This window comes from Prionailurus viverrinus, chromosome D1, assembly GCF_022837055.1.
Source record: "Prionailurus viverrinus isolate Anna chromosome D1, UM_Priviv_1.0, whole genome shotgun sequence".
Classification (NCBI taxonomy): domain Eukaryota; kingdom Metazoa; phylum Chordata; class Mammalia; order Carnivora; family Felidae; genus Prionailurus; species Prionailurus viverrinus.
The window spans coordinates 46,224,785-46,512,872 of record NC_062570.1 but is presented as its reverse complement, the minus strand read 5'-3'; the positions used below and the strand labels follow the sequence as shown (position 1 = coordinate 46,512,872).

General features: G+C 43.2%; 3 protein-coding genes across 7 annotated transcripts; 2 read left to right on the top strand and 1 right to left on the bottom strand.

Moving 5' to 3' along the window:
* The first annotated feature begins 11,832 nt into the window (after nt 1-11,832).
* CCDC81 (coiled-coil domain containing 81) lies at nt 11,833-49,497 on the top strand. The gene is made up of 15 exons (XM_047824230.1): nt 11,833-12,230; nt 19,231-19,292; nt 20,687-20,843; nt 24,247-24,503; nt 27,370-27,449; nt 29,899-30,023; nt 31,920-32,043; nt 34,978-35,071; nt 35,680-35,826; nt 36,728-36,832; nt 36,975-37,147; nt 38,379-38,457; nt 38,674-38,894; nt 46,810-46,935; nt 49,337-49,497. Exons 1-15 carry the CDS (start codon nt 12,086-12,088, stop codon nt 49,476-49,478), a joined length of 2,037 nt encoding a protein of 678 aa, XP_047680186.1. The 5' UTR covers nt 11,833-12,085; the 3' UTR covers nt 49,479-49,497.
* A 13,946-nt stretch (nt 49,498-63,443) lies between these two features.
* Nucleotides 63,444-63,971, top strand: LOC125146466 (protein tyrosine phosphatase type IVA 1-like). Of its 2 annotated transcripts, XM_047823206.1 has the most exons (2): nt 63,453-63,566; nt 63,636-63,971. In XM_047823206.1, exons 1-2 carry the CDS (start codon nt 63,453-63,455, stop codon nt 63,963-63,965), a joined length of 444 nt encoding a protein of 147 aa, XP_047679162.1. In that variant the 3' UTR covers nt 63,966-63,971. The 2 variants fall into 2 exon arrangements, with proteins under 2 accessions (XP_047679161.1, XP_047679162.1); XM_047823205.1 differs by having other exon boundaries at nt 63,444-63,971.
* Nucleotides 63,972-84,315: 20,344 nt separating this feature from the next.
* On the bottom strand, nt 84,316-269,030 carry ME3 (malic enzyme 3). Of its 4 annotated transcripts, none has more exons than XM_047879261.1 (15): nt 268,922-269,030; nt 268,349-268,546; nt 183,566-183,699; nt 180,309-180,458; nt 149,900-149,975; nt 139,792-139,953; nt 128,929-129,032; nt 107,289-107,398; nt 93,058-93,155; nt 92,674-92,787; nt 90,680-90,785; nt 89,931-90,073; nt 89,189-89,362; nt 85,901-85,999; nt 84,316-84,553 (listed from the first exon to the last, which is right to left on the bottom strand). In XM_047879261.1, exons 2-15 carry the CDS (start codon nt 268,529-268,531, stop codon nt 84,392-84,394), a joined length of 1,815 nt encoding a protein of 604 aa, XP_047735217.1. In that variant the 5' UTR covers nt 268,532-268,546; nt 268,922-269,030; the 3' UTR covers nt 84,316-84,391. The 4 variants fall into 4 exon arrangements, with proteins under 4 accessions (XP_047735217.1, XP_047735216.1, XP_047735219.1 ...); XM_047879260.1 differs by having other exon boundaries at nt 268,872-269,005; XM_047879263.1 differs by lacking the exons at nt 268,349-268,546; nt 268,922-269,030 and adding an exon at nt 259,555-259,662.
* Between the last annotated feature and the right edge of the window lie 19,058 nt (nt 269,031-288,088).

Sequence of the window (288,088 nt, the reverse complement as noted above, 5' to 3'; positions counted from 1 at the left end):
TTCTCTCTCTCTTCTTCCCCCTCCTTGCTCATTTGTTTTGTTTCTTAAATTATACATATGAGTGAAATCATATGGTATTTGTCTTTTGTTGACTAACTTATTTCGCTTAACATTATACTCTCTAGCTCCTTCCATGTCATTACAAATGGCAAGATTTCATTCTTTTTTTATAGCTGAGTAATATCCCAGTGTGTGTGTGTGTGTGTGTGTGTGTGTGTGTGTGTACATATATGTATATATGTGTTTGAGTGTATATATATATATATATATATATATATGTATATATGTGTATGTATGTGTGTGTGTGTGTGTGTGTATATATATACACACCACATCCTCTTCACCCATTCATCTATAGATGGACACTTGGGCTGCTTCCATAATTTGCCTATTGTTGATAATGCTGCTATTGTAGGGGTGCATGTATCCCTTTGGATTAGTGTTTTTGTATTCCTTGGGTAAATACTCAGTAGTGCAATTGCTGGATCATAGGGTCATTTATTTTTGAGAGAGACAGAGTGCAAGCTGGGGAGGGGCACAGAGAGAGGGAGACACAGAATCTGAAGCAGGCTCCAGGCTCCGAGCTGTCCGTACAGAGCACAATGTGGGCCTCTAACTCATGAACCATGAGATCACGACCAGAAGCTGAAGTTAGACACTCAACTGACTGAGTCACCCAGGTGCTCTGAATTTTTCTTTTCTTTTAGCACTTTGAATATATTGGCCCATTACATTTTGGCCTCCTAAGTTTCTGATGAGAAATTTGCTAATAATCTCATTGGGAATCCCTTGGATATGATGTGTCACTTCTCTCTTGCTACCTTCAAGATTCTTTGTCTTTGTCTTTCAAAAGTTTGCTTATATTGTGTCTCAATGTGAATCTCTTCTTTTTTTAATTAATTAATTAATTTTTAATTTACATCCAAGTTAGTTAGCATTTAGTGCAATAATGATTTCAGGAGTAGATTCCAGTAATTCATCTCCCATGTATAACACCCAGTGCTCATCCCAACAAGGGTCTTCCTTAATGCCCCTTACCCATTTGGACCATCTCCCCCACAGCCCTTCCAGCAACCCTCGGTTTGTTCTCTGTATTTGAGAGTCACTTATGTTTTGTCCCCTCCCTGTTTTTATATTATTTTCACTCCCCTTCCCTTATGTTCATCTGTTTTGTATCTTAAATTCCACATATGAGTGAAGTCATATGATATTTGTCTTTCTCTGACTGACTTATTTCGCTTAGCATAATACCCTCTAGTTCCATCCATGTTGTTGCAAATGGCAAGATTTCATTCTTTTTGATTGCCAAGTAATATTCCAAGTAATATATATATATATATATATATATATATATATATATATACACACACACCCCACATCTTCTTTATCCATTCATCTGTCGATGGACATTTGGGCTCTTTCCATATTTTGGCTATTGTTTATAGCACTGCTATAAACACTGGGATGCATGTGCCCCTTCGAAACAGCACACCTGTATCCCTTAGATACATACTTAGTAGTGTGATTGCTGGGTCATAGTGTAGTAGTGTGAGTCTCTTCCAAGATGTTTATATTCATGTCTTTCATCAAATTTGGGACATTCTCAGCCATTATTTTTCAAATCTTCTCTCTTCCCATTTTTCTCTTTCATTTCATTCTTAGACTCCCACAATGCATATGTCAGTTGGCCTGAAGGTGTCCAAAAGGTCACAGTCTCATTTTACTTTCCTTTCATCTTTTTCTTTCTGTATCTCACACTCAATAATTTCTGTTGTTCTATCTTCAAGTTCCCTTTTCTTTCGTCTGCCTATTTAAAGCTATTGTTGAATTCCTCTAGTGAATTTTTCATTTCAGTTACTGTATGTTTCAGCTTCAGAATTTCTTTTTTTTTTTTTTTTAGAATTTTTTTTAACGTTTATTTATTTTTGAGACAGAGAGAGACAGAGCATGAACAGGGGAGGGGCAGAGAGAGAGGGAGACACAGAATCCGAAGCAGGCTCCAGGCTCCGAACTGTCAGCACAGAGCCCGACGCGGGCCCCAAACTCACGGACCGCGAGATCGTGACCTGAGCTGAAGTCGGCCGCCCAACCGACTGAGCCACCCAGGTGCCCCTTTTTAATGTTTTTTGAGAGAGAAATAGAGACAGAAAGAGAGAGAGCACAAGCAGGGGAGGGGCAGAGAGGGAGACAGAGGATCTGAAGCAGGCTCTGCACTGAGAGCAGAGAGCTCAATGCAGGGCTTGAACTCAGAAACCATGAGATCATGACCTGAGCTGAAGTCAGAAGCTTAACCACGCAGAGCCTCTCTTTGGTTCTCTTTTACCCATTTTTCTATTTGAGTTTCAATTTGAATACTTTCTTCAAGTTCATTAATTGTGCCAGGTGTTATTTTCAGACTCCTGTTAGAATCCCCCGGTGGGTTCTTTATTTTTTAGTTTACTTATGAATTATTTATTTAAGCTTGCTTCCCCCAGAACTCTGGGTTACTTCTTAAAAAAAATTCTCATTGAGATATATTTTATATACAACCAACTACACCCATTAAAGAGTAAATTTTGATGAGTTTTGACAGTTGTATATTCCTGTGAAACTGCCACCATACTCAAGATACAGAATATCTCCATCACCCCCAAAGATTTCTCATGCCCTTTTGCATTTTATCCCTCTATCTGATCCTGACCCCAGCCAATCACTGATTTGTTTGAGTAACTCTAAATTAGTTTGCTTTTTCTAAAATTTTATATAAATGGGGTCACATAGTGTACTCTTTGTGTCTCATTTCTGTCAGTTAATATAGTGATTTGGAGGTTCATCCATGTTGTTGCCTGTATCTGTAGTTCATTCTTTCTATTACTGAATAGTGTTACATTGTATGGATAGACTTACCTGTTGTTTATCCAGTTACCATTTGATGGACACATGGGTCATATCACGTTTTTGTCTCTTGTGAATAAACCTGCTATGAATATTTATGTATAACACTCTGTGTGAACATGTGTTTTTATTTTCCTTAGTTGAAATTGTAATAAACTGCTAGTTTTTCAAAGTACATTGAATCACTTTACATTCTCTTCTGTAGAATGTAAGTTCCAGTTGCTCCATATCTTTGCAGATGCTTGGTATTATCAGTCTTTTTAAAATTATGGTCATTCTGATATTGTAGTGCTACCTCATTGTGGTTTTAATGTGTGTTTCCCTAATAACCAGTGATGTTGAGAATCTTTTTATCTGCTTATTAGCTATTTGTATATCGGCTTTGTAAATTTATATTCAAATATTTTGTCCATTTAAAAATTTGAGCTGTCTTATTGAGTTTAGGAAGATTTAAAATATGTATATTCTGATAGGTGTTGGTAAGGATGTGGAAAAAGGGGAAGCCTCTTACATTGTTAGTAGGAATGCAAACTGGTGCAGCCACTCTGGAAAACAGTATGGTGTTTCCTCAAAAAAGTTAAAAATAGAATTACCCTACAATCCAGCAATTGTACTAGTAGGTATTTACCCAAAGGATACAAAAATACTAATTCGAAGGGATATATGCACTTGTTTATAGCGTTATTATGTTTATAATTGTTTATAGCATTATTAACAATAGCCACATTATGGAAAAAGCCCAAATGTCCATCAACTGATGAATGGATAAAGATGTGACACACACACACACACACACACACACACACACACACACACACACACACACACGAATATTACTCAGCCATAAAAAAGAATGAAATCTTGCCATTTGCAATGACATGGATAGAGCTGGAGTGTATTATGCCAAACGAAATAAGTCTGAGAAAGACAAATACCATACGATTTCACTCATATGTGGAATTTAAGAAACAAAACAAACAAACATGGGGGGGGGAAAAGACAAAAATCAATAAACAGAATCTCAACTATAGAGAATGAACTGATGGTTACTAGAGGGGAGGTGGGTGGGAGGATGTGTTAAATAGGTGATGGGGATTCAAGAGGGCACTTGTAATGATGTGCACCAGGGGTTGTATGGAAGTGTTGAATCACTGAATTCTACATCGGAAACTAATATTACATTGTATGTTAACTAACTGGAATTTAAATAAAAACTTGAGGGAAAAAGGTATGCCTTTTCCCTGTATGCCAGTTGCCAGATGTTTGTAATGTGAATATTTTTTCTTGTCCTGTGTCTTTGTTTTTCATTTCTTAATGGTGTTTTTTGAAGAGCAAAACTTTTAAATTTTGATGAAGTCCCATTTATTACATTTTTAGCTTTTATAATTCATGCTTTTTATGTCCTAAGAAATATTTGCTTAACCTGAAGATCACACGATTTCTCTCTTATGTTTTATTTTGGAAGCTTTATACTTTTTACCTCTAGATTTAGCTCTCTGATCCATTTTAAATTAATCTTTGTGTACTGTGTGAGGTGAGTTGGCTAACCAACTTAACTCACATTGTCTAAAGGCATCTACATTTCAGTTCTTTTCAGAACTTGTTTATTGATCAGTAGTCTTCATTTAAAAAAATAATCAAGAAGTATTCCTTTGTAGAATATACGTTTTGTTTTGCCTATGTAGAATGGCATAATATAATGGTAAAATTGGATAAGTAACTGTAAGTTTAGAATTTTTGGAAGCCAAAAAACCTTTCTCATTTTGTTTTTTTCCCATTGTTTCTTTTAAAATATGGGAATTGGGGGCACCTGGGTGGCTCAGTCATTTAACATCTGACTTGATTTTGGCTCAGGTCATGCCCTGCATTGGGCTCTACACTGACTGTATGGAGCCTGCTTGGGATTCTGTTGCTCCCTCTCTCTCTGCCCCTCCCCTACTCTCTCTCTCTCTGCCCCTCCCCTACTCTCTCTCTCTTTCAAAATGAAGTTAAAAAAATATGGGAATTGGGGCACCTGGGTGGCTCAGTCAGTTATGCATTTGGCTCTTGATTTTGGCTCAAGTCATGATCTTATGGTTCGTGGGTTTGAATCCCACATTGGGCTCCACGCTGACAGTGCAGAGCCTGCTTGGGATTCTCTCTCCCTCTCTTTGCCTTTCCTCTACTTGTGCTCTCTCTCTCTGAAAATAAATAAATAAACTCAAAAAAATAAAATATGGAAATTACTTCTATTAGTATTTGTCATCATTAAACACATCTATTTGTTTGTCACATCTATTAAACATGAGAAAGTCCTATTGTGTGACTTTTATCCTGTAGATAGGCCAGGCAGAATGGTGATAGTGTGCTGTCTATTACTTGATTTGTTTTTAATTTTTTTTTTTCAACGTTTATTTATTTTTGGGACAGAGAGAGACAGAGCATGAACGGGGGAGGGGCAGAGAGAGAAGGAGACACAGAATCGGAAACAGGCTCCAGGCTCCGAGCCATCAGCCCAGAGCCCGATGCAGGGCTCGAACTCACAGACCGCGAGATCGTGACCTGGCCGAAGTCGGACGCTTAACCGACTGCGCCACCCAGGCGCCCCACTTGATTTGTTTTTAAATAGTCTGATTTGATCAGACTTGCTGTATTTCTTCCTTGGGTTATCATTTCATAGCTTAGGCTCAAAATATTCTCATTTGTCACACTAACTCACCTTTTTTTTTCAGTTGTGTTGCATCTTTGCCACATCATCTGTCAAAGTTTGTAAACAGTGGTCACTGTCAGTGATATTAATCATCCTGTGGCCAGCCTTCCCATGGCTAGCACTTATCCGTTTAGTCATTTGGTAGATTTCCTTCATCTCCCTCAGCAATTTTTCTGACTTTAGTTGCCATATGACATATGGATTCCTTATGCCATGTAATGAAATATGGAGAATAGAATACTCTGTGAGTGATCAGTCCATCATCTTATTCCCAGGCCTTCAGGAAACATCTACATCTTCCAAATAAATCCCAAATCTCTTTGCTTGGCATTCAGACAAATCATCTTAGTTTTAAGTAATGTTCCTTGTCTTGTATTCCCATTACATTGTCTTCATACCTCTAATATGAGGGTTAGCATGTCTTTATAATAGAGATGCAGTACGCAAGCTCTTAATTTATATGATGTCAAGTCTAAGTAAAGCTGAAGAGAATACAATAAAACCTTGGATTGTGAGTAACTGGTTCTGCAAGTGTTCCTCAAGACGAGCAAATATTCTTAATAAATTTTAACTTGATAGGGGAACTTCGGTGGCTCAGTCAGTTAAGTGTCTGACTTTGGCTCAGGTCATGATCTCATGGTTTGTGGGTTTGAGCCCTGTGTTGGGCTCTGTGCTGACAGCTCAGAGCCTGGAGCCTGCTTTGGACTCTGTGTCTCCCTCTCTCTCTGCCCCTTGCCCGCTCATACTCTGTCTCTCTCTCTCTCTCTCTCTCTCTCTCTCTCTCTCTCAAAAATAAACATTAACAAATAGAAATTAAAAATTTTAACTTGATAAAGGAGTGATGTCTTGCAATACGAGTAGTACATGACACTGAACATCACATGATCAGAACTGAGCCAATGGTTCTTGAAATTCACTTTGATATACAAGTGCTTTGGATTAGAAGCATGTTTCCAGAATGAATTATGCTCAGAAACCAAGGTTTTACTGTAATTTAAATGTAAACACTTCAGTTTTAATGACTAGTCCTGTAGTTAGGGTTTAGTCAGAGAAGCAGAAGCCCCATGAATGATGAAGAATATGGGATTGTTATGGTCATTAACCCTTACATAATTGTAAAGTCTGGTTAGGCAGTCTATGTCTGGTGTTCGGCCTGAAGTCAGCAGGGACAACAGTCAGGAAGGAAAGATGGTCATGAAATGGGGGAGAATAAAAATAGTTTAGGATTGGTGAGAAAAAGCTGGAACCCATGAGGGCAAATTAGAACCTGTGAGGACAAATTGGGACTTGCATTTGTCTCTCAATGTATCTAACCCTCAGTGATAAATGTCATCTGTAGGATAAGGTGGTGCCTATGGCCACACTGATGAACATGCACTTAGTGTAGAAGAGCTAACAGAGAAGATCTGATGGGAGCTGGAGAGCTGCAGCCAGGCTGCTGGCCCGTGCCTATATGGTGAGCCAGCAGATCAGCGCCAGGCCCTACAATGATTTTCAGAGCACAAAAATGTCTTCTGCTTTACTTCTGCCTTTCAAATCTCACACAAATGTCTCTTTTTACTAACCCTCACATAGAATCATACGGAGAAGGGTATTTTGGGAAATGCAGTTCCATCTTAGCTAAGTTAATGTGGTAGAAAGCGACCACAAGTACACTTCTTAAAGAAGCCCTGGAGTAGGCAAGGGATTGAAGATATGTATCTAGTGTATTTTCAGTCTGTCTCAGTTCCCCAGTATCTGTCATAGTGTAAGCATCTCACAGTGTTGAGTGCAGTTCCACTATTTGGTTGAATTTTTCAGACAAGACTGCTTTTTAATCATAAGCCAATTGCTTCATTACATGATCATAAGAAAGTGATCTGACCTAAAGCTGGAGGAAAAACTGGCTGTATTACGTCTGTAAACCAAGAGATGTTATGTGGGTCTCTAACATAGGGCCTTCCTAAGAAGGTATTTCTAGAGTGATTTTGCCCATTGATTGAATTTTCAATTTGCACTTTGACTTTCGAACTCTTCCTGCTTTTAGAACCTTCTTTATTTTTTAAGTTTATTTATTCATTGAGAGAGAGAGAGAGAGAGAGAGAGAGAGCTTGAGCAGGGGAGGGGCAGAGAGAGAGAGCAAGAGGGAGAGAGAGAGAATCCCAAGCAGGCTCTGCGCAGAGCCTGATGCGCAGCTCGATCCCATGACCCTGAGATCATGACCTGAGCTGAAATCAAGAGTCAGACACCTAACTGATTGAGCCACCCAGGTGCCCCAGAACCTTCTTCAATACATATTTGTCAAATGGCAAATGAATTGTGTACTTCTCATGTGTGGGGATTTTCTTCTGCTGTATTCCTCTTACCAACTAGCAAAGTACATGACACGTATTAGATACCTAATAGATGTGGGTTAAATTATTTATTGCAAATTCTTATTCTGTGTTGTATAATATGAAAACAAGAGTATTACAAGTGTTTTCTTTTTTAACAGATTTCCAAGTGGCCCTTAATATGAGCCTACTGAATATTGTGTATGCTTTGGGGTCTGGGTAAAGGTAACTGCCCATTTAGTGTGGGTTTTACAAGGCAAGTTGAAGCTTACAGAAAAGTATGTGTATATTAAAGTACTTTGGAAAATATTGGCCCAGTTTATTTCCTTCAGTGTTTTTCATAAATCCATGCACTCTGCTGGTACCTCTCTCTGTCCTCTGTTTCTCTTTCTATGGCAAATTACCTTTAAAATATTACTAAGATAATCCATGTCTAAACAGCAAATAAAGGAGAAATGTGAACATAAAAGTTCTCTGAACTCCTCCCTCTCCACACAGGATTTCACACTATCCAGAAATAATCACTGCTAATACTTTTATGTATCTTTCCTCAAATATTCTATGAATTTATAAACATGTATATGAATATACATACATATTTATATGTGTATGCATACTTGAAGCAAGTAGTATCATATTAATACTATTCTGCAACAAGTTTACACTTAATGTATCTTGAAACTTTTAAAAAATCACCACATAAAGTTACAGCTTTCTTTTAAGCAAACTCTTCAAAATGTATTCCAAAGTACATTGTACAATTTAACTGGTTCCCTGTGATAGTTATCTTAAATTCTAAGATTAGCATTACAAAGAATGTTACATATACATATATCTTTGTTTGTATCATGCAGGTATATCCAAAGAGCAAATCCTAACTAGTAGAATTGCATGGTGTGCCTGAGCTTTGTTACCAACTAAAGGTTATGTTTTTTCAGGATATATAATGTTTATAGTTCATTGAAAGTTGCTAGTAAACATTGGGTCACATGTATCTCTACAGCCTCTTTTGGCAGGAGACCTTTGGTAAAAGGAAAAGATGTCGAAAGAAAGGCTTTTGCCTTTATCAATTGTAGATCTGCCTTTGGTCATCTATAATTCACTAATAATTAGCAATTGTTCATAATGATTTCATTTCATAATCACTTCATTTTTTGAAACTGAAGATAACTTTTTGAGAGACTAAAAGCATCATCACCATGCTTAACTCAATCTAATCTATTATTCTAAGAAACTAATGTATTTCTACACTTCCATTATTTTCTTAAGATTGAATAATAATGCTGATATGACCACTAAAAATTAGCTGACTCAGCAGTTGTCAAGACAACTGTCACAAAAGTTTGCCCATTGTTTACTGCTGATCCATTCAACAATATTCCCTGCTTATTTCCCCAAAGGATTTGAGACAGCTTATTCTGCAAAGACAAGTGCTTGAAGTCTAAACACCATCATAGACCAAGGGCAAAAGGCAGGTGTAAAAGAGAGAGTGGGAGGAAATTATTTCCCCAAGAAATTAGCTTATGAAAGGCCCCAAACCTAGTTCTTAAGGTAGAGAGACAAAGGCTGAGTTATGGAGTTTGTCATTTTCTAGCACAGAAGTTCTCAGTCTTATTAGACACAATGGTTCTTTTTCATAACAAGTATTTTATCTGAATGCCTTGTTACCATCTTGAAACGAGGTTTATGGATAGCACAGCTTATTTACTCCAACCATTTAAAAATGAAGTCAGAACTCTTGCATAATGTAAGTAATGTATAGTAAAATAATATGTATTTTGGCATATATGTCCAGGCCTGACTATGCTGGAAGGCAGAGGAAGTTACCACATGCTTATACCAACAGAAAGAATCACTATGAGTGCTGCAGCTACAAATGCAGCCTGGTTGAGATGTGTTGGCTACTCAGCTACCATCCGCATTGATGTGATGATTACAGTTTTCCTAAATAGTGAAGAATTCTCCTTAAATCCTGAAAAAAAAAAGGTGTAATTTTTCCCCAGTTTACTTGGATTTTGAATTTCTAGGAAATTAAGTGATAGTGAAATTAAGCAGAAACTTCTTTGTATTTACATGCAAAGTGGATTTTTTTTCTAGGTTCATAAATAGCCTTTTTTTCCTTACATGGAAATCTGATGAGATATTCAGACACAGTGCAGAATGTGGAACCGTCTTCACTGTACAGGACTGTCCTATACACTGCGGACCATCAGGGACCCCTGGTCTCTGTTCATAGTAAATGCCAGAAATTTCTTCTCCCCACTACCATTGCAAGAGTCAGTCACTTTGGAAATCTGATGGGCATTATGTGTTAAAATCTGCATTTCCCATGACCCAGTAATCTACTCTTAGTTATATATACACATCATAAATGAATATGTATGTGCATCAGAAGTTTTGTTCAAGAATGTTTGCAGCAACATTATTCCTAATAGCCCCAAATGGAAATAACTCACATATTCCCTCAACAGCAGAATGGATCAACAAATTGTGCCATATTCATAAATATGCAACAATGAAAATGAACAAATTGCTAGTACAGAAACCATGGAGAAATCTCACAAACATAATGTTGAGTGACAGAGCTACACACAAAATAACACATACTACATCAATTCCGAAAGTTCAAACACAGGCAAAACAGATTTATAGTAATTTCTGGAATAATGCCTGGAGGGAGAATGAGGCATTTCAGTGCTGATAGTTCCCCTGTCCTTCCTTTCTTCCTTCCCACCCTCCTTCTTTCCTTTCCTCTCCTTCCCTCCTTCCCCTTTCTTTCTTTCTTTCTTTCTTTCTTTCTTTCTTTCTTTTTCTCTTCCCTCCCTCCCCCTTCCCTTTTTCCCTTCCTTCCTTTTCTTTGTTCCTCCCTCCCTTCCTTTCTTCCTCTTTCCCTGTCTCAGCTTCCTTTTTTTTTTCTCCTTCCTTCCTTCCTTCCTTCCTTCCTTCCTTCCTCTTTTTCTCTTTCTCTCTCCCTCCCTCCCCATTTCTCTTTCCTTTCTTCTTCCTTTCTTTCTCCTTCCTTCCTTCCTTCCTTCCTTCCTTCCTTCCTTCCCTCTCTCCCCCCACTTCCCCCTTCCTTTCTTTTCTTCCTTCCTTCCTCTTTTTCTCTTTCTTTCTCCCTCCCTTCTTCCCCCTCTTTCTTTCCTTTCTTTTCTTTTCTTTTCTTTCTTTCTTTCTTTCTTTCTTTCTTTCTTTCTTCTTTCTTTCTCCTCCCTTCTTTTTTCCACTTGTTAATTATGCCATAAGTATTTAGTATTCTACAGAACACACTTTGGTGAAATTCTTTGTGTCACTTTTATTAACTCTCAGTTTCCATAGAGAATCTCAGGGCGGGTAGGGTAACTTGCCTAATATTAAGTGAGTAGTAAGTGATGGATACAAGATTCTATTTCTTGACCTGGGTGGAGTTTACATGTGTGTTCGCTTTGGGGTAATTATTAGCAGAGGGGAGGGCATTAAAACAATTCTGCAGGATGACACTCATGCCGTGTATAGGGAATAAAAAAATCACTGTAATTACAGAAACGTCAGCTCTTGCTAGTTCTTTTCTCTCCCTAGTCCGGCTCTCCATTTTCTAGGAGGGGAGTCCAGGAGAAACCAAAGACGAGAAAGAAATTCCGACTCAAAGTCAAACTTATCCGGAGACTCAAATGTCCGTTTCTAGGGTTAAAAGGTTTTCTCCAATTGGTCCAAGGTGGTTACAAAAGCGACCAATTCTCTTCGCTGCCCAGGCTAAGAGGGGAAGGAAAAAACAAAGTTAAAAAAAAGTTACTCCCCAGCCTCGCTGTTTGCCACTCCAGAGTCCCATTGTCTACGTAGGGATCTACCCAACATAGGAGGCGGGGCCAAGGCCATGCTTTGACACCCTAGCGACGCAGCAAGCCTTTGTTGCGTCCTAGCAACACACCACGCCCTCCCTGCGGCTGGCCTACCTTCCCTCAGTCCCGTTTTCTTGCTCTTGGCTCCGCGCACGCTCTCACTCGGTGGCCCTGAGCGCTTGGGATTTTTGCATACTGGTGCAACCCAGCTCTTGGGGTTCCTGGGGTGGGAGCCACTCAGAGAGAGCCAGCACGGGGTGAGAAGGGACGGCGAGAAAGGAGGTGTTAGAAAAACACAAATCGATATTTGGTAGTTTTTGTTTTAAGGTACATCCAAAGCTCTGAAGAGAGGGGCTTTGGGCGTAGGAAAGTCACTTTTGTACAGATTTCATATGAAGAAAGAAAAGAGACCCGTCAAGGACTCAGCACCGAACCAAATGAACACCAACATATTGGACACCATCGTCCCTTCCATGCGGGACCTGAGCAAGCCGGTGCTGCGTACTCTTCGTACTCTTCGGTCGCTGAGCCAGGAGGGTAAGCGAAGTGAGGCGAGGGCCCTGGGGGCTGAATCTTCACCTGCTTGGGGGCAGGCAGAAAACCTCCTTCCCCACCCCCTGAGTGGCCAGGTTATCTTGGCAACCAGCTGGTAATCACAGCAGGCTCCCATTGGATGCCCATAGAGTTCCTTTATTGATCGTGTTAATGAGGGAAAGGGGCCAGCTGAGGATTTTGATTAAAAGTGATAATGTGTTAGCCTGGGGACTAGCACAAAATAAGTGCTCATTAAATGTTAGCTAAAAACAACCACTCCAAATGGGTCCTTCTCAGACTTCATGCAAGGACATGGCTACTTTTGTTGCCCCTGATATTTTGGGGTTGTGTTAAGAAAGTGAGATGGTCATAAAAGGAACTTGGTGTTTGCAAGAAGACCTGACAGCTTCTCATAGAAACTTACTAGGCTTGATCAAAAGCATAGTTTCTTAGAAGAGTCACTCTAGAGTGATACCAAGATCTGTTTGTAAGCATTGGGAACCCTTGGGAAGAAAGGTGCTCCAGAAATGGAAACTATTATTACTATCAAGTCATTGTGACTTAGGGACGTTGCCTACACTTTAACCAAATGACTTAAGAAGACAAAATAAATAGGAGTAGATGCCTCGTTTCTTTCCCCTGCATCACGCTTACTTTTTCCTGTTAAAATAATTATAAAAGAAGCATTAAGTATAATGGTTTTATGGATTAAAAATATTTGCCTTATTTACAAATTTACATATAATTTATTCATTCAAGTAATTTTGAGAACCTACTGTGTTAGACACTAGAGAACTGATGGTGAGCAAAAACCTTGGAATTTACATAGTCTAGTGGGGAAGAGATATACATTAACCAAATAATCACAAATAAATAATAATTTCAATTAGTAAGTGCTACCGAGGAGGAGGTGCATGGTACGCTGGGAACTTTTACTGTGGTTGAGGATGGGAATGTGTCAAGATTTGTTGAAGAAAAGAAGACGTGAGCTGAGATGTGAAGAATGAGTTGCAGTTAAATAGGTGAAATGGATCAGTGGAATAGGGAGTGGAGGGGAGGTGACAGAGTTCTTGGCAGAGGGAATAACAAGAGCACATTGATGAGAGACAGCATGGTGTGACGGAGGAATTGAAAGAAAGTCAATACGGCTGCTCTGTAAGTGCAGAAGCCAGAGTGTTCTAAAGGAGGCTGGACAGAAAGGGAGGAGTCAGGTGATCAGGGCTTTGTAAATCATATTAAGGATAGTGGCCTTGATTTTAAACCTGTGGAAAGCCATTAAGTGTTCTAGCATGGAGATAAAGGAGGAGTTGAATGACATGATCACATTTGTGTTTTGAAAAGATTGCTCTGGTTGCAAAGTGGGGAATGAATTAGAGGGTCAAGAACACCTATAACAGTAACTTAAATGAGACTTAGTGGTAGCTTGGTCTAAATTGGTAGCAGTAAAGATGGAGAGATGTAGACAGACTGAAAGGCTATTTAGAGATTGTGGTGGTGGGCTGGGCATGGAGGGTGAGAGAGAAAGGAAGTCACAAGGATGAGTTCTGAGTTCCTGGCTTATATAACTGAATAGATGAAGGTGGCAGTCATTGACATCGAATCCCTGGATACAGGGCAAGATTTAAGGGAAAGAAGATCCTGATTTTGAGCAAGTGAAGTGTCTCTGTGAGATATCCAAATAGGCAGTTGGATACACAGGTCAAGAACCTTAAAATGGGGAGGGTTTCCGAGATCTAAACAAACACGTGGGAGTCATCAACATATTGGTGGTCATTAAAGTCCTGGGCACAGATGTAACCGCTGCAGCAGAATATGGAGTGAAAAATGAAGGCCTAGGGCTATATCTTTGGAAATCCCAACATTTAATGATTGAGTTGAGGAAAATGAGAAGAAGTGGCTAGAGAGGTAGGAAGAAAATCCAGGAGAGAGGAGTGTCACAAAAGCCCATAAGAGAGGTGCTTAAAGGAGGAGAGAGTGGTCACCACTGTTAGATATGACTAAAGGGTCAGTGAGGTGAAAGCTAAACATATCTATTGAATTTATTGACGACATTGTTGGTGACCTCAGCAAGAGCTTTATTGGTTGAATGACAGAAACAGAAGTCATTATTAATGTTATTATTAAAGTCATTATTAAAATCACTATTAACTAATAAGTGACTACTTATTAATGTTCACAAATGATCCCTTGTAAAGGAGATGAGGATAAACTAATCTCAGTAAAGCCCATAAATTAACTTTTCATCATTGTATGTATTAAGTCCTGTGGCTTTCATATGTTTTTCCAAAGTTTAGTATTATGTAGTTATAGTACTTAGAAGGTCCTGTCATCGTTTTGTGGATGTGACCGGGCAAAACTATTGAAGACCACATAGCTAGCAATCTGCAGAGGCAGGAAGTCTGCATGTCTTCAGTGCAACACACTGATCTTTCCACTGAACTATGCTCCTATGCTCTGGGAATATGTTTCTTTGTTCAAATCACTCTTGAATTTTTTGTTTTGTATGCCAGTATTTTAATTTTAAAAGATGTCTTATGGGGCGCCTGGGTTGCTCAGTTGGCTAAGCGTCCAACTCTTGATTTTGGCTCAGGTCATGATCTCATGGTTCATGAGTTTGAGCCCACACTGGGCTCTGTGCTGGCAGCGGGGAGCCTACTTGGGATTCTCTGCCTCCCTCTCTCTCTGCCCCTCCCTACTCATGCTCTCTCTCAAAAATAAATAAACATTTTAAAAAATGTGTGTGTGTTGTTTTTAAAAAGAAGATGTCTTATAAAGTCAAGGGAACTTATCTCTTATATTTGGTATTAGTATCTATTTCAAGCATATATTATTCTATAATTTATAATCATATATAAAATGTAGCATTCTTGCTACCTGGCACTGTGTTTGAAAATATGGTTTGTTTGTTTTTTTTTTTTTAAATTTTTTTCAACGTTTATTTATTTTTTTGGGACAGAGAGAGACAGAGCATGAACGGGGGAGGGGCAGAGAGAGAGGGAGACACAGAATCGGAAACAGGCTCCAGGCTCTGAGCCATCAGCCCAGAGCCTGACGCGGGGCTCGAACCCACGGACCGCGAGATCGTGACCTGGTTGAAATCGGACGCTTAACCGACTGCGCCACCCAGGCGCCCCTGAAAAAATGGTTTTGAATGCATAAAATGTTTAGAATTTGAAGTCAAATGGTGGTTAAACTGAGTATAGAAGGTATGTCTGGGGATTATTTCTTTATAATAATGATTCTAGGTATTTCAATATTTGATTAAAATAAATAATAACTCCAGTTTTCTCTAAAACATAAAAGTAGCATATCTTTAATTCACTTTTTAGACTGGATTAAAATTCTTTTTGCTTTACGATTCAGTGATATCCTCTCTGACTTTGGGATGTCAGAAAAAATCAAAGTTAAAAATCATTGTTTGTAAAATTTTCAAATTTATTCCAATTGAAATGCAGGAACCTACAACTTCCCAAAGGGAATGATGTGCATATTTTCTTTTTTCTTCAGTAAGAAACAGCAAATCTCTCAGGGTGCCTGGGTGGCTCAGTTGGTTAAGCGTCCAACTTCAGCTCAGGTCATGATCTTGCAGTTCATAGGTTCGAGCCCCACATCAGTTCTGTGCTGACAGCTCAGAGCTTAGAACTTGCTTTGGATCCTGTGTCTCCCTCTCTCTCTGCTCCTCCCCTGCTTTTGCTCTGTCTTTCTTAAAAATAAACATTAAAAAAATAGCAAATCTCAGTTTAGAATAATAAACTCTGCTTTTATATAATTTTTCCCATTAGATTCTATAGAATAAAACAACATGGCAGTCTTGAATATATCATTCAAATGAAGAAAGATGATCCTCAAATTTCCAGCTAGGCTCAGTCAAGTCTTTTCATTAGGGTTTGGTTGCAAGCTATATAGTTTCTCCTGGCTCTAATTAAATCATTTCCATTTGGTATAGATTGTTATCCTGAAATTTGAGCTGCATATTGTGAGCCTGGGTAAAAGACTTAACAGTTTTGACTTCATAATTTTGAAAGGTCTCTATGTAAATCTGGATATGGAGATTCTGTGTTATTAGCAAATTAATGACATTTTTGGTCATGATGAAAAATTTAATTCAGTATCTAATTGGTATTGGTTGAAAGACCTTCTTAGTTCTTAGCAGCCAGAAGTAGAATTCTTTTGTCTATGGTGGTGGAGAGGAATGGGGAATACAGTAGGATGGAGCAGAGTAGAGGAAAGACTTGGTTATAATAACCAAGTATCTGTGACTTAGAGTGAAGGGTAGGATCTTTTCACCTGGTTCACTGTAGCATGTAGCCCTAGTTTCCTTGGTGGGTGAGTGAATTTCCATCACCCAACTTGTTCCCAGATACCCATGAGAATCATTCACTGCTACTTCTCATTGCCCAAACTACTCCTCCCCTGGCATAGTAATAAAAATATTTATAACCCTGACATGCTGTAATTAAAAGTACAATTTCCCTGCTTTAGGTAGTAGTTTAAACCATTAGAAATAAAAGTTATACCAATAAATCAGCAATTTCCAAAGTGGGGAAAGAACTAGTCTTTTGCCTCCATCCATATCCCAAAGTGGCAACCTGGTAAATGTCACTGTTCTTGATTTTTTCTTTTTTAAAGTAGGCTCCACACTGGGAGCCCAAGGTGAGGCTTGAACTCATGACCCTGAGATCAAGACCTGAGCTGAGATCAAGAGTCGAATGCTTAACTGACTGAGCCACCTAAGCACCCTGTTACTGATCTTTTATTCTGAAAACTAAAACATAACACTCTGGATTTGCAAAGAGTTCATTGGAAAGTATCTTTAATACACATAATTACGTTTGGAGTGGAGATGTCAACACTGACTTAATTTTCAGTACTAACTAGGTATAACTAAATATTAGTTATACCTAGAGTATCCCTTCATATCATGTATTTAACCCTAGTTATTGGCAACTACTTATTTTTCTACCACAGTTTCTTTTTGGAAAACAGCTCAGAACAAGAAAAACATAGAAGACCCCTCTCTGATCATTCAAAACAGATAGTAAGAAGTCTATGCATTGATTCAAATTAAGCCCCTTGGGTCCCTACCCAAAGGTCTGTTGTCAAAAATTATTATTTTAGGGCTGTCTGGGTGGCTCACTTGGTTAAGTGACCAACTCTTGATCTCAGCTGAGGTCATGATCTCACAGTTTGTGAGATCAAGCCCTGTGTTGGGCTCTGCACTGACAGTGTGGAGCCTGCTTGGGATTCTCTCTCTCTGCCTCTCTCTCTTTCAAAATAAATAAACTTTAAAAATATTACTTTAGATATAATATTAGTATATTTGTTGAAAGCAAAAACAAAGCAGATCAGAAGCAGTAAATTAGGACCAGGTCTGCAGAGCACTAGCAGTAGAGAGACGTAACAGCTGGTAGTCTAACAGTAACAAATGAGAATGAAAAGCAAGTCAAGATTTAAGCAAAAATATGGTGATCATTTTGCAATATATACAAATATCAAATCATTATGTTGTACACCTGACACTATTATTATGTGCCAAACTGAATCTCAATTTAAAAAGAATATATTGTTTTATGGGTTTAGTAATAATGTTATATGGGCTAAGGCATTAAAAGAATATCAAAGACTACTACATGCTACTCAAGGTTGATAGTACACAAAGATTCAGTGCACAAAGCAACTTAGGTCTCTGCTGACATGGAGTTATCATCTGGACAGAGTTGTGGAGAAAGATGATACACACACACACACACACACACACACACACAATCTCTATAAAGACCCCCCCCCCACTGCCCCCAACAAAGAATTAAGCAATAAAAGAAGTATAGAGACACTTAATGCCCAGACAGCAGCCTTTTATGCCTTAATGATGCTTGGCTTTACTTTTGTGTTAAAGAATGTCATAAGAATGAAGGTTTAGGGGTGTCTGGGTGGCTCAGTGGTTGGGCAACCCACTCTTGGTTTCAGGTCAGTCTGTGACTTGTTGTGGGATGTAGCCTGTGTCAGGCTACATGCTGAATATGGAGCCTGCTTGGGATTCTCGCTCGCTCTCTCGCTCTCTCTCCCCCTCCACTGCCCCCCATCTGCCCTTCCCCCACTCACATGTGTGCTCTCTCTCAAAATAAATAAACATTAAAAATAAAATATGGGGCCTGGGTGGCTCAGTTGATTGAGTGTCTGACTTTGGCTCAGGTCATGATCTCATAGTTTGGTTCCAGAGTTTAAGTGCCATGTTAGACTCTGTGCTGACAGTTCAGAGCCTGGAGCCTGCTTTGGATTCTGTGTCTCCCCCTCTCTCTGCCCCTCCCCTGCTCATACTCTGTCTCTCTCTCTCTCTCTCTCTCAAAAATACATAAACATAAAATAAAATAAATAAAAAAGAATAAAGTTTTATATTTCAGAGGGCACAGAGTAGACACTCAATAAATACTTTTTGAATCGGTCATTAAGAAAAAAGGGGTAGGGTTAAATAGGTGATAGAGATTAAGGAGCTCACTTGTAATGAGCATCAGGTGTTGTATGGAAGTGTTGAGTCACTAAATTATACACCAGAAACTAGAAACTAATATTACACTTTATGTTAACTAACTGGAATCTAGAGAACTAAAAAAAAAAAAAAAAAAAAAAAAAAAAAAAAAAAAGACTAGATTATACTTGATTAACTCTATTTATAGGATAAAAGGAACTCTGTCCCACTTCTATAAAGAATAAAAGGAAATGTAAGAATAAAAGGAAATGTGCGACAGAGTTCTCTTTATCCTAGAAAGATTTTATTTAAAAATTTGTTGTTATTTTTAAGCACATTTTTGGAATGTAAAATGGTAAGCTTTAGTTACTAGGAAAATTAACTTTTGGGAATGAACTTATTTTCTGTTAATTCTAAATTAATTAGGAATTACTATTGTTTGATTCTGCAATTCACATTTACTTTTTTATTTATTAGCACTAGATACTATCACATGAGTGCTTACATCAATTATTTTTTATTTCCTTTGAATTTCAGAAGTGTCTACTATCTGGGGGAATGTGTCAGAATTTGTGCAACGACAGCTATCCCTACAAAAGGCAAGATTTATACTTTAAGTTTAATGCAAGAGTCCAAAGGATCTTTCTTCCTTGGTCTTGTATAATTTTGCTGGGAGCAAGATAACAGATTTTAGAGCCATTCAATTTGACTTTCAGTCCTGTGATTTTATCATGCTCACACTATGACTTACAGATAGCAGATTTAGCAAACATGGATTTTATTCTTAGGTAATGAATTTGTAAAAGTTCTCTCTAGTGATACCAAGCAGATCACTGACTAGTCTGGATGTGTGTAGAGGAACTAGATAAATTCTGTTGATCTGTGACCTGATAGTTTCTGGCATTGCTACAGAAGGATGTAATGCTTCCTGCCATGCCTCTTTGCAGGGAATGGGTTTTAACTGAAATACAAGAAGACAATCTGGGATTGAACTCATCTTGCCAAAAATGAGAAACTTTGCCCAGACTTCAGTTTGGATGCCATGGAACTGGACAGAGATTTGGGGAGTTTGGAGGGACCTGGGAAATTGTGAAACTTTTATATCCTACTCACAGGTCCCATTATGACAACCCGTGGGCTGAATTCGTCCTTCAAACTTATCTTGTTTGGTCTGATAATTTGAAGTAGTCATCACCAACCTAAAATTTGGAGAGTTTATATAAAGTTTTGGACTTGTTTCTCTTTTCTTGAAAAATCAGCAGATTTAACAACACCAGTTTTCCATTCCTGCATGATGACACTTGGCTGGAGCCAACAATGAGCTTTTCCCTTTGGATGGGGTTTGTACTTTCTAGCCATTGCACTCTGGCTAGCTACCTTCATTCCCTTGCGTTCTCTCGTGGGTGGTGCCTGTAGGCATTTGAGTTTGTAACCCTTGAGGTGTGATATTTCCAGGGAGACAGAGGCCTAGTTTGAGAACCAAAAGCATTTGCTTCTACCCCTCAGCCAAGATCACTACACTGTAGCAGATGCCTTGGATGCTGGATTGTCTGGTTTTAAGTGAGAGACAAAACCTAAAAGAAGGAATGAGAAAGCAGAGATTCTTACAGCTTTTTAAATTCCTTCTTTCTAATGGTAAATGATTAAAATTCAGAATTTCCCACGATTTAGGATAAGAGGAATCTTAAATATAGATTAAAAGTAGCAATGGCATCCATACAAGTTATCTTAGTCCTCACAGCCTTTGAATGGTAATGGAGATGCAGGATCTGATGTCAGAAGCATTGTAGATCAATATATTACATTTTATACTTACATGAGAACTTAGAATCATGACATACTATAGCTGGAAGAGAGTTTAGAAATCATTGAATATTTAAGGCTTAATTGTTTTCATGGGTTTTTTTTGAATAGCGGTACTAAGGGTTATTTTTCCTTACCTCTTCAGTGATTTCTGATTGTTGCTCTTTTTTTTTCCCCCTTTTTCTTTCAGGGTGTTCAGATTCCAGGGCTTGGAACTTTTACTTTCATGAGACAAAAAATTGACGTGGGAAACAACAAGTTTATTCTGATTCAGAGACCCATATTTATCATGGCAGAGAAGTTAGTACGGACCCATGAACTCAAACAAAACAAAACATACATTCCTGGTAAATCTTTTCAATATTTAAGACATTCTCAGAAAGTTACTGGCCTGGGGATGAAAATGGAAGGGCAAAGTTTGTTCAGTTGCTGCTTTATCAGTTTGTGATTTCAGCTCACTTTTCACATGGTACCTTTGGAAGAGGGAAGGGCCAAGGTGGGAAATGATAGACAGTCTTCCTGCAGGACATTTTAAACCTCAGTAGCTTAAGAGGCAGGCATGGGAAGAGTTTATGTGATATCAAGGCACATTTACATGCCACATTACAGAGTTATACAGCCTTTGTTCATTTTTTTAGACCCTCAGAAATTAAAAGTGGTTATAGAGAAAAAGTTAATTAGGGACTGTAATTAGAATTACAGTCCATATTAGCTATGAAAAAGATCACTAACTGTGTTCTATCATATATAATGTACATTATTAAAACTTAGGAGTGAGGTTAATAATTCCATAAAGACTTAATGAATACCTTATATACCTCTCACACCCTAAAATCTTCCTCCCTTGCTTTCTCCCTCCCTCCTTCCCTTTTCCTTCCTTCTGCCTCCCTTCCTTTCTTCCCTCTTTCCACAAATATTTACTGAGAGCCAACTATGTGTTAGGCCTTGTTCCAGGCACTTGAGATATAGTGATAAGCTAAAGGGACATGGTGCCTGACAGAGGATGCTTACTTACCTTCCAGCTTTGGTGTGTAGACTTGGTGACACCTCCCCTGGTTACTTAGAGGCCCTTGGGGACGTCCTTCCTGATTTTGGGGCTGTATTCATTTTAACCTTCCTTATCATCCCCTCTTGCATTGCACTCCTACGTGGATAGAGACAGTCCACCCCAAATGTCAGCAGGTCAAAAGGCTAAAACTGGCCTTTACAGTAACTTCCCTGAAAGTTAATTTTCAGAGTAACTTACCACCAAAAAATGAAATATTGGAAAACCAAATACCAACAAGTTATACTTAAAATTCATTATGCATATGATCTTTATGGTAGATTTGATGGACTTTTCAGCCATTTTTACCTAGAATTTTATGACACAATGCATATAATACCCCAATTCATCAAAAACCTACCAAATAAAGTGAAAATAAAGCCAACTTGTTTTTTTTTTTAACAAAAACATATTGGATCTCATAGTATAGTCCAAAAAAAGTAGCTTAGATCTATAATTAGTTTTTTTACAAGGCTGAAGAAATTTCAGAATTAAATATATATGATTGAATTAATTCACAAGAACAATTCTGTCTCTAGTTTAGCTTTGTGGTTATGAGTCTTCATCATTAATTAAGTAGGTAATTAATTAAACATTATACATTGGTTCTTAAAGATAATCAAGACATGGTCCTTGCTTTGAAGAGCTCAAAATTTATCATGGGAGATAAATATATAAGCAAATATTTCAACCTGATTAAATGCTGTGAAAGCAGCATTGATCAGAACTAGATTGAATGTAGGGGAGCCCAGAGGAGAGCATGCTTAACTTTGCTCAGGGAGGCTTAGGAAGATGACATATCCCAGGAGGTCTTAAAGAATGATAGGGCTTTGCTGGCATGGAAGCTGTGGGAGATATTTCAGGAACAATAAGAATAATTCAAAAATAAGAATAAGGTACTTCTCTGTGGCCAAGGCATATGATTGTAGGGGCAATTGGAGGGAATTAAGACAAAAGTGGTTGGTAGCAATTAAGTTGTAAGGGGCTATAGGCAGTATGATAAGGACTTTGGGATTCATCCTATAGGCAGTGGGGAGCCATTGAAAGTTTTTGAGCAAGGAACTGTATGTACTAGTCCAGTTTTTAATTTAGGAGGATAGTTCTTTTAATTATAGCAGTTTGATGAAATATGGTAGGAGCCTGATTGCAGTGGCAATCAGGAGGAAGATGAAGGAATCTATTTGTGAGATATTTCGTATGGAGAACTGATGGGATTTGGCTGCCAGTTGAGACTGGTGGGTAGCAAGAAGAAGGATGGTACGTAGCATGACTCCGATTTATTGGAAAATAGATGTACGTTTTTGTCATTAACACCTTAGGGAAGCAAGGGGGAAGGCAGGTTGGGGTGGCAGATAAAATAATGAGTTAGCTTTTGGACATGTTAAATTTGAAATTCCTGTAGGGATACGTAGGTGGAGGTAGTTCCAGAGCTCAGGTGAGGGATGGAGACTAGAGGTCAGGATTTGGAAAAATTTACCTAGGAGAAGATATAAAGTAAGAGAAGGCGACAGACAAGGACAAAGTCTTGTTTAAAAACAACAACAACAGAAAACAGCACAACAAAACACCATCTTATCAGAAGTAGATGAGGAAGGAAATCAGCAAAGGAAACCAAAAAAGAGGAAATTGGAGAACCAAGAGTGGTGCCATGGATACAAGAGCATAGAGAGGGCACGGTCAATGGAGGTTACAGAGAGGTCATGAGATTAAGATTTGCAATGTATCCATTGGCTTGTCCATTATGAGATGATAGTGTCCCTACTGAAGTAAGTGGGCTAGAAGACAGATTGAAGAGAGACATTGGATAAATGGGAGGGAACAATCCATAGGCAGGCAATATAGCATTTTCTTTTAAGGACTTCATTAAAAAAATGGAGGTAGGTGGTATAGAATCACCATCAAATTGTACAGAAGACCATGGCTGATATAGGGAAGCTTGTGTTTTGCAGATATTAATCTTAATCATCCAGCACCATTGGGTACTTGGAAAGCTATAAATTAATGCTTGCTCAATGAATGTTTAGAATGTTCTTCTTTCTATCCTGTTCCTCTATTAGTGGATCTTGTTACTGCCTCTTTTCGGATTTATTATCTTGATCGCCTGTGTTATTTATCCCCTTTTTTGACTGGTGATCTGTTCTTGTGGAATAGACCCTATGCTTATTTTTATGCTAGATATACCATATTCCTTTGCAATGTCATTTAGGGATTCATTAGGGAGAAAAAGCAAGTTATCCAGTCTGATACCCTCTGATAAGACACTTTCATTTGAAGGTAACATCTACTGAACTATCTTTTCAAAACACTTGACATTTATGGATATTTATAAACATTTAAAAATGATGTGATAATTGGAGGAGACAGGCAAGTGTATTGCTACAGTATGTCCTGAGAGATAAGAGGGCTGAAAACTTCAGAAAACCCTCTGATGAAGAAATGCAGTTAGTTATTACATTGTCTCCAAGGGAAAATCAAAAGCTTGTCTGGAATTTGCTTAGAAACCTAATTGTTCTTATTGTGAGCAAAATATATACTTTTAAGGAAAATTGTACTGATTACTGTCTATTGTTAGGGTACAACTAAGGACTTAACATGGACAATTCTATTTTTGAGTATTAAGAATCAGATAATTATTTGTGAGTGTATATGATATGACCTTGTTGTAATTTACACTTCCTTTCTCCCACCCTGTCTTTCTCCTCTAGGTGATATTCCCGTTGTTCCACTTAATTTTGTCACGATATCCCTGCAGGGTCCATTTAGCAGGGATACAGTGGAAAGCTGTGTGAAAGAAACTTTGCTTTTTTTATCACGATCCATTTCCACCAAACCAAATGTGGAGTTTACTTTCAAAGGAATCGGGATCCTCACGATTAAAGGCGGCAAAGTGAAGATGAGATTTTATAAGGACTTCCTTTCTAAAATGGATGGAACTGGGGCTTTGGCAGAAGCCCTCACAAATGTAAGTTAATGTTTTCCTTCTCCACACCCCTCTCCCAATCAAAACTTTGAATTACCTGTGTGTCATTATTAAGAAAAATTCAGGTTGACATTTTATTTATTATTTTTTTAAATGTTTATTTATTTTGAGAGAGCGTGGGCACGCAAGTTGGGGGGACAGAGAGAGAGGGCGAGAGAAAATCCCAAGTAGGCTCCACACTGTCAGCATGCAGCCTGATGTGGGGGGCTCGATCTCAGGAACTATGCGATCGTAACCTGAGTTGAAATCAAGAGTCAGACACTTAACTGACTGAGCCACCCAGGCGCCCTGGGTTGATGTATTTTAAATGGCACTTACCCCAAGTGCAAAAAAATGCTTGTTTATAGATGGTTAACTCTTTAACAAAAAGGTTAGAAGGGCAAAGAAACTTTAAGTTTTGAGTCAATACCAACTGAAAAATATAAATAGTAATAAAAGCGTTCATAATTCTGAATACTTTATAGTACCATATAGTGTTTAAAAATTCTTCCATATCTATTACTTCATTTGAGTTTGAAAACATTATAAAACTGGCATTATTATCATCCTGATTTTACAAATGAGAAAAATGGAGGTTCAGAGAGATTATGTGGGAAGCCTGAAATCAGAGTGCTAATAAGTGGTAGAACCAGACTTCCTAATGGCTCTTTTTTTTTTTTTTTTGGCTGGTTATAGCATTTATTTATTTATTTATTTATTTATTTATTTATTTATTTAGAGTGCACAAACAGCGGAGGGGCAGAGACCATGAGAGAGAGAATCCCAAGCAGACTCCATGCTCAGCATGGAGCCCCGGGTAGGGTTTGATCTCATTAACTGTGAGACAAGATCAAGAGTTAGATGCTTAACCGACTGAGCCACCTAGGTGTCCTTATGGTATTTTATTTTAATGACAGTCTACAATAAATTGAGTCATGGAAATGTATCTTTAGCTTTTAATTTGCCATACTGTGGAAGAAATTTCATAATTGACCCCATCATTATTATTCAGTAGCTGGTATGACCTTCATGCTAGGTTGGACATAGCAGAGTTTAAGGAGGTAGTGAAACAGTTAATCACCAGAACTAACTGAATGCTTAGTGTGCCTTAAGAATGAATAAAATTGGTACAAATGAATTATATTATCATAGAATGTTATAAAATCCTGGGTCCCATAGAGCAAAAGCCTGATTTTTAAGTGAAAGACTATAAAATGAAAGTCTATAAATACGGTCTAATTCTACTCTCTACTCTCTAATTTCCTCTTTCATGGAGCTCTGGGATGGGGATTTAAGAGTTGTGCATAATGAAGCTCTTGGTGTTTTCTGCACAATCTGGCTTCATGTAGGATTTTAAAGATAGGCACTAACCCTGTGTATGTAAAGTGGAAACACACAGCTATCACCCTCCCGTTTCCATGAAAATACAGCAGAAGCAAGGCCAAAGTGCTGGCCCATCTCTAATCTTCAGGGATTCTACAGAACTTTGTAGCTTTAATAACATGTTTATAAGAGAGGACAGCCTGCTGCACTCTAAGACATAACTTTGAAGGAGCATTTTCCAGAAGTAGTCATCCCGAGAGATATTCTATGAAAAAAGGATCTGGAGACCAAAGCAGATGGAGGGCTGCTGCATATATCACCCTCCTGGACAGAAGCACAAAACACACTGGCATGTTAAAGGATCTGAGAAGTCTGCTTTAACTGACTGAATCATGAATCGTGGAACTTTTGGTTAATCCAAGGCTTGTTAACAGCAAAAATCACATTTTGGGGGGATGCCTGGGTGGCTCAGTTGGTCCCACTTGGGCTCAGGTCCTGATTTTGCGGTTTGTGAGTTCGATCCCCTCGTTGTGCTCTGTGCTGACAGCTGAGATCCTGGAGCCTGCTTCGGATTCTGTGTCTCCCTCTCTCTCTGCCCCTCCCCCACTTGTGCTCTGTCTTTCTCTGTCTATCAAAAATAAATAAAATGTAAAAAAAAATTTTTTTTTAAAATCACATTTTGGGAAATTGCTATAAATTGGTGAGAGTGATTCTTTCCCCCCAGATGTCCCATAACTTAAACCTGAGTGTTGTTCTGCAGAGTAGTTCTCTTGGGAAGCTGTAGGTTTATTTCAATGATGCTGCTTTTGCTGGAACCATATTTAAAACTTCTTTTTGCAAATTCCCTTCAAAGCCTTTTGTAAACCATATCATTCCAAAAATAATTTTGGATTTCTATTACTAGTATAATGTAATAATGTCATTACTGTAAAATGTGATAATAATTATAATAGCTGCTATTTGTTGAGTGTTTATTATGTGCCAGCCACTTACATACAGTACCTCATAAAAATTCTATGAATTAGATCCTGTTATCCCCACATACTCAGGGGTTTAAGGTTACATAACTTAACAGTGTGGGGATGTGAACATGAATCCACGTGACTTCAAAGCCCTTCTCTTACCCTTCTCTTAGAGTTATTTGGGTCAAGAGTGGAATTGGCTTCCTTGCTCATTTTCCTCATAGTTTCAAATAAGTCAGCTCTCCTCTTAAAGATGTATAAAAGAAGCCATCAACTCTGAAGGTAATTTCCAAAGAGGAAATGGTTTGAGAAAAGGCAGCATCAGTGGAATTGGTATGGGACTATCCACAGTGATAAATGAGATAATTCCTCTTTGGATTTTAAGCTCTAGACTTTAAGCACTAAAAAAATATAAATAAATAAATAAATAAATAAATAAATAAATAAATAAATAAACAAATAAGTAAGAAATAACAATAGAGAGTATCATGGTAGCCTTGCCTCTGAGACTGCCTATAGCTTTGATTTGTATGTGTCCTAGACCACTGCCCCAAGCATAACCTTTCTCTTTCTCTGTCCTCCAGAGGCCTGGCACTGTGGACTCCGTGTTGTCCAGCAGAGAGAGCTCAGAGAAGCAATCCAAGTGTGGGTGTGCATTTCCAAGGTCAGTGTTTTGCTCCACAGGTTCCTCCAGGCACAGCAATCCTTGTTGATTTATTAATGTGATTGGGTTGTGTTTCTCATCTTTTCTGGCTCATGCTCCTTTTAGTGTTCTCTCTCTTTCAGTGTTCCAGCAAAGAAGGATTTGTTGCATACACTTTCCATAGTTAAGTTAGAAAGCAATGGCCAGTTAGACTATTTTTATTTATGATAATTCAACAACTCTATACATTACTTGGTGCTTATCATGATAAATGTACTCTTAATCCCCTTTATTTCACCCATGCTTCACCCACCTCCCCTCTGGAAACCACCAGTTTGTTCTCTGTATTTAAGAATCTTCTTTTTTGTTTGACTCTTCTTTTCTTTTGTTATTTGTCTTGTTTCTTAAGTTCCACATATGAGTGAAATGATATGGTGTTTATCTTTGTCTGTCTGGCTTATTTAATTTAACATTATACCCTCTAGGTCCATCTAGACTATTCATTTTTAAAACTACTCTTAGCTCCCTAGAAACTCTGATACTACCTCCCATCAATTTTAGTCCCTGCAATATTAGTGCAATTCTTCTCATCTTCTGGGCTTTCCTCTACCTTCCATCATTTCCTCTGAACTAGCTTTCTCTTTCTGCAGTCTAGCTCACCTGTCTGAGCTCTGATTCTTACCACTCAAGTGGTTAGAGAGATAAGGTAGAATAAAGGAACAACTTTATCCCAAGAGTGCAGTGGGTTTTAGTGGTGGCTGCTGACAGTGATTATAATAATGATACTGATAATAATAATAATAATAATAATTGTCATCTATGGAATATTTACTACTGTAGATGTCAGATGCTATTAAGCACTTTCTCAATATTATTGCACTTAATTTTCACTTTAGCTATTTGAGATGTGTATTTAATTTTATCCATTTTATAGAGGTGCAAAATTGTAATTTTAATTTTTTTTCTTTTAATAAGTGAAACAACATGGTGCAGTATTAAGAACACTGGAATAGGGGGCACCTGGGTGGCTCAGTCAGTTGAGTGTCCAACTTTGGCTCAGGTCATGATCTCATGGTTTGTGGGTTTGAGCCCTGCATCGGGCTCTGTGCTGACAGCATGGAGCCTGGAGCCTGCTTTGGATTCTGTGTCTCCCTCTCTCTCTGCCCTTGCCCTACTCATGGTCTGTCTCTCTCTCTCAAAAGTAAATAAACATTTAAAAAAAAATTTTAAAGAACACTGGAATAGGAGTCAGGAGACTTGGTTTTTTTCCCCCCAGTTTAGCTGTCACTCACTCATTGTGTACCGTTAATCATGTTCTTAATCTTAATTGCTATGCCATTAACTATTACGCTTTTCAGGTGGAGGAAGTTTGGGGAATAACAACCAGCTTCCCAGAGTATTATTTTCTCATGGTTTTTAAATCTTTGACATCCTCCTGTGTTAGTTGGTTTGGAAAAACCCCCTCTAGGAAGGACTGTATGACATACCTCAAAATCAGTGTGAGGGTCAGAATAAACATTAGAGATTAGTTAGTCTAGACCCTTAATATTGTGGATGAAATGGACAAACAACTGAGTGGCCAAGCTAGAAATAAAACCATGGCTCCTGACTGTTCCACTATTCTTTCCATTGTACCATGTTGCCTTACTCATTAAAAATAAATCAGTGGATTCAAAATAATTTTATTGTGATTGTATTTTGGAAGGCAAATTTGGCTGCCCCCTTGGACATATTTTGGCTGAAGCATTACAGGAGGGAAATAATTGCAATGGGTCAAGAACAGAGATGGAAGCTCCTGTTAACTAGAGAGCCTAGAGATGGACCGGAGAACTCAAATACTCAAAATAGTTGTAGATGTTTTATTCATGTGAAGTTTGGTCCCTGAATTTACTGGAAGTACCACCCCTCCCCCACTGCCCTCTCTCCTGCTTACACCTCTAACCCAGCACTCCATACTTGAGACCACAGAAAACCTACAACTACATGCACCAGCTGAACACATCCATTCCCCCATTGTGCTTTTGCAAGTCCCTCACTTTTGCCTGGGGAAAGGATGGAGCTGTGGGGAGGAGAAAGAGGGAGGGGAGGAGCAGTTATTTCTGGGCATATTTTGGTCTCTGCCTACCAGGCTGTGAATATTTGCCTTTAAGTCATCCAACAGCCACCTTTCACTGTCACCTCTATGCATCCGGTTACAGAACTAGAAAAGACAGCCGGGTTCAAACTGAGACCAAACCCAAAGCTTAAATCCCTCAATTTATCTTCATAAGAGCTGCTTTTGAGGCCTCAGTACTGAGAGGGGAGGTCTTGGTTGGCTCCCAAACTTAGCCTGAAAGAGAGCCTCAGTAAATCAAAGCACTTGCCCCCTTGAGAGAAGTGGGTGTATTTCAGAACCAGATAGCTAGCTGGGTTGCTTCTAAGGATTCACCTATTCAGGCCCAGAGCAGGAAACATTGTGGCTTGTTTCTAGGATTGAGATCAAGACGTTGGACAAAAAACCACCTATGGAGACCATTGTAGAGGAAGATGAAAATGAAATGAATGGACAAGAGAAGTGCGAATTAAAAGACCATCCAAGCAAAGAAGGCGTCAGAGGTAGGCCAATATTGCTACCATATTGGTGGTAGCCCAGCCATATTGCTTAGTGACTTCTATGCTCAAAATAAATAAAGTTAGAATCATGAATAATTACTGTATTCTTCTTTCTAACATATATCTTCTATTCCTGGAATCTTGTATCTCATCTTAACTACTTTTTGACTCTCAGGCTTTTAGACTATGATCTCTTTGCTGGTTCCCCATTACTTAAAGAGGTCAAAATTCATATGCCTACAGGGTCCAGTCAGATAATGTAAATGCATGAAGTGGGTTGCATTTAACATGATAGGGTGACATGTTAGCATAAATAATAATTTTTATGAAAAATGGAGAATGGAAGTTTTGCATCTTTGATACTTGGCTTAATATAAGGTGGCTGGATTTTCATATCTGTGTCTTCATTTAATCTGTTATGATATGTTTGTGTTGGTTGAAGCATATGAAGAAAATCCTAGGATTTCAAAGACTTTTGGAAAGGATCCTAGGGATCCTTAGGGGTTGCCATGCCACTCTTTGGAAACTTCCTTTAGGAGATTATTGCTTTGTAGGCAACACACTAATTGACGTTGAAGCAAAAAATGCTGATAGAGCCAAAAAAAACCCCATGTCAGTGGGTAAACATTGGCTTGTGGATATTGTTTTTGCAACATGTGGCCTACAGGATTACATGTAAACTGTTAGCCTAATATTCACATGCTTTTGTGTCTGTAACCTCATCTGTCACTGTTTCCTATAGATTCCTTCTCTGAGCAGAATTGTCTATTTATGTCCTTCTAACACATCTTGTCCTTCCCTGACTTCGTGTTTTTGTTCATTCTTTTTCTCTTGCCTAGAATGTCCTTCCTTTTCTTATAGTCTAGCCCAATCCTACTCACCTCTTAGCATCATTTTTACATCGCACTTACTCCATGAACACTTCTCTCATCACTGGATTCTGAAGTGTCTTCTTTCATCTCTAAACATGGCAGACCCTTAAAGATAGCACCATCAATTGGAATGTAGACATTTTTCATCATTGCCCTGAGTTGCTATTTATGCAATGTATGCAAAGCGACTTAGCATTGTAGGCACGTAATAAGACCTCCACGATGAGAGCTCTTGGGGTTTTTGTCTATATCTTATTTTTCTCTACAACTATAGATCTTCCCCAATTTAACGATGGGGTTATGTTCAGGTTAACTCATTATAAGTTGAAGCTATCATAAGCTGACAATGTGTTTAATACATCTAACCTACTGAACATTATAGCTAGCCTGTCTGAAATGTGTCATCTAGCCTACATTAGCCTATAGTTGGACAAAATCACCTAACACAAAGCCTATTTTATAATAAAGTATTGAATATCTTATGTAACTTATTGACTACTGGAAGTGAAAAACAGACTGGTTGCATGGGTACAGAATAGCTGGAAGTGTATCGCTTGTTCACTCTCCTAACTGTGGCTGGCTGTCTGCTGCAGCTTGCTGGGCCGCCCAGCATCCCCCAAGGGAATGTTGTGTCACATATCACTAGTCCAGGGAAAGATCACAATTCAAAATTCAAAGTGCAGTTTGTACTGCATGCACATCACTTTACACCATCAAAAGCCAAAGTCACAAATCATAAGTCAAACCATTATTAAGTTGAGAACTTTCTGTATATCTTTTGAAAGATCTTGAAGGGCAAAGACTTGCCTCGTGTATTTTCTAAAGTGACTAGCCAGTGTCTTGCACGTAATAAATATACAAAAAAATATTTGTTTGAATCACACTAGGGCAAGGGACAATAATTTAAGATAAGAAATGTATCTTATATATAAATTTTCCCGGGTAAAATAACGAGTTTTAAAAATTAGTTAAGTACAAAACCACCCATTTAAAGTTGAAAGGAAACTTGGTTTCATTCATTTTACAGAGATCATAACACACAAGAGACTTCGAGAAAAACATGCTCTCTCTCCTTTCAAAGTGACAAACATCAGCTTTCCAAACACGGCGGAGCAGAGTGTTAGTGGTGGTAAGAGTGTGAACTGCGAAAGGTAATGCATTGGTATTTTATCTGGTGTCTGTTACTAAATATATTTTTGAGTTATATCTTGATGCAGGGAATTTAAATGAGTGTTTATTCATTCCTTCATTCTGTATCCTTGAGTACATTCTACCTGTTAGGTGATTGGGATAATAAATTCAGTCAGGGCTCATAATCTAGTGGGAAAGCCAGGCATACATAGAGTGATAAATTATGACTCAGTAGGATAAACACTATGACAGAGGTGGAAACAAAATAGCACAGGGGAGAGAACATCTAACTCTCTTGTGGATTTGGGAAAATTTCCCTTGTTTTCTGAGTGCTTGGATATTATGATATAACATAGTTTCATTATTTGGATCAAATTGGAAAGCAGTTTTGCTAAACATGGCTGGCATTCAATAAACATTCTTTGAATGAATGAATGTATTACAATTCATTATGGTCATGTCTTCTAACAATGTTATGTCAAAAGATTTCTATTTTCATTTTTTTTAAGTTTACTTATTTGTTTTGAGAGAGAGAGAGAGAGAGAGAGAGAGAGAGAGAGCAAGCAAAGGAGAGTCAGACAGAGGAGAGAGAGAATTCTAAGCAGGCTCCACACTGTGAGTGCAGAGCCTGATGTGGGGCTTGAACTCACAAACCATGAGATCATAACCTGAGCTGAGATCAAGAGTCAGATGCTTAACTGACTGAGCCACCCAGGCACCCCAAAAGATTTCTATTTTCTTTTTTTTAACACACTTTTTTTTAAAGTTTATCTTTTACTAATTTTGAGAGATGGAGAGCAAGTGGGGTAGGGGCAGAGAGAGAGGGAGACAGAATCCCAAGCAGGGCTCGATCTCAGGAACTGTGAGATCATGACCTGAGCTGAAATCAAGAGTCAGATGCTCAGACTGAGCCACCCAGGCACCCCAAGTAGGACACTTTTTAAAACCTCAAATTAGTCAACCATACTCAAGTTATCTATTGAGCATTGATTATTTACACTGCACTGGGCTAGCAAATTTGAATTTGTTAATGTGTCACAATGTATCAGCTATCATATGTGTGATTTATGCACTCTGTGGTACTAAAGTCATGTTCAAAACCCTGGGCATGCTTGTTTTGAATAATCTCATGGTTATGAAAGATAATTGTGAATTAAATGTCTTGTACTTTGGAATTTAGTTCAATCCAACAGACACTGAGCACCACAGTATGCTGGGCATTACTTTAGACACCAAAGACACAGAGCTGTAAGACATATAAAAGACATGTAAACAGTCTCTTAGGGAGACTGACACTAAAGAAGTAGTACACATGGTAAAGACAACAAAAGAAAGTACAGGAGCTGCAAGGAGGAGGGAGTAATTAATTGTTAGGGCTTATTGGTGGAGGCTTCCTATAGATGTTGACCAAAAAATGGTTGGGTGTGTGTGTGTGTGTGTGTGTGTGTGTGTGTGTGTGTGTGTGTAATGTGTATCACAGAAATTTTGAAAAATGAGAAAAGGAATAGATACAAAAAAATCACCCATTATACATATATTTATATTTGAAACATATACACACATTTTAAGTACAACTGAGATCATATCATATGAAACTTTGTTATACTCAACAATAAGTGGTTAACATTTTCCCATGGCTTTGAATGTCCCAGAACATGAACAAATAATTGCACATCATTTCATTAATTAAACCTTTTGTTTAACTCATCTCCTTTTGGATATTTAGATTATTTTTAGTTTTTTAATATTATAAACCATACTGTGACAATATAGCTACACATAATTCTCTGCATGCACCTGAATATTCTATAGAATAAAAACTTTAAAGTAAAATTTTAGAGGTAAGAGATGAACCCATTTTTCATGCCTTTGATACATGCTACCAATTATTCTCAGGAAGGTTATATCAAATTATCTTCCCAGTAGCAGAAATATGAGGGACTGCTGTCTTCTCCATAGTTTTGTTAATACTGGACATTGTACCCTCCAATGGATTCCATTCTTACCCAGGGTAAAAGCCAGAGCCCTTGCCATGGCCTCCAAGAGCCTGTTTGGTCTCTGATCTCTCTCCTACTTTCTGTCTGCTATCTCATCTTTCACTGGCTACTTTGAGCACAGGTACACTCCCACCTCAAGGACTTTGTACTCATTCACTCTGCCTGGAATGCTTTTTGCATCAGATATTTGATTATTATTAACCCCTCCTTCTTCCAGCTATTTACTTAAATATCACCTTCTTGGTACATCTTACATGGGCGTTCTGTTTTATGGTTCAATACTCCATCCCTCCAGCATTGTAGGGCATTTATCACCTTCACACATTCTATTTTTTAAATAAGTTTATTATTTTGAGAGAGAGAGTATGTGTGTGAGTGGGGGAGAGGCAGAGAGATAGGGAGAGAATCACAAGCAGACTCCAATACTCAGAGCAGAGCCTGATGTGGGGCTCAATCCCACAACCCTGAGACTATAACTTGAGCCGAAATCAAGAGTCAGATGCTCAACTGACTGAGCCACCCAATCACATATACTATTGAATTGACTTACTTGTTTATCAGCAGGCTGTCAGTTCTTATCAGAATGTTAATTCCATAAGGACAAGGATTTCTTTTTCTTATTTTTTTTGTATATTTTGTTCTTTACTGCATCTCCCATGCCTAAAATAGTGCATATAATAAGCACAATACATTTTGTAGAATGAATACATTTTATACCCATTTCATAGCATTGGTAACTGAGATTTTTTGCAAGATGACCCAGGTTGCCTAATGTCAGTCAACTTGTAAGCAAAAAAGCTGGGATTCAAACCCCAGTTTATTTGACACAAACCATAGATCCTCTGAGAAAGATCGCTAAGATTATTTTTCTTTCCCTTATATTTGTGCTTGCTTCCCAAATTATCATAGCTCATGTCAGACTTTTAAACATTAATTCATGTTGCACTGTTTTTATAGCTTATCATCTCCACATTATTTGAAAGATTACAATAAAATGAAGCATAACATTTCTCCAGCCACTGGTTGCCAGGATCATACTAAGGCAGGGCAGGTACAGTGTCTTCAAACAAAGTTCTCTTTCTGTTTCTGACTTCTGTTTCTCAGTAAGAGTTATGGGAATTGCTTTTTTTTTTTTTTTTCAATGTATGGATATGGTTCAAATACTCAGGACCCCAAATTAGACTCCAATAAACATATCCATTATTAAAATCTACTAGGGTTAACACAAGTAGGGTTGGTATATCTCTTTCTAATTTTCACTTGCTACAAATACATTTCTTTTTTGAGGTAAAGAGAGGGTGCAGTGAGCAAGGGCAGAGAGGGGGGGGGAGAGAGAGAGAAGTGGGGCTCACCCAATGCAGGACTCGAACTTGCAAACCATGAGAGATCATGACCTGAGCCAAAGTCAGATACTTAACTGACTGAACCACCCAGGCCCACCTGCTATAAATACTTTTGATCAAATGAGAGTTCAGTAAATCCTCTTGGATATTTGTGGAGCCCACTTTGCAAGACTCATGTTTCTAATTGCCATCAATACATTCATTTATAGAGTATGTTGCGTGACATACTCAGTCTCTGGAAAGCTTGTGAAGGGAATGTGAAGGAAAACAAGTAAAAGGCAAAAAACTCAGTTTGTCTTCAAACTCGGTATTGTAGGAATTGTGTTATGTGTGTTTGCAACGAGCGCTGCGCAATTTGTCACGACACCACAGCAGTGAGAGGAAGAGAGGGGAGAGAGAAATTGAGCAACACATTCGGCAGTATCAAATGATGAAGGATCAAGAGGAGCTCCAGAAACACCAGGTAGTTCAACACTCCGACTGAAGAATGGGACCGTAGGAATATGATTTTAAAGGGCCACGTTAAATGCCCCGTCATATGTCTGTACTGTAATGTATTTAATCATTTCCTTATTGTTGGACTAAAACTTGGGTTGTATGCAAGTTTTCATAATAGTGAGCAACACTGGGATGAATGTCCAAGCAGCTGAATGTTTGTACCTGCCCCTGATTTCTCCCTCTCCCCAACCCCCAAGGACTTAGTTTTAAAGGTGGAACTCCTGGATTTATATGGTTTTATTTGTGATTTCTAATACAACATAACCAAGGCTTTCCCCTTCAAATCTATGGCCTATCTCAAGCAAGCAAAGAGAGGATGGTACCCCCATATTTGCACTGTCCAGATTTCTGTGGTCTCCCATAGTTGACCATACTTCTCTTTCCTGCATTTGGATACCAGGTAACCACTTAAGAAATCTTCCATTCCCTCTTACGATCCCCACAGAGGTGCTGCCTAAAGCCACAGGAAAAAAGAAAAAAAACCTTCCCCAACCCACTTTTATAAATCTATGAAGCTTTATAGAAAGTACCATTGCCTCCAAAAGGCGAGTTTCTACCTCAGTTGGATTATTATAATGTAATAGAATTAAATTTTTTTAACGTTTATTTATTTTTTTGAGACAGAGAGAGACAGAGCATGAAGAGGGGAGGGTCAGAGAGAGAGGGAGACACAGAATCTGAAACAGACTCCAGTCTCTGAGCTGTTGGCACAGAGCCCAATGTGGGGTTTGAACTCACAGACCGCGAGATCACGACCTGAGCCGGAGTCGGACGCTCAATCAACAGAGCCACCCAGGCGCCCCTAGAATTAAATTTTTAAAGGCTGTATTTTCAGTACGTAATTTTTTGTTTGTTTGTTTTCAAAGATGAGAAATCTGGCTAATAGAGCACAGAATCAAAAAAATGCTGCCTATAATCTTGGAGTTGCTGAAGCTATAAGAATCCACAAGAAGGAGAAACCTGAATTTTGTGTGAGTCTTTTCAAAATTTCTGTTGCTAATACCTGCAAATACTATAAGTTAATCATGGATTTTAGTTTTCTGAATTACTACCTTTATTCTTTGTTGCTTTTTGGTATTTTAAAGTAAATGAATTGCTTCTCCTTCATTCCAGAAATCTTTCCTATTTGATAAACGGCCACTCAGTTCTGAGATTAATGCTTTTAAACAAGAAGAATATTCCCAAAGTCTCCTGAAACAAATGGATAACAGACGGGAAAAGCAAATAAAGCAAAGACAAAACAGAGAGCTGATGGGCCGCCTAGAACAAAAGCATCTCACAGAGGAGTGAGTCTGGTTGACAGGCTCTAAAAACGGGTTCAGAATTTTCACGTGAAGCTTATTTCCATGTGGGAGTCAATCAGCATTGGTAGTTTCATTAGCACAACTATAACCAACTGAGCCAACCAACCCAGCTGGCAGCCAGTACCACAGCATTACATTTCATTAGAAAAATGAAAAAAGCTGTCATTATTATAATTATCATTATAGTGATACCAATCTATAACTAATTATAGAGAATCATTTTGTATTGTTTTGTGATCACTAATACTGGTAGATGAAGGAGGGGACTTGTCTTGAACAAGCACTATTCCCAGCTATTCCCAGTCAATCTCAAGTCAAAGCTGGGGTTTAATGTCAGTACTGGTATCTCACAGGGGAACCCGGAATGTGGGGGAGAGGGGATCTAAGAGGACTAGAATCAAGGACTAAAAAGTCATGTAAAGAATCCTTCCCTCTGCTCACCCCCATAGCTCCTTGGTAGACATCATCTTTATTCCAGCTCAAACCTGGATGAATGTTAGTCTCAATTCTGAATATTCAGGAAAGAGAATCTGATTGGTATTGTTCAGATCATCTGAGGTCTGGGATAGGGTCAGAGTTCAAACCTGCCTAAGGGCGAGTCACACTTCTACTACTGAGGTCAGGAGAGAAATTAAAGAGGCTACTGTAGTGTGAGAGAGACTCCTAAAACAAATAATAAGCTAGCTTTTGGGACTGAAAAATTATTTTTCTACAAAATGTTTATGTTCCATTATACTCGCTTTATAGATCATATGGGTTCCCTCTAGGTTGCATATAACAGAATCATAATGTATAATGGGAAATATCACTTTCTTAAAAAGGAGTCTTATGGTGAATCGTTTTGTAGAAGAAATAGACACTTCCTGCTTTCCTGTCACGGTTTTTTAAAGCACAGGGGTGGGGGGGGAGTGGGGGGGGTGGTGGGAGGGTGAAGGAGGACCTGTCTTAGTGGTAGTGAATTTGGACAAAATGGTCATTCCTCTGCTTACACTTGTCATGTCTGTCCTCTATTCAACACATTGTCCACTAGCCTATGCATTTGAATTACTCCTTTCTTTCTTAAAATGGAAGCTCCTAGAAAGAAATGCCACTTTTTATTTACCAGGCTCTCACTCCTATTGATACTTATTAAATACATTTTAGTGATGTTAATCGGTATTACTGAAGACAATAATGAACGTCGCCCCCGCCTCCTCTTATCTTTAATTGCTAGACTTGATGCACAGAGAGCCAAATACATCAGAGATAAGATGGAAGACACCCAGTGTTATAAGAGAGCTTTGGATGCACAGGTAAGGGGACAACTGTTATTTCAAAGTTCTACAGTTCTGTAGTAGCATTCTAAAAATACGTATAAAAACTGTAGCCTTGTGTGTTACCCATTTGGTGGTTTTTGCAGCCCTTGCTCCTGCCTCTAAGGGACTGGTATTTTACTATGCTACACTGTTGTGTGTAAGGTTTATTGCCTGGTATCATTCTGATCTGTATTATATGTGTCCCTGTTTCAGATAAAGAATAAATCCATGCAAATGTCCACGTTTGAGCCAGAGCCTTGTGAACCCATCTTTGCTAAGGATGAGAGTGAAATGATGGTGCAAAAGCGAAAGCGAGACCAGAAATACATGAAGCACCAGATGGAGACCGCTGCTAGCCAGAAAAGAAGAACCATCCTGCAGCACCTGGTGGGCCAGAAGCAGGATTTGCAGCTGCTTCAGAGGACACAAAAAGAGTAAGGGACCCCAGGTCTTTCTTCCTCCTCCTCCTCTCCTGCTCCCCTCTCCACATTCCCCTTCTCTTTCTCTCCTTCTCCTACAACAGCACAGAAACAATAATAATAGTGAACACATTGAGGAGTTACTATGTACAAAATATTATCCTTCAAACTTCATCTTGTTTCGTCCTCACAATTCACTCAATGAAGAAAGGTTATTGATTAAAAAAAACAACAACCCAACCAACCAGTCTCGATCCACCCCTCTCACCAGTTACCTCTCCATATTTTTCCTTCCCTTTACAGTACAACTTCTTAAAAGAGTTGTCCACTTGTTGGAAATACAGTGTGAGCCACAAAGCAGCTATTTTTCTCAACTAGACACAGACATGAAACTTGGGTTGTTTCTCCAATAAACCCTCTTCCTCCTAAGAACTGTTCATGTAGTAAGCTGCACTGATGACGGCTGGTGAGGGATGGTGAAGGTGGCCACGTAGGCAGAGGAGGACTTTATGCCTTATCAATGCAAATACCTTTAAATTCAAACAACAAACACCCAGTTTCTTTCTTTTCCTTTTCTTTTCCTTCCCTTTCCCTTCTTTCCTTTCCTTCTTTTCTTTTTTGATTTGATGAGTTTATACATTATGTTGACCACAGGTGTAGCTACCATTTTTCCTGTTACATTGCTAGTACAATATCATTGACTGTATTCCTTATGCTCTGCCTTTTATTCCCATGACTTACCATTCCATAACTGGAAGCCTGTATCTCCCACTCACCTTCACCCATTTTGCCTGATCATCCACCCCCCACCCTTCCCTCTGGCAACCTTCAGTTTGTTCTCTCTATTTATAGAGCTGATTCTGCTTTTTTGTTTGTTTATTCATTTTTTTTTTTTAGATTCCACTCATGAGTAGAATCATATGGTATTTGTCTTTCTCAGTCTGACTTGTTATTTCATTTAGCATAAAACTCCTTGGGTCCATCCATGTCATCTCAAATGACACAATCTCATCCTTTTTTATGGCAGTGTAATATTTCACGGTGTGTGTGTATGTGTGTGTGTATATATACACCACATTTTTCTTATCCATTCATCTATTGATGGATGCTTGGATGCATCCACATATTGGTTATTATAAATGATGCTGCAATAAATTTAGGGGTGCATATATATTTTTGAATTAGCGTTTTCATTTTCTTTGGGTGAATACCCAAAGGTGGAATTACTGGATCCTGTGGTAGTTCTATTTTTAACTCTTTGAGGAAGCTCCATACTGTTTTCCATAGTGGCTGCACCAGTTTGTATTCCCACCAACAGTGCACTGCACAAGGGTTCCTTTGTCTCCACATCCTCACCAGCACCTGTTGTTTGTTGTCATTTTGATTTTAGCCATTCTAACTGGTATAGAGTGATTACTCATTGTGGTTTTGATTTGCATTTCTCTGATGATGAGTGATGTTAAACTCTGTCCACTTCCAAGCTCCATGACCTGGGCCAAATCACACACACACAGGGTTCTTTGGGCCCTCTTTTCCTCACATGAAACATAAGGATAATATACCTGCCCTACCTCTCCTTACTGTGAGAATTATATGAGTATGCATTTGAGAACGTTTTTGGTAACCGCAAAGCTCTGAACAAATATGAACTGAGGTCTTTAATTGGTTATCTCTCTTGTTGAAGCTCTGGTCCCAGACCCCCTTTTCTGTAGGGGTCAGGTCCTTGTCTCCTGTTTCTATATCCTTTACTAGTTATTCCATATTCTCTCACTTTTCTTTTCCAACTTCCCTGTCTCTGGTCCATCTCAGGATGTCATCTGAGGCCCTCCTACGGCAAGTAGAGGGTCACTTTCTTTCAGAGGGGATCATTTAGTCACTATGAAACAAACAGGCCTGCTAAAGTATTTTTACTTCTTTTTCTTTAAACTCTTCTGCTTTTGTTTATAAAAAATATAACAAATTATGCTTATTAAAATAAGTCAATTGGTGGGGCGCCTGCGTGACTCAGTCAGTTACGTGTCTGACTCTTGATTTTGCCTCAGGTCATGATCTCGTGGTGTCTGAGTTTGAGCTGCATGTTGGGCTCTGTACTGATGGTAGGGAGCCTGCTTGGGATTCTCTTTATCTCCCTTTCTCTCTGCCCTTTCCCGCATGCTCTCTCTTGCTCTCTCTGAAAATAAATAAACTTTAAAAAAAAAGTCAATTGGTGGAGAGATTAAAAAAAAGTTAATAATCTCCCCCTAGCCTTCTATATTTTTTTCTATTCTTTACAAATATATTCAAATAAGATGCATATTTTTTTTCCTTCCATTTTTGTAAATGAAAATAAGAGCTGTGAGATCTTATACATTACTCTGCAGCCCAATCTTTCTTTAACCTAATAATGCATCATTAATTCATGTTCAGATCAGTACATAGAAACGAAATTCATTCTTCTTCAAAAACAGCATGATATCTATAATATGGATTGCTATAATTTAACTTTTGCATTATTGATGAACATTCACTCTGTTTCCAGATGGTTTGCTATTACAACAATTTTGCATTAAACATTTTTAATATATATCTTCATACTGGTTCTTTTGTTTCCATTGGATAAAATCCTAAAAGTGGAATTGCTGGATGCCAGCGTATGGCATATTTTAAATATCACCAGATACTGACAGTTTGCTTTCTAAAAAGGTATGGCAATTTGCTTCCAACAGCAGTCTTGTGGGAATCCAAGTTTGCCTCCCCTGTAGCCCCACTTCATTTTCTCACTTTCTTAGCATCTAAATTAAACTGAATTTTTAAACTATCCTTTTAAAAAGAATACAATTATAGCCAAAAAGCTTTTGAAAAGCTGCTCGACATCACTAATCATTAGGGAAATGCAAATCAAAGCCACAGTGAGATAGCTGCTTACTAACACATTGTTTCCACTTTCTGAACCGTGGGCAGGTCAGCCTTATTCGGCTGTCAGCTGTCATTGTTTGTACTGTTTGGAATAGATGTCATTTAGCTTTTAACTAAATGTGTGCCTCTCCAAGCTAAGAAGTGTTTCATGTTTTACTGAATATTTACTTATCTAGACCTGAGAGACAGGGATTCTCCACTCCAGTGAATAAAGGTAGCAAAATCAACTCCAGTGAATAAAGGTAGCAAAGTAGGATGGTGAGATTGCAAATGTAGCTGTGTTTTGTATTACACAATTTAATAATTTAATTCCAATCACATATCCATCCTGGAGGCCAAGTCTATGACAGTCTGAATGAAGTAAGCAGTTAGCAAATTGTTCATTTTTCTCCTTGCAACTCATTTATGTAGATGGAAGAAAAAATCTTACACTGTTTAAGATCTATATATCACTGTAATGTATACAGGTGAGATGGCTATCTTTTCTTCCCCCTAGGGCTTTATGCAAAGAAAACATATGTTTGCAGAATAACATCTTAAGGTTTCACAAATGCAAAGATAAAATGTGCTATCATGTATTTTGTATTATAAAATCTGTGCTTTGATTGTCTTGTGAAATGTCCAAATCAAGAATAATTATAGATTTTTCTTATACCACATGCACCATGAAACATTTAACAAGTACTTCTTTTAGACTATGCAAAAGATTAGAAAGGAAGAAAACTGTCGATTCAGTAGTAGACAAAACCATTAAGATGCAATTATGATGTAAAAAGGAAAGATAAAGAAAACTGAGGCAAGCAAAAACAAACGCAAAAACTAAAACTAAAGAAAAAAGAGAAAGATACTAGGGTCATATTCGTTAGGATGGCTCCTATCAAAACCCAGAAAATAGTAGCTGTTGGTAAGGATGTGGAGAAATAGAAACCCCGGGCACAATTGATGAGAATGTAAAATGGTGCAGCCGCTATGGAAAACAGCATGGCAGTTACTCAAAAAATTAAAAATAGAATTACCATATGATTCAACAATTCCACTTCTGTGTATATATCTAAAAGAATTGAAAGCAGGATCCTTTTTAGAAAATTAAAAAATTATTTTATTTTCACTCCAGTATAGTTAACATGAAATGTTATACATAACATATAGTGTAATATAACATTGTACGTTTTAGATGTACGATATAGTGATTCAATAATTCCATGCATTACTCATTGCTTATCAAGGTAAGTGTACTCTTAATCCCTTTTACCTATTTCACCCATACCCCATCCACCTCCCTCTGGTAACCACCTGTTTGTTCTCTATAGTTAAGAGTCTGTTTTTTGTTTTCTCTTTATCCCCCCTTTTTTTGTTTGTTTTGGTTCTTAAATTCCACATATGAGAGAAGTCATCTGGTATTTGTCTTTCTCTGACTAGCTTATTTTGCTTAGCATTATAACCTCTAGACGTATCTGTGTTGTTGCAAATGGCAAGGTCTCATTCTTTTTTTATGGCTGAATAACATCCATTGTATGTGTATATATGTATACACACACACACACACACACACACACACACACACACACACACATCACATCTTTATCCATTCACCTATTGATGGATGCCTGGGCTGTTTCCATAATTTGGCTATTGTAAATAACACTACAGTAAACATAGAGGTGCATATATCCCTTCAAAGTAGTGTTTTTATATTCTTTGGGTAAATACCCAGTAATGCGATTACTGGATTGTAGGGTAGTTTTATTTTTAATATTTTGAGGAACCTTCATATTGTCTTCCACAGTGGCTGCACCAATTTGCATTCCCACCAACTGTGCATGAGGGTTCCTTTTCCTCCACATTGTCACCAACACTTGTTTCTTGTGTTTTTGATTTTAGCCATTCTGACAGGTGTGAGGTGATGGCTCATTGTGGTTTTGATTTGCATTTCCCTGCTGATGAATGATGTTGAGCATCTTTTTATCTATCTGTTGGCCATCTTTATGTCTTCTTTGGAGAAATATCTGTTCAGATCCTCTGCCCAGTTTTTACTTGGATTATTTGTTTTTTTGGTGTTGAGTTGTAGAAGTTCTTTATATATTTTTTATTTTGATATGGTCCCAATAGTTTATTTTTGCTTTTGTTTCCCTTGCCCCAGGAGACATATCTAAAAAGATGTCATGGCCGATGTCAGAATATTACTGCCTATGCTCTCTTATGGGATTTTTATGGTTTCAAGTCTCATGTTTAGGTCTTTAATCCATTTTGAGTTTATTTTTGTGTATGATGTAAGAAAGTGGTCCAGGTTCATTCTTCTGTATGTCGCTGTCCAGTTTTCCCAATACCATTTGTCAAAGAGACTTTTTCCCATTGAATGTTCTTTCCTGCTTTGTTGAAGTTTAATTGACCACACACTTGTGGGTTTATTTCTGGTCATTCTATTCTATTCCATTAATCTATCTCTGTGTCTATTTTTTGTGCCAGTACAATACTGTTTTGATCACTACAGCTTTGTAATATGACTTGAAGTCTGGAATTGTGATGCCTCCAGGTTTGGGATTTTTTTTTTCTTTGAAGATTGCTTTGGCTATTTGAGGCCTTTTGTGTTTCCATACAAATTTTAGTATTATTTGTTCTAGTTCTGTGAAAAATGCTTTTGGTATTTTGATACGGATTTCATTAAATCTATAGACTGATTTGGGTATATGAACATTTTAACAATATTTGTTCTTCCAGTCCATGAGCATGGACTGTCTTTCCATTTGTTTGTATCATTTTCTTTAAAAAAATTTTTTTTATTAATTTTTGAAGGAGAGAGAGCACAAGCAGGGGTGGGCAGAGAGACAGGGGGACACAGAATCCAAAGTAGGATCCAGGCTCTGAGCTGTCAGCACAGAGCCTGATGCGGGGCTCGAACTCACAAACCGCAAGATCATGACCCAAGCCAAAGTCAGATGCTCAACCTACTGAGCCACCCAGGAGCCCCTGTTTGTATCATTTTCAATTTCATTCATCAGTGTTTTATAGTTTTCAGAGCACAGATCTTCTACCTCCTTGGTTAAGTTTGGTACAATTATAAATGGGTTTATTTTCTTAATTGCTCTTTCTGGTGCTTCGTTATTAGTGTATAGAAATGCAACACATTTCTTTACATTGATTTTGTATCCTGTGACCTTACTGAATTCATTTATCGGTTCTAGTAGGTTTTTTTGCTGGAGTTGAAAATAGGATCTTGAGGAGATATTTGCGCTCCCATGTTCATCACAGCCTTCAGTAACCAAGAAAGGGAAGCAACCCAAATGTCTGGCCACAGAGGAATGAATAAACAAAATGTGTTAACGCGCATACAATGGAATATTACTCAGCCTTCAGAAGGAAGGAAATTATGACACATGCTACAACACAGATGAACGTTGATGACATTATGCTAAGTAAAATAAGCCAGTCATTATAATACAATACAAAATATTGTATGATTCCACTTCTATAAGGTTATCAGAGTGGTCAAATTCATGGAAAAAGTAGAACAGTGCTTTCTAGGCACTAGGGGGAGGGAGAAATGAGAAGTTGGTTAATGAGTATAGAGTTTCTATACTATTTAAAATAGTATAGAACTATTTAAAAAATACTTTCAAACAGAGAGGGAGGCTAACCATAAGAGACTCTTGAATGTGGAGAACAAACTGAGGGTTGTTGGGGGAACCGGGATGGGGGGGATGGGTGATGGACATTGAGGAGGGCACTTGTTAGGATAAGCACTGGCTGTTGTATGTAAGCGATGAATCATGGGAATCTACCCCCAAAACCAAGAGCACACTGTTTATACTGTATGTTAGCTAACTTGACAATAAATTAAAAAAAAAAAAAGTTCTGGATATTGGTTGCACAACAATGCAAATGTACTTAATGCTATGTATCTGTACTCTTAAAATTTTTTAAGATGGTCAACTTTATGTGGTTTGTGTTACAATTAAAAAACACTATGAAAAGGAAAAAAAGGTTATGAAAGAAATATATAATAGGTACCATTTAGTCATTGAGCTCTCATTGTGTTATAGGCATTGGTACTTTCTGTATATTATCTCATTTAATCTTTATAATGACCACACAATAGCTGAATTGCTCAATGCTCCTTGGAGGAAAACGGCCATGTTTATTTTAGGAAAAGCAAACCAGCACACAGTCCATTACTGATTTTTATCAGAGGGTCCTGACACCTAGTGGCAGTGGCTGCCTGTAACACAAAGCCTGGCAGAGCAGGCTAAATCAACCTGCACATTTAGTGAAGTCCTTTCTAGACTTTAATGAGAACTGAAGGTAAGAGTTTCAGTCTGGCAAATAGACACATATAAATAATTTGAACCAGGTTTAAGATGATTCACAACAGCAGTGGCTACGTGTCTGGAGACTAGTAATAGAGACACTTTTCATTGGGAATTCTGGGAAATGGTACTTGAAGAGAGATACACCATAATTACTTCTTTGATGTCTTTACTTTCACCAGACATTCCTCTTTTTTTTTTTTCTGAACCTTCTTCACAATGTTACATACTTTCTTGATTTCATTTTGTTTTGCCTAGTCACTTCTGTTTCTTTCCCTGTTTCTAGCCATTCATTTGTATTCCTGTCTACTTTGCCTTGTAACATGCCTGTAGCAATTCGGGCTGATTACTGACAGCTGAGTGACTGGAATAAAAGGAAAGAAACCTAAAGTAGAGGAAATCCATTTGAGATGATTCTTCAGATTAAATTAGCTTCAAAGGAAATTAATGGCTTTAAAGGCTGAATTTGTTCATTGGAAAAAGGTTTCAATCCTGCTAATTTAAACCAGAATTGAAGATGAAAGGTCCCAGACCACTAAGCTATTTGAGACCTATAATATTTTAGTGTTTTTCTCAGTGTTCATTCCTTTCAGTGTATTTCAAGGAGTAGTGAACAAAACCAGAATGTCTTCTGGGTAATCTACCATAAAGGAATGGGGCTTCCAGGGTGGGTGCATGCCCTCCCTGGTATTGTGATTGTGAACAAAACCAGACTCTGCTGTTATCTCCAGAAACCTGGCAGACAGAAAGGCTGAGATGGAGCGGGTGAAGAGAATGAACGAGAGCTTGCTGAAGGACTGGGAAAGGAGCATCGCAATGAAGAAACAGCGGGACATGGAGGAGAAGGCTTTCCAGCGGTAATACCCAATTGGAACCAGAAGTTTTTTGCAGAGAAACCCCCTCCACTCCTTCTTTACTTTCCTGGAATCCTGGGATGGCACACAGGTTTCCAGTGCCAACTCCCATTGATTAGCAGTGGCTACCTAGTGAACCTGGTGGAGAAAAGAATTCTGGGTTCAGTAGGAAATGCTGTGGTGATATATTCGAAATGTCTGCTATGGATATGGGATTGGAGAATGCTGGGATGTGTGTTATATGCTTGCCATATTTGCCCTAATTTTTGCCTCTGTTTAGGGTAGTTTATTTTCATATTGTGGAGGGTAGGGAAGCATGGGGTGGGGGAGGGTAGGAATTCTCCTTGGAAATAACTAGCTGGAAACAGGGAGAGGGAGTTTCTATCTGGACACATCCAAGTCTGACAGAATGGTCATTTAAGAGCAGAGTCAAGGGGTTGTAAGATTGGCAACTGGGAAAATGAAATGCCTGTTACAGAACCAACCCAAGACCATGTTCCTGAAATGTATTATATCCATATCCCCTCTTCCCAGCTACCGATTGACAATCTAGAGTCAAGGACTCTAGTCATGGCTTTGAGAATTAATACTAAATTTGGAAAGGCAGCTAATCTTTTTGTCTTTTATTTGTAAGATGAAGAAAGTAAACACCTGCATGACATAGCTAACACAGGAATTTTGTGATCAAATAAAGAGATGGAAAAACATTACACTTAAAAAAAAAGAAAATATTTTACAAATGTAAGGTATGATTTCATAGTATGTTAAAACTTGAACAGACCAAGCCTATGTAGTCACATGTTATTAAATCCTGAATATACCAAAATAATATTTTAAATTCCCACATATCAACTAATTTTTACCATAGTTAAAATTTGTCATAATAAGTCTTGGTTTGTAACTCTGTTCCAAGATATTCTTTTAAGGCATCTCTTACCTGTCTTTCTAATGGGTAGAACCCATATTTTGTTACAATGGGACTAAGAGGGATGATGTAGCAATGAAGTTCCAAAGTAGAAGTGGGGTTGTTTGGCTTAGAGAAGACGAAGGGGCACTAGGGTTTCAAGGCATTTTCCTTTTTTTTTTTTTTAAAGCTTATTTATTGGTTTACTTTGAGAGAGTGAGAGAGCATGACTGGGGGAGCGGCAGAGAGGGAGGAAGAAAGAGAGAACCCACTGCCAGTGCAGAGCCTAATGTGGGGCTTAAACTCATGAACCATGAGATCATGGCCTGAGCTGAAGTTGGATGCTTACCTGACTGAGCCACTCAGGTGCCCCTCAGGGCATTTTCTTAATGTTGGGGAAAAGCAGGTAAAAGGCAGTGACATTAATGCTGGGGAGATTTTGCTGGATTTCGGAAGATTGCTTGGCCAACGTGGTGATAAAGGATAGAGGAGACATAGGAAACAACCTTGAGTGTCAGGATATGGCAGGGACATAGCAGGGACATGGCAGAGCAATCCTGTTACCTGAAGACCGAAGCCAAGTTGTGGGCAGGGCCTCAAGCAGGAGCAGGTTAGGAAGAAGGAATTGGTTGCTGTTAAAAAAAAAAACAAAAACAAAGCAGAAGCAAAAACAAACTTCCCATGAATGCAGTTAGCACATGATACTCCATCCCAACACCAAACCAAGCCAGGTAGGTCCCCCCTGAACACTGCTAACATTATTTGTTCTTTTACCTTGTAAGGCTGTCCTTGATGCTCCTTTTTACAGAATTCTAATCATGTAGAAATGTTGGTAGGGTAGGGGAACACACCAGGGACTGTCCTGCATAATCAAGAAAAATTGTTGACATGCAAAATCAATTATTGCCATCCCTTCATCTCTGCTTTGAGCCCCTTTTGTCCTCCTACTCTTTGTCTCCACCCCCTCTCCTACCCTTAACCATCCAGAGGGCTCTGGACTCCTAGACTTACCTTATAAGTCTACTCTTAACTGTCTGCTGGGGCTTAACTTAACCAGCAGCTTAATGGCCTGCTCTCCCTCTCAATGCTGTCTTTCCCCCGAGAGCCTGACAGATAAAAGTGTATCCACATGGCAAAGCTTTGAAGACACCTGTTTGCTGGCTGTGTGGTCTTGGGCAAGTTATGTTTTTTCTGAGGGTTTAGGTGGGTGGGGCTGGGGAGAAGTGCTGGGGTCAGAGGGTTGTGAAGGCACCAAGTCTTATATTTACTGGAAATAGCAGACATGCCAACAGCAGAACATGCCAAGCTGGGGTGAGCTGCAGGAAGCCGTGTGGACGGGAGAGATGGCAGGTGGGCCCTCACAGGCAGGCATTAAGCTCCTAGATGGTAGGTATGTGCCTTCTCTGCTGCATCACTTCTCCGGCACCGGCTTCTAAGCTAGGCCCCAGCACGGACTCAGGGAGCCCCTAATAATGACCGCCTGTCCTTGCCTCTCCTCAGGTCTGCAAACAAGCTCTTTATCCTGGACCAGTGCGAGAGATATTTGCGCTGCAAGCAGTGCCAGAGGAGCACCAACAATAAGGGCAGGAGCAACGTGTGGCCATTCAACCAGCACCTGCCTGGCTCGCGGTTCTTTTCATAAAACCCACCGCTTGGATCTATGTTTTCCTCCGCAAAATTTTTATCTTTTAAATGTTGGAGGCATGATGGCGAAACTACTGATTTTTACTTTGGAGGGAAAAAGTTTTTGTGTTGTTTTGGTCCTTTCAGGAGTAGACTGCTTTTTAACCCCTTGTTGAATTCACATAGGCAGGGCCTCCTCACCTACCTTCCTCCCCCGCCCCACAGAACCCTGCCGCCATGGGGGCTGGGACCGGGACCCAGCCTCATTCTGGCCGCAGGGTTGCTGCTGACCCAGCAGCATAGATAAGACAGGAAAACTTTATCCTTTTTTCCATGTATAATGAATAGTGTCCTAATAAATATTTTCTATGTGACTGTATAATGGTAAATCTTACCTCCCTCCCCGGGAACTGCATACGCGAACGTTCTAGAGGTAGATTAGGTTATTTGCCACAGGTGATCAGAGCAACGCTTTCTGAGCTTTCTAGCTGAAGACACACCTGGAGCTTTGTTGGGACCTCCGGGGATATCATTGCCTTGGTGCCCTTCTGGTCAAGCATTCCGTTAGAGGTTTATTGTTGGGCTACTTGGGTGCTGTGGGAGGAGCCTGGCTGGCCTGCCAGGTGCCGCCGCCTTCTCTCCTTGCTTCCCTTGCTTCCGTGCTTGAGTTGCATGTGCTGTGGAAGAGGAATATCTTTCTGCTAAAGGACTGATTTCCAGTTAAGGTATGCGTGTTTTAAACCAAAAACTTTGTTCATGCACTTTCATCCTTTACCCTTGCTCCCCCTCCCCCGTCCTACTACCTCAGGCAAACCAATGAACAAAGCAGAGTGGGGTCTACATATCAGAAAAACAAAAGCTAGGAATACAGTCCCTTAGACTATTTGCTTTCTGTCTGCCTCATCTTTCTTAGAAAATGGGGAAAAGTATATGTGGGGAGACATCCAACACATTGTTTTTACCACAGATACAAAATAAGAATGTTTTGAGCCCTGAATGGTTAAAGGGAAAGTACCTTTTAAATTAATATCAGGAAAATTTTGTTGCTAATTTTGTCTTTATCTTTTCTTTTAATTTATTTTTGAGAGAGAGGGAGCACTCAAGCAGGGAGGGGAAAAGAGAGAGGGAGAGAATCTTAAACATGCTGTGCTTAACTGACTGAACCACCCAGGTGGCCCTAATGTTATCTTTTTCTGTGGAAGCCAGTATGCTTCCTAGGGACTGGAATTGTCTGGAACCTCTCCCCCAAAGCTTCCTACACTGCCACTTGCGTTTTCTCAAAAGATCATTCCATGCACGTCCAATCATCACCAATCAATATTTAAAATGATAGGCTTTCCCAAAGTACAGTCTAACTCACCTGAAGCCCATACCTGCAACACCCTTGGAGTACTTTTTTGTCTCTAGTATGTAACAAATTACTATAATAGTGTTGTATTATATATATATATATATATATATATATATATATATATATATATTATTTTATTATCTTAGTGCATGCATGCACAAGCAGGGGAGGGGCAGAGAGAGAGGTGGACAGAGGATCTGAAACCAGCTCTGTGCTGACAGCAGAAAGCCTAATGCGCGGCTTGAACTCAGGAACCATGAGGTCATGACCTGAGCCAAAGTTATTTGGTTATTTTATTTCCCTACTCATAGTAATTTTTTGGACACTCCACCAGGTTTGCTGTGATTTGTTCCTTGAAGTAGCCCTGGAAAGGAAAAGAAGCAGACAGACAAATAGGAATAAAAACATGCCAACACACAAACAAATCAAACAAACAAACAAAAAAAGAAAAACTAAAAACAATCCAAAAGCAAAAAGCCCAGAAACACCAGCTACAAGTAAAGAACAGGGTGGAGGCGGTGCTGATGGAAGAGCACATATAAACAGAGAAATGACAGGGGTGGGGAAAAAGAAAAAATAAACATTGACCAGGCAGAGAGACTAAAAGGCTTAATCCAGAGAGAGAGAGAAAGGGGAAAAGGAAATGAAGATAAAGTTGCCCAGACAGTGAACCTATATGGCTTGATTATTCCTGAGAGAGAGAAAGGAATGTAAAGAAGGAGGTGTAGAACATCTATCAAGAGAATGGATTAAATACGTCTGTTTAGACAAACCAATAACCAGAGTAACCAGCCTACAGGAGGGAAGAGATAGAAAAGAGAAATGGAAGGGAGAATATATCTATATAGCAAGAATTGTCCTAGAATTAATCCAGGCAATGAAGCAGCGCTGGTCTGGGGGGGGGGGGGGGGGGCGTCTGGGTCTATAGTGTCTATCCTGCTCCAGTAGATTATGCAGTTACCCAGTGCAGTGGGGTGTAGGCTGGTCCAGCCTCCACTGTGGGCCTTGCTTACCAATCCCTAAGGCCCTGCCTTGGTGGTGGCGGCAAGAAAAATGCGACACCCCACTCTTTCCTCCACAACCGGGTGTCCCAAATCACTCCTTTGGAGCCATCCTCACTGTGCCGTGGATGCAGAGGAGGCTATCTGTCTTGGTCAGCCAACTCCTTTGCCCCGGTGCGTGGCTGGGAATTAAACTCCCACTTCATGCTTCCCGGTACTGGGGAAGCACCTCCCGATATGCGGTCCTGGCTGGTTTTGCCCTGTGCTGCAGCACTTCAGGGGAGGGGACCTGTTTCTGCTGCTTCAGACTGTGCCCCTGATCTACCACCGAACCGAAGGTGGCTCCCCTCCTCCCTGGATGCACCCAACAGGGCAGCCAGCCCCAGTCAGAAGATGGGATCTGCAGTTAGAGATCCTCTAACCTGGAGTTAGAGATGGGATCTCTCTCCGTTCCAGTCTGAGGTTTTTTCTCTAGTCCAGATACAGTCCTATGCTTCCCCAGCCGCGCTTTCTCTTCTTTGTCTCTGCACAGAAGTGGATCCCTCCCCTCTGTGCCTATACTTCCCGTTTTATCTCCCCCACTTCGCATTCACCCACCTATAGCCCATCAGGTTGTCCCAGTTTCTCCATGGTAGACTCAGTCTCTTTTCCTCCCAGACTCTTGGGGTTCAAAGTCCTTTGGCTTCAGCCCTTCTTTGAGAGACATGGGAAGTACGGATCCTCTTACTTCTCCGCCATGTTGGCCCCTCTCCCTTGGGCATTTTGAATATTGTGAAACTCTGGGTCCTGTTAAAATCATCTGGAAAATGTTGATTTTTTTTTTTTAAAGCAAGCTAGATCTTGATGTTCAGAATACAAGTTCCTTTTTTGTTTTTAAGTTAATTTATTTAGGGGCGCCTGGGTGGCTCAGTTGGTTGAGCATCTGACTTTGGCTCAGGTCATGATCTCCTGGTCTGTGAGTTTGAGACCCGCGTGGGGCTCTGTAGTGACAGCTCAGAGCCTGGAGCCAGCTTCGATTCTGTGTCTCCTTCTCTCTCTGCCCCTCCCCTGCTCATGCTCTGTCTCTCTCTCTCTCTCTCTGTCAAAATAAATAAACATTAAAAAAATGTTTTTAAGTTTATTTATTTTGAGAAAGAGAGCAAGCATGAGCAGGGGAGGGGCAGAAAGAGGGAGAGAGAGTTTCCAAGCAGACTCTATGCTGTCACCACAGAGCCCAATGAAAAGCTTGATCTCATAAACTGTGAGATCATGACCTGAGCCGAAATCAAGAGTTGGACATTTAACTGACTGAACCCCCCAGGTGCCCCAAGAATATAAGTTCTTTCTTTCTGTAGATAATAGCTATGATGTCAATTCAATTCTCAAAGGTTGTGTTTTCACATGTCCAATTGGGGAGTAAACTTGAGATTTGTATTGACTCATACATAGAATTAGATTACTTTCTCCAGCTCTCTTACTAGAATTTCTCCCTCATTCTTTAGTCCCCTATTCCCAGTCCTCTAGCTATAAAGCCATGATTTTTTTTTTTTTCTAGAGTTTTGGCTCATTGTGATGTCTCAAAGTTCCACATGAATGGGCTGAACTTGGAGCAAAGCAGTGAGGGACAAGACAGAATAAAATAACAGATATTATTCCCATTCTTCTGACCACAGGGGTCTGTTTTCCTGGTTTCTCTGGCCACGAGGACAGGGTCTCTCCGGGTCTTAGGTGTTTACAATGTCACCACCACCACTACTGCTGCTGCTACCAACCCTGCACAGCTTCATGACTGCTGCTGGCCTTGGGGCACGCCAGGGAGGCTCAAAAAAAGGAACAAAGGGCATTCTCTTCATATTGTCCAGCTCACAAGGGACCTTTTTCCTGGTTCTCTGGATAGAAAGATTTGCCCTTAGGTCAAAGCAAGAGGAGGAATAAATTCACCAGTAAATTCATCACTATGCCAGTCATTCTTCAAGTTTTGACTTCCTTACACAATCTCTCTGCTATTGCTTACTTTTCAGTGTCTTCAGATAGTTGATATTTGTATTCTCTTCGGTTAGGATCAGAGAGAAATCCTGTGGTGAGCTTACTCTATCTTGGCCAGCATCAAAGGTGTTTTATTGTGATTTTGAGTCTTTATTCTTCCTTCTTTTGCCTTTCCACCAAGTCAGGTTGTACTTAAATTTTGTTAGGATAGTGCTTTAGCAGAGATCAAATAACAGTGGCTTAACCAAGACAGAAGTGTATTTTTCTCTCAAGGAACAGTCTAGAGATAAGTAGTCTTAAGATAGTAGGTGGCTCTACTAGGTTCTCCTGTGGTTTCCTCCACTGGGTCAAGGCAACTGCTCCATTTCTTAACATTTCCCAATTAGCAAGTAGGAATAAAGGGGCAGGGGAACAAGTGTGCATTTTTTAAAGGAGTATAAATTGGAAGTGGCACCATTATTTCTGTCCATGGTCCATTGACCAGAATTTAATCACATGGCCCCACCGTGCTGTAAGGGAACTTGGGAAATGAAGTCTCTAACTTGGTGGTGATGTCTAGTGAAAAAGTAAGGGAATGCTAGTACTAAACATGGGGAAAATGGAACACAGGGGACACTGCCAGTCTGCCATAACCTGAAATTTTGGGGGGAGGGAGCTACAAAATAAATGACAATGGTAGCAAAAATATTTTAAAAACCTTTTAAAAATGTAAACCTATAAAATAAGTCCCCAGAGGCAAACACAAAGAGCAAGATTCTAAGCAGCAAGGATCTGTGATCTGAGTCTTTTAAAATAATACTTAAGATATTTTTTTTATGTGGAATTATTTCAAACTTGCAGAGAAGATTCAAGAATGTTAAAAAATATCCTGGGGTGCCTGGGTGGCTCAATTGGTTACGTGTCTGATTTTAGCTCAGGTCATGATCTCACAGTTTGTGAGTTTGAGCCCCATGTCTGGCTGTGTGCTAACAGGTCATAGCCTGGAACGTGTTTCAGATTTTGTGTCTCCCTCTCTCTCTTCCCCTCCCCTGCTTGCACTCTCACTCTCTCTCTCTCAAAAATAAATAAACATTAAAAAATTAAAAAATATATATCCTCCTGTCCTCCTTACCCCCAGCCAGAACTAAAAGCAAGCAAGTTGCTGACATATGCCTTATCAATTCTGAATACTTTAGGATATGATACCTTATGAATAAGGATATTCTCCCATAAAACCACAATATAATCACCAAAATCAGAAAATTAATATTGATTCATTGTTACTATACAATTAAAAGACTCAATTCAGATTTTTCCAGTTGTCCCAATGATGTCCTTCTAAGCAAAAGGATCCAAATCTATAATAATGTGTTACATTTAGTTGCCATTATCTCTTTAATATCCTTCAACCTGGAACAGTCTTCAGCATTTACTTGACTTCCATGGCTGACACCCTTGATTTCAATCCTTCCATTTGGATTTGTCAGATTTTTCCTCATCATAAAATTCCATTAACATATTTTTTGTCAGGAATATCACAGGTGGGATGCTGTGTTCCTTGCAATCCTCCTATCAGGTGGTACACAATTCAGTTTGTTCCATTACTAGTCATGTTAATTTTGTTCATTTGATTAAGGGATGCCTGCCAAGTTTAGCACTCTCTTTTTTAACAAATTGGTTTTTTTGTGGTAGGTGATTTGGAATGTAAATAAATATCCCATTCCTTATCAACTTTCACCCACTAGTTCTAGCATCTATTGATATTTTTTTGCTAAATGAATAATTATGATAATGATTGCTAAATACAGGGCTTTTGAAATTCTACCATTCCTGTTACATTATTAGTTGGCATTCTACTGTAAGGCAAAGTGTTTGCTTCTATTTAGTGTATCAGCATAGACTTAAGGGTATCTATTTTATTCAGTGCATTGATAAAATCATGACCAATGTGAGCCCTTAAAACTGGCTTCTATGCTTTATAGATCTTAGAATGGTTCTATAGAGTTCCTTGCATATTCCTAACCTAGTTCCCCCTTTGTTAACATCTTCTATTTCTATGATACTTTAGTCATAACTAAGGAACCAACATTGGTACTTTACCATTAACTAAACTTCATATTTTACTCACATTGCACTGGTTTAACCCTAACATCCTTTTTCTCTTCCAAGATCCCATCCACATTACATTTAGTTGTGATCCCATACACGTAACATTTAGGTCTCTTTAGGTCTCTTTAAACTCCCTTGGTTTGTTTTCTCTGTCCTTTTGGCATATTCCTATCATTCTTTGAAAACTTTCTTGCTGTCATAACAAGGTATGTTCCAGGCAACTCTTGTATTTTTCCTGCCTTAGCTCTGAAACCAGCCATTTCTTTAAGGAGACTTGGTTCCTTTTAATGGAGAATGGTATTAAGAAACCATGATATGAGTGCTAGTTGTTCTCATTGCTAGTGGGATGTCATTGTTTCAGGCTGTCTTTGCTCTCTGTGGATGAAGCTGGGGAATTCACACACACACACACACACACACACACACACACACACACACACACACATCTGTATCACCATAACTCTTTCCTCTGTGTTAAGAGTTCACACAGATACAACCAATTCCAATTCAAAATCCTAGAGTTATTTCTACTTTTCTCCCTTTCTGTATTTGTAACTCCTATCTGACAGTGAGAACTGATCCCCATTATCCCCAATGTATTATTATTGGATAAATACTTACATATATGTCCTCTCCACTCTGCTTGGGCTTTGTATGAGGCTGCTACTACCACCCCTACTGTTGCTTGAAAGCCCTACTCCCCCAACCCCAGACTCTAGTATCCTCTGAACCCCTGTACAGACAACTGCCTTGCTCCACTCCATCTAGTGAACTGAGTTATTATAGACGAAATTAAGAAAGGAAAAAGGAAGAAAAGAGAGAAGAGGGAAGGAAGAGGAAAGAAGGAAGAAATTGAGCTTTATTATTGTAGGCCATGCATAGGCCAGGAAACAAATCCTAGACATTTTATTTTTCTTGAAGTTTGGTTGACACACAATGCTATATTGGTTTCAGGTGTACAACATAGTGATGTGACAACTGTATGTTATATAGTTCACCACAAATTGTAGCTACCATCTATCAGTATACAATGCTATTACAATACCATTCACTATATTCCCTCTGCCGAACATTTCATCCCCATGACGTACTCATTCGATAATTGGAATGAATGGGAGTCTATACCTCTCAATCCCCTTCACCCATTTTGCCCATGCCCCCACTCCCTTCCCCTCTGAAAACCACCAGTTCGTTCTCTGTATTTATGGGTCTGTTTCTGCTTTAAAAATTTTTGAGTTTAATTAACATATATTGTTATATTGTTGCATACATTGTTATATTAGCTTCAGATGGACAACATATTGATTCAACATTTCTATACATGACTCACAAAACAGTGTTGGCACTATCTGTTACCATACAATGTTATTATGATATTATTGACTATATTCCCTATGCTATACTTTGCATCTTCATGACTTAATTTATTCTATAACTGGAAGTTTGTACCTCTTAATCCCCTTTATTTGTTTTACCCATTCCTTTCCCATATGCTCTCTAGCAACCACTGGTTTGTTCTTTGTATTTAAGTCTTTCTTTGTTTGTTTTGTTTTTTAGATTCCACACATAAGTGAAATTACATGGTAGTTGTCTTTCTCCATCTGACTTATTTCACTTAGTATAATACCCTCTAGGTCCATCCATGTTGTTACAAATGGCAAGATCTCATTCTTTTTTATGGCTGAGTAATATTCCATCGCATATATATACCACTTCTTCTTTATCCATTCATCTATCATTGGACACTTAGATTGCTTCCATATCTTGGCTATTGTACATAATGCTGCAATAAGCATAGGACCACATATATGTTTTTGAATTAGTGTTTGCATTTTCTTTGGATAAATACCCAAAGGAAGAATTATTGGATCATATGATATTCTTATTTTTAATTTTTTGAGGAATGTCCATAATGTTTTCCATAGTGGCTGCACCAGTTTACATCCCCACCAACAGTGTTCAAGGGTTTATTTTCCTTCACATTCTTGCCAGACTTGTTATTTTTTGTCTTTTTGATACTAGCCATTCTGACAGGTGTAAGGTGATATCTCATTGTGGGTTTGATTTGCATTTCCCTGATGATTAGTGATTTGAGCATGCTTTCAGGTGTCTGTTGGCCATCTGTATGTCTTTTTTGGAAAAACACCTGTTTAGGTCCTCTGCCCATTTTAAAATTGGATTATTTGGTGTGTGTGTTGTGTGTGTGTGTGTTGTGTGTGTGTGTGTGTGTGTATGTGTGTGTGTGTGTTGTAGAAGTTTTTTTTTTAATATATATTTTGGATATTAACTCCTTATAGGATATATCATTTGCAAATATCTTCTCCCATTCAGTAGGTTGTCTTTTAATTCTGTTGATGGTTTTCTTCACTGTGCAAAAGCTTTTTTTTAAAAAAATGTTTATTTATTTTTAGAGAGAGAGAGAGTGAACATCCCAAGCAGGCCCCGTGCTATCAGAATAGAGCCTGATGTGGGGCTTGATCTCATGAACTGTGTGATCATTACTTCAACCGAAATCAAGAGTTGGATGCTTAACCAACTGAGCAACTCAGGCACCCAAAAGCATTTTATTTCTGTATTCTCCCAATAGTTTATTTCTGCTTTTGTTTCCCTTGCTTAAGAAGACATATATAGAAACATGTTTCTAAGATTGATGTCAAAGAGACTACTTACCTATGTTTTCTTCTAGTACTTATAGGTTTCAGGCCTCACATTTAGGCATTTAATCTATTTTGAGTTAATATTTGTGTAAAGTGTAAGAAAGTGGTCTAGTTTCATTCTTTTGCATGTAGCAGTCCAGTTTTCCCAGCACCATTTATTGAAGAGACTATCTTTTCCCCATTGTGTGTTCTTGCCTCTTTTGTCATAAATTACATGACCATATATGTGTGGTGTTATTTCTGGACTCTGTTTTGTTCCATTGATCTAGGTGTCTATTTTGATTATAACGGGTCTGTAGCATACCTTGAAATGTGGGATTTTGATATCTGTAGTTTTTTTGTTCTTTCTCAAGATTGCTTTGGCTATTTGTGGTCTTCTGTTGTTCCATACAAATTTTAGTATTTGTTCTGGTTTAGTGAAAAATGCTGTTGATATTGATAAGAATTACATTGAATGTAGTTGCTTTCAGTAGTATGGATATTTTAACAATGTTTGTTCTTCCAATCCATGAGTATGGAATATCTTTCCATTTGTTTGTATCATCTTCAGTTTTCTTTTTCAGTGTCTTAGGGTTTTCAGAGTATAGATCTTTTGCCTCTTTGGTCAAATTTATTCCCAGGTATTTCCTTCTATTTGGTGCAATTTTATTTTATTTTATTTTATTTTATTTTATTTTATTTTATTTTATTTATTTATTTTTAACGTTTATTTATTTTTGGGACAGAGAGAGACAGAGCATGAACGGGGGAGGGGCAGAGAGAGAGGGAGACACAGAATCGGAAACAGGCTCCAGGCTCTGAGCCATCAGCCCAGAGCCCGACGCGGGGCTCAAACTCACGGACCGCGAGATCGTGACCTGGCTGAAGTCGGACGCTTAACCGACTGCGCCACCCAGGCGCCCCTATTTGGTGCAATTTTAAATGGAATTGTTTTCTGAATTTCACTTTCTGCTATTCTTTTATTGGTATATAGAAATGCAACAGATTTCTGTGTTAATTTTGTATCCTACAACTTTACTAAGTTCACTTATTCTAACAGATTTTGGTGGAATCTTCAGGATTTTCCATGTATGATATTATGTCATCAGCAAAAAGTGACAGATTAACTTCTTCCTTACTAGTCTGGATGTCTTTTCTTTCTTTTTCTTGTCTTATTACTGTGTCTAAGACTTCCAGTACTATGTTGAATAAAAGTGGTGAGAGTGGACATTTTTGTCTTATTCCTGATCTTAAAGGAAAAGTTCTCCATTTTTCAGCATTAAGGATGATGTTACCTGTGGATTTGCCATAAATGGTCTTTATTATGTTGAGTATATTCCCTCTAAATCCACTTTAAGAGTTTTTATCATGAACAGATGTTGAATTTTGACAAGTGCTCTTTCTGCATATATTGAGATGATCATATGATTTTTATCCTTTATCTTTATTAATGTAGTGTATTGTGTTGATTGATTTGCAAGTATTGAACCATTCTTGCATCCCCTGAATAAATTCTACTTTATCATAGTGAACGAGCTTTTTAATGTATTATTGAATGTGGTTTGCTAATTACTTTGTTAAAGATTTTTACATATATGTTCATCAGGGATATTGGCCTATAGTTTTCTTTTTTGTACTGTTTTTGGTATCATGGTTATGCTCAAAAAGTAGATATTTATTTATTTGTTGATTTTTAAATGTTTAGTTTTGAGAGACAGAGCATGAATGGTGGAGGGACAGAGAGAGAGAGAGAGAGAGAGAGAGAGAGAGAGAGAGAATCCCAAGCAGGCTCTGCGCTGTCAGCTTAGAGCCCTGTTGTAGGACTCTAACTCTAAAGTTCTCTTTGGGCCAGCAAAAGAGCAGGATAGAGGATGAAAAACAAGAGATGGCTAATGTCCAGGAGAAGACAAGAGCCCCGAATAAGGGTCCTTGCCCTGTTTATTAAGATCAGAAGGATTACAAACGTGATGGGCGTGTACAAAGAGACAAAGAAACTGGGAACATTAACTTGTGGATGTGAGGGAAAAGGGGGTTTTGAATATATAAGGGGTTGGGTTTGGGTCAATATAAAACAAAATCCTGGCGCCGAGCAGATGGGCAGATGGTTGATAACAGCAGATAGGAGGTGCCACGTCTGTTTATCTTAGGTAGCCAAGGGGATAAGACAGATAGGGGAAATAATCTCAGGGTTAACAAGGCACCTTTTCTTTTGTTAACCATCTCCATTCTGGGCTGCTTCGCCTGCAGTGCAGTGGTCTGTAGTCCAATTTATCTGTTTGCCTGACTTGGTCTTTCCCTTCTGTGAAAGCAGCTTTCTGCTAAAGTACTAAATTGGGGGGCACTTCCACCCTGAACGCCTAAACTTGCTTACCTCTTATACCTTTGTATTGGGTGCCTTTGTGCCCCTCTCTATTCTGGAGCCTTTGCTCCTCCCTCTCTATTCTTGGGGGTGCAGAGCCTTTGTACCTCCCTATTCTGGGGTGCTAATCTTGTTTACCCAAACTTGGGTGAGAACATCTTATGGTTTTGTACTTCTTTATGCCTTGTTAACCCATTGGTGTAAGCCTGGGGAATTCCTAAGCTTATTTCCTACAGAGTCCAATGTGGGGCTTGATCTCATGAGATGATGACCTGAGCTGAAATCAAACGTCAGATGCTTAACTGACTGAGCCACCCAAGTACCCCATCAAACACTAGACATTTTAGAGAATTCTATGGCTATTACAGAGTAAATCTGAAAACAAGGAATGTCTTCAAAGGGCTAATAAAATATATGTCAATGTAAAATTAAATACCTATCAAAACTATTAAGAATGAAACCCAAGTAAGAGAATTTTAGAAAAAAAAACTTATTAAAGCTTTTGGAAATGCTCCTGGATAAAAGATGCTCTTGGATAAAAAAAAATAACCTTGTAAGAGAGAGTAGAGATGCAAGGAAGGAATAGTGAACGTAGAAACTGATCACTTATATTGGGCAAATTTAAGCAAAGACTTTTTGTAAACATTGTAATTTGTGGGGTTAAAAAATGCTTGACAATATTAATATTTAAAGCTGTTGAGGGGTGCCTGGGTGGCTCACTAGGTTAAGCATCCAACTCTTGATTTTGGCTCAGGTCATGATCTCATGGCTCATGAGATTGAGCCCTGAATTGGGCTCTGAGCTGACAGCTTGGAGCCTGCTTAGGATTCTCTCTCTACCCCTCCCCTACTCACGTGCATGTGCACTCTTTCTCTGCCAAAGAAAAAACCAATATATGTATGTGTATGTGTGTGTGTGTGTGTGTGTGTGTGTGTGTGTGTATTATATATATATACACACACCATGTTGAATTCCTTCAAGCCATGAGAAAGGATTTTGAATGTTTGACTTCTTCTAAGCTATTTAAATAGTAAAAGAATAAAAATAAAATATATGATAGGACACATATATATTAGAGAGTTAGACTCTAGAGCCAGAATTTCAGGATTCAAATATCAGCCCTGACATTTACTACTATGTAACTTAGGGGAAAAAACTTTTCTGCGCCTAGGTTTTATTTGTTTTTTAAATCAGAGATATGGAAATAAAGAATATGTAATTTATATGGTTGTTGTACCACTTGAATTTACATAAAGCCATTTAGATTTAGAAGAGTGTCTAAACTATAATAATTGCTGAGAAGTTTGAACCACAATCACAACATTCCAACACAGTAGAGGAATTAGCATATGGATTTAGAAGAGAAAAACCTTAATCCAAAAGAAATCAAGAAGGATAAAAAAGAGATAAATATGTCAAATAGCACAAAACGAGAGCAAAAACAGCAAATATAGCAATAATTAACAATGTAAAATAATACAACAACATAAATTAATTTTCTTCAGGTAAAAAACTAATATTGTCAGACTGGATTAAAGAAAAAATCTAGCAATGTGTTCCCAAAAGCCAGCTAAAACATGAAACAAATGATAAAAGGTTTATCAGTCAAAGTCAATGGAATGGATGGGATTCTTCCTCCAGTACCTTCCCTTTCCTGCCCATCATAGTCCACTTCTGTGTCTCTTTTCAGCTTCTTTCAGGATTTGTTTCACGCCCACCCCCACCCATCCCCTCACATCCTCCCGTGTCCCTCCCACCTCCTTCCTAGGGAGAGGAAGGAAGCTCAGGGTCCCCCATGCCTCTCTTCCTCAACCAGCACTGGTAGTGAGGTCCGCTGTGAGGAAGGCCTCACGCTCAAAGCTTCTTGTGGCAGCTTCTTGTGCCCCTCCCCACTCCCGTGATTGGTGGAGACGAGCACACGTCACATCAGCTGTGAAAGTGAGCTCTTGCAATGCAAGAACACCTGAATGCCTGCGGATTGGCTTCTTGGAGGCTGGCGCATAGTAGAGCCAGGTGTCCAGTCGCTGCTGCCCCAGGACAACCACTGCAGCTTCCTGTCCTGCAGTCAAGGCCACCGCTGCCCCCTGTGTCGCCTCCACGGGAACAGTTGTATGATTAAGCCACAGTCTTTAATGAGTAAACGGGTGCCTTTCTGTGGTATTCTTGGTCACACATTTATGGAGTTTCTGAAGGGCCCCAGAGATTACTGCCAGGCACAGCACAACCTTTATGAGGACAAGTGAACTGGAGAGATTCATACTACTGCACCAAGAAACCTCCATAAGAGCCCTTATCCTGGGCACAGAAGTGCACAGTTGACATCATCGGAGCATTTTACAAGAATTTTGACCTGGATGGGGTAAACCTGGGTGCACATCCTTTCCATGGACTCAGTATACTGAACTGAGGGATTATTTCCTGTTAGGTTCATTTCATTTCCTGTTACTCTCTATTACATATTTAAATCATTGAGAATTTCCAGTGGAATATATTAAAGGATACTTTGTTTGCTTTACATAATTTCTGTATTCAAAACTTTAAAACATTTTTTCGTAACCGTATTGAATATTTTAACTAAATTAACATGGCTCCAATGAACCGGCCAGCCCCGGTGGAAGTCACATACAGGAACATGAAATTTCTTATTACACACAGTCCAACCAGTGCAACCTTCAACAAATTTATAGAAGAACTTAAGGAATATGGAGTTACTACAATAGTAAGAGTATGTGAAGCAACCTACAACACTGCTCTTGTGGAGAAAGAAGGCATCCAGGTGCTGGATTGGCCTTTTGATGATGGTTCATCACCATCTAACCAGATTGTTGAGGACTGGTTAAGTCTTGTCAACATTAAATTTCGTGAAGAACCTGGTTGTTGTATTGATGTTCACTGTGTTGCAGGTCTTGGGAGAACCCCAGTGCTTGTTGCTCTAGCACTAATTGAAGGTGGAATGAAAAATGAACATGCAGTACACTTTATAAGACAAAAGCGGCGTGGAGCTTTTAACACTAAGCAACTTCTGTATTTGGAGAAATACTGTTCTAAAATGCGGCTGTGCTACAAAGCCTCCAGTGGTCATAGAAACAATTGTTACATTCAATAAAACTTGGCTGCCTGATGCTGTTGCCTTGGAAATGGAACTTGAGACAGGACTTAATTATCGTACATATTAGCCAACATGTAGGCTTAATGAATGACAAGTCTAATGAAGCTTCCATAGGAATATTGAAAAAGGAGCAAGCTTGACAGAATTGCAGCCTCTATGTTTGGCTTACTACTATTCCCATGCCAGAAATAATATGTAAGAAATTGAGAGATTAGGTGCCAAAATATCCAGCACAATACTTGTGTATTTTTAGTATCATGCAGAATTAAAATCCTAGATTATGAATAGCACTGGAAACCATATGTGGTTTATTCCTTTAGTCATTTCAAATATTGCCAATAGGGCCTATGTGGTTATTCATGTTTGCCACCCTACAAGCGTACCGATATACATCAGGTTTTAGCAAAAATTGATTTTATTGGATTCTTACCAAGGCTTATGGGGATTATTTAATGTCTTTCTATAAAGCTCATTTTGTGCTGTTATGAATGCCTCCATTTTGAAAAATCACAAATGTGTGGTTAAAAGTTCATATAAAATATATGTTGTACAGAAGCACATGTGTGTAATGTCTTCAGACAAAAAAGCCTTACAGTTACTTTATGTTTACAGTTGGGGTACAACTTAGAGGAAGAGGGCCTGAAGACAGAGTGGGAGGAGGCTATGAAATATCTCCAGTAAAGTGTTGCCTTTGTCTTGTGCAGGATGTATAGAATAGGTCTTTTATTTAGTTAAAAATTAAGGCTGAGATGCTTTGTAGCTAAAATATTTCTTATTTATAATATTTCTGAAATCTTGCAATTCTTCATATCTATTGGAAGTTGTTTATTAACTATTTTTCTTTGAAGCATATTTTTTCTTGTTTTCCAATCAAAAAATAAGTGAGTTTCCAATAATGAAGTGATCAAGCATCTAATATTTTATATGCTTTTTGAACTCAGTAAATTCGTATTTGGATACCTGGATACTTTGTTCTATTATGTGATTGATAAAATGATGACATGTATTAATGCTAGTTTAACCATATATTCATACCATCTGGGAATATAGTTCTGGAGGAGAAATAATTTCAGTGTTCACCATTCAGCAGCCAGTAGAAGAGCTTAACCATCTGAATAAATAATGAATTGCAGAAGAAAGAGGCAAGATGGTAGAGCTGTGTTGATATTAGTAAAAGTAGAAGCAAAGACATTACTAGAGATAACAAAAATCATTAAAGTTTCAAGTTTCATTTCACCAGGAAGTCAGAACAATTCTAAACTTAATGCATCAAACAACATTGGTCCAAAATGTATAAAGCAAATATGGAGAGAACTACAAGGAAAATTGACAAGTTTATGATAGTGATGGGAAATTTTACTATTTTTCAGAAACAGTTCAAGTAGAAAAAAATCAGTAAGGATATAGATTTGAACAAAACAATTAACAGGCTTGGTCCCATGACAATATAAGGGGCATTACATTGAACAGTAAGAATCCATATTATTTTTAAGAGTACATGAAATATTTCATTATATTTGACAATAAAAATTTCAGCAAATTTAACAATATATAAGTAATATAAATAAGATAAATAACTTCTTGGACTACAGTTCAATATCCATACATTTGGAGTTTTGAGAATCTGTGTCTAGAGCTTTCTGCTTCTGGATGGGGTGTGGTAGGTTGTGGCATTCCACCACCCACCCTGCAACAACCAGAAAGATATGGAAAAATTTAAAAAGTAGTATGTTTGAAGACATATGAGAACTGTGAAAGCAACAAGAACTAGGTGAATAGGAATTCCAGAGAGGGAGGAGCTCTCCTGAGGTGAGTGGCCATCTCCTCCCCCACCCCCCTTCCCCAATGGTAGCATTTACAGGCTCTGGACGTGGTCTAAGAATCAGGTGTGGTCCATGAGGTGGGTCTCTACCCATGTTGCAAGTTGTGGTCCTCAGAAAACATACACTAAATCTGAGGTTTGCATTTGGAGATTTATTGGGGAGTCGTCTCAACACCTTTGAGGGAGCAAAAGAACGAGGGAATGGTAGAACTTGTTGAATGGTGATACATACAGTTGCAAAACTGGCCTTAGCCAATCTTGCAGGGAGCTCTGAAGCTGTAATAGCTATTTAAACATAGTCTTCAGTTGAGGTGAAAGAGTTGAATCTTTGGACTTAAATTAATGAGTCATTGGATGCAGGTTGTCCCTGAGGATGAGGCATAACCTTTCTTTAGTCAAGTGCAATCCCCAGAAGGGGAATACAGCTGTGAACCTTCAGCTGGTAATACTTGTGGCAGCTTGGGGAATGAGTGTTTCAGACCTACAGAGGGACCTGGGTGGTGCAGCCACAGTGTCCACTATACTAAATGATACTTGCTGAGTTCTGGGGCTATGTATGAGAGCCTGGGAAGTTAGAATGAAGACTTAAAAGAGGGGAATCTCCCTTAATCTCATAGTGCTTAAGAGACAAAGTCTTATTAGAAGAGGTTCTAATCTTCACCAACACTTAATATCTTTTTTTATTATAGCGTTTTTGGTAAGTGTGAAGTGGTATTCCTTTGGGGTTTTAATTTTCATATGACCAGTAATGTTAAGCATCTTTTCATGTGTGTGTTAGCCATTCATGTATCTTTTGTAGTAATATGTTGATTCAAACATGTCTACTTTCTCAATTGTGTCATTTTGTCTTCTTATTGAGCTGTAAAAATTTTTCATGTATTCTGGATCCAATGCTTCTATCAGATATATATAATTTGCAAGTATTTTCTTTTAGTCTGTTGCTTTTTTTCTCTCTTAATTGTATGTTTCAAAGGCAAAACTTAAAAAAATGAATTATAATTTATCAATTTTTCTTTTATAAATCATGTTTTAAATTGTATCTAAGAACTCTCCTCAGCCACAGAGAGTTTTCTGCTATATTTTCTTCAGAAGTTTTATAGTTTTAGCTCTTACATTTAGGTCTATGATCTATTTTGGGTTAATTTCTGTGTATGGTGTGAGGTAAATGTCTACTTTTTTGTGGCATGTGGATATTCATTTGTCACAGCATCATTTATTCAAAGACTATCCTTTCCCCCACTGAATTATCTTTGTAGCTTTGTTGAAAATCAATTTGGCATACAAATAAGGATTTAGTTGTGAATTCTCAATTATTTTCTATTGACCTACATAACCACACAGTCTTCATCACTGTAGCTTTATAGGAAGTTTTGAAATTGGATAGTGTACTTTTTTTGTGTGGCTATTTTAAGTGTTTATTTCTTTTTGAGGTGGGGGGAGCACAAGTGGGGAATGGGCAGAGAGGGAGACATGGAATCTGAAGCAGGCTCTAGGCTCCAACTTGCCAGCACACAGCCCAACATGGGGCTGGAACTCACGAACTGCAAGATCATGACCTGAGCCAAACTTGGACACTCAACCGAATGAGCCACCCAGGCGCCCCTGGCTATTTTAGGTCCTTTGCATTTCCATATACATTTTAGGATTAGTCTGTCAATTAAAAAAAGCCTGAAAGGATTTTGATAGATACAATATTGAATTTATAGATAATTTGGAGAGAATTGCAGCCTTGACAATATTGTTTTCAAATCCATGAATATGGAACATCTTTCCATTTACTTAGATCTTCTTTAATTTCTATCAGCAGTATTTTGTAATTTTCAGTATACACGACTTGCACTTCTTAATTTCCTAAGTTTTTTTTTTTTTGATGCTATTATGACTGGAATGATTCTCTTGATTTTATTCTAGATTGCTTATTGCTAATATATAAAAATACAGGCAATTTTTATATATTTACCTTGCATCCTATGATCTTTGTAAACTGATTTGTTAGGAGAGGGAGAGAACGATTGAGAGTGACATAAAGGGTTCTTTATATTCTTTGGTATTTACTACATACTGGATTATGTCATCTGTGAATAAAGGCAGTTCTACTCTTTATTTCCAACCTGGATGCCTTTAATTTCTTTTTCCTTCTTTCTTTCTTTCTTTATTTATTTATTTTAATTTTTTTTTTCAACGTTTATTTATTTTTGGGACAGAGAGAGACAGAGAATGAACGGGGGAGGGGCAGAGAGAGAGGGAGACACAGAATCGGAAACAGGCTCCAGGCTCTGAGCCATCAGCCCAGAGCCCGACGCGGGGCTCGAACTCACGGACCACGAGATCGTGACCTGGCTGAAGTCGGACGCTTAACCGACTGCGCCACCCAGGCGCCCCTTCCTTCTTTATTTAACTGGCTAGACCCTCCACGTTGACCAGAAGTGGTGACAACATCTTTGACTTGTTCCAGGTCTTATAGAGAAACTATTCATTCTTTCACCATTAAGTATGTTAACTGCTGGATCTTCATCACGTTGAGGAGGTTCTCTTCTATTCCTAGTTTGTTGAAAGTTTTATCATAAATGGATGTTAGAGGGGTGCCTAGGTGGCTCAGTCAGTCAAGCATCCAACTTCAGCTCAGGTCATGATCTCACAGTTCATGGGTTTGAGCCATGCATCAGGCTCTGTGCTGACAGCTCAGACTCTGGAGCCTGCTTAGGATTCTGTGTCTCCCTTTCTCTCTGCCCCTCCCCGGCTCACACTCACACACACACATACACACACACACACACACTCTCTCTCTCTCAAAAATAAATAAACAGTAAAAAATTATAAGAAAATGGATGTTGGACTTTTTCAAATACTTTTCCCACATCCATTGACATGATCTTGTGGTTTTTATCCTTCACTCTATTAATATCATGTATTAAGATGAACAATTTTAAAATGTTAAAACAACTTTGCATTCCTGGGATAAATCTCCCTTCCTCATTGTGCATAATTCTTTTATATGGATGGATTTAGTTTGCTAATATTTTTCTCTTTCTTTTCTTTAAAATTTGTATTCTCCGATGCTCTCCCTTTCTTTTCTTTAAATTTAAATTCAAGTTAGTTAACATATAATGTAGTTATGTCTCAGGAGTAGAATTTAGTGATTCATCTCTTACATATAACACCCAGTGCTCATCCCAACAAGTGCCTTCCTTAATGCCTATCACGCATGTAGCCCACCCTCATCCATCTCCCCTTCCAGCAACCCTCAGTTTGTTCTCTGTATTTAAGAGTCTCTTATGATTTGCCTTCCTCTCTGTTTTTATGTTATTTTATTTTTCCTTCCCTTCCCCTATGTTCATCTGTTTTGTTTCTTAAATTCCACTTATGAGTGAAATCCTACGATATTTGTCTTTCTCTGACTTATTTCACTTAGCATAATATACTCTAGTTTCACCCACATTGTTGCAAAGGGCAAGATTTTATTCTTTTTGATCACTGCTTAATATTCCATTGTGTATATATACATCTTTATCCATTCATCAGTCAATGGATAGTTGGGCTCTTTGTGTAATTTGGTTATTGTTGATAGCACTGCTGTAAACATTGCCCTTTGGAATCAGAATTTTTATATCCTTTGGATAAATACCTAGTAGTGCAATTGCTGGGCCATAGGGTAGTTATATTTTTAATTTTTTCAGGAACCTCCATACTGTCGTCCAGAGTGGCTGCACCAGTTTGCATTCCCAGCAACAGTGTAAAAAAGTTTCCCTTTATTCGCATCCTCACCAATATTTGTTGTTTCCTGAGTTGTTAATTTTAGCCATTCTGACAGGTGTGGGATGGTATCTCATTGTGTTGTTTTTTTAAAATTTTTTAAAATTTAAAAAAAATTTCTATTTTTAATGTTTATTCATTACTGAGAGATAGAGACTGAGCATGAGCAGGGGAGAGGCAGAGAGAGGGGAAGACACAGAATCCGAAGCAGGCTCCAGGCTCTGAGCTGTCAGCACAGAGCCTGATGTGGGGCTCAAACTCACAAACTGTAAGATCATGACCTGAGCTGAAGTCAGCTGCCCAACTGACTGAGCCACCCAGGCGCCCCTCTCATTGTGGTTTCGATGTGTATTTCCCTGATGACAAGTGATATTGAGCATCCTTTCATGTGTCTGTTAGCCATCTGGATATCTTCTTTGGAAAAATGTCTATTCATGTCTTTTGCCCATTTCTTTGCTGGATTATTTGTTTTTTTGGGTGTTGAGTTTGATAAGTTCTTTATAGATTTTGGATATTCTTTCCTGCTTTGTCAAAGATCAGTTTGCCATATGTTTGTGGATGCATTTCTGGGTTTTCTGTTCTGTTCCATTGATCTATGTGTCTGTTTTTGTGTCAGTACCATACTGTCTTGATGATTAAAGCTTTATAATACAGTTTGAAGTCTGGAATTGTGAATGCCTCCAGTTTTGGTTTTCTTTTTTCAATATTACTTTGGCTCTTCAGGGTCTTTTCTTGTTCCATACAAATTTTAGATTTGTTCTAGCTCTGTGAAGAATGTTGGTGTTATTTTGAAAGGGATTGCATTGAATACTACTTTGGTGGATAGTATTGACATTTTAACAATATTTTTTCTTCCAATCCATGGAAGAACATGGAATGTTTTTCCGCGTGTGTTTTCTTCAATTTCTTTGATAAGCATTCTGTAGTTTTCAGCATACAGATCTTTTACCTCTTTGGTTAATTTATTCCTAAATATCTTAATGTTTTTGGTGCAACTGTAAATGGGATTGATTCCTTGATTTCTCTTTCTGCTGCTTTATTATTGGTGTATAGACATGCTACCAATTTCTGTATGTTGATTTTATATCCTGTATCTTTGCTGAATGCATGTATCAATTCTAGCAGTTTTTTGGTGGAGTCTGTCAGGTTTTCCATGTAGAGTGTCATGTCGTCTCTGGAGAGTGAAAGTTTGACTTCTTCCTTGCTGATTTGTATGCGTTTTATTTCTTTTTTGTTGTCTGATTGCTAAGGTTAGGGCTTCCAGTACTATCTTGAACAACAGTGGTGAGAATGGACATCGCTGTGTGTTCCTGACCTTAGGGGGAAAGCCTTCAGTTTTTCTACATTGAGGATGATATTAGTTGTGGGTCTCTTGTATATGGCCTTAATGATGTTGAGGTATGATCATTCTATCCCTACTTTCTTGAGGGTTTTTATCAAGAATGGATGCTCTATTTTGTCAAATTCTTTTTCTGCATTTGTTGAGAGGATCATGTGGTTCTTATCCTTTCTTTTATTAATGTGGTATATCATGTTGATTGATTTGAGGATATTGAACCACCCCTGCATCCCAGGAATAAATCCCACTTGATTGCAGTGAATAATTCCTTTAATATATCATTGTTAGTATCTTATTTGATTTTCTAGTATCTTGTTGAGAATTTTTGCATCCACGTTCATTAGGGAAATTGGTCTGTTCTCTTTTTTAGTGAGGTCTTTGGTTTTGGATTCAAGGTAATGCTGGGCTCATAGAATGAGTTTGGAAGTTTTCCTTCATTTTCAATTTTTTGGGAACACTTTCAAAAGAATAGGTAATAACTTCTTTAAATGTTTGATAGAATTCCCCCAGGAAGCCTTCTGACCCTGGACTCTTGTTTGTTGGTACATTTTTGATTACTGATTCAATTTCCCTTTTTTTTTTAAACTTAATTTAATTTTTAATTTACATCTAAGTTAGTTAACATATAGTGCAACAATGATTCCAGGAGTAGATTCCTTAATGCCCCTTACCCATTTAGCCCATCCCCCTTCCCACAACCCTTCCAGTAACTCTCTGTTTGTTCTTCATATTTAAGAGCCTCTTATGTTTTTTCCCCCTCCCTATTTTTATATTCTTTTTGCTTCCCTTCCCTTATGTTCATATATTTTGTCTCTTAAATTCCTCATATGAGTGAAGTCATATGATATTTGTCTTTCTCTAATTTCACTTAGCATAATACGCTCTAGTTCCATCCACGTAGTTGCAAATGGCAAGATTTCATTCTTTTTGATTGCCGAGTAATACTCCATTGTATACATATGCCACATCTTCTTTATCCATTCATCCGTCGATGGACATTTGGGCTCTTCCCATACTTTGGCTATTGTTAATAGTGCTGCTATAAACATTGGGGTGCATGTGCCCCTTTGAAACAGCATACCTTTATCCCTTGGAAAAATACCTAGTAGTGTAATTGCTGGGTCATAGGGTAGCTCTATTTTTAGTTGAGAAACCTCCATACTCTTTCCCAGAGTGGCTGCACCAGCTTGCATTCCCACCAACAATGCAAAAGAGATCCTCTTTCTCAGCATGCTCACCAACATCTGTTGTTGCCTGAGTTGTTAATGTTAGCCATTCTGACAGGTGTGAGGTGGTATCTCATTGTGGTTTTGATGTGTATTTCCCTGATGCTGAGTGATGCTGAGCATTTTTTCATGTGTCAATTGTCCATCTGTTTTCTTTGGAGAAGTGTCCATTCATGTCTTGTGCCCATTTCTTCACTGGATTATTTGTTTTTTTGGGTGTTGAGTTTGATAAGTTCTTTATAGATTTTGGATACTAACCCTTTATCTGATATGTCATTTGCAAATATCTTCTCCTATTCCATGAGTTGCCTTTTAGTTTTGCTGGTTGTCTCCTTTGCTGTGCAGAAGCTTTTTATTTTGATGAGGTACTAATAGTTAATTTTTGCTTTTTTTCAATATATGAAATTTATTGTTAAATTGGTTTCCATATAACACCCAATGCTCATCCCAAAAGGTGCCCTCCTCAATACCCATCACCCACCCTCCCTTCCCTCCCACCCCCATCAACCCTCAGTTTGTTCTCAGTTTTTAAGAGTCTCTTATGCTTTGGCTCTCTCCCACTCTAACCTCTTTTTTTTTTTCCTTCCCCTCCCCCATGGGTTCCTGTTAAGTTTCTCAGGATCCACATAAGAGTGAAACCATATGGTATCTTTCTCTCTCTGTATGGCTTATTTCACTTAGCATCACACTCTCCAGTTCCATCCACGTTGCTACAAAGGGCCATATGTCATTCTTTTTCATTGCCATGTAGTACTCCATTGTGTATATAAACCACCATTTCTTTATCCATTCATCAGTTGATGGACATTTAGGCTCTTTCCATAATTTGGCTATTGTTGAGAGTGCTGCTATGAACATTGGGGTACAAGTGCCCCTATGCATCAGTACTCCTGTATCCCTTGGATAAATTCCTAGCAGTGCTATTTCTGGGTCATAGGGTAGGTCTATTTTTAATTTTCTGAGGAACCTCCACACTGTTTTCCAGAGTGGCTGCACCAATTTGCATTCCTGCCAACAGTGCAAGAGGGTTCCCGTTTCTCCACATCCTCGCCAGCATCTATAGTCTCCTGATTTGTTCATTTTGGCCACTCTGACTGGCGTGAGGTGATATCTGAGTGTGGTTTTGATTTGTATTTCCCTGATGAGGAGCGACATTGAGCATCTTTTCATGTGCCTGTTGGCCATCCGGATGTCTTCTTTAGAGAAGTGTCTATTCATGTTTTCTGCCCATTTCTTCACCAGGTTATTTGTTTTTCAGGTGTGGAGTTTGGTGAGCTCTTTATAGATTTTGGATACTAGCCCTTTGTCCAATATGTCATTTGCAAATATCTTTTCCCATTCCGTTGGTTGCCTTTTAGTTTTGTTGGTTGTTTCCTTTGCTGTGCAGAAGCTTTTTATCTTCATAAGGTCCCAGTAGTTCATTTTTGCTTTTAATTCCCTTGCCTTTGGGGATGTGTCAGGTAAGAAATTACTACGGCTGAGGTCAGAGAGGTCTTTTCCTGCTTTCTCCTCTAGGGTTTTGATGGTTCCTGTCTCACATTCAGGTCCTTTATCCATTTTGAGTTTGTTTTTGTGAATGGTGTGAGAAAGTGGTCTAGTTTCAACCTTCTGCATGTTGCTGTCCAGTTCTCCCAGCACCATTTGTTAAAGAGATTGTCTTTTTTCCACTGGATGTTTTTTCCTGCTTTGTCAAAGATGAGTTGGCCATACATTTGTGGGTCTAGTTCTGGGGTTTCTATTCTATTCCATTGGTCTATGTGTCTGTTTTTGTGCCACATTTTTGCTTTTGTCTCCTTGTCTCTGGAGATGTGTTGAGTAAGAAGTTGCTGCGGCCAAGGTCAAAGAGGTTTTTGCCTGCTTTCTCGAGGATTTTGATGGCTTTCTGTCTTACATTGAGGTCTTTCATCCATTTTGAGTTTATTTTTGTGTATGGTGTAAGAAAGAAGTCCAGGTTCATTTTTATGCATGTTGTTGTCCAGTTTTCCCATCACCACTTGTTGAAGAGACTGTCTTTATTCCATTGGATATTCTTTCCTGGTTTCTTAAAGATTAGTTGGCCATAGGTTTGTGGGTCCATTTCTGGATTCTCTATTCTGTTCCATTGATCTGAGTGTCTGTTTTTGTGCCACGATTCAATGTCTTTACTGGCAGTGGGTCTGTTCAAATTTTGTATTTCTTCCAGTCTCACTTTTGGTAGTTTGTATGTTTCTAGGAATTTAGCCATTTCTCCCACATTGCCCAATTTGTTGGCATATAATTGCTCATGATATTCTCTTATTGTTTGTATTTCTGTGGTGTTGGTTGTGATCTCTCTTTAATTTATAATTTTATTTACATGGGTCCTTTCCTTTCTGATCAGTCCTGCTAGGGGTTTATCAATTTTGTTAATTCTTTCAAAGAACCAGCTCCTAGTTTTGTTGATCTGTTCTACTGTTTTATTTTGATTTCAATATCATTGATTTTTGCTCTAATCTTTTTTATTTTCCTTATTCTGCTGTTTTGGGGTTTTATTTGCTGTTCTTTATCCAGCTCTCTCAGGTATAAGGTTAGGTTGTGTATTTGAGACATTCCCTCCTTCTTTATGAAGCCCTGGATTGTTCATAATATTCTCTTATTATTGTTTGTATTTTTGCTGTATAGGTTGTGATCTCCCCTCTTTCATTCTTGATTTTATTTATTTGTGTCCTTTCCTTTTTCTTTTTTATCATACTGGCTAGGGGTTTATCAATTTTGTTACTTCTTTCAAAGAATCAGTTCCTGGTTTCACTGATCTGTTCTCCTTTTTTATTTGTTTATTTTGCTATTCTTTTCCCGGCTCTTTGAGGTGTAAGGTTAGGTTGTGTATCTGAGACCTTCCTTCCTTCTTTAGGAAGGCCTGGATTGTTATATACTTCCCTCTTATGACTGCCTTTGCTGCATCCCAGAGGTTTTGGGCTGTGGTGTTATCATTTTCATTGGCTTCCATGTACTTTTTAATTTCCTTTTTAACTTCTTGGTTAGCCCATTTGTTCTTTAGTAGGATGTTCTTTAGTCTCCAAGTATTTGTTATCTTTCCACATTTTTTCTTGTGTTTGATTTTGAATTTCATAGTGTTGTGGTCTAAAAATATGCACGGTATGATCTCAATCTTTTTGTAATTGTTGAGGGCTGATTTGTGTTCCAGTATGTGATCTATTCTGGAGAACATTCCATGTGTACTGGAGAATAATGCATATTCTGCCTTAGGATGAAATGTTCTGGCTATATCCATTAAGTCCATCTGGTCCAGTGTGTCATTCAAACCCATTGTTTCCTTGTTGATTTTGTGTTTAGACAATCTATCCATTGATATAAGTGGGGTGTTGAAGTTCCCTACTATTATGGTATTGTTATCAATGAGTTTCTTTATGTTTGTGATTAATTGATTTATATATTTGGGTTCCTCCATGTTTGGAGCATAAATATTTACAATTGTTTGGTCTTCTTGGTGGACAAACCCCTTAATTATGATATAATGCCCCTCTTCATCTCTCGTTGCAGTCTTTATTTTAAAATCTAGATGGTCTGATATAAGTATGGCTACTCTGGCTTTCTTTTGGCAACCATTACCATGATAGATGGTTCTCCATCCCCTTATTCTCAATCTGAAGGTATCTTTATGTATAAATGGATTTCATGTAAACAACATACAGACGGATCTTGTTTTCTTATTCATTCTGTTACCCTATGCCTTTTGATTGGAGTATTTAGACCATTGACATTTGGAGTGAGTACTGAAAGATATGAGTTTATTGCCACTGTGTTGCCTGTAGAGTTGGAGTTACTAGTGGTGGTCTCTGGATCCTTTCTAGTCTTTGTTGTTTTGGTAATTTTTCTTTTTTTTCCCGTCTTTTCTCCCCTTAGAGAGTCCCCCTTAAAATTTCTTGCAGGGCTGGTTTAGTGGTCACAAACTCCTTTAATTTTTGTTTGTCTGGGAAACTTTTTATCTCTCCTTCTATTTTGAATGCCATCCTTGCTGGATAAAGAATTCTTGGCTGCATATTTTTCTGATTCAGCACACTGAATATATCCTGCCACTCCTTTCTGGCCTGCCAAGTTTCTGTGGACAGGTCTGCTGCAAACCTGATCTGTCTTCCCTTGTAGGTTAAGGACTTTTTTGTCCCTTGCTGCTTTCATGATTCTTTCCTTGCCTGAGTTTTTTGTGAATTTGACAGTGATATGCCTTGTTGATGGTTGGTTTTTGCTGAATCTATTGGGAGTTCTCTGTGCTTCCTGGACTTTGATGTCTGTGTCCTCCAGGTTAGGAAAGTTTTCCGCTATGATTTGCTCACATAACTTTTCTACCCCCTTTCCTCTCTCTTCATCTTCCGGCACCCCTATGATTCTGAAGTTCCTTTTTAATGAGTCACTGAGTTCTCTAATTCCTATTTCATGCTCTTTGCCTTAGTCTCCCTCTTTTTTCTTTTTTTTCTGTTTCGTTATTCTCCATAAGTTTTTCCCCTATATCACTGATTCTCTGCTCTAGCTCATCCATCCTTGCCACTGTGGCATCCATTCAAGATTGCAGCTCAGTTATAGCATTTTTTGTTTCATCCTGACTAGCCTTCGCTTCTTTTATCTCTGCGGAAAGGGATTCTAATCTATTTTTACCCCAGCTAGTGTTCTTATTATTGTGATTTTAAATTTTGGTTCACACATATTGCTTGTATCTGTGTTGATTAAGTCCTTGGCTATCATTTCTTGCTGTTCTTTATTCTAGGGTGAATTCCTTCATTTCATCATTTTGAAGGAAGAAAACGAATTAATAAAGTAAAAATAAAATTAAAAAATTAAAAACAACACAAAGAAATCAAATAAAAGCTGCTAGATCCTAGGTGTGTTGGTCTGGTTGTTGAAAGAAGCTTGATAGATTATAGAAAAAAGGAAACATAAGAGAAAAAAAAAGAAAAAAGGAAAATGTTTGAAAATTTGAAAAAATGAATACAATAAAAGAGAATACAATGAAATGATGAAAGTAACATAGAATTTAAAAAATTTACAAAAAAGTAAAAAATACAGCAGAAAAATTTAAAGAAAAATCTTTTTAATAAAAATAAATTGTTTCTCTTTCTATATTCAAGAATAAGAAAAGAAAGAGAAAAAAATTGAATAAAAGGACCAGCAAACAGAATGAAATAAAATTGAAATTACATCTGGTTTCCCAATCAAATTGTGAAACACTTTATAGTCTGTAAACTAAGCAGGCGAAGAGACTTGGGTTCATCAAGAGCATAGTTGGCCGAGTTGGGTGGGGCTTAGAGTAACAGCTCTGTTCTCCACTGGATTGTGCTTCTTAGCTTACTGGGGTGAATTGTTATGGCATGTGTAGGCATATATGTGTATGTGCATGCAGGGGAGGGGTGACAATGCTGTCACCCAGCTACCTAGTCTCTAGTGTCAGAACTCTGTGTTCTCCCCGACAGGCAATCAAACACCCCTCCTTTGTTTCTAGCTTCTGTCCACTCCTCACTTTTACACTATCCATGACCAAGCCGTCAGGCTGCCAGGAAGCACTTTCCTCCTGAGTTTTATCTCAGATGGGGCTGTGTTTCCCAACCCCTCACTTCTGAGGGACTGTGGCTTTGACCCGCTCTGACCCTCCAGGGGAGGGTCTTGGTGAGCAATGGATGGGTGCCAGCCCGCTCCCAGGAACGTTCATGAGACCCTGCTGCTGCTGATGCCCAGAAACTGTGGCTGGATGCCAGCCCATCCCCAAAAAAGTTTGTGTGATTGTGTAGCAGCAGTGTTTCAGGGACTATGGCAAATCATAACATACATCTGGCACCAGGCTTTACCCTTAACGTCCTTGTTCCAACACCAGTGAATGTGGTTGTTCTCTGGGGTCCACTGGGACCTTTGCCTGTTGGGGGCCACACAGCTTGTATCAAATGTGCTCCCAGCAGGGGAACCCCTACTCCCCATGTGGCCTGAGGACCCCTTGGACTTCTCTTTCTGCTCCTAGGGATTCATCCTTTCCACTAGAGCACCGCTAGGTGCCTAGCTATGGAGTTTCAGACTCTATGCTCCCCGTTTATAGAGTCTTAATGGAATTTAAACCCTCTCCTTTCTCTTTTCTCCCTTTTTTGTTCCAACCCTTGCAGCTGTTCCTTTTCCTTTTTCCCTCCAGCTGCTTTCCTTTTTCCCTCCAGCTGTTTTTCCTGTACTCTCCCCCTGTCTCTGTCCTCTCTCCACAAGCAAAATCAGCTCCCTGCCCTCTCTGGCTTCACTCTCCTCCAGTTCACCTCTCCACACTGTGTACCTGCTGAGTTCTGTGGATCACATTGTGCAGATTGTTGTGTTAATCCTTAAATCAGTTTTCTAGGTGTGCAAGATGGTTCAATGTTGATCTGGCTGCATTTCAGGCATGAGAGATGCAAAAAAATTTCCATGCTGTTCCGCCATCTTGGCCCCTCCCCCAGTAGGATGTTTTTGATGTTTTTTTTAACCTTGAAGTTTTTGGGTTTTTTTCCCCACATTTTTTCTTGTGGTTGATTTCAAGTTTCAATAGTGTTGTGGTCTGAACATATGCATGGTATGATCTCGATCTTTTTGTGCTTGTTGAGCATTGATTTGTGACCCAGTTGTGATCTATTCTGGCGAATGTCCCATGTGCACTTGAGAAGAATGTGTATTCTTCTGCCTTAGGATGAAATGTTCTGAGTATATCTCTTAAGTCCATCAGGCCCAATGTATCATTCAAAGCCATTTTTTGGTTGATTTTCTGCTTAGATGATTTGTCCGTTGCTATAAGTGGGGTGTTAAAGTCCTCTACTATTGTGCTATTATCAATGAGTTTCTTTATGTTTGTTATTAAATGATTTATATATTTGGGCGATAGCACATTGGGCGCATATATATTTACAGTTACATCTTCTTGGCGGATAGAACCCTTAATTATGATATAATGCCCTTCTTCACCTCTTGTTACAGTCTTTATTTTAAAATCTAGTTTGTCTAAGTATGGCTACTCTGGCTTTCTTGTGACATCCATTAGCATGACAGATGTTTCTCCATCCCCTCACTTTCAATCTGCAAGTGTCATTAGGTATAAAACAAGTGTCTTGTAGGCAGCATATAGATGGATCTTGTTGTTGTTGTTTTTTTTTTTTATTCATTTTGATACCCTATGTCTTTTCATTGGAGCATTTAGTCCATTTATATTCAGAGTGATTACTGAAAGATGTGACTTTAGTGCCATTGTGTTGCCTGTAGAGTTGGTGTTTCTGGTGATGTTCTTTGGTCCTTTCTAGTCTTTGTTGCTTTTGGTCTTGGTTTTTTTTTTTCCTCCACTCAGTCCCCCATAAAATTTCCCTGCAGGGCTGGTTTAGGAGGTTATGAACTCCTTTAGCTTTTGTTTGTCTGGGAAACTCTATCTCTCCTTCATTCTGAATGATAGCCTTACTGGATGAAGAATTCTTGGCTGCATATTTTTCTGATTCAGCGTATTGAATATTGCATGCCACTCCTTTCTGGCCTGCCAAGTTACTGTGGACAGATCTGCTAAGAACCTGATCTGTCTTCCCTTGTAGATTAAGGACATTTTTCCCTTGTTGCTTTCATGATTCTTTCCATGTCTGTGTATTTTGTGAAATTGACTATGATATGCCTTTGTGATAGTTGGCATTTGTTGAATCTAATGAGAGTTTTCTGTGCTTCTTGGATTTTTATGTCTGTGTCCTCCCCAGATAAGTTTTTAGCTACAGTTTGCTCACATAAACTATCTGCCCCTTTTTCTTTCCATCTTCTGGGACTCTTATGATACAAATGCTATTCCTCTTTGATAAGTTGCTGAGTTCTCTAAGTCTTGTATCATGATCTTTTGCCTTTGTTTCCTCTTTTTTCCCCAGCTTCATTATTTTCCATAATTTTATCCTCTGTATCACTGATCTGTTACTCTGCTTCATTCATCCTTGTTGTCATGGCAACCATTTGAGATTGCATCTTGGTTATAGCATTTTTAATTTCAGTCTGATTAGATTTTAGTTTTTTTATCTTTGCAGAAAGGGATTCTCTGGTGTCTTCTATGATTTTTTTCAAATCCATCTAGTATTCTTATAATCATGGTTTTAAATTCTAGTTCAGACAACTTATATCTGTGTTGATTAATTCCCTGGCTGTGATTCCTTCCTATACTTTGTTTTGGGGTGAATTCCCCCATCTTGTCATTTTGGAGGAAGAAAAAAATTAATAAAATAAATTAAAATGAAAAAAATCAAATAAAGGAAGCTAGATCCTAGGTGTGTTTCAGTCTGCTTAAGAGAAGCTTGGTAGAGGGGCGCCTGGGTGGCGCAGTCGGTTGGGCGTCCGACTTCAGCCAGGTCACGATCTCGCGGTCTGTGAGTTCGAGCCCCGCGTCAGGCTCTGGGCTGATGGCTCGGACCCTGGAGCCTGTTTCCGATTCTGTGTCTCCCTCTCTCTCTGCCCCTCCCCCGTTCATGCTCTGTCTCTCTCTGTCCCAAAAATAAATAAACGTTAAAAAAAAAAATTTAAAAAAAAAAAAAAAAAAAAAAGAGAAGCTTGGTAGAAAAGAGAAAAAAGAGAAAGATAAAAAATTAGAAATTAAAAATTTAAAAAATAGAATAAAATGAAGAAAATAAAGTAGAATAAAAGACTTGCTTTCTGTATCCAAGAAAGTAAAAGAAAAGAAAAAAACCAACATAAAAATAGAAGCAAAGAAACAAAGAAATGAACAAGCAAGCAAAATGAAACTCAAATGAAGCTAGACCCAGTTTCCCCTAGAAATGACACTTTGCAGCACACTATGATCTGTAGACGAAGCAGGAGGGAGGGATTTGTGCTGGTCTTTTGGTGGATGTGCCTGGAGGGTGCGGGTGGGTGGGCCTTGGCATAATGGCTCCATTCTCCACTTGGTGGCACTGCTTAGCTCACTGTGATTGATCAGTGCGGGTGGGCTAGAGGTGAAAATGGCTTCACCCCCCTCTCTAGTCTCCAGAGCAGGAATTTCACACTCTCACAGACATATCTTCAAGTACCCCTCCTTTGTCTCAGGCTTCTGTCCACTCCCTGCCTTTACCCTGTCTGTGTCCAAGCTGCTTGCCTGCCAGGCAGCACCTCCCTCTAGAGTTTTATCTCTGATGGGGCTGTGCTTCACACCCTCACACTTCAGACCCATGGGGCTCAGACCTGCATTGATCCTCTAAGGGATTTTCTCCCCAAGCAATGGCCAGGTACCAACTTGTCCCAGCAAATGTTTGTGCAACTGTGCAGACATAATGGCTGAGTTTATGGTAAATTGCAAGACACAGCCAGTGCCAGATATTTCTGTCGTTAGTGTCTTTGTTCCTATATCAGTAAATGTGGCAGCTCTCTGGAGTTAGCTGTACTTTTGCCCCTGGAGAAGCCATATTACCTCTACCAAATGCATTCCAAGCAGGGAACTTCCCGTGGAACCCTCAGAATATGCTGCCTGCTCCTGGAGATTGACCCTGCTTCCTCACTGGAGCACTGCCAGACACTGAGCTCCAAACCTTCAGACTTTGTGCTCCACCTTTTATAGAAAACTGGCAGTATAGAACCCTCTTTTTCCTTTTCAACTATCACGATCCTGATGTGCTACACTCTTTCCGTCTTTCTCTGTCCTGTTTCAGCAAAAACGGCTCCCTAAATTCTGTAGCACGATGGCTTTTCTCTCTCACAATTCTCCTGTCTACACCAAATACCTGCCAAGATCTCTTGTTGAAATTAGGCAGATTTGTTGCATTAATCCTCAGATCAATTTCCTAGGTGTTCAAAATGGTTTGGTGTTGATCTAGCTATGTTTCAGGGACTAGACAAGCTCAGGGTCCCCATACTACTCTGTCATCTTCACTTCTCTAGTTTGCTAATATTTTAAGATTTTGCATCTATATTTGTGAAGGATATTGGTCTGTAGTTTTGATATCAGGGTGATACTAGTATCATAGAATGATTTGAGAAATACTCCCTCCTCTATTTTCTGAAAGAGTTTGTGAAGGATTGGTGTTATTTCTACTTTAAATATTTGATAAAATTCACCAAAGAAGGCATCTGGGCCTGTGCTTTTCTTAGTGTGAAGTGTTTTTTTGTTTTTTTTGGGTGGGAAGATTTTTAATTACTAATTCAAATTCTTTACTTGTTATAGGTATATTTATTTCTGCTCTGATTTTAACTTGCTTTGGATTTTGTTTGCTTATCTTGTTTCTAAAGGAAGTTTATGTTATTCCTTTGAGACTTTTTTTCCTGATATAGGCATTTATTTAGAGATATAAAATTTCCCTCCAAGCACTGCTTTAGCTACAAGTCATTAATACATATTTTTTCATCCAGCACACATATAATTTACCCTGCAATTTCTTCTTTGAGCCACAGGTTATTTAGAAATGTATTGTTTAATTTCCAAATGGTTAGAAATTTCTTTCTTTCTTTCTTTCTTTCTTTCTTTTTTTTTTTTTTGTTTTTACTGTTGTTGATTTCCTATTTAATTATTAACTCTGTCCAGGAAGAGTTCAGGAGCCAATTGCATTTGAACTCTAAGAAAGAATGATGCCTCCAGGCAGAAAGCTAGGGTGAACTTCGATTTCACTGATAAAGGGAATGGGTGGGAAGGACTCTATAGATGGAGACCAACATGTGTAAGAGCATAGGCCTGAAAGTGCATGTGTTTAGTGCCATCTGTTCAGTGTGGTTGAAACAAAGGGAATGGAATTTATATCTTCTTGATCTCTTGGTCAGTATAGCTACAATTTATTAATTTAGTTGATCTTTTCAAAGAACCTGTTTTTGTTTCATTGCCTTTCTCTACTATTTTTCTTTTCTATTACACTGAGTATAAAGGCCATGTAGTTGGGGTACAGGATATAGAAAAGATAGTGTAAATATTCCCTGGTGTTCACATTCCTGCTTCACTTCAAATCCTTTTCTGAAGAGTTTCTCATTGTCTGTGAACCCAGGGATTATAGAACAGGGATGTTTTCTCAGGATATGCTTGGTTTAGCACCAGCACCAAGGAAGCAGATGTTGGAAGAACAAGACCTAGGCAAGAGGTGATTGGTGTCTTAGCTAATTACTCTTCTAGGAACCCAGCAGTCCTGTCACTGGGAGGTGGCTACATAGAACGTACTCATGGTGGGCAGTGAGGTTTCTGAGGCTGAGCTGGCAGCAGGGGTTTGTGGTGGTAGGTCCCTAAGCATGGTTTACTGTTTTCCATGTTATACAATAAAATTAGTGGTTGGAAGCTGTCATCTCAATAGGTCCTAGCAATTTATCAGGGTTTTTGATTGCAGGAGCTGTAGGCTTGTCCCCACCTCCCCATCCCAGGTGTCCTCTGCTGGACATGAGGGAGGTGAAAGCTATGGCTGAACTTGTCTAAGAAACCCCCAGGACATACTGAAGACATTTTATAAGAATACTGCCCTTGTTTGCTGAATTCCTTTAGAGTAAAGGGTGGGAGACAGAGAATTCCAGAGCCAGGAAAATGAAATCAACTCTTCCCTAGAATTCCATGGTTCTCTTCCCCTGTCTCTCTTCCTCTTCACTCCTTGGCTTGCTGACCCCTCCACACCCACATTTATTTATAGTTTTCCTTTTAGTAATAACCAAAAAGGAATCCTAACATTAAATAACCCACATGTCAGTGACTATTTTTGACTAGTGAGTTGCCTTCAGCTACTCAGCCTTCATATCCATCTGAGTCTTGAAGGGTGTACATTCTTCCAACAGGGATTGAACTCCCTCATGGGTGGACCATGCTTTCTGGCCAGTGGCTGCCCTTACTTTCCTCATTTCCCAACAACCCCTACCTGTCCTTCACTCCTGGGACTCAGTGTGCACACTTTTCCCCCTGAAGCCTTCTCTAATGTCCTCAGAGGAAGTGTCTCCTCCCTTCTCTGGGCACCTTTGCTTGACCTTTATCTGCACTTCTTTCGTGGACTTACCACTTTCTCCCCTGTGGCAAAATGAATTGTGTCCATACCTGTTCTACTTCACTAGACTCTGAACTCTGTCAACGCAGAGTTCTAGAAAGGAGTCTAGCTTTCCCACAAGGCCTAATTGTTGGCAATTGGATTAAGAAATTCTTGGGGAGGAAGTCAGAAGAGGGTTATAGAAAAGGGAATTCTCAGGGCTTTCAGGAACAAGGCTATCATTCACTGTGTGCCTGGGTAGCTCCCATCACACCAGCAAGTTCAAAGGAAAAACACAGTGACAAAGATGGCCATTTTAGAACCCATTTATATTGTCAGTGTTACGCTGGGGTTGTTCCAGCCCCATACCAGACTCTGAAACTGCATCAGACTGTTTGAACATTCATGGCTTCCTTGGGCCAAGTATAGCTGTCCAGTGTAAAGGAGTCATAATCTGGAGTGTAGACCAGGGATCTTACAAAAGCCTCCTTGTCCTTGGGCTCTGGGTAGTAGGAGGCCAGGTTGTGTTTGTACGCGAAGTCGAGGACCTAGGGAAAAACATAGTGGCTGAGGAACTGGAACCTGAGGAGGAACCTGCCTAAAAGTTGCGTGAAGGTTGCTTGGGAGCCTGTGGAAGGGGAATTCCCCCTGGAGAACCACGAACTGTTGTCCCTGAAGCCACTGGAGCAGAGGGATGGTGAGCTTTCTGCCTAGGTAGAAATAAACACTAGGCCAGGATCAAGAGGACTCAGACTCATGTCTGCCTCTGCTTCCAACTGCTGGTGGGTGCTGAGCAGTGACATTACCATTGCTGAGCCTCAGTTTCCTCATCTGTAAAGTGTGAGTAATGCGACCTTTCTCTGGAGTGGTGTCCAATAATGGACACCTGATATCTCCTCTACACCCTGCTAAATGTGGGCTGAATTGGGACAACAGCCTGGACATTGTTCTCTGCATATTAGATTTTGCTTCAGAAGAGCATGAATCTAAATATCCCCCAAAGGAAGGAAATGGACAGGGCAGAGTTGGGACTATCAGCTGAACTGTTGGTGTCGAGGGCTGATTCTGGATTTTACAATGGACAATGCATGGGGAATAGATGCTTTTGTGCAATGTGTCTTCTGAAATTATTTTGAAAACTTATGGTCAATGTAAAATATATATACTAATAAAAATGACAGTATAATAAACTCTAATAAAATCATTATCTGTATCAATAATTATCAGTGTTGGGGCCAGTCTTTATTGTACCATGTTCTGATTCCCCGAAAACCCATCATCTCTGCAGGGTCTCTAGGATGACATTTTTCCTTGGAATATTCCATGAACCTGATCACCCCATGGCCCAGTCATTCTGAGATAAAAGGGGGAAATGAGCATCTACTCTGGTAAGAAAGGCACTGAGTATGGAGCTTTTTCCCTGTCCTCTTTAATCTTTTTCAAACTCTGGGAGAAAGGAATTACTGGCGCCTTTGGAAAAGAGGGAAACTGAGGCTCAGGAAAATGAAGTAGTTGGTGGAGCTGGGACCCAACAGCCTGAACTCTTTCCATGATACTATAAAAACTGACCTTTCTGTATAAATGGGCACTTATGATTCATTTTTTAAAAATTCCACCCACATTTTGATCCACAAGACTATGGACTTTAATGACCTTTTTGCCTGGTGTTTGAGGGGAAATCCAGGAACTTTCCCAGAACTGGCCTGAGTGGGTGTTGGGGGTGGGGCTCAAGCTGCAGATAGGAGTTTCTCACCCAGCCTTGGGCTGCCTGCAGTGCAGCCCAAGGAGCTCAGGATGTCTCCATCGCTGCCATCCCCTTAGCTCTCCTAAACTCACAGAGAGAGGAGGCTGTTGAGCCTCACTAACCACATTTCTGGGGGCAGGATGCTCCTTACTTTGATGGCGATTCTCAGAGACACATCTCGGATGGTGCTGAGTGGTGGGTACAGTCTCCCCTGGGACAAATGCTGCTCAGAGACCTCTTGGGCAATTTGCTGGGGAGAGAGAACCAAGAGGAATAAGCTGAGTTTCTGCCTTCCCAGAACAAGACCAACCCATTACCCCAGAGACTCACCTCACCCCACACAGGTGGCCAACCATGGCCATTCCCCACTGTAGTCTCTGCCACCTCATGGCCCACTGGGAGCTTAATGCTTGGGCTTTTAAGCAAGGACACATCCTTTCTGTACTGAGAGACTGGCTGAAGCTTTAAGCAATATGAGACCCTGAATTCTAAAGAAGAATCACTAAGACCAAGGTGAATAAACTTGTGGCTTGTGAAGCAGACTCTGGGATATCCCCTTGGCTGGTCCAGCCTATTGCACAGAGATCCCTGAGACTCTCACTTCCCTAGTTCCATCCTCTCCCACATGCTTAGTAACATCCTGAGTACCCATCTAGGCCATCTTGTCTGTATTCAGAGCTCCTTGAGCTCTCCTCCAGCCCTGAGGAAAGGCTTCTCCTCTGAGTGACACCACAAAGGGGCCTTGGGCTTTATCTGAATGAATGTTCTACACACATCATCCTGGGAACAGCACCTCCCACAGAGCCTGTCTCTGAGGCCCAACTCTCCCCCTCAAGCCTCATCCTTCAGCCTCAGGCACTGGTGCTCAGCCAGCCTTGCAGAACAGCCTCTGTTATGTGCTGGCTCTGAATCCACTTCCACTCAATCTTCTTGTGTCAGATTTAAATTTGGGAGAAGCCATGGTGCTCTCTGAGAACTATGTCCAAGAATGGATGAGCCAAAGGAGTTGGTCTTGCCTCAGAGTTTGGCTGACATTAGGAAAGAGGGCCTCCTCCTCTTCTGCCTCATTTTCATCCTATGTCTCTTTTCCATTCATTGAGTCAAACATTAACTGAGCTCTGTGAGATGCCAGGCTTTGTGCTAGTTGCTGAGGATCCATGGTGGAGAAGCCCTTTTCCTCCTGTAGTCTGGAGTCAGTGGGCAATTAACAAACAGGTACAACAATTTTAACATAGAAGTGAGTGCAAGGAGAAGGGGCATAGAAGCATAGAGGAAGGCAGGGCCTAGTCTGCCATCTTCAGAAAAGCTTACCAGGAGAAGAGACATAAGCTAAGACCTGAAGGACAAAGTATGAATTACCCAAAAAGGGACAGGCAATAGCACATGCAATTTCTTGGAGAGAAGGAGGGAGGGGAGAGCGTGAGTTCTTGACTCTAAATAGAACCTTGACTAGGTTGATGGTAGGGGGGAGGCTAAAGGCTTGAGAAGGAAGGAGGGCTCAGTGATGATACATCTTATATAGAAGCCATGTGAAGGAGTTTGGGCTTTATTCTTTGAGCACTGAGGAGCCATTCGAATGTCTGAAGTGAGAGAGATGGACTGTTCTGGGTTTTGAAGGATTTTCTTGGTGGAGGTATAGAAGATGGGATCAGAGGGAAGCAGGATTTCCATGGCTAGATCTGCATCTGGAAAAGGTATCCTGTAGAGTGAGGCATGGTCACTTCTAAGACACTGGGCACTGGTAACACTCTGCTGCAGCTTGGGGTAAATCAGCTGGGACCATCCTGGTGCTATTGCTCACAAGCCCAGTGACCTTGTGCAGATAACTTAGACTCTCTGTGCCTCACTTCCCTTGAGTATCACATAGGGATAATCACTATATTTATTTTACAGAGTGGTCAAGGTGAAATATATAAATCTCCTAAAAGTTGTATTAGTTTTTTTTCCATACGGAAATCAGATTCAACTTCAATTGTCTTAACTTAAAAGCACCCCTTTCAGAAATACAACTTGCCAATCATTTGAAGCCTAGACTGTCAGCTCTAGAAGGGAGTGATCTTGTCCTGCTTGCAGCAAGAGACTAATACATGCATTGAGGAGAGGTTCCTGTGTAATTGATGGACACTGTTCATGAAATGATGGAGCTGAACGGTCCCACAGCACTAGGAGGTGGGCGTGCAGATGTCTCTTGGGGTTACATAGGAAGGATCTAGCAATCACGTTTCTGCACAACAGGGGGATCTGCTTTCATGCTAACTCCAAGCAGGAAGTGACTCTTCAATCCCATGGGGGTTTCAAATAGCTCTACCCACGGCCATAGCACACCACCACCAATAACACAGCAACAAGAAGAAATACCAGAATACTCACACAAGATGGTCAGACAGCCATGTCCTGAAGCCACAGCTAGTGTGCATATGGCTTGGGGGCTTTTGTGCTTGCAGGTCTATACTACTTGCATGTCCTTGTGGAGCCAGTGCTCAAAGACCAGGATGTAGTAAGAAGGAACCTAGAGCATGAGACAGTTCCTTGTGGGGCCCATAGAAGTGGAGCTAGATAGGGCTGCATGGAAGCCATTCCCATGTCTTGCTGGGTTCGGGGCTCTCATCAGTGCCACGGTGATGGGGAAATGCAAGCATGTCAGAAATCACAGCAGAACCTTTGGTGCTCAGTGGGGATAAATAGATTTAGTATTTGTTTAGGGTTTTAATTAGTTTAACCTCCCAAAACAGACATTTCTATGCCTTGGTTTCCTCAGAGTGAGGATAATTGTGAAGTGCCTGGCATTAGTAAACATTTGGTAAATGTAAGCCACTATAGCTGTTATTACTAATCACCATTATTAGGAATGTGTGCTGTCATTCTTAATATATTCTTTCATTGCTTTCATCATGTCCAGTAAAGAATCATTTTGGGAGAGTTTCTAGTTAGAAACCTGGAGCAGGAGCACCCCCATATCTGTGCTTAATATCCAAGTACTCAGATCCAGACTTGCAACCTATCCCTTAATAAGCCCCTAGTGGGGCTTATTCTGCAACAAGTTACCCTAGTAACATGGTCAAGATCAGTGTATGGAAGAATCCAATGCTTGTCATGGTCCATGAGCCTAGTTTCAGATGGTTTTGGTGGCATCTTCTCTGTTCTAGGCAAGTATATGGGCAGTGCTGTCCCCTCACTACCAGTGCTTCCTGCCAATGCCTCCTCCCATTGACTATTCCTTATTCCCCCTTAAAAATTGTGTGTGTGCTCTGAGAGAAGTTTAAGCCTCAAGGTGATGTTGAGAGAAGCTTGAGGTTCAAGCATTTTGAGGATCCACTGCTAGGGTGAGGGGCAGGTGGGTAGAAGAGATGAGAGAAGGATTCTTTGGGAGCCCAGTGTAGGACCTGGTATAGATCACAGGCCCTGTTGGGAGCATGCAAGGGAGGAGGGACAGCGATACCTCTGCCGTCAGGAGGAAGATCTCATCTGGGATGTGCCGGATCCCCCCAGCAATGACTCCCAGAGCCACTCCAGGGAACACATAGGCATTGTTTCCTTGCCCAGGAATGAAGGTCCTGCCATCTTCCAGAGTCACGCTCTTAAAGGGACTTCCACTGGCAAAGATCCCTCGGCCCTGGAGGCAGGAAGAAAACCAGAGATGGAACCTGGAGATTGGTTTCAGGCAGTAATGGTGGCCTAGTTATTTTTCCCAGATGTTGAGCCCGTCTTCATCCTCTCCCACAGGCTCAGCGTTGTGCTGAGCACATTACAGGTGCTGAGAGCACACTTGTTCATTTGACCAGAAAGCTTAGCTCCCACTGAGTTACCTGGCAGCCAAGAAATCACTGAAAGGTGAAGGTTTTTAACCTGTCACCTCCCGACAGGGCTATCCCAGGACATGACAGGTGTGCAAGTGACCTAGAGTCTACAAATGCTTCAGGTTCTGGTCAAAACTCTACATTACTAGAGGAACCTTGAGCAGTATAACAGGATGGTAAGAGCCTGGGTTTTGGAGCCAGACCTGGGTTTGAGGGCCAGCTCTACTCCTTATTAGCTCGGTGACCTTGGGCAAGTTATTTCATCCTTCTGAACCTCATTTTGCTCATCAGTAATGTGGGGATTTTTTTTCACCCTCACAGGGTTACTCATAATTATTGTTACTGTGTCCTCTCAGCCTGGGGAAGGAAGGATTCCCCGCTGACCTCAGTGACCCGGTAGCACTTCTCAGCCGTGCACTCGGCCTTGCTGGTGGGGTTGCTCAGGGCAAAGATGATAGGGCGCTCGTGGAAGGAGGCCATGTCCCTCAGAATCTGCTCCGTGAAGGCTCCTGCGATGGCAGCAACACCTACAGGGAAAAGGGCGGGGGGTAGTAGGGATGCCTACTCTTTATAAACAACCCATTCCTCTCCTGGTGGTAGTGGTGGTGGTAGGGAGCCAGGTGCAACATGAAAGACTTAGGAGTCTTAGAGATAGCGTCTGCCATAGGAATGGAGGGAGCCAAAGAGAAAAGGGTCTTCTTGCTCAAGCTGGGTAAGACCTCCAGTTAATCCCTAAGGGAACACTGGTCCACTTCAGGTCCCCGCCTGGTTAAGATGTACCTGTGAAGGCATTCCTGGGCATTGTCCTTTAGAGTGGGCTGCTCTCCCAGGCCAGGAAGAGGTGCCAGGGTCCCCTCTTTAGGGGAGCAGCACTCATTTGCTCCCAGACCAGCCCTGTGCTTTTCTGCTGCACTGGATAATTCTGCATCACTAAGCCCCAACTTGGTGCCTTAGTTCTATGACTTTTGTACAGTAGTCACTCAATAAAATACTGTGGCACTGAAGCAGACATGGGATAGGGGAGAGAGCTGTGTTTCTATTGATCACTTAGGCCTCCTTGCTGAGCCTCAGTTTCCACCTGCAAGTCAAGAGGGTTAGCTGGGCTGAACAGTGGGTCTCCTGCCGCCTCCTACCTATGATAGCTGTGGGCTTTACCAGCCTCACCACCTCCTCCAGGGAGTTCACTTCAGGATGGTCCTGGGCAAACATCTCCTTCTCATGGTTCAGGTGGCTCCTCCCCTGCAGGGAAAGGAAAACACAATGCGGTTTGGCATTGAGAACTGCCGGGCAGGACATGGATGCATCTGGAGATCCTGAGAGCATTCCCTGTAGAGCCCTGTGCTTTGGTCTGAGCTATCAGAAGCCTGGTGGCTTATCCTCTTGAGCAGATCTCCTGGTAAAACCTAAGGTGGAACCTGAGGATTTTAATGTGTGTTTGTGTTACCATGTGGGGGTGGTGTGTGAGGTTTCTTTAATCCAAGCCACATGTGGAGAATCCATAAAACCTTTCTTTGTGCTGCTAGGGTCATGGCTCTGGGGCCAGGACAGCAAGGCTCTCGTGAAATGTCTGAGACTGACCAGGATCCTTGGCCCCAAGGTGTCCAGCACTCACAGGGGCAGTTGAGTGATGGGGGGCCTGTGCTCCCGCCAAGGTCAGGGAGCTAATGTGAATGTATTTTACAAGGGCCATTAACCTCCCCAGGAACAATAATAAGCTAAGTTCCAGAGAAGGCTTGCCAAGGTTGGCTGTTCCCAACAAGCTCAGGATTCCTTCCATTTGTTCAAACAGGAATCAGTGGGTGACAGTACGGTAAATAGCACAAAGGTTTCTGATGACTCCTTTGGGTCAGCTGGCCTCCTGAGAATCAGAGTGAAGACACCAGCTTTGAGGGATATTTGAGTAGAGGTGAGCTCCATGGGATGAACAAAATAATGCTGGGAGGTGGCAAGAGGGAAGTGTGGCAATCTCTGGCAGCTTTTACCTGTGCCTGCACTATGCTCTGGAATGACCTGGGGTGAGAGGACGAATTCCTTCTAGTGGTAATTGGGTTCTATATGAGACAAGGGAAGGTCAGTTTCTTCTGGAAGGTCTCTACTGTTCTTGGTTGATAGCCCCATGGCCTCCCCTCATCCTATCTCGGTCATCTTATTATTATTTTTTAATTTTTAAGAGAGAGACACTGTGAGTGGGGGAGTGGGGCAGAGGAAGAGCAAGAGATAATCTTAAGCAGGCTCCACACTCAGTGCAGAGCCTGATGTGGGGCTCTATCCCACTACTCTGGGATCATAAGCTGAGCCGAAATCAAGTTGGATGCTCAACCAACTGAGCCACCCAGGTGCCCCATCTGTCATCTTTTTAAAAAATCTTTCACTGATATTCTATGTTAGTGAAATTTGGGGCATTAAAACATGGAGAGCTCAGTGAAGTCCTAAAGGAGGAGGCCATCCAATTGTGTCCCTCACCACATTCCAGTCAGAAGCTGGACTGTTTCTCTCTCATTCATTCTTTGGCCCACACCTCAAACATAATTATGTACTCATTACATGCCAGGCATTGGTATAAAGACTATATAGATTAGGGTATAAAGACTATATAGATTCTCCTATATAGAATTAAAAGGGCAGCTGCCCTACAGTGTGGCAAGTGCAATGTATGGAGGCTATATGAGCATAAATGTAGGAAATGAATTGACACCTAGATGTTCAGGGAAAGCAACTTGGAGGAGGTAACAGAAGACAAGGAGGAAACAGATGGGGTTAATGGTTGAGAGTGGGTATGTAGAAAAAGAGAAGGGCATTTCAAGCAGAGGAACGAAATATGCAAGGATGTGGGAGAGACAGCATGTTACTTCTGGAAAACTATGATTTACTGTGGCTGGAGGTTAGTGCAAGGCAAGAAGTGGTGGGAGATAAAGCTGGAAGAGGCATACATATACAAACTTGCTCACATATTGAGAGCTTTTGGAAGAGCTACTTTGGGGTGTGTTTCTTGCTTTGGAGATTAGAACCTTGTCCTCCTGTTTGCCTTCTATTTTGTTTGAGTACTTTGCCCCTTGGAGACCTCTTATAGTCCAGTTCCGATAGCTGTAGGTGTCAAGAAGCCTCTAGGTTTCCAGACTGACAGTACCTTGACAATGAGTCCCTTGGAGTCCACCATCCAGATCTTCCTTGTGGCCTCTGCCTTGGGTATACCTTCTTTCTCTAGAGCCATGACAAGGAGGTGGGCGATGCCCATGGCTGCCTAGGAGGGAACATCCATATGGTAGATATTCAGATACAAGGCAAATGGCTGCTCACCATTTATCAGATGCTTTACCAAGATTCTCTCTTCTCCATACCTTTCCCCCCACTCCTAGGAGGCTTGGTTAAGTCCTTGAGACACCCAAATGTTGGTGTCCAGGCAGCTGCAATTATCACAATATACCTGTGTTGCTTCCTCTTCTCAGCACCCCCGAACACCTCCCTTCCTTCATGCTTCTCCACCCATCCTTATTCTCCTGATGTCACCTACCTCACCTGCGCCTTGGAAAACAAACACATGATTGGAGAGCTTGTTCTTGGTGATTCTCAGAGCAGCCAGGATCCCCGCTACAGCGACAGAGGCTGTGCCTGTAACAGAGGGCACTGAGATCAATCTCTGGTCATTGGCTCCCAAACCCTAAGAGAAGACCCTTGGCAGAGTTTCCCACACCTAGAATGTGTAGCCAAAGAAGCAACTTTCCTTAGCCCTTAGAGAAGCCTGTAAGCATCCAGGTTTGGAGCAAAGATATGTCCTCTTTTGTAGAAAAATGTCCTTTTGAGAAAGAGCTCCTGGATTGTTACTAGACTCTGGGAGAGAAGATCAGATAGTCAGGTGTTGCTACCACCATCATTCTTAAATGAAATGACAAGGACAAACATAACAGAGGTCAAAAAGAAGCATGAACCTCATAGAATAATTTGTTTACAGTATAAATGGATTAAAAAAAAACAAATTAAAAATGAAACCACAAAGTAGCCATGAGCCATTAAGTGACTATGTGATCTGAGCTATCTATCTTATCAACCAAGTCATAAGGCTGGGTGTGCCCAGTAGCATAACATCATCAAATGGCTTGAGCCCATCTGAAAGGTACAAATAAGTTGCATGAGCAGGTGGCTCAGACTCATTTGACACCTACTTCTGCTGCATGATGTCCTCTCCTTCAGTGCACACCTAGGGCCTCATATGATCAAGGAGAAAAAAGCTTGGGCTTGGTTTACAGATCATGCTTAATGATATGCTGGAATCAATGAGAAATTTATGTTGCAGCTTCACAGCCCCAATGAAAAGTAGTCCTAAAGGGTAACAGTGAGGAAAATATTCCTAATGCACATGACTTCAAGTTATAAATTTGGTTGTCCATTTTGGTCCAAGAGATGGCTAGACCTATATTGATTCATTGGCAGTTGCTAATGGTTTAGCTGATGGTCAGGGACTTAGAATAAAATAAACAGTAAGGTTGGTGATGAGGAAGCCTAGGATAGGGGTGTGTGGATGGACATCTTGGGAAAGGTATAGAGTGTGAACAAAGTTGTGCCACACATGAAAATTGAGCAAAGGGCATAATGAAATAGGTTCTCTCTACCAGGTGGACAAAATGGCATGTCATGTATATGTTAGTCAGTGTCCTTCTTCTGCCACTTAGGGTTTGCTCAATGAGTTTATGTACCAAGTAGCCATGGTGGCAAGGACAGAGGCTATGCATGGACTTCCTCTCATCAAGGTTGACCTGCTACTGCTGAATGACTAACCTGTCAATGGCAGATGCCAACATTAAGCTCCTGGTATGACACCATTCTCTGGGAAGAACATCTACCTAGCAGTGGAATGGTTACTTTGGACTCTTTCCATTATAGACAAGAAAGACATTTATCCTCAATGGACTAAAAATATATTTTGGCTATAGATTTTCTTTCCCTACATGTAATACTCTACCAGTGCCATAATCTGTGGATGTTTGGAATCTGTGGATAGCCTATTCACCATTGATATATTCCAGACAAAAGGCTTCTGATCAGGAATTCATTTCACAGTAATGGAAATGCACCAATAGGCTTATGCCCATGGAATTCAGTGGTCTTAACATGTACTCTACCACCTAGGAGCAGTTGGCCTAATAGATCAGTAGAATGGTCTACTTAAGACTTAGTCAAGGTAACACTCTATGAAGATGGTGAAATTCTATTTTACAGGATGTATTTTGACTTAGCACATGCTACACTGTGTTCTTTCTTCCATGGCCAGAATATTTGGGTCTGGAAAGCAAAGGGTTGAAGTGGAAGTGGCTCCTTTCACCATTTCACCTGATAACTCACTTGTACACATTCTTCCATTTTGTGCTCTCTGGATTGGAGGTATTTGGTTCCCAAGAAACAAATGCCTGTATTAGAGTTCACAGCATGGTTCTACCAAATTGAGGAGTGAGAGTGCCACCTGGCCATTTGGCACTTTTTTCTTTCTTATTTATTTTATTTTATTTTTTGCCATGAAACCAATGGGCAAAGAAAGAGAGGGTGTGGTTATTCATCCTGATAACTGAGGGGAAACTGAGGATAGGGAGGACTAGATCTGAGCCCAGGGGATCCTCTGGGGTGTGTCTTAGTACTTCCAGGCTCAATAGTAGATATTAATGAATATTACTGCAACAAAACAGAGGCAGGACCACTTAGTATTCACACCATTCAGATATAAAAGGTTTGGGTCATCCCACTAAAGGACCTGGCCAGCTGAAGTCCTGTCTGAGGACAAGAAAGCATGGAATGGGATGTTGAGGGAGAAATGTATAAACATCAATTATGGCCTCACGACTGGTTACAGAAACAAGGAATACAGCAGCCATGCAGATTTTCATCCTCGAGTATTATGTGATAATATGTAATGGTATATATTAGCTAATTTATTCTCCCTTCTCCTTCCTCTTAATCCTATAATTTAGTCTTTAGGTAACAGAATTTTCAAACATGACTGTGACAGAGTTTTAAGATAGTTAATCCTGACCAGAGATGGGTAGTGTGACTGTTTTCCAGAGATGAAGAGAATGACTGTACGTACTTTGCCTCTCCCCATTTTGAGGAGAAGGTGAGAATGTCTTCATTTGTTGCAAAGATATGTTTTGTTGGAGTTGTTTTTGTTGTTTTCTGGAAGTATCAGTGCATACAACGCGGTGTACGGATGCTGAGTAGCTAAAAGGATCGACTGTGCCAATTACTGGGTATAACTGTTTCTTAGTTTCAAACCCACTCTTCACTCTGCTTTGTCTGCAGACCAGCTTTGCCAGCTTTGTCAATTGGCTTTATGCTGGGCTCTGCCAGTGAGGGGCACCAGAGGGTGACTGAAAGGCTGGGTTAGGGGGAAGGAAGAACGCTTTCTGCAGCATCATCCCCGCCTTGAGATTGCCCGGATAAAATGTAGGACACTTAAATTTAGATTTTTGATAAACAACAAATAACTTTTTTTTAATGTAAGCATTCCCATCCAATATTAGCATAAGTATTCTAAAAAATTATTCATTATTATCAAAATTCATTATTTATCTGAAATTCAAATTTAAGTAGGCATGCTGCATTTTGACCTTGCTAAATCTGGAAACCCCACAGCCTTGGTTTTCCACTTCCACAGCAATAGATTGTTCCCGAAGCAGTGGATGAATCCAGTTTGCAGTCTGTCCATTAGTTGCAGAAGCAGCCTCATAGTGCACCCCTCAGAGACAACAACGCTAGCCGGCTGCCACCTGGTCTTCCCTTTGTTCCCTGAGGAGTAGGTCCTTAATGCTTTTCATTTTTAAATAATCAGTAGGTTGATTTTAAATACATAATAATACATAATACATTTTTAAATACATAATCAGCAATTCTTTGTATTTTCTCTCTTAGAGCAACTGGTGTAGACCCTTACTGACAGAGAGTTCACAACACAGTAATCACATGGGGAATGGGAATCCTCCATGATAGTCAAAGAAAAGAAAGTTACAGTGGGACTATCTGTGGAATGTTAAAGTTGCACAAATCAAAGAAACTGATGTTGTCCAAGGCTGGTGAGGGAGTAGTGAAAAGTAAAAAATTCCAGCATAAATTGTATTTTACAATGCTATGAGCTTTTTTTGGAAAACAATTTCCCAATATAGACCAAAGGCATAAAATGCTTGTGCCCTTTGCCCTCATACTTCTGGTAATCTATGTATGGAAAAATCCAAAACGCATGTCCTAGGATCTTTATGACAGTGTTATTTTTAATACAGAACGACTGGAAATAACTTAAACATCTAACAAAGGAGTAACTATTAAGTAAAGAGTGTGGACACTCAGAATATATTGCAGCCATTAAAAATTATTATGAAGATGATGTGGCAACACAGAAGAGGCTATTAAGTGAGTAACTAACATCAGATAATTGTTCTAAGTGCTTTAGATGTCTAACTGTAAAGAATTTATTTGTTTAATCCTAACTACTATCATCCTCATTTTATAGCCCAAGAAAATGAAATATAGAGTAGTTTTCTGACTTGCCCAAGATCATATAACAAAGTGAGGATTTGAACCCAGGGAACCAGGCTCTAGGCCTTGTGCTTTTTTTTTTTTTAAAGTTTATTTTATTCATTTTGAGAGAGAGAAAGAGCAGAGGAGGGGCAGAGAGAGAATCCTAAGTAGGCTCCACACTGTCAGCACATAAGCTTGACATGGGGCTCAAACTCATGAATGTGAGATCATGACCAAGCCAAAATCAAGAGTTGGATGCTTAACCTACTGAGACACCTAGGTGCCCCTAGGTCTTATGCTCTTAACCACTAAACTGCGTTTCACTGAGTTAGTTGGAAGGAAGAGAAACTTAAAAGGTTGTTCTGTGTAACGAAAAACACAGAATCTGGAAGGAACAATATAACTAAAGGTTGCAGGGTGGGAATATGAGTGAATTTCCTGTTTTCTCTTTCCAGTTTTCTAAGGGATTAGTACTTTGGTAGCTCTGGGGAAGGGCCTTATCCCAGAATGTGGGTTGGATTTGTGTCTGGCTTAGAGGCCATGTATTGGGCAAAGACAGGGGGCACAGCAAACAGTTGGAGCCTAACAAGTGCACGTTCATCGTTGTGGACCTCAGAAGGTAGGACCTGAGGTAGGAACAAGAAGGTGGGGTACAGGCTCCAGCCTGCACACAGGAATGGCCTGGGTCGGGGGGGACTGCTAAAGTGTAACAGGGTCCTACAGCCAGGGCTGAGGACCACTGGGGGCTTTCCTAACATCCTTTGGAGGGTCCCCAAGAGCTCATTGTGCATGTACTGAGGGCTTACCAGGTGACAGGCACCATGCTAGGCACTACAAAAGATGAATCAAACACGGTCCCTGCCCCCAGGGACTCCCTGTTCACCAAGGCTTGGGCACAAATAACTGTAACATAATCAGCAGTTAGAGGTCACTGTTTAGGGCTAATTGCATTCAGTTATTTATGAAGCATCAGTTATAGTTAAGTATACTGTCGGCATCAACCTACCTTTGCAGCTTCATGCCTCCCCACATACTCTGTGTCCCAGGCGCACTACTGATCATTCCCTGACAGGTCACGTCTTTTCACACTTCTATGTTTTGCCCATGCTGTTTACCAGCTTAGGATCTTCTGAGTTGTTATTTCTTCCTTAAGACTCAGCTCAAATGATCTCCTCTGCCAGATATCCTCTGCTTTTCCCAGCCAGGCATCCTGAACCTCTCCTTCTTTTCCCAGATCTACTTTTTATCTAACCTGAATAAAGCTGGGCTATGTCATGGCCAGGCTCAGCACTGTACTGCATCCAAAAGGAACACCAAACTGATAGCCAAGAAAGCATCAAAAAGCAATTTAAGTAATTACTGAAATCATTTACATAGGTAGTGAGAATTGCATGGTATGGTGCTCCTCTAAATTCCTAAATACCTTGGTCTCTTATTTTCTTGAAGTCCACTTATTGTGTCAGCTAGTCCCCATTTCTCTTTCTGGAAACAACTCCACCCATCCTACTCTCTGGCCCCCAAGAGCTGTTTTCATTTTAGTTCTACTGAGTCAGAGTCTGTATTTCAAAAGGTCTTCAGATGACTTATATGGCCATTTAAGTCTGCGATGCACTGAACTAGACGACTTCTCTAGCTGAAGTACTAGTTTCCTTCCACTGGATAGAGAGGGAGTCTTCTGCTCATCTGATTCTATTTTGGGACATCTGCCTCCGGCAAGGAGATGTGCAAAACATGTGCCACCAGATGGCGCCAAAGATATTCCATCAGAGAAGACACTGCTTGATGGCTCTTTACCTTCTCCAATGCCAGGGATCTATTGTGGTTAGAACCTGCAAGCTGACTATCTGGGCTTACCTGCAGAAATCCAGTGCTGGATGGGGACTGGAGAGCATGACCTACCCCAAGCACACAGGTGAGGAAACTGGGGCCCCTTTCAGTCAATCAGTTGGAAGCAGAGCAGGGATACCTGCAGTGCTGCTTCCACCCCTTCGTGGCCCATGAAGCTCAGCCAGCCTCTCCTGAGTCTGGACTTGTAGGCAGCAGGTGGGGCATTATGAGCTCTCCTTGAGGGAGAACTGAAGGGTGGTGGAGGTAGAAAGAAGTGAATTAGGCAGTGGATGTCAATGGCTCTGGCAGGGGTGGAGAACACGAAACAATGGGAAATCTGATAGGAAAGAAGGGAACATTTCGATGAGAGGAGAGAAAGCCAACTGACATTTATTGATCCTTCTCACTGTGACCTTGACTCTGTGCTATGTATGTGCTTACCTGCATTTGCTCATTTAATCTTCACAAAATAACTACCAAACAAGTACTATGAGCTCCGTTTTCTCCTCATCTCAGAAGTGGAAAGTGGGGTTCAAAGGGAACAGCAACAGTCAGAAGAGAACTTCTGAATCCTCTTACCACCAAGTCTGTAAACCCTTTTCCTCCATATCCATTTGTTTTGTGTTTCCTCCCGTCACCACCAATGAACTGTCCCTGCTCCTAGCTAAAGCCACCACCAGGTGTGTGTCAGGTCCCATCATTTTTGCCTGCTCTCCTTTGTAATTTTCTCTCCTTTTTTCTGCATCAATTTCTCCTCTACCAGATCACTGCCATCAGCACACAAACATGTCATCAAGCTCCCATCTTTAAAAAGGCTTCCTCTTGACTCTCTATAGTCCTACCCTAGTTCTTATTTGGAAGAGCTGTGTATACTTATTGCCTCTGTTTCCTTTTTTCTCAGTCTCCCTGAAACCAGTCAAGTCAATCAACTGTCCCCACCTCTTGACAAGGTCACCGTGCCACCACCTTGTCACATTCGGTTGTCAGTCCTTACTCACTTCTTCTTTGACCTCTCAGCAGCATTGGATACTACTGCTTATTTTCCCTTGGGAAACTCCTTCTGCACTTGGCTCCTGGAGCCCCACACTCATCGGATACCTCGCTGGCTACTTCTTCATGCTCTCCTTTCTGGAACCTTCCTCTGAGGCAAGTTACCCTGTGAAATGGCAAGTTACCCTGATTATACACCAGAACTCAAGAGGAAGAACAGCAGTTCTTGAGCCCCATATTATAAAGTTGGCCAAATACAGTTATCTCCATCATTAACTTTCATTTGGGGCAGCTCTTGGGTAACGTGTTAGGGAATTAAAAGTGGAGAGGAAGGAAGCTGTTTAGCTTTCTGAAGGTAACCACCTGAAGAAACCCAGGGGTGCAGGGATGTTGTTGAACATGGCTTGTGCCCATAAATGCCACGGGCTACCTAAAGTGTGACTGGCTGTTTCCCATTCACAATGAAAGAAAAACAAGTTTTCCTCTTTAGAGGGAGCTTCCATAATTATACTTCCTGCAAACTGAGGATCAGAGGCTGTCCATTCAGGAAATGCACAAAAGGATGAGCTGAAAATGTAATTTCTATTCTGTTTTTAATAGTCACATTTGACGAAGTGATAGGGAACTTCCATAGTGAACAACAGATTACTGGAGAAAAGGGAAGGAATTAGCCATTTTGTAGGTGAGGTGAGACTGCTGTCCCAGACAGGGAGAAGGGCAGGGAGTTAGACTTGGTCAGGGTCTGCTCAAAGTGGCTTTGGAGGCCTAGGACCCTGGGGGACTGGGTTTTGTCCACTGCAAGGCCAGGCCTGCTTCCAGGATCTGCATAATTACCTTCCCAAAGCAGCTGGCTACCGTCACTCACTTGTTCATTAGTGTGTCTGGGGCCTGTTTCTGGGCCTTCACTGCACCTGGCCTTGCAGATATAAGGATAAATAGAACAGTCTGTCTGTAGGTAGTTAACAGCTTATATGTTCAGAAAAATTCAAGTTCCCTTAATGATACCAAGCAAAGGCCTTCTAAACAACTTCAGTCCTATTTCTGTGTCATGAGGAGAATTTTCTGAAACTGCTGGACCCTCTAGAAGGCAGTTCCTGGCCCATGCAGAAGATGGGTTAGACCTATTCAGACACACTCTGGAGGAACCAGAAAGAGTAATTACCAGCTTTTTGCTTCTCTGGGCTTTTACCTGATGCAGCAGACTAATGGGAGGTCACAGAGGAGCCAGGATCAGTGTAGAGACCCATGGGAATCTCAGGGCTAGAGACGGCCCTGTAAGTGAAGAGCAGGCACAGAACACAGGGCTTCATGAAAAGGAAGGCTGTGGAGAGAAAAGGTTGAAAAGGCCAGGGGAGGCCTCACTGTGAGGGAAAGAGAACAGAAAGGCCAGGAAGTACTGTTCCATGTGTGTGGCCATGGTGTAGGAAAGAGGGCAGCAGACCCCCAAGAGCCGGAAATAACTCCTGGTGTCTGGTAAACAGGACAGATCAGCTGGACAAAGTCTTCAGAGCTTGGCCACTCCTTCCCATCTGCCCCTTTGGTATCATGACAAACTTAGCTCTGGGGAACTTAGAAGTGTTCTGCAAAGTGGGTGACTCCTGAGCTCTGGAGAAAGGTGGGATCAGCCAGACACCAGTGGGACAGGCTTGGCCCTAGGTGTGGTACCTTGGAGGAGGTGAAGCCTGAGACTTTAAGGACACACAGAAGTCAGCCAAGAGCAGAAGAGAATTCTAGGCAAAGGGATCAGCACATTCAAAATCACAGAGTTGGCAGAAAATTCATAGAACCGTGAGGAGTTCAATGGGTTGGAAGAATAGGGTATATGTGGAAGGTGGATAAACGTCCTGCCTCCTTCTCAGGCTTGCCCAGATCTGTGCTCACACCCATCTCTTTCCTCACCTCCACCAAAGCGCCTCTATCCTGGGTATCAACATTCTTCCCTCCCTCTCATACTTATGTGCCAGAAGCATACTATGCACCAGAGGTATTTGTACTAGGTACCAGAACTAAGTACTGTTATGTGCCTGTCCCTGCCTATACATGACTCCTGTCCTTATAATGACCTGGTGCCATAAACTGGGGTAATTCTGGTGTAAAGTTGGTGTAAAGTCCAGCCAACTAGAATAGATGCTGGCCTTTTAAAACCATCTTGGTCATTCTGTACATACTGACGATTATCATTTCGGGCTGTTAATACTATGATGTACATTTTGCAGATAAAGAAGGCTGTGAGGATTTAAGTCAAGTGGCCAAAGCCAAAGGGAGAAAAATGGGGATTCAGACCTAGGCTTGTCTCAATACAAGGTCTGACTATTAAGCACTCAGACTCACAAATTAAAATTTGAAAGTGTGAGGGGGTGATGATGGCCTGACATGCCACAGGGCACACTGACAGGCCATCTGGCCCCAGGTATGTGGTAGGACTCGGGAGTAGTGCAGGTCCAGGGCAGGCCGGTGGGGTAGGAGGATGCTGTGGACTGGACAGGCCAGCTAGACTTTCACACCCGAGCCACACTGTGTGAGGAGCTAGCAGTGGGGGCCGGAGGTCCATGGTCACTAGGCCAGCAGCATCCTGGATCTGGCTTCTGTGGAAGAAGGCAGCTGGCCTGTCCTCCAGCATGATCATTCCTATGCTGTCCCCCCCCTTCCAGTTTCCTCCTCCCCTAAGAGCAGGGAGGCTTCTCTGGTCCCAGTTGAAACAAGTCACCTGAGCCTCTGTCTTTTCCAAAGTCTCCCGAAAAGACTGCCAGCAGTATGTCAGCACACGAGCAGCCCTGCTCACCGAGGACCAGCCTGGGGTGGCTGAGGCTCTCTGTGAGCCAGCTGGGGTGGGCACAGAGGAGACCGTCAGCAGTCCTGGGGAGCGCTTCACCCTTCCAGCACTGGGTTTCCAGAGGCCCCACCGTGTGGTCAGCCCTGTGGGGTGAGTCCAAGGTGTGTGGTACAGCCGGACTGGCTGGGAGACAGTTCAAATTATGTGCTGGAGCTCCTGCTCAGCTCCAGGCATGGCCCTGCCCTCTTGGAGCTGTCTGCTGTGATCCTCAAGCCCTCAGTCCCACCTTCCTTGTTCCACCAAGGATGTGATGCTGGGCCGGTATTTGGAGCCGGCAGCATGGCCCCAGTGTCATTTTCACGTGGCAGCCTGGTTCTAGCCCCTCCCATATGTGGGGTTTCAGGTAGATTCCGATGGGGAGTCCTGCTGGGGTGCATTGGGTCTGTTCCCAGCAACCACATATAACTTGTTTTTGGGGTCTGTTTGCCACGGTCATCCCTCCCTTCTGCCCTCCCTCCCTCTCAACCCTTTTCAATTCTGCATACGGTGTTCCTTTTTCTATTTTTGAGCATGGCTATATAGTTTTATGTTTCATTTCTCTTAACTTTGTATTTGGAGTTAAAGATTAAGCATGAGCTTCATCTTCCATGTTTCCCCCTGAGTCCTGGAATTGCTCACCAATGTCCTAATTGCCCACTTAGCACTGAGAACACACATCATAGGCTTCTGGTCCTGGACTCATCAGTAACCAGCTGATGGTGTGGTCAAGCCCCTTCCCCTCTCTGGATCTCCTCTTTGGTCTGTAAACCAGGGGAGGAGGGGATGGGAAAGATGGGAGCAGCAGGCTTCTGGAGACTAGTGATATCCCCACTTATGTGGGATCTGGAATTTAATCCTTAGCAAGAAGACTCGTTGCACCGCCTCACCCACACAGGGAAATAGGCAGCCTGATGTCATGGGAGTGGAGAACTGTGAGTCAGAAACAACTAGGTTCTAGTCCCACTTTGTGTCTGTCTGGCTATGTGACCTGGAGCAAAAATTAATGCTTGAACTCCAGTTTCCTTACCAGTGACAGGGGACAGCAATGTCTGTCCTCCCCGAGGGGGTGGGGGGCTGTTGCCAGGAAGTTACGAGGCAGTATGGATTAAAAAAATAGCTCACACCTAAAGTTCTCTGTGCATGCAAAATATTATTTGGCATAGCTTGGGCTCCCTGGGAAGCACATTCTGAGACATGTAGAGTGTTCAGGATGTTACCAAGAAGTGCCCTTGGGATTGGCACCTATGGAAGTGAGTGGGAAAGGGGTGGGGCAGGGGGAAAGCAGGAGGGAGCAGAGGAGAAGCTGGGCTGTGATGCAGTCCCCAAAGCCTCAGCCAACCCTGTGGGGGAGCTCTGGAGTTCAATGTCCCCTCAGACTTGTCCTGCATTGGGCCAAAGTGGTTGGGCTTTTATATTCCCTCATCACGGGGTGAGGACATCCCTGGCAGGGCAGGACCGTGGGCGAGGCAGCTCTGGAGCTGGGACTCTGCCCGAGGCAGCTGACAGCCCTGCCAGTAGTTGGGGCATCAAGTCTTTTCTCGAAGGAAGATCTGGGTGGTGTGCCTCCACCTCCACCTCTTTACTGTTATTACTTACATGCTCCTACCTAACAGTCAGCCTGTCCTATCAAAGACTTGATATTACAGGGCTCCTGACATTCTGGTACTATTCGCTAGCTCTCATCACACATTTCAGATGCATGGCTTTAGTTTTTAATTGCTGAGAAAAGAATGGGAAAGTCCTCTGCTGTCTGCTGTGGGACCCAGAAAACTATTTCATCCAGCTTTGCCTGGGAGCGAAATAGACTCTGCTGGGACTGGCTATGAACAGGAAATCAAAACCAATGAATTTAACAATGAATTGACTAAATTAAAAATGCTACATGTGTACACACGACGATGTAAATCCATCTGAGTGTAAGCACATGTGGGGGGCACTACTGTGTAAGTACATGTATGATGACCTGGACAAGAGAGAGGCTGCAGGGGCAGGTGTCCAAGGTAGACATGCCCACGGGAATTGGCGGGTATGCTTATGAGAATGTCAATTTGTGTGTGTAGACTTCATTCATTCATTCATTCATTCATTCATTCATTCTCCAAATACTTATGAAGCATCTAGAATGTGCCAGGCACTGTGCTGGGAACTGGGGAATGAGAATAGATGACATAGTTTCTGCCTCTGGAAGCTTATTGTCTCCTGGGGAGACAGACAACTCCACGCGGACATTTGGGGTACAGTGTGGTAAGAGAACTGACAGGGGAGCACAGGTGACTGTGGGAGCACCTGGTGGGCACCTGAATCAGACTGGGGGAGCAAAGGCTGCTGTGAGTCCTTCCCTGGGACAGGACACCCTTAAGCTGAGTCTTGAAAGGTATATATGAGTGACTAAGGGGCAGAACTTTCACACGCAGAGAGAACTGACAAGGAAAGGGGTTAGAGGAGTAAACGTAACAGTGGGTCAGAGGACAGAGAGATTAGTGGGGGTGGAGTAGGGCCCAAAGAGGCAGATCCTCGAGGCCTGATACTTGCAGTGGGGCAGCGTGAACTTGCTCATGAAGAGGGGGTTGACGGCCATAGTTTCATCTTAGAGGTGCTTTCTGGCAGCAGTGGGGGGTAGTGGAGGCAGGTGGATTGCAGGGTCCAGATGTATCCCCCTGTTTATGAGGATGTACACACATGACTGTGTGTGTGTGTGTACATCTGGAGTCTGCACCAGGTGTGCCACCCACATGGACTTGTTTTCCACTCCCACCTCCTGGTCTTGGCAGCCCAGTGGGCTCAGGGGGATGGCTGTCCTGCCTCTGACTCATGAGTGAGTGCCATGACGGGGGAGCCAGTCAGGGGCTAGCCGGCAGGTGTTTCCTTGAGGGCTGTGGCCACACCCCTGTCCACGGGGCTGACAGTGAGGTGACCAGCAGGAGGGCAGGGAGGGAATGCTTCCTGCCACCAACCATTGCTCTTGGACTGTGCTGCCCTGTCTGTGCAGAGTGCCCACTTCTCTGGGTAATACTGGGCTTTCCCAGGCCCATACATCTAGGGTGACAGACTGGTGACAGGCTGGGGGGTTGCCATATGTCAGCTCTCCCTTACTGGGTCTCCCCTCTCTGGCTACCCACTCTTCAAGGGCTGAACTCATATATTTTGATCTTAATTATCTAAAAATATGCTAAACTGTGCTATCCTGCCTCTTAAAAATGTATGCCCAATCCAAAAACATACCCCATTCATCACATTTCTTTAGCTCTTAATGTGGGCCACAGGAAAGGAAGAAACATTTGGTTCTGTAATAGTATGGTCTGGGAACAGTACGATGAGTGATTATGTACTTAGAATTTATGGTCCAGATTTCAACTCTATACTTACTTTCTCCATAAATTACTTACTCTCTGTGCCTCAGTTTCTTCATTCTTAAGACAGAGATAATAAGATCACATAGGATTAAATGTGTAGAGTGCTTAGAACAGTGTCTGATGTATAATACATGTTCAGCTCTAAACCTTAGCTATTATTATCTGGGTTTGAACCCTCTTAGGTTTAATCCTAACTCATTTGATGAAAAGTTGTGACCTCTTTGGGTCTCATCTGCAAAATGAAAGGTTGGCCAATCTTTTACTCCCAAGGAAGGACCAACACCTGTCCCCCACCAACTTGTTCTTGTCCTGACATGCATCTTTGGTTTTAAAACATTCTGCTTGCCAAACTCCCTCTATTAGATGCTAACTACATGTCATCAGTGTTTCTGTTGACTTTTACAAAACAATAGGAATAGCTCCCAGTGCTCTTACTGAGAATGCCTGGATCAGGAGAGATGATATATGAGGGACCCCCCCCCCCCAACCCTTCCCTTCCAGTTTCACATACTGGCATCTCCACAGCAAGAAGCAAGTGCCTTCAGATACTTCCGGTCCATAGAACAGAAGTTCTATGTAACCAAGTAACCAAGTTGATCCTGAACTAGAAAATGCTTCCTATTGGCTTTTGGAGCACCCTGGGGCCCTGGCATCAATGCCTTCCACAGTTATCATTCTGAGTAACACACATTCTAGCCAAGTTAAGAGAAGGGACTGTCCTGATTCTGACAGAGCTGCACCTAATATTTGGAAAATCCAAGAGCGAGCTATTGGGGCTGGGGAAGGACATTTTTAGGGTAATTGATGCTTAGGTCCGATGAATCCTCTGTGCTAGTGCTTTCCATATATTAGCTCTTTAAATTTTCATAATAATCTCCAAAGGCAGTTATTATCATCCACATTGACTAGATGATAAGACTATAGCTCAGAGATATGATTAGCCCAAGTTCAACCAGCTGGAAAATGACAGCACTGTTTAGTATTTCTTTCATGTATTAAATCGCATAATTCTTACTTTCCTTTGAAGCAGTAATGACGTCCATTTTATAGACGAGGAAACTGAGGCTTAGCAAAGTTAAGGGACTTTTTCAAAGTTACAGAACTAAATTTAGCCAAGTGGGAGTTGAATCCAACATTAATGGTCTTTCTTCCACAGCTGCTGGCAGCAAACTAGCTAGGAGGTGCCCCCACTTGGGCATCCAGGGGAAATCTGTGAGAAGGCATGAGTCCTTGGTGGCTTTGTCAGGTGGGGTGGAAACTTACCTTGGATGTCATCATTGAACATGCAATACTTGTTGCGGTATTTGTTGAGCAGGCGGAAGGCATTGGCATTGGCAAAGTCTTCAAACTGGATGAGGCAATTTATTCCAAACCTGTGGGAAGGGAAAGGAAAGAACTCAGGATTGTCTCCCCAAGGCCAGTCCCTGGCAGATCCCAACCTGCCCTGGGAGTGGGGAGGCACAGGACAGATGGTGGGGGGTGACATGGCTCATTCAGTGGGGTTTTTGCCACTTGGATGGCTCCTGGACTCCCTGGCTCTGCTTTCCCCATTAAGAATGAGGATGGGGAAGGGAGAGAGTAGGAACACGAGGCTTGGTGGGTCAGCTGAGCCCATATTTTTGTCTCTAATGTAGGCTGGTGGCTACCATGAGTTATGGATGGCAGACCCTGAGGGGTGATGGAAAGACTGAGATGGGGCCTGTGGCCATCTGAAATTCTAGCAGAAAGCTCACTACCCGCCCAAGTGCGTGAAGAAACCTCGACTTTCCAACTCCTGGGGGGCCTGGAGAGCCTCTGCAGCCTTCAAACATCTCTCTGGGTGAGTCTTGATACCTGGAGTTCCTCCACTAACCAATGTGCAGGTATAGAACATCAGTTAGTGAGCTTGTTCAAAATACAGACCACCAGGCCCATCCTCCAGATATTCTCACTTAGTGAGTTTGGGGCAGGGCTCATGAATGTATATATATATTTTCCCTCTGGCTTTCTTGTGGCATAATTGACAAAAATCACATATTTTAGATGTACATTGGGATACTGTGATATACATTATGAAATGATTACCACAACCAAGCTAATTAACACATGCATCACCTCACAGCAACACCATGTTGTGTGTGTGTGTGGTGTGGACATCTAAGAAAACTCTCTTAGCAAACTTCAAGTATACGACTCAGTAGGAACCATGAACTGTGGTCACCATGCTGAACAGGAATCTGCATCTTTATCAAGCACCCCAGATTGTTTGGATTCTCACAGTCTAGAGAACTCTGAGAAACAATGCCTGGGTGGGTGAAGACAATGCCCATTAAGCTGCGTGATGTGCCTTTTTAAAAACTATGCTACAACTGACTCCTAGATTTCACTCCTAGATTTCAAGGTCAGGGAAAGTTTGTCTTTCCTACAAAATGGCTGTATCTGTAACCCATTTTTCCTGTTGACATTGTGAGAAAGCTGAGAGTTCAGTTTTCTGCTCCTGGGCTGAAGGCAGCATCAGGCCAGCCTTTCTGCACACACCCTTCCCATTACTCCATTCTTGCTTTTGATCGTCATTTTGATAGTTTTGATCTATTGTGTCTTTTCTTGGAAACAAGCATGACACAAATTATTAAAAATTACCTAATGCAAAGACAAAAAAATTTCATCTCATGGGTCCATTTGTGTCGAATATTTAATTAAGTTCATGTTCATTGAGAAAAAGTGCCTTGATTGACCAGCCAGGAGTGTTGAAGCGTGAGATTGAGAGAAGGGGTCTGTCACTCCCAACCTGGTGTGAACTACAGGCTTAGGACCAGTGTGGGACCAGCTGTGGAAAGAAAGATTTATGACCCTGCTAGAAAATGTGGGTGGGGCGCATACCTGGTGGGCTTCCTGTGCTACCCGGGGCATCTTTCCAATGAGGCTGTTGTCTATGATGGGTGAGTAGTCCTGAAATAGCCCAGAAACTTCTATTTCAACTTCATAATTTTGTGCCTGGCTTACCCTATATGGTAGAAATCCAGCAGCAGGTAAATATTTGCTCCTGTCATGGTCCTTCCAGAACCTTAGCAAGTTAAAGCTGTTGGTGGGGGGACTTGGAGGTGGGTTCATGTCATAACGGCAGAAATGGAGAGGCTGTGACTTGCCATAGTCCAGTACTAAGAGTGCCGGGCATGGGTCAGCAGGCTTGTGGGCCTCACCTGGCTCTGAATGGTCTAACATCTATCCCTTCACTCCTTTATTCTGCCTCAGTTTTCCATCTGTCAATGGACACAGTAATATCTGCCTGGCCAACTTCAGTGGGCTGTTGTGAGGATGAAAAGCTGGGGTTATTCTGAAATTGTAAATTGCTAAGCACACATGTCATTTTGGCCACAATTCCTATTCATTCACAGAGCAAGTGCTGTTTGGGGTGGGGAAGGGGGCTCTCTGTATCTCCCAACCCACCATCCAGCCCCGTTCTCCTTTTACAGTGAATACAACTGAAAAATAAAACGTCCTATGCACAAATACAGTGCTATTCTTGCTGACCCAAAATTTACTGTGAATTTTTTTCCAGGGTGTGAATTTCAAGTATTTGGATTGGGAGGGGGACAGAATGTCTTTGGTTGCTGGTGACATTTTGCTATATATAATCCTCACAAGACTCCCAGTGTTGCTCCACGACTGGCCTGGAGCTAAAATGCTGAAAAGGTCAGATAACAAAGCAATGCGATGCACGTTCTTTTTCTTTCTCTCTCTCTTACACACACACACACACACACACACACACACACACACACACTTGACCTTTAAGCAATACCAATCTGAGATAAAAATAAGGCAGAATTATAAATACCTTTGTTCAATGCACTACTACTCTTTCATATTAAATTCAGTTTTTTATGAGTAAATTTTTTTTACTTTTTATTTTTTACTTATTTTTTAATTCCAGTGTAGTTAACATAGTGTTATATGAGTTGCAGGTGTACAATATAGTGATTCACCAATTCTATACATTACCCAGTGCTCATCATGAAACGTGTACTCTTAATCCCCTTCACCTGTTTTACCCATCCCCCCCACCTCCCTCTGATAACCATCAGTTTGTTCTCTATAGTTAAGTCTGTTTCTTGGTTTGTCTTTTTTTCTCCCCCCTTTGTTTGTTTGCTTCATTTCTTAAATTCCACAGGAGTGAAATCATTTGGTATTTGTCTTTCTCTAGCTGGCTTATTTCACTTAGCATTATATTCTCTAGATCCATCCATGTTGTTGCAAATGGCAAGATTTCTTTTTTATGGCTGAGTAATACTGTATTGTGTATATATACTACATTTTTACTCATTCATCTATCGATGGACACTTGGGCTGCTTCCATGGTTTGGGCTATTGTAAATAACACTGCAATAAATACAGGGGTGCATATATCCCTTTGAATTAGTGTTTTCTTGTATTCTTTGTGTAAATACACAGTAGTGTGATTATAAGATAATAGGGTAGTTCTATTTTTAGTTTTTTGAGGACCCTCCAAACTGTCTTCCACAGTGGCCGCACCAGTTTGCATTCCCACCAACAGCATACGAGGGTTCCTTTTTCTCCACATTCTTGTCAATACTTGTTGTTTCTTGAATTTTTGATCTTAACAATTCTGATAGATGTGACACGATACCTCAATGTTATTTTGGTTTGCATTTCCCTGATGATCAGTAATGTTGAGCATCTTTTCATTATCTGTTGGTCATATGTATGTCTTCTTTGGAGAAATGTCTGCTCATGCCTTTTGCCCATTTTTTTTACTTGGATTCTTTAGGTTTTTGGGTGTTGAGTTGTGTAAGTTCTTTACACACTTAGCATGCTAACCCTTTATCAGACATGTCATTTACAAGTATCTTCTCCTATTCTGTAGGTTGTCTTTTAGTTTTGTTGGTTATTTCTTTTGCTATGCAGAGACTTTTATTTTGATATAGTCCCAATAGTTCATTTTTTGCTTTTCTTTCCCTTGCCTCAGGACACATATCTAGAAAGAGGTTGTTTCGGCTGATGTCAAAGAAATTACTGCTTATATTCTCTTCTAGGATTTTTATGGTTTCAGGTCTCACATTTAGGTCCCTAATGCATTTTGAGTTTATTTGTGTGTAGGTATAAGAAAGTGGTCCAATTTCATTCTTTTGCATGTTGCCTTCCTGTTTTTCCAACACCATTTGCTAAAGAGACTGTCTTTTTCTCTTTGCTTATTCTTGCTTCCTTTATTGAAGATTAACTGAACATTTAACTATGGGTTTATTTCTGGTCTTTCTATTCTGTTCATCTATGCGCCTATGTTTTGCCAGTACCATACTGTTTTGATTACTACAGTTTTGTAATATAACTTAAAGTCTAGAATGGTGATACCTCCAGTTTTGTTTTTCTTTTTCAAGATGTCTTTGGCTATTTGGGATCTTTTGTGGTTCCATATAAATTTTAGGATTGTTTTTTCTAACTCTTTGAAAAATGAATATGCTGTTGGTATTTTGTTAGGGATTTTATTAAGTCTGTAGATGTTTTGGGTAGTGTAGCTATTTCAATAATATTTGTTCTTCCAGGGCATGAGCATAGAATGTCTTTCCATTTCTTTGTGTTGTCTTCAATTTCTTTCATCAATTTTATAGTTTTCAGAGTACAGGTCTTTCACCTCTTTGCATATCTATTACTTATTTTAATTCATGGTTACCACTAGGTTTGTACATAACATCTTCTATATATAGCAGTCTATTTTAAGTTGATGGTAGCTTAAGTTTGAGCCTATTCTTTACTCCTTTCCCCACCACATTTCTGATATATGGTATCATACTCTTTTATTTTGTGCGTCTCTTGACTGATTTTTACAGATATACTTATTTTTACTGCTTTTGTGCTTCCTTTTTTTTTTTTTTTTAACTCTTACTGTCTTTCCTTTCCATGCAAAGAGTCCCCTTTAACATTTTTTGAAGGGCTGGTTTAGTGGTCATGAACTCCTTTAGCTTTTGCTTGTCTTGGAAACTCTTTATCTCTCTTTCTATTCTGAATGATAGCCTTGCTGGATAGAATATTCTTGGCTGCAGATTTTTCCCTTTCCACACTTTCACTATATCATGCCACTCCCTTCTGGCTTGGAAAATTTCTGCTTAAAAACCTCCTGATAGCCTTATGGGGTTTCCTTTTTATGTAACTGTCTTTCCTCTTGCTGCTTTAAATTTTTCGTTGTTGTTGTTTTTATTGCTACTTTTTGCCATTTTAATTACTATGCGTCTTGGTGTAGACCTCCTTGGGTTGATTTTGCTGGGGGAATCTTTGTGCTTCCTGGATCTGGATATCGATTTCCTTACCCAGATAGGAAAGTTTTCAGTTATTATTTCCTCAAGTAAATTTTCTGCCCCCTTTTCTCTCTTTTTAAATTTTATTTATTTTTTAGTAATCTCTATACCCAATATGGGGCTTGAACTCTCAATCCTGAAGTCAAGAGTTGCATGCTCTTCCAACTGAGCCAGCCAGCCCCCTTCCTCCCATCTTCACTTTCTCTCTTTTCTTCTTCTGGAATCCCTATAATGTAAATGCTACCATGCTTAAAGGAGTTTCTGAGTTCCCTAAGTCTATTCTCATTTTGCATAATTTTTTTCTCTCATTTTCTCGTTTTGATTACTTTCCCTTACTCTGTCCTCCAGGTTACTAATATGTTCCTTTGCTTCCTGTAGCCTGCCATTTTATTCCTTCTGGTGTATTTTTAATTTCACCTATTGTGCTCTTCATCTCTGGTTCTTTTTTATGTTTTCTTTTTCTTTGTTAAGGGTTTCATGAGGTCCTCCACTCTTTTCTCAAGTCCAGTGAGTATCTTTATAATCATTGCTTTAAATTCTCTATCAGGCATCTTATCTATTTTGCTTGGGTGTCTTGCTGTGGTTTTGTCCTGTTCTTTTATTTGGGCCATATTCCTGTTTCCTGTGTATTAGAAAAAGTCAGCTACATCTTCTGCTCTGTGAAAGTAATAGCCTTATGAAGAAGAGGTCCTTTAGTGCCATGCAGTGCAGTGTCCTCTGTTCATCAGAACCTGGTGCTTCAGGGTTGTCTCCTGTGTGTGTTGTGTGTGCCCTGCTGTTGAGTCCTGGCTGCCTTTTTTCCATCAGTCCAGTCATCTGCAGAGGCTCTGACTATTGGAGGCAGAGTTTGGTCCCTGGCCCAGGTGGGGCATGCAGTTTTAATAAGGTGGGGCCACTTCTGGGACCAGGGCTTCAGGGTGTGGTGTGCAGTTTTAACAATGTGAGCCTTGGGCTTCCACAGAGCCTACAGCCATCACCCTAGGGACAGAGGCCCTGCAAAAGCCCAAGTCCAGAGAAATGGTGTTGGCAAGATTTGTGCAGGTATTCTGGGGGAGGGGGACTGCAGTGCCTGGACTGAGGCAAGGGTGACTGGGAAGGGTAGATCTGCCAAAGTGAGGGGGAGCAGGGCTTGGCATACACAAGTTAGGTAGTGAATGTTGCCACTGTGCTGGTTCCCATAGGTGGTTATATGTTTATGCAAGGGGGTGGGGAAGGGAGATGGAGCTGGTTAGCTCCTTTGTTCCTGGGAAGTCCCTCTGGGAGACCTGCCCCTCCAAGACCTGCTCTGAGATGTGTAAAAAAAAAATTCCCTCATGTTTACCCCAGGCGTTTTCAGACTGCTGCTTCTATGGGGGCTGTTTGTAGAGCTTTTTAAGTGCAGGGACTCAGCTTCCTATTGCCCTTTGGGCTCTTGGAGAGCTGAGCCTTCTGATTTTTAAAACTCCAAGCTTTAAGTCTTGCTATCTGTAAGAACTCATGAAATTTGGCCCCTCTTACTTTCAAAGCCAAATGTTTTGGGGATTTGTTGTCCCTGTGCTAGCTCCTTGGTGTGGTAGTCTATTTCTCTCCCTCTTCAAAGCTCCCTCTGTCCATGGGTGGCCTTGGTCCATTTAGATCCCCACTGGGTGTCCACCCTTCCTACTGTCTTCGATGTGACCTCTTCTCTACCTTTAGTTGCGGAGTTTGTTCTTCTAGTCTTCAGGTCCTTTTCTGGGTTATTTGCACTGACACGAGTGTTTTCTAGTTGTATCCACAGGATGAGGTGAGCTTAGAGTCCTCTTACTACACCATCTTGGCCCCCTCCTACATTCAGTTTTACATAAGGGAACATCCCCAGTGAGCAATTTGATGAAATAGAGTAAAATTTCATTAATTCAGGTCACTTTAATCCTAACTTGGAATTGCACAAAATGTGCAGTGTGCTATGTGAATTGTCCATCTGATAACCTAGACTTAGTTCCCACACCTCCTTGGATTTAAGGACCTCCAGAACTCCTGTCCACCTCAGATACCCATCCACATGGCTACTCCTTGGACCTTTCTTCACCAGGAACCACTCCTACTCCAGAATGTCATACTGTCTATATTGGTTTCTGACAGCCTGTCCTTTGCCTTCCTCATTCCTACTGCACCTTACACCTGTTCTTTGTCTCCATTGAGACTTTTGGGCCCTTAACCATTTTCTTCCAGTCTCTCAGTCCCTCATGTCTTTTCATAAAACCCAACCACTGGCTGGTGTGAACCAAAGGTGGCTACTTCAGTTGTTCTCAACATCATCCATCCATCCATCCATCTGTCCATTCACCCATCCCAAAGCATCACTGAGCACCTATGAAAAGGTGATACTTGAGTTGTTCAATAAATGTTTAGGAAGGGGTGGATATATGAAAGAGTTGGTAGAGATTTAGTTGGCCTGCTAACTTGTTAATCTAATTAAAAGCCCTTAAGATAAACACAAAATTTCAAAGTGAAAATTTAAATGGTCTAGGTGAAAAAAATTTGTTCTCATTTCATCCATAAACGTTCAAATACAGGTAATGGACCAAAACACCAATTTAAACGTTAATTGTAATTGCCTTAGATATTACTTAAAATGCGCTACTACTAACAACAGTAACACAAAGAGCTAAAGTTTATTGAGTGCTTATTCCCCTCTGGGCATCACGCTGAGCTATTTACCATACATTATCTCAATTAATTTTCGTATGACTTAATGAAGTAGGTGCTGTTTCAGAGAAGGAATCCTGAGCTACAGATGTGAAGTTATTTGCCCAGGGGTTATAAACTCTACTGCAGGTGCAAACTGGTGGACCTGGAATCTGAATCCAGCTCTGACTCTAGAACTTATCTTCATAGCAATATGATGCCTTTAACTCAACCTTAACAGCAGTGTGATTTTATAAAAGATACAACTAAATAGATAATAATGTTGGATTTCTTTCTCTCTTGAGAAAGACGGGGCCGTGTGGTAAGAAAACACTCAACTGGGTAACAGGAAAACCGTGTTCTCTGTCTCTGACAGAAGCTCTGCATCTTGGGTGAGTCTCTCTCTCTGGGTCTCAGTTTCCTGCTCTGAGTGGTGGAGCTGTAGCATGAGCTACTTAATGGACAGTTGGGGTAGAAACACTATGAGCTTCACTCAGATTTTTCTAGAAGTCTAGAGTAGGGAGGTTTGACCATTCTCAGGAAGAGCAACATGTGTCAGGAAAAGCTGAAGAGTGAGTCTTTCAGAGTCTGTTTTGAGCCGAGACACAGCTAAACGAACCAGCTAAATGAACACGGCTGAGGCAGGTACCCTCCAGGTAGTGTGGCTGGAGCAGAGGAACCCTAAGAAGGGTACCTTTTCAGGCACACTATTCAGGGGGCTGGGCAGCTTTCTGATTTTAGTGCTGGCAGCCTCTTGCTGACCTTTCTTCCTGCTGGAAGCTGCCCCTCACCGGGGAGGCTCCTGCTGGTCTGTCCCCTTCTGCACTTTTGAACTTTTCACCCTGAAGCCCTGGCAGGGGCTGAGGAATATCTGATGCCTCTCCAGGGGAGAATTCCTGCAATGGAGAAAGAGGCACCTCCCCAAGCCACACACGGAGCTGCCCAGACTTTTCCACCTTAGGGACTCAGCTGGGAAATGGCCTTGGAGCTGCCAGGGAAGGCATTCCAAGGCCAGGGTTCACTTAAAGTCCCAAGGATGATGGATGGCTGTTCAATTCCACCCCCAGTGCTCAGGCAAGTGGAAGCCTGAAAATGGCAACCTGTCTCTGGGAACCCTAGTGAGCTTTGTATGACAGTGGACGAGACCCAGGTCAAGACTGACAGAACCAGGTACTTGCCATCTGGGATGCAGCCACCCCAGGATAAGGAGATTCTGAGGTGGATGCTCTGTCCATCCCCCCAGCAAGCTGATGGAATGTTGTGTGAGGGACGTGGTGAGAGGAGAACATTCCTGGCTCTGTAGACCTGGTTTCTCTGTTCCAGAGGTCAGGACCTGTCATTCTTTCAAATACCTGGGTCCAACCTCTTTCAGGCCTGAATAAACACAAGGGACCTGAGAGGAGCAGGTGAATTTGCTCAGCCTGTCTCCAAACCAAATGACCAAAAGCAACATACATATTTCCAGGGGAGCCCTCTCTGCTCGCCCAACCCACACATACAACATTCTCACAGCAGAGTGCTCAGTGAGCACATTAGCTGTCACCTAGTGGAAAGCTATGTGTTTGATTTATTTTTTCCTTCCAGGAACTACAGCTAACAGAATTATGAAAGCTCTTGGTCTTTTTAAAAAATTTATATATTCCATTAAACTCTAGTCTCTTGAGAGGTTCTCAGAAAGTTTCTGTGGCTAAATATGTTTGAGAAACTCTCAATGTTACATATAGTATAATGCAGTGTATGTTGAAGGCTCTAAAAAATCCTGCATTGAGACACCTGTTTAACCCAGCATTTTTTACACTTATCTGACTAGAGACCTTACCCAGTGTCCCACCCTCCCCACCTATGTGTGGCAGAGAACATGCTGACAGACACAAGTCTCCACACAAAGAACTCTGTACCAGGTAGGGCTGGGTGAATTCAGAGCAAGGTCATCTCTCCCTGGGATTACTGCAATTGTCTCTTCTGGCATGGATCCTATAATAACTAATCTCACCCCCTCCAGGTTTATTCCCCTTCCCCCAATCTATCCTCCCTATCTTTCTAAGCACAAATCTGTGCAGAACACTTAGTTTTTGAAAATCCATATGGGGCTCCCACCGCCCTTGGGATTATGTCCAAACTCCTTGGCTGGTATTCACTTTGGCCCCAACCTTAATGCCTGAACCCTGCCCATGTCTTCCCATACCCTAGACACATCTTGCTGTCTTTCAATTATTGTGGGTCCTTGAACAGCTCTGTGTTTTTGCTCAAGGGCCTAGCAGGCCCCCTCTCACCCAGGCCCACTAGTACTCAAACTGTAAGGCCCAGCTTAAATGTCACCTCTTCTGGGAAGGCTTTCTTGTCATGTTGCTTTCCCTATTCTCAGGGTAGTACTAATTCTCTTCCTCTCTGGACTTCCATGACACTCTGGGTAGATCTTTATCACAGCCTATGTACCACATTGCATCGCAACTATTCATTGACATTTCAGCTTCAATTACTAAAGAAATGTATCCAGCAGGGTATTCTCTTTGTGTCAGGAACCATCCTAGGTATGACATAAGAATTCAATTTAGCAAACATGTCTAAGTGCCCACGGTGAGCAAGGGACCACCGTACGTTACCAGATTATAGAGGCAAACACAAGGATCTCACAGTCTGATGGGGACGCAAAAAGATAAAGCAGCTGCAGCACACTGTGGCGAGGGTAATGGTAAAGGTACATGCTAGGTATGTGGGAGGCCTCCAAGGGAGCAGGCAGGTCTGCTGGAGGGAAAGGCAATGAGGGCTTCACAGGTGTGGCCCGAAGGAGGAGCAGAGGTTCACTGGCAGACTGCGGTGGGGCAGGGGAGGAAGAAAGGTGTCTCAGGCACATGCATGTGGAATGAGAGGAGGGGGCCTTCCAGGGGCTGCACGAAAATAAACAGAGCTGGAGCCTGGGTGGGGCTTGGGGAGGAAGGGAGGTAGTTGGGGGAGATAGCACAGCAGCTGCCATAGGAGCCACGTGACAGGCCGTGGTCAGGAGTGTCAGATGTCGCCAGGATGTCAAGTGAGAAGGGGATCTCGAAGTGTCTGTGGGAGCTGGCGTTTAGATGGTCATTCATGACCTTTTCCAGACTACCTGTACGAGAGTGGTGGAGGGGGATCAGACTGCAGAGGGCTGAAAGGTAAATGGGGAGGAAATGTCAGTGATTATGAATTTCAAGAAGGTTGGCTATGAAGTAGGGAAAGGATGACAGCCTTTGGGGGATGAGGGACTGAAGGATTCATTTTTTAAAAATGTTTATTTATTTGGGGTGGGGGGAGGTGTGAGAGAGAGAGAAAGGGAGAGCAGGGGAGAGGCAGAGACAGAGGGAGAGAGAATCCCAAGCAGGCTCTGTGCTGTCAGTACAGAGCTGGACATAGGGCTTGATCCCATAAACCACGAGATCATGACCTGAGCTGAAATTAAGAGTTGGATACTTACCAACTGAGCCACCCAGGTGCCCCAAGACGGATTCATTTTTGAGATGGGGCTGTCTCTATGAAGTAAAGGAGATAGCGTGGAGGAGAGGTGAGAGAGGAGTGATGGGGGAGGTCCCAGGGAAATGGGGGAGGTAGGAGCCAGAGTCCAGTTAGAGCCTGGAGAAGACATGGTCCCTCCCTCCAGGACCTCGCAGCCAGTGGAAGGGTGGACACAAAGCCCTCACACCACAGCCCCACCACAGATATGCCTGAGGGAATGACTCACTCTTCTGGGGCAGGAGTTGGGAAGGGATTCACAAGCATGATGGGGAAAGTATCCTGTAGGTGAGGCAACTGGAAACCATGGATTGGAGAAGGTGGGAATACTGAGCCTGGAAAAGAGAAAGCCAAGGGGAATGAGGCATAATGATTTTCTTCAAAGACTTGAAGGCCTGTTCTGTGGACAAGGAATAATATAGTAGACTTATTTTATGTGGCCTTGGAGGAAAAAGTAGAGCCAACAGGTGGAAGTCAGCAAGACACAAATTCCAGTGATATATAAGGTAGAGATTTCAAGTGCTGGGTCACTGGAAGGGATTCTGTAGTCACTGAAATGCCACTTGGCACGGAAGTTGTGGAAGGAACTCCAGCCAGGAGGTGCGGGCGGACCTCTAAGGTCCTTCCCTTCCTAGGTCTGGTACCGGGAGATTCCCCCCGGTGTGCTGGGCTCTGGCAGCCAGACTGGCGGGCTCCTATAGCTGGCATTCTGGCCTAATGGGGAAAATTCCCATCAAGTAACAAGACGGTCACAGGAAGCAGTGATTTTCTAAGCAAAAGTACCAGAATAATGTGGCAATTCCTCAGTCACTGCTCTGATGGCCACCCCTGGCCAGACAGAAAACACTTCAGGAACAATTTGGATTTCCTCCTCAATTTCCCAGTTTGTCTGAGTTCCTGGGCAAGCACATAAATGGCGCCAGAAATCCCAGTGTGGAAAGAGGATGGTGGCTGATCTGCTGACCTCTTGACCTCTTAAAGGTCAGAGGTCAGTACTGGATTTCTCTTCTAGGGCACAGCATCTCACTCCTTAACCTTCTGCTCAGAAAGCCTGTGCACTTTTCCCAGCAACCAAATTGCTGGCCGGCTCAGGGGTGTCAGCATTTCCACCAGCTCTGGTCTGCCCACAGGCTGTACATTTTAGTTGTCCTAAAGCTGCTGATGTTCCATGAAGCTTCTCTGATTAGTGTGGCTCATTCCGATCTCTCTCTGCAGGTGTACTACTCCATTACCTGTACCAGTCTGCCCTGCAGTCACAGCTCCAACCTTCTAAGAGTCTCAACTGCCTCTCATAGACCTGGCTAAATTCTACCCTAATTATGACAGTTAGTTGGGGGTGGAAGACAATAAGACTGGAAATCCCAGTCTGTGTTTGTGGGCTTTCTGGATGGAAGTGAGGCACAGCTGGGGAGGTTCCCCCTCCAGGAAAGACTAAGCTAGGTTAGGGGACAGACGAGATCAAAGCAGCATGAAGCAGTGTCCTTGAGGACAGGGGAAAAGTCTTATTTGCCATTGTTTGACACAAAAGCTGAAGAAGGAGCGCTGACCCCCTTTGCTGCTTCCAGCTCTGGACAAGTCAGCTTCAGATACCCGTGTTAGAAGACCCAACAAACATGCTGCTGTGTGCCCAGTGCCCTGTGCTTGCCTGGCTCAGTAAGTGTCATGAACACATGGAAGCAGGAATGACTGAATGCCAGAGAACAGTCCCTCCACACGAGTGCCCCACTGTACACATCGGTATGACATCAGCTCCCCTTGGAGCCACGCGCTCCTCTGAGACCACAGCAAGGTATCTCTGTGTCACCTTAGTTCAGGCCATTCCCTTGAACTCGAGGGTCGAGTTAACACAAATAAGGCCACTAGTGGAGGACATTCCCAGCCAGGCGGGGAGAGCAGGCAGCAGAGGGTCAGTAGTAAATGACCTCAGGTTTTGGAGTCATATAGGTTTGAGGTGAGCCCAAACTCTTGTTAATTTCTAGCCGGGTGATTTTGGACAAGTTACTTGACCTCTCTGAGCCTCAGTTTCTCTATCCCTACAGGTTGCTGTGATAATTAAATGTAAAGCACCCCAGCACGGAGTAGGTTCTCTGTAAAAGTGAGTTGCTAGCTCTTTTGTGGGAAGAAGGCCATAACTTTTAAATCCAACCAAACGTCCCAAGTGCTCTGATCACTGTATTCCCCCTACCAGCCTTGAAGGACACTGCAGGCAGGGCCATTAAATAGGCACACATTAAATCTATACAACTCAATAGTAATTATTTGAGCATCTTTCTTTTTTTCCCTAGTTGATTATAAACTCTTTCAGAGCAAAGGATATTTCTGACTTACCACTATGTTCAATAAATGTTTCCTCTGAATGAATATACAGATAAATACATGAATAAATAGGTGCTGCCTTGGGCTATTTTTCTGATGATTTTATGTGTCCATGTTACAATCTTAGGAAGAACTGACTTCTTTGGGATGGGTGTGCACTTTGTACTGGCCACACTCTGGGGCACAGAGAAGGAAATGATAAAGGCTGAAGAAAGGAAATGTGGAAGAAATTTCATGAATTAAGTGAAGGAGAGGAAACAACTAGAGAGGTTCCCCTTAATTTCTCACTGCTTTTATCATTATATGACCATAGGGAAATAATTTTCTTCGTGGGTCTCAGTTTCCCCACTTATGAAGTGCCAGACTTGGATCAAGTGAACAGGTTGTTTCTTGTTCTGGGGTTCTAAGACTGTGGGATTACAGTCCTAGGGAGGGAAATGGGAAAATGAGGGAAGACATAGATTGAACCGCAGAAGGCATCCTAAAATTCAGTATATGTGAAAATACTGAGTACTGACTGTCTCTGCTGAGAACGACTCAGAAAGGGAACACTCCCTTGAAACATTATTATCAGGGCTGGGAGCGAACGATTATGCTTTTTACAATCTCTTAAAATTAAGATGAAATCTTGAAACTTTCTTTGTAGTCCAGATGTCACATGCTTTTCCTTTGTTTGTATCATTTTAAAACCACCGGGAGAAGCTTAGAGCCAAAGAGCCTCAGCTTTTCCCTTGGGGGCTGAGTGCATGAGGTAGACTTGTACGAAAAACCCTGGAGGGGGCGCCCAGCTCTGGTGAGTGATGGGGCAATAGGACCACCATTAAAGAAGGAAGAATCAAGAAGTGCCAGATAACTGACCCAGATGCTGGAGAATTTTCCCATCACAAAAAAGAAATGATAATTAAGTGATGTGATAGCTAACCCTATGGTGCATACTGCAATACACACACGCACACACACACACACATACACACACATACAATCAACAGGTTGTTTACCCTAAATGGACACTATAGGTCAATTATATCTCAATAAAAAATAAAAAACAAAGAAGGTGCTTCCCTCACTGCTGGTAGCTATGGAGTTTTGAAAATGAGAGTTGATGGCTGGTTCCTCCAGAGCCCCCCTTCTGGTGAGGATGGGTGGGTCACTAACCATGCCCTAGAACAAGCCGGAGAGAAAAGACATGAGTATGCTAAGTAGGATAGTTTCCAAAAGACCTTCCTCCCATTTATCTTCCCTGACGACCATATCAAGAAGGTGTCTGGATGATGTTGAACGGTCTTTCATGTAAAATAACAGAAATAGAAAGTATCCAAGTTAGAGGGTGGGTTCTGGAGTTAGACCACTTCAGTTCACAGCTTGGCTCCACCATTTACCGGATGTGTGATCTTGGACAAGCTCCCTAACCTTTCTGTGCCTCCGTTTCCTCATATGTAAACTGTGCATTCAGCACATGTTTATTGAAAATCCACAGCATAGTCAGCATTGTTCTGGGTGCTTGAGAGGTAGCAGTGAACAGAAGAGTCAAAGATCCCTCCCTTGGAACTTCTATTTTAGTGGGACAGGACAATAATTGTTATCTACTTAATAGGACTATTGTAGTAAATGACTTAATGTAAGTGAGTTGCTTTGTTGTCTAGAAGAGCCTAGGTTAGCCTAGCATTGAATTCACCAAAGGGAGAAGAGTGAGATTGTTGCTTGCTTCTTTCTTTCTTTAGTGGACAGTTTTTTTTTTTTTTTAACATAAGGAACTATTTCTGGGCAACAATCAGCTGCTTAACTCATTATAAAACAATTCATTATTTTTTCTAATCACAAAACAGATGCCTGTCCACAATCAAATGTTACAGAAATGGATGCCTTGGAAAGAAAACACCCCTGGCAACTGCATCCCTTAACTGTAGTCACTGTTCACAGCTTGCTGTAGAAGCATCCAGATAGTTTTTTCTTTTTAGAAAAAACTTGATGAAATCATTTGTTTTTCAGAATTTTTACCAGTTATCTAACTTATGAAAAAGCAATCTGGTTAAGCCTAATAAAATAAATCTGATAGAATAAGAAAAAACTGTGTGTGAATAAACACAATACAGAGAAAGAGAAAATGAGAATTAGTAATGTACTGTGCTATGGATTGTTTGGAATTGCTATATCCCCTCTGGCATGGAGAGATGAGGCTTGGACTTGGGGGCTCTGGGCTTATCCATCCTTTCTTTTCTTTGCGAAATGCTCGTTTCATGAGTAGTGGCTCAGAAAAAATCTTTCCTGATAAAACACATTGGTGTCCCATTTCCTTTCTGGATAATCAGGTATAGGAATGGAGAGTGCCTGAAATACTCCCAGGTAGTACTTTTTTTTTTAATGTTTATTATTTTTCAGAGTGAGAGAGCATGAGCAAGGGGGCAAGCAGAGAGAGAGAGAGAGAGCACGCTACAGTCTGAAGCAAGCTCCAACCTCTGTGCTATCAGCACAGAAGCCGATGTGGGGCTCGAAGTCACAAACCACGAGATCATGACCTGAAGTTGGACGCTTAACTGACTGAGTCACCCATTCACCCCCCACAGGTAGTACTTTTTGAGGGCTTGGGATTTCTGAAGGTGTCCTGCCCTAATACTAGCATACTCTGCTGGATTTCCAGGACTCTGTTTTTCATTTGCAGGAGGCTTTTGTTTTGTTTTGTTTTGGTTCCTTTTCAAATTTGCTTGCGTTTTTTCTTTTTTTTCCCCAAGTGTTGGGTACTTTCCTCATTACGTCATTCTTGTGAAAATTATCTCCTTAATACATTTAAGTAAAGCTGCTTTATAATCTTTCTGAGGATAATTCATTTTTCTGGGGTTCTAAGTCTTCTATTAGCTGTATATATGATTTTCCCACAGTGTGGACTGTTTCCATGTGGATTATTGTGAAGCATGAATTTATTTTCATTGGGGAGCTGTTTTCCCCTCAAGGAATTCCACACAGCATGGCTCGTGGGAGTGTCCCTATAGAGAAGTTTTACTTTTCCTTCTTTTAACTAAAAAAAATTTTTTTGGGGGGTGCCTGGGTGGCTTGGTCGGTTAAGCGTCCGACTTCGGCTCAGGTCATGATCTCGTGGTCCATGAGTTCGAGCCCTGCATCGGGCTCTGTGCTGACAGCTCAGAGCCTGGAGCCTGTTTCAGATTCTGTGTCTCCCTCTCTCTCTGCCCCTCCCCTGTTCATGCTCAGTCTCTGTCTCAAAAATAAATAAACGTTAAAAAAAATTTTTTTTAATTTATTTATTTTTGAGAGAGAAAAAGAGGGGCAGAGAATGGGAGACAGAAAGACTCCCAGACTCTGTGCCCTCAGTGCTGACCCTGACATGGGGCTCAACCCCACAAACCATGAGATCATGACCTGAGCAGAAACCAAGAGTTGGATGCTCAAACGACTGAGCCACCCAGGCACCTCTACTTTGTCCTTCTGCCAGGTTCCCCAGCTGTATCACTGGCAGGTGAAAATATTTTGTACTCATCTCTTAACCTTGCATATGTTATAAATGTGGACTCCAAATCACATGTGGTGGAGGCTTAAGGTTTGGTTTCTTCCAATCATTCTTCCCCCTCACAAGCACCTTGTCGTTTGTCAGGCTTGCTGAGCACAGCCTGTTTCTTCTTCACTGAGAGCGTCAGCCACTGAAGGTTCCCAGTCTTCTGCAGGACTGTCGGTGCCAACATACTGCCTGGTACGGGTCTCAGCACTTGACCCTGCTGTGTGGGTGTGGGGATCCATCTCCGAGCCTGAATGATGAGAGGGAAAGAGCCATGCAAATGGAAGTGCATTTATGACTGGGGAAGGAAGCATGAAGGCTCTGCATGCAGCTCTAACAAAATGACACGTGGAAGGAAGAGCAAGGCAAGTGTGAGTGGAGCTGAGATGGTGGCAGGTGAGGCAATCAAAGGCTTCTTTCCAGATCCAAGAGCACAGTACAGGGGGGCTAGATGTCAGAACTGGTGGGGTAATCTCAAGGCAGTTTAGTGATTTTTTTCTTCTTGGGCAAGTTTCTGTTTCTCATTTTTGTATTAAGAAATGCCACACACAGAGATGTTCAGTTATGCAAGGGGATGATGCTCCCCAATGAACCATGACTCCTGGTATTTTTGTCCTGTGTTATCTCCTCCCTTAGCATCTGGTATGGATCTATAATTTGCTTTAAGTAGTGGAATGTGGTAGAAATTTTATTGTGCCAGTCCCGCTATGGTGTGGCCTCAGGTATCAAGTATAGGATCGTGTGTGAGAGAGAGAGGGACTGAGAGAGAGAAGACAAAGACAGAAAGAGAGACTGAAAGAGAGAACCAGAGACAGAAAGCTGAAGAGACTCAAAAAGAAAATTTTCTTGAACTAAAAAGCACAAATTTTTTTTAAGTCAAGGGGCATCTGGGTGGCTCAGTCGGTTAAGCGTCCGACTTCGGCTCAGGTCATGATCTCACAGTCCATGAGTTCAAGCCCCATGTTGGGCTCTGTGCTGATAGCTCAGAGCCTGGAGCCTGCTTCAGATTCTGTCTCCCTCTCTGCCCCTCTCCTGCTTGCATTCTGTTTCTCTCTTTCTCAAAAATCAATAAACATAAAAAAAAGGTTTGTTGTTGTTACTGTTTTTTTTAAACTCTCATTTGTCTTCTTCTTTATCACTCCTCTCAACAGCTTAGAAACTTCTAGTTTAGAGTTGGGAGCTACAGAGAAAGGGGGTGGTTTCCCTCCCAAGCCCGTCAAAAGGCTGACACAGCTGCTGACCACAAACTCTGTCCAAGCATCAGATGGGGCCAGGGCTACAGGTGCAAACTTAAAACAGACCATTCTCATCCATTCTACTGTAAGTAACCAAACATGTAAGTGGAAACCACAGGGGCAAATGCATCACTCAGGTGCAGTGTTCTGGGTCCCACCGTGTTGCAGAGAGAGCAGGGAGGATGGAATGACTAGTGTTCCCTACTGGAGTGGCAGGCTATGTCTCAGCTTTGAGCAGCCCACTGATAGATATTTACTGCTGAGATTCCTTCTACCCTGGAGGGTCGTCCTCCCCAGTGGCCAAACCCCAGGATAGTAACTGAGCTACAGCGACTCTTTAAGGCCAAAAAAACCTTAAGATACACCCCCATCAGGGGATAGGGGGTTTTCATTAGCAGGATGTTTGGAAAAAGACAAGGAAGTAGAAGGCAGGAGTCAACATTTCCCAAAGTTCTTTCTTAAAATACACTGTGTTTGGTTTCAGGGCTGCTGACTCACCCCCCATCCGGGCATCCGATCTCGGGGCTACTATATTCCCCAGAGTGCCTGGGGAGACCAGCTCATTTCCCACCTACAGTATCCACAGAAACATCTGCTTTAGCTTATTAGAGAGTCAAAACAAGCAACTGTCAACTCATCACCATCTCCACTTGAGGACACATTCCTCTTGGCTGACGCACCCCCCCTCCCCAGCCCCCCACCCAGACTGCCTGCATGTCTGAGACTGTGAGCTGATTCTGATGATAAATGGAAGAGCCTCTTATATCCTCGTTTATCTAACCTTCTCACACGCATAGCAAGACTTCTCTCTGGGGAATCGAGGAACGACTTCTGACTCATCAGATAAGCAGTAGGCCCTGGAAACAGGAAGCAGAAACCGGGTTCTCCAAGCCCCTTCCATTCCCTTCTCTTCCTCTGCAGGTAACTGCACTGTGGAAAGCAGTCTGGTTTTGGAGCCAGCAGACCCAGGTTCAGCCTGCAGTCCTGCCTGACACTGTGGGACCTAAGACAGGTTCCTTAGCCTCTTGGGGCCTCAGTGTCCTCTTCCATAAAATGGGAACAGTATTACCTATCCTGCCAGCCATGCAGGGATCTTATGTAGTCCAAAAGTAATACGGGGTAGGAAACATCCTAAAAAAGAGTCTCTGATGCTTAAATTTCCTCCTATAATCACATCACCCATAATCTACTCTTGAACCTGTTCTGTGACGAGGAACTCATTCCCACAGACAGTCTAGTGCACCATGGGATAGTTCTAATTTCTTTTGAGCTGAAAACTGCCTCTTTTGGCATTCTACCAATTGGTTCCTCTCTAGGTGGGTATACAGAAACAAGTTGAGCCCTCTTCTGGAACAATTGCTTTCAGCTATCTGGAGGTGTACCTCACCCTGATACTGACAAAGCAGCCCCTAAGCCTCCTCCCCACCAGGCTAAGCCTTTGAAACCCTCCCTCACTGTCATGGTTACTGTTCTCCAAAGGCACTTCAGGTAAGTTATGACCCTTAAGTGTCTTGTCCAGAACCGAATCTGGTGTTCAGGATGGCCTGAAAGGGGGAGAATGAGCTGGGACATTCACCTCTCTTGTTCTAGACACTATGCCTCTATTAATGCACTAGACCCCCAGGTGCTCTGGTGGTTATATCTCAATAGAAGCACTTCCTCTATAATCTCAGTTGTGAGCACCTAGCTTTCTGATTACCACCTCCTTTGTTGCCAGCTCATTTGATCTTTTACCTACCTCAATAATTCTTAAGCCCCATTAGGACTTACTATCCCTTGATCATGTCACTGTCTCCTATTCTCCTCTGCCCCTGCCATGTCCTCATGTCCCTTCTTAGCATAGACCTCAGGACACATCATTATAATCACCCCCTTGAATACACTCACAGTTCTCTTTTTCTCTCTTGCCTATCAAAATCCAACCTTGACTAAATCCTACTTTCTGCCTCTTCCTGTCCTGCATCCAGATAGCTGAAACTAGCCAGAGGGAAAAAAAACACAGAAATAGGTTAAATTCATGACTAGTGATTTGTGGGGGGCCATGGGGCTGTCCAGCAAGCATCCTCACGTACCCTAGTTTGGACATTTCAGGTCATACCTTCTCTAGCCTTAAACCTCCACCACCTCTGCCCCATCCTTACTCTCTGTGGATGACCTTGTCCTCGGTTAGTGGACCTTCCATCCCCAGGCCCCACCACATCTACCCACATACCCATGCCTGTGCCTCTCTGTCCCTGTGGATGGGCATCTGTGCGCTCATCTAAAGGTAAGCTCTTCAGTTGTGCACCAGACTCTCACCCTCTTGCTTACTTGGGAACTTTGGACCCCACCCCCCTGACCCCACACTCCATTACTAATTTCTGCTTTTCTACAGGATCATTCACATTCCATATAATTACAGTATTATTTTCTTTCATCTTAAAAAACAAAAAACACAACAATAAAATGCTTGCATCTTATCCCCTGATAGGTACCAGATGAGGAAAGTTAAAAGCTCAGGAACCTACTCAATGACATCATAGACCTAGAGGAGATGGGGTCAAGAGTCAGATCTAGTTTTCCTGCCCCCAAAGCTGCAGAGGCCAGAGCAGCTCTCTTCCCAGCCCACTTCTTTGCTCTGAGCAGCTGAGTGCAGGCAAGGGAGTACTTTGCCCCAGATGCCCAGTCCAGCTCTGTCATGACCTGGGCACTCTTGGGACAGCAACAAAGGCTGGAGGTTCTCAAGTGACTAGGGGACCTGCGGGGTCTGCAGGGGTCTGCCCAGCTGCTGAAAGTCTGTCTTGACTGACTTGCCTGTCAGACTATACATGGGTGGGTGGAGAGGCTATTTCCAGAACTCCATCCCAGGACCATGCCAGCCACAGCAGGGCGTGTGGGTGGCTGTGATGGCACACAGATGGGGCAGGTGAGGGGGCCTGAAGCCACCGATATCACATACCCCAGAGCACAGATGACACCTCATAAATCCTGCAGGCCCATAGCCATGTGACCTGCTATGGTGGTTCATTAATGCTGCCTGGTCCTCACGTACAGGTGGAAATGACGGCTGGTGTGGCAAGCTGCCTTCCCAAGCCAGTCTGTCAGAAGGGCACACTTCTTTTCTCCACTGCTCACTACATCCCTGTTCATGCCAAGAGCCCAAAACAGCTCAGCAAAGGGGTTTTCTTTCTGGGACATCGGGCACTTAGGCTTTCAGTCATCAACCCTCTTCCCTCTCCCCTCTGTTCTCAAAGAGTCTCCCACGGAACAAACCCAATGGCTTTGAGTCTTCCAGATACACGGGGTCAAGTTGCAACTTTCAGAACACTCAGAAAAGCATGCATCTCCTGCCTCTTGTTTGTGCATCTGCTGAACAGTCAGATACGGTGTTGGCCTGATCCAGACCATCTCCCAAGAGTCCTTTTTCAAAAGGAATAGGCTGACCCACTTACTTGTCTGTCACAGCCTGCATGAACTCGTCCAGCAGGTCATCGTACTCCTTCCCACGCACACGCTGGTGTTTCAACCCAATGTACAGGGGGTCTCTGAGCAGCTCCTGGAGAAGACAGCATCCGTTTGTTCAACTGTCCTGGTTTAGTGGGAAGGACCAGGGAGAGGGGGCGGAGGGAGCTGGACGCTGGCTGCCCGACCTGCCTCGCCAGGTGTCATCCCTAGAAGGGTCTGGAGGCTAGGCCACTGACTGAGGTGGGATTCCTAGATGGTTCCAATGTTAGGAAACAAGGATGCTTTGACACAGAAAATCCTCTCTCAGACGTGGTCTTCCAACCCCTGGCTGCAGGTGCTCTGGTTTTTTTTAATTAAAAAAAAAATGTTTATTTATTTTGAGAGAGGGAGAGGGAGAGAATGAGCCAGGGAGGGACAGAGCCCAAACAGGTTCTGTGCTGTAAGTGCAGAGCCAGACGTGGGGCTCAAACTCATGAACCATTAGATCTGACCTGAGCTGAAATCAAGAGTCGGACACTTAACCGACTGAGCCACCCAGGTGCCCCTGCTCTGGGTTTATTTCAAGGTTTCCCAATACTGGCACTATTGACATTTTGGCTTGGAATTCTTTGATGAGAGGGCTGATCTGCACATTGTAGAATATTTAGCAGCATCTCTGGCCTCTATCCATTAGAAGTCAGTAGCACCCCCAGTTATGACAAGAAGAAATGTCTCTAAACACTGCCAAACATCTATTTGGGGCTCTAGACAGCATCTGGATTGAGGTATTGGGTCTCGTCCAAAGTCACAGATCTGAATTCAAATTAGAAAACACTTTATTCATTCAAAAGAAATCTCACTGAATACCTACCACGTGCCTGGCACTGTGCTAGTCCCTGAGGGTACAAGGATACAATGATACAACCAGACATTTCCGCTCAAGAAAGATGTCCCCCTGTGGAATACCTCCTGTGTTAGGGGTCCCCCCATTCCACCTCTTGCAGCTCTTTCTGTCACAGCCCTCACACACTCTGGTTATCTTCTGTGTCTGCCACTGGCCAACTTCCCACCTCTTCTCTAACCCCTCACACACACACCCTACACAATCAGTGGACCCGATCATGGACATTTACTGCCGGTCTGTTACTGCTGACACTGGGCCCTCCTGGGGTCTGTAAATGAGTAAGGAGTGGTTGTTGCCTTCAAGGTGCTCACCGTCTACTGCAGGGGGCTCATGAGTAAACAAACTCTACTACAGTGAAGAGTGACACTGTTTTGGCACTAAGTCTGGCACATGGAAGCACAGGGAAGGAGTAAAGTAATTCCCACTGGGGGATAGGCGGTGACTGTCATGGGGGAAATAGTCGAGCATTAAAAGACACAGTGGGGCACCTGGGTGGCTCAGTGGGTTCAGCATCTGGCTTCTGCTCAGGTCACGATCTCACGGTTTGTGGGTTCAAGCCCCACATCAGGCTCACTGCTGTCAGTGCAGAGCCTGCTTCACATCCTCCGTCCCCCCCGCCCTCTGCCCCTTTACCACTCACGTGCTTGCACGCTCTCTCAAAAAACAAAACAAAGATGGGCAGATTTTGACAGGTAGGCTGGGCTCTCCAGGTGGAGTCAGCATAGGGAAGGGCTGGGGGCTGGAGGCAGAAGGAGGGAAAAGTGCCTGGTATATTCAGGAAACAGTAAGTGATTCTGTGTGTGAGCGTCTCCAGAAGTTTTGTGTCTGCAGCACCAAAACTATGAGCTCCTTGAGGATAAACATCATGTTACGCTCATCTCTGCATTGTAGGATGCAGAGATAAGGACCCCACAGTCCTGCCCTCAAATGGAAGCTCCCCCCCACCCCGCCCCAAATCTGACCCCCATCACAGACTAGCCGTGACCTTGGGCAAATCACAGGACCCCTTGGACCTGTCTTCTCATTTGTCAAAAGGGAATGAGACGCCAGCTGGAAAGTGTGCTTATGATGATTAAAAGAAATAATGTCTGTGAGAGAGCTTTGTGAGTTTTAACATACGCCATAAAGTGATGACAGCAGCTTTAACTTTCACAGCGCTTCGTATGTGCCACATGCTAAGGAACATTCTAAGTATGCAATTCTCCCCTAAGAGGTGGGACATCCACAGAGGTGTGTGGCTCAGAACTCCCTTAGGAGAACCTGCTGAGGAAGAGGAGTTGAGTGGACAGCGTTCAGCTGCCATGCTGTCTCTGGGCTGCTCCCAGCCATGGCTACGCACAGCAGATGCCTGGCCAATGCTGGGCCAACCCTCTGTGCAGGCAACCCGGGCTTGGGTTTTCCAGCAACCTTCCTGAGGCTTTCCCAGGACCACACTGCAGACTGGGATCTTCTTAATTAATTCATAGAGACAGAGTGCAAGTGAGGGAGGGGCAGAGAGAGAGGGAGACACAGAATCCGAAGCAGGCTCCAGGCTCTGAGCTGTCAGCACAGAGCCTGATGTGGGGCTCAAACTCACAAACCATGAGATCATGACCTGAGCCAAAGTCAGACACACACCCAGGCTGGGGTCTTCTGACTGAGGTCTCCTTCCTTCCTTCTCTCCTTTCAAGGAGGTGAGATCTACACTGTAGCCTGAAGGCCCCACCCACTCGCCAGCTGCTCCTGCTTCCCCCTTTATTCTTCCTGGGTGTTCCCCAACAAACCTTTCACACCTGTTTCTCAGAGGATCGGGTGCACAGACCTCAGGCTGGTAAGTGGAAGAGTCAGGACTCAAACTCAGGCTGCCTGGCTCCAGAGCCCACGGTCCTCCCCACAGAGCCACAAAGCTCGGGCAGCTCTTTTGCACATCCACCAGAATGGAGTTATTTTTGTTAAAGACACTGCTCTAGACCCATACTGTCTTGATAGTGCTACAGACGTGGTTATGCAAAAGTGTAGGGGACAGACAAGACTAGGCAGGAAGTATCTGCCTTCCTAAACCCTCAACCCCAATCCCAAGTGCACACAACCCAAGGTAGGTGTAGAGCTTTCTGCAAAGCACCACAGTCTACATTTAGCAAGAGGGTCAGCCCTATCCTTCGACTCCCACTCTCTTCACCTCCAGATTATACCTCCCTGAGACAGTTTAGGATTCTGCCCTGGCAGGCATGTGTGTTTATTAGACTAAAGGATGACGGTGGGCATTCAGGTGCCCACCCTTCACGTGCCACCTTCAAGGTGACCCTGAAAAAGCCACTTAGGGGCAGGAAACATCCAGCCAAGGGCACACCATAAAGTAAATGTTGTGAGGACTTGATGGAAAGCTAGACAGTCATTAAAGTTAGTGGTTTTTAAAACTGTGCAGCCACCTGGACAAATGTGGTTATTTAATGAGGTTATTTAAACCTTTTTTTTAATGTTTATTTTTGAAGGAGAGAGATAGAGCATGAGCGGGGAAGGGGCAGAGAGAAGGGGAGACACAGAATTTGAAGCAGACTCCAGGCTCTGAGCTGTTAGCACAGAACCCAACACGGGGCTGGAACCTTCGAATCGTGAGATCATGACCTGAGCCAAAATCAAACGCTCAACCGACTAAGCCACCCGGGCGCCCTGTGTATGAGATTATTTTAAGTGAAAAGAGCAGGATATAAAAGGGCACAGATGTAATTTCAGCTATCCGAAACACATACACACACACACACACACACACACACACACACACACACATGCACACACACAGCCCTGAAGGGCATACACATATAGAAACAGTATAATTCTCAGCATCTGCAGAAAAGACTCACAGTTTTAGTTCTTATACAGACTTAAAGGGTCCAGCAGTGAGTTACAATCTGTAACGTTGCCAAAGTGAAGATTTGAATCACTGGTACTATCAGGCAGCGAAAAGTGAGTTTCTCAGTGCTGCGCGTGTGGTTTGTGGGGCAAGGCAAATTCTCCAGAGGTACTGAAGAATTTTAGGATTTTCCAAAACTTTCTCAGTATATCTATGTTTAGAATCAAAGGTCAACCATAACGAGGTACTACTGACATAAGAGTGACTACGAAAGCTTTAGAAGAGTCTTTATATTTTGCTTTTATATTAAAATGTTTTATGCCTGAAATACTTCCTAACTAAGCACACACAAAAAATTGGAAATAAAGTTTCTATATGGAGATAATACTGAAATATAAATACTGAAAATATTTGTATAGAACTTTCAAGTAATTTACTACTGAATCAAAAGTAATTCGATCCTTCTGTCTTACCTATTCTCATCCCCATTTCACAGATGAGGAAGGTGGACAGTTTACGGAAATTGCCCAAACGCACACAGCCAGAAAGCAGCTAAGCCTTGCTTTGACTGGACCTCATGACAGTGTCCCTTCTCCCCAACATTCCATGGAGGAGGGGAACAGCTGACCTGGGGGTGGCTTGTCCTCTGCCTGGTCCTCTGGAGGAACTCAGCAGTGGCTGGGAAGGTCAGGCTATCATCCTGCAGGTGAGGCAGGGGAGCAGTGATGGAGTCCCCATCACTAGCCAGCTGGATCTCCTTTGGCAGGAGGGGGAATGGCTTTTCCAAAACAGCACAGGGTGGAGCACTCACTCTGTCCTGGCACACCATGAAACAAGAAGTCCATATTCTGCCCTCTGTCCCACTGAGTGACTTACCTGTAACAGTGGCTGCCAGCAAGGCGTGGGGCTGTAACTGACCTGGACTCTCTCCTTGCACCCCTCCTCTATCCTTCACTTCCTTACGTATGTGTTTAGAAGTTTTCAGTAGGTAGTATTGCCAGAAAAAATACAGAACGCCTACTTCAACTTGAATTTCAGCTAGGCAATAATTTTTTCTTTTAGCCTAAATATATCCCAAGTGTTGCAAGGAACATACATGGAACACAGGCCAAAATATGATTAGCTATTTACCTGAAATTTAAATTGAATTGGCATCGTATATTTTTCTTTGCTAAATCTGGTAACCCCAACAAGAAAGGCAGAAGGGATCTTGAAGCTGGGAGGCAGTGTGCTGCATGCAGAGCAAAGGGCACTGCAGGGCTGGGTGGTACTGGTCAGGGTGCTCCCTCTGAGCACCCTCAGTCTGGTCTGGCTTTGGCATTAGACAGACCAGGGTTCGAATTTAGGCTCTGTCACTTAGGTCTGTGACTTTGGATGTTTCTTGGAGACAAAATGTCATTGAAAACAAAATGGGTTTCCTCCTCTTCACTTGCCATATCTCTGAGTACTGGATTAAAGCTGGAAGAGGGATGAACTTCCTGGCCTGGAAAAATATGTATCTTAAGTAGCAACAGGCACGCTAAGAGGTTACCCAGAGAACATCTGGGGGTCTGGGGAGGTCATGGGATTGGGTTCATGCGTGGACACAGCACACCCCCCCTCTCAGGATGGCAGTTATGCCTACCACATGTGTCCCTGGTTGCTCAAACCCATGGGTAAGCTACAAAGATCCCAGGAGGGGCACCCTCAGTGGTCACATGCATACAGGGAGTGAGTGCCTCTGATGGCACCACATGGTGAACGCTGGCTGTTCATCAGCCTCAGCAACGATGCTCTCGAGAGGCAGAAGCAGGCCTTCAACACCCAGCTCTGTTGGCAAACCCATGCTTCCTCAGCAGTCCAGTAACACACCCAAGGCTGTTTGCCCAGCTCTGTTGACAGTCTGTTCCCATGTGTCCCCAAGGAGCTCTCCACCCATTAGAATCCATCGAGGCTCAAGACTCCTAAGGCTCAGAGGCCATTTTAGAGCCAAGCCCCCCCCCACCCCCTCCGCCCCCGGGTTGCCCTGCAGGACCTACTGTGTAGAGTGACAAGAGCACTAGGCTCAGAATCAAACCCGGGGAAAGCCACTTCTGCTCGGAGCCCCCTCTTCCTGAGTGGAACAAGGGGTTTGAAGGACAAGTACATTTGGCCCTTGAACAACACAGATTTGGACTGTGCAGGCCCACTTACATAGGGATTTTTTTTCGATACAGCACAGTGCCATACATGTATTTTCTCTTGTGATTTTTAAAAATTTTTTAAATGCTTATTCATTTTTTGAGAGCGCATGCATGCTCAAGAGTGGGGCAGGGGCAGAGAGAGAGGGAGACACAGAATCTGAAGTAGGTTCCAGGCTCCGAGCTGTCAGCACAAAGCTCGACGCGGGGCTCAAACCCATGAACCACGAGATGATGACCTGCGCTGAAGTCGGACGCTTAACGGACTGAGCCACACAAGGAGCCCCTCTCTTGTGATTTTCTTAATATTCTTTTCTTTTCTCTAGCTTACTTCATTGTAAGGATACAGTATCTAACACATACAACATACGAAGTATGTATTAATCGACTATGTTATTGGTAAGGCTTCCTGTGGATAGTAGGCTAGTAAGTTTTGGGGGACTCAAAAGTTATATATGGATTTTCAACTGCATGGGGGTTAGCACCCCTCACTCCTGGGTTATTTAAGGGGCAATTATCGTTCCAGTCCCTTCTAATGTGGACAGTGCATGATGCCGTCTCGCCTTGCATGTGTAGGAAATAAAACGTACAAACCGATCCACACACAGCCTTGACAGAGGCCCAGAGCAGGTGGGCCTATCTGGGAGGGGCTCCCTGGCTTTGTCCCTTTAGAAGTTAAGCATGGGATGTCCCCTTTCCATGGGATCACTGCCCACCATATTTATCTTTCCAAACCTCCTTGGGGGCGGCAGGTAAAAGTGACTCAGTTTCAGGGCTGCAGGCAGCAGATGTTTTCCTTCAACAGGAAACATGGAGGGGTGTTTTCCTTGACTCTGATTAAAGCTCCTGTTGCCTCAGGGGTTTTCACAGAGCTGCACACACAGATGGTGTCATCATCCTGACCCTACAGCCCCCCACAACAGCACCCTCCCTGCACTGACATGTGAGATGAAAGGTGCAAGATTAAGCCTCTCTCCCGTTGCTCTGGCTTGCTGTGTGTGTGTGTGTGTGTGTGTGTGTGTGTGTGTGTGTGTGTGGTGGGGGGCGGGGGTCTCCTGTTGCTCTGGCTTGCTCTGGGGGTGGGTTCGGGGAGATATGCCCCAAGACTTCTGGGCCGGGGGTGGGAATCTTGCAAATTGACTCCTTTTTTAAAAAAGAACTGTAGTGTGGGACATCATATAGTGAATGCATCTGGAAAGAGTGAAACCACTGTTTTCCTGATATGGCCGCTTTGTAACTTTGGATTTTTGTGTCTTGAATTTTGTGAGGAGGGTCTGGTGGGAGCTTGCCTTTCTCTGGAGCAAGAGGACCCTGCAGACAACATCAGCACACCTACGCCTGAGTGTCCACAGGACCCTGACTGGTTGAAACACCTGCTTCCCAGTGTTCATTACCTAGTCTATAACACGAATGCCTGACCCCTTGAAGAAGAGTGCCACAGTGGACAAGGCAACTCTGGAATCAGAGATACCCAGGTTCAAATCCCAGCTCTGACACTCAGTGCTGTGGTACCTGAGGTAAGTAGTTAACATGTTTCAGTCTCAGTTTCTTTATCTATAAAATGGGGGAGGACAATATCTCATACAGCTGCTGTCAGAATTAAATGAGATTGAAGTCTATAAAATCTGTTAAACTCTATAAAGGCTATGAAAATCTATAAAGCCCTGGCACATTGCAGATACTGGTACTGGTCTAACTGCACGGGGTGGGAACTGCTTTCTCTCACCTCATGCTGTGGGGGCAGCGCCTCCTCTCACCTTGTGTTTTCCCCTCTCAGCGGGGGATACATACTCTGGTCCTTCCTGACAGGAGTAGGCAGACCCAGGGGAAGCTCTCTCACTTCCACACCCAGAGGGAGAAGTGAATCAGAGTCCTAAAGCCTCAGGGGGAGAAGCAGACACTTGGTGGAGATGTAACACATTAGCCATTAAAATGATCAATTAGGTGGCAGTATTGAAACACTGACAAGTAGAATATTCCACCCACGCCTGGCTCTCATTTATCTTCCTCATGCCTAGCCAATGCCTGACACCTACTCAACATTCAATAAACTCTTGCTAAGTAGAGAGAAAGTGTTCATGAAATACCATTCATTGAAAAAAATCAGAACAAAATTATAGGCACATTACTCCATCTATGTTTATGCATAGACAGATACTGGAAAGAAACATAGATGTAGCATTGTGGGAGAAATGTCATTTCTGTTTTAAGATTTTGAATAATGTGTTCAAGTGACCTTAGTAATAAAAATTCTAAAAATCAAGAAATGACCTTTGCTTACAAAGCAGCAGGAAGCCAGGCAGGCAGCTGTGGTATGGGAAGAGGAGGGCAGATACAGATTAGGATCCCTGCCTTGTCACTCCTAGCAGATCTTTGTGGGCAAATTAATTTCTCTGGGTTGTCAAGATTAAACAGGGTGGTCTGTGAAAAGCTGCCTGGCCATGATTTACTCATATTTTCCTGCCATCTCTTCTGGTGGGTTTATTACAAGCTGGGGCTCTAGATTTTAGCACATCATTGCAAGGGTGTTGGACCTTTAATGACACAGGACCTTATGCATGTGCTACAGGCGACTGACACCCTTTCAGGGGATACAGAGGTCTTAGGATCAGATTCAATGCTGCTTGGAGCGGGTTCTTAGGAGACAGTGAGTAAAGGTCTCAATTAAATCCAGTTGGAGTGGCATCTGGGTGGTTCAGTCAGTTTAAACGTCTGACTTCAGCTCAGGTCATGATCTTGTGGTCTGTGTGTTTGAGCCCCATGTCGGGCTCTGCACTGACAGCCCAGAGCCTGGAACCTGCTTTGGATTCTGTGTCTCCCTCTCTCTCTGCCCCTCCCCTGCTCGTGTTCTGTGTCTCTCTCCCTCAAAAAATAAACATTAAAAAAATTTAAATCCAGTGGGAACACAGCAGGAAGTATTGGATGGGAAGAACAATTAAAACTTTGCTACACTTGGGGCACCTGGGTGGCTTGGTTGGTTGAGCGTCCGACGTGGGCTCAGGTCATGATCTCGTGGTTCGTGGGTTCTGGCCCCACATTGGGCTCTGTGCAGACAGCTCAGAGCTCAGAGGCTGGAGCCTACTTCCAATTCTGTGTTTCCCTCTCTCTCTGCCCCTCCCCCACATGCACTCTGTCTCTCTCTCCCTCTCAAAAATAAAGAAAATAAATTTTTTTTTTTTAAAGTTCGCTACACTCATCCATGCCTGCATGATTCCATGCATGTTGAGACCAAAGGACAATTTCAGCAAAACCCAGGCACCTGGTCTAGGAAAGAGAACCACACACAGCATACAGCAGACCTTGAGGACTGGTCTTATGGAGCAACTCTAAGGCTTGTGTCTCCATCCTGCCTCCTGTCTCCGAGGCTGGAGGGGAGGCATGTGGAGAAGAGCTTTAGAGGTAGAACACTCAAAAACCTTCTGGTTCAGTTCCTCATTGTACCAGAATGGGTGCAGGGACTCACCTGGCTGTCAGTGATGCAGGACCAGGGTCCTTGCTTCCCACTTCCCTTGTCCTCCTTCACCTCCCATGCCCCACGATTTCCCAGCTCTTAGCAAGGTCTGCCTAGCTGTCCTCTCCTTTGATTCCATCTGTGGATGAAGCCCAAATAAGCATCATTCCTTGCTAGGAGGTACAAGTGCTCATTCATGTTTAGAAATGAGGGTAGGGATGCCTGAGTGGCTCAGTTGGTTAAGTGTCTGACTCTTGATGTTGGCTCAGGTCATGGGATCAAGCCCTATATAGGGCTCTACACTGAGCACAGAGCCTGCTTGGGATTCTCTCTCTCTGTCCCTCCCTCCCTCCCTCTCTCAAAATAAATAAGTAAACATTAAAAAATAAAAAGCAATGGGGATGTACAGTGTACAGGGAGGAGGAAGGCCATGCAAAGACTCGTGACAAATATCTTGAGAAAGATCACTGCACAATCCAAGTAAGTATAACGTTTTTGACAGTATGATTCAAGAACCTAAAAAATCACCACTCCCCTTCCCTCAATATTTCCATTTCTAGGAAATTATCCTAACTATATAATCACACCTGGAAACAAAGACTGATCTACAAAAATGGGCTCAGAGTAAATTTATATTTGCAAAAAAACTAGAAGCAACCTGGGTGTCCATCTGTGGAAGGTTTCCGATGCAAAATTTAATATAAACCCAATTTTGTTTTTATAAATGCTTTGGTGGGGAAAAGCCTGGAAGGAAATACACCAAAACATAAACCATGATTAGTACTGGTTGTGCGACTGATATTTTATTTTATATTTAACACTTCTGATTTTCTCAAATTTTTTCCAATTTTTTAAAATACTTATTTATTTTTTGAAGAGCGCAAGCAAGGGAGGGGCAGAGAGAAGGGGACAGAGGATTCCAAGTGGGCTCCGCGCTGACAGGCTGACAGCAGTGAGCCTGATGGGAGGCTCGAACTCCTGAGTTGCGAGATCATGACCTGAGCCGAAGTCAGACGCTCAACTGAGCCACCCAGGCACCCTAATTTTTTCCAATTTTTAAAAGATGAATTTGGGGGCGCCTGGGTGGCGCAGTCGGTTAAGCGTCCGACTTCAGCCAGGTCACGATCTCCCGGTCCGGGAGTTCGAGCCCCACGTCAGGCTCTGGGCTGATGGCTCAGAGCCTGGAGCCAGTTTCCGATTCTGTGTCTCCCTCTCTCTCTGACCCTCCCCCGTTCATGCTCTGTCTCTCTCTGTCCCAAAAATAAATAAACGTTGAAAAAAAAAATTAAAAAAAAAAAAAGATGAATTTGCACTGATTTTAAACTCAGAGATGAAGGTCACTAAGAAGGAATTCTTGGGTAATTTTTTGTCTTCCCTGACACAGAGACCCAGAGTGGAGCCTGCAGACACACACAAACACCACTTCCCAGGGCGGTCCCCGTGGACCCTGCCCCTCAAAGGCACCCCCCACCCCACCCCAGCTGCCACCTTCTGGCCCCAGGGCTCCAGTTCAGGGTGGCGTGTTACCTCATTGTTGGTGCCGACGTCCAGCAGGACTGGGAGGCACTGCTGTGGGCTGACCCCTCCGCACGCTGTGTACAGGGCCAGCTTGCCCACGGGGATGCCCATGCCGTAGCAGCCCAGATCGCCTAGGCCCAGGATGCGCTCCCCATCAGTTACCACCACGGCCTGGAAACAAAACAATCGGGAAGCGCCTCTCATGACAAAGTGCTCATCTTACCAACCCTTTGCACACGTCAGGCCTGTCAAATGGACGCCCACCTCCTCTGCTGCGGAACAAAACCACCTGTCTGTGGAAAGGCCAAGGGATTCATTCAGCTGCAGGTAGGCTTTCTTTTTCCCGTGCCCTCCCCTTCCTGGCAGGCTGGTGAGAAACCCCACTGAGCTAATACCTTGCCCTGCTCTGAGGTTTGGGGCGGGGACTGAAGAAACAGCTGGAGGGAAATCACATCTAGTTGCTCTCCCTCAAAGAAACTAAGCAGATCTTCTCAGCTTGGGATCTGGGGGCAGGGAAGGAAGGACATAATGAACAGAGACAATGAAAAACAGGTGTTCATGCCACTGCCACTAGCCCCCGGTATAGAGGCCAATGAAGTCTCTCAGACCTGCTCCTAGGGTGTAATAAACCCACCCTGCACAGGGCAGGGCTCCTATGAAAGCTGCTGGGGTCACACTCCACACGAAACCAAGAGGATTCTATACATGTACTGGGATTCGTGTTCTGGGAAATATTCACTGAAGGCAACCTAGGTGCCAGACACGGTGCTGGTTCGGGACTTCCTTGCTGTTAACTAACAGATGCCCATGAAGCTGATGGTAACTGAAATTATTGTGATTATGATAGATATTCACTTATTCATTCCTTTAGCACATATTTACACAACACCCACTTCGCAGACACTATGCCAGATCCTGGGGGAAGGAGCATCAGTTTGTGCTTTTGTAATAACAAGTATGTACGGACTCAGGCCTTCAAGAACTAAGGGGCAAAACAAGAGATGAAATATATGTATTTATAATTAACGAGTCTGGAAGGAAAGTGGGTACAGCATAAACAGCATGAGGGCAGCAGAGACAGAGAAGGGAGAGTCACTTTCTGTAGGGGAACCCTTCATGGGTGAGGGGACACATGTGCCACACCTGACACAGGAGAAGACTGTCTGCAGGGGGTGCAGCTGGGGAGGAAGGCGCTTGATACAAGAGGAAATCAGGATCCAGGATAGAGATGGGGAGGGGGTGGGTTATGTGTGGGGAACAAGGAGATGCCGGTCCTATGAAAGCACAGAACAAAATGCCAGGCAGGAGTCAGACTGTGAAAGCCACAGGGATCCCCTCAGGGTGACAACGAACTTGTCTATAGGTCACCTCCACCTGCTATCACTCCTCTATCTTGAAATGAGTTAAGTTTATGAGGCCACCCATCCCTCCTCTGGAGCCTGGCTTTGGCTTAGGACCAGCTCTGAGCTATGGAGGTCCCGGTGCCCCAAGCATGGTGCTCATGGGCACCACAGGGCTCAGTTCACTCCATGCAGGTACAACTCCAGCCCTGGGGATCAAGAGATGAAGACCCATTCTTGCCCTGGAAGAGTTTATGATCTGGTACCCAAGGGGTCCATGACAACTTATCATTTCTGTTTCTCTAGCTCTCTTAAGTGTGAGCGTGCACATGGGCTGGTGCTGCCTTTTGGTAGAAACAGGTGTAGGGATTCTTTTTCTTTTTTTTAAAGAGAAAGAGAGGCACAGAGACAGAGAATCCCAAGGAGGCTGCACCCTCAGCATGGAGCCCGACATGGGGCTCAATCCCACGACCCTGGGATTGTGACCTGAGCCAAAATCAAGAGTCAGAAGTTCAACTGACTGAGCCACCCAGGTGCCCCAGGGATAGGGATTCTTAAAAACACTCCTCCTCTTCTGAAAAGGGGACTCACAGGGTCGTGGTACAAGAGACCCATGAAGATTATGATATTCCCCCTCAGGCTGCTCTACTGTCTCTATGGAGAATGTTCTCAACCCACATGTCACCTGATTCTCTCCACAGCCCTGGCAGGTAGGTGAGTCTGAGACTGTTAGCCCATTTCACAGGTGAGTAAACAGAAGCTCTAAGACCTTCATGTTTGATATGTATTTGTTACGTATCAGCCAGATGCCAGGCACTGGACTGGATGTTTGCACATTGGGTATCTTAGGGAAGTTTAGATGACTTACTAAAGTCACTTTGTGCATGTGTCAGGGCAGGATCCTAATTAGGGTTTGGGTTCCTGGTTCAGGGCTCCTTCTACCACATTTCAGTTGGCAGAAGCACCATTAAAGCACATGTGTTCTTGGTAAAGTTCTGCTCTGCCTCTTTGCCACCCTCCCCACAGCCCGCTTCTGACCTCCCCCTTGCAGCTCTCCCTGGTGAAGCCTGTGCCTTTGTATGAAGGGTGCCCACACTCTGGGAATCTCCCATCTCTCCTAATCCAAGCTTCCTTATCCTGATTCCCACTGTCTCAGAATTTCTCTCCGTTGAGGGGCAGTGAGTTAAACAGAGGAAGTCAGTGACTACTCCAGGGTGTTATCCCTACAACTCTGGGGTCTTTCAATGGCGATGGGGCTCCTGAAATGTTCAAGGGCACTCCACTGCATGCCCACCTCCTCTGAGGGCATGTCTCGCTCCATTTGTCACCCACTCTCAACCCCACTGTGAGAATGGCTGGGTTACTGCATCAGCTTAAAGCCACACTCATCTTCCTTCCAATCTCCCCTCCCAACCAATGCCAGATTCACTGTATCAGAAGCCCATTTTAATTGTGCCATTCCTAGGTTCAAAGACCTTTAGTGGCTTCTAACAGTCCAAAGAATAGAGTCCAAAACGTTTAACTCTTTAATGATCTGAACCCAATATATGTTCTGACTTATCTCCTGCTACGCATCTGCACACAAGCTCCCCCTCCAGCCAGACTGGCCTCCTCATTCCTCCCAGACATGCTCTGAACTCACCTATAATCTCCTCCCTCTCAGCCCCTATGCTCCTTCTCTTTTTCCAGCATGCAAACGCTGCCCACGACAATCTAACGTGATTTCTCCTAGCACTTCTTATAGCTACTGCACAGGTAGCCTGCTCGCCCTCCTTGTCTGTCTGCCTGCCTTCCACAAACATTGGTTAAGCACCTACTGCTTGCCAATCCTTGCATAGGGTGCTACTTTAACATTTTAAAAAATGCACATTTTATCTGACCAAACAACCTAAAGGTTAATGGCAGGGGTTCTGGAGTCTGATAACCAGTATTTAAATCTAGGCTTCTTGATAATGTACCATATGTAAACTTGGGTAAACAGATAATTTTTCTGAGTTTTAATTTTCCATAAAATAGGGATAATAATCATACCTCACTCATCAGATTGTTGTAAAGATGAAATAACAGTTTCATTTTCACCAGGTGCGTTGGGTAAGTGATCAATAAATGGTTGCTTCTCTTATGATTACCATGGTAGTTATTATTTGGGGCAAAGATCCCATATTAAATTTTTAATTGTTTTATTTCTTTCTAGTTCAGCATTATCACAGAAAGGCCACTCAGTAACTATCTGTTAAATGAGTGATTGAAATGGAAACCAAGCAGAGATGCAATGGCTAATGGCTGAGAAAGTCAGCCATGCAAAACTTGTGGTTTCTGCTGTCATTTTTTATTTTTTTTAATTCAAGTTAGCTAACATACAGTGTAGTCCTGGCTTCAGAAGTAGAACCCAGTGATTCATCTCTTACGTAGGACACCTAGTGCTTATCCCAAAAAGTGTCATTCTTAATGCCCATGTACAGCTGGCTATCTGTTGGACATTGCCACTTGGATGTCCAATAGTCCTCCCAAATTCTTGAGTCCCTAACCAAATGACTCTGCTTTTCCCTTTTACTCTTCTAAACCTTTCACTTCTGCTGCCTTCTTGCCCTTTGTTACCTTTATCTCCCAAGCTCAAAACTGTCTTGTCTCCTTCAGCCACAGCCAATTGGTTACCAAGTTCTGCTGATTTGATTTGCTCCTTGTTTTTCCATTTGTTCCATGAACTTCACTTTCATTGCCACTTGCCTTAGGTCAGCCCATCCATCTCATCAACCACTGCAGTGGTCTCCTGACTGGTCTCTCCACTCTTGGGATTCCCCCCCGCTCCACTGCAGGTCTCCAAAGCACACCCAGATTTGTCACTTTCTTACTCTAAACCTCCAGGGGCTCTCGATGTCTGTAAAACAAAGCTCAAACATCTTTGGCATTTAAGGCCTTCCATGGTCCAGGTCCAATCTACTCTTTGAATTTCTTCTTTATCCAAATAGAGTAATTCTAATCTTGTATAAGGTTTGTACTTTCCTGACTACATGCCATTTTACCCCCTCAATCCCTATGATGTCCCTGATCCACATCCTACCATCCTTGTGTGCTTTAAGGAGCTGTACACAAGTCACCTTCCTCCATGATGTTCTCCCCTTCCAGAAGTCATCACTCCCTCCTCTAGCTTGTCTTGAGGGCAAATAATGGGACTTGTCATCTTTGATTCTTCAGCACTGTGCCTGGTGCCTGCAGTGTGATATGAACTGAATAAACAGTGGCCAATGTGACAGATCTAACATAGAAAGCAAAAGATCTCCAAAGGGCTAATTCAGACCTTTTGTGTGAATGAATGAGTTGGGAGAGGAGATACTGGATCCTATTTTTCATGACATCAATGGAGCTGATGCCAAGGGCCACTAGTGCAGTAGAGGTCAAAAGGCTGAGAACAAATCTGAGTAGCACTGTGGAGTTTTAGAGTCCAGCAATAACTATGTGAACTACAGGATCACAGTTTCCTTGTTTGGATGGCATGTGCAACTCCTAATTCTTCTTACTTCAGATGACTAGGGGGAGGGTGGGCCACATTCTTCCTCTGTCCACGTAGCTTGGACATATAGCATTTTCTGACTTATTGTCCATGTCCCTTAGTGTAGGTGGACCCAATGGGGCCGACCTCAGACTGACCTGAGGGTCATGACTCCTTGCTTGCTGTAGCCCTGCTTTCCCTGGACTTGTAGCTATGTCATGGGCTGCCCACAGCCCTGTGTATGCATCCCTCTCCTTCCTCCTTCCCTCTCTTCCTTCCTCCTCCTCCTCCTCCTCCTCCTCCTCCCCCCTCGCCACCTACTATCCACAACATAAATGATGCACAGTCTGCAGTTTCAATTCTGGGTTCCACCCTTCACAAACAACCTAACCTCTCAGCTTCCTTGTCTCTACCATAGGGATGATAATAATCCCTACCACTTACAAGTCATGAGGAGAAGTAGATGCGGTAATCTACATAAAGCACTTGGCAGAGCTGTGTGAGGTGGATATGGGGATGAGCTGCCCACATCTACCTTTCAGGACTGAAGGAGTGATTCCCTTAGGTGTACCCTCAGCTGTCAGCCCGCTTTGAGAATTTCCTTGACTGAAGAGAGCCACCTTGCCCAAAGTCACACCCTGTTCCAAAGGGTAGCAGTCCACAACCAATGACTGGTGGATGCAGGGCTACAAAGGCCTGGCTCCTCTGCCCCAAGTTGGTTTGACTTTGAAGGACGACCCCAGCTACAGAGGCTCCTCATGGGCTCAGCTGAGTCTTCCTTGAGACCTCACCCAGCTCAGCCTCTCTCTGGGCTTTCTCCTGGTTCCTTCCCTTCTAGAGGTGTTGATCCCAAGAGCACTCCCTGATATGCTGATATCCGTCCCAGAGAATGTTTCCCAGGAAACCCACCTTCTGACATTGAGGAGGGAGTGGGCCTATGCATTACAGGCGGGCACTTGGTGCCAGCACCTCATAAGTTTGCCTGCCCACGTGGAAGGGGCTGCTCCTGTGCCCAGCCACCTCTAAACACCTCCCCCCGGTAGCTGCTGGGATTGGGATGAGGGAGAGATTTAGGAGCTTGGGAAAGCTGTGGGGAGGAGGGCTGTTCTCAGCCGAGCCTTCCTCAGGCTCAAGGCAGTGGCCACTGTGGGAAAGAGTCAGAAAAGCAGTTCTCACTCCTCTTTGTGATTTACGCTGGACAGCTCTGGGCAGCCTGGCCCGTCCCCTCCTCCCTGAACAAGAGGGCCCAGCCCTCCGCAGCCCTGGGCTTTGGCCTCACTTCCCTCCCAGCCTACTTCTCCTGTACCTGTCTGCAGTCCTGCTTTCTGGCTGGGAAACCAAGGAAAGTCATCCTTTATCTTCTGAGTTCCTCTGGACCACGCCTCCCCTCCAGCCAAGAGGCCAACAGCATCAGGGTCTAAAGATACCTGTGCCTTGGAAAACCACCTCCTGGGCTCAGCAGCTGGGGGAGAGGAGGCTCAGCTTCAGGGCTCTGTGGGCATCCAACACCTTTCATGGCTGACCATGGGCAAGTCACAGCACTTTAGCTTGCTCACCTGAGGAACGACACACCCCAACCCATTCTTCAAGGACCCACCTTGGAGTGTTCATGGCACACCTTCCTTCCTTCACTCTCATCACAGTGGCTGACAGAACCAAAGGAAGTAATGATGGGGAATCTGCACCAGCCCCCAAGTACCATGAAAGGGTATTCCCTGCCTAGGGAGGGAGACCTTCATCTCCTCTTGTCTTATGAAATGTTATTTTTGAGAGACAGAGACAGAGAGAGAGAGAGAGAGAGAGAGCGCGCACGCATGCATGCGTGAGTGAAGGAGGGGCAGAGAGAAGGGGACAGAGGATCTGAAGTAGGCTCTGCACTGTCGCACAGAGCCCAACATGGGGCTCAAACTCACAAACCTCAAGATCATGACCTGAACCAAAGTTGGATGCTCAACCGAGACACCCAGGTGTCTCTCACTCCTCTTTAAGGCAACTGGAGAAAACACACCAGCAAACAAGAAAGACTAGGAGTTGGAACATTCTGAACCTTTGAAAGGGCAGCCTTAGGAGTGGCGGGGGCGGGGGGGGGGGGGGGATGATCCTTCAGGAAAAGACTGGTGGGGCAGGCCAGAGGCTGGGGTAAGCCGGGGGGCAGCCTGATCAGTCCTAACTGACTTATTTACAAACTATGGACCCAATATTTAGCCCAGCTATGGGCTCCTGGTTTTTCTAGAGAAAGCCAGAAATCCAAGTTTCTATGTTTCCTTTCTCAAATCAAGTCTCCCGATTTTAAAATCTTGCCTACCAATTCAAAAATTTGAAAAATCACTGAAGGCTAAATCAAACACGTCCAGGGGCCAGATCGGCCGGCTGCCCCTTTGTGGCCTGGGATCTGCAGGTAACACAGCCTCCTCCTTGGCTGCTCTCAAGGCCTCTGCAATCTTTCCCCTGCCATGCTTTGCCCTACAGCCTCCCCTTCTACTTCCAGCAATGACCACAACCATTTGAGTGCCTTTCAGTGTTGTACAGACTCTATGGTTAGTCCTCACAAGAAGAAAACAAAGATCAGAGAGCTTATCTACACATACGGCAAGTGAAGGGCAGATTCAAGATGTCTGACCACAAAGCCAGAGCTGATTCTTCTGTAGAGTTACCAGAGACTGATCTCGGGGTTTCTCCCAAGTGAGACAGACAGAAAGGGTGGAGGGGAGGAGCTGGCCCCAGCCATTCACTTGTCCGCTCTAAGCTACTACAGGGGTAGTGGTCAGCCAGTCAGCACATTTGATCCTCTGTCTCTGGGCTCCTCTCTTGAGCAGCACACAGTCTACTGCAGTTGTTTCTGGGTCAGACCCTCCAACTAGACTTTGAGCTCCTTGAGTTTGGGCCTGTATACCTTCTTTATCCCGGAAACTACAGGGAAATCATATAGATGTTTACCATGTGATAGACAGAAGCAACCAAATTAGATGCACCAGTCCAGATCTGCCCATGGAACCTCTGCTTGCCCTAGAGGCTTCAGATGTCTCTGTCTGCGGTCTGCTCCAGTCCCACCCCATCTGGGGTGACCTAAAGCTCCATTTCTCTTCCTCTAAAATCACAAAAGTTGCTGTCTCCAACTCTCTGGTAGTTACCGCTCAGTCCTTAGAAGGGCCTCAAACTATGTTTGTTGAAGTCAACGAGTATTTTTTTAAGTTGTGCCCTGACCAAAGGAGCAAAGAGAACCAGAAATCCAGTCCACGAGCCCTTCACCAACCCTCTGCCAGCCCGGGGGAACGGGCACCTTCTTCTTACTGTTTAAGAGGGGATGGCTTTTTGTCATTCTTTTGAATTCCTCGTAGCTTGCACTAAGGCACGGTGCATGCTGGTGGAGACCCCATTTCTCTGCTCCTGGCACTGTGCCTGGTACACGGAAGGCCCTCATCATGTCCGCTGAGTTCATTCACCTCAGCAGGCATCTACTGCATGCCTCCTATGTACAAGGTTTCACCACGGCTGAACCTCCCAGGAAGGTAGACAGATTCGTCTGCTGACATCAGCAGCACGTCTGCACAGGGCAGGCTGGAGTTAACTTCCCATCCAGTGAGCTGGCTTCCCTTAACATGGTTCAGATTTTATTATAGCTTCACTAGACACACCCTAGGAACTTGCTTCTTCTGGGATGGAGACCAAAACCCTCAGGGCCAAGGCCTGCATGTAACTGGAGTCTAAGCAGATAAGCGGGGAAGAGAAGCACAGGGCAAAATCACACCCAGACAGAGAGGTACGAAATGAGCTCTTCACTGTGGCCAGGACTGAAGTCCCAGGGTCCTGGCCGTGGCTCGGCCTGGCCCCAAGAGCCAAGGTCCTGGCCTCCATGCTCTGGTTCTGAATGCTACCACTCCCAGAGAGGGCCAGAAGTGGGTGTAATGCAAAGAGAAGTGTGCAGAAAGAAGCTGTACTCAGTGCCTAGTGCAGAGAGGTGGGAGTTGTTCAGGGAACTGGCAGGAACAGGGAGGGAGGGTCTGGGAGGAAGCAATGCTGGGGTGCCTCAGCCTCCCAGTCCAGCAGGGCAGTGCTGGCATCACCCCGAGAGGTATTTACACTGCGCTCAGTCAGCTCTAGCCCCTCCCTAGCTTGTGGGCCAGAACTACCCTCATGAAGCAGCTAGCAGATGTTCTGCATTTTTGCTTCACATGTTTCATCTGCAGAAGCGACATGACTTTTTTTTAATGTTTATTTATTTATTTTGAGAGAGAGGAGAGAACTCGAGCAGGGGAGGGGCAGAGAGAGAGGGAAAGAAAATCCTAAGCAGGCCTCACGCTGTCACTGCATAGCCTGATGCAGGACTCGAACTCATGAACCATGAGATCATGACCTCAGCTGAAATCAAAGAGTTGGGATGCTTAACCGACTGAGCCACCTGGGTGCCCCAAAAGTAACAATGATGTTAAATGTGAAAGCCCCCCGTGCTCTTCCACAAAAGTCCCTATGGCAGGAGGAGATCTGGGCATGTAGCCAGAAGCTAACAAGTTCCTACCAAGCTTCATGTCTTACATTTTAAAACCAACACAAAGCGTGCATTCTGTATTATATCCTGCTTATGATATAAACATATTTTCCACTTAGATTTTTTTCAGTAAAACTGATATTCCAGGAAGAAGCAGGTTTACTTTGGACCACCTCCACTAACTGCATACACCCAGGCATGAAGGTACCATTCATCATAAGCTTTTCCTCTTGTTGAAGAATATCCTCATCCCGTGTCCTCTCTCCAAAGCCTACGTGGCCAAACTCTACCCCTCAATTCAGGGCCCTGCTCCAATGTCACTTCTCCCATGAAGTCTTTCTAAATTCCCCTTAGGCTAGAAGTAATCTCTGCCCTCAACCCTCAGCTCTCTCTGTGTGCTTCCTTTACCTCTGATCAGGTTCCTTGTTAGTCTTTTGTATCTCTGTCTTATTTTCCTCGTGAAAAGTCAGCTAGCGGAGAAGTTCTGATTTCTCCCCAAATCCACCATGGAAACTGGCAGTGTATATTTAGTAGGTACTCAATACATGCTGAACATGTCTTCAGACTACTACTGCTACTACCACTGATGATGATGATGATAAGGGCAATTTCACATGGCTATGGGTCAATGTAAACCTCTGCTCCATGGTGCGCTTATGCGTGGCTCTTACCGGCCTGTGCTCTGGGCCTGGGAAAGCCTTTGGTGTTGCAGTGGCTCATTTTCTAGCTGGGGATGCCTCTGGTCCCGGTTGAAAGGACTCACCCAACCACAGAACAGTAGCAAAGAAAATGGGACCATACCTTAATATTGTCTTCTGGCCAAGAGTTCAGCATTGTTGCAAGGTGGCCCTTGTCATGAATGGTGATAAACAGCCCCCTAGGAAAAACAAAACAGGTACACACAGAGAAACCAGCCAGTCAGATTAGGAACAGAACAAAGACCACAATACTGTGTATCACTGCATCATTTAATTTTTCCCGCAGACCTGGGCAAAGGCAACCTCTAAATTGCCTGCCCTGCCCTGGCCTTCCTCCAATGTCTCCTCTCCTCAAGGAGAGGAGTGGACTCCTCAAGGCAAGGAGTCCACGGGGCCAAGTGCTGTGCCCTCCTGGGGCCTGTGTTCTCCAGAGACTGCCCCTCCCTTCTGCCCTCTAGACCAGGCACACAGGACCCCAGAATTCTCTGAGGGACCCAAAGCTGCTTCAGGAAACTGTGTCGACCTCTTCTCTGAGGTCCACTCAGAGTACCCACTGTACTCCTTTGAGTACAGACCACACCACGGTGGGAAGACCCCTACGCCTGGGGCTGTGGCTGGAACATGGACGTGTGGGTTGCATCCAGACACAGGCAGTGGGGGATGGAGCTGGGGAGAGGAGGAGGGGTGGGCTGCCAGCTGTGAGACACTTTTCCCTGCAGCACTAGAGCCTGTGACTTCTAAATTCAAACTTGGCCTTCCAGACCAGCATGAAGGTGTATCTGTAAAGGCGGGGGTGGGGGTGGAACATTATTTTACATAACAGTTCATTAGCATGATTTAGAACTTCTAAAGTTCAGCCCTCTGTATACGGACCTGAGTCTTTTGCCCTGGGATCGGGGTATGAAGATGGGATAGTTCGTGCCACTTCCTTCTTTCCCTTTTGTCCGATACACCCAAAAAGACTCCTTTTGCTAATGAAGCACTCACTGTTTTGCCAATGTGAGGAGGCCGGGGAGTTGTGGGAGAACAGCCTCCCCCATTCGCACTGCCCTGGCGAACTCAGAGAAGACTTCCCAACAGTACTTCATGGCTTCGTGAGATACTCACATTTTGGATCTGTTATTTAAATCATGCCCTAGTTGGGGCGCCTGGGTGGCGCAGTCGGTTAAGCGTCCGACTTCAGCCAGGTCACGATCTCGCGGTCCGTGAGTTCGAGCCCCGCGTCAGGCTCTGGGCTGATGGCTCAGAGCCTGGAGCCTGTTTCCGATTCTGTGTCTCCCTCTCTCTCTGCCCCTCCCCCGTTCATGCTCTGTCTCTCTCTGTCCCAAAAATAAATAAACGTTGAAAAAAAAAAAAAATCATGCCCTAGTCAACGCTGTCAACACCCTGGGCCCTGTTCTTTAGTCTCAGCAGTCTTGTAAAACTCCAACTGTGGACAAACCTCCTCTCTGCTCCCTGTACGCCTCCCCCCAGGCGGCCGAAGGCAGGCGGAGAAAGTCTTACCCCAGGACTGAATGGCACTTTCACAAATCCGTCACTGTCACCCCCTCACCGTGGACTCTCAACAACCGACCAGTCTTTGTTCTTCCAGTGTTTCTCCGGTCAAAATCCACTCTTTCTACTCTTTGCAAAGACCATTTTAAACTTCTCTGTTCTCAAACCTCCAGCAAACAGCCTCACCTTCCCCCAACCCCCCTAGTGACCTCGCCTCTGAGGTCACATGAAGCCACGGGATGGCATCTCTGTCAACCTCCCACCACCAAACCTGCAAACTTCTGCATCTGCAGACAGTTCCTTCATTCCTTCTGTTCCAATGAATATTATAAAGTCTTATACTTAATTACCTCTTCTCTCCTCTGCACTGTCCATTAACTTCCCATCAGCCCCACAATATCCCCGAACCTTTATCATCTTACAAACTTCTGGCTTTTGTTAGTGACAGTTTGTTGAACGGACTAAACTTTCTTCAGATAACAATAATAAGACTGTTATTTTTTAAAAACGATTATATCATTGTTACAAAGCTTAAGAGTGTATAAAATATACATTTTGAGGCAATGGAGGTTGGCCAAAAGCAGGCAGAAACTGAAAGGGAATTTACCTTTGAAAGCAGGAATTACACCCCTCGAGATTTACGAATTTGCAGCTTCATGTCTGAGGGGAGTCTGGTCTGAAGGCAACTTAGGGCAGCAGAGAGCCTTCCCAGCTCGAGGTGTCAGAGAGGGGAGTTAGGGCTGGTAGAACAGCCAGGAAGTGAAAGGGGGCATTCTGGAAGGGAAGGAGCCACAGAAAGAATGAACTCCCAGGTCTGGGTATAAAACCCGCCCACATCATTAAGCTGCCGACCATCACCTGGGCACACACGAGGGCCTGGTAAAGAAGCCGCAGCTGCGAGCAGCAAAACCCCAAAAGAGATTTCAGTTGCTGCCAATCTGGAGAGACAGGGTTTTACACAGAGCTCCTTTAGAATATTCTGCTTACTTTATGCATGTTAGACATTTTCCATCAAAAAAAAAAAAACTGAAACAAAACAAACCAACAAAGACCACCATGGAACCCCAAACTATTCTTGGCTTCCACGTTTCTCGCCAACACTGTTTCTTCTCTCTCCTCTCTTCCATCACCAAACTTCTTAAAAGCGTGGTCTACACTGGCTGCCTCCGGTTTTTGTCTCCAGCTGCAGCATGCCTTCTCTCACGGTCATGCGGCCAAAGCTGCACTTGCTAAGGCCGCCAATGACTTCCATATTCCTGAATATAACAGGGATTTTCATTCTTCATTGCCACTGGCTTCCCAGTAGCATCAGACACTTTTACCTACTCCCACCCAACCTTTGGCCTCTGTGACTCTCTCTCTGAGTCTTCCTCTTACCTCTGGCTGCTTGAAGTTCTTCGTCTTTCATGTAGAGCCATCCAGCTATTAGGTGTTATAGTTCCTCAAAAACTTGTACTATTCCGCTTTCCTTCCTACCCTTATTACTGTATGTGCCCCAAGGCTTTGGGCCAGTGACTCTCAGATATCCACAGTCCAGAGTTTCTCACCTTTGGTGCTACTGACATCTGGGTTGGATAATTTTTGCTGTGAGAAGTGAGGTGGCCCTGTGCACTGTAGGGTGTTTGGCAGTATCGTTGGTCTCTACCTACTATGGCAATAGCACCCCCATACTCTGTTGTGACAACCGAAAATATCTCCAGACATTTGTAAATGTCTCCTGGGAGGCAGTGTCACCTCTGGATTTAGAGCCATTATTCCAGCCCTTTATATTTAACTGTGTACCTGACACATCCCTTTGCATGTCTCAAAGGCACTTCAAACTCGGCAGGTCCAAAACCAAGTCTCTGATCCTAATCTCCCACCACTATGACTCAAAGAACAAAACAAAGACCCAAGACAAGCCTGATTCTCTTCCCTTCCTCCTTTTCTCAGTGAATATTAACCCCTCACCCCACACTCCCATCTAGTATATACATCTAGTTTAACAATCCCAGTCCCCTGGAATCAATCTTCTCCCCTTTAACATAACCCAATGCCAAGTCCTTCAAGTCTACCTTCTATGTAGCTCCTGGTTCATATGCTTCTTTCTACCCTAACATCACCTCCCTGGTCCAGGCTCCTATTCTCTCTTCCCTAAAGAGAGAGTGGGGTGTCCTTTGGGGCACCACCTCTTGTCTGTCTCCAATCCATTTTCCATATAGTATAAAGAGAGAGGTTCTTGAAATCAAAGTCTTACTTCGTTATTCCTTGTGCTTGTCTTCCCATGACTCTTGGAATGAAGACCCAAATCCTTAACATGGCCGACCTGCAAGGCCTTGTGTGGTCTGGCCCTTGCCAACTTATTATCCTTACTTCACTCTCCCGTCATCTGCCACACTGGCCTTCTTTCCATCCCTCCACGTGCCATGATCTTCTTACCCCAGGACTAGTTCACATACTGTTCCCTTGCCGGGCACACCCTGCGTCTCCTCACTCTTTTTATTTTTATTTATTTACTTAAAAAAATTTTTTTAACGTTTATTCATTTTTGAGAGACAGGGAGACAGAGTGCAAGTGGGGGAGAGGCAGAGAGAGAGGGAGACAGAGAATCCAAAGCAGGCTCTAGGCTCTGAGCTGTCAGCACAGAGTCCAACGCGGGGCTTGAACTCACGAACCGCGAGATCATGACCTGAGACGAAGTCAGATGCCCAATCGACTGAGCCACCCAGGCGCCCCTCTCCTCACGCTTTGTTTAGTGAATCCTCCTCATTCTTCTGATGACTTCCGAGTCAAAGCCGGAGCTCTCTGTTACATGTTCTCAAAGTACCATCCCTGCATACACAAACTTCTTACATTCATTTGTGTGGCTGTTTTGTTAATACGTCGCTACCTCCCTAATTAGACCGTAAGCTTCACTGGGGCAAGGTGAACATTTATTTTGTTGTTGACTACTGTACATCCAGGCTTAGTCCATAATAGATGCTCAACACCTGCTTTGCGAATCAATGAAGTGAGCAAGTGAACCTGAGAATGGCTGGAGGTTGAGGGATGAGAATGAAAGGTGCCGAATAAAGTTGGAGAGAAGAAAATTTTTATGCATGTGGGGTTGTTTCATGCACCAGGGATCACTAAGGCTGGGTGGGGCTGGGCTGGGTTAGACTGTGCCCTGTGGCTTAGACCAGGGGAATGCACATATGAAAGTGGGTGGACACGCCGGGGAAGAAGAAAACCCCGGAGTCTAAGACTTGGGGGATGCAGGGCTCCTTCCATCACATTGATGGAGGGCAATGTGGGTGTTGGAATGACCTTATTCACAAGGTTTGAGAGCAAGTTCCAGCATTTGCTGTGCCATTTTGAAATGACCAAGGGGCACTCAGTCATATCAATGAAGATGAAAACGAGGCATTGGATTGGCTTCTTGGAAGTTGTTTTTATGAATGATCTCCAGGAAATGTGAGTTTGGAAAATCGCACTATGTTCATAATAATGAACTTCAAAGAATGATCTGGATGAGAAAAGCAGCCACACATGGGCCTCCTGAAGTTTAAATAGGGGTACTTGCCTAGTGGCAGTAGAAGGGTAAATGGATCAAGGTGAGTACATAAGCCCAGAACTTTTAAAGAACCACCTTCTCCACCTCCCAAACCAGCCACTGCTCTGAGGCCTGACCTGAGGAGGTCTTGTTAGGGGTGTATTTCTGCTAGTTTTTACTTCCCCACAGTTGTACTTCTAATATCCATTAGTGATTTCCCCCCTGGGGTTGTCCAGAGCTAGTCACATGGAATAATAATGCCAACAGGATGCCAGTTCTTTCCAGCTGGAAGAACTGAGTCCCAGGCTCACTGATGACTCACTGAGTGACCTTGGGGAAGTCATTTACCTATACTAATTAATCCCAGTGACGCACTCCTGGCCTCTTAAAGGTCTTAACTTGGCTCTGTTCTGGAAATGTCCCCACCCAAACAACTCTGGCTCTCAACATTCCCCTGATAAGATCAAGGCTTACCAGTGATACTTAACAAAAAGCTCACATACTAAGGGGTTTGATCCATGCACACTATTCCAGATCTTAGCAAAGCTCTTGTGTGATTAATCCTAAACACAGAAAAAGTATGGTTACAAAAATTCTTTGGTACATTAAAACATTCCCTCTTCGTTGAAGATAAGGAGAGGGAGGAGGGACATTCACATTTAAATTTGAGTTACTAAAATTTCAAAAGATTTTTTCTCTTTTTTTGCAGATATGCTCTGCAGGGATCATGCTATAAAAAATAACACCTTTTGAAATGTATCAAGAGCTTTTAATCACTTCTCAAAGTGCTCTTCCATCTATTATCAAAACTATAGTGGGGACATCTCAGTGGCTCAGCCAGTTAAGCGTCTGACTCTTGATTTCAGCTTAGGTCATGATCTCACATTTAATGAGTTTGAGCCCAGCGATGGGCTCTGTGCTGATGGTGGGGGAGCCTGCTTGGGATTCTCATTCTCTCTCTCTCTCTCTCTCTCTCTCTCTCTCTCTCAAAATAAATAAATAAACTTTTAAACAAACTGTAGCTACAAACGATCCCAAATTGATTGCCCTGGATGAGGATTTTGAAATATCTAGTCCGAAGACTTCATCTTATAAAAGAGGAAACGGACATACAGAGAGGCCACTGTGGCCAGTAGTGAAACATTCCTCTTTGATGCATGTTGGTGAGGATGTAAAATGTGCAGAGTGAGGGATTCTGATGATAAACAAATAGACAGCAGGTTTCCAGCAGGATCCTATGGGGTTCTCTTGCCCATCCACCCATTTCCTGGCAGAACTGCATCTGGGAAGAAAGAAAACCTCTTAAATGCCTTCAGCAACCTATTTGCATGTTTAGCCACTTTCTAGTCAGGGGACACTATCTTTTCCAGCAGTACTTGGTGATGGGGTTGGCTGCTATGTCTGTTTCCATGAGGTTCTGATCAAGTGAGAAATGCAGACATTCACTCCTCTGCATTCCTTCTTAGTGACCTCAGGAAGTAAATACATAAGCGCCACGGGAGGATCTCCTACCTGCACCTGCTTTGTCTCACCCTGAGACCTCAGACTCACAGGCGTCCCTGAGGCTGGAATAGGGATTTTCAGCTAATTCCCAATAATCCAAAGCACTGAAAATGATGGGGCTGCAAGCGACGCAAGTGTGGTTTTGGAGAAATGGCAGATGGAAGGTAGCACAGACTAGGGGTTAGACGTATGTGCTTTACAACGATAGCCCCTGTGTTCAAAGCCTGCCTCTGCTACTCACCAGCGATGTGGCAATGGACAAGTTACTTCCCTTCCTCAAGCTTCAGTTTGTAACATGACAACATGACTGACACCAGCTGCTTCATATATTTGCTATAAGGACTAACTAAGACAATGCGTATTTAGTTTATCAGAGTATCTGATGGTATACAGTAAGCATTCAACAAGTGACAGCTCTTAGCGTTGCTGAGCTAGTGTCGTAAGAGTCCAGACTCAGGGAGCACCCGGGTGGCTGTCACTTGTATCCAACCTCGGTCCAGGTAATGATCTCACGGTTCATGAATTCGAGCCCCGCATTGGGCTCTGCACTGACAGTGTGGAGCCAGCTTTGGATCCTCTGTCTCCCTTTCTCTCTGCCCCTCCCACCTCTTCAAAGATAGATAAAATTAAAAAAATAAAGAGTCCAGACTCAGGAGTCAGATCGCCTGGGTTCAAATGCTGACAAAATGCCAATGAAGTACCTGGCCCATAGCGAATGCTCGGTAGATTTTAGTAGCTAATTATTAACTTGTATTTTAACTAGAATTATACTAAATCAATGTGCATGTTTTTAAGAGCCACGACTGGCAGTTATATGTGTCTTTGGTGAAACAGGAAAACAGTCATAAAGTTTGGTGGAAAATCTTTTCATTATGTGGGTCACTGAGTGAGGGCAAAATACTGGGGTGATACACACTTGGGACTAAAAGTTTTCCATGTTCCCTGCAAGAGCTAATATTCAACGAAAGTGTTATCAAGGGCAGACTGAAAGGAAATACAGGGCACAAATGGGCAATATTCATTCATTCACTCACTTATTCACCACTCATGCACTCATCCACTTATCTCTCCATCCATCCATTCATCCAACCATCCATCCATAGGCTTTTTTGAGTATCTCTCTTCCAGGAACACTATTAGGGTTAGGCTCTTTATGTACATATCTTAATTCTCACGAAAAACTATCAGGTGGGCAACACCCCCATTTGATAAAGGAGATTAAGAAGCACAGATGTGGAGGTAGAGGTGAGATTGAAGCACAGGTCTCTTGATACCAGAAACGTGGTTCCTTTAGTGTGTGATTTGGGATAAGTCACTTCAACTCTCTGTGCCTTAGTTTTCTCTTCACTAAATGGGAACAATGGCTTCTCCATTACGGAGTGACTGTGGATGAAACAAGCAAGTTCACAAAAACTCTGCACACCAGAAAACCCTACAGACGTGAATCTTGGTGTTTGTCTGACCTTGTCCAATACGGTGAGTCTGAGAGGGGTTTAACATGAAGTCCTCCAAGAGCATGCCAGTCCTTCTGGTTTCCTGGGGGCCCTTGATGGATGAAGTTAGGTGTCAAGAAGCTATCTGAGCCCACAGCTGCGTCTATTTCAGCCTTCTTTCCATGAGAAGGAACCAGAACCCCACGGAAATGAATGATGCCCTATGTAGCACTACCTTTGACAGCTGGCGTGATGTTATCATCCTGCTCCAAGGCACAAAGGGAGGTAGGAAGGTGGGAAGCTCCAGGAAGCCCAGGGCTGAGACTCAGAGGCGTTTCCAGCTTTTGAATGAGTTATAGGCTTCCCTGGGGGATCCCAAGGTACTGAACATCCTGCAGTGAGCTAATGTAGCCCGAGCATTCATCAAGGCCAGTGACTCCTCTGAGTAATTAGAACAGAATGTCCTGCACCATGCTAACAAAGATGGGCACCTGGGACAGAGGCACTCCTGGGAATCTCTCCTTGTTAACAGTCATTAAGTGGGACAGCACAAACAAAAAACAAAAAATAACCTTGGCTACTGGTTACTTCCCCCAAATTTTTCCTGTTTACTTCAGGGAAACACTTTTGGACCCTGAAGGAAGAAAAGATACATATAGTGAATATGGCCAATTGCCAACCTCTGGAATCCAGGGCTTAAATAAATACATGCCCTGCTTTATATAACATACAGCCTATTCTCAAAAAGCTGTGAGTAAATAAAATATCTATACGTAAAATTATATTATACATGCACTTTGGAGGTTGCTGTTTTAGGGGGACCTGCTGAGAATTGTTTGCAAATGTAGATCACTGTCCCCTGATTTATGTCTTTCACAAATTTGGGCTTTCATACTTCAGTTTCTAGAAACAGAACTTAGATTTTTTCTTGGCTGGTGCCTGGACAGCAGGACCCACTGACCAAAGTGGTGAAGTGGCCAGAGAAGTGGGGCAGTGCCCTTCTGCATGGAGCTTCGGGATAAACATGCAGAGACAGGGAAGGGATGGAATGATGCTTATGCTCTCTTCTTTCACATACGTGACACTTATGGCCTGACAGGCGTATCTGTCACGGACTGTTCACCGTGGAGCACAGCTGACGTGACACTTTGGGGTGCAAGTGCTTAAGGGCCAGCGTGCGATTCACCACCTGGTCTTTCCCTTTGCCATGGCAACCTGTCCAGTTCCAGATGAAGCTACTTCACTAGCCTGGTTCCGGAGGGAGGAATCCATGAAGCACCACCTCCAGCTGCCCCACAGAGGACAGGATGCAGGAACACAGAATATATTTTAAGAGTTGAGATTCTTAGGGTTGTTTGTTCTGCCACGTAAGCCAGCCATGGTACTCCCTGTGCAACAAGATCTCCCGGAGGTGCCCCGTACGTAAGACAAATGTTGGGGCTCTGGTGAAGCAGAGGCGAGGGCCCGTCTTCTCTGAGGGACCACCTGGTGCTCTTCATCTCGGCACTGTTCCCACAACAGATCTCGGGCAATGACAGCAGAGAAAAACAATTCCTGATTGGAAATGGTACTATGGCACTGTGAGTTAGTAGTTGGTATTTAGGAAATTAAGTATTTTTTTTTAATGTTTATTTTTTTGAGAGAGGGAGACAGTCTTGGCCAAGTATTTTCTAGGTTAGAAAAACTCCAAGCCAACTACTACAAGTTGACTCGTGTCTCCACCAAAAGATATATTGAAATCCTAAGCCACGGTACTTGTGATCTTATTTGGAAATGTGGTCTTTGCAGATGTCATGAGGCTGAGGTCTCAAGGAGGACTCTGATCTGACAGGTGTCCTTAGAACAAGAAGTGGGGATACACAGGGAGAAAACGGCCATGTAGTGCCGGAGGGGAGACTGAAGTGATACATCTATAAGCCAAGGAATGCAGGAGTTGCTGGCAAACAGCACAAGTTAGAAGAGGCAACGAAAGATTCTCCCCTAAGATCTCAGAGACAGCACAACTCTGTGGCCACCTTGACTTCTGGCCTCCAGCACTGTGAGACAATAACTTCCTGTTGTTCTAAGCCCCCAGTCTGTGCTGTTTTATTACAGCAGCCTCAGGAAGCTAATGCACCAGCTGTCCACCATCTGTGCAGCAGCCACGAGCAGTGGTGATCACGACTCTTTCCCTCCTAAAACTCCAGTGGGATGGAATGTTGCAAGGGCAGGTGCCGGTGAGGTTTCCTCTATCCAACAAAGGCCTGTAAATTACATCACTATCTCCAGTTTCCATCAGGAGCCAGAAAAATCCGCTTAAATTTTAGAATTCAGTTACACGAAAGAGAAAGAAAAACAAAGATAATGTTCACTTAGGAGAGTGTTATTTCTTGAGAAAAAGACTCTTAACCCTTATCTCTGCCTGCAGAGGACTAACCCTTAGAAGTTTCCTAAAATAGAACTGGGGGGATAAAAACCTAGCAAAATCCACTCAAATAGACAACATTCATTTAGGCTTCTTGTTACCAAGTCCAACACAAAAGAAGGACTTAATTAAAACAGGGTTGGTGACACAAGGCAACACACCGAGGCTGGGCTCAGGAGGAGGGACATACACGTTCAACTCTGGAACAAAGGCTCACTGTTGCCACGAAACCACCATTCCACACATTTTTGGCAGGACAGACACATTTTTGGTCAGGAAGGGAAGCTATCCTCTGAAATACTGCAAGAGGCTATCTGTAGGGTCCAGCAATGGTCTCCCGGAGCCAGCAGCACAGCGGGACAAGGTAGGTATGAGAAGTGCCAAGGGCTTCTGCAGCCCAGCACCTGGTGAGGCATAGCCTGAGGCCAAGGTGAGGAAGCTGCCCCTGCCTTGGAGAAACTTAAAAATCATATCTTTCCTTGATTCTGTCAAGTGTCCTCAGGGACTGTGGCTAAAGTAAGGGATGAGTTTGTGGTAGGTCTCTCACAATCCTTTGGTTTTATTTTCTATCTTGAGAAACATTTTGATTATTTTAATCCACTGAACAACCATAGCTAATTTCCTGTACCTTGGACAGCCCATCCTGTTTCCATTCTGTCGCCCTCTAGGTGGGATGTTACGAGGGGCCTGTGGAGGCCCCCTTTCCTTCCGACCCTCCCAGATCACAAGTGATGTGGAGTGTTTCTGCCCTTGGAGTGAGGCATAGGGTGAGGACTGAGATGTTTGCCACGTGACTCCTTCAGTGGGAGTGCGGAGTGGGCATGGCTTCCTGGATCCCTTGTGCTTGAGGTTAACATCTGCCTTGCCCCCTGCACAGGTTCCATGCATTCTGCTTCCTGCCAGGCATTGTGCAGGACACATGAATGAGACTGATTCAGTGGGGTTTTCTGATGGAGGCAGATCAGGGGGGAAAAAAATGAAGTACACTGTGGTGTAACAGAGAGCTTGCTGGAGGACGGGGAGAACTACAGAATAAGCAGGCCCAGGACGGCGAAATCACAGGGTGGAAAGAGCCACAGAGCTGGGCTCAGAGTCCCCAGTCTAGGGCCCTTTGGTTCCACTGTCCCCTTTCCCTTCCTCTTGCTGCTGTGGGATGATGCCCCCCACACAGACTCAAAGCCTCAGATGGGCAGGGACCAAATCCACAGTTTCCATTGACCACAGGTCCCCCAGTATAGCCCTATGGACACTGTATCCCTTCAGAAGGGGATTTCCAAAGAGATGATCTCTTCCTTTCTCTCCCTCCCTGAATGTGGGAATGGAGTAGTCAGGACCAGAGTGCCAGGGTGTCCACTACCACACCTAGCCCTGTGAATTTGAGAAAGTTACCAGACCTCTCTGAGGTTGCTTCTCCATCTGAGACATTTAGGATTCTGTGACATAATCTAGCAAGACCTGTACTTTCCAGGTTGTTATCTGCAAGGATGCAAAGGCATGAGCAAAGACAATGAATCAGTGACACCAATACTGTAGTTCATGACAAATATGTACAAAAGGGGAAACTGAGTAATAAAAACATATAATAAAATGAAAATGAAGCTTTCATAAATTTTTGTAGTATAAGCAAAAAAAAAACGTAATAAAGGAAAAAAGAAAAAGAAAAAAAGAAATCCATGCACTTTTTGGATCTGTTGCAAGAGCACGGATTTGGAACTAGAGAGACCCCCAGTTCAAATTCCAGCTCTAACCAACCCTTATTTGCTTGCTGGGCAACTTCGACAAATTACTTAACCTCAGTATTAGTTGCTTATTATTTAAATGGAGTTCTAATCAGTAATTAATTTAATAATTAAATCCTCTCATAAGTTTGTGTGAGCATTAAATAACATAATACAATGTCAATCACAAAGTAGCCTCTCCATCAAATCTTAAGTCGGAACCTAATAAATATTTACCAAAGGAACAAGTATCAGTTCAGTTCACCTCAAAGGGACACTGAATTTTGTACCATGGGTCACAGACAGGGTGACTACATATTATGGCTTGCCTGTGTCTTGGCACAATTATTGTTTGATTTCCTTTTCACTTTCAAAAACATATTGATCTGCACAGTCTATGACGCTCAATACTGCAGACATTTATGGGATGCCTAGTGTGGAAAGTCAGGCCCATCTTTCTGGTGCTGTTGTTCTGAATCCTTTCCCTGTGTTGTCATTAATTATAACCCTACTAGTAACACAAGGCACCTGTGAAGTGGCTAATATCACCCAGTCTTTTGCTCTCTCAACTTTTAGGAAAAGTCTACAGCATACTTTGTGCCAAACTCTGCAGAGTTGGTGTTGAACCCAGACAAAGGATGGAACCTTCAAGGTGATAGACCTGCAAACCTTTTAGTCTTGCCTCCTTGTGGGTCTGATCTTTGGCCTCAGGTAACTCATCATTTTTACCTCAGCTGCTGTGTGAAGAAAGAAATAAAGAAAAGGAAAGGAAAGGAAAGGAAAGGAAAGGAAAGAAAAAAAAAAGAGAGAGAAAGCAAGCAAGCAAGCAAAGAAGGAAGGAAAGAAAGAAATGAAAGAAAGAAAAAAAGAATTTGGGGAGGACGCTATGTTCTGAATGCATCTCCCTAAATTCATATGTTGAAATCCTAATGCCCACCGTGATTGTACTGGGAGGTGGCGCCTTTGGGAGGTGATTAGGTCATAAGACTGGAGCCCTCAATGAATGGGAGTAGTGTCTCATAAGAGGTCCTGGAGAGTTCCCTAGTCCCTTCCTCCATGTAAGAATAAGGAGAAATCTGCCACCTGGGACAGCCCTCACCCAACCATGCAGAGCCCTGAGCTCAGGCTTCCAACCTTCAGTGTCTGTTGTTTGTCAACCACGCAGTCTGTGGTACTTTGTTACAGCAGACTGAATGGACTAAGACATGCCCACTTGGAATACTTTACAAATACTATACCATTTACTCATTGCCACAAACCTGGGAGCCAGCTACAGTTCCTATTTCCATCTGAAAATACTGAGGCTGGCTGAAACGAGGTAACATCACCGAGACAGAAAAAAGGCACTGTGCCTTCAGGTGTGTTGTTGAAATGGTAGGAGACATTTGTAAAACACCAAGCTTTTGTCAGCATAGACAAAGACTGGAGTAACTTTCGCCCGTTAAGCATCTGACTTCGGCTAAGGTCATGACCTCACGGTCCCTGAGTTCAGGCCCTGTGTCAGGCTCTGTGCTGGCAGCTCAGAGCCTGGAGCCTGCTTCCAATTCTGTATCTCCCCCCCCAACCCCCCAACCGCCCTTTCTCTCTCCTTCTCTCTCTCCCCCTCCCCCACTCATGCTCTGGCTCTCTCAAAAATGAATAAACATTAAAAAAAATTTTTAAAAACTGGAGTAACTTTCTAATTATTTTTCTATTTTTTTTCTTCCCGGAATTTGCAAATCTCAGCTATTCCTCTGGTGTCATTGATTATGAATGCTTTTTGGCAGGAGAAAATTGTTCAAGGCACATTCCAAGGGTTGGAGAGGAATTTCTCCATCTGTTCTCTTTGAATTAAAAGGATCCTGATAAGGTGTACAAATAACTGAAGAAGAAAGCGTGGTTTTCATTTAAGAAGCACGCACACGGAAGAGCTAAAGAGTGTGCCTTGTATCTCCATCGTCATTGGCTGACTGAACAATTTATAATCAGGAGGACAAAAAAGGTCCCATAGATGGAAATTTCAGCTGCAATTGACACCCCTGTCCAAACAGCAAATCGGTTCAGAATCTAAACATTCTAATTTTGCAATTCACAGATGCTTCCAATTAGAATAGGGAAGGTTAATGTGGTTTCAGCTGTTACTTGAAAATATTAAAATGTGCCAAGAAAATGCAGACAGAGTTGGTACAAAGGAGTTTCTTTTTCTACTGAAATATTTACTCCTCCAAAAATAATAATCACAGAGGCTTCAGGCCCCCTCTTCCCAGAGAAGTCACACTTAATACTCTTCACTTTCTTTTATGGTGGTGAACATGGTACAGACCCACACAGGCTTCCACTTCATAAAGCAAACAAACACCTTCCTGGGGTCGAGAAGAACTCTCATCTGGGTCTCTGGGCAATAAGTATTTTGGAACATGGCTGTGCTCTAACATAAACTTCTGATTTATCCAAGCAAATAATCATCAAACCTGAGAGTCTGAAATTGCGATACCACCGACTCAGAGGCCAACGCACTGCTTGTTTACAGGTACCTGCGAGATAGGGAGGGAAAAACATCCTGTTTGTTTTTCCAAAGCAGATTTGAGAAGTAGTCCCACATATTCTTTTTCCACTGAGTCATAAATTTCTGAGGCCTCAGTTTGAGAAATAGGCTAGGAGCTCAGAACCCTATCCGAACCCACTGAAACAATGGGCCCCACGCCAAGGACAAGCTGAAACTGTAAAAGCTCGAAAGTTTCATGCTAGCATTTATGAGACAATTCTATGGGCAGGCATCTGCATTCTATCTTGAAGCAATTTGTAAGCGGAAGACTCTGCCCACTTTAATTTATTATATAAACATTTCTGGGGCTATCACTGCATATTAGTCATGAAAGCTGGAATTTAATAAAGGAGAACAGAATGCAGTTTTCAAAGAGGACAAAAGTTCACTGGGAAAACATATGTGCAAACCTCAGGGACCCTGATCACTGGAAGCAAATGTAAGAGACAGTTAAGTGCCTGAAACCAAATGTCTGAAAGGGCCGCTCAGCAGGAGTAACAGGGGCGGGGAGACATTTAACTTCACTTGTCATTCTGATGCAGTTGAGTCTCCCAACTATAAATGTTAAGGGAAGAAGTCTCACAAAACTCAAGATCAGGAATGTTCAAGGACAAGAATGCATTTCTCTGAAATGCCTAGGGAAAGCTGTGTGCTTCTCTGGTCAGAAATAAGTCCCAGTTGGACCCACTCAATTCAAAACCCCAGTGTTACTGTCAAGCTTAGGAGCAGAGGCTCAGACAGACACACACTCCACTCTCAAGTCTTCTGGTTAGTAGTTGAGTGACCTTGACAGATGACTACGCTGGAGCCTCAGTTTCCTCATCTGTAAAATAGGGATAACAAGACGTTTCTAATAAAGTTGTATGTGATACTTAGAAGAGATAATATACAGAGAACAGTATACTGTGTGGCACATTCGGCAAGGGCTCAATACATGGAAGCTATTTTTCCTATTATTCCATGTAAACTATCCTAAAAAACCCTTCGCATCCTGGGCTTACTATTAGTAGAAGAAACATAATGAGTAAAGCTAAAAAAAGCTGACTTGATCTGATTTATGTATGAACCATATGTTTGCAACATTATTGCTTTTTTCTCTATTAGAATACCTTGGGTCTATATAGCTAACACCCCAACTATTAGATGACAGCAATATCAAAAGAGGATCTTAATCCATTCAGGAGACTGTGATAGTATTGGTGCCACTATGAGTAATTTTTACTGTTACACTGAGAAACACAGCATGTCCAGTCCTTCTTTTCTACTGGCTTCTATAAGGTGAAAGCAGTCATTCATGAACTATTCCAACAATTCCTTATTAAACCCCTCCATGTAACAGGCACTGTTCTAGGCACTCGGCATATTTATTTCAGTTAATAAAACAGACGAAACCTACTGCTTTCTGGAGCTTATATTCATTCATCCATTCTTGTATACGGGACCTGCCATGCCAGGAGTTACAGAAAGGATGAAGATAACAAAGATGAATAAGACACACTGTCTGACACACTCTCCAGCTTAGCTTTACATTCTATTAAATTCCAGAAACACTGATCCAGGCACTTATTGAGTGCCACTCTGTCCTAGGTCCTGTGAAGGTCTACCCGCTGCAGATTCTTTTCTTTTTTTAATTATTATTTTATTTTTGTTAAAAAATTTTTAAATGTCTGTTCATTTTTGAGAGGAAGAGAGACACAGTGCAAGTGGGAGAGGGGCACAGAGAGAGGGAGACACAGAATCCAAAGCAGGCTCCAGGCTCTGAGCTGTCAGCACAGTATCCAAGGCGGGGCTTGAACTCACAAACCGTGAGATCATGACATGAGCCAAAGTTGGACGCCTAACTGGCTGAGCCACCCAGGCGCCCCTACCTGCTGAAGATTCTTAAAGGAATCAAATCACCTTTTACATTAATGTTAAAAAGAAAATTTTAAGACACACTGCATTTTAAACAAAGTTAATAGAGTTAAAGCTCTTTGTCTTTAAGGAATCATTAGTAATAGAATCTCACTCATCTAGGATTCTATTAACAGTCATCAGGAAAATGAGATTCCAATTTTCTTCTATCCTTGCTCCTATTCTAACTATTGGTCCTTCCTTACACCTTCCTTCCATCCAACAAGGCCCATCTAACAAGGCTCTGTGCTGGGGGCTGGGTGTCCAATGGTAAGCTAAACAAATATGGCTCCTGCCCATAGCAAGCTTACAGTCCAGTAGTGTGGGAAGAGTCCTGCATGGCAAACAGAAGTAGTTCAATTCTACCTCTCTCTCACTACCTATACAGCCTGGGGGAGTCAACCTCAGGAATCCTCATTTGCTCAAGTCAAAGGGGCTGCACTATCTGTTTCAGAGAGTGCCTGGCAGGACTGTATTTGAATTCATACTAAAACTTCAAGGTACTTTATAGATATAAGTAATAATTATGAGTTATGGTTGATCTCCCAAATGATGGGGGAACATCTATCTCTCTACACAGTAGAAAGGAATAAAGAGGCAGGAGACTTGAGTTCTAGTCCTACCATTTCCATTGACTTGCACCCCTGGTTGAGGAGGGTGTCATGTCCCCTCTTGGCCTGTTTGAGAAAGTTGATTTATAGAATCAGGATCATGTCACTGTGTGCTGCAAAGGGAGGTGAACCTACAGAAATGCAGACAGAGCCCAGGGTGTCTTCAGAGCTAATCCCTTCCACCCCCTCACAGACAGGGCTCCACCTGAGATATCCTGAGGAGATAGGACTCTTTTCAAAGTCCTCTTAGGAGGCCGATGCCTCAGCCTGTCTTGGAACCCACAGTGGGGGGATATCTGGGAGTTTTGGGGGACTGGGCTGCAGGTGGCAAACAGGTAACATCTGTGTTGGTTGTGTAGGGTGCTTTTAAAATTGGAGGCCATTTAATATCCCGACACCAACTCAAGGGAGTATCATGGCAGCAGGAGCCATGAAGTGCTTGGTATGTCCTTGCCACGTGCCTAAAAGGCTCTGTCGGTGCAGGTACGAAGGGCCCGCCAAGGTGCAAGCCCTGGCCCTCTTCCTGATGCTTTGTAACAGGGCAGCACAGTTCACGGCCCCACTTTACCTCGTCTTCCCCCAGGGGACTCCAGCCGACACCTGCTGTAACTCCATTCAGCCTAAGGAACGTGTTTGCTTTGCCACCGCTGTTTGTGGGGTAAGGGTGTGCACATGATTCAGAAATGCTGAGTTTCAGCAACACAGGACTAGAGAGGGCTCCAATGAGGAAGGCGAGGTAGTGGACAAGGACAGGTTTTGGTTTCAACACTGCCACTCACCAGCCAGATGGCTCTCGACAAGACCCGCATCACCTCTGAACCGCTCCTCTGTGACATGGGGACAATAATGCCTTCCGATTTCTCAGGGCTATTGTGAGAGTCAGAGATGGTAAAGGTACCGTGATCATCACCGTACTGTCCACACAGTGAAAGGCAGTGGTAGTCGTGGCTGTTGTAATCCAACTTGAGGTTCCATTTCCAGAGCTTCATCTCAACTTTTCCCTACTGTCATTATGTGGCGATGCAGTTCAGAGCCAGCAAATCTCCCTTCACAGCCACATCACACTGGTGTCCGTGTGCTGCAGTGTCCTGGGTTTTCACCTTCACCTCCACGTCTAGGACCCTCTCTGGCTCTTCTCTCCTGGTGCTTGAGGGAATACAGCACTTCTCTGTGGCCTTGCTCTTTAGTCTTCCTGAATTATCTTCCTCAAAAAATGCTTTTGTTACAATCTCCCTGCTCCAAAGTGTATCGCCATCTCTGACTGACGCAATCCAAACCCCTCACTCCGCCTCACATCAACTCCATCTTCCCCACCCCGTCAATGGAGTGAATTCCTCACACACCCTGCACGTGCTGTGGGCCAGTGTGGTAGTGAGTCCTCCGTCCCGGACATGCTCAGTTACCAGAGAGAAGAGGCTTGTGAAGGCAGCAGTGAGGGTGTGTGGTCTGAAGCCTGGGTGGTGCTCCCATGTAGTGGATGTGTAACCTTTTTCAGTGACTTTAACTCACGGTGCCTCAGTTTCCTCTTCATTAAAATGGGCCTAATAGGATTAGTTACCACAAAGAGATGTCGTGGGGACTACGTGTGAAGCACCTACAAGAGTGTCTGGTGCATCGGAAGCTCTGAATAAACCAACGTGAGCTACCACTCGGTGACAGACATGACTCAAGCATCCTCTCAGGAAGGGGCACTGCTTTCAGCTGTAGGCAAGACAAAACTGGCTGGGAAGAGGAAATTCACTGCATATAACAAGTCCAGGGGAAGGCAGCTCCAGGATTTGTTTGTTTAGTGGCTCAATCATGTCACTAAGGACACAAGTTCCCCACATTAATTTTGGGCATTAACGGCCTGGACCCTGAGCTGTTTATCCCATGACCGTAGGATGATCATCACAATTCCAGGCATCCTGGGCAAACATGAAAGTGTCATGGGAAGAAGGAGCCTTCTTGCAACAAGAAAAACCTTCCCAGAAGTCCTCGGGTGGATGACCCTCATATCTCTTTGGCCAGAACAGGATTGGCTGGGATTAATTAGGACCCACTGCTTGGTGCTGGGAAAGGCCAAGACTTCCTCAAAGCACATGGCCATTTGGAGGGAAAAAGATAATGGAGAAAAAATAAATAAAGCAAACAACAACCAGGGTTTTGTTAAGGAGGCGGAAGGGGCCATCAGCAGTGTCTTTTGTATTCCCAGTGCTGAGAGTCTGTGATTCTTGGCTTGTTCCAGCCACATGTCTTACTTTATGCAGTTCTTCCTGCTTGGAACTCATCCACTAAAGCTTTGTATGCCTGGGCTATGTATGTGCTGGGCTACCTTCCCAACATGAATCAAAATCCTTTTTTCGAGGTTTAGATCAAGAACAACAATTCAGGGAAGAGATCTCTTACCACAATGAATTACTTCCATCCTTTCCAAGTGAGCTAGACAATCCACACCACAATTTACTAACTGGCTTATGTTGCTTTAGAGATGCTCTTCTCCTCAGGTGGCCTGTAAACATCTCAAGGTCACAGGCCCTGAATAAACTATCTTATTCCATTTGGATCTTCCATGTACTTAATGGTGTCCAACCACAAAGGCAGTTAATGCTTGTTGAATCAATGCTTGTTGAACCTAATCAGAAGACAGCCTTGAAGTGGTCTCTCTGGTAGGTACCTGGAGATACTATGCTCAGCACTATGGGAGACACAGAGAAGAACAAAACACATAATTTCCCTCCTGGACCTTGTAGTTCAAGACAGGAGCTCATATGATGAATGACATGAAGTTGGAGAAGTACATCGTCCTCTACCCATGTTACTTTTTGTTCTTTTGGTTTTTTTACTTGTTCCCCTCCAGTAACCTTTGGACAATGTTGAGGCCTCAGTGGGGCACCCCGCTGGAGCCCTGTTTCCACCTGCAGTATCACAGACCTGAAATCCTCTTGATCTATTCTTTCCCATCCTTCTCCCTTTCACATAAAACCTATCCTTCCTAAGTTTCAAGTGCTATGGTTTTAGGAGATTCTGGTTTAAGATTAGTCTCTAAGAAATCAGTTCATAAATAAAGTTTTCAATGTTACCCTTCCAGGGCACACAGAAAATTTGAGGGGACTCCTACAGGTGCAATGAGCCGACCCAAGGACATGACTATGATCACGGATTTTAGGGGTTTGCCTGCTGGTGGTGGAGTTCTTTCCTGGCATGGCAGAAATCCCCTTTTCTTTGAGAAATTCTACAACAATGACCCTTTATTCTTTCTCTAGTCCAGAAGCTTTCAAAACATTTACACTGTTTGCAGCATCTCTTAAGAAGCCACTTCTGGACTAAACTTCTGGACTAAACTTAGTGTGAGAAAACACAAGCCTTAGTGCATTTTACAGGTTAATGAGAGATCAAGGTTATTTGAGGAAAGGTCTACTCAACTCCTGCCTGTATGTACGTATTTCCTTCTCAGTAAGGAAATTCTCCCGCCCCTATTCTTTTGATCACCATGGCTGGGATTGCCAGAGACAAAGGAGGAAAAGGACAGAGTCAGATAAAAAAGAAACAAAAATCAGTTTGTTTAAATTGCCAGGGAAATCTGCCTTTGGCTAAAGGAAGTCAAACCCAGAACATCCTGTTCAAGTTACTAAGGCTCATTTACTTCCAGCTTGAGCAGAAAACTATTATCTTTGCATTTGTGTGGGGTGGCTCAATCTTTTCTACCTTCACTCTCAACCCCTACACCTAAACTTCTGGATGGCTGAGGTGTTCCTTTGTCCTCCCCAAACAGCAGTCTGCTCCTTCTGGATGCTAAAGTCCCAAGTGGGTCATGTGCAGTTAAATACAAACTCATTTTTTCTTTTTTGGTATGTAAATGTTCAAACTTCCTCTAAGAAAGAAAAAGCCAATTCCCTCAGGGACTGAAAGCAAAGTAGTTCAGAAAAGAGAATAAATGCTCCTTCTTCTCTCCTCTAGATCAATCTGTTCCAGAGCGTTTCAACGATGTGGGATCCAGACACAATTTAACTTGTTCCATGTGACATTCATGTAAAATAATAACTGAACAACTATTAAAGTCCTTCATGCTTTGGAAGGACTCCTAGCGCCACCTTCCTTAGATCTATTCCAGCATCAATTCCCCAGCACGGAACAACCCATGAAAAACCCTGGACTGCCCGGCTGGTCTGCCTGGGAAGGTGCCCATGCGTGAGTCAGAGCTCTCAGCAAAATGACACTTTTGCAGATAAGCCTGCAAGCTTTTTCTTGTCAGAAAATGAAAAGTATGTGTTTTCGTCGACTTTTACATTTTCCTCCCTTGAATGCCAGAAACTTTAGAGGCAAATTTATAGCCACGGTGCTCTAATCGGCTCAAAAATTATAGACTATAAGGGTTGGATTTAGAAGGAGCCCTTGAGATCACCTAATAAAATTCTTTTGTTTTATAGATGAGCACAATGAGGCCCAGGAAGGAGGAGACTTGGTGACAGTCACACTGCTCAAACTGGGACCAGAGCCTAGGTCTCATGACTCCCAGGTTTTGCTACTAACGCACACTGGGGCCTGGCAGTATCCATTCCTTCTGCTTCCTTCAGATGGCCTCCACTTAGTTTTCAGTGAGCGACTTTTTACCAGCTCCTAATCCAGTGGTTTTCAAAGCGTGGTCCCTGCCCCAGCAGCATCAGGGTACCCTGAATCTGTGTTTTGCCAAGCCTCCGGGTGATCCCAATGCACGCTAAGTCTGAGATGCCCTACCTTAACCTGTTTGCCCCACCCACTGGATTAAGAAGGAGATCAGGGCACTAATCGGATCCATCTAATTTCACAGCCCTTTTTCAGCTTGGCTCTTCCTGTTACCTAAGGCAGAGGTCCACTTAATTTACCTCTGGGGAAAGAATTTATTGGAAATTTGGAACTGGGGTGGAAAGCCAGGGACTGGCACTCGCTCTGCCTGCTTCTTCCTCTTGCTGCCTTTTGGTTCTCCTCTTTCCACAGATCTGTTCATTAACTTTCCTCTCTTCCTTCTGTTCCTTCATAGCCGACATCTGCTTTTTTGTACCACGACCCGACTCTGAACTCTAAACTATAGCATCCCTTCTGCCTTAATTTCTCTTCCTAACTGCAAAATTCTTCCTATGTAACTTTTCCCATTTTTCGGTTTACACTCCTGAAAAGGACTCCAACTGACCCAGCACATCTTTTGAGTCAGTTCACACTGGTCCCATGCTTACCCCAAAATGCTTCGTCACCTTTGGTCTGATGCTTTTTCCTGTCTAATCAACTATTGACATAAGATAAGTGTACGGTTTGGATGGGGGTTTTGGGGGGGGCGACTTCCATGCAGTGCTAAAAGCTTCAGGAGGAAATTGGGGGAGGGGGAAGGAAGCATACATGGGTGACTCTTTCTGACCTCCCCCTCCACTAATCCTGGGAATGAGACATGAGGGAACTTGGCAATGGGTTTAATAGTTAGGCTTACCAAGGGTTGGATCGGAGATGGAAGTTCTATTATCATGATCCTAATCTTCAGTATACTGCCAGGCCGGGATGGCCTGGAAAATATGGACTGTTGGTTATCAACTCCCCAGAAGTCACAGAAGATCCAAGCTGGAGGAACTGTAGAGATCACCCAGCTCAGTGATTTGTGGCCCTGGGCTGCCACGAGAATCCCTGGGAGCTTTTGAGAAATGAAAGCTGCGTGGGCCCCACCTTGGGGATTCTGACTTAAAGCTCCCAGATGCTTATAATGCACAGCTGTCACTGAGAACTATGGGTCTAACTTGACCCTCATAATTTTACAGCTGGGGAAACAGGCTCGGCTATATAATGTGACTGTGGCTCACTTAAAGATCTCATTCCTACCTTGGTTATAGAGTTTGGGTTATTAGATCCTAAGTGGTTAGAGCTGGAAGAGATCACAGAAGCCACACAGTTCAACCCTACAATTCCACGTGAGACTAAGGAGCTTAGTGACTTGCCCACAGAGTCAGCCAGGAAGGAGGTGGCCAAAGCTACAAACCATGTCTCATGACCCCTCACTCTTCTGTGCACAATACCAAGGCAGAGGAGCAAGGATGCCAGATGAGAAGCTAAGCAGGCCCAGCCGCAGACTTCACTCTTGCTCTGCTCCAGGGAACCTTTGCACAGCACAGCTGGAACAGCTTGGCAGAGAAACCCAATGTAACTGGGTATGGAATGGGCTCGACCAAAGGAATTGGTACCTTGGGGCCTTGAGGATGGGGAAGAGGCAGCCGGTTTGATGATGCTAATCTTCACTTTCTGCCTGCCTTCCAATCATGCTGGGAGTACGGGTGCCTGTTCCTGATCAACTGACAGCTGGGCTGAAGTCCAGACTGTGATGTGCTCAAATGCTGTGCCCTGGGTGTCAGCGGGCTTCTGACACTTGCTGAGATAGGGTTGTCTTTGTTTTCCAGAGTGGCTTTAAGTCGAGATGTTGGCGTCCATTGGTCCTGTGTATGGCTAGAAATGGCTTCGGTTGGCATTTGGGAAGCAGAGGCATGAACCCTGGGGGCCCTTGTGTATGTGGGTAGAGGCGATGGAAGTGGTGGTGACGGCTGAAGATAAAAAGGTTCCAATGTAAAAACAGAAATAAATAAAAGAGAAAATAAAAAGCATTTAGGGCTTCAACAGCAAAGACAAAAACCAAATGAGGCAACGGCTTAACAGACATAATGAGTGACAATCAGGAAAGCCCAAAGAGGTGAGTATGAGCCTCAACCACACCTTTCCAGGGGGCTGGGGTGAGGGAGAAGAAGCGATGAAAAAGCAATGTCCCTTTACGCTTGTGAGGAACCTTACAGTGGATAAAGCACTTTCACACACACGTAGCTCATCTGATCTTTACAACAACCCCAAGAGGTGGACAGTTCCCGTGGTCCAGACTTGGGGACAGGAGCAGCCGGGCTCCAAGGCCACATGGTTCACAGGGGAGCTGACCCATTCCCTCTGGACTCCAGCCCCAGTGCTCTGTCTGCCATGGTACAGTGTGTGTGTGTGTGTGTGTGTGTGTGTGTGTGTGTGTGTGTGTCCCTCATGAGTGCAGGCCATTCATGCAAGGGAGCTTTCATGAAGACATGCATGCAAATGCTTATCTCTGAGGTGTCATCATCACAGGGCCACAAGAAGCTCACCTGTGAGCTCAGGAGAAACACAGGTGTCTTAGACAAGTTAGCCTTAGTTTTCCTCTGGTAAAGTAACAAGCCCCTTTTGGGGTTGTGTAGGGATAAAGTACCCGAAGTGTCTAGCCTAGGGCCCACCATGAGCAGCATAAGCATTCAATAAATGGTAGCAGTTACTGTCCTGCATACATGTTACTGGCCTGTGTGCAGGACCCCACCTGCCTGCAGATAAGAAAGACAACAGCCTGGCTCAGGGCCAAGGGCTGCTGGCTTTGTCCAAATCCAAACCTGACTTCAGGTATCTTCTACAGGATCTCGACCACCAGTGAAGCCAAGGCCCACTTCCTACCCTCACCTCTCCCTCCACATCTTCCCCTTACCTGCTAACAGGTTTGCTAGTTAGGCACAAGTATGGATCTTTTCAGGTCTGTATGACACAACAGAGGAATGGGGGCACTTCAGAGGGCCAAGATGCCCTCAGCTGGTTTACCCTTCAGACTCTTGGGTAGGGTGACTCAGAGTCAGATGACAGACCCTGAGGGTGGTGTCTTGAGCAGGTCACAGCTGCTGAGCACCTGCTAGGGCTGGGCCTTTTACATATGGAATCTCACTGAATCCTCGTAAGCAGCCACATGAACAAGCATCATTCCCATTTTACACATGAGGAGACCGTGTGTGTGTGTAGGGGGGGTCGCTAAATGGTCATAAGTCATCAAAAGCTGGGATTCAAGGCCAAGTCTTCCTGCTTCAAAGTCTGCTCCTTCTACTACCCATAACCCAGCCCTCACCGCCCATGTGGATGGGATCCCACACAGAGGCTGGGAAATGTCAGGGTTACAGGCATGTGCATATCTGTTAGATCCCAAGACGATGAAGGTGAAGAAAAGGTTGGTCAAGATGGAGGTGCCTAGGGAAGGGAGGGTATTCTCCCACACTGGACAGCAGCCTACACCATACTGGCTTTCCCCTCATAGCCCCTCCTTAGCTGAGTTGCATCTTGGACTCCTGCCTGGCCTCACCCTGGGCTTGCACATGTTAATGACATTCAAGGCCATTCCTTCAAGCCAGGCTATCCAGTATCTATGGCCCATGGAGAAGCACACACGGGAGGTGTAAAGGGTGAGGCAGGAAGGGGCAGAGGAGGCTCCACAGAATCCAGAACCTGCAGCTGTGTTTATCCACCCAGGGATACTCAGGTGCCCCAGAGATAGTCTAGCATCTCCCTCAAGGCTGTGAGGCGATGCAGACCCCGAGGCACTTTGGAAGTTCCATTTTAGCATCAGCTGGACCTAATTAGCTTTGGAGGGGGACAGGCCCTTTCACAGAGGACTCCATTGTTCCTGGGAACCTGGCAGGAATGTTTATCATTTCAGAAACTGAGAAGGAGCTGGCTCTCTCCCTCCTGGCCTTGGGGCTGTCCTCCCTTCAGATGCTAATCCATAAAGCCATTCCAAGCCAGGCCTCAGATGAAGCTCAGGGCTGGGGTGGAGCCCAAACTCCCATTTCCTTCAGGAGCAAGGCAGGTGTGGAATCAACACCTGGAAAGCAGCCAAATGGAAACCTGGTGCAACAGCTCAGACTGTCACATGTCAAGTAGCTTAATTGGGTAATCATCTGAAGAAGGTTTGTGCAAAACATATGCGGGAAGTCTGTACCAAGAGTGTGAGGGAAGAATCCAAGAACACAGTTCAGTCTGCCCACACCTGCCTCAGCCCCACAGAGCCTCAGGCTCAGGACCTAGCTGGATCATTCTCTCCCAGGAGAGGCTCAGGAAAAGGTTATGTAGCAATCCCCACCAAAGAGTCCTGAGCAATCAAGCATTCCTGGAGCTGCAAGGGCACCCATCCCCTAAATGCCCACCAAATAAATGTGCACAGTCCCAAACCACAGCAGGCAATGTAGTGCGGTGGTTACCTGTCCACGTTCTAGTTCAGACTGCGTGGGTCTGAGTTCTGGCTTTGCTGGTTGTGAGCTGTGTGATTTGGGACAAGTTATTTCTCTGTGTCTCAGTGTTTCCATCTACAAATGGGATGGCAGTAGTAACTACCTCTTAGGGGATTGTGAGAATTAAATAAGTTAATATGCAAAGATTTTAGGATGTGCCTGACCTTCAGCAAACAGTTATGCATTACTATGATGCTTTTTTCCTGCTCCAGTTCAACTGCACATCTTGGGCTGGGACCATGGCACTCTTGTTTTCCCCACTGTGTGTCCAGCTTCTGTAGTACCCTGACGGCCCTCACTCAGGGCTGGCCTGGTTCTCTGGGCTCAAGTGGTTGGCAGAGCCTTGTTTCCACCCATATGAACCCCCACTCTGCCACCATGCCCCTCTCCATTGCTGAGCCATTGGAGAACTGCCAATGGGGCCTGGGTCCAAGTGGACACAGCTCTCCCTGTGACTCCAAACACCTTGTGTTGTGGGAAGGAGACCAAGCTCGTTCCTCTTTTTGGGCAGAGCCACTGGCCAATTCTCCTACCCCTCTATTCTCCTGTTTCACCCACTGTGGGGTCCTAGAGGACTTGCATTCTAGCAAGGGAGAGAAGGGTGTGCCTGGATCACTGTAAACAAATGCTTTTTGTCTCAATTCTTTGCTTTCATCTTTTACAGCCCAGCTCAAATGTCATCTCTTTGGTGTGGCTTTCCCTGACTCTGGTAGCCAGAATTCTAACTACCAGTTAGATCTTACACAAGTTCCTTTCCTCTGGCCACCTCAGTTTCCTCATCTGTGAAATGGAGGTACTGTTCCCAGACTAACCTGACAGGACATTGGGAGGATCCATTATGAGCCAATGGATGTAAAAGCCTATCTCCCCTCCCCTGACCCTCCTTGCCAGGCACAGGAGGTGGGGAGATACCCAAGTGAGCTGACCACCCAGGTGTCTATAAAACCTATAATACCAAGCCCTTTCCTGGAATGGCCATTCCCTTCTTCTTTACCCACAGAATTCCTATCCAACCTTCTGGGACCAGCTCAAATATCTCTTTTGTGAAGCATTCCTACCACCTCCAGGGAAAAGAAATTTCTCTCTCCCATGGACTCCTGTAATTCTTTGTCTCTATTAAATCTCTTATTTTTTAAACTTTTATTATATTTAACTTATATCATTATTGCCTGGCCCTTCACTGTGCTTGAGGTCAAGAACCATATTTTGTTCTTTGGGGGGTAATTTCACAGCATGTAACATGATGCCCAGCACCTAGTAGTTGCTCCATCAGTGATGAGGGAAACAAAGGGAAGAGAAATGCAGTTCAAATTAAATTCCCTTATCATAGCTTGCAGCCCACTGATAGATGTCAGAGACATGCAGCGTGTAACGCTCCCCAAGAAGTTTATGGCTGCCTTAATGCCTTAATGTTTACACTTCCTTAAAAACTAAAAGCAACCTGATCTTGACAATAGCTAAATCTTTAGGGTCCTATGAGACCTTGCTTCCAGCATCCAGAAATTCCTTGGAGACTTATGTTACTATACCTCCCCTCCCTGCACAAACTTGAGAGTATATAATCAGTTGTTCCTCACAACCCTAGTGCAGATCTTTCTGCCCACAGGTCCTGTCCCCGTGCTTTAGTAAAATCACCTTTTTGCACCAAAGACATCTCAAGAATTTTCTCGGCCATTTGCCCACGAACCCTACTTCAAATTCCATCAATAAGTGTTCATTAACTCAAGTTCAGTTTTGTGTGTTCCCTGGATTCTAGAGTGGGTTCTGGAGGCAAAGTCTACCTTAAGAACCTGTTGTATGTGCAGGATCCTGATCCTAGTAACTGGTTCATCCGGAACCAACAACCAAATCTATAATCTAGATTGTAGCCTGGGAGTGGGATAGCCTTGCATTTCCACAGGACCTCAGTGGCCAGCCAGTGCAGGCAGTGAGCCATGTCATAAGGGCTGAAGGACTTCAGGAAACAGTAGGTTCTGGAAGAGTCCAATTGTGTCTGTAGTTAAACGTGTGAGTTCATTAAATGTTCAATGACTCAATTTTCTTTTTAAAAATGTAAAAGTGTGTATGTATGACTCCACATGTGGCAATTTTTCCTTCCTCCTACAACAGTCACTGAAGACAAATAAACACTCATGTATGACAGATACCTAATCCACACATCACATTTTACCCTCACAATGACTAGTTGATATAGGTAGTATTATTACCTTCATTTTACAAATGTTGAAATTAAGGCTGAGAGAGGATAAGGAAATTGCCCAAGGTCAAGGAGACTAAAAGTCAGGGCTGACAGCAAAGACGCAGCTCTTTCTAGTCAGTACACAATGCTACTTTCCTATCAGAGTGTCAAGTGCTTGCCAAGAACTGGTCTAGTATATGCAAATGGATCTGACGTATTGACTAACGCCTCAAGAAATTTGTGTTCTGGTAGAGGGGGCTGATATACAAATAATTAAAAACATGAAGCACAAAAAATGTAACTATGGAATGGAACAACGTGTAATGAATTGAGGGGGAGGCAGAGGAAGGAGTGAGCAGTTCAGCCCTGGTGGATCAGGGAGGGCAGAGAAGCTGACTCTTGGGTGACCTTGAAGGCTAGCAACAATTCTGATGGACAGAGAACAAGGAAAGAAGAGAATGCAGATGTCTGAGGCAGAGAGGAACACATGTGCAAAGGCACAGAGGATTAGAGCACCAGACGTACTTGGACATGAGGAACAGATCAGTGTAGCCAGAGCATGGGATTTCTGAGCTGGAGCTGGGCTATGATAAGCTTACTTTCATCAAAGTGCTGGACTTGTTTCTTTAAGACTTGGAGGCTGCTGATGGCCTTGGAGGAGGGAAATGAGCTGACCTGCACTCTGCAGGAGGGAGGACCTGGGAGGATCATTTCTGAGTAAGAACTGGCAGGTAAACAGGGTCCTACATCCTTTAGAAATGTTCTACCAGCTCCCAAGGTCTCTGCCACTACTGGTTTCAGAATGAGAGTAAGAGAAAAGGAGTCTCTTTCCTCTTGAAAAAGGCAGGATGAAGACCACTGCTACAGGGTCTGGGTGCAGTCCCCCCATAGGACTGCAGAAGAATGGCTCCTTTTTTTTTTTTTTAAGTTTATTTACTTTGTTTTTAGAGAGACAGAGACAGTGAGTGAGTGGGGAGGGGGAAGAGAGAGAGACAAAATCCTGAGCACGCTCCATGCTCAGCACAGAGCCTGAGGCAGGGCTCAATCCCACGAACCATGAGATCATGACCCGAGCCCAAAATCAGGAGTCGGACGTTTAACTGACTGAGCCATTCAGACACCCTGTGGCTGCTCTGAGTGATGAGGTCAGGTCTGCTTCAACAGCTGGACCCCACCCCCACCGCAAGAAGTGAGATGTGACACACTGCCCCTTGGCCAAAGGTGACAGTGGGGCCAGAAGAGGAAGAGAACTGGCATCAGGGCCTCCACGTGCTCAGGCGGCAGGCTCATCCCAAATGCTGGCTTCACAACTAGAAGAATGTTTTTCCAAATCAACAAAAGATGTTCTAGATCATGATTACATGCTCCTCATATACCAAAGGATTTATAAACACAGATTTATAAATTCTATGCAAACATAAATTACACATCAGTGCACAGCACACTGTATCTTAACATATTCTAATACAGACTAAAACAGTGTTCCAGTACATATAATAAACCCAGGCCAATCTTTTATCAGCAGTGCTAGAAATATGTATTGATAATAACCAGGCACCTTGCACTGAGGATCTTTGGAAAACACTCATTTTTCCTTTTTTATACATTTTTAAAAATATATATTCTGAACTCATCATGAAAAAAAAAACCACAAGCAATCTTTTTAGAAAGACTGCCCTCTAAATTCTTTGGCTCTGAAAGAAACTGTAGTGCCAAATTTTTGTCTAATAAAATGACATTTTAAGTGGAATCTGAGTCAAGCCCAAATGAAGGAATACTGCTTCTTTGAGTCAGCAAAAGAATTCAGTCTTTGGTATCCAACACTCCATTATTCATTGGCCCGAACTGGCAAGAGAGCCGTCGGCACTGTGGAGATGACAAGAGAGGGGGTAGGTGGTAGGTAGATAATGAGAGAAAAACAATCTGAAATACCTTTCAGGCCAACTTTGAACAACATGTTGCGCATTTATCATTGGGAGGTGGAGGGGCTCTGTTATTCCCTTGCTAGACCCTCTCTCAGCTCATTTCTCTGGGCGTGGGGTAATTTCCTGAGCAAGAGCTTAAGATCAAATGTCTTGTCGAGCCTTTGGCTCAACCAGGAATAGCCTCCAGAGTCCCATTAAGCAAGGCCAGAGGGAAGAATAGATTCCCCAACATGAGACGGCCCCTCCCTGAGCCCACGCCCCAGGATGGCTCACCGGGGCCTGCGGAAGGTCAGGCCATAGTGCTGACAGGCCAGTCCCACGGTGGGGGTGTACACAATGGGCATGAATTTCTCCACGTCTGACGTCAGCACTCGGTAGAAGAGCTTCTCGTTCCGGTCCTGGAGTGTCATGAGAATGATGTACCTTGGAAAGGGAGACGAGAATCACACTGGTCACATGAGCACCATAGTGGCCGTGCAGAGGTCCCTTGATGCAAAGACCCAGGGCTCCTGCTCAGCTACTTACAATGGCACGTTCATGGGCAAATCACTATCTCCCCTAAACATGGGTCTCATTTCTTGTAAAATGTGGAGAATATTGTCTGCCTTATAGTACTTATCATTATTCATGGCATAGACACTATTCTAAACATTTTACATTAACTCATTTAAAACCCCCAAAGATTTGTGAGATAGGTCCTATAATTCTGGCTGTTTTAGAGATAAGGAGGGTAAGGCACAGAGAAATGAAATAGATTTGAACTTAAGCAATCTGACTCCAGAATCATAACTATGATGCAAGATGGTTAGTTATGTTATTACTGTGTGGACATTACTGAATGAAAAAATCATAGGGGCGCTTAGGTGGCTCAGTCAGTTAAGCTCCTTGACTTTCGCTCAGGTCATGATCTCGCCAGTCAGAGTTTGAGCCCCTCATCAGGCTCTGTACTGACAGTTCAGAGGCTGGAGCCTGTTTCAGATTCTGTGTCTCCCTTTCACTCTCTGCCCCTCCCCCATTCGTGCTGTCTCTATTTCTCTCTCTCTCTCTCTCTCTCAAAAATAAACATTAAAAAAATTTAAAAAAGAAAAAAAAATAATATACTGGAGGTGGCATAGAGTTGAGGAAAATACAGAATACACCAGAGCTGGACTTTCCCACTTACAAAGGGCTGGTCCCTGTCACAAGCAGAGCTCCCCGAGTGGCTGAGTACCACTTGACCTCAGGAGGTGTGCTCCAAAAAAATCTCTTTCTCACCTATTCCCTGAAGCCTGAAATCAGTAAGCCAGGAAAAAAGCCTTTCATTCAGAGTCCTGAAAACGCAAAAACCCTGGGGGGAAAAAACCCAAGGGTTGAAATTCAAGGTGAGGTGTTGGTGACTACTGATATCACACCCGTTCTGGACAACAGTGTAGGAGAGTATGGAGGCACTTGAGCCCTGGCATGGAATGGGGTGGGAGAGAGGTACCCAGAGGGGAATGATCCCTGGGCATGGTATCAGGGTCCTGGGTTTGAACCCCAATTCTGCTGTTAACTAGCACTGTGACTCTGGGGAAGTCATGTGACTTCCTGGGGCCTCAGCCTCTTCCCTACCAAAGGCCCTGGTCTAGAACTAAAAACAGTGTTTTAGAAGGAAGGGAGGATTTCTGCTTGCGTAGCCAGGATCTCAGCTCGTTACTAGTGTTCTGAGCTCATTCCCTTACTCAGTAGCCATTTGCACTCATCTCTTCCCAGTTCTGCATCCAGTGATGTCAAGTTGATAACTTGAAATCGGTCATGGTTGGGAGTATTTATATCATGGAAATTGGCCAATGCTATAAATCAGGGTTCTCCTCATGCCCCAGAACCAGTTACTATAAATTTACCAGCATACCATTACCCTTACTGAAAAGAAGCCAGGGAGCTTCCTTAGCATTTCCCTGAGCGCCTGCTGAAATAAGGGACTCTGGGAATGAGTGGGTCAGAGGAGTCAACAGACCATCAGGAGCAAGCCCTGTAGAGCAGCCAGTATCAGGCATGTCCCCTGCTCCCTGAGCCTGGCATGTCTTCCCAGGCATATGAGTAAAGTCTATCTAGCTGAAAAAAACTGGGGACAGGGAAGGATTTAGGACTTTTAATTCTTAGGAAAAAGGATTTCACATTAGACTTTAATTCTTTGTAAATTTAACAAATGGGGGAAGTTCAGATTGTTCAAAGTTAGAGCATGTGTAATGCTGTTGGTTGGATTAATCTTGTACTTTCTGGTTTGGTCTTCAGGGTGACATAGTTAGACTACTGAGTGGAATAAACAAGAAGGAAAGAATATTTGACCTGGGCTGCAGTATGGCCTTAGAGCTAATGGGAGTGATACCCATAGAGTTTACCTGTTCTGGAATAGAGGGAAGGGGGAAGCAGAGTTTTCATTATTCACTACAATTTAGAAAACATGGACTCTATGGGGGAAGCATGGGAAGACAGGTGCAGGATCTGACATCCTGCTGAGGGGGACAGCCACACCATCAATGACCCAAAGTCTTGGCCATTAAGCTCTACAGATATATGGGGGGGGGTCTCTTATCTTCTCCCCAAATTTCTGCCGGAGCCCAGCAAGGCGCTGTATTTATTTTTGCACGCTTTTGCACAGTGCCTATTGTTGTAAGTTACAGTTACTATGTAACTATTCTGAGCACATTACAAATACTAATGCATTTAAGCCTTATCATAACCCTATGAGTTAGATACCACTGGTATGGTACAGATGAGCAATGAACCAGAGGGGCTGAGTAAGTTTTGCTGTTAAGTGATAGAATGAGGATTTGAAGTCAGTCTAATACTAGAGTCTAGTCTTATAGCCACTGAGCTCTAATGCCTCTTAGCTATGGCACAGCAGAGCAATTAAGAGCAAACTCTGGAGCGAACTGTGTTCAAATCCTGGCTCTACCAATTCACAGCCATGTGACGTGGGAGGTCACCACCTTCTTTAGTAAAAACTGACAAAGCTGACCCTGTGATCCCTCATTTGGCTCTTCGTGTAGTATCCCCACCGGGAGAACCCAGAGGGGAGGCAGGGTTATTAACGGCTCTAACATATGACATCTGAGGTCCCTTCGGAGGTGTCATTGTGCACCTCCTCTCTTCTCCCACACATTCCCCTTACCGTATGAACCTGGGCCATGTACCACCCTTCTCCCCCTTGCTCCCCTTCTCCCTGTTGAGTGAAATGCCTTCCATGAACCCCAGTGCCATCTGCTGAAGTCCCATCAGTGCTTCTCTGGCTGACTCAGATAACATCACTTCCCAGAGGCCCAACCAGATTCCACTGGTTGGACGTCAGTCTCCCTTCCCAGTTCTCCCAAGACATGTCTACGGTGCCTCTATCGTAACAAGTTCTGTCCCTCAGGGAGACCACCACCCTGTGGAAGACAGGGCTGGGTCTGGGATGTCTCAGGGCTCTCAGCCTTTCCCTGCTGCAGAGAACCAAGAGAACCTTGTATGGGCCACAAGAAACAGCTCAGCCTGTGGCTTGAGTAGACAGAGCAGATCTAGGCACTGACTTGTCCAGGTCACTCTGCTGCCGCTCGTAGTATCTCATGATCCGGAGAAGCTGGACGTCCTGGCTCAGGAAGCAGGGGGGAATCAGGCCGTGGATTCCAAGCTGCAGCCTTTCTTCAAGTGTAAAGGCCATCCCCTGGGAAGAACAAGAAAGAAACACACACACATGAAGGGATATGTGTAAAACTACAGAACAGAAAGGTTCCATCCACAGACAGGCAAAAGTCACTGATTCAACAGTGGGCCCTGCATTTGAATCCCACCTCTGCCATTTAAATGACGGGCAATCTTGTGCCAAGTACTTGGATTCTTCTGACTGTCAGATTCTTCCCGGAAGAATGAGGAAAATATCTATGTGGTCAGTTTTTTTGGTTAGTTTTTTTTTTTTTAAATGTGTTTTATTTTTTAGAACAATTTTGGATTTACAGAAAAAATGAGAAGACAGTACAGAGAGTTCCCATATATCCCCTCAGCCAATTTCTATTATTAATATTGTCTGTCACTTCAGTACATTTGTTAGAGCTAAAGAACCTATAGTGACACATTATTATGAAGCAAACGCCATAGTTTATTCAGGCTTCCTTGAGGTTTTTTTTTGTTTTAGAGAGCAAATGAGCAGGGAAGAGGGGCGGGGGGTGGGGCAGAGAGAGCATCTTAAGTAGGCACCATGCTCAACGTGGAGGCTGACGCAGGGCTCAATCCCACAACCCTCGGATCATGACCTGAGTTGGAATCAAGACTCAGGCGCCCAACCAACTGAGCCACAGGTGCCCCATAGCCTTCCTTAGTTTTTACCTATGGCCCTTTCTGTTGTTCTTTTTGCAGGATCCCACACTACATCTAGTGATCATGTCTCCTTAGGCTTCTCTGTCTGACAGTTTATCAGACCTTCCTTGTTTTTGATGACTGAGAGTTTTGAGGAGTACTGGTCATGTATTTTATACAATACCCTTCTATGGAATATGTCTGATGTTTTTTTCATGACTCTACTGGGGTTATGGGTTTTTAGAAGGAAGACACAAAGTGCCATTTTACACATCAGATCAAGATACATACTGTCAACACGATTTATCACTGTTGATATCAACCTTGATCGCGACCCTGATCACCTGGCTGGGTAGTGCTTGTCAGCGTTCTCCACCGTAAAGTGACTCTTTTTTTGGAATCTTCTGCATGCAAGATTTGTCTCTTCTCCCCATTTATTTATTCAATCATTTATTTATATTAGAATGGACTCATGGGTACTTATTTTATACTTTGGGTTATAATCCAATATTTATTTTGTTGCTCAAATTGTTCCAGCTTTGGCCATTGGGAACTCTTTCAGATGGCTCCTGTGCCCCTTTGACATATTCCCCTAATTCCTTCCTCCTCAGTCCCTCTTTCTCCCCTTCCTTCCTCTTTCTCTTTCTCTTTCTCTCTCTTCCTTCCTTCTTTCTTTCTTTTTCTTTTCTTCTCTTTTCTTTCTCTCACTTTCTTCCTGCCTCCCTCCCTCCATCTCTTTCTCTCTCTCTTTCTTTCATCTACTTCTTACTTTCTGGCACAAGATGATCTAGGATCACCTTTTATGTTATGGCCTGCTCCGGTCCTAGAATCAGCCATTGATTCAAGGAGACCTAATTCCTTCTTTGAAACATGGCATTGGAAACCACTACTCAATACATGTGCTACTTACTACTGGGGTTTTATTGTTTCTAGTCCCTCTCAGCTGAAAGAGCAAGGAAATTAATCTATATTAAGCTAAACATAACTTCATAGTAATATCTCTAATCCATTACTGCATGGATCATTCTAGCCTCATCACTTTGCTAATCTGTAAATTCTTATTGCACCATTGAGAGATAAGCTCCCACCACCTGCCACCCATGTACTTAATTACTCAATTCCAGTATACACATTTGGTATCAGAATTGTTAACCCATGCCACCATGGGAAACAACTTAATACACTAGATTATAGTGCTTATAAGCTGTTCCTTTTGCCTTTAGTCTTCCAAACTTCACTTATTTCCACAGCTACTTAGGTCAGCACTTTTCCTTCCACTCCTTCACTGAGGTTGTAGCATACATTTATGTATGATATAACACAGTTGTATTCTCATGTTACAGTGTGCATTTGATCCAGTAGCCTATTAAATTATTTGGAAAAAAAATCTGGATACATTAAGATCCATTCTTTGTACTGTAAAGTTGTAGGAGTTTTGACAAATGCATAAGGTCTTGAATCCAACATTATGGCATCATGCAAAATAGTCTCACAGCTCTAAATATCCCATGTGCTTTACCTATTCATCCCTCCCATCCTCCCCCTGGACCTCTGGCAACTACTGATTTTTTGGCTGTCTGTACAGTTTTATCTTTCCCAGAATGTCATACAACTGGAATCACAGTATGTAGCCTTTCCAGATTGGCTGATTTCACTCAGCCAGAAGCACAAAAGGTTCATCCATCTATTTCTGCGGCTTCCTAACTCATTTCTTCTCATCATGGGAAGACATTCCATGGTCTGGCTGTCCCCTAGTTTCTCCGTTTATCTATTCATCTTGGTTGCTTCCAGTTTTTGGTGAATATAAATAAAGTTGCTATAAATATTCATGTGCAGGTTTTTGTGCAGACGTAAGTTTTCAAATCAATTGAGTAAATACGTAGAAGTGCAAGTGCTAGATCATATGGTAAGGCTATGTTTAGCTTTTTACACAAACTGCCAAACTATTTTCTAAAGTGGCTGTGCTATTTTGCATTCCCACCGCAGCAATGGAGTTTCTATTGCTCCACATCCTTTCTAGCATTTGGTACTGCCAGTTTTTAAAATTTTAGTCATTGTAATAGAACTGTAATGGCATATTATTGTAGTTTTAATCTGTAACTATTGACATATTAATGGTGAGCATTTTTTCATATGCTTATTTTCCGTCTGTGTACCTTTTTTGGTGAGGTATCTGCTCAGAATTTTGCCCATTTTTTTGCTTGTTTTCCTTAATGTTAAGTTTGAACAATTCTTTGATCTACGTTTCAATGTAACCCATATCAAAACTCAAATGGCCTCTTTTGCAGAAATAGAAAAGTCAATCCTCAAATTCATATGCAATAGCAAGGGACCCTGGACAAACAAAACCATTATTTAATTTAATTTAATTTAATTTAATTTAATTTAATTTTTAATATGAAATTTATTGTCACATCGATTTCCATACCCAGTGCTCATCCCAACAGGTGCCCCCCTCAATATCCATCACCCACCCTCCCCTCCCTCCCACCCCCCATCAACCCTCAGTTTATTCTCAGTTTTTAAGAGTCTCTTATGGTTTGGCTCTTTCCCTCTTTAACCTTTTTTTTTTCCCCTTCCCCTCCCCCCATGGTCTTCTGTTAAGTTTCTCAGGATCCACATAAGAGTGAAAACATATGGTATCTGTCTTTCTCTGTATGGCTTATTTCACTTAGCATAACACTCTCCAGTTCCATCCACATTGCTACAAATGGCCACATTTCATACTTTCTCATTGCCAACTAGTATTCCATATGTAAACCACAACTTCTTTATCCATTCATCAGTTGATGGACATTTAGGCTCTTTCCATAATTTGGCTATTGTTGAAAGTGCTGCTATAAACATTGGGGTACAAGTGCCCCTATGCATCAGCACTCCTGTTATTCCTTGGGTAAATTCCTAGCAGTGCTATTGCTGGGTAATAGGGTAGATCTGTTTTTAATTTTTTTAGGAACCTCCATGCTCTTTTCCAGAGTGGCTGTGCCAGTTTGCATTCCCACCAACAGTGTAAGAGGGTTCCTGTTTCTCCACATCCTCTCCACCATCTATAGTCTCCTGATTTGTTCATTTTAGCCACTCTAACTGGTATGAGGTGATATCTCAATGTGGTTTTGATTTGTATTTCCCTGATGAGGAGTGATGTTGAGCATCTTTTCATGTGCCCGTTGGCCATCTGGATGTCTTCTTTAGAGAAGTATCTATTCATGTCTTCTGCCCATTTTTTCACTGGATTATTTGTTTTTTGGGTATTGAGTTTGGTGAGTTCTTTATAGGTTCTGGATACTAGCCCTTTATCCGATATGTTATTTGCAAATATCGTTTCCCATTCCATTGGCTGCCTTTTAGCTTTGTTGATTGTTTCCTTTGCTGTGTAGAAGCTTTTTATCTTCGTGAGGTCCCAATAGTTCATTTTTGCTTTTAATTCCCTTGTCTTTGGAGATGTGTCAAGTAAGAAATTGCTGGACAGCAACATGCAGAAGAATGAAACTAGACCACTTTCTTACACCATTCACAAAAATAAACTCAAAATGGATGAAGGACTTATATGTGTGACAGGAAACAAAACCATTATTTTAAGTTTGTTTGTTTATTTATTTATTTATTTATTTATTTATTTATTTATTTATTTTGAAAGAGAGAGAGAGAGAGAGAGAGAGTGTGTGCATGGATGGGGGAGGGGCAAAGAGAGGAGAGAGACAATCCCAAGCAGGCTCCGTACTGTCAGTACAGAGCCTGACCTGGGGCTCTATACTCATGAACCATGAAGTCATGATCTGAGCAGAAATCAAGAGTTGAATGCTTAACTGACTAAGCCACCCAGGTGCCCCCAAAAACCATTTTTAAAAAAGAAGATTTTAAAATGTAACACAAAGCTACAATAATCAAAACAGGGTACTAGCCTAAGGATAGATAAATAGATCAACAGAATAGAATCAAGAGTTCAGAAATAAACTCATACATTTACGGCAAATTGCTTTTTGACAAGAATGCTGAGTCCATTCAATGGGGGAAAGAACAGTCTCTTAAAGAGATGTGCTGGGATAACTGGATTTCCACATGCAAAAGAATAAAGTTGGATCCCTACCTCATACTCAATACAAAAATTAACAAAAAGTGGATCAATAACCTAAGTATAAGAGCTAAAATCATAAAACTCTTGGAAGAAAACACAGGGGTAAACCTTCATAACCTTGGATATAGCTATGAGTTCTTCGATGTGATACTAAAAGCACCAGTAACAAAGGAAAAATTAAGTACATAGACTTCATTTGAAAACTTTTGTGCAAAAAGGACACTAACTATTAAGAAAGTGAAAAGACAACTTAGAGAATGGGAGAAATATTTGGAAACAACATAAGGCATTTAATATCTAGAATCTATAAATAATTGCTACAACAGAACCAACAAAAAACAACCCAATTGAAAAATGGGCAAATAAATAACTTGAATATACACTGCTCCAAAGAAGATACATAAATGGCCAATAACACATGAAAAACGGTCAGCATCATTAATCATTAGGAAAATACAAATCAAAACTACAATGAAATACCATTTCATACCCACTAGAATGGCTGTAATAACAACAGTAAATGACAAGTGTTGATGAGGCTGTGGAAAAATTAAAACCCTCATACACTGCTGGTACGAATGGAAAGTGTTGCAGCCTCTATGGAAAAATAGTTTAGCAGTTCCTCAAAGCTAAACATAGAATTACCAGATGACCCCAGCAACTCACACCCAGATATATACCCAAAGGAATGGAAAACAAGGACTTGAATAGACACTTGTATACCAACATCCAGTGCAGCATTATTCACAATAGCTGAAAGGTGGAATCAACCCAACGTATGAGGAGATAAACAAAATGTATACAGGAACAATGAAGATTTAGTCAAGTGTAAAAAGGAATGAAGTTCTGATACATGCTGCTACATGGGTGAACCCTGAAAATGACATGCTAAATGAAATAAGCGAGGTATGGAGGGACAAATACAGGATTCCACTTACATGAAATGTCAAAATAGGCAAATTCACAGAGACAGCGTAGATTAAGATTACTAAGGGCTGAGGTGGTAAGTTATTGCTTAAGGGTTACAGAATTTCTGTTTGGGATATGATGAAAAACTTTGGAAATGAACAGTGGTGACGGTTGGACAACTTTGTGAATACACTTGATGCCACTTAATTGTACACTTAAGAATGGTTAAAATGGCAAATTTTGTTATACTTTACCACAACTTTAAAAAAGAATTAATAACATATTATACCCTAAACCATTAAGATGTACACTTTACATGGGTGAATTATAACTCAATAAAGCTGTCTTAAAAGAATTCTTTGTGTGTTTTGGATCCAAATCTTGTATCAGACATGTATTTTATAACTATGTCTCTGAGTATGTGGCTGGTCTTTTCATTCTCTTACCAGAGTCTTTCACAAACAAGCTTTTTCTGGTTTGGGCGCGGGCAGGGAGATGGGGAACAAGTGGGACGTCACTGAATCTGCTCCCTGGCCTGTTAAGCCCTCTGGAGACAGCGTCTGCTGGCCGAAGTTCAGGGACTGTTCTCTAAGGGACACTGGGAGACACGGGGACCACAGCTGCCCTACCTTTATCCCAACATGATAGAGTGCCACCCACAGTGTGAAGAAGCCCTTTTCTGTGTAGAGCTCGGGCGGCACAGCCTAGAAGCTCCTGGCTTTCTCATGAAGGGTCCTGGGAGTGACGACAGTAGCGAGCTCCTGAGTGGCTGCCACGGGTGGAGGACATCAACAAGGAAGAGAGCAGAATCTCCACGGGGGTTTTGTAGGGGACTGAGAGCAGTTTTTAATTAATTAATTAGTTAATTGCTTATTCTGTCAGTGTGGCCGCCATCGTATCCGAGGCTGATGGCACCTGGAGAAACTCTGGTTAAGCCCTGCATCCACAATGAGCCCCAGGTAGCGCAATGTTCCTCCCACAAGTGGGGAAGGCTGTGCGTGGTAAGCGAGAGCTAGATTGTTCCAAGGGCAGTCTAGCTGCCCTCAGAGCCCCTGAACACCAGAGCTCCCCGCATTGCCCTGCCAGCTGAAAAATACCTCCTCCCCTACGATTATTACAAGCTCTGTTAGAGAGAGTTCAGTAATGACGGAGATGCAAGCCCGCATGCTGATCGTCCACACGTTAGGATTGTTGCCATCATCAGCTCCAAGAAAGGGGGTCTCATAAATACCCAATCTTACCTTATCCTTACAACCACACTATGCGGAGGTTTTACAACCTCTACTAGATGAGGTTCTACAACCTTTCTAGAGGAGATGTCTAACCAAGAGAGGTTATATCATGCTCTAGAAGTTGCCCAGCTGTGGCCTGTATTTCATTGCTTCTTAACCAGGATGCATCTTACAATCAGTGAGCACATTTGGTGCCAATCATTTCTTCATGATTTCATTGACTAGCGGCAAGTGACAGAACCAAGATGTGATCACAGGCTTCATGTGTTGCCATTACCATATTTCCTTACCAGGGCCTTGGTGGACAGGCCTCAGAAAATGTGAGCTGGGATACAGGTGGTGGCAGATAAGTGGAAAGAAAGAAAGAAAAATAAAGAAGTGAATAAAAGTTAGACTCCTTGGTTACTCCCAATTTTCTCTTTGTTTTTGTTTTGTAATCTCTAAAACCATGAATACTGGGCTCCTCCAGTGTTTTTAAAAAGCAATAAAGACATCTCAGCTTAGTGAAAATCCTGAAGAGTTGTTCCCCCCCTCTCTGATGTGCTGGAGGTGTAAGTTCTATCCTAAGATAGGCTCCACTGTGTTTGAAAGTATGACTCATAAAGAATTCTCAAAGTACTGTTCACACATAAAATTCCACACTTTTTCTTCATCAAAGCCCAAAGTCACCAGTTCATAAATCCCCTGTGCTGGCCACCGGCTTTGCAAGCTGGTGCAACACTGAGGTCCCCGATCATTTTGCAGGAAACCGCCCACCCTGGACACTGAGCACTTTCACCAAACACCATTAGGCAGGAGACTGTTCACTGGCTTGGTAAAGACTGTGATCGTCTCTTCTTGGCCCCGGGGATCCCAGGGAGGCCCAGGCATTGAATTATGACATCATCTTTGCTAATGACCGCTGTGGCTTTTAATAATAGTCCTCTTCTCTCTACAAGGCTAAGTGTTTCTCTTGGCTGATTGCCACCAACTTCTTTTGTATTTGAGGGAAAAATTACGACGGTTTAGCAACTGGTAATTTCAGGGATTAAAAAAATACTTCTAGAAGCTTCTTTTCATCCTGAAGCTAATGTGAAGGCAACTTCAGATTAACAAGTTTGTAAAGCAGAAATTCAGGCACATTAGCTGTATGATGGCCTCCAAAATAGGATTAGCACAAGATGATTCACTAGCACATAGCAGAGAAGTATTTGAATTTATATTTCTCTAAAAAATAAATAAAATTTGCTAATTGACACTCAAGACTCTTGATCTGTATGTCAAAAAGTCATATAATTCCCATAAGGTATACCAGGAATCCTGAGGTAAAAGTAGGGCTTGTACAACACGGAGGAGTTCACAGTGGGGCCCTTATTCATTTTTACCACGTTGAGAAATTATAGTCTCTGTGTGCCTGGTTAAATAAGAGTTATGCATTGTATCATCTAATTGTAACAAAGCCCTCAAAATAGAACAAGTGGCTTTTGAAAAATGGCTGACTCTCTTCATTATAGTTCAACCTCATACCCTTGTGGTATTCAGCCCACATGAGTAGGGACCTACAGTTACTACTCTTATAATGTTTTTACTGTTACAGAGCCACTGCTCTGACCACTCCCTCAGCCAAGTGTACCTCTCAGCTCTGGCTTCTCTCAGGGCATCTCTGGACCTCGCCAAGATCCAATGACCGAGGAGTTAATGTCTGGCAGAGTGGGTGGCCTCAAGACCCTATTCTAGAACTAAAGGCCTGGGACTGTTTTGATTGGTCAGTGCCTAGCTGTACCAGTGTTAATCTCTTAACTGTCACCCCCAACTTTACTTAGTTTATCATCTTCTCCGAATGATCTCTAGCCCAGCTACTGAACTCTGCCTATGGGCTCAGCATAGCCTAAGTTCTCAGGACAAAACTTTCTGACTTCAGAGAGAAGATGTCTGAATAGATCCCATCATCAAATGGCAGGGCTCAGGGGCAGCAAGCCCCTCAGGCTGTGCCCCTGACCCAGCCTCCTGCTGTTCAGAGACCCAAGCTTCCCAGTGCTCGGTGCCTTGTGACTTAGCTTCTCTGAGGGCAGGCCTCCCCAACCCACTTGGTGACCTGCCTGGTGCCTCTGGATCCAGAGCCTTGCTGGACACTTGACAATTTCTTCTCATTCATTCTACATGCATTTATGAGTTCCTACTTTGTGCCAGGACTACCACGTTAGACACTGGGGAGTTCGAAAGGAAAGAGGTGTTGGTTGCTGCCATCCTGAGTCTATTAGAGGAGTCACATGGATTAACATATAATGGAGATTCTGGGACTCTGCCCTGAGCAAGCCATGCCCTGATCTCTTTCACCTGTTGTGGGATTCAATGAAATAATGCCTGTAAAATGCTCAGCACAGGTCCCGGCACATAGGAGGTGCTCCGTGAGTGCTAGCTGTTCCTTATTATCATTACTATTGTGTCCATGGGACAGGGTGCACACAAGACCTCACTGGCAGATGCTGGAGATAAGCCCTAAAGGGTGGTCAGGAGCTAGTCTGGCAGAAGGGGCTGGAGGAGTAGGGGCTGGAGTGATGTCACCACATCGAATGTAACTGCCCATCCACGGCTGTGCAAGGGTCCTGCCTTGGCTGCTCTGTGCATCCTCCCCACGCCCCGACGGGCACACTCTTTCTGCTGCCATGCACTGACTCACATCTGTATCCTGCCCGCTATGCTTTGACAGCTTCCCTCCTCCATTTCCCAATCCAAAGTCCAGGGCCCCTCCTCCAGGAGGCTGTCCCTGACACCCCATTTCACACATCTCTCCCCCTTCCCTCAGAGTCATTGTCATACAGTTTAGCAATGAAATGTATTTTTTGTTTGGTTTCTTCAGCATTAATTACTAGGTAATAAACTCAGGGTGGTAAAAAGCAGACACTTCAAAGCAGCTCACGTGTGGCTACAGCACAGCAGTGTCATCATCAGTAACAGCAGCAACCATTAGCTTTTTTTAAATTTTTTTTTCAACGTTTATTTATTTTTGGGACAGAGAGAGACAAAGCATGAACGGGGGAGGGACAGAGAGAGAGGGAGACACAGAATCGGAAACAGGCTCCAGGCTCTGAGCCATCAGCCCAGAGCCTGACGCGGGGCTCGAACTCATGGACCGTGAGATCGTGACCTGGCTGAAGTCGGCCGCTTAACCGACTGCACCACCCAGGCGCCCCAGCAACCATTAGCATTTATTGAGCACCTGCTGGGCTGTGTCAGGCACTGAGACAGGCACTTTCTACCTGTCATCTCCAATCATCACAGCAACCCTGGGTTAACAATCGTATGATTAGTATCCCCATTTATGGACTAGGAGACTGAGGCCAGAGGGGTAAGTTAATTTGCCCAAGGTCACAAAGTGAGTTGATGGAAGAAGCAGGAGTAGAACCCAGGTCCGTATGTTTCCAGTATTCACACTCTTGAAGCAAGGCAAGTGCTCCTGAGAGTTAACAGGTTCAACAGGTTGTGGATCGAGCTGGCTTTTATTTCAGGGGAGATGAAATTATTCTGCTTCTCCAAATAGAGCCAGTGACCTTGACAGTTCAGCTACTGCTGAGTGGACCTCTGTGTCAGCACTGGGCCAGTCAGCCCGTCTGCAAGCAGATGTGCTTGTACCCGTGCAATCATGTACTCAGCTCGTGACACACATGCAGCCGTGTTTCCTCTGACCAGTATAACTATGGAAGAAGGACAGCAGACTCACGTGTAAAGGGATTCCATTCCACCATCATTACATCACGCTTGAAGCGGACTGCATATGCCATAACCCACTTCCTCCGTCCGTTCACTGCAGCAGCTGGGACATAGCTGTGTGCCACCAGCTCCCAAAAGGTACAGTTGAAGCTGATTAGCTGCTAGATGACTGGAAGGCGTTTCCTCCTCCTTTTGCATAGTACTTCATGACTCTATCCATTTGGGATTTTTGTAAGTTAGGGTGACATGGACTGCTGTAGGTAGGAAGTGGGGTGACTGAGGCTGCCATTCTCTCACTGAATCCCAGGTTTGTGAAGAGCCCCTGAGCACATTCCTGAGATGGATATTTGGGGGTCTTAGAAACACAGGCATCAGGAAGTCTTCACAGACACAGACCTGAGAATGGCCTTCCCCCCCAGACACACTTCTGGGATCGGTGCAAAATCACAGATCCAGAAACAGACTGTAAATTCCCGAAAGTGGAGGATATGCTGTTCATTATGCCCAGAGCTAACCTTAACCCAGTTTTGGGCTCCAAGACTGGGCTTTGGTGCTGTGGGTTGCAAATGTATGGAAAAGTTCCTGTTCTACTAATAAATACAATCCCATTTTCCTTCCATGGCATAAGGCCCCCCACACAGAGGTGCTGTGCTCATGCAGCCAGTGTGGGGGAGTGGGAAGGGAGCTTCAGGCCAAGGGCCTACATCAGTTCCTCTACTTTCAGGCTGTGGGACTCCAGGGAACTTACTCCTCTCTGAGTCTGCTGCCTTCACTGGGTGACTGTGTCAGTCAAATGAGAACATGGATGTTGAGATTTCATTAATTCAAAAAAGTGTCAGAAAGGCTAAAAAAAAAAAAAAGACTGGGACTGTTGTTGTTTCAAATTCCTCTGGATTCAGGACTAGAAGCTACTTAGCAACTGCCCTGGATGGCATTTATTTCCTTTCTTGTCTCTTTTCCCTTCAAGGCAGTAAGTTCCTTGAGGGCAGGGATTAGGACTATATGAGCTGTGTGCCCTTTTGGTCCAGCATGCCTTGCATATTTCTACTGCTTTATTATTTCTGGAATGGTCTCAGATGGTTCATGGCATCTGGTCCTAGATTGGGCAGGTGTTATATCACCAGGTATAAAAGAGATTGAGGCTCTGACAGGTCAATGACATGCTGAGGGCACGTGGCTAATACATGCTATCCAAAAGCATGTGAGAATAATCGCCATTTCAATTGTCTTGCCATCAGAAGACTGGTTTTTGAGGAGTTGTTGGATAAGGACCAACATGCAAGGGAAACGGAAGAATCTGCTCCTGAAATACTTGGCAACTTCAGGATTTTGTCCTAACTGAACAAGGGGAGAGGGGTAGATAGTTGGAAGGCTTATGAATCATTCTCTTGGCAAAATTCTCTGTGGCAGTTTGAATGCCTCATGACCCTTTCTTCCCAAGAGACCACTATTTAAAATTTAAATAATATTGTTCTTGGCACACTGATGGCCCTCTTACTCAGCTGACCCTCAACAGAGTAGCAGCAGAGGAAGGTGACGAACAGGGGACCGGCTGAGGACAAGGGAGGACCGCTTCCTTCCTCCAACAATACAAGAGTTCTTTGACAGGCCCAGCCTGGGAGGATTGGGTCAAAAAGTGAACCATGACCAGGAAAAATCAAACAAACAGGCGCATTTGGGAGGGTCTCTGAATAGGCATTGTACACATATGCCTAGTGCGTGCGGATGAGTGGGTGGGACAGCCAGTACTGCACGTGAACCTGCCCAAGGCAAGTTCATCCAACAGGGCAACTGTCCAGCAGGTCACTGTTAACCTGTTCGAGCCCTGAGGGCAACCAAATCCTCCTCCTCCTGGGCCTCAGCCTCAACTCTGCCCACTGATCAGATGAACCAGGAAGGAGGTCATTTGTCCTGGAGACAGATGACTGATGTGGCACAGAGGAGATCAGAGTAACCCGTCTCCTCTGTCATTAGGCAGCAGGAGTTCTAGGCCTAGGCCCAGAGTCATTCTGCACTGACTTTTAACAACTGTTTATATTTAACTGCATCTTTGGATTTTACAAAGCAGTTTTATTTCCTTTTCTGTGTTTGACAATCCCTCCAAACAAAAAGAATATCCCTATGACAGTGGTTCCAAACTGTGCTACCCCTTAGAACCACCTAGGGAGCTTTAAATGCCCAGATCACAACCCATACCCATCAAGTCAGAATTCTTGGGATGGACGCCTGGATGAGGAGTTTCTAAACAGCCACAGGCTGTCCCAAGGTACAGTAAAGACCAGTCCCCTATAAGGCAGGCTATGAAAGTGTTATGCCCATCTTGCAGATGGTTAATGCTAAGGCTAAGACAATGAAATGATTTCCCTAAAATCGAAGCCCCAGAAATTTGCAGAAATGGGACTTGAACTTTGAATTCCATTTAAAATTGTTGGTTCATTAATTTTTTACATAATCATTCATTTAACAAGTATGCTTTGAGGATCAGCCACATACTAGGCATCCGATATACAGTGAGGGACCAAATATATATGTCCTCTGCCTCCATGGGATTTCAGTTTAGTGATCTATTCATTCAAACCAGTGTCCTTTACACCATTTTATATTTTGGAATTAATTTGGAATTATGCAGACTAATCTCGTGCCTGGCAGGCTGGGGTGCTCAGCAAAATAACACTGGTGGTGTTTTTTGCTAGAGTTCAGGTACAGACTTGCCCATGAGAGGCCATGGAGAAGGGAGATCAGGCTTCGAAGTCACTGGCCCTGTATTCAAACTGTGGCTCTGTCCCCAACAGCTGTGTGATCCTGGACAGCTTTCTTAACCTCTCTGATCCTCAGTTTCCTCATCTATGGAATGAAGATAGCAATACCCATTTCCAAAGACTGCTGTGAGGACTAACGGAACCCCCTGCATGGTGTGCCCAGCTCGTTGAGGCACTCAGTAAACAGAGCTGTGTCCGGGTCCTTACTAGATGCTGAGCATGGCAAAGAATGCAAGACTTCATGGATATCATGCTCCTGAGAAGTACAGTAGCCTAGAGTGTCCTTAGAATTTCTCATCCAAGGGGCCCGTGGGTGCTCAGTTGGTTAAGCATCCAACTCTTGGTTTTGGCTCAGGTCATGATCTCATGGTTTGTAGGTTCAAGCCCCACATCGGGCTCTGCACTGATGGCACGGAGCCTACTTGGGATTCTGTCTCCCTCTCTCTCTGCCCCTCTCCTGCTCACTCTCTATCTATCTCTCTCTCAAAAATAAATAAATAAGCATTAGAAAAAAAGAATTTCTCATCCTGTTTATTGTGCCCTCTCTTACCTCTATCCTCAGTCCAGTGTATTTATCTTCCTTGGTACTCACATTTGGGACACCATTTACCTGGGGGTTAAGAGTATGTCCCTGATAAATTTTAACTAGTAGTGACAACCTGATGGAAATCTAAAATTAATGAGAGAAAGTCAAAGGGGACTGGACTAAAAGTTAAAAGTTCAAGTACCAGGAATGCTTTCTGAACTGTATTTCCATTTTTAAATTAGATTTATATTAAAAGAAATGGAAAGGAAATGTAGAACCGTAAGCCTGTGAGTTTATTCGTACCCAGTACTTTGCTTCGCTAATCGACATTGAACTGGTTCTTTCTTCCCTCATGAGACAGAATCTAACTTTTTCACCTCATTAATTTCAAAGTCTTCTAGAAGAGTTCTCATTTCATAAACATTATCAGCTCTGGGAACTATAAGTTTCAGTATAGGCTTGTATTTAATCAAACAGCTCTTTCCACTGATGATTTCCTGTAAGGGCACTGGGATTCCTGCACATGTAACACAGCTGTTCTGGAGTGACACTGTCTACTCTGAAGGAAAACTCACAGGGTAACCTCCCCTCCAAATGTCCTGAAATAAACAACTCTGTGCCCAGGGCTATATTTAGTGACATTTAGCCACCAGGCTCTTCTAAGACCTACTTCATCCTGTGTTAAGTAAAATCAATATTCAAAGTCTCATTTAGGGGCCCCTGGGTGGCTCAGTGGGTTAAGTGTCTGACTCTTGTTTCGGCTCTCACAGTTTCGTGAGTTCAAGTCCCACACTGGGCTCTGTGCTGACAGTGCAGAGCCTGCTTGGGATTCCCTCTCTCCACCCCTCCCCTGCTCTCTCTCTTTCTCTCAAATTAAATAAACATTTAAAAAAATAAAATAAAATAAAATAAAGCCTCCTTTAAATGACTTACTAATAGCTTGCTGATCATTGAATGATTGGGTCATTACTAAATATCCTGGAAATTTTAATTTGCATTTACAGATGAATATTCATTTTGTAAGTTAGTCTACTAAGGGCTAGGCTTGTGTAGCTGTTGAAAGAATCAGCACACTATTTCAATTTTATCCTTCTACAATACCCTCTGAAGTAAAGCATCTGCCCCAAATTATACAGTTAATAAGGTATGGAGCTGGAATATGAACCCAGGCCTGTGTGCCACTGAAGCTCATACTGGCAATCACTATTTTGCTCACACTGCTTTGCACTGCATTCTTCGCTGTGATTTTGCACATTCTACAATGACCTCGGTCAGCCACATTAAAGACGAGGCTCAAGCAGTCTATGCAAGTGAGTGTTCCCAAGCTTTTACCTTTAATACCTTCTCTAGAGACAAAAGTAGGACACATGCAGCACCATTTCAGTGTTCTTTCTCCAAAGGTGCAGGGAATGACAAGGACTGGGAATAGAAATGAAATGCTCTCCCAGGAGAGCAAAATAGAGCAGTGTTTGTCAGACTCAGACTCTGGCTGTGAAATCAATTTACTAGGGAAAAACTGACATTAAAAAAATGTTATTCATTTTTGAGAGATGGAGAGAGACAGAGCATGAGTAGGGGAGGGGCAGAGAGAGAGGTAGACAGAATCCAAAGTAGGCTCCAGGCTCTGATTTGTCAGCACAGAGCCCAACGCAGGGCTGAACCCATGGACCATGAGATCATGACCTGAGACGAAGTTGGACACTAAACCGACACCCAGGCACCCTGGGAACAACCGACGTTTTAAAAAATGATGGATTTGAATAGAAAATATAGGGTTGCATCGGTTTAGTGAGGGTGAGTACTATTTGGCTCACTGTTTATTTAATCGCCTGTGTGAGTGGTGCACACAGGGTAGTGTGTATCTATGGGCACCGGTTTGTGATGTAAAGTGCCTGTTTAACTGCAGGTGTGGCTGGAACAGTTGAGAAACAATGTAACACAGGATAGTGATTACCAGGGGTGGACTTAGACAGCTGCTTGAATCCCAGCTCTGACCCTTACAAGATACATGGCCTAGGTACATTACCTAAAAGTTTCAGGTTCCTCCCCTTTAAATCGGGGATGGTAACAGTACCTATTTCATAATGTGTCCTGTGCAACAGGGTGTCTGACGTTTAGTAAGGACTTACTAAACCAAATGCCAGCTGTCGTTACGTTAAATACAGCACTTTGGGTGATAAGCTGGTGGCAAGCAAGGGCAATGCTTTGCATCATGTCCCCAGAATCATTTAAATTCCAGACATGTATATCCATCTGCTCCCTGGGCATCACCACCTACATGTCTCATAGGCCTGTCAAACACCACATGCTCCAAACCAAACTCATCTTTCTTGCCAGAACTCCATCCTGCACTCTCTCCTCAACAACAGAACTCCAGAGAAAGTCCATTAGCCCAGGAGAAACTCCAGAGGCATCCTGTATTCCTTACAACCCAACCCATATATGCAGTCATTGCTAAATTCAGATGGAGTTTTATCTCCTAAATGGTTCTAATTTTTCCTCTCTTGTCCAAGTGCCTCATTCTCATCCTCTTGATGTCTTCAGTGTCTCCCTGGTCTCTAATAAACCGATGGTTCTTCAACAGCTGGACTCTGGTCTTCCCTACTCTCACCCAAGCTGTCATTGTCCTGCCCCTGGAATATACCTTTTAGAACTTCTGCCAGACATTTTCCAAAAACCAAATTAGATAATTTCGCTTCCTAACCTAAAACATCTTTATTAAAGCCTACAAGGCTTTTCATAAGCTGTGTGTCATTTCTGGCTTCATCTCTTGCCAGCCTCCATGGGTAGCCTTCAATACAGCAAACTAGATCATTCCTAGCAAACTGGGCATTTTCATGCCTCTGGGTGTGTATATGCTGGTTCCTCTACAGACAGCACCCTTCTATGCCTGTCTGCCAATCACAAAAGTGCACTGAAGGATGAAAGGTTGAAGGACTTACACTTATAATTAAGGACTCTGAGTCTCTAAGTTCACTGTACATCAGGAGTGCCTGGGTTGCTGGCTAGAAATTCAAGTCCTAGGCCTGTACCATTAAATGTTGATTACAGAGAGTCTGGGCTTTTCTTTCACCTGCACAAGTTCTAATCCACAACACACAGATTCAGGAGGAAAGGTGAGGGTATTGTCCTTGGAAATTATCTCAATACAGATTCATTTAGGACATTTGCTTAATTAAGGAGGATGGGTAGGTGGATGCTGACTTATTAGTAAAGGTACATCTTTTTTTTTTTTTTGAAGTTTATTTATTTATTCTGAGAGAGACAGAGTGAGAGGGGAGGGGCAGAGAGAGAGGGGGACAGAGAATCCCAAGCAGGTTCCATGCCACCAGCGGCAAAGCCTGATGCAGGGTACAAACTCACAAAACTGCGAGATCATGACTTAAGCCAAAACCAAGAGCCAGACGCTTAACCAACTGAGCCAGGCATCCCAGTAAAGATACAGCTTTTTAAATGGGCAGCAATGACAAGAAGGAAAAATACTGCTATTTAATATAATTCTTTATTAACGTTACTGCCTTAAAGTATGAAGACTGCATAGCACAAAAGCACAATGATAGTACTCATCATCATACACTGTCGTAGCAAGATCTCTCTTTGTCCTTAGTGGAAAATCCTAATGAGAGTCCTGGCACTGGGTAGGTTTATAATAGAAAGAGAACATCAGCTCCCATGCCTATGGAGAAGACGAAAGCCAAGTTATTTCTATTCAGTTTGAAACAAAGGGATTTCTCTGTTATTTTCCCATTTAAAAAAAAAAAAAAAGGACAGAACAGAAGCTTCAAGTTAAGTATCTGGGCTTTTGGGACAATTAAACCTTGGTGAGAAACCAGGATCAGAGGCTGGCTTTTTATAAGGAACAAATCTCCAAAGTATTTTTATGGCTGAAAGTTAATGCAAACCAGATAACCCAAGGCTTACAGATAAAGGACCTTAGAATACTTTTCTCATTGCTATCTCTGTTGAGATGTCCAGCATCTGGCCCACTCTTCTCACTCAAACTAGTTGTCATTCATTCATTCATTCATTCATTCAGCACATACCGTATGACATGCACAATTCTAGATACAGGTTTAAAGAGAGATGAAAAAGCCTGAATCTTATGTTCCAGTAGGGGAAATTAACACAGAAGATACAAGACAAAGTGATTTGTCACTCATTCAAACAAAGTTACAAAACAAGTCAACAACATTCATTTGACAAAAATTTGTTGAGTGCACAAGGCAGTGTGCTAGGCTGGGGATACAGCTGTGAAAAAGAGAAGCTCATGTGCCAGCAGGGAAGACAATAAATAAATGATTATCTAAGGAATCCTTTCATGATAAGAGATACTACAGAGCATGCGGACAAAGAGGATCTCTTTTGCATTGTTGGTGGAAATGCAAGCTGGTGCAGTCACTCTGGAAAACAGTATGGAGATTCCTCAAAAAACTAAAAATAGAACTACCCTACAACCCAGCAATTGCAGTACTAGGCATTTATCCAAGGGATATAGGTGTGCTGTTTCGAAGGGACTCATGCACCCCCATGTTTATAGCAGCACTATCACCAATAGCCAAAGTATGGAAAGAGCCAAAATGTCCATCGACAGATGAATGGATAAAGATGATGTGGTATATATATACAATGGAGTATTACTCGGCAATAAAAAATAATGAAATCTTGCCATTTGCAACTACATGGATAGAACTGGAGGGTATTACACGAAGTGAAATTAGCCAGAGAAAGGCAAATATCATATGACTTCACTCATATGAGGACTTTAAGACACAGAACAGATGAACACAAGGGAAGGGAAGCAAAAATAATATAAAAACAGGGAGGGGGACAAAACATAAGATACTCTTAAATATGGAGAACAAACAGAAGGTTGCTGGAGGGGTTGTGGGAGGGGGATGGGCTAAATGGATAAGGGGCACTAAGGAATCTACTCCTGAAATCATTGTTGCACTATATGCTAACTAATTTGGATGTAAATTTAAAAAAATAAAAAATAAAATTAAAAAAAAAGAACACACACACACAGAACTACTACAGAGCAGATGCAGAGGATGCTATGACAGCAAGGGAGGAACCAGGATCCCTGATGTAGTTTCCTTTGGAGGGAGGAGGTGATTGGGAGAGCCATCCCTAAGGAAGCAACATTTAAGATGAGATATGAAAGATAAATAAAGAGTTAATCAGGCCAGGCGCCAAGGCAGAGTTGAGCAGAGAAAAGACAAACACACTAAGTGGAGAAGAAACAGCATGTTCAAAGACTCTGAAAGAGGAATGAACACAGGCCGAACCAAGATGGTGCAGCAGGTGGGTGACTTTGCTAAGGACTTGTTTTCAGCCACAGGGCAATGGGAAAACCCAGAAAGGTTTGAAAGAGAAGAGACATAATTCATTTTGCAGTTTTTTGCAAATGATCGCTTTGGCTACAGTGAGGATTTTTGGACGGGACTAAGAATGTGTTAATAACTTGGAAGATCCCTGCAATAATCTAGGTAAAATGTAATGGCAGGTTGGACTAGAATGGTGGGGTGCCGATGGAGAGAGCTGGAAGGATGAGATGTCTGGAGGAAAGAGATGCACAGGAGCTGGTGATGGACAAGATTTGGGGTTAAGTGAGAGGCAGGGGTCAAGGATAATTGCCAACAGAACTGAGTAGATGACTGTGACGGTGTCCCTGAAGTGAGATGCCAAAGAGTGAGGACCAGGATACTTGTGGGGAGGGGATGGAAGGAAAGGAGCACATCTCAAATTGCACTTTGTACCCCCTGAGCCTGATAGCCTGTGAGACAGCCACCTGTAGATGTCAAGTGGGCAACTGGGCATCTGTAAATCTGGGTCGTAGAGAGAGGGCTAGAGAATGAACCTGAGGCAAACAGGTGGTAATTGAGACTCCATGGAGAGAATTTAGAATGCGGAAGAGCCTAGGCAGGAGCTTGAAGACACTTCAGCATGTGAAAGCAGGATAAAGGAGGATAAAGTGCTAGAGGAAGGTGAGAAGGGACAGAAACTGAGAGGCAGAAGGGGAACGAGAAATTGGGTTGTCACAAGATGACCAAAGAGGAGCATTTCTGGAAAGAAGGAGGGAGTCGTCAACACTGCTGAATTTCTCTGAAAGGTCAGGTAACATGACTGAAAACTGTCTGCTGGATTCAGCAAAGAGGAGGTCCCCTGTAAGCCAGTGAAGGTCTGCTCCAGAAAGACTGGGGTAGTTGGAAGAGAGAGCAGGAGACGAGAAAACAAACAGCAAACACACACAACTCTCCAAAAGTTTAGCTACCAAAGGCAAGTGGCTTAAGGTGGAGAGGCTTAAGCATGTTGAAATGCTAATGGGAGGGGTTGTTCAGGAAGGGAGAGGATGGGAGCCAGAGCCCAGGTGGAGGGACTGGTCCTGGACAGAGGAGGCCCCCTCAGCTGCTGGAACAAGAGGGAGAGAGGCACGGCCACGTGGAGGTGCTCTTACATGCACCATGCGGAAATCATCTGCAGGGAGGGAGGGTTGGTGATGTCAGAGTGGAGAGGTTTCCAAAGAGAGGTTGTGGAGAGTGTGAGAGCAAGGTGGTCAGAGAAACAATGACATCACTGGGCTCCATTCAGACTGATGATCGTAAATTTATGTATGTCCCCTTTCTTCTGTTGTACGTTTTCCTCTAACATGGCTTGACCACCTGCCACAGGCATGGAGAAAGCGAGCGCCGGGTTTATCCAGGGTTGTGACTTCTCTCAAAAGAGTGCAATGAAAGATAAAGGTGCACAAAATCTGGGGCACTGACAGGAGGGGCAGGAATGGTGGATCATGAACTCCAAGCAGGACTGGATTAGGTTGGTGGCCAGGAGTGATGACCAGGACACAGAGGTACACAGGAGACAGGAGACTTGGGGAGTTCAGAGGGCTGGCCAACCACGCAGTGTCTCTGGCCGGAGTGTGTGGTTAGAATCACCAATTTCTATGATTCTAGGATTTCTGTGATTCACACAGAGGAATTTCGCCCAGTGCCAAGGTCCAGGGTGTGACTCTGGGAGTCGCTGCGGGGGAATGCGGAGGAAAAGTTTTCCAGCTGGGAGAGGCCAGGGCGTTGGAGGAGCCAGCCGCACCGATGCTGGAGCCATCCAAGATGATGGCAGGGCTGGGGAAAGTCTGTAAGCTGGTGCCAAAGTCCTCAGGGAATGAAAGGTGGTAAGGGACGGCGATGAAAAGGAGAAAAGGTCAGTATCTCTCAACAGCACAACTCTTAAGAAAAGGAGCAGAGAAGGGGCGCCTGGGTGGCGCAGTCGGTTAAGCGTCTGACTTCAGCCAGGTCACGATCTCGCGGTCCGGGAGTTCGAGCCCCACGTCGGGCTCTGGGCTGATGGCTCAGAGCCTGGAGCCTGTTTCCGATTCTGTGTGTCCCTCTCTCTCTGCCCCTCCCCCGTTCATGCTCTGTCTCTCTCTGTCCCAAAAATAAATAAATGTTGAAAAAAAAATTAAAAAAAAAAAAAAAAAGAAAGAAAAGGAGCAGAGAAGCAGACCTGCTTGCTGTGGAAGCTATTTGTTTGTTTAAAAAAGAGGATGGGCAAAGGCAGCTTTAAAATAAAAGGGAACAAATAAAAGGGTACCTACCTGTGTCCTGACTTGGAGAGTTGAGGAGTGCAAAATCAAGTATGAGAGGGGTTAACAAGAAGTCAGCTCAGGGTGAGAGTTATAGATGTTACTAGATAGAGCTGGAGAGAATGTTCTGGAAGGGACTGAAGATATAAGGGAAGGGTGTTTTTCCCATAACCCAAGTGGAAGGGTATGGAGCAGGGAAGGGAAAGCTGGGTCAGGGGCAAGGATGTACAGACATGAAAGCTGGATAGAAAATAGATGCAAATAGAAGAGGAGTTGGGAGTGTGAAGAAGGGGGCTAATTGCTTGCGGTCACAAATATGGTGGACGGGAAAGTTTTGCAAAGGCTGTCACATCTAAGCTAAGATCAAGTAGAAGATCTGCCGATAGGCAAAGGAGGGAGAATGCATCCCGGGTAGGATGTTGAGGCCCAGGAGATACACTGCTCAAGGTCAGTGCAGCCTGCTTCAGGGGTCAGCTGGCCCAGCAGGTCAGAGGTCTGGGCAAGCACAGAACAGGCAGGCCCAAGTCATGGAGAACTTTGGGGTCCAGCTGAGAAGCCTGTGGTTCAAGGAACTCCTTCCTATAGGCTTTTAAGTGGGGGCAAGGCATGATCCCCAACTGTCTCTGTTCCAGGCAGGTGGGTGACTTTGCATTCCTCATTGCCCCTTCCATGCTCTGGCTCACACTGTCCCTAGAGAGTCCAGCCTCAACCCTCTGGTGAATCCTACTCATCCGAAGCTTAACTCAAGTCTTAGCCCTGAAATAAAGCCCTTCAAAGCTACTGTAGTCCACACCTTCCTCCATTTCCCAAGACATTTTCCATTCTTAAAGTCACAATCACACTCCACAAGAAAGACGGTGGAAAAGGCCACCATTCAGCATTTGTGCTAGCAAGCACCCTCTCTCAACTACCAGAGACCTGGCAGGACATAAAGTTGTAATTATGAGAGGGTAACCTGTTGCTCTCATCTAAAGAGAAGGCAGGGTACCTGGTGGCTCAGTTGGTTAAGTGTCCGACTTCGGCTCAGGTCATAATCTCACAGTTGGTGAGTTCCAGCCCCGCGTCAGGCTCTGTGTCGACAGCCTGCTTCGGATTCTCCCTCTCTCTCTGCCCCTCCCCTGCTCATGTTGTCTCTCTTTCTCTCAAAAATAAAAAACGTTAAAAAATTTTTTAGGAAAATAAAGAGAAGGCAGAACAAGAATTGTTCCTAGAGCATGGAAAAAAGAATTCCTTCTCTTTTCTTTTTTACTATCAAAAAAAAAAAAAAGATGAGTGACTTCAGGTTCAGGTATAAACAAGGGTTCAATTTCAAAGCCCTGGGTTAATAAATGTTGGAGCTAATGACTGGCTATGTAGCCTTATGCAAGTAAGTTGCTTCTTAGAACCTCAATTTATTAATCTGCAAATGGACAATACCAATTCCACAAGGTCGTCAGGAGGTCATATAAAATCATTTGTGTATTCATTCAGCGTTATGTATTGTGTGCCTTAGTACGTGCCATACCTGGGCTATGGCAGTGCACAAGACAGGCTCCCTCACTTTCCTAGAGCCTGCAGGTCAGAGGGAGAGACATTACACAGACAGCATCACAGTAATTGCTGGTGTAAGGATCGAGGGAACCAGGCACCAAGGTGGGTGCCCGGTTCAGGATGCACCCTTAGTCCACATTAATTAGCTCCCTCACTTTCTTAACTCCTCTGAGAGGAACGAAACAAGTGCTATTTGCAAGTATATGCCAATCACTTGTTTTGGAAGTGTTCAGGGGCTCTCACTGTCAACAGGTATTATCTCAGGCACTCACAAACACAGATGGGGCCCTGAGGAGACCACAGCAAGGGGACTAAAGTCATGTCCTCTCCAGGCATCTAAGGCAAAGGAGACTCAAAATGACCATATCAAATCACATATTTCAACCTCCAAAAACCTTTGGCTCACTAGTGCAGAAAGGGCAAACACCTCAACTGACGGGGTAAGGCGTTGTCGCGGACTCGGGCTGTGAGGGGGCCAAAATGCTGCTGGAACATGAGGGGTGGGGGAAGGCCCTTTCCTTACTAATGGGCTCAATCCATTCCTGGTGAAAGAAATCCTGGGTTTCTCTCAGGTTTACTCATGAGTGACAACGTTATTCAAAGATGTCTGGGCACAAAGGCTTTCTTAACTCCCTAGTGCCCTAGGACAAAAGCATCAGGCCAAGGCACTGGCCCTGCTCTTTGTGAGATGGCAGTTGTGTGTCCTGAGCTGCTGGAGAGAGACTTCCTCCCCCTGCCCTCTGCCACCTGCCAGGGCCTGCTCTGCGCACTCCACTGGGGAGACCTCCCTGAGCTGGGAGGCCTGGGCAGGTGCACATGCTCCTAACACAAAAGCTCCCTCTTTTATTCCTTTAGCAGCAGACGCTAGGGAATATATCTCCTGGCTTGGGAATTCCGGCAACCTTATTTTGAGCACTGACTGGAGAATCACTGGCTCTCTCCTTTCTTGGTAACCTCACTGCCACCCTAGAGCTCTAAAAATATCTGTCAGATACTGCAAGTGTTTGTTTACAAGTCTGCCTCCCCATTTAGACACTTACGTTTTTACCTTAGTGCTTGCGTTGTAGTAGGTGTTTAACAAATGTTGAGAACAGGGAGGGAGGAGAGGGAAAACTAACCAATGAATATAAATGAATGGTCTTCAAGGTTGGACAACTAGATTAGGAGTTTCCACAGTGGTGTTGTGCAGGAAGTGGTGTGGGAATGGGGGTCTGTCTTACTTCCTCTACCACAGTTTAACCCAGCTTTTATGATATTCATTGGGCTTCCTTATTTGAGATTTTGTTTGAAAGAAGGTTCTGTAGGGGGCGCCGGGGTGGCTCAGTTGGTTAAGCGACTGACTTTGGCTCAGGTCATGATCTTGCAGTCTGTGAGTTTGAGCTCCGCATTGGGCTCTGTGCTGACAGCTCAGAGCCTGGAGCCTGCTTCAGATTCTGTGTCTCCCTCTCTCTCTGCCCCTCCCCTGCTTGAGCACTCCCTGTCTCTCAAAATAAATAAACATTTTAAAAAATTAAAAAAAAAAAAAGAAGGTCCTATGGTAAAGAAAAGTGTCCGAAAATATATTGGGATGGATTTTTTCCCCCTCAGGTCCCTTCCAGCTTTGCTATTTTTCCACGGTGGGCAAGTACTTGTATCTCTTCTGCTTCTGAGCACTGCTAGAACATTTTTCTGCATCTTATTCTTGGACAGCCCCAGGAGGAATGATATGAGTAAGGGAATTCAATTGCCAAGTATCCACTGTGTGCTCTGCTTGGGCAGGCACTCTGACAGCTAAGCCACTGCTGCCTGGCCCCACATGTGCTTTTTTCTTCCACATGTGCTGCCCCACATCACAGTGATGGGGTGCAGGGTTACAGCAGTCCTGCTGACTGTCCCAAACTGGGAGGGGGCTCGGCCCTCAAAGGACCGAAGTGCTGCGGCAGGCAGAATGGTCAAGGGACACTATCACAGAACAGCTCATCATTCACGTTTGTAAAGGACATCATCAGATAACCTGGAAAGCCCACAGCACAGGCCATCAGCAAGGTTCTGGACAGACTCCTGTGACTTCATCTCTTTACTCACCTATAGCCTGTCTATGAAGCACCTATGAGGCATGGGACTGTGTGGGGCAGCGAGATACAGAGATGGATTATATAAAGTCCATTTGCTAAGGAGCTCACGCGCCAGTGATGGAGACAAAGTCAAGAAAAGGAAACAATTCAAGATGTTAAGCACACAGAGAAATGTATCAAGTGCTCTGGGGGGAGAGAATGATTCTCCTTGAGGGCTGGGGCAAACAGTGGGGAAGCCTCCACAGAAAAGTGATCTTGACTTTGGGCATTTCTTCAAGCTTCAAAGCAGGAGAGGGAAAGCAGGGCAGACTTTCTGAGGGAAGAGGAGGAGAGCTGGGGAGTTGGGCCATACTGGGGGGGGGGGGAGGGGCAGGGCTGAGGGGTAGTGGTATGTCAGGCAGTCATAATGGCGGAACAGGTCTGACCAGACTGAAATGCATGTCTGAGCCTGCAAGCTTTGCTAATTATATTACTCTGGAGGCAGCAGGGAACTCCCGAAGATTTTCAAGTATGGTCTTCATGTACCATGCTAAGGAATGCTAATTATCCTGTAGGCAGTAGGGAAGGCAATCAAGCAGGCAGGTACTGGTCCAGTCTTCACATTAAAGGAGCCCTCTGACAGCTGAGTGGTGGACGGGAGGGGCGGAGCCTGAGGCTATGAGGCGGGGATAGACCGCTGTCACTGTCCCTATGGAGGAAGCCGCTCTATACCAGGGCAGAGCAGAGGAAACAGAATGGAGGAAAAGGGAGAGCTTCAACGTACATTTCAGAGGGAGAGAAAGCAAGATATGATGTCTCCTGATGTATTGAGCTATCTGGGGAAGACAAAACACGTGCAGGCCTTGGATGTTTGAAGCTGGAAAATCAAGGCCACTGCCCATTTCTATTTCTCAGCACTGCTTAGGCATCTGTGCTGGAGTCCTCACAGTCTGCTTGAGGCTCTCCCTTTCCTGGGGTCTGATTAGACACCCCAGCATTGGAGGAGTTGCTGACACCAACCTTCATGGTTTGGAATGTGGCAAGTGACTGTTCAATCATTCTATTCTGATTCTCTGCAGTTTTCTTGTTATGGGCTGAGTTGTGTCCCTCCGTACCTCAACCCTAAATTCATGCCCTAACCCCTAGTACTGCAGAACACAACTGTGTTTGGAGCTAGGGCTTTTAAAAGAGGCAATTAAGCTAAAATTGGGTTGTTACAGTGGATTCTAATCCACTATGACTGTTGCCCTTAAAGAAGAGATTGGGACATAGACAATACAGAGGAAAGACCACGTGAAGACAAGCGGGGAGAAGATGGCCATGTACAATACAAGGAGAGAGACCTCAGAACAAACCCAACCTGCTAACACCTTGATCTTGGACTTTTAACCTTTGGAGCTGAAAGAAAGTGAATTTCTGCTGTTTAAGCCACACAGTCATGGAATTTTGTTATGGCAGCCCCGGCAAACTAATACAACCTCCTGTGAACAAAATCTTACCCAGAGTCGAAGCCGTGCAGGATAAGCAAGGGTTGGGAACTGGGGCCATGTTCCCTTTCATTTCTCCAGCCAGTCCAGCTTCTCCACCGGCCTATTCCGTTACTGTAGTCATGGCCCCATGATAAAGGACAGGCAGGTAAGTCCCCAGAATTCAATCACTGGAAGAAGAATGGCACTGGGTTGTCACCAGTAGTGTCCTGCAGCTATTTTCTAGAGTCCCTAAACTGGTTCACAAACCAGCTCTCAGCATATGCTCAGAGCTAGTTTCTTAGCCACTGGGAAGGAGAATGGTCCACTTATACCACAATGATTATTGAGCTTCACTGAAAAAATACAATTTGGAAGAATAATATAAACACAATCCACCTTCCAAAGGCAAAGGCAAAGGCAAAGGCAAAGGCAAAGGCTATCAGAGAGGTCAAGGAACACTTCCCTACCTGTGGTGACTTCACTACTAAATCCAAGGAGACAGAAGCATGAGGCCTGTGGCCTTAAGTAGGCAAACACAGGGGATCTCATTGGAACCAATGGGAAGCCATGGTTTTCACAGACAATTGCTGGATGTAGCCAGCTCAGTTGCCACATCTGAGATACGCCATTTATCTAAGGATTTTTACTGAAACCAGCAACAAGGGGGCATTTTTACTCAATTCCTATTCAGATTCTGAGATTCTGAGTTTTCTTTGTTTCTGTCTAGGAAACACCAAAAAGGTTTGAACGGTACCATCTGGAATATCTGAGGAAGCCCTCAAATTCAGCAAGACCTTCAGAACAAACTGCCTGGTCACTCCTCTGGAAAGAGGGCCAGTGAGGGGAAGAGCACAGAACTTAGGAGTCAAAGAGAATCCTGGCTCCACTGGTCACCACATATGTGCCCTTGGGCGATTTGTTTACCTCTCCACTGGCTTCAGCTTCCTCATCTAAAACCTAGCGTAATACAGACCGCCTTGCACAGGGTTATGACAAGGATTTGGTGTGACCGTGTATGACAAGATAACAAAGAAGTGGCATGGTGGTGATGTCTGTGAACTAAGCTCACTGCCAGGAGAATGACTTACTTCTGTGTAGCAGTGTTGCAGGTCATGGTGACCCTGACAAGTTAAGGCAGCGGATCAGCAATTCCTCAACCTTTCTGCTCACACAGTGAAAGTCAGCAAGTACCTGCAACATGCCGGCCTCGTACTAGCCAAAAAGGACAGGGTCCCCCTCCAGGAACTGACAATATCGTTCCCAACCTGTTGGGTGTTTTACCACCCATCACGGAAGGATCTTAGGATACTCTGGACAACTTTCTCAAAAGGTGCCACTTTGCTACCACAATAGTAAGAATGGTAACAACAGCTATCATCACATACTTTGGTTTTATGCTTAACATTTTGTGAAACAACAGTTTCACATACGTCACATGAGCCACACGCAGTCTGCAACATCAACACACAATCAGCAAATTGCTAGGTCACAAGCCTGATCTCCATCTAACTCTGAGTTCAACAGGGATTTTGTAACATATATCTTTTTCCTAAATTTAAAAGAAATATATGCTTATTATACACTGAAAAGTTAAGAAAAATTAAATAAAAATTACACCTATTCTCATAACTCAGAGATAACCACTGAATGATTTGGTCTATTTTATTCTAGTATTTTTTCTATGCTTAAGAAAAAAATGGTTTAAACAAAGTTGAGATCATACTATATACAAAATTTCAAAATTTTTTTTCACTTAAAACTACCTAAGCATTTTCCCACATACTAAAGCTTCAACTTAAAACATTATTAAAAAACTGAAAAACACTCCACCTATCTAATAATTCCTGTGTTGTATGTATAATTGTTTCCAAACTTTCACAAAGTTATGCTTTGATGAGCACCTACTTCATTTACATTTGTTTTTTCTTTTTTTTAAATTTACTTATTTTGAGAGAGAAAGAGAGAGTGAGAGAGAGAGTGCACAAGCACATATGGGGGAGGGGCAGAGAGGGAGGAAGAGAGGGAATCCCAAGCAGGTTCCACACTGTCAGACACAGGGCTTGATCTCATGAACCATGAGGTCATGACCTGAGCTGAAATCAAGAGTCAGACACTTAACCAACTGGGCCACCCAGGTGCCCCCTGACTTTTCTTCTCTTATTTTATTTTTTCCTTTTTAAATATTTTAAAGTTTATTGAGGGTGGGGGGTGGGGGAGAGTGTGTGTGCACAGGGAAGGAGCAGGGAGAGGGGGAGAGAGAGAATCCCAAGCAGGCTCTGCACCACCAGCACAGAGCCCAATATGGGGCTCAAATTCACAAACCGTGAGATTATGACCTGAACTAAAGTTGGACACTTAACTGACTGAACCATCCAGGTGGCCCTATTTTGTTTTTCTGACTGTGTTTTAGATTAAATTACTATGGGCCTCTAGAGATAACTCTTTCATTCATTCATTCATTCATTCATTCAATATTTAATGAGTACTTGCTAGGTGTTGGACAACATTCTAAATTGGTAATAAGCAAAAAACAAAACAAAACAAGAAAACCCAAACAAACAAAATTCAAAACAGACAAAACATCCCTGCCTTCATGAAGCTTACATTCTAGAGAGATCAAGCAGTTTTAAGTCTCTTTAGGCATATTGCCAAATCCGTATATAAATAACTGTCCTACTGCATTTCCACTAGCACTGAGTACTATGGTTTAATTTTTTCTGACAATTTCATATTAATGGCAATATTGCATTCTTTAAGGACTTTCCCCTTTTCCTCTCTGCCCTCATCACTTACCAACTCTCAAAGTTGGTAGAAGTAGATTAAAGAGACATTTAAATTTCCATCCGGGTGGCAACTTTCAAAGATACTTTTTTCCTCTAGTGAGAAAACAATCCCCATCCCAAATCAGGGATGGCAACAGTGAATTCACCTCCTATATTTTGCAAGGTAGCCCTTGATGGTAGCAGGGAATGATGACAACTAATCGTGTCCTGTTAGGGCTTGATGCACCTGGGAGCCCAGTCAGCAGCAAGTTTCTCCACCCAAATGCCAGGTCTCCTTGGGGGACCAGCCAGGACAAGCCAGGTGGGCTCTATGCAGGGCAGGACTGAAGTCAGAGTCAAATCAGTTCTTTCCCTAAAGCACTTGGTCAGCTATAAAGCACTGAATGGTGGGAAGGGAGTTTTGTTTTCTTCATGGAAACCTTTGGAGGATGCTGAAGACTTAAAAATGGGCTTATAATATGTATGGAAATACATTTTAAAAAATGTGAATAAAATACATAGAGAAAATGAAAACATCATCTATAATATTTTGGGAGCATTTATCATGTGTTAGAAAATTTCAGAATACTCTTTTTACAATAAACACATAAAGAGTGGTTACTATGTATCAGGCACGGCTTTAAGTGCTTTTGATCCATACAATCATTATAACCAGCTTAAGATATAGACACTATCCTTTTCATTTGGTAGATGAAGACACTTAGGCATAGAGAGGTTAAGTACTTGTGAAGCCAGGATCTGATCCCAGCTGTGACGCCTCTAAGGCCTGTGCTCTTCAACACTATCTTATAGGAAGGAAACTGCTGATCAAGTCAGGTAAGTAAGTGCTGTGGTTCAACAGTTTAGGTCAGGAGTGTTCCATAGACTAGGCACTGTGCTGGCCCAAGGTCACAAAGCTTACCAGCGGGAGGCCTGGGAGCCTGGATCTGGCTCAAAATCTGTCTGAATCCAGGCTCTCCCTCTTTCTACTACGTCTTGCTTAAGGGAAAATGTTTTCCTGTTTGGGTTGATGTCTAAGAGGCAATGCTGGCACAGGCAAAAGTGCTCCTGGAACAAAATGCTACAGGGAGAAGAACAGAGGCTCTCGGCTCTGCTGTGCTTTGGGAGGGCAGCTGTGCTAGAAGACACGTCTGCGGGGGTGGGGGGCCCTCTCTACCCCTTCAAGCCCCCAGTCACTTTAATATGGTCCAGGTGATTCAGAATTTATCTCCTTGGTCCAGATTCTTCCACGCAATGAACAGTCTCCAGGAATTCCAAGAAGTGTTCTTACAATCCCAGGCCTTGGCATGAGAATCAGCCGAACCTTCAGTTATTGAAAATTCTCTTATATTTTTCCCCTGACAACTCACACTATACCTCAGACTGCTTTGATAGCTCCCTTAATAGTTGCCTTCATATTTCAAAACCTATAAAATTACATATTTGAAGGGATTATTCATTTTTTTTCCTATGGAAAGCACACACACCCCATAATGATTTAATAACGATAACCAGATGGATTGAGGGGTCTTTGACAAGGGGTTTCTTCAGCTAATTTGAGTACATACTGAATTTCAGCTTTTCTGACTAGTGCAAAAATGAGCAGAATGTAAAGTGCCCTATAAATTTCCTACTTGTGCAATTTTAATGCTTTCATCATAGTCAAATGAAATATATTTAAAGCCAACTCTCCCCCTTCTCCATTTTTGAGAGTACAAGTTTCGGGGTTTACTCAGTAAAGCCCAGGAAAACATTTACCCAGAAGGACTGGATACTCCTAAGTAGTTACCACTCAAAATACTGCCCATAACACCTCCACTCAGAGCCTATGCTCTGGCCTCCTTCCTTACTCTCAGAAGAACCCAAGAGACGTTCAGTAGGTTTCTTACCTACACATAGAATCATAAAATATTGGCTGATCATTTGGCCTACCCCTCTCATGTTGTAACTGAGGAAACCGGTTTTAGGAAGGTTCCAAACTTGACTAAGGTCACATAGATAGTAAGTAGCAGAGTTTAGACTTGAACCCATTCTACACATAATGTTTATTTATTATGTCACCTGCCTCTTCCTTTTCTGTACTTTCTCTCCTTTTTGGTTATGCTTTCCATTTCCTCGGTCAGAACCAGGTCTTTGATGATGACAAGACGGGTCAAACCAGAGTAGATCAGGTTGTGGAAGACAGCCACAGCAAGGGAGCAACAGAGGAAAGGTCTGGCAACAGGCAGCCAGAAAAAGTTTAGCTGACATGTCCAGCACAAGGCAGAGGCTCGGGGAGATGGATGGTATTCAACATCAGATAATACATAGATGCATATAAGCAGATTAGGTAAGCAGCAGCTAGCAGGGACCCAGACTCACGTGACAGGACTCATGTTCATAAAACCTGAGATATGGTACCAAGGCAGGGATGTGACCACAGGGGTCCTGGTACTTGGAACTGGAACCAGAACCTGGAACTCAGTTCCACGGAATACGTTTTACAAGGTCAGGTCAGAACGAGCAGTGAACTGCTCCCCAGAGTCCCTTAAATTCTTCCAAACCTATGTGGGAGAGACAGTTAGTAGCTGACCAAAGAGGCCATGTACCTCCATAAATCTCCTAGCATCCCTTGCAGCTGGATTAGGACCCTGTGATTATTTCTGGCCAAAGGACTGTGAGGGGAAGTGGAGACCATAAAAGCCACACATTTTGTTGTTGAGGAAGGGGAGGCAAACTAGACACCTATTGAGAACAGTCCTGCTGTAGCTCCCTATCTATCCATCCAACTCTGTGAAGTATCAGACACAGCATGACCTTCTAACGTGAGGACTTAATATCTACACGGGAAATGCCTTAGAGGAAGACAGCACATCTTGCTGCAAGGGGGCTGTCTCCTAGAAGAAAAAAAGAGCCAAGAAGTTTCCCCTCATGAAGCCGAAGTTCTCTGCATATAATAACGGCTTGTTTTGTTGAGAAATAATTGGGAATCAGAAAAAAGTAGGGAATTTATATATGATATAAATGTAAACATATGCAAATATATCAAAATTACATAACGTAACTAGGTTTGCATGGATGTAAGTAGTTTACGTAGGTATAGACTTACGTCTCCTAACTCATTTAATCCTCTGGACAACTAAATGAGGCAGGTACAATTATTATTCCCATTTAACAGATGAGGAAACTGTGGCACAGTTCCTGTGAATAATCTGGGAGGCAGTTAACCCTTGAGTAGAAAATCCAGTATGTTAGAAGAAGCTAAGGCTGTGTTGGGGTGAGGCCTTCACTTCATCCGGTGACTAGCACTGTGCCCAGCAGCACCCGCTCAGCGCTCACCGGCCCATAGCCTCCTTCTCATAGCTCGCCAGCATCTCCTCAGCCCTCAATCTGTACCACGATGTGGTGACAGTCACAGAGGATAACAACGCCCTCATGGAAGCAGCAGGTGTAAGTGCTAAACCTTTCTGGCCAGGCTTGTTTGCAAAGGCAGGCCCTGGCCAGTGTCAACATTGGGAGCCCCATCTGCAGCGTAGGGGCTGGTGGACCTGCCCCAGCAGCTGGCGCTGCACCAGAGGGAGGTCCCACCCCCTCCACCACCGCTGCCCCAGCTGGCGAGAAGGAGGTGGAAGCAAAGGAAGAAGAATCGGAAGAGTCTGATGATGACATGGGCTTTAGTTTTTTGACTAACCTCTTCTGTAACCTGTTCAGTGAAAAGCTGAACTCTTAAAAAAAATAAACAAAAACACTACATTAGAAATCACATTTTAATAGTGAATAAAATTACTACTGAATATTAATATACCTCTTACCCTAATTTAAGTTGAACCCATCATCTGTATTTTATGTATCTTAAAAATTAAAATTAACCATTTTAAAATGCACTTCGTACATTCACAAGTTGCTCAACCAACACTTTCATGTACTTTTGAAACATTGTTATCACCCCAAAAAAGAAATGCTGTCGCCATTAAGCAGCTGCTCCCCATACTCTCATTCTCCCGTCCCCCAGACCTAAGCAAACACTCAGCTACTTTCTGTGTCTATAGACTTTACTGTATTGATATATTTATTCTAAATATTTCATCTAAATGGAATCATACGAGAGAGGTGACCGACTGGGTCCGCCTTCTTTCACTGCAGCACGTCCCTGAGGTTCATCCGTCTTATAGCACGTGTCAATACTTCACTCTCGTTAATAGCTGATTGGTATCCGTTGTAAATGCACACTAAGATGTGTTTATCCATTCACTTGTTGGTGGATGTCTGTGCCCTTTCACCTTTTGGCCGCTGTGAAGAGTGCTGCTGGGGATATTCTTACACATGCATTTGCGTGAGTGCCTGTTTTCCACTCATCTGGCCATTTACCTAGGAGTGGACTTGCTGGGTCATATGGTAATCCTGTGTTTAACTTTTACAGGCACCCCCACAACAAATTCCACAGTGGCTGAATCCAATTTTACATCCTCACCAGCAACGTATATAGGTTTCAGTTTCTCCATATCTTAACCAACACTTGCTATTTTCCCTTTTTGTTTTTAACCGCCATATTAGCGGATGTGGAGTGGTATCTCATCGTGATTCTGATAACGCATTTCTCTGATGATTAATGATGTGGAGTATCTTTTCCGAATGTGCCATTGGCCATTTGTATATCTTCTTTGAAGAAATGTTTATTCTAGTAACTTTGCTCATTTTTTAGTTTTTTTTTTTCTTTTTCTTGTTTTAAGAGTGCTTTATGTATTCTGGATGCTGGATATATGACTTGCAAACATTTTCTCCCATTCCGTATGTTATTTTATTACCTTAAAGCTGACTTTCTAAGTCTGTTTCCTACTCCAAGAGACTTCTCAGGATATTAAAAAGTTTCTTTCAGTATTTATAAGTACTGTTATCTCATACCCTTGAGACTATAGATGTTTGTTTGCAACGGAAAACTACATTTGTTAAAATTTGCTATAGAAATTTGTTATTAAATTTTGTAGTTTATGGTAGAAAAAATTAACAAGTATTTACTAAGCCATCTAATATGTCTCTTGTCCTTAATGTATTTTAATTTACTTTTGGACCAAATGACTTTTACTACTGACATGGTTACAGCATACGTAGCCCAGTGTGCTGTAGTGGGGAAAGTGCTGGAATGAAAGTCCAGCCTCTTGGCCAGTGAAGCTCAAACAAGGTGCTTTACTTCTGCCCCTTGGTTTTCCTCATCTGGAGGACAGGGCTGATAGCAACTGCTTTGCCTCCCTCTGACAGCTACTGTGAAGATCAGATAAGAAAAATGAGAATCTACACAAAGGCCTTTGAGAACTCTATGGAATACCCCTGCCCACCCACCACCCCACCACCAACACACACACACACACACACACACACACACACACACACACAAAAGCACTTTATAAACTTCATCCACTGTACTGGTGTTGTACTGGGCAAACCAGGTCACATGGTGTCCTCACCGCACTCCTGGAGTGAGTTTTTGAAAACACAAGTCTGACTGTGTTCCTCTGTCTTCTAAAGCCCCACAGTGGCTCCCTCTCCTCAAAGAGAGACTTGATGATGTGACCCTTCAGCCTCTTCTCTGACACTGACCCCCAGGGCCCCAGGCCCAGCTCTGCCAACCTGGTTTCCAGTCTGCACTGCCCTCTGCAACTTCTCAGAGCACCTGTACATGCTGTTCCATGAGCACTCAGAAGGCTTCTGAGTCATGAGATCTGCCACCTGTAACGAGGTGTGGGTCCTGGGAAGGCCTCCATCTCAGAGGCTTGATGGACAGGGAATTACTCTGGCTTTTGAAGACTTGTATTGAGGCTTCCATTCTGCCACCAATCGCTGTGTGACCCTGGGCCAGCCTCCCTGGACCTCAGCTTTCCCATCTGTAATTCAGGGGAACTCAGAGTCCCTTTCAGTCTATGAACTGGCATTTCCTCTATGAACAAGTATTTATTTTTAGCTTTACTGAGGTACAACTGACAAATAAAACTGTAATATATTTAAAGAATACAGGGATACCTGAGTGGCTCAGTCAGTTAAGCATCCAACTTCAGCTCAGGTCATGATCTCACTGTTTGTGGGTTCAAGCCCCGCATTGGGCTCTGTGCTGACAGCTCAGAGCCTGGAGCCTGCTTCAGATTGGAGTCTGCTTCAGATTCTGTGTGTTCCTCTCTCTGCCCCTCACCCACTTGCACTCTCTCTCTCTCTCTCTCTCTCTCAAAAATAAATGAAGTATTTAAAAAAATAAAGAATACAGCATGATGATTCCATATATGTACATGCCGTGAAAGGATTCTCTCCAACGAGTTAATTAACGTATCCATCACGTCATATATTTACTCTTTTTGTGTGTGTGAGAGAACACTTCAGTTCTATTCTCTTAGCAAATTTCAGTTCTACAATACAGCATCATCAACTATAGTCACCATGTTACACATTAGATCAGATCCTTATAACTGAAAGTTTGCCCCCTTTTACTAACTTCCCCCTATTAACCCCACCCCAAGCACCTGCCATTCTACTTTGTTTCTATGTGTTCAACTTCTTTTTGTTTTTAAGACTCCACGTGTAAGTGACACCATGCAGTATTTGTATGAATACAAAACAGGAGTTTTTTTTGTTGAATTACAGTTGACCCTTGAACAACACAGGCTTGAACTGCCTGGGTCCACCTCTATGTGAATTTTAAAAAATAAATACAGTATGGTGCTGTAAATGTATTTTCCCTTCCTTATGATTTTCTTAATAAGATTTTCTTTTCTATAGCTTCCTTTATTGTGATACTGCAATATATAATACATATAACATACAAAACATGTGTTAATCAACTGTTCATATTACTGGTAAGGCTTCCAATCAATAGTAAGCTATTGGTAGTCAAGTTTCTGGGAAGTCAAAAGTTATACATGGATTTTCAACTGCTTGGGGGTCAGCGCCAGTAATAACCACATTGTGTGTTCAAGGGCCAACTACATTGAAATTAGTGGTACTCAGCAATAGCCATTATTCACTGATATTTACTATTTTAGGCTCTATTCAATTTCATTGTTTACAATCTTTGTAACAACCCTTTAAAAATGGATTTATAAAAATCATGTCTGCTTTACAGTCAGAAGAGACAAGCGGCCTCCCTGCGTCATACAGCCAGAGAGGGAGGGGCTGGTTAGGCTTCAAACCCAGACAGTCTGACTCCGAAGCTCAAAGTTTTTCACTTCAAGTGTCTTCCTCCAGGACTCTCCATGATTTTCTTCTCCCTGCGTTTGCTTCCACGCCCCATCCCATTGGCCCAGAAACAACTATTTCTCCACTCCAATTTTCTAAGAGCTTCCAGAGCCTATGTGTGTCCCTCCCAGAGAAGGATCTGGGAGACCACTGCACGTTACAGAGAAAGACTCCACCTCCCCTCACCCCACCCCCCCACAGCTATCTGAGCTCATCTGAGAATAGCAGTAACAACAATAACCTATGACATTTACGTAACAACGAGCAATTGATCCCTTGCTGTATTTTATCTTATGAGACTGCCACAGCAATCCCAGAAGTTAAGCGAAGACTGATTTTATGGATGAGGAGACTGAGGCTCAGGAGTTCACCTGCCTACAATCACATACGTGGCTCCAAGTTCATCACTTCCCTCCTGAGCCTTTGACATACTGTTGAGCTAGAGTTTGGGGACACATCTCAGCAACATGCCTTACTAAGTCTCTCCTTGTGGACAGCAAAGAGAAAGTGGTGTCCCTGGCTACTTACAGCTACACACACAAGTGCCACTCAAATGGAACCCTGGCCTTGACCCTAAAGAATCAATCAGTGGCCGGCCTGCAGTGAAGCTATTTCCAGGTCCCCATCAGTGTTCTCACATTCCATTACACAGGCTTCCTTCCTCCTGTGACCCATGAGCTTGACAGTACCTCCAAATACCCCTGACGACCTCAGTCACCGATGCTCACCAGATGCCGCTCAGGCCTTGTGTTCTTACACAGGGATGACAGAAAAAATACACCATTACCCATTGGGAACTAACTGACTGATCATTCACAGTGCTGATGACTCTCCCTGTGTGGAAAAGTGGAGAAGTTTCGGTGCAGTGGCGTGGAGACTTTGGTTGGCTGACTGGCTTTGATTTGGAGGTCATTTGTCTGGCTTGGGATTATCTGATGCTTACCCCTCCTGACTTAATCTTCCCTATTTCTTTTTCTAATCCATGTGTCACCAGGCGAAAGGAGTGTAAACATGTGAGATTGCTGTTTTCAGCAAATTCGCCCAGGAGTTGATGCCAAACCAGGCTTTGCCTGAAAACCAGTCTGGCACCACCAACAACAGAAGGAGATAGGGTTACATTTCTTGTAAACCAACAGCCTGATTTTCATTTTGGCACACTGTGGGTTTTGTTGTTATCATTGTTCTGGACTGAGGGACACGCTTACTTTCCATAGCTGGGTTTCTGGCTTAATGTAGCATTGCTTCTTGAGCTTGCTGAACCAATTCTACTCAACTGACATTCACAGCCAGCAAGAATTGTAGCGATCCATTCTCCTCTCAGAGTGATCTTTCTAAATCACAAATGTGATTGTCCTACTCCTTGTTTGGGATATTCTGGCCAAAAATTATTTTAGACATATGGACTGGGATGATATTTACCTGGTATTCCAGCAGCACTGGGACAACAGCTATCTGCCGTTTTGATTGGTTTAGATCCTAGCCATACAGGTCATTAAATATTTTGAATATCACACATGCTCATTAATCTTTACTTCTTCCCTTACTCTGATGGCGCTAAGTCAAGCCATTCCAGAAAACACCTCCTGCTTTGAATAAACCAAGGTCTCTCATTTTCTCATAAGTCTGCCTTGGAGACCCCCAGCTTCTCCTAACCCCTCTCATCCTTCAGTGATCTCACGTATGATACAAGGCCTTCCCTCACCCCTTCTTCTCTCCCTTTCCCACCACACACAGTCGCTCTGTCCCGACTCCATAACACTAATGACACCAATATATGTAACACCAATGACTGTATAACACCAGTGACTTAAGAGACACAGTGTTTTCACTACAAGGGAAAAATATCCCAAAAGAATCAAGTCAATACCATCAGCAAGAGGCAAGCTAGGAAAACAGGTCCTTTCCAAAGGAGAGTCACAGAATCTCAGAGTTGGAAGGGGTCTAAGGGTCCCCCTCACCCCCTTCCACAGTATCTGTAATAGATGTTTTTTCAGCTTCCAATCAAGCATTTCCAGAGATGGAGCAGTCAGTGTTTTTTTACAAAGTTTTTCTTGACATTGAGCAAAAGTTGACCTTGTACTACACTCTACCTACATGCCCTTGGTCTGCCTTCTGTACATGCAGAATAAGTCTTTCCCTGTTCTGCTTGATGGCCCTTCAGATACTCGAGGAGGGTGCTCCTCTGCCTTCTGCCCTTCAGAAAGAGATTGGGGTTCCAGAATCATTCTTTCAGGCATGCTAGAAAGAAAATCATGCCCTGACTGCCCTCATAAGCCATCACATTATTTCCCCAAGTGCCTGGCACCAGGCTGTTGTTTGGGAGGAACATAAATACATTTTACTCCAGTCTTAACTTAGGCCTAAGCAGTATACCCCTCTTAAATATAAGGTTACACATGAAGAAAATAAGAAATAAAAATAACAGGAGGTATTTCTTAGAGACAGAAAAAGCTCCACACATTCTGTGATAAATCTAGCAGGTTTAAGTTTAGCGGCAGCTCGTTATTTGTGAAACACTATGCCTGCTTCTAGAAAAGGGACAAAGAGGCAGCCAAAAGATAAGGCCTATGTGTCTCTCTCAGAGTTCACGCACGCTGGCTTAATTTAGGAAAATTCCTAGGAGGGGCCACTGTGGGGAGCTGGAGACCACTCTGAAATGAAACCCAGTTACAGTAAAATTAAGTATGCATGTGATGGAAGCAGGTTGGGCACTGTCTGGATCTATTTTGGAAAATGATCCTGGAATTTTTCTCCAAGAATCTACTCACAATAGTGATATTTTCAGGTATGGTTTCAAGGCAGTTTTGCCCAGAGGCAGAGCAATGGACTCAAATACCCTGCAAGCTCCCTCTAGAGGCTCAAGAATGCAGCTGCCAGCAGAGTTCCTGGGCTTGGAAGCCTGCCCCAGTGTCCAGCAGGGAATCAAGAGACATATAAGAAGTTACCCTTTTTTTTTCCTGTTAGAGCCAAATCTGATGGTTGAAAAAAAAAGTTAGGGAATAAAATGAAACATCTCTATTCTCCAAATAAAGCAAGGCTGGGATCAAATACATTGTGAATATACATTCATATAGAAGAGGTAGTAACTGGTAATACCCTAAATTTTTGAATTGGGTAATAGGCTGATGCCTGACGGCACAATGAAGAAAGCAAAAGTTCTTGATGACTCCCAGGTATGCTGACTTCTAAAAAGGTATGCATCTTCCGGTTAATGGATGGCATAATCAACATGGTCATCATTATAGCCACCAATGATTAAGCACTTTTCATGTGCCAGACTCTGTGCTAAATACTTTACTTGCATTTTCCCGTGTAATCTTCACAAGCTCCCTTTTAGATAGACACTAGCATCAGCACCATTTACAGACCAGGAAGCAAGGTCTTGAAGGAGCTAAATCCTTTCTACAGGTTTATGAAGTTCATACGTGCTGATGCCAGGACTGGAACCCTGGTCTGTGCTTTTAAACACAATGAAATAGTGCTTTCTCATCAGAGGAAACTGGACTCTGTAGGATTAATGACTAGTTCTAAACACCCAACAAGTGAGCAGTGCCATTAATGAGGGGCAGGAGACCAACGCATGCATGGTCCATTGCGAAGTTTCAGTGAAAACCTTCCCCTGTAAAATGACATGCCAATCTGACTACCTGGGTCCTGAGTGTGTCTTTTACAGCACAGAGACCCCTGGGAGTCAGTCCATGCAATTTAATTTTTATCCTGCCACCTAGACCTGTATGCTCCCTTTACTGGGCACATGAATCAAAGAATGATTGAATGACATTGGCTGCCTTCTATGAGTTTACAATATGCTAGAAATGTTTAAGATTTGTGCAAACACAGACAGACACACACACACACAAAGGGCCCAGTATAATCCTAATATTAGTTCAGAAGTGAGTTAAATTACATTAACGATGTGTACCAGCAATTTCACATTCTTGTTCCTATGAAGCCAGGAAAATGTGCCCATGTACAAGGAGACATGTATAAAATTACAAAATTGTTTCTAAGAGCAGAAAGTGGGAACAACTAAATACTCATCAACAGAGGCCTGGAGGTACATTTCAGTTTACTGATAAAATGGAATGTTATACACAGTGATTAAAATAAATGGTCTACAACTAACTGTATTACATGTATAACTCCTGAAAGACAGTTAAGTGAAGACATACCGATAATAATAACAACTAACATTTATTTAACACTTCTCAGGTGCCAGGTACAACTTTATGTGCTTTGCATGTATTAACTCATTTAGCCCTCAGAACCCTTTTGAGGGTAGATATTATCACCAAACCCATCTTTAAAATGACGAAGTTGAAGAAGTATTCCTACATATGACATAATTGCTAAGGTGTTTAAAGATATACAAAAAGACTATGATTTAAGAATACATCCATATGTATTAAAACAGGCATGGGAGGGGCATCTGGGTGGTTCAGTCAGTTGAGTGTCTGACTCTTGATTTCAGCTCAGGTCATGATCTCATAGTCATGAGATCGAGCCCTGCATTGGGCTCCATGCCGAGCGTGGAATCTGCTTAAGATTCTCCCTCTCTCCCTCTTTCTCTCTCTCTCCCTCTCTTTCTCTCCCCGCCCCACGCCTCCCCCCTGTGCATACTTTCTCTCTCTGCCAAAAAAAAAAAAAATTTAAAAAAAAACATGCACGGGAATCACTAAATACCAAAATTATGATGGTGATGGTGAAAGGGAGAGGGCCATGATCCAGGAGGATATCAAATATATTTACGGTGCTTTGTTTCTCAAGTTGGATGACTGCTACATAGATGTTCTTTATATTTACACTTTTTCTATGTCTGAAATGTTTCATAATAAAGAAAATGACCAACAAGCATAAACTAAATCCCTAAATACTAAATAGGCTCAAGGTAAAGAAACATCATTCTTGATACTGCATGGAGAAAGGGATGTTCAAATTGGACCTAATTCTGAGTAGGACTAGCAAATGTGGAAATCAGGGCATATGCTGGGCGCAGGATGCCGTGCACAAAGGTGGAAGGCACAGAAAACTCCGACTGCAAGACCTCCCACTTTGAAATCCAAGGCCCCTGGGAGGCCCGGTCTGACGGACGGAGACCCAGGACTTGGTGGCTCCACTGTCTATTTGCCCTCCTTTCTGTGGCCAGAGAAGTGGGAGGCATCGGCCTCTCTGCTAGGAGCAAGCAGGGGTGGCTGGGGATGCTTGAATCTGGCATCCTGGGGTTCTCCCTCAGATTGTGTGTGTGTGTGTGTGTGTGTGTGTGTGTGTGTGTATGAGGGGGTGTTCTTGTTTGGTACCCAAAGCAGATTGGCTGGATGTGGAAGTCTGTGTTTATTGGCATGAATAACGACTGACAGAGTGTCTGCTTTTGAGTCTGGGAAGGAATGAAGGGGCATTGCTGCAACTCAAAGCCCAGGCAGTGACTGGCTGACCATAGGGGGCAAGTGTTTCCGGAACGGAACAGAACCAACCGTTGCTCAGAAAGGCCAGGGCACAATGGAAGACCTCAGACAGTCCAGTGTTAAGGCAGCTGTGGCTCTGGGTCCAGACAGCCCCAAAGTCCAGATATCACCCCAATCCAGATGACACTGTTCCTGAACTCAAGCCTCAGCCTCTGCCTCCTGGCCCCACCTCCACTCATCTCTCCACCATCTATATCTATGGGGACTCACCCTGCTGACCTGTTCTCTCTGGCTGTTTTAACTGCTGGTGTTCTGGATCAGAAACTCACAGTTGTGGACAACACAACTTAACAGCCTTAGATACTTTGCCACAGCCTCTCGAGGCAAAAGCTCATTTCCCAAGGGCACAAAGAAAAGTAGCTGGTCAAAAACCACTTGTTTGATTGGTTGAAATGAGTGACTATCTGGCTGGTACTGCACTGAAAGGAAGGCATTGCCTTGTTACACAATGGGAAGACCCAGAAGTTAAGTCTGAAGATGGGGCCTGAATACTGGCTCTTCCTCTGCTTCTGCATATCTGATCTTAGACCTAAGTACTCAGCTTCTCCTAATTTCAGTCTTCTCATCTGTAAAACAGGAGCCATAATGACCATCACCTGAAGGGTTGTCATGAGGAACAAAGACAATAGTGACCATTGGGTGTGTACTATGTGCCTAGCTCTGTACTTGGGACTTTGAAACAGAATTTCCTGTAAACTTCTCAGCACCTCTAAGAAGGAACTGGGGAACAGACAGCTTAAGTAATTTGCCCCGGTCTTACAGCTGATAAATTGTGTGTCAGGGATTCAAACCCAGGTCCGCCTAGCTCCAAAGACTTATAGCACTAGAGGCTGTGAAGTGCTTTGGAAATGTTATTTCTACTACTCATGTAGAAGTTGCAAACTCATCTCAACTAGGTTAAAAAATCTTTCTTTTGAACTGGCCTGATTTGGGATTAATTTAGATCCAAAACACACAGGCTGGATTACATCCTTGCTGTGAGTCCAAGACCCCTTTTGCTCCCTACGAGCAGACTGGAGACCTGTTTTCCTTTCTGTCTGGACACTCAGTGAGCCAGGTTGGACATGAAGGGCTCCCCAAAGCAAGAACAACCTTCCCTGGGGAACCTGGGTCTCCCAATTCCCAGCATGGTGCTTATACCTTGGACTTCAGTTCTTTGTCTGCACAGTTTCTTGGCAATGGTCACCAACCAGGTGCCTGAGGATTTATTTTGTAGTCTCCCAAAGCTGAGTCCTCAAACCCAAACATTCACTTCACTTGCCAAACACTTCCCTGAATTAAGTGCTCTGGAAATTAAGCTTTTCAATAGCTTCTCTGTATCCATTAACCTAGGAACAGTTCAAGCTATTTCTTTTATACTGGTATTATTCTTAATATTGTATTCAATATTAAGTGTTTGGCATTCCCAGTTCTATAGAGCTTACCGCTTCAAATAAATTAATGAGCTACTTTTTTATATAATGTCTGAAATGTTAAATCATGTCACATGTGGCCACAGGAGAACTTTTAGGATTTTTGGCTGTAAGAATACATCCACTCTGGCAGAACCACATTCTTTTTTTTTATGTGATCCAGCTTGACAAACCAAGAGCTATGGCCTTCAGCTGGAGGTCCTTTTGGGACACGCTTTTCTGACTTTCAGAAATCTAAGCTGGAATTTCGACACTATTCTTCTACACGTATAGACGTTAGTGAGCTTCTGGCCACATTCAGACCCTACATGTATTTTTCAGAGTCACAGTTGCAGAAGCTGTAGCCTCTGGATAATTGGAATCAGAGCATTTTAGAGTCAGAGGTTAACCGAGAAATCATTTAATAGGACATTCTCGAATTCCCGGTGAATAAAAATTAACTGTTCTATCACAAGCCATTATATTAAAGACCATTCACTGAGTACCTACTATGTGCCATGTACTGTTCTAGGCACTTTAGAGGTATAGCTTACTTTGTCCCCTCCCAGATTTGAGAAGGTAGATACTGTTATTATTCCCATTATAGATGATGAAACAGATGCACAGAGAGTAAAATTACCTGCACAAGGTTCAAATCCAGACTGTGGGACTCCCCTTAATCACACCTTTACCTCTTGATTCAAGATCACAGAGCTAGTGAGTGTTCACCTTGGTCTCCATCTACAGTCAAGTGGCTCCAGGGGTGTATTTTGCCTCTGGAGGTCTGTCGAGGTATGGGCACCTGTGTATGGGGTGTTGGTGGTGTGAGGTGGGTCATGGCGGAGTACCCCCTTCCTCTTCCTAGCCCCCCACACTCAGACTAAGGCATGCTGACCTTGGGTGTGCTATGGCTTGGGGGTTAGAGACAGAATGAAACCTAATTCATGTGTCTTACTCTCAGAGATTCTTCCTTTGAAAATATTTTTTTTAAACAAAGGAAAACATAAACATCCTAACTGCATGGAATGTATGGAGAAGTGGAAGGAAGTAAAACTTACACGTAATCCCACCACCCAATGACCACTGTTGACATTTTGGTATGTATTTTCCTGCAGTCATTTCTGGACAATGCACACATCGTTAACTCTGACTCTGATAAATACACAGTACTGAATCTCGCTTTTTCCACTAAATATTATCTAAATATTATACCATTACAGGAATATGCTACAATTTACATAAATACTCCTCTGTTGCTGGGCATTTATGTTATTTTTTAAACATCTTATTATCATAAGTAGCACTAAAGAAATTTTTTTTCTGAATAAAACCTTTGCCATATTTAGGCTTACTTCTCTTGCAAGGATTTCCAACATGAAAATAGTGGAACTTCTCTTCACCTGAAAATTAGGAATTCATTAGGAATTTCTCAGTGTTGACATTTATTATTGAGCTCTCAGCTGTCAATATGGAAATGAGGAAGCCATCATGTGATTTCTAATTATATTACAAGCTTAAATGAACCTTGACCTTTTTGGGTTTTTTTTCCAAACCACACTACAGATGTAGTTCAGTCTCAGGTAGAATGACAAACAGAAATATTCTGCTCGTCTACAATACAGGCATGACTGAAAGTGACACAGTATCAGAAGTGTTTAAGAACAAGGGTTCGACCTCTGTGATATTCTTTCAAAAAACTCATACCCCTAGTCTAATCATGAGAAAACATTAAACAAACCCAGTTGGGGCGTATTCTACAGGATACGTGACTAGTATTTCTCAGGACTGCCAAGGTTGTAAAAGAAGGAAAGACAGAAACTATCCAGACCAGACAGGTTAGGGGGACAGGACAACCAAATGCAATGTGGTACCCTGGACTGGATCCTGGAACAGAAAAAGGGCCTTAGTGGAAAAACTGATAAAATATGATAACAACTGGAATTTAGTTAATAGCAATGTACCAATATCAGTTTCTTAGTTTTAACAAATGATCCTGGACATACGATGCTAACATGGGGAAAACTGGGTGAGGGGTATATTACTATCATTGTAACTTTGGTGTATATCTAAAATATTGCAAAATAATAGTTTTTTTAAAAAAGATAAAGGACAAGGGTTCTGGAGCCAGTCTAATTTGTTTTTGAGTCCTGGATGTGGCATTTGTTACAGCTGAGTGACCTTGGACAAATGATTTCTTTGAGTGTTGGTTCGTCTACTTAATACGAAGAAAATTCTCTACCACAGGGTGTTGTAGGTCTTAGCTATAATAATGTATACAAAACACCTAGCATTATTCCTGGCACAAGGTAAGTGCTTGATAAATGTAAGCCATATGATTATTTTAATTAGTTCGAAGGTTCGTCATTATAATTTTCTGTTGTCCCTAAGAAGGAATTTTTATGCATAGCTATGTAAAATGTGGAAAATTAAATAGCCTCATTAAAATTTCAAACTCAACACAAAGGAGACAAACTTCTCATGAATCTGGAAACAGTAACTGGTGTGGGCTTTTGGGTCATTGTTCTTGTTTTCTGTGTAGTTATTGGGTCATTTCCTAAGGGTAGGTGTAGTGAGAAGATGCGAGTGAGTAGAAATGAAACTACATTCTAGCACTGATTGCCCAAAATAAGCAACTTACAAATGCCCATTGTGAGACATGGGAATTCTTTCATTTGAACTGCTTAGAAAAACAATCTTGTAGAGGATTGAAAATGGTCTGTGTTTGGCCTCTACCCAAAGGCAAATTATTTTTGTATGAAAGTCTAAGGAAAATAATTTAACCACAAGCTATGTGAGTAGGAAAGGAAAAATAACCAAAGGATAAAGACAAATACACTCTGGCTCTACCATATATAAAATTTCTTTTTTGGGTGCTAAACTGCAGCACAGATGTGAAACTTGATCTACAAGTTAGGGTCCAAATGACAAAAGGAAAATAAATAATCCAAGATGTAAAAAATATTCTGAGATGACATTAAACTTCAGTGAAAGACTAAGTATGAGCATGGCCAAAGCCCATTATTCAACACCACTGGTCCTAGCCTGAAGTCTAGGACCTGAATTCAAATCTGCTTACAAGAGGTAGGATCATAACCTAACTAGCTTCAGTCTCCTCACTCCAGCAACTGTGATAAGAAGATCTACATCACAAGATTCTTTAAGAGACAATATAGGGATCAAGTAAGATCGTGTGAAAAATACCTTGCACAGAGAGAGGTCACATACAGGAGACAAAGAAAAAATATTAGCTAGATCTAAATTTGAACATACACAATGCTGACTTGGTCACATTTATGACCTTGTTTATAATGTTAAGGAATCCATAATCTTGTTGGTGAAAAAGAGATTCCTATGAAAAGTTACGGAATAACACCGAAACTGCATAAGAGAGTGTTAATTTGAGTATTAAAAATATGGTACTGACTAAGGTCCGCTTTCTTTCTGCTGCCAAACTTGACCTTCCTTGTCAACACAGTACCTTTTGGAAGTGGATGGAAGGAAGAATCTGGATCAAATACCATACATTAATTAGGGCAGCAAATTTATCCCTTTGGCGTAAGGCTGACCGACTGACTAATGTTCCTCTAACTTTGGGATTCACAATAATTCACAGCAACAAATCATGTATCCAGGGAATGAGCTCTTCCGTATAAGTAAATTTTCCAATGTAATTAATTATACATTCTTCAATGCTAATTAACATCAATATTTTTGGACAAAAATTGAAAATACAGTTGTTAACATGATCTGTTTCACACTCCAAACACATATCATCCTTTCAATCTCTAGCACTAAGCGCAGTGCCTGGCACCTACTAGATGTTCAACAAATGTCCTGGTAAACTGCAGTGTATGATACACATTCTTACTTACCTTCTTAAGTCGTGTTTGATGAACACGATCCAACCTTATCTTTATGACTATAATCATTATTCTAAACATAATAAATGCATAACATTTCTAACATTTCCTGGACTGAAGTGCTCTGGGGCTATGTGCCTTCATAAAATGGTCTCAGACATGTGATCTAATTTTTCCAGCTTGTTTTCAAGGTTTCCATCTCCTCCCTTGTTGTCAAGGGGTCAGTGATAGCTGCTAGCTGTTGTCATATTGCCACCTTTTTGAGTCTTTCCTTTCCTAAAATGCTGTGAGCTGGGAAACCACAGAGCCTATTTGTTGGGACATTATCTAAAACTAAGGGCCAAGAAGCTCTATGAAAGGGACTCTAGGGCCGCCCTCAGAATAAATCACATGTGTCACATTGCATGGGCTTTTCTGGTTGCTTGGAGACTTAGCTTTCACTTACTCATTTTTAAAAAATGTGTTGAGTGACTTTTCCTAGTCACTCTTCTAGGTGCAACATTCATGAAAAACACTGATAAAAAAGTCTCTACTCCTTTTAAAGGATGTTCTACTTGGGAGACAGATAAGATAGTAAGCAATAAACATAGTAACTTAGCAAAGAGGTGTGTTAACAATTAGTATTAAGGAAAAAAAAGTCAAATGTGATATGCAAGATCTGGAATGAGACATGGCAGATAGAGCAGCCCATGGTATTAAAAAGGTTGGTAAAGGTTGGCCTCTGAGAAGGTGGACTTGAAGGAGGGGAGGGAGTTTGCCAAACAGTTGTCTGGAGGAACCGGGTTCCAGGCCAAGGACAAAGCACAGCAAAGCCCATAAAGCCAGAATAGAGAAGAGCAAGGAGTCCAGGTGACCAGCTGGTATGAGCAAGAGAAAGACCTGGATGAGATAAGACTGGCTTGGGGAGAGGACAAGCAGTTGGGGCCTCATAGGCCATTGGATTTTCCTTATGAGGCAGGGGCTGTGGTTCCATTTTACAGATGACACAACTCAAGAGCAGAGCATTTAAGCATCAATCTGTGGCATCAGCGATGACTGTTAGCTCTTGTCATATGGTCTCTTTCGAGGGTCTTCTCTTTTCTGCTAGTTAGAATACATGTCTTCTCTTTTCTGATATGTCAGGATTTACGCAAGAGGTTCAGGGCAGTATCTGAACTGAGATCTTTGAATTACAAATGTAATCTCTTTCCATCATGCCATACAGTTGCAGGGAGGATGTCGATCACGTATCATTTAAGGAAGTTGATCACATGATTTATTTGCATACTGATTCTACTGATTACAAAGGAAGGGGTCACCTTATAGGCATCTATCTCTACCAGGTAATACACACCGAGGAGTTAGTTTCAGCTACTTATGTATCTTAAAATAATACATCTTTTTCTGGTCAAATATTGTACAGTTCAGACATTTCATTAATTCAGACAATCTCTCTGCCCTCCAGGGCCTCAGTCCAATTTCCTGAGGTTTTACATAATGGACTCCATCTGACCCGGGGCCACTTGTCTTTGTACATTTTCCCATCAGAGTGTGAGGTTTCTGAGGCCTCGCGATTGGTTAAATAATGGAACACAGTCCAAGCTCCCAACTAGGCCTCCTCAGAAATAAGGTCTAGGTTTGGATCCAGGACACAATTGATGTCAAGGGAACTCTTCCAGACCTCACAAAGAAGTGTCCAGAACCAAAATGTTTCTGTTTTGAGTCCAGATCAGAATATCAAAACCCACCTACTCACGCCAATTCCAAATTTTTCCATAATTACTTTGGGAGGATTGTTTGCTGCTTAAAATATTCATTTCCCATCCCGACACAATGTTCTTTGAGGTTAATAAAAGGAGCAAAATCACCATTTTCAACAATTTCAACCCAGGGCCAACACGGGAAAAAACACAATGTTTTTATTGGCACAGAATTCATGGAACTTAAAAACAATAAAGGTCAACTCTACCATATTTTTTAAACTTCTTTTCTCCTTAGACTTGCTAATTTGTAAGCAATCATTTTGGAATTCTCAAACAAAATGCAAACCTTTGAATTATCTACAATTGGTTTAAGAATTCCTCTTAAAAAATCAGCAGGCCAGGCCTCGTTTTATTGCTTCAGAAAGTTTTTATTTATACTTTTTTCCTAAAATACTTTAAAATTCAGGGCTTTCTTTCTTTTTTTTTAATAGAAAATCCCTAACTTTAAACTTGTACTTATAAATAAAGCTGTATTAAATTCAAGCTGACCTAAAACATAATCTTAACGTCAAGTTAGTCCAACCTTTTAGCATAATTTAATAATGAAGATTTACAAGGTTTTCAGTACAAACAACACTCAAATCGTAATTACGATGTAGACTGGGATACAGTCTATAACTGGGAGAGAGAAGGTCTGTTTGATACTTAAAGAAAATCAAAATATTAGAACATTTGTCAAATGAATTTTTGTATAAATGAAAATTAACGCTTTGAGGCAAAAAATGAAGTTAGTTTTTTTCCTCTCAGAGAACTATGAATTTTCAGAGTTTACAGGAGCTTTGGGGATCATCTATTCTAGAGATAACAAGTGTGTCTGGAGGCCAACTTTAAGCAACTGTTCGTAGATGCCTGGCTCACTGTGATAAACACCAGGAAGTGATTTCAGTGAGGACTGTGTGATTGATTAATGTCTGCCATGGCCAGAGGAGGATGTGGAAGACTGCAGGACACATGGAAGGACATGTGTGGAAGGACATATTCCAGATACCTTTCGTTGATCCAGTCTAACCTACAACTTGACAATGGTCACATGGCTAGTTTGTGACAGAGCTAGAATCAAAGCTTAGCAGTTTGGGTTCTCATTTGAAACCCTCCTATCAATGGAAGTCATTACAACACGTACTACCCACTTCCCTGCCATGGCAGATAGATTAAAGGAAGACACTGTCATATCCAGTGATGCCTACAGGGTCATGGGGGCGCACAAGGCTGTCAGCTGCTCACTCAGTACAGTCATGAAATCAGAGTCCCTAACAGTGTCTGTTAAACCACGTGGCTTTTTGGTGGATCTAATAGATTTCTCATTCAGTCCCAAGTGTGAGGGTGGGGTGGGCTAGGCAACTGCATTGTTATCAAGAGTTCCAAGCTCTATAGGCCATAATTTAAAAAACACTGGGATGCTATTTCTCTTCTTTCTGCAAGTTCGTTCTATGGTCTTCCTGCCTCTCCCTACCTCTTTTGCCTAGTCTCTTTCTCCTTCCATTTATATATTTATCTTTAAATGCTCATTTATTTTTAGAGAGAGAGAGTGCATGCAAGCAGGAGCCCAGCAGAGAGAGAGAGACAGAGAGAGAGAGAAAACCCCAAGCAGGCTCCAGTGTGGAGCATGATGTGGGGCTCAAACTCACAAACTGTGAGATCATGACCTAAGATGAAATCAAGACTGAGCCACATGGGCACCCCTCTTCCATCCATAGTTTCTGATGGTTTCTTGCCTCTTCACTTTCTGGTGCACTTTGTCTTATTCCTGGCTCTAGTTGCCATCATCAGCCAATGAGAGTCCCTCTTGGTTATTTGGTGAATTGATCCATCACAGGATATCTTTCCGTCTTTGTCTTTAGAGCCTTTCAGCCATTCCCATCCACTCCCCCTGGAAGTACAGGCTCTGAAGCGAGGCGGCTGGATTCAAATCCTGGCTCCACCCCTCACTGACGGTGTGATCTTGAGTAAATGATTTCAGCCCTCTGTGCCTCAGTTACCACATCTTTAAAATGGAAAATAATAATCATGTCTACCTGATGCCATTGTTGTGAGGATTAATTTAGATGAATTAACAAAAAGCAAAGTGCTTAGAACAGGGTCTGGTTTATTAAGGTACAATGTCTTTGCCATTATTATTATGTTGTTGTTGTTGTTGTTGCTTCATACTGTTTGAAGCTACCAGTCAAGAGTCAAGTAACCAAGGCACTGTTATAGAAATAACAGCTTAGTTCACAGCTCAATCAATAGATAATCTCATGGGGCACTTCCGGCTCAAAAGCACATAGTTATCAAAGACTCTGTGTATCCACATGTTTTCCTATAGGGATTATAAATGCCTTTTTTTTAATACAGTAGACATTTTTGGGAAATGTCTGCCCAGCTCAAAATCACCACCACCACCCCACACACCCTCCAGCAGTCATGATGCACAGTGTGACCTCTTCCTTCCAGCCAGTGACTAGACTGGGGCTGGCCACCCAACTGAGGCTGGACCAGTCTCATAATTTATTATTGGGACTAAGAGATGTCTGAGTTAGCATCTCTTTGAAACTGGAATTTTAATGTAAACTTGGGAGCTGTGGAGCAGCCATATTTCCCACAATGAGAAATTGAGAAGTAGAAGAGGTTAGCTCATTGGCAATGAGAGAACGGAGAAGCTGGAACATTCTGAGGGCCTCCCAGCCCCTGGCCCCAGTATTCCCCCAGGCCTGCCTGAATTCCACTGACTGGGTCTATCCAACACTCCTATGGCCTTGTCTACTTTTCTTAATCTACATCAAGCCTGTTTTAGCCAGGAGAGATCTAGCACTACTTTTACTAGCAGTGGCTATGAAATCTGTGGATTCTCTGACCTAATAAACATAAAATCAAGTAAAAATAATACGCTTACTATACAAATATAGCTTTAAGACCCATATTTCCCCTCTTCCAATGCCCCATCCAACAAGATTACTGCCCTAGGTCACACTTAATACAGAGCTGCTACTGTTTATAGGAATATCTGATACAATCAGTACAGGAAACTAAAATAGATTTCACTGGTTTTAAAGGAGCCCACATAGGAAACTGGACCATCATACCGATTACATTTTATAGTTAATTGGAAGGTTAACAATGAACCAATGTTGGTAAAACCTACCACTCTTCTGCCTTTCTCTTTTTTTTTCCCCCTCCAGTTCCTCTGAGCTACTCTGGCATCAGACCAAGGCAAAGAGGCAGGGCAAATGAGCTGCCATGACGGCCAGATCACGGAGTACCTTGTATACTGTGGTAGGGATGTTGGCTGTGCTCTGAGTAGAATGGTACTGCAAAAGGTTCTAAGAAAAAGACGCAAAATGCAGCATGTGGAGCCCAGCAAGAATTTGAGCTCTCTCGGATAGAGAGATATTTCAAACGCTTTCAGAAAATCCAAACGTGTGAATGGTATATGGAATAAAAAGTACAAGAATCCTTTCCCCCACCAGACATAACTACAGTTAGTTAACACAGTGTGCATCTCTGAAAGTTTTGCTGGAAGGCCCAGCTCCCTGGCTTTGGTGACTGTACCACAGAGTACAGTGATTTCTCTCACGCGGCGTGATCAGAGAATGCAGAATTATAGCTGGTCGCACATTCTGGATAACCCCAAGACCACAAGGAACACTCATTTGTTCAAAATACAGAGAACAGTGCTGAATGGCCTCAAGACCATCATCAGGAACTTCACACATCACTGGCTGGCAAGTGCTCATCTGCCAGCTCATGGCTGGGAAGACTATGGGCTCCAGAGTCCAACAGATCTGTGTGGAATTCCAGCGCGGACAGTTGACTGTTGGCCTAACTTTTCTGTGACTCCCATTCTTCATCCATGCATTCATCCACTCAACAAATATTTATTTATTGAGGGCCTTCTGTGTGCCAGACTTTGTGGCAGCCACAGGGCACACAATGACTGGCAGGAAGAGAGCCAATGCCTGCCCTCATGAAGCCAGTCTAGTGAGGGAGACACACACCGAATCAAGAGTCACAAACATTAACTTGAAACTGAGGGGCAGCACAGGGTAGTTGAAGAACACAGACCCTGGAACAAAACCACCTTAAGTTCAAAGGCTGGGTATTCGACCTCCTTGCTGAATATAACCTTGAGTAAGCTACTTCATTTCTCTGTGCCTCAGTTTCAATATCTATGCAATGGAGATGATATGAGTATCTATCCCTAGTTGTTGTGAAGATTTTATCTTGACAAATACATAGAACTGTGGAAGCACATCTGTATAAGTGCTTGCTATTATTTTTTTTAAGTTTATTTATTTTGAGAGAGAGAGAGAGACAGACAGACAGAACATGAGCAGCAGAGGCACAAAGGGAGAGGGGAAGAAAGAATCCCAAGTAGACTATGTGTTGTCAGCATAGAGTCAAACGTGGGGCTCGATCTCACCAAGGGTGAGATCATGACCGGAGCCAAAATCAAGAGTCAGACGCTTAACTGCCTGGGCCTCCTAGGCACCCCATGTGCTTACTATTATTAATTGTTAACTGTACTAAGTGCTGTGGAGAAAAGACACAACATAGGATAAAGATATGATAGAGGGCACTGAGCACATCATGAAGTTCAGAGAAGGCTTCCTGCGCCTGGTACCGAATGATCATGCTCAAAACCTATTCCCCTACAGTCTGTGGTGTGATCTGGGGGCTGGGACTCTGCAGACCACATTCCCTCTTGCAAATTGCTTTTATGCAAGGCTCACCCAAGAGGATGCAACGGATGGAGAATGAAAGCCTGGAGGGGAGAGACGGAAGCTGCTCCTTCCTGCCCGCTTCCTGAGGCGTTTCTGTGGACTTCCCGTAGCTTTGAGTGCCACCTGTACCTGCAAAGCCTCTTTGCCAGGTAGCAGTGTCCTTCCGGAGGCAGCAGCTTGGTGAAGGGTGCAGTTTTCTGCTACTTGTGACACCAGCTTCATCACACCCACCTCAGAGACAGCAGCGCCACTGGCTGGCGCCCCCTCCTCAGAGGTCTGGATCAAGGGCCTTTGGGTCCCCTCTTTAAGTTTCTGAGTTTTAATAATTCCCACTCTTGTTCCTGCAGACCTAGGGGTGGTAGCTGCAACTGCGGGTTGTTACCTCTGTGGGGCACCTGGATGGTTCAGTGGGTTGAGTGTCTTGACTTTTGATTTCAGCTCAGGTCATGATCTTGTGGTTCATGAGTTTGAGCCCCATATTACGCTGCATGCTGACAGCACACAGCCTGCTTGGGATTCTCTCTCTCTACCTTTCTCTGCCCTTCCCTTGCATGCTCTCTCTCTCTCAAAATAAATAAACTTAGAAAAAAAAAAAGTTGTCAAATTTTTTCTGTAAATGGCCAGATAGCAAATACTTCAAACTTTGTGGGCCCTGTGCTATCTTTGTTGTATTATTTTCTTCTAATGACTTTTTACAAATGTAAAATCCATTCTCAACTCACTGGTCATACCAATACAACATGAACTGGACTTGGTCCAGCAGCCAGAGTTTCCAGCCCTGCCTTAGAGTTTTCTTTTCACTATTTTTATTATCTAATTAATAATTTTGTACTTACTTAATGGTTTGTTATATGACACCCTCTCGGTTCAGATAACTGGCATGGATTTAGTCCCCTGCCTGGACCCTCACTAATACACTTCCCTTGGGATCCAAGGAAGAGCTGGACCCAACCAGGTGAAGGGTCAGTAGAGGCTATGCTGTGGATGGCAGGTGGAGACTGTTGCAGAAGAGAGAAGCACGAGTGTGAGCCCTGCAGTGGGAAGGAGCGGGGCTCATCTGAAAACTGCTGTGATCCGAGTGGACAGACCATGGCTACTGTGGGGCCAGCCCAGCAAAACCCTGTAGGCCACATCAAGAATTGGTTTTCTGTTCCAAAAAGTTCTGGAAGCCAATGAAGGTCTTTAAGCAGATGGATTATAGTCTCATCTTTGTATTTTGAAAACATGTTCATGGGTAACACAGAGTGTGGCAAGTGCTGAATGATCTACTCTTTACAAAACAACTTGTAAATCAAACAGTTGCTCAACAAATTTCAATATCCTTCAATCCCTTCTGTATCCTGGCTACAAGGACTGGTGCTGGACTTCTTACAAAACTGTAACCAAATTTTTTTGTCCCTTGTGATTTTCAACTTTGAAAGAACAACTTTTTCAAACTGAAAGTTTCTCTGCTCAGAAGCATACAAATATTAAGTATACTATTGCTTTTATTCTTGCCTTACCCAAGACCATGAATATAATTTTTCAATCAGACACACAGTGAAATTACCAAGGCTCTGAGAATCATGTACACAGCCATTTGGCAAGCACATTCTTGGCAGCTTTTTCGCTGACTTGTGAAGTCTGCCCCTTTCTCCTCACTCTGAAGGATTTAGTATCAACCTCAAACTCACAACCCACAGGACCCAGTGAATCTCCTTACGGCCTCTCTGCCAAGGCCATCGGCACTAGCAGATTTACTGTGCTGCAGAAACCTGTGTTCCAGCACCAAAGGAAAAGCACAGAGACTAACCTTGTGGCAGGAGACCCATGGACTTGCCAGGAAAGGGTGCCTTCAGTGTCAGCATACACAAACACAGTCCCAGTTTCACACACAAAAGCAGAATGGCTTCTAGAATGAATTCACACAAAAATATTACTCTTTCCAGGGATGACCATGCCCCTACCTAAAGATGCCCCCATCCTCCTCATGTCTAGTCAACAAGTACCAGGCCCTGTGCTCTGCAGCCTGGGAGATTAAGAAGAATAACATAGGTCCCACCCTTCCAAGCCCAGAGTTTGGGGATGATGGCGAAGATGGTAGACGTCTTTGGATGAGTACTGGCATCTCAAACTCTGAGGGGACTTATAATCCATTCTGAGAGTTAAGATTCAGGTACACAAAATAATTACAAGCCGGTAGGTAAGAATCAACCTTTTGGCTCCCACAATGATTATCACAGGTAGTTAGTATGACAATGTGGCTCCCAGCCTTAGCTGAGCTCTGTTGCCTGCCCACCTCCAGGCTTCTCCCTAACACCATTGGGCCACTAGAACACCCTTCTGGGTTCTATTCCTGGTGCAGCAGATAATTAAACAGCTCCACCCTCACATTCTAAGATAGCATTTCTGTTTTTCCTCAGCATTGGTTCTCAGTTTGGGTTTAACATCTAAATCACCTGGGGAGCTTTTAAAAATTCTGCTGCCCAGGGGAGCCTAGATGGCTCAGTCAGTTAGGCATCTGACTTCAGCTCAGGTCATGATCTCGCAGTTCACAGGTTCAAGCCTTGCGTTGGGCTTTGGGCTGACAGCTCAGAGCCTGGCGCCTGCTTCGTATTCTGTGTTTCACTCTCTCTCTGCCTTTTCCCCCACTTACCCTCTGTCTCTCTCTATCTCAAAAATCAATAAACATAAGAAAAAAAGTAAAAAAAAAAAAAGTAAATCAGCAACAGTAAAAAAATAAGCAAAAAATAAAAATTCTGATGCCCAGGCTATATCCCAGACAAATTTTATCAAAATCTCTGGAGGGGGAAACTGTCATTGGCACTATTTAAAATTCATCAAATAATTCAATGTGCAAGGTTGAGAACCAGCATCCTACAGTGTGTTTGCCCTTGACCTTGTAGATGATTTGATAATAGGGCCTACAACTTGATCCAGACATGAGTCCTCCCTGGAGACTTTAATAATGTTTCTGTTCTGGTAGCCTGCCTAGGATCCCAGCTCCTTTTTAGGTAATGGATTAGGTAACCAAGATAGGAGGTGCAAATACAGACTTTGGATTTCTGCAGACCAGTGTAGGATGTAGGCCTTGACTAAATTAGGGGCTTCTGAGCCTCAGTTTTACAGTCCTACCTAGAGGAAAGTCTATAGAGGTATAGGAAAGACTTCACATGGAGACAACCTTCTAGATCTAGTATTTCCCACTGGCAAATATGGGATGAAAAAATCAAATAAGTAAGGTGACCACGGCTGTCACCTGATTAGCCCAAGTGTGGAGCCAGTCCACTTTGCTTCCTTGACGTTCTGCATTAACACACCCAACAGCTCCTGCAGACAGAAACCCGTGGGCCACGTGCATGCTCCTTGCTCCTATGAAAACTGACTGATTATATGGAGAATTCAATGGGCCTGACTGATGATTTGTCTTTTGGGGAAAGAAAACCCAGGCTTGGAAACTGGAGCCCTACTATCTTTCTCACAGGGGTCATGAGAACGTCTAGCATTTTGAGTTCATGTCCCTGAACTTGTATTCCTTTGTTACAACATTTAGAGCAGCTGGACTATTCCCAGAGGCATGGCTCTGTCTACAGGGCTTCAAAACACATTACAAGAGAAAGATGCAGTACTTATAATCATTTGTTTTTTTAAAGAAGCCCTTAACTTTAGAAAACAGTTTTTAAAAACTTAGGAACACTCTCTTAAACTGAAGAAAGGTTGACCAAATATCAAGCTTTAGACAAGATGTTCTTTCTCCACCCCATGGATAAAAGACACCAGATTTCCTATTACTTACTGGGAAATGGTATACTCAGACTGGTTACAAGTTCCTTATCACTGGGAGCCTCAGATACTGTATGAAGACCAACCCATTAAAGCTTTAGATTTTCGCTCTGATAGAAACAATGTTGGCCAGTCTACATTGTCTTCCAATCCTAAGGTCAGTCCTGACTGTTTTGCCTATCTGTTGAGCCCTGGGTTCTGATGTTGCAGAGGTCAAAGGCAGCCCGCCTGATACAAGCCAGGGGTGTCTAAGGTTTTGAGCCAAGCCAACATTCTTACCTAATAAGGCAGCTTACAGAAACTACCCTGCTGGCCAAGCTTATCATCCACCCGCTGCTGCCAGGCGCCTCCTAAGTCAGCTTTGATGGACAAGAACTGTGATTGAAGGTGGATGTGAATAACACAATCTGAACTGCTGAGGTTTAATGCTAAGCCTGCACCATGACAATGAAACTGTACGAAGCACGCCTACAGAGCACTTGCCTCAGAGCTCCGGAACCCAGGAACTACAGTGGTTCAGCAAACAATGACTTACTTACAGTAAAGATCTAAATCCCCTGGTGAACCTTTCATTGCTTTTATCTGTTTTCTGTATAGGGTTTCCCCAAAGAATTCTGATGAAAAGAGCTCAAGGCCATACTAATAGCATGTGAACAAAAGACCAGAGGCACCTTGACTCACCTCTGTTTTTCATAAAGGAAAAAAGAGCAAGCAGCAGAAGTATGTGTTTCTGATGGTGAGACCAGGACTGAGAACACTTGCTTGAAGAGTTTTATAAGTGCAGATGGACTTTGCAGGCTCGGGGCCTGAGCTGGATGCCTCAGAGGGTTTTGTCTCCAGGGGCTCTCCTGCGTGCCTCATGATGCTATGGATTGCACTGCTTCTGGGTTTCCACAAAACAGACCACTGGGAATGTGTTTCTGGCTTGTCCTTTGCTACCGAGGTTAAGCAGCCACTTGGTGCTTTATATCCAAGCTTCCAAGCCCACAGGCAACATTACAATTTTAGGTAAAAAAAACAAACCTCCCACAGTGTTTACCTCAAACATGTCCAAATGCCAAGAAAAATGGACAGGATGAAGCAGATCTGATCCAACAAGGCCTCTGGCCTGGAGGAAACACACTTCTTGGCATCTCCTTGGAACACCAACCTCCAGCATTTCTCCTCAGAAACTGTAGTTAGTTCTTGAATAATCATGTTAATAGTGTGAGGGAGCTCTTAGAGGCCTGAGTCAGGATCTGCAAAGGGTTTTTTGGGCTGAGGTTGGTGCCTATACAGTGTTGCATGAGTCTGTCAGCAATACAGAGGCACTGGCGGGGTTGAGAGGAAGAGACAGCCAATCAGGAGCCCCTGCGGGAGACAGATCCGGGGCTGCCCACACCCTGCAAAGGGGCAGGCAAGGCTGGCAGGAAGCGCGTGAATGGAAAAGATGCTGGAGAGGATGCACCCACCAAGTCACAGACGTGCCCAGGTCACCGAGGCTGGGGAACCGAGGAAACAGGAGGCTGGGGAACAGCTGGTTTGGGGGGTGGGGAAGATGCCACGCGCTGAGTAGAACATTTAGTAAATAGTATGAAAATGGTGGTCCTGGGGCTTGTGTGGGGAGATAAGGGAAATTGCTAAATGACACACAGCCAGTAAATGACATACCTTGGATCTGAACACAGGGATTTCCAATTCTGAAGACTAGTGTTTTCAACCCATGCGCTCTCCTGCCTCCCGAGAGGACAGGGCCCCCTTCTCTGCACATTCATGTCTTGGTGGAACACTGCTCATTAGGAGGGACAGACAAATTAGAGACCTCAGTCAGAATTTTCCAAAGCTAAGGCCAGCCCACCCACGAACCTGCCTTTAATTTGCAGAGAATGAAGAAATGTGAAAGAATTAGGGCAACACTCACGATAGGAAGACAATGGGCAAGGAGGGGGCTCTGTGTTCCCAAGTCTAAATACACATCAGAGTCTCCTTGACAAATGAAAGAACATTCCCAACCCCGTCCCTGACCTCCTAAATCAGGCTGTATCATCTACAGAGCTCCCTCAGCCATTCTTATGCATCTGGAACCACTGGCATAATAAAGGCAATGTGAGAGAAGGTCTTAAAAATAACAGGTCATCATAAGTAATGGGCACTGCACTTTAGATGCCCATTCTATGCAAGACGTTGTTCCCAGGATTGGCTATAATTATCTCATTTAATTCAGCACAGAAGATTGCAGAAGAGGAAACGGGGGCTCCAAAAGGCTAAGTGCCGGGGCGCCTGGGTGGCGCAGTCGGTTAAGCGTCCGACTTCAGCCAGGTCACGATCTCGCGGTCCGGGAGTTCGAGCCCCGCGTCGGGCTCTGGGCTGATGGCTCAGAGCCTGGAGCCTGTTTCCGATTCTGTGTCTCCCTCTCTCTCTGCCCCTCCCCCGTTCATGCTCTGTCTCTCTCTGTCCCAAAAATAAATAAAAACGTTGAAAAAAAAAAAAATTCAAAAGGCTAAGTGCCTTGTCCATGGCCCCACAGTGGCATGCCTGATGCCAAGGTCACCGTGCTGTGATCTGGGCACTGGGAACAGAGGCACGTTCGAGAGATGAGGAGAGCCAGAGTGTGCAGCCCGAGTAGAGCCTCTTTCCGGACGACTGTTTCCCCAGAGCCTCACAGCTTGCTGGGGAGAGGGTGGTGAACAGAAGCGAAGAGGAGAAACCCACAGCTGGGTAGAGCCAGGGAGCGCAGGCTCTGCTAAGCTGGTACCTGGAACTTGCTCACCTGTACCTGATTCTGCCTCCTCTTCACACCACAGCCAAGCAGATTCATTCTGTAACAGATTTTCCCAGAAGGAACACAGACTTGGGAATCAGTTCTTAGGGGTCCGGTCCTGAAGGCAGTGCTGGCTATCTGCTTCCCCTGGGATATCAGTCTCCATAACTGCAAAATGGGGAGGGGCGCTGTGCCCCAATCCCAAGGTTCTTTCCAGCCCTGAAGGCACTGATTGTCTGTGACACCCTGCTGACCCACTGTGAAGGGGGAGCACTGAGGAGACTGAGGGCAGAACCGCCCTCCCAGGGTATTAGGTGGGCACAGGAGGTGTGAGTGGTGGCCCAGGCAGGCGGTATCCTTCAGGGAAACCTGGGGTGTGGTGTAGTTACATGAACCCCTCTGTGGATGCTCCAGGCCATGGAGCAGGGTTGTACTGACAGGAAACACACAGAGGTGTGGGCTTTCAGAGTCCCCACCGCTCAGCCCTCTCATTGCTGAGTCAGTCACCACAGCCAAATGGCTGCTCTTAGTCACTCTCCTTCCCAGCACCACACGAGCCCCAGCGCCCAGGGACACAGAGTCAGGATGTTGAGGGTTCCCACAGAAAAACGCTGTGGGTCTCCAATACGCATTCCAGCAGTGACCACTGAGTCACCATCGAGCATCGTGTGGCCTGGCTGGGGGTTAGGTTTCTTATTCTCTGGCCACAGAAACTCCTCTTTGCAAAGGATAAAGTGGCTTTATGGTCTCCAGTAGGCTTGTTGACACACAGGAGAGACGTGACCAAGGCCAGATTGACATTTCGTCACTTAGCCGTACCAGATACCGTTCTGAAAGCTTCAGTACTAGCTCATTTCGTTTTCATTGATGATGACATGAGGGGTACTATTAACAGCCCTATTTTATAGATTAGGAACCTGAGCACAAAATGCCTAGACAATTTGTCTAGAGTCACATAGTCAGGGGAAGCAAAGCCAGAATTTGAACCCCAATATGCTGGTTTTGGGAGCTCTTCTTGTTAAATGTGATGTTCCACTGTCTACATCAAATAACTAGAAAATAAGGGCATGGAGGAGAAATCTAATATGAGAAATAAAAGAGAGGCAGAGAGCACATTGAGGCCCCATTGCTAGGTAGAAGTGAGAGAGAGGAACATATTAACAGGTATCTGGAAAACAAATCCAGGTTGATCTGAAATCCAAATGCTTGCTCTTTCCCAGGACAGAGAGCAACATAGAACAGTGCTAGAAAGACTCTGAGGAAGAAGACAGCATGCCCATCACATGCACCATCAAAGTTTTCCTAAGAAGTATCTGCTACGGGCAGGGTTTCTTAGGCACAAATGAAGAGGAGTGGTGGTGGCCTGCAGAGGTCAGCAGACTGGCTTGAGCAAAGGCCAAGAGGCAGGAAAGTCAAGGCACTTCCAGTAAGAAGGGAGAGTTTTGTTTTCCTGGATCACAGTATGTGTGAAGGGAAGTAATGGGGGGAGTCAGTTTGGAGGGGTCTCATCACAGGAGACTTCAAGCAACAGACCAAACGGGCTGGGTTCTGACTGTCAGGCAATAGCAGCCGAGTCTCTCCAAACAGGACAGTACACGACAGAGCAAAGCCTTTGGAAGCTGTCTTGGGGCCAGATGTATCGTTGACTGAAGCTGGAGCAGAGCAGCAAACAGCCAAGAGGGTACTGTGACAGACACGCAGCACACAGGGACAGCTGGCCCGTGATGGCGGCTCCAGGAATCCAAAAGTGAGAGGCACTCTGGAAAGGAAGAAGCAACAGGACTTTGCGACAGGAGGGACATGGGGTTGGGGACAAGGTATAGAAGGATTCAACAGCCACAGGTGCCTACCCTTAGCATCTGGTGGACCGGATAGGAAGGAGGGGAGCTTCTTCGGAGACAGTTTAGAATCCTGGAGATGGAGCAGACCCAGAGAGGCGGCAGTCAAGGTGGGCTGCATGGTGGCTCCCAGCAGAGAGGACTGAGGCCACTGGACAAGCGGAAGCCAAGGAATAATGCGGACATCTACTCCACTGGGACCCATGCATCTTTCTCCTTGCAAGGCTACAGCTAATATTTATAGAAGGGTGGTCAAGAGCACAGACCCTGGAGCTAAAGTGCTCTGATGTGAATCCCAGGTTCATTATGCACTGGCTGTGTGATCCCAAGCAAGTCACTTAATTCTGTGCCTCAGTTTCAAATTCTATAAAATGGGCATCATAATGATACCAGTACCAGCCACCAAAAGTTACCATGAGATATAAAAGTTACCATATGTAAAATGCTTGGCTTGGTACTCAGCACACAGAAAGTGCGATGACTGATAATTAATGTTATAAGTAATGCAAGTGTTAACATAAACAGCACTTTCGGCCTCTCAAGCCATATTTACATTTGCCATCCTGGTGGGTTATCACAGTGATACCGTACGGTTACATCTCACTATCCAGACGGATTCACCTGGGACTCAGAGCAGTTAAGTGACTGGCCTCCCTTTAGCAGCAGAGCTGGGATAAGAGCTGTGCTGACTCTGACATCACATTGTCTTTGGCATCCAGAAGGGAAGAATCACAAGGACCCAGAATTTCCTTCTTGCACTTAGTCCATTAATTCAGCCCCCAATTCCTATCCCAAATACACCGTCTCCTTCTACTCCAACACACAGCCATTTGGGGCATAAGAAAGGGAAGGAAGAGGAAGAGAGAGGAAAAAGGTGGGAGACCTGAGAGAGGTGTTCAGGGAAGTCTCTACCTGGTCAGTCAGAAGTGGAGGCCCTGATTTAAATCCCCCTCCCCACAAATAAAATTGAAAAAGTCCCCCTCCCCAAATTAACCACGGAGTATGGGGGCCACAGCCTCCATCTGTGAGCCACCTTCACCCCTGCCTGAGCTCACGCTTCAGCCCCCAGCAGCCTGAGCAGCCATGAGGCTCCACACCTGCATCCTGACGGTGAGGGCTGGTCATGTCAGCTAGCTGGCAGGCAGCACGACTCTGGGAGAGCATCTTAGCCACTGGACTTCCCAGTTTTCTTAGCTCACAATCAGATCTGCTACTTAGCTGTCTTCCAGAAAAGCTGTGGCGTTTGGCTTGAAATAAATGATCTGTCTCCAAAAGAACATTATCCAAACAACAAAGGATGGCAGGCAGCGTTTTAGTCCCATATTCAATGTTTACTGAAGGCTCAGGTAAGAGAGAGGGTCACATCTATGGGCTGGAAAATGGTTGTGGGTTTTGCGTTTGTTTGGGGGTTTTTGTTTGTTTTTTATTCTGAAAAAAAAAAGAGTCATAGATAGCAGCTGTTTTGTCCATTGTTGTTCTTTCTGGGAAACTTTAGGCAGGTTCCTTTGAACACTAGCCTTGGCTTGCTCCCTAAGGACAAACTGAAACTCTAATCAATGATAAGGAACAATACAAGTTAATTTAGATTGAATTCTCCATGGCAATTCTTCAGGGGTGAGACTGTATCTTTGTTCCATCCTGGATGCCACCAGGCACTGTTAAAAAATTAGGAACTGTCTATGGACCTGAGGCGTGAGAGCTTTGCAGGTGATCTTAATACGTCCCCCAAAGGGGGTATGGGTGACTGGTCCTACAGTCGCCTTCCTTCTCTTCATTAACATCATGATGATGAATATCATAGGCTGAGGGCTGTGGTGGACCGAGTATTTGTGCCTTCCCTCCCAATTCATATGTTGAAACCAATAGTGTAATGGTATTTGGATGTGGGCCTCTGGCAGGTAATTAGGTTAAGATGAAGTCCTGAGGGCAGGGCTCTCAGGCTGGGAAGCAGAGACATCAGAGCTTTCTCTCTCCATAGGTGCAGGTACACAGGAAAAGCCATGTGAGTACACATGGCCAGAAGGCCACCACCTGCAAGCCAGGAAGAGGGCTCTCACCAGAACCTAGCCACGCTGGCACTGGGATCTCAGACTTCCAGCTTCCAGGACTGGGAAGAAAAATGACTAGTGTGCAAGCCACCCAGTCTATGGTATTTTGTTAAGGCAACCCAAGCTAAGACAAGAGCTTTATAAATTTCAGAGAACATGTGTCATTTTCTAGAACAGTTCAGTGATGTTATTTTCATTTTACAGATAGAGAAACAGACTCACAGAGGTTGAGGGACCAGCACAAGCTGGTTAAAGAGCAGAGGCAGGATTGGAACTCTGATCTTTTGACCTGATTATTTCCCTTCCAGGTTCTTCTGGGGCTACGTTGTTTAACCTTGTCCCCATGTCTCAGGGAAGACTCACAAAGTTCCCACGGCATCAGGCAGAGGAGGCCGGGACCATTTACCAGCCCATCAGGATCACAGAGGGGAAAACGGCCCTTGCAGAAGCCTGATGCTTCTGAGTGTTGAGGGAACAGCAGGTTCTGTGGAGTGGTTAAGTGTCGGGAAGCAGGGTGAAGGAGGTCTGGCCCCAGACTTTCTAGGGTTAATTCCCTGTTTATTATACTCTCTGTGCCTCAGTTTTTCTTACCTATAATATGGGACTAATTATGGTATTATGGTATTTACCTCTTAAACAGTCAAAAAGAGAGGGATTGAGGTCATGGTCTAGACTGGAGAGCAGGGGCAGAGCACTGCCTGACCGCTGCAGCCAACACTGGTTCAGGAGGACGGTCCAGATGAGAGGCCACAGGGACGGCACCCCCCCACACCAGGAGACAGGTGCCAGCCTGCAGAGCATGTGCACAACCGCCAGTCCTTCCCTCATCCCCCAACAGTCTAGGAGGCCTCAGATGGGGAAACTGAGACTGGGAGAGGATAAAGCAGTCATGTAGAACCTGTACAAGTTTGGGAGTCTCAGCAGCACATACTCTAGCTTTTGTCTGCTATGCAAGTGATCTTGTGCACATGACTTTTCCACTTCTCAGTTCCTTTACCAAAAAAAACCAAAAAAAGAAAAGAAACCTTACTAAGTGACTGCCTCAAAGGGTGTTGTGGAGATTGAATGTGAAAGGCATGTCACGGTGTCCCTAAAAATGTTCATACTGTTTTACTGTAAGTGCCATGCTTGTAGTTACCCAGCAGCTGGTAAGCAGCAGGGTGGGGTCTAAAATCTAGGCTTTCTGGGTGGCTCAGGTGGTTAAGTGTCTGACTCTTCATTTTAGCTCAGGTCACACTCTCATGGTTTAGTTCGTGAATTTGAGCCCCGCATCGGGCTCTGCGCTGACAGCTCAAAGCCTGCTTGGGATTCTCTCTCTCTCCCTCAGAATAAAATCCTGCTCTCTCTTTCCCGCATGCTCTCTCTCTCTCTTTCTCAAAATAAAATCTAGGCTTTCAGGTGCTATGAGGTCACAGGAGTAAATCAGGAGGAAATGAGAAGCTGACAATTTGTGTGGCAAGGAATTGCCATTTCCCTATCACTATTCTTGCATCTACACAAGGAATAAAAGAAGCACAAAATGGAACCCCAAATCAGGAAATCATTAAAGAGGTCTCTATCCAGAATCCTCAAAGGGTTTCAAGACCAACAAAGGCTGGGTCTTACCCACAGCTGATATCTACACATGCACAGTTAGTGCATGAACTCATGAGCTCATTCAGTCAACAAATACTATGAAGCATCTGCTAGGTGTGCAATGCTTCAAGGCAGGCTCTTGGGGCCAAGAAAACTGATGGAACAGTCAGTCTGTGGGGGATCCTATCACAGTGGGTAAGATAAAAACAAAAGCAAAAAACTCCACTCATCACAGGAGTGCGATAAGAGCCACAGCAGGGGCATAATGTGGAGATAGGAAAAGCCTGTATTTGGTCTGGAGCTGTCAGGGAGGCTTTCCAAAAGAGCAGACACAGGTGCTGTCAGAACTAAGAGGAGCAAGGGACCAGGAGGCACAGAGAAGTGGATGAGAGACAGCCTGGTGTGCACATGAGAACATTAACAACTCTGGAGCAGGCAGGCACACAGCACGTGGTGAGGACGAGAGATGAGGAGGCTACAGTGTGAGTCCCTTTGAGAAACGCCTTGGACATTGTGCTTCAGAGTGTGAACTCTGTGGTAAGGGTGGGAGGAAGCCATAGAAAGTTCTAGGAAGGGGAGTATCCATGCTTTACAAATCTCATCTAGTGGAGGCTAAAGTAGAAGCTGGACTGAGGGTAGAAGAAACTGGATATAAGGCAATAGAGAAGCTACAGGCATGTCCAGATGAGAAAAGAGATCCCAAACTATGTATGCGCACACACACACACACACACACACATACACACACACACACACACACACACACACACACACACACACACACACACAGCTGGTTCTGCCTTTACTGAGACACCCTGGCATGAGTCACACCTGGCTTCATGCGCCCACAGAGCCCCCCAGGGGTTACCTTAGCTATGCTCTATCCTCTTACTTCCCCTCGGTGGTAAACCCAAATGGCTTTTCACTTCCAGACTAACCTCAAGCCTAGAGTTTGAGGTGATTAACTACTGCCTGTGAGGTTGTAGTCCTGGAAACCTCCTCCCAAATGATGTAAGCACAGGGAGCGCTGCGGGTCTGGACACACACAGCACCCCGGGGGCTGTGCAGATCGAGCACATAACAGCTGCGTTCACTTCTGCAATCAGACCTTTACATTAACATGGCAATTACAGCTACCAAGGGAAAGGGAAATCAGCATTTACTACTGATTTTTATAAACAAATGCAAAAAAAAAAAAACACAAAACACAAACCAACCACAACTCACAGAATGCACTGAAGGAAATACGCAGTATTTAATGTGCCTTTGTTAAACTAAAAGCTCTCAATGGAAAAAGGTAGAAGTTCATGTGGAGTGCAGGGTGCCAGTGGATGACACATTATCTTTCAGATTTCTGGAACTCTTATTATATAATACGACATCAACATTAGCAAAAGAGTATGGGAGCTAACTAGCATGTACTGGGTACCTACTGTGCATCAGATTGTGGGATAAGCAAGCATGGTAGATATATGTTACCCCCTTTTTTTAAAGGTCATTCATTTTTGAGAGAGAGAAAGAGTACAAGTGGGAAAAGGGCAGAGAGAGAGGGAGAGACAGAATCCCAAGCAGGCTCTGTGGTGTCAGTGTAGAGCCCAACGCAGGGCTCGAACTCACAAACACTGAGATCATGACCCGAGCTGAGATCAAGAGTCGGACACTCAACCGACTGAGCCACCCAGGCACCCCATGTTACCTTTTTTTAATCCTAAAAATGACCTTGGGTGGTTGGAATTTTTATCCCAGTCTGCAGACAGAAGACTTGCGGAGAGAAAGATCAAGTAGGCTTCCTACGATCGCACAGCAGTTAAGTGGCAAGGGTGCAGAGCCAGGTCCCTCCAAGAACTCCACAGCCTGAGTTCCTCCCATTGCTCTACCCTGCTCACCTCCTTAGGGAAATGTGAATGGCTTTGCCTCTCCAGCTGGCTGGGAAGCCCCTGAGAAAGTCATTCTCATGGTGACTATCCTATCCTATCTCTAGACAATGTCAGCCTGGAAAGAGACTTGAAAGCAATCAACTCCCATCTTCCAGAAACAGAAGCTCTGAGATGAGTATGGATCACATTTCCTGGCCCCAGAGCTGAGAACGAGGGCCACTCAAGTCTGTAACTTGGGGTAGCTCTCTCTCTCCCTAGCCAGTGTTCACCTCGCTCTCTCAGGAGTCAGTGCTTCCCCACAAGAGTTTGTTATTCTTGTTTTTGTTTTAATAATGAGATTTCTATACTCATCTAAGTCTAAAACGGAGCTGGGGAGGGAATAATGTCTTTTCCTCTAGTAGATATACTCAATGGAAAAGCATGACCTGAGTCTCCCCGCTGTACACAATCTCCTTCCACATGATCCTATAAGAGAATAAGAAGTGATTAATTCACAGCAAAATGATTTTATTTACTATCAATGCTCAGTGTCTTAAAACACAAAACTTCCACCCAAATATTTGTCCCAGGGATAAACTCTCCCCCACATGTTGTCATAACTGATTCCTGCTGGCACAAAAGCATACATCTAAGCATCCGTATCCAGGATATAAATGATGACTTTCATAAAAGGACTCAGAGGGCACACTTGTGTATTCAAGTCCTAGTCCCAGACTGGAGCTTTCTAATGTGTCTGGATTCAATAAGGATTTTTCCTCAAAGGAAAAAAGATAATTCATAAACCCAGTCATGCTGATCTCAATGTCTTGAACAGAAATCCCCTCTATCTTCTACAAACTCAAATGCTCAAGGGCATGACAATGAAGCTCCACATTAAAGCAGAAAACTTCAAGGTGAAAGAAATGTGAATATTCTTTCAAATTAAGCTATAAACATAGTTTTGCTCTAAGAGTCATGTGATTCAAAGTCTCTAAGATGGGCAGATGGTGGGGGCCATCGGGCTTGTCATTGGTGGGTAACCCGAGACAGGTGTGGTCAGGTGGAGGTGGAAGAGAACTGAATGAGTAGAGCTGACGGGAATCAGAACCTACCTCTGGGCATGTGATCTGAAAATCTACCACTGAGCAGAGAGAGTGGACTGACCTTTGGCCTCAAGGTCTAACCAGAGCCATCTACAGGGTTCTGCCCCAGCTTCTAGCATTCCCTTACTAGTAAGGAGGAGGTACAGTTAAATGATAACAATTTGAGAGGCCCCTGATAGAGGAAGAAGACACAACAAAAACACGACTGCAGGACAGCCTTTTGGTGCATAGATAAGATTCCTGCAAGAACATCTCTGGTACACTGGGTCCTGCAACAGGGGAATTCGGGGTTTCCCAAAGTTGGAGGGCTTCGGGTCTTATTTCCTTGAGCCTCAGGGGCTCTGATGTCCTTCAAGCTGCAGCTATACAACAGGGCAAGTGTCATAGTATGCAGAGGTGAGTGGCCATGAACCCAGTGCTCGGGCAAGAGCTACAGCATGTGGCTACCATGTGCTCAAATGACACCACCTGGGACCTCAGGCTTCTTGCACCCACTGGGCCATCTGCAGCCAACTGCAGCCCAGTTTGGTTTTCTTAGGAAGCTGCCTTACCTCTTCAGAGGTTCCCAGACCCACCAAAACAGTAATGCTCCCTAGGCAGCCAGCAGTCACTCATTCTGACCTTGAACTGTCCCACCTCACACACCACGGACATTTACCCTCATTCTTCCCTCTTCACTCCTCTTCCTGTCTGTCATGTTCTTCATTCATTTATGGTCTCCAACATAACACACAACTCAGCTCTTCTTGGCCTCCCATTGGCCTACCTCCCCACTTGGGCTCTCTTCTCTCCTTCCTGGTTTGGTGTATCCTGATACTTCAAGATACATCCCTCCCTTCACCTCAGCCCCAGGAGCTCTTCTCCAGGATGAGAGCCTCCAGACTTGAGCACTTAGTTCTGATGGGAAGAAATGGGGGAAAAAAGGTTTCTGACTCCCAGAGGCTAACATCATCATGCTCAACAACAAGCACACATAATCTGATCTCTGTTTCCTCAGGGTCAATGAAGGTATGAGTTAATACATCTCAAAAGAACAAGTGAATAATACGTATCGAAATTAAGCATAATTTTTAGTAGCCCTTATGCACCTCTAATGGGCCAAACACCAAGGAGAAAAAAAGAAAGTAGGAGAAAAGTCTTACTCATTTGGTAAGGAAAACAAGAAAGCAACAGTAAAAGTCACAGAACTTTTTTAGGCAGAAGTAGAATTATAACACAAACACCAGAGGAAAGTACATCAGAAGAGGTTATTCTTCCAAAGATGCTAATGTAGCACTTCCTGAGTGGCTTGATGGGAACTCTACTTCAGAGGCAAAGCCAATGAAATAAATGCTTCCCCTGTGGAACGTAGGGAACTAAGAGTCCCTCAGATCTATAAACCATCAGCTAAGTGGATGCAAATGTGTTTACAGCCTTCCTTCTTTGAAGCTACAATATTATGAAATGTTTACAGTGGTAGGCCCCATTATAAAAATTCATTCCTTTGAAGAGGAAGTCAATTAAAGACAGCCACTGCAGTGATACTAGAGAATAGGTTACCCAAGATCAAAGTCTTGGGAAACCCATGGTGTAAAACCAAAGATCTCTGACAATTTTGTAAGAATTGTAAGATTATTAGCCTCCCAGGAATTTTCATTCTGGAAAGCTTGTTTTCATCATTGGACTTTCTATGATGTTCATAGTTTCATGATTACAGTCATAGCATGTGACAGATGGCTTTGCCCAGATGATGCCAAAGACTGTATGAAAAACAAGAGTTGTTTTACTGTGGCATTTGTGCTGCTGATTCTTTTAAAACTTCACCTCTTTCAAAATCTTTAAATAGTTTTTTACCTAGACAAGTGACTGATACTGGGTCAAATTTGCCAAAAAAAATCATCCCCATAAGCTTTTGATTTGCTGTTTTCCTTCCCCGGGAATTATGGTTTACAAAGACAAACCAGGACTCAGCAAAGCGAAAGGCAAGCTAAAATTCAATCCAATGGAGAAAGTGACAACACTCTGCCCATAGAAGGCCAAATTTGTGAAAGGTTCAACTGCATGAACTTCAAATCCTTGTTTCTACGCCACCTAAGTCTTCTCAAGGGGAAAAAAAAATAGAGGAAGAAAAGAAAAAACAGAGGAAGGAAATTCTCATCTAGAAAATACACTTTCTGAACTATGAATATTTTTTTCCATTTTCAGTGTAAAGAATTATTGCTTTTCCAGGGGATTTAAGGAAAACACAGAAGAAAAAGGAAGTCCCTTGAACCCTGAAGGTGTTAAAATAGAATCGCACTCAGTCTTTGTGATGGGGGAAGGGCAGCGAGGCCAGGCTTGGCAATGTCCCCTCATGACAAAAATGACCATGTTCTCAGTGAGTCAGCATCTTTTCTCCACTTTGGGAGATAAAATTATAACCAGATTACTGCTTTGTGGGAACAGAATCAGAACAAGGATCAGTATCAGAACAACCAATATTCAGAGTAAAACACTTAAAGCAAGGCTAAGTCAGTAAGTCCTCACATTTCCCCCGGTGCCAAAGTACTCCTTAAGGAATTTCAGGTTTTCAGAAATCTTGCACTTAACAAAAATTTTCCAACGTTTAAGACACACAACGTTCTAAGCCAAGCAGAATTTCTGATCCTGGCATTAGATAACCAGTATTAATAGTTTTACTCTGTTTAATTCTAGGCAAAGACAAAGAAATATAATATCCTAGTGAAGCTGTATAAATTTATGATGGATAAATATTTGGTTTCCAATTGCTTTTCTCCTTTTTTTTTTTTTTTTTTTTTTTGAATATTGACAATAAATCTTGATCTCCTCCTGCTATTAGGCACTCAAGGAATTCTGGAATGGATGCAGTCTCTGCTTCCTTGGCACCTCTCAGATATGCGTCGGCCTCCCCATTGTCACATTAGGCCCTTCTGAATCCCACAGTATCACGTCCCAGCGCCCCCTCCCTTCAGGACTAAGATCAAACTCTTCAAGCAGGCAACAGCAGCCCTAGTCCCCCACCCATGTCTGACCCTGCCTTGCTCTCCAGTCCCATCACCCCACACACTCTGTCCTTCACAATCACCCACAGTTCTTCACAGGCCATGCCATTCTACCATATTTGCTCAGGATGCCTTTCCTCCACCTTGTCCGCCCAGGGAATCCCTATATACCTTTTAGGTATTAGCACTGAGACACAGATAAAATTAAGTAGTTACCTCAGGAGAGAGGTCAGAGCAGATTTCCATTTTTACTTTACGTCACACGTTATTTACATAATTTAATATAAGGATCCAAGGCCATCCACTTTAAGAAACTTCACCCTTCTCCCCACCAAGGCAAAAATGTCTTGGGCATTACTAATATCATAATTTTAATGTAATATAAAACCTATTATACTGCATGACATTTATGGGTTTTCAAGTCTGTCTCTTCCTCTGAACCCTAAGCCTGGACACACAAGGTGCTCGACAGATATCTGTTTAATAAACCAGTGAACAGTCTCAGAGAACCTGGATTGATCCCTTCATTACTGCTGCCTGTCATTGTCTGGGATACCTGGGCAATTCACTTAGGCTCTCTGGGCCCTGGTGTTGCCCCCTATAAAACAGATGGTCTGCCTCACAAGGTTTTTGTGGGCATCAAATGAGATGACCCACCAGGAAGCACTTCCAAAGGTAAAACGCCAGCCTTCTATGTCCTTGTTATTATGAGGTGTGCTGAGGAAGTATGGGAAGTATCACCACCAACTATAGCAGCAGCTGCATTGAGCTTGGGTGGCATGACAGGGAAATTTGTGCAGATGGAGTCCTGGTCAATCTGAAGAAGGACACAGGGTCATGTCCCATCCAGTCCACCTTCAAACTCGATTTCCAACCCAGCCACTTCTCTCCTCTGCCCTCCACCCCATCACCCACGTGCCAGCCCTGTCTTCTCTCGCTCCCACTGCTGCAGTCACCTCTAGTGGTCTTCCTGCTTCCACTCTTGCCCTCCAACCTGAGGGCAACCAGAGAGACCGTTCATTCACGTAAATCCAATCCCATCACTTCCTCACTTAGAATCATGTAAGAGTGTCCTGTTGTACAGAGAATGAAACCCGGCAGCCAGACTCCACGGCCCTGCATGCCCTGGCCCCCGAGTCCTCTCCACCCTGATTTTAGGTAAGGCCCGCACCTCCCCCTGCCTTGTTCGTCACACTCCCATTGGACTCCATTATGTCAGGGCTCAGCACCCGGCCTTCCACGCTGCTTGCTGCCTCCATACTCTGCATGAGCTGTTCCCTCTGCCCCAATCACTCTTACCCTGGCTTCTCCTCTGGTTGGCTCCTCTTTCTTTAGGAACCTTCTCAAATATCGCCTCCTTAAGAGGTCTTCCCTCACCATTGAAGTCAACCCTCTGTTATGCTCTCACATTGTGCCCTGTTTATTTCATCTCTACCACTAATAACCATCTGTATACTTTTATTTACTTGCTGTCCTTCTCTATAGACAGCTACAGGAAAAGCTTACTTCACAATTTTTTCTCTGCTTGGCGATAATATATGTAAGGCATCTATAAAAGTATCTGGCAGGGCAGGCATTATCTAAGTGTTCATTATTATTGTTTCTAATATTATTACTCCAGCAATTATGAGTCCCGGAGGAGGGAGCTGACTCGCTGTCCAGTTGACTGGTAGGAGGTCACAGAATGCCAAACAGCTCAGTCAACAAAGGAACAGCCCATGATGCTCAAGGGCCTCCAGCCTGGGCCAATTCCTGGAGGCAGGACTACGTCTCCGCCCTGCAGGCCCTCCCTCCCAGTGCCCCACGGCAGGATGCGCACCCACACCCATGCTGTCATCTCCCACAGGCATGGCCAGGCAGCTCCTGAGGCTTCTGAGACGTGAGGAGAAGCTCCTGCCAGCTCCTGGAGTGTGAAAACAGTGGAAATCTTCCAGCTCTGATGGACAGATTTCAAAGCCTGTTTCTAAAAATGGCTGTTAACAGGGTTTTTTCCCCACACCATATCCATGCCTGCTTTATCAGGGGGCAACGGCATCGTTGTTCACTGTTCTATGACCTGAAGTGATTTCACCCGTCAAAACAAACAATGATGGCGTGGAAAAGACCAAAAATAAAAGAGATAAGGGAGAGCATGACATTAGGGCTAAGCTCTCTGTCAGCTGTTTTGTCTTCATGATCACGTTACTGCAGAGAAAGACACAAAACCTGAAATGGGGGCGCCTGGGTGGCGCAGTCGGTTAAGCGTCCGACTTCAGCCAGGTCACGATCTCGCGGTCCGTGAGTTCGAGCCCCGCGTCGGGCTCTGGGTTGATGGCTCAGAGCCTGGAGCCTGTTTCCGATTCTGTGACTCCCTCTCTCTCTGCCCCTCCCCCGTTCATGCTCTGTCTCTCTCTGTCCCAAAAATAAATAAACGTTGAAAAAAAAAAAAAAATTTTAAAACCTGAAATGAAGGTGGGAATCAGGAACAGGCCTACTCTTCCTTCACAAATGGACACCCAGCATATGTCCGTGTTCAATATCAAAGCATCCCCTTTCTATGGAGAGACTCAAAGGCACGCTGCATAGTCGATGGGGCTGACTCAGGCACTATTTTAGGAGGACAGACAAAGGCAGCAGGTCAAAGGGACAGACACCAACCTCAACTCACTCCCTGGGTAGGACATCCAGCCCCTCTGGGCCTTTGAAACCTTACCTGTAAAATCATGGTAACTGCTCAGAGATGGAGGGCTGGACAAGATAACCTATTAGTCTTTTGAGGGATGCTCATCCTGAGTTCTAACAGAGCCTCATTTAAAATGTTTTTATGCAATTATTCATTAATGACCCACAGCAGAGTATATGGAGATTGTAGGAGTCTCTTAAACTCTGCCCAGTCTGGCTGCCAGCTTGGTGAAGTGGGCTGTGACCAATTTAGCTGAATTTGAAGCAACATTTTAACTTCTATGCTCAACTACCATAGCAGACATTCTCTTGTCTTGCTGTCTTGATATCATAACCTCCTGAGACAGAGTGTTAGAGACAGACAGAGACCGATGGACTGGCAGATAAACAGATCTGCTAAGTTTGGGTTTGTTTTTCAGAGTTCATTTTTAAATGCTTGGTTAGAATGTGCCAAGATGTTGGGACAAAATCCTGAGATTCCTGCAGGGTTTGATGGTGGCCACTCCCTTCCACCCCAGTCTCAACTTCCAGAAGTACGAGCTCTTCACACGGCTCTTGAGTTTTCTGCTGCCACAGACATTTTTATTCAAGTTTCTTTGAGGCAAACATCTAGATCATCCAATTTAAGCTCCGTCAAGTACAGAGAAATTATCATAACGTCTCCACCCAACCTGCCTCTTCCCTGACTCATTCCTCTCTTATCAAACCTCTGCCCAAATCGGCTGTATCCCTGCCAATGGAAAATGAATTTGGATCTCTTGGTCTTCCCTTCTCCTTCAGAATGGATTCTCTAAGAGGGTAGGTCCGCAGCCTATGGTGTGATGCCTTGTGTTAGGAACGGAGCAGAAGCTTCAGAGACATGGATTAACTGAGACATAATTAACTGAGCGCTTACAATGTGCTTGACATATATTATTTCATTTAATCATTGGAGTACCCTGTGAAGTAGGTATATTTTATTATCATCTCCCTTCCAAAATGAGAAACTGAGGCTTAGAGAAATGAAGTGGCATTCCCAAGATCCCAAATGTAGTGAATGACAGAGCTGGAACTACAACCTTGACTCCGAATTCCTAGACTGTAGCCTGTGTGCTCTCCTGCCTACTACCTGGTCCAGGCCATACCCCTGGAAAACCACAGGCAATCGATTTGAGCTGACTACTTCCCCTCAGCCTCCAAAATCCTTTAACCTGTTGTTAGTTTTAGCGGGTTTAAATCTAATGTCTTTAAAGCGGCCTCAAGGATGAGAATAAAAAATTTCATCATAAAGGTGGTATTCTTTTTTTTTTTTTTTTAATTTTTTTTTTTCAACGTTTATTTTTGGGACAGAGAGACACAGAGCATGAACGGGGGAGGGTCAGAGAGAGAGGGAGACACAGAATCGGAAACAGGCTCCAGGCTCTGAGCCATCAGCCCAGAGCCTGACGCGGGGCTCGAACTCACGGACCGCAAGATCGTGACCTGGCTGAAGTCGGACGCTTAACCGACTGCGCCACCCAGGCGCCCCGATAAAGGTGCTATTCTTTAGATGACATGCATCTGGCACAGCATCAGAGCAGAAGACTCTCTTAAAGAAATGGATTTTCAAAATGTATATGACCAGAATAACACATTTCTACTGGCTTTCAAAATCCTCCAAGTCCCATGGAGAGATCTAAATAGGATTTACATTGTCACCATCTTTTTAGAAGAGACAGGAGATGAGATTGTATACCATCAGTCTTCACCATAGTAATTTCTTACCTGTCCAGGAGGGAATGTGAAAGTGATTCATATAATTAATGGTTGTAGAGGGTACTGTGAAGAAGGCATTGTAGCTGGGCACATGATGCCTCAGACATGGCTCTGGATCTGAAAATGATATCAAGATGGAGACAATCATGCATACTATAAAGGTATACTGAGGCCAAATGTGGAAAAGAGCCATGACTGCATGAGCTAAACGCCAAAGGAGTATAAAGGATGAATGAGTAGCTTCCATGTGGCATTATTAAGGAAGGCAGTGTGGCAGAGGTAGCCCTGAAGAGCCCTAATACCCATGCGCCTCTCATTACACTGACCTACTGAATTCAACTTCCTGCTTACTAACTGGTCCCACCATCACCCCTCTTACACGTGGAGCTCCCTGAAGGCAAAAGAAGGTGGTATTCACCTTGGATTTCCACTGCCTAAAACATAAAAGATACTGAGCAAATGTTGATTGAATAAATTTGATACACAAACGAGTCTTTGGGAAATTACACACATTTAAAGGGTGAAGAGAAGGCATCCATCCAGTGATCTTTAAAGTTCCTTCCAATTCCCAGAGTCTGATCTAACAGAGCCAGTGGAGGTGGTAACAGTTTGTTAGAGGTTCCAGGACACGGAGTACCCTGTTAGTGCCTGGCAAGACCCCAGAGCATCAGACTCCATGTGCCAGCCTCAAGTGAGAGGGCCCGTGCAGCCCAGAGGTGGCTGTGCATCATGGAGGAGGGCAGGGTTGGTAGAGGATGCGGGCCTATAACCAGATGGCCTGGGTTCAAGACCCAGCTCTGCCATTATGACTTGCATGACCTTGGGCAAGTTAGCTAACTCAGCCAACCTCCTTGTGCCTCCATTTCCTCATCTATAAAATAACAGCGTGCTTCACAAGGTTGTGGTATTACATGAAACGTGTTAATCATAAAAACTGCTTAGAACAATTCTGGGCACACTGTATGCCCTAAAAAAATTCTAGCTCATTTAATTATTACTTGAATCCCCTCCACAAGGCACTCCACTATGGAAGGAAATTCGGTACAGTAGGAACCTGGCTTGGAAAACTCAACACCTCCTTCAGAAACCAGAGAAAGAGGGAATAGAGACTGTCTAGTGTAAGTGGAGACCCAGCTCCCCCTTACACAATGAAGGCACTTGGCTTCCTTTCTTTCTCCTACTGGGAAAGTCATAGGACACCTCAGCAACTCAGGAGAGACACGAACTTGTGCAGACAGTGGCTCCGTCCTTCTGTTTTCTGAAAGAGCAAAACAAAACAAAACAAAGGACCCAGCAGGGTCTGCCCTCTCCAGAGTTCCACACCTTAGGGGAGTACGTTTCAGGACCAAGTGTGCTGTGGGCTTCATGTAGATACTAGCCAACAACAGTGCAGAATCCAGACAAAATGCTTTAAAAAAAAAAAATTCTCAAGTTGCTAATCATTCAATTCAACTCTACAGTCCCTCCAGCTTTCAGTAAAACTTCTAAAAGCAAATGCAGCTTTGATTTTCTCTTATTCAAGTTCCTCAAAGCTGACGATCTTTCCATCAAATATCCCTCTCCTCAAATGACTGGTACATTTTACTCTTTACTGTGTTCCTTTTGGTCGGAACTGTGTTTTAAGCAGGCTGCCAGGCAACCGTTTGGGTACAGAATGAATGCATGCTTTTAACCGCTGACCTCAGCTCCCCAACTGTAGGGTATCCCTCAGATTTTCATCACACCGTCATAGAGCATCTTTTGTGTTCTGCATCAGAGACGCAGTCAGACATCACCCCAAAGGATTTCCCAATGTACTTTTCACACATCAAAGTGAAGTTTTGGAAGTGGACAACAGTCCATGTCCTTACAAACAAAAGTGCTGCACATTAGTGATCCCTCTGCAACGGCCATAGGAATGAAAGGCCCTTTTCTCCCCCTCGCCACAAAATGGGCATCTGGAAAGAAGAGGGTAGATGATAAAAGAAACCTTTGGTAGCAATGGCAAAAATGCAAAGTAAAATAAAGCCGTAACCCCAGAACCTACAAAGGTCCAAGGGAACCAAGAGAAACTATAAACAGGGAGACTGGAGATGAACCTGGAAATGTATCCACAGACACTCCAAAAAGACAGCCCAGAGAGCTGGACTGACTGAGATGCCAGCTGGTTCAAGTCTGAGCCAGACAACACGTATTTCTGTATGGGACGTGCCCTCCAGTGTCACTATTTCCAAGATCTAGAGGTTGCTGTTTACAATCATTTTTAGAACAGGTGGCAGGGTTCCTAGGTTAACATTTTATTACATGAAACTAAACATATTACCTCTAGAAGATAACTAATGATATGCAGGCAAACTTTGAAAAAGGACACAGAATAAGAATGCCACCCCTGTGTTAGAGACGGGTCATAGCAATAGTGGGCCATAGAGAAGGCCATAGTGATCTACACTCCAGATAGAGGTGATCCTGGGCATATACACACTACACAGGCAGATCCTTGGGGAGCAGAGACACAGGGTGAAAGATGGGGGCTTTGGTGAAAAGGGAGGTGAAAGGAAGGAATCTTAGCAGATTCTTAGCAGATTCTTAGTGTCTCTGAATGACTCACTCATCCAATAACTGTTTACTGAGCACTAAGTATGGGCCAGCCACTGTTCTGAGTAGCTTGGATACATCAATGAACAAATATGACAAAAATTCCTGTCTTAACGGAGCTTACATGATAGTGGGGAAATACAAACAATAAACAAGAGATATATTAGGTGAGGTCATTAAATAGTACATTAGGAAATATCAAACACCATGGAGGAAAGTAGACCACGTTCAGGAGGACCAGGAAAATTGAAGGACATTCACAACTGCATCTGGTGGGGCAGAGTAGGTCTCACTGGGAAAGGGAGATGCCCTGAAGAAGACGAGGGGATGGCCATGTGGCTATGGAGGGGACGTGTGTTCATGGAAGGGGGAACAGCCACTGCAAAGACTTGAAGCAGGAGCATGCTTACAGTGTGTGAGGAACATCGAGGAGGCCAGCTGGTTTGGGCAGTGAGTGAGGCTGAGGAGTAGCAAAGACAAGGTCAGAGAGGGTCAAATCACCCAAGGTGTTCTAAGGACTCTGACTTTGTGGGGTTTGAGCAGAAGAGCGACGTGACCAAACAGTTTTAAAAGGATCACACTGGCTGTTGTGTGCAGAACAAATAAGAGGAGCTCAGGTGGTAGCAAGGACGCCAGCTAGGAGGCTGCCGTTTATCCAGCCAAGGAATGTTGGTGGCTTAGGTCAGGGTGGGACCCATGGTAAGCAGGGGTTGGATTCCAGACTTGTCCAAAAACACAGCAACAGAACTATCTGGTTGACTGGCTATGGGGTGTGAAAGAAAGAGAGTGGCTGAGGATGTGTGTAAGTTTTAGCCTCTCAAGATGGGGTTAAGAATCGGAAGGAATAAGGCTGGAAGGTGGTAGACTGATGAGGAGGCTCCTGCAAAATCTAGACATGGGATGATGGACTGAACGAGGCTGGTGGTCGTAGGGATGCTGAACGTGAGTGGAGATATCTGCCATGTTCAATCTGTGCCCTTCCCTCTGGCTTCTGTAAAGAACTGATGGCAGATGCCAGAGCAGCCATCGTGGACCATGAAACGTAAGATGGATGCTGAAGATGGAGAAAAATAAAATTAAGCCACATCCCCAACCTGCAATCGTCCATCCCAACTTGTTTATAAGACAGACCTACCCTCTGTCTTGTTTAAGCCTCCATATTGGGTTTGCCTCGTTACAATTGCCTAACCTTTAGCTGGACTAATACGGGTTCTGTCAGCCATTACAAGCACGAAGCCCTAACAGCAAATGCTTTCAATCTCATGAAGCCAGAACAGTAGCCAACAAGGTGCGATTTAATTCCAACCTGCCTCTGCTTGTCTGTTCTTAAAATATTGGAACGATAGTTGAGCTTCAATGTCCTGAGTCACTGCACACGAAGCTCAAGTGTAGAGTGAACTGCTGCTAATGGAAATAGTGTTGACTTCCTAACCCACTGCTTCTCTGTCAATCAGGGGTGCCCAAGTCAACATCCTGTCCAAAGCAGAGGTCTCACGAAGACACATGATGTTTTCTGCTTTGGGTGCAGGAAACAGCATCACCAACAAACTTCTAAATGCCCATATGACCCAGCCATCATCTCCTGATTGATTGGTGAGCCAAGTATGGCAACGGCTCCCCTCACGCAAAGGAGGCAAGATCAAGTTCTAAGCTGGCACCAAATAAAAAAGTACAGCTTAACCAAAGGCAAATTCTAGCTGTGTGAGAACCTAAGGACTCACCACTGAAGACACAAGAGATTCAGCTGAAATGCTGCAGCACTGGCCACCAAACCTTGACATGCTCACTAACCTACATGCATCAGGTCCACGTAGGAAGGTGGTCATCTGCAGGGCCCTGCGGTCTCTGAATGCTGCATGAAATGTGCTGGCACATAATCATGGTGATTTGACTAAGGACCTTTCTCACTCGTTCTTTCCCATCAAGCTCAAGAGAAAAAACTGCAGAGAGGCAGGTGGAGGACTGGTGGACGTTTACGGCGAAAGTCACTGCTGGCATACGGGTCAAAGGAGGAGGCTGATGCACTCCAAGAAATAATGTATACCTTCAGTGAAATGCCCTTAAGTCTGGGGAGGTAAGGGTCCTCCAAACAGGCCGCTGGCAGGCATTTGTCCGGGCAACAAGAGCATTAGGGTACCTGCAAAGTAGCAGCACTAGGATTAATAAAGTTGAGAGGAAAGGGGTCATAACTCCATTGAGATCGTTAAAGAGCATCTATTCATTGGGCATCTCAAGTCAGACACAGAGAACACCATGCAACAAAACAGCCTGTCTGCATGGTGCTCAGGGCCTAGTGTGGAACACCAACCAGCCATTATCACAGGGTGCTCAGTGCCAAAAGGAAACAAACAGAGAGATAAGACGAATGCAGGGACTGGAATCTAGTATGGGGAGCAGGGAATAGGAAGGCCCCTCCCAAAAGAGGGTACCGGTAAAGGTAAGGCCAGAAATGTTCTGAAGGCCCACTTGCTACCTGAATAGAATGGGGATGAAAACCTGCCTATGAAGACAGCCCTATAAATAGGGGTTGATAGTTACCTATTTAATGTAAGTAAAATATAGCTGACATCTTGTAATATGTATCAAATATCTGCCCTGTTGCCACTGTCAATGGGTAATAGAAGAGGTCCTTACATAAATCTTACAAGAAAAGTATAAATGGTAGTAAAAAAAAGAAACAGAAATTGACGTACCATTGAATTTGCATCACTTAGAAAACCTAGACTCCAATAGGGAACTCAGAATCCTCTAGTTCTAATTCTGTCATTATTAGGAATATGCCTAAATCAGCCAAAGCAGATGTAAATGAGAATTGTCATTGCTATTCAGTGGACTGAAAATCAGAAGGCAGGCTGCTTCTATCCACTTCTGCAACCATGATGATCTCTCTGGGCTTACCTTCTCAGCTTGTCCCTCCATCTGAAACTGTGGAACTGAACGAGAACAATGATTTTCAAAAACTTTTTCTTTACAACAATCCATAGTGAAAACTGGTTTTTCACGTGGTGACTTAATACTTTTCTTTATGAAGTTTAATGCATTTGCTCTTTTTAAATTCTATTCTAACCTATTTCTTTAAAATAAAAATGCTGGTTAGACCCACTAAGCTTAACTTCATGTTCCAAAATTTGTGACCCGTAATCTGAAAACCTGCAGACTAGGTCATTTCTAAGGGCCCCTCCACCCCCACCTCTGGAGTGTCAACATGATCATTAAATATTTCGTTTCTTTCAGTTTGCAAAATGATTTCACAGGTATCTCCCATGATCCTCAAAGCAGTGGTGCGACATGGGCAGAGGGGCTCATGAACTCGTCACAGATCACACGGGCAGATTATGAAAGAGCTGGAACCAGACCCAGTCATTCCAGAACAGCAGTGATACTTGGCCCATTCAGCAGCTCTTCTCCTAGAGAATTCCATCTCCCAACAATGTGCTGCCCTCAAGCTCCTTCTTAAATGCCTCTCCTGACCTATCTAAACTGGAATGCAAATCTAGCGAACACATTCCCTATGCTATACTCTACATCCCCGTGACTTATTTATCTTATAACTGGAAATGTGTACCTCTTAACCTCCTTTACCTATTTCACCCATCCCCAACGCCGCTCACCTCGCCTCTGGCAACAACCACACTTGAAACTAATGGAATATCATATGTCAACTATACTTCAATTAAAAAAATAAAGTTAAAAATTAAAAAGAACCTTGTAAACACATTCCAAGAATGTAATGCTAATTTTCATGTTCATGGCCTTGCTAGATCCTTCAGGAAATACCCCACGCCAGCCACAAATGCATGAAACTCAGCCCCTGCCCTGGAGGAGCTCATCGTCTAGCAAAAAAAAAAAAAAAACAAAATCCACCCACAGACCCGCCCACTAAGTGCAGCTCCCTTCCAAGCTGCCTTCCTCTTATTTTCTCAGTGATAACCTCAGTTCTGTTTAAGTCAGCAAGTCTCCCCATCTGGCTGATGGAAAGTGCACGCTTCAAGCCTTCCCTGGAGAGTCTCAGAGTGCTGGAGGTCAGCGGGACAGCAAGGGGGGGGGGGGCACTGCAGGGGGAAGTGAAAGGTGTCAGCAGCAGCGCCCTGCAGTGCTGTTCCTTCCGTTGCTGCTCCTCCCACCCTCCCCAAGGGTGAATGGGGGGTGCCAACAGACTCCCTCTGCATCACCCCAGATACCTTCCTCACCCCAGACCAGCATCACCTGACTTCAAGGATATACAAAAAATCTTAAATATTATGAAAGGGTCAGGCCCACTAGCTTTATGGACAACGTCCCATTTATATTATTTAGGAAGAAAAAATTTATATCAGGGACAAGGAGAGAGTGCTTTTAGGCAGTCATACACCTAGGGCTAAAAAAGAAGACATTCAAGACCTTCTTTTATTTTTTTTAGCTATTCACAAAGCAGTTAAGTGCTGACTGGTAACATGCCAGTACTTCTAAGGCACATATTGTCAAAACAATTGGAGTCTGTGGTGGGAATTTATTGTTTTGCTTTCCAGCCCCAACCCCTCCTTCATCTGATGACTGTGCACAGATTTACTGTGCAGAAGCCACATCCCCTTACTCTAAAACAGTTGGTATGAGTGGCACTACCTTAAACTCTATCTTTAATTCTAAGAGTGAGCCCTGACAGGCTTAAGTTATGGTAATCAGTTTGAGAATAGGAAGGGAATTCAATCAGAGTTGGTGGGACAGATGACTCTTTTCTTGAGACTTCAGAGAAAGTATCCTTCTCTACCAGAAGAAAGTGTCTTTCTATCCCTGAACAGTGTGGTGTGAAAAAAAGAGATAGGACATTTTGGCAGCACAGAGGCTAAAGACTCCCCTGCATGGAGTCTGAGGATAAAGCTGACATTGCAGAAGCAGAGAGCCAGAAAGCACCTGCACCCTTAGAGATGCCATCTGGACTGCTGGGTCAAGTCTTGCCTGCAACCCTTCCTCTAGATATTTAGTTAAAGAAGGCTTTTGTCTGCTTAAGCCAGTTTGAGTTGACTTTTTTAACACTTGCAACCAAAGTAATTAAAATTCATAAAACACCTTCAATACCCCAAAGTAGTAATATACAAAGGACTTAAGGTCTCTTTTGGAGGAGACAAAGAGTGATGTGATAGGGAAAGATTTTTTTTTCCATAGCTTCTATTAATTCTGCAGGAAATAAACCTAATATTTAGCATCTGTATAATTGTTCCTATTTCTCAAAAACACCTCTCCACATGTATTTCCTCACCTGAATTTTACAATCCTGAGTCAAAGAAATTATTAAAAATGTTTGTTTTGTAGTAATTACTTGTTTATCAAGCACTATATAGTTTAAAGTATCATTTCAACTTTAGTAATTAATTTAATTGTCATAATAACCAAATGAGGTAGGAATAGTGGTCTGTCATGCTATCATTTTAAGCAGGAGAAAGCTGAACCCTGTAGACAGTAAATGAGATGCCCAAATTAATCTGAGGAGGCGTCGGGAGACAGGCCTCAAACCTAAGTGTCTTGCTTCCAGGGTTTTACCACCAGTGATACTAAACTCTACTTCCAGATACAAATGCATGTGCTCTTAAGCACCATGTTCTGGATTTCAGTGGCAGAACCAGAACTAACTAGCTCGTGACCTTGAGCTAGTTCCCTTTGTTTTGTTTCCTCATCTGTAAAAGGAGAGATTTGAGTTAGGCTCTCTGATGCCCCGTCAAGGTCTAAAAGTTCTTTAATTCTAGACTTCCTTATTCCCACTCTCAAATTAACCTTAACTCAGAATAATAATTACAACCTTAGTCGACATTTGTTCTCACTGGGTATCAGGCACCGTGCTAAGAATTCTGCCTCCATTTTCCCTTTACGTCTTACAACACGCAGGAGACAACTGTCTCTCATTTACAGATAAGAAAACATGAACCTGACAGAGGTTAAATGAACTGCCCAAGACCAACAGAATTAGTAAGCTTCAGGGGAAGATCTGACACCAGGTCGTACGGGCCACGAGGATATCAACCCAGTTTTTATTGTTCCTGTAGAAGAAATAAGCCCCCCTACATGACTGGTCACCTCTTTCCACGCAGAAAAGGTGGGGGGGGATGGGGGAGCCGAAGCGAGTTACACCAAGCCTCTGCAAGGCAAAAATGGAAAACCGCTGGAAGGGCGCCTGGGAAGATCCAACCCAGACCCAGGGGGCGGGGCGCCCCTCCCCGCCAGCCCCAGGGCCACCCTGCCCTCCCGGACCCGTTACCTTGTTGAGATGAGGGTTCCTGGTAACATCGTAACCGCGCTTCTTCAGGGGCACCGGGCGCGCCGCGCCGGGCTTGGAGTGGCAGCCTCGGGCGGGTGCAGAGGGCGCCCAGCGCGGGACGGCGCCGCAGGCCCGGCCCCGCAGGGGCGCCAGCCGTGCGCTAGTGCCCAGCGCGGCGCCCATGGTCCTTGCGCAGACCTGGCACCGGGGAGAAACCAAGGTCAGGGGCGCCTGACGGCCAACCACGAACCACGCGCGCCGCAAGGCACCGAGTCTGAGCCGAGGCTGCGTCCTCGGGTAAAGAGCAGAGGGTCGGGAAGGGTGAAAGGCGCTAGCCCCCGCCCCTCCTCGGCGGCCACCTGCGCCGCTCTCCCGGCTCGCTTGCGTTGCGCAGGCCTCGCCAAACCCCCGGCAAAGCGAAAGCAAGCCCAGGAAGCAGATCCGGTGCGGTTGACCTCCCGCGCCATCCCCGCCCCCATCCCCGCGAGGAAGAGGCGACTGCTCAGCGAAGGGCCCCCCGCACCTCCAGCCTCGCTCAGTGGCTTGCCTCGATTCCTTCCTTCCCCAGCCCACCTGTGCTGCGCCCAGAGCTGGTGTGGCAGGCGGGGCGAGTTGCTGCGGTCCAGTGTTCCCCTCCTGCCAATGGCTGGACCTCACCCGCAGCCGCGAGAGCGCCAGGCTCCTGCGTTCTGGAAAGAGAGGTCCCCGAACCTTTGTTCGTAGTGCGGGGCTTCCCCTGAGGACGCGCGTGGAGCGCCTCGTAACCGTGTGCACGTGCCTCCCCAGTGCCTAAATGAAGCTCAGCTTGCCTCCTGAGCCGCTCCATCTTGACTAAAGAGCCGCTCCATCTTGCCGAACTGAACGCCCAGAGAGGGTAGCGTTTAGGGATTAACATAGCCTTTACTCTCTCACCCTTTAGGGAGGCCCTGGCTTTGGGATTCAGAGTAGAAACCCTCAGACACCCGGTGCTCAGTGTTGCTTTGCGAAGCCCAGTACAATAGCCATTAGCCACATGTGGCTCCGTAAATTTAAGCAAATTAATTTAAATGGAATAAAATTAAAAATCCAGTTCCTCAGTGACACTAGCCTAGTTTCACTGGCACGTAGTGGCTGTGGGATGGGATAGCACAGGTGTGGAACATTTACATCTTTGCAGGAAGTTCTGTTAGACACCACTGATAACAAGGTCCACAGTTACCGGTAGGGCTCCTGGGTAGCCTGTCATGGATTGCTGTGGACAGAGACCTTGAGGTCCATCTAGTCTTGAATTTAACTTTACGCTTTATCCATATAGTAGCCAGGAAATTCCTTTTAAAGCAAACATTTCATCCTATGTAGAATAAAATCCAGACTCTTTGATGCCTGTGGGTTATCCCACAGCCGGGCTCCTTCCAACTTCTTCAGGCTCATCCTACTCCAATCTCCCTCTCCCTGCGCTGTAGCCACCTCTCTCCTTGCTGTGGCCCACCTCCCACCCCCATCCAATCCCTTTCCACCTCAGGGCCTTTGTATTTGCTATTGCCTCTACTTACAGTGTTCATTCTCTCAGGTCTCCACTAAATTGTCAACGTAAGGTCTTTTTTCCACTTCATCCAATGTCAGCCTCCACTAGGGACTACATAGTGAACGGTTTTTCCCTTCCTAGAACTTGCCAAAGCCAATAATTAGCTCATTTCTCTAATTGTTTATGTCTGTCTCCACCTAGAATGTAAGCTTCTTGAGGAAAGACCCTTTGCCTCTAAACCCCTGTATCTTCACTGCCCAGCTTCACTGCCCAATAAGTTGGGTAAATGAAGGAAAGTGACAGCCACTTTCATAAAGATTGGACTGGAAAGGAGACTGAAGGAGATTATTCCTGAGGGAGAGGAGAGGATCCTGACTCCAGGCAGGGGCAACAGCAGACACCGTGAACTCTTGATCATTTACATAAGCCTGTAAATGATCTTTTTTTTTTTTTTTTAAACCAATTTGAGTCAGATTTTTGTTTGCTGCAACCAAGAGCATTAACTGATACTTTTCTCTCAATACTGCTTTTATATTTGCACATCTTCCCACCAGTCAACAAACATCTCAAGGGGGTAGATTGTGTGTGTGTGTGTGTGTGTGTGTCCATCTTTGGTTTCTGACACATAGCAAATCCTCACAAACTGTTGAACGAATCTGCCTTTGCTTGATACAATGAGCTTTCTCCCACCTGGAGGACACTTAATAGGTAACCTCAGTCATTTGAAACTTTGCTGGAAACCAGGATGGAAACAACAAAGTTTTCCAAACAAGCCAATAATAATTCTTATATAATCTCTTCACTGAAGCATGCATAGTTTATATATGAGAGTCTGTCACAAGTCCCTGTCTGTGGCCTATCTTTTCTTAACTCAGACATAACTCTAGCAATATTGTTTTTCTTTTGTGCACGTTTGATCTTTCGCCACAGTAAAGGAGAGGTGCTAGCAGCAGAAGGCAGTAGCAAGAGGAAGTGATTGCTCCACAGAGCCGTCCAGGGGCCCAGGTTCTCTCTCCAGGGTGTTGTCCACTCTCCCCAGAAGCAGATACCACATCAGAGCCCCAGCCAGAGGAGAGGGGGAGAAAGGACGTGAAGGGCACTCCTTCAGGGAAGTGCCGTGTGTAAGTTGCCCATATTCTACTCACATTCTATTGGTGAAAACTAAGTCACAATCACATTAAACTACAGGAAAGTCTGAAAAATATTGTCTGTAGTGGGAAAGGCACATATTCTACCACAAGAAAGAATGGGAAAATAGGTTCCTGGGGACTGAAAACTACAAGTCTAGATTTAATACTTTTATATTAAAGTGCTTGGCATGGAGAGGATACACAGAAACTGTTAGCTATTATTATTATTGCCATCCATGGTGTCCATCTCTGGTTTCATGACAACTTCTTTACTTTTAGAGCTGAACATAGGATTACAGAGACCAGGTTCAGAGCCATGGGAACTTTCCAGAACTCTTTCCAGCTCCCTTCAACTCTGACTTCCTTAGCTAGCCAGCCCTGTGGTCTGGTCCAGCACTAGATAGAACTAATGTGTCTCCATAATTCGTCTTGGCCACCCTCCCTTCACATCCCATTGGCTGACTTCTGCCATGATTGTGATGCTGCTTCCTAGGGTCGCTGTAAAGGAATCCCATTCCCGTCCTCCCTGGCCAGTTTCCGTATTCACAGTGCACTTAGTACCTCTGTTTTTTCATTCTGATTACAGTAATTTGCATAACTATCTGTTGCCTTACTAGATTGAATTCCTTGAGGGCTGGAATCACTCCACCACTATTTGCAATTCTTTGCATGCCCAATAGCTGGGACAGTGTCTGGCACCAAGAATGCACTTGATTTGTTGAATTAAATAAAATTGATAGGAATCAAATTTGTGCCTAAATTTCCAAGGAGTTGAACTTGATTGAAACCACATTTGGTTCATTGTTAAATGGGCATCATAATAGCTTCAAATTAGAGTTTTAGTTCAGTCAGCTACCTTGAAACAAGACCATTTGTCTTTTGTAAGCAGATTTTAATGTCTCTACATATGGGTTTTAAAAAAATGGATGTGCATTACAAATTAATTAATTTTCAGCTATTCCCATTGCTTCACAAATGTGTAATGTTCTACACAACATTTCGTGTTTGTGATTGCCCTAAAAAGAAGTATTTAATTCACATTGGTGCTAGTAATATTTGAAGATACTTCAACTCTACTGTTTATGCCAAAAGAGAATGGTGAAGAACATTTTGTCCTTGTCCTCAGACACACGGCTCTGCACCGCTCTACACACACCCTGTAGTTTCCTCTGCTTCCAGCACTTGCCAATTAGAGCCTGATCATTCTTCCCCGACTCTGCTCAAACACCACATCCTCCAGCAGGTAAATCTTCCCAGATTCTCCATTCTTCAGCAGCTTGCACTGTTTCCCACAGGCTCCCCAAACTCTATTGTATGCATCTGTCCTATTGCACTTTTACAGTCTCTCTGTGAAGCAATTTACTTATGTGCCTGTCTTCTCTGAGCCTCCAAGGGGCTTAGAGAAGTAAAAGCAACAGCTTTGGATTCAGACAGTCTTGACTTCACCAGTGCTGAGCTTGTATAACCTTGGGCATTTTATGTGACCGATATAAGCTCCATCATCTTCATGAATAAACCTGGGATTCTAATATTACTTCCCATGTTGGATTTTGGTGGATTAATGTATATATTTGTTTTTTAAACGCACATTATAATGCACTTCCCACATGCCAGGCACTGTTCTGGTGGTTTACAAATATCAACTCATGTAATCTCATAATATTTTTATGAAATACTGAGCTTGTTATTAAGTTATTTTGCTCAGCTCCAGATCTACCTTTTTATACTTGGGTTGACAGCTGGTGCATGGACTATGCAAATCAGTTCTTCTTTGACGCAGATTTCCTAGTAATTTCTGCCAAAAGGGGGCACTCCAAGGAGATGACAGGCCAGAGAGGGGGTATTTCCTCCTTTCCCTGTACTTGCTTTTTTTTTCCTTTTTGTGTCTCCCTCCCCCTCCCCCCCCCCCCAACACCCAGCATCAGTGGCTGGTCAGCCTCCACTATCCTCCCACATTCTGGAACCAGCCTTACAGGCTGTCCCAGCCTCTTCCCTTTGTTCCTCCCACCTCAGTGCTGGGAACTGCTTGCTATGGTTACCTTCTCAAAACTCCCTTCTCATTCAGCCCTCTAGCATCTGTCAAACCAGTTCTTTCTGTTAAATTCTTTTTGTTGAGCTACACTGACTGCAGTCTGGACTTCCTGCCTGGACCCTGCCTGATATGGGTTGGTACAATTATTATCTCCATTTTATAGATGAGGAAACAAAACCTGAAGAAGTCAAATAACTTGCCGAAGTGGACCAGGGTTTAACCCAATCTGCGGAGGCCAAGGCATTCACTAGCACACTAAGGGCTCACATTTGGGAAGCGCTTAGCCAGGCCTGGAACGGGTGAGCACTCAGTGTACCCTGAACGGTCACCCAATCCCCAATTATCATCCTCATTGTTAACTCCTCAGCCTTGTATCTTACACAACACCTAGCACAGGCTTGTGTGCAATAAATGCCCCCTGGACCAAACTTGATTCACCTGAATAGGGAAGGACAAAGTGGCACAGAAGGCTTGAGCTAGAAAAGGATGTGGAGGTTAAAGGGGCCTTGGAGCCTCCCACGCCCTCCTTTGGAGCTGTTTCCAGGGTAATTGGCTCTCCCTCTTCTTTTTCCTCCCTCCACCTCCCTGCCACCCTCCTCTCCTCCGATCAGGAGGGAATAAACAGTTCCCTGGTGTTCTGAAAATGCCACAAGGGGAAATGAAAGAGTAATTTTGTTGGGTAACAGAAGAAAACATGTTTCTTATTTTTCTATTGCACTGCATTTTATTTCCCTATTCTTCTGTTGCATTGCCATAATTTTTAATACCTAATTTTAACAAGAAAAGGATATCTTTGAAGTAACCACATTTCTAATAGAGGTGGCCACCAGACTCCATTATCCCTACAGAATGTTATCACAAAAACACTTTGAAATCCTTGTTTATAAACCCATTCAGGCTTCTACTCAAGTACTTGTGGTACCAAACATAATTGCTTCCAGATAGAAGGATACAGCATGTTGCATTTCTTTCTCATCAGACTCCCTGCCTGATTCTCAGTTACTTCTGTACTAATCCTCAACAGGTTAATTTCCCTTCCCAGCCTGGCCTACGGGCCGGGCCGGCTCTTATTTTCATGGCTGGTTTAGGCCCAAACAATTCATAATCCATTTCATACACTCCGGCCACTTTTGCCCTGGTACAGAAAGTCTGAGAAGAAAACGCCCTTGATCAGAGTAAGCAGGGAGAGAATGAATTACCAGTACTTCATGTGTCTTTTCTAGGCCTCCGGATTTCCCAGAGGTTGTTTTAAAAAATCTATTTTCTGCCCCTCTTGAAACGCTCTATTCAAGCACTCAGTCCTCTGACCGCCACCACGCCATCTCTCCATTCTGCTCCTGGCCCCTCGGCTTCCTCCCTTCTCACACAAAAGTTAGACAAAAAGGCAACTGTTTGAAAAAGGCAAGATGAGGAAACAGAAATTCATGGCAGCAGCTGCTGAGCTAAGCAGCTGATAAGGGGGAACAAATTTGTGCCCTGGGTGTTGTTCGGAGGTCAGGGCAGCGGCCCAGCAGGGTAAGGGGAGGGCCCTTTGTCCACGGTGTGATTCACCCATCTGGCCCATTCAGCATCCCCTGCACCGCTGACCCCTGTTTCTCTGGCTCCTTCGCCTCTTCAGCTCCCAGCTTGTTAAACTGTAATGAGCATATCCTGCCGCTTCCTCCTTGACTTTGCCACAGTTTCGACCCACTTCCATAATGGGGGAAAAATGTTTTCCTCTGTTGACAGTTTTATTTCTCAGTGGGACAGAAATCATTAGCTTTCTGGAGGAATCTTGAGGATCACACTAGTTTGGGTCATTTTTTGTCTTCTGGTTAAAGCACGTTTTCTATAATTGGTGAGCTTGACAGGCAATTCCTAGTGAACTTGGGTTCTCTTCGGCTCCTTATCACTTCAAGTGGTTTTTGTTTCCCCTTCTCACAAGATTTAAGCACTCAACCCCTCCCCTCAGCTCACATTCAGCCTCAACCCCACCCCCCTGCCTGATTCACTGGGCCTTGCCTCAAAGAGATTGTAATTTGTTTCCTTTGTGGATTCACCAGCTAGAGCTTTGGCTTGCATAGTTTATTACTGCGCTGGATTTATCTGTGTCATCCGGCAGCCCCCAGAGCTGCATTCACTGGGCTGTGAAACGAATGTGGATTCTGACCAAAAGGCCTGGGTTTCTCCCTCCAGGTCCCACCAATTGTTCCATGCAGGCCGGTGGTTTTCTTTTTTTTTTATTTTTTTTTATTTTTTTTTTTCAACGTTTATTTATTTTTGGGACAGAGAGAGACAGAGCATGAACGGGGGAGGGGCAGAGAGAGAGGGAGACACAGAATCGGAAACAGGCTCCAGGCTCTGAGCCATCAGCCCAGAGCCTGACGCGGGGCTCGAACTCACAGACCGCGAGATCGTGACCTGGCTGAAGACGGACGCTTAACCGACTGTGCCACCCAGGCACCCCAGGCCGGTGGTTTTCAAGAATACGAGCTTCTCAGAGCAGGTGGATTTAATTCTCCTTCACATGCACTTGGGACTTGGATTCAAATCTGAAAGACTGGCTTACAAAGGGTAAAAGTGGAGACCAATCAAGCAGCATCCAGGTGATATGGACTGGAGAGATGCCCTTTTGCTCTTTAGGCTTCAGAATTAGCTACACGCCTTTTTAATTTTTTACACACTGGACCCTGATGATAAAAGTGGGTTTTCAGATTGAGCTCCACTCACATGTTATTTAACACTGCTCAATAAAATAAGGGATATAAACCAAGGTCACCATTTGGGGTTTTCATCTCAGAGTTTTGCCAATATTAAATTTCAAGTTCTTTGTGTGGTAGCTGAGAACTTTCTTTTTGCACTCAGATACATCTGGGTTTGGATCCCTGCTCTGCCATTTATTAGCTGTGTGATCTTGGGGGATTTCCTTGTTCCTTCTGAACCTCAGTTTTCTTATCTATAAAATTAGGATGATAATAGTACTTAATTCATAAGGTGTTCATGAGGATGAAATATCTGGTGCATAGTAAATCTTCAACAAATATTAACTATGATTATTTCAATACTTCCTCTGTATTCCCACAGAGCAATTCTGGGCATGTAATAATTGCCAAATAAACATTGTTTGAATTGCATTTAACCGAATTTTCAAGAGTTCAGGTTTCAAAGGCTCAGTGTAAAATATTGGTATAGCTCTAAGGCAGGTAACCGTAGAAGCTGAATGTTCAGTAAGATTTAGCTATATTTTAATTGTCATAGAGGGAACACACACACACACACACACACACATGCATACACATAAGCATAAACCTTTCAGATACTTTATCAGGTTCTGTTAAAATGGGAGTCATGTGAATGTCCCCCAGGCCCTTCCTATCTCGTGTTGCTGCTAAGTTCACTTGCACCACTGGCCTTTAGTTTGCAAACTCTATCTCCCTCCACATATCAAATGCCAGGATCTAATGAGCTCACTCAGACTTTGTGATATCTAGGAGTCGGCCCAGAAGACAGGCAGGTTTTATAATCTGAGCTACACCCATGGCTCCTCTGCTACCCTCTGCTCCCTGGGGCTGGGGCCACCTGTTCCAGTCCCCAGCACTGTTGACACTCTGCTCAGAGTCCCACTTAGTGAAATTGACCACTACAACTTCTGAAGTTCTTAGGGTGACTGCTTTCTCAGCCAGGGAAGCCTGAAAATCTTTGCTATTTCTTTCTGTCTCTGAATTTCTGTGGTTTTCTGCTTTTTTTCTCTTGTTGGACTCTTGATGATTATTTTAAATATTTTATTTATTTTTGAGAGAGAGAGAGAGAGAGAGAGAGAGAAAATGAGTGGTGGAGGGGTAGAGAGGGAGGAAGATAGAAGATCCAAAGCAGGTTCCTCCCTGACAGCAGAGAGCCTATTCGATTCAGGGCTTGAATTCACAAATGTGAGGACATGACCTGAGCCGAAGTCGGATGCTCAACCGACTGACTCACCCAGGTGCCCCTCGTGCTGGACTCATAAAAGAGTTTAGCTCTTGGGGCGCCTGGGTGGCTCAGTCAGTTAAGCATCTGACTTCGGCTCAGGTCATGACCTCACAGTTCCTCGGGCTCTCTGCTGTCAGAGCAGACCCGCTTTATATCTTCTGTCTCCTTCTCTCTCTGCCCTTCCCCCACCTCATGCTCTCTCTTTTTCTCTCTCTCTCTCTTTCTTGAGAATAAATAAACATTAAAAAAAAAAGTTTAGCTCTCTTGGTGGTGACAGGGGAAGGTAGAGATGAAGGTCTAGGACTCCTCTCGTTCTTTCAGATTTACCTGGCAAAATAGCATGGGCCTCTGTGGACTCATGTGTTACGGCTCTGCCCTTCTCAGAGCACACAAATGTTCCTGGGGAAAGATGGGGCAGAAGTGGATTCCAGGACAACCTCCTGCCACACTCTGAACTTCTGCTTCCTCTTGTCCTGGCTTCTAATTCTAGCCTACCCTGCAAACATTCTTTTTTTTTTTTTTTAATTTTTTTTTCAACGTTTTTATTTATTTTTGGGGGGACAGAGAGAGACAGAGCATGAACGGGGGAGGGGCAGAGAGAGAGGGAGACACAGAATCGGAAACAGGCTCCAGGCTCTGAGCCATCAGCCCAGAGCCTGACGCGGGGCTCGAACTCACAGACCACGAGATTGTGACCTGGCTGAAGTCGGATGCTTAACCGACTGCGCCACCCAGGTGCCCCAATTCTTTGTCCAATATGGCTTTTCTGGAGCAGAGGCACTTTCCCTGGCTAAAGTCAAGCTTCAGTTGGCCTACCAGGTTCAATAGACTTATATTTCGGTCAATTGCAGTGAAGCCCAAGTTTCTCCTCATGAGTCTCCAATGCCTCATACAAATCTGAGATGTGCCCAGACAGTTATTTAAATGTCTGAGCACCCTGTCACATTAAAGACATCTGTCTGCCTGGAGCACGGAGGGGACCACCAATAGAAACCATGCGATTCAACAAAACGGCATTCAAACCCCAGCTCTTAACTCAGTTGAGATGCCCTGACACCTATCTTTAAAAACCTTTGCTTTAACAAGATAAATGTGACAGAAATGAAGGGAGCATTGGAGTTTCTTTATAAACCAGGAGAAGTATTGAAGTGGAGTTGAGGACTTTCTAAAACTTCTGCTGATTACAGAGTGTATGAAATTACATAATTCTAATGTTGGAAAGGACCTCAGAGATCATCCAGGTTTTATAACAAATCAGTGATGGTGCCAAGAACAGAAACTTTGCTCCCTGGGAAGAACTTTCTAGAAGCAGGAAGACACTCAGCATCCATGCAACAGTGGAGTTTCTAATGAAATGAAGGAAATTCTTTCCTTTGAGGCAGAAAGCCATTCCTTATGATTAAAAAAGAATGATCACATTCAGCTGCCTTATTTTTTTTTCTCTCCTTTTTTAAACTTTCATCAAGCCTTGTGTTGCAGAAAGGTATTTTCTCCTTTATAAGAAGAAAGTGAGAGACTAGATTGATAAATAATCTATATGCTGAGCATTAGAGCTAGCATAGGGAGAAAGTTCACAGCAATTAATGAACTCTGAGTTGAGATTTTTGATCTAATCACAAATCCCAGTTAGCTCTCGCCAAGCCAAGATGAAAATCTTGAACAGAATAATAAGTGATTGATGTAATAGCCAAACTATGGAGAGAGCCCAAATGTCCATCGACTGATGAATGGATAAAGAAGATGTGGTGTATATATACAATGGAATATTACTCAGCCATCAAAAAATGAAATCTTGCCATTTGCAATGATGTGGCTAGAGCTAGAATGTATTATACTAAGTGAAATGAGTCAATCAGAGAAAGACAAATACCATATGATTTCACTTATATGTGGAAGTTAAAAAACAAAACAGATGAACATATGGGAAGAGGGGGTGAGATAAGAAAGGGAAACAAACCACAAGAGACACTTAATAATAGAGAACGAACTGAAGGTTGATGGGTAGAGAATGGGCTAGATGGGTGATGGGTATTAAGAAGTACACTTGTGATGAGCACTGGGTGTTGTATGTAAGTGATGAATCACTGAATTCTACTTCTGAAACCAATATTGCACTGTATATTAACTAACTAAAATATAAAAAAATAAAAAATAAAATAAAGTGATTGATAATAGATTAGAATTTGTAGAGAGATTAGAATTTGTAGAGAATGTTTGCATTTTTTAAGTCTTACTTACTGATCTGTACACTGTATGACGGGATATTGAATGTGATTTTTCTTGTTACCTCAGGATTTCAGCTACATCCCCAAACTGAGGACAATAAATGACACCCCACATTCTATAAAGGAAGGAAAGAGCCATCAGGCATGGCATCCAGGGTCTCTAGGGAGTGGCCATATGATCTTCTAACCCTCACCCCCAAGGGCAGAAGACTAGAGCCCTGATTTCTTTTATTGGTGGTGGACAAAGAAAGAAGCCTCCAAGGGGACCACATAGGGTGAGGGAGAAGAGGAGGGAAGAAACAGACTATATATATATATATACACACACCCTTTTCTCCCCCAGAGATTTCCCACTGCATGTGAAACAGGCCTTTGGAGAAGGATCTTTGAAACAAATGTGAGATTGAAATTTTAAATTGTACCTCACTAAACTTATATCACCTCAAAGTAACTCTGAAGTTTTGGGATCTGCCTGATATTTTCTTGAGTGATGAAGGGGAGACCTGACCAAGCATAATCAAAGGCCATGATGGAAAGGGATAAAATAGGCATTTCCTGTAGTAGTGGACTGGGTTCAGCATATTCAGTAAACTAATTATACTAATTATATTCAGTAAACTAATTATATTAACTAATATTAGTTAATAGTTTATGCTTTTCTAATGAAAGAGTTTGGGTATTTTTTTTCTTGAACAAGAAAAGCACAATTTCGAGGTGAAGCATATTAGGAAGGGACTAGCTCTTTGGGACAAATATTCATTGGAAATCCAAACTACAAAATTGTATTAAATGTCAATCACTGAAGCAGGAAGAGTGAAAACAAGTAGTTCCCTTTTTCTTTTCTTTTTCTTCTTCTTCTTTTTTTTTTTTTTTTTTTTTTTTTTGAGAGAGAGAGAGTGCTCTAGAGCTAGGGATAGGCAGAGGAAGAAGGAGAGAGAATCTTAAGCAGGATCTGTGCCCAGCTTGGAGCCCAATGTGGGGCTTGATCTCACAACCATGAGATCATGACCTGAACTGAAATCAAGAGTCAGGCGCTTGACTGATTGAGCCACCCAGGCACTCACAAGCAGTTTTCTTAATAGGAGATTTCTCTCCTACCTCCCTCACCCCCAATTCTAGTTATGAACTGATGACAAAAGCACAGTGTGACTATTACCTACCCCAATCCATTAAAATTTCAATAATGCAGCCTCAGATTACTTGAAATGTGTAAGAGCTTTGCCATACTGCTGGCTAGATTAAGTTGTTAATAATAGAAGTCCCAAAGTCAAATGAACTTGCTGAAGAGGTGATTAGCTACTTGAACAATTGATTTTTTTAAGATTGCAGAGAATTTTAAACCTAAAGACTTCTCTGTTCTTTCGTGTCCTTTAATTGCAATTTTGTTCACGTTCATTCATGTTCAGATCATGTTTCTACTTGTTGCCATCTTCATAGTGTTGACTTTTCTTTCCCAGGTGTTAGCTCTTGAGTTTGCCATCATCCACACATTTGGTAAATTGGCATTCTGGGACTTCATTAACAGGAACTTTGGGGCGGAACAGAGTCTGTGGTTTAAAAAAATCAACACTCTGAAACTCTTATTTAGTTATTTTTGCAGCATTGGCGTTTTTAGAGAAACACTAGCAAAATGAAGTAATATCAAACTCAGTAAAAAAAAATTACACCCTAAGGCTAGATTCAATCTCATTTGGCCCAATAGCCTTTCCGTTCTACCCCTATAGATACAGGTCTGCAAACTGAGAATTCATGTTCCATTTAGTAACTTTCAATAATTTCAAGGCAAAAACAACCAAAAGAATGGATTAATTCATTTTCAATAAGATATGAAAACAAAAAAGATCCATTTACTTCTGAGTTAACTGAAAAAATCAGTTGTCCAGTCACCACCATTCTCCGACTTTTGGTAAAGTAACCTATTCTCCTTTTCTTCACCTTTAATGGTGGCTCGGGGATATGATGATAAAAGGGTTAGAGGGGGAATTTAGTAAGAGGGAGAACTGACAAGAGAAGTAAGTAACACATGAAGTTCAGAGATGAAGTGACTCTGGGGCACAGGCATCTAGCTTGTAGCTCATGGACAAAATACCATCCCTCTGATTGAGAATTTTAGAAAAAAAAAAAAGACTACTACTAAATTAGATGACACACCTGAACTAGAACTAGAAGGCTAGAGTTCTATAACTGCCTGCCTGACTCCAATTGTGCAGAGGTAGAGGTGTCACCCAGCAGACTTGGATCGATTTATTAATCATTAGGAAGAAAGTGAATGCTATTATCAAATTCTGAGGTGTTTAGGCTTAATTACATTAAGACTACATCGTGATACCAGAGCATTAAGGATTACTGAGTATGGGAAACACAGATTTGGATTAAGCAAACATGACTCATATTTGAATCTCATTCAATAACCCATTCCCAGTCATGGATCCTCTTGACTCACTATTGTTATTAGTGAAACGTCATGCAGACACATGAAAACCTCTGGGTGTCTCTGCCTTGGATGTCCTGAAAGTGCCTGGGATCCTATACCACATAGCCTTTTCCAGACAGTCTTGGTTCCTTGGGGAGCCCAAAGCATATTTGCTCATAACCCTCTCTGACTCATAGGGACAGTACATGGAGAGTCCCAACAGGCAAAACCACCCAAATGCCAGAATTGGTAAAGCAGAAAAGATGATCGCATTATGACTCTCAACTCTAAACCCTTTGGTTGCCACAATGGAACACAGTGAATGTTCTGTGCTTAAAATTTGTGGACAACAGTGATCCTCTTTACAAGGTTAAAACAGCTACTTGGTTCTTAGGATAGTATAAAAGCTTCAAAAGAAAGACTAAAACCAAATCTTAACACTCAATATATTTAACCCAAGTTTATGGAATTGCATGAGTAATGATTACATCTTGTGTATTTCTTGGAGCAAACATAAACATCAGCGTTTTAGTGACAGGGTTTTAAAAAGCTAACGTGTACGTGTGTGTGTGTGTGTGTGTGTGTGTGATATGTATACAAATATAGGGCATAGCAACATGTTCTATTATTATTTTTGTTTCTTTCTTATTCATTTTATTGTAGGTATAGCTCTATTATTAACAGCCCAAAGTAATAGATGACTTATAAATGCGAAATGAGCATAAGATACAGACTAGGAAATAAACTCCTTTACTTACCTTGGCTTTAACAATCTTATGGTTATCTTTCAAGATATCTGCAATTTCAGTTCATCAAGAAAGGGTATGTTGAAAATATATTTCAGGGACCTTCTTTTCTGAGACAGGAAGACCAGGAAATGCATTGATTCTGGCACCCCGGTTTGGTAACTGAGGATTGCTGTTCTAGATTTTCCCACAAGTGCTCTCACCTCGCTCCCCCTTACTTCTTATTCTAGCAGTTACCTCCTCCTTGAGCACTCTTTAGTCACAATGTCTAAATCATAGGTATGTCTAAATCATAGGTATTCTCCGCTGCCTTGTTCATATGCCCCCTCACCCTTCAAGCTTTGCTTAGTACATCTTTCCTCTTAGAACTACCACCACTCAAAGCCTTGGTCTGTGCTTCAAGCAGGCCATTTCCCAAATCTTCATCATCAAGACCTGTTCTCCCTTCCATGAATTCCACATTTTGAAAAGGTGAATCTCCCATGTAAACAGAATTTATTAAGAAAAAATTTGGATGATTCAGTTAGTACTTTTGCTTGGGCAGTTATTGTGTAACTATCAATAATGTCATTTCTATTTAATATTATGAATTGCATAATCACATGAGTCATTGTCATGGCTGTGGCACTAATTATAATAATGAGGGAAAAGTTAAGTCAGCAGTTAGTGGTCTAACTCCAGCTGTTGTGTTATACTTGTGTCCAATGTCATGCCTGTTCCGGACATGTTCCATTGGGACACTGAAGCCATCCAATGTGTGTAAAAACATGTCACCCACCAATGTTATCCCAGAAATTCTAACAATGTTATCAACAAGCCATCAAAGCTATTGATGAACATGAGCTAAGCAGTGTTAATACAGAGTTGGTATATTTTAGCCTGAAGAAAATTGACATTTTATTTTACCTGGTGGTGGGGTACCTGGGTGGCTCAGTCAGTTAAGCGTCCAACTGGCTCAGGTCATGATCTCACAGTTCGTGGGTTCGAGCCCCGCATTGGGCTCTGTGTTGACAGCTCAGAGCCTGGAGCGTGTTTCAGATTCTGTGTCTCCCTCTCTCTCTCTGACCCTCTCCTGTTCATGCTCTGTCTCTCTCTGTCTCAAAAATCAATAAAAACGTTAAAAAAAATTTTTTTTAATTTTACCTGGTGGGACAAGCTTTTGGTTTCTGCAAAGCTTTATTTAATGCTGAAAATAGCTTTTGAACCTTCAGCTTTACTTTCTAAAATGCTTAAGGTTCTGGGGAGGCTGAACTGAGAATGAGAAGCCTTTATTCTAATCCTCTCTGAGTCTTTAACCAAACCTCCGCTGTATTCAATACTGCTGTAACTTCAAAGGTCTGGTTCCAGAAAAACACTGATCATAGACAACTGTCCAAAATGTCAAATAGTAGCTATTAAAGGGAAAACTTGAGAGTCAACTATAGTGTCCTGCCTTTTCACATACTTGGCTGGGCTTGGAATAAACACTTCTTATCTTCATTCTCAATTGAGATAATATTTAAAGAGCGGGTTATAAATTTATTGCAGTCCTACTGTATGGTAGACACTTCGCATTTATTATTTCTATTCCACCAACAGCTTTACATGGTAGTTTCATAGTCTCCATCTAATATTATATGGATTTATATTTTTGTGCATTTTAGTATATTTAATGTATCTTGTGCATATTAATTTTTTCCTCTTTAAAACTGGTGCCTTTCTTCTGTTCAAAGTCGCCTTTGACACTGGTTATCCACAAGTTATTACAACAGAAACAAAAAGAGAATCAAAAGAATATGGTTCATGTCTATCACGTCTGATCAATAGACTTGGAAGAACACTTTCAAAATGAATTTTGACCTCAGCTGAAAAAATACATAGTCTGGGGCTAAGGGTCTGGAACAAGAGGGTTAGAAAGACAAGGAAATACTAATTCTATCCTTTTTAAACAGACCTTTGCTATTTCTAGTTCACCCTCATGTCTAGAGTATAGCCCTTTGGGGCCCCAGTTAAGGACCTGGAATATCGGCTAGTGTCTCTTCTCCTTAGAAGGCCCGGAACTCTCTGGGGGCGCCTGGGTGACTCAGTTAAGCGTCTGACTCTTGGTTTTGGCTCAGGTCATGATCTCACGGTTCATGGGTTCAGGCTCTGACTCTTACTCCACAGCTGGCAGTGTAGAGCCTGCTTGGGAATTTCTCTCTCCCTCTCTCTCTGCCTTTCCCTGACTCGCACTCTGTCTCTCTCTATCTCTCAACAATGAATAAACCTTAAAAAAAATACGTCTATAAATATATTTACTTGAAAGTTCATAGATTTATTTATAATAACCAGATAGCCCCAAATTGGAAAGAACTCAAATCTGGTGTTGATTGTGGTTTTATCAAATTCTCCATCTATTTCAAACAGTTTTGTCATATGCAGTTCACTCCTATTTGGTTTGGTTCATAAGAATTTGTGGCAGTCAGATTTTCTTTTTATCATTCAAAATATCCTTTTCTGTCTTATTGAAACTTCTGCTCTGAATTCTACTGTATTTGATATTAATTTTGTCTCCTTGCTATTGCTTGGTTTTCGTATGCCTTGTACACTTTTCAATGTTTCTCTGCCAGGTCGAACAGGAAGCTGGTATTCGCTGACACACCAGTATTGTTTATAACAAACATCTGTTCTAATTGGTTAGCGCCCATGCCATTGTTAGTTAACTATTTTAAAAATCATTTTTGTTTTGTTCGCTTTCTTGAAAATACTTAAGAGCCAGATTTTGATTTTTCTTCCAATTTGTCATTTGATGGGATAAATTAATTTATTACATTTATTATTAATGATATGCTTAGTTTTATTCCTTCCATAATATTTTGCACCTACCATTTATTACATTTTGTTATTCTTTATTTTCTTCTTTTTGCTAGTTTATTCAAGTTTTTAAAATTTCTTCTTTCCTGTTATTTAGTATGAGAGTTACACTGTTTTTTTTTCTATTTTAGTCATATTAAACCTATATTTCTTTATTGATATAAAAATATATTATAGTCCCAACCAAAAGTAGACTGTTTACATGCGTTAGCTTCTCTACTCTCAACTTCCCTTACCTTCACTAAAATGAAACCTGGACCATGTTTTTTATTTCTCCATCTCATGAGCTCTCTGTCCCGCAAGAGTTAAATTTTCTTGAAATAAATTACAATTTATTTCAAGGTTACAAATAAGCTTTTCCTTAGAGATGCCTCTTTTGGCATCTATGAGTTCTCAGAATTTACCATCACCTGCTCAGAATTAACTATACATTTTTAATAGATGAATTATTTATTGCCATTCTTAACAACTGATGCAAACCACTGACTTGCCACAGGAGGTAACAAGTGTCTGGACAGGTAAAGAGAGCAGTTGCTACCTGGTGAGATTGTAGAAAGCCTTGTGGAGAGGTTGAGGTTTCAGTTGAGATAGACAAGACCTCAATAAAAGAAGTGGGCAGAACATTCCAGTTAGAAATGTAAGCATGAGCAGAGAAATCAAGTCCAAACACTGAAGAGTGTTTAGAAGATGGAAAGGAAGCTATTCAAATTGACCGAAGATTGAGGAGAAATAATATTAGAAAATATTCTGGGATCGCCTTGCTTCAGGCTCCACCCTGAGCATGGAGCCTGCTTAAACTTTTTTCTCTGTCTGCCCCTCTCTCCAGCTCTTGCTCTTGCTCTCAAAAAAACAAAACAAAAACAAAAACAAAAACAAAAACAAAAAAAACCCACCGAAAACAAACAAACAGGAAAAGAAAAGAAATCAGGTCTTAAAGGATCAGAATGCCAAGCTGAGGAGTCTGTGATTTATTCGTTTTTTGGGGGGCAAGCCTGGGAAGGTCTGTGGCAGTGGGGTGAGAAGAGAATAAGCATGGGAGCCATTTCTCTGCTCCAGGAAAAATACAGTGCAGCCCATGCATGGTAGCAGGATTGAAACCTATGCTTCACCCTGTACAGTGAGAGCCAAATAGGGTTCAGCATGGGGTTTGGAGGAGTTTTGCCTCTAACTCTGTTTTGCTGGCATGGAAGATCCAAATAATACACATGATGGCAGAGACTGCCTCTGGACACTAGCAACTCAGTGACAGGTTGGAAGCCAGGGAATGAATTGTTTTTATAAAACCTCCGACAGCTCAACCCATTGCACATTAAATCATATGAGTTAGCAACCACAGTTTCCTATTATAATAGGCTTATTTGCTCTTCCATAAACACTTCTTTCAAAGCTCAGATGCAGAATGCGGCAAGCCTGAATACCGACATTGGGGCTCAAGATCCTATTTTCACTGTTTATGCATAACAACTTCAGGATTTCAGAATTGCAACATGAAAAATGTCATTGCATAAAACTGAAACTCAATAACTTTTATATCAGAGCTGCTACCTACTTAATCAAATTTATCCTTTAATGCCTGCAGCCTGGGTAAAAGGAGTGATGTATTGTTACTTTACATCCATCCATCCATTCGCTATTTGTTGAATACCTCTTTGTGAAAGGTACCATGCAAGACTTTGTATACAGTGTCTCATTTAATCCTCAGAATAACCCTTTGAGGAATCTGAGACTCAGAAATAAGACATTTGTTAGCAGAGTCTCTCTCTCTCTCTCTCTGTCTCTTTCTCTCCACCCCATCCCCCACTCCCCCCAAGGAACTGAGCCTACATCTACAGGATCTGACCTCTGGAAGCTATTTTTGGACAGAATCTTACCTCCTTTGTCATTATTGATTGGGATCACCCATGAACATGTGACCCAAGCTGAGCTAATTAAGTTCTTTCTCCTAGAAATTTAAAATTGGAATTCAGGGACGGAGAGTCTCTGCTTGGAGCTGGAACACATAGATTAGACAGCCTTGTGGAGGCAGATTGCAATAATATGGTTAAAGAAGGAAGGCAGAGAAAATGCCTCTTAGGAGGCAGAGAAAATGAGAATAAAGCTTCTGCAAAGAGAGAAGCAGAAATGAGAAACAGTCATGATAGCCTTCTTCCCTCCCTTCTTAAGCTCTAGCTCTATTCCTACCCTTGATTTCCAGAAGATACCCTATATCCTTATGACAAAGTCTCCTTATTAGCATAAACTAGCTTGTTTTTCTCTGTTCCTTGTAATTAAGGAGTCTTAATACAACTAGCATATGAGAGAATTTGAACCCAGGAATAATTCCAGGCCATGTTAATAGCCACTACACCAAATTGCCTCTCTAGGCAAAGAATTGCTTAACTCATGGACAGTGTGTTAATTCTGGGTGAAGATATGAGAAGCATGCTAGTGACTTTTTACCATTAATTTATTTCAATGGCAAAGGAAGGATTTCACCAATTTATATACTCACTCATATATAGATTTAAAGAAGCAAGACAACTAAACAAGTTTTGGTGGTGAGCTCACTGTCTTGTCAGGAACTTTGATGCATCAACAACCCTGCTGTCATCGTCATCATCATCATCACCATCATGTTCAGCAAGCAAGGCTATATGGGACCATATGCCCTGGAAGATCTCCAAATTATTGCAAATTACTTGGCTTGAGATCATTGATGTGCAGTGACTTCAGGGACTACGGCAGACACTATGGCAGGTTCACCAAGCCTATTTTCTCTTCCTCCTGGACATGGTTTTATTACATTTCCGAGGCACCCTTGAAGTTAGTATGGCCACAAGACCAGGCAATGAAATATGATCATAAATGATCTGAGCAACTTGCAGGCCTGGCCCATAAAATCACCTAATGACCATCCTCTGTGTTCTTTCTCCC

Bases quoted from the DNA above. Each gene is read 5' to 3' on its own strand.
- CCDC81 (XM_047824230.1), top strand. From the start codon at position 12,086: ATGAAGAAAGAAAAGAGACCCGTCAAGGACTCAGCACCGAACCAAATG. The intron at 12,231-19,230 runs GTAAGCGAAGTG...TTTGAATTTCAG, and splicing joins TCGGTCGCTGAGCCAGGAGG to AAGTGTCTACTATCTGGGGG. The intron at 37,148-38,378 runs GTGAGTCTGGTT...TTTAATTGCTAG, and splicing joins CAAAAGCATCTCACAGAGGA to ACTTGATGCACAGAGAGCCA.
- LOC125146466 (XM_047823205.1), top strand. From the start codon at position 63,444: ATGGCTCCAATGAACCGGCCAGCCCCGGTGGAAGTCACATACAGGAAC.
- ME3 (XM_047879261.1), bottom strand. From the start codon at position 268,531: ATGGGCGCCGCGCTGGGCACTAGCGCACGGCTGGCGCCCCTGCGGGGC. The intron at 180,459-183,565 runs GTCAGTGCCTAG...TCCCTTTCCAAG, and splicing joins CAGCAGAGTGACCTGGACAA to GTACATCATTCTCATGACAC. The intron at 129,033-139,791 runs GTAACACGCCAC...TGTCTTCTCCAG, and splicing joins ACGTCGGCACCAACAATGAG to GAGCTGCTCAGAGACCCCCT.